General features: G+C 39.3%; 1 protein-coding gene across 5 annotated transcripts; it reads left to right on the top strand.

Moving 5' to 3' along the window:
• Nucleotides 1-113,092: 113,092 nt before the first annotated feature.
• Nucleotides 113,093-264,341, top strand: Epb41l3 (erythrocyte membrane protein band 4.1 like 3). Of its 5 annotated transcripts, none has more exons than XM_027942898.2 (21): nucleotides 113,093-113,170; nucleotides 167,426-167,643; nucleotides 179,129-179,326; nucleotides 212,251-212,355; nucleotides 213,549-213,591; nucleotides 219,184-219,259; nucleotides 222,085-222,303; nucleotides 223,025-223,112; nucleotides 228,499-228,651; nucleotides 232,556-232,653; nucleotides 233,369-233,544; nucleotides 236,980-237,200; nucleotides 246,104-246,157; nucleotides 249,654-249,845; nucleotides 257,104-257,226; nucleotides 257,828-258,211; nucleotides 259,816-259,947; nucleotides 260,753-260,851; nucleotides 261,513-261,593; nucleotides 261,868-261,984; nucleotides 263,194-264,341. In XM_027942898.2, the coding sequence occupies exons 2-20, from the start codon at nucleotides 167,437-167,439 to the stop codon at nucleotides 261,976-261,978; spliced, it is 2,760 nt and encodes a 919-aa protein (XP_027798699.1). In that variant the 5' UTR covers nucleotides 113,093-113,170; nucleotides 167,426-167,436; the 3' UTR covers nucleotides 261,979-261,984; nucleotides 263,194-264,341. The 5 variants fall into 5 exon arrangements, with proteins under 5 accessions (XP_027798699.1, XP_071458550.1, XP_071458551.1 ...); XM_071602449.1 differs by lacking the exon at nucleotides 257,104-257,226 and adding an exon at nucleotides 254,345-254,419; XM_071602450.1 differs by lacking the exons at nucleotides 246,104-246,157; nucleotides 257,104-257,226 and adding an exon at nucleotides 254,345-254,419.
• The last annotated feature ends 24,017 nt before the right edge of the window (nucleotides 264,342-288,358 follow it).

Raw genomic sequence — 288,358 nt, 5'->3', positions numbered from 1 at the left:
AGTTGGGCTTGAGTGAACAATAAACATTCTCCGTTCTATTATGTCCTCACTTTTGAGAAACTGTTGGTTGTGGTTTCTTATGATTCCTAGGAATGCCTCAAGGCTGTTTATAGAATCATCTAGAAGCCCTTTTAAAAATACAGGAGTCTCCTTGAGTTGTACTGAATCCACATCCCTAGGAGTGGGACTCAGGGAAAGGACACCTGTGAAAATCACCCTGGTTAAAAAACTGGCATTGGATAAATACCTGCTATGCAGATTGCATTTACTAATGAAATACATTTTAAAACCTTTAGCCTGGGTATTAAATAACAGGGGGTGATGGGGAAGCAACAGAATAACTCTTTACCCCTTTGCATAAACCATATTTCTTCTACTGGCGTGTGAAGACAATGTGGGAATTTTACTCGTATCATATATCGACTTTCTTAAAATTCTAGTTTGAGATATGATGCCATTTTGAAATGTCCAATATGACTTTTTTAACATACCTACAGATGAACTCTTTTCAGCTTGTATCCCCAATGTCTGTTTTCCAATTTCTGATCCTATTTGCGGTTTGGACATACAATATATTCTTAAAACATGGTTAAAAACAGCCTCTAGGTTCTCTGAAGAGGACTCTAGAGAAATGTTACAAAGTGTGCATCACAAATCCTATGTGACAGAGACTTGCTCTTTCATTCCATATTATATCCTTGGTTTTTGAAGCAGCTGCTTTAAAAGACATCTTTTTTCCTTCTCCCACCTCAAATAAGCAATGCTTAGAAGCTGTTTGTGATGCTCAGAGATCTGGGGGAATAAAAAGCACAAGAGACTTCAGCTTCTCCACAGTGTCTCTCTTCTCCAAGGCAGAATAGGTAATTCTGTTTCAGAGGAGCTTTTGTGTTTCAGGGCCACCCACTCACCTCCCACTCTGCCCCTACACATGCATGAAATGGAGCATTTAGCTTAGAGCATCACAGTGAAGACAAAAGCGACAAAATGAGCTTCATGTGTGGGCCTGATGATGGGAGACTACGGAGTAAATATTATCTGTGTCATACTAGAGGATTAGTAAGCTAAGAAAAATATTTGCCAGAGTTCTCATTCCCTAATAGCGTGAAGATGAATTGCAATGGGCTATCCTTTTCCTGAGAAAATTCTTTATTAAACTCATTGTTTAATAGATTCAGAGCTCCAGCTTCTGCTAATGGTAAAGTAGCTTAATAAGACTCTCCCTGCATAACAATCATGAAATATGAACAAGTAGAAAATAAAGCAAATGAAGTATTTGGAATGACCAAAAGCAGATGGACCTTTGAAAACTCAACTATAAGGCAAAATGGGTGATTTTTTTTTTCCCCAAGGGCATGGATACTCCTCAATCTCTGTGTAATTAAGCACAGAGAAACTGGTAACCTTACTGGCTTGAAGTACCAATGGACAGAGTTCAAGGCTCACAGGGAAGTCAGTAGGTTATGAGGGAAAAATCACAGAAGTAAAAAGAGTCTTAGAAGGTGAACAGAAAAATCTACATACAAAAATCTGATTAAATTTTGTGCAGATTTCTAACTAAACACACATGTGGGCAATCCCAAGGGTCTGGACAAAAAGCAATGACCATAATCTGAAAGAATGAAGCAGAGATTTCAGCAGCTGCCCATCAGAGGTGTGACAAGTGGGAGTTCAAAACCAAGTGAGTAACCAGTTAGAACAAAAGCCACTCTTCAGAAGAATGTTATAGATACAGAATGTCTACAGCTTGTCATTCACAGTGCCCACGATCCAATCAAAAATCACCAGACCTGAAAGGAAACAGGAAAATAAAGTACATTATTTTTTAAAAGGAGTCAATATAAAGCAACACTTAGTTGATCAGGATATTTAAGTTAACAGAGAAGAACTTAGAGTTTCTCATGGAAGCAATGTCGGTACCACTATCACATTCCAAGTCACCTCGGGCATCCCTAAGAAGATTTCAGCCCTTGCCCAATAAAACTGATATTAATAGTAGATGGTCACAATTTATTAGGCATTCATATATATAATTAAATGGTTTTCAACAAGGGTACTGTGATCATTCCGTAGGGAAAGCCTACTCTTCAACCAATAGTATTGAAAAAGCTGGATATACAAATGTAAAAGAATGAAGTTGGACTCCGACCTCACACTGCATACAAAAACTGACTCAAAATATATCAAAGATCTCAATATGAAAGGTAAGATAGTAAAACACCTAGAAGAAACTAGAAGGGAAAAGTTTCATGATGTCACATTTGACAATGATTTCTTAGATATGATGCCCAAAGTATGCGCAACAAAAGGAAGAGATAAGTTGGACAACATCAAACTTTAAAACGTTTGTACATCAAGAGATGCAATTGAAAAAAGCAATCCACGGAATGGGAGATTTTGAAACTTATAAATCTGAAAAGGGACTAATATCCAGAATATATGAAGAACTCCTGTAACTCAACAAAATAAAAACAAATATCCTAACTTAAAAATGGGCAAAGGGCGGGGGCTGATGTTGTGGCTCAGCGATAGAGCCCTTGCCTAGTACGTGCGAGGCCCTGGGTTCGATCCTCAGCATCTCATATAAATAAATGAAATTAAGGTAGTGTGTCCATTTACAACTAAAAAAATAATATTTTTTTAAAAAAATAGGCAAAGGATTTGAAAAAATATTTTGCTAAAGAAAATATACAAAATGTCCAATAAACATTTAAAAAGATGCCCCAAATCACTAATAAATAGGGAAATACAAATCAAAAGCACAATGAGACATCAGCTCATACCCATTAGTATGGCTATTATCCTCCCCACAAAAAAACAAGTCCCAACACAAGAATAACAGGTATTGGCAAGGATACTGAGAAATTGGAAATCTCATGCACTGCTGGTAGAAATGCAAAATGTTCCAGCCACTGTCAAAAACAGTATGGTGGTTCCTCAGAAAACTGAAAATAAAATTACAATATGATCCAGCAATTTAATTCTGGGTACATCTCCAAAATGATTGAAAATGGGGTCTCAAAGAGACATTGGAACACCCATGTTCCTAGCCCATTATTTATAATAACTAAAAGACAGAAGCAACCCAAGTGTCCACCAGTGACCAGTGGATGAATGGATAAGTCGGGCATAGTATATTCATACAATGGAATATTATTCAGCCTTTAAAAAGAAGAAATTCTGGCACATGCTACAAAACGGAAAAACCTCAGGGACATTCTGCTGGGCAAAACAAGCTAGTCACAAAAAGACAAATACTGTATGATTCCACTCATAAGACATATCTAGGGTAGTCAAACTCATAGACATGGAAGATAGTTGCCAGACAACAGAGGGAGTGGGGATGGGGAGGTCTAGTTGAATGGGCGTAGAGCACTACGTGGGGAAGATGGAAAAGCTCTGGAGACTGGTTTTACAGCATGTGATTTTTGCTTAACACTGTTGAACTATAAAGTTAAAAATTATTCAAGATGGTATATTTTACACCATGAGTATTTTATCATACTTAAAATTCTTCATTTTGAATGTTTTCGTCATAAAGAAATGACAAATGTTTGAGGACATAGATTGGCTTACCCTGTTTGAACATTACACAAAGAATGTATCATAAGCATGTTCAATTATTATTTACCAATTAAAAATAAACAAAAAATTAAAATAATTATAAAATTTTATATCTTTTAGCGTGATCTTGGATTTTAAAACAAAATCTCCATATCAGAACACACTTTATGTTTGGTTCAATTATATAGATTTAGAGTCACTTCTAAGGAAACTATGATAATCAAATTTCTTTACTCAGAACTGTCCAATCATCCACAATTGGGGATATGGGGAAAAGAGGGCTGGCCATTTCTCAACCTCTTCTTACATAGCCAGAGAAAACCTCTACAATTGCATGCCAATGGGAATAAAGATTTCTTCTATCTCTTGGATGAGGAAGAAAAAGGTCTACAAGCATCTCTTTTTCCACCTTCCCACATGTAAGGAGCTAAGCAAAGCTAAGATGGAAGCAGTGTTCCCTCTCCCCATGCCGCACCCCAACCAGAGTATCTATCTCTGCAGTTGACAGGGCGTAGGAGTTTGCTGCAAAGCCAAGAATCCAAACCCAGTCTTTCCCTGGAAATAGAAACTTGGGTCTCTATTTCTACGACAGTGGTTCTCACAAAGAAATCCCTGGACCAGTGACCTTGGCACCACCTTGAATCTTATCAGAAACTGGTTTAGCCCAGCAGTCTGTGTCTGAAGGAGCCCTCCTGAAACTCTGCAGCCTCCAAGATGAAGGTCATCCCCACTCACAGAGGATGAGCCTGAGAAGGAGTGGGAGGGATTGTTTCAAACAAGGAAGGCATGGGTGGAAATTAAATGTTTACTTTGGAAGGCATGAAGTGTGAAGTATAAACAAACAAATGTAACAGAAAGCTAGATCAATAGAAAATTGCTATGTGTAATATTTTCTTCAAAGTTTGTTTTCAAAGAGCATCTAATCCAATTAAGGCTTATGTTGTTTTGCTGTTTTTATTAAAATAAGTTTTTATTAAACTAAAAATAATATCTGTCTGAACTCCATGTGTCTAAATTCCTTGCGAAGGGCTTTTAAGTGCCTTATCTCATTTACTCCTCCCAGTACCCCTCAGAATAGGCACGGCTATTGTCCACATTTTGCAGGTGAGAGAATGCGTTGAAATGGTGAAAGTATCCAATCTGAATTCAGAGCTGGTATGTGTGAGTCCAAGTCAGAGCACACTCAGTAGGCAGTATTCTGTACTAGGTAGACACTCCTAAGACAATGAATCGAGGGCAGCCTCCATCCCTGAGGATCATCTGTGACTCATCTTGCTTCTTTACCACTTGAGCATCCTACAATCCGCCTCCACTTTCTGTCCATTACTTCAACTGGGAATCCCTACCTCACACCTCCACCTCCAACCCAGGTCTCATTCTGCCACTAAATGAGTTTTCCTTAAACATGACTTTCAGTCCTCAGAGTCCAAAACCTCTTGGGTATTAACTATAATTTCTCTTTATGTCCTCTGCCTCTCACCCAGGCCTCCCTACAGTAACGAATCTGAATGCCCTGCTCACACCTACTCTGACAAGAAACTTGGCATGTTATTCCATTCTCAAACACATTTCTCTCTTCCCTGGACTGCTTAGTCTCTTTCTACTCTCAAAAACATCATATGGCCACCCATGAGCCCATTCTTGGGCTCATGCTGTCTCCTGGCCTGGAATGTTCTCCCCACTCTCTTCCACCCATTCAGATTCCACCTCTCATTGCTCCCTGGCTTGACTCCACAATGGTTGCTTTCTTTCCTGGGCAGCTTCAGCCCTTGCTGCCTGCTGCACTGGTCTTTCTACTTCATCAAACAAGATGGCAAAATGTTTGTGTAGAAATTATGTAGGCATACTACCTAATGGGCATTGTACACGCACATCTTAAGGCATCACAGAAAATTGAAATGTAAAGGAGGTGAGAGATGAACATTGGAAATTCTGGTGTTTTCTCCTGATCCTCAAAAGATCACCCTGAGGGTTCTGGATTGCAAAATCCCTTAACGCCAGGCCCTGAACACTCATGATGCCACTTTATTTTATGCTACCAGCTTTCCTTGCTCAGTTTGCCACATGTCCTTAGTTTACTTTTTTTGTCTATTTTTTAAATGACATATAATAATTGCACAAATTTATGGGGTATAATGTGATGTTTTCATGCATGTACACATTGTATAATGATTAAAATGGGATAATTTTTTAAAAACATGACATGTCCTTAAGGAAGATGAACACTGTTTTCAGCAACCAAAGTGGAATACCACACAGTAGATGCCCAGTTCATTATTAGTACAATTTCATTGATGTCCACTGCACTCAACTGACATGTTAGGCCTTCAAGGCTACTGGTTATTGATGGATCATAGTTTCTGATGAACAGACTGGTGGTGGTTGAGGTTCATCTCAATTCCAAGGAAACCCAGTGTCCTGTGTCACTTAGCCAGTTCTTATGAAACTGGGGATTTCCAGAACATTCAGATTTGCAGCCCAAGAGAGAATAAATTATGTCAACAAGTCTCAGTGTGACTTTTTCAGTTTCTGCCCTTCTCCCCTGCCTCTCTTTACACCCTGCCTAGATATCCCTGGAGTACCTGAAAGTAAGGTGGTATTCCCTAAAGCACCTACCAAATGAAAGGTGACATCTATGTACCTGACCAATGTCTTAAAAACAATATAGTGTGTAAGAGCCATTTCTTCTCTCTAAAAAAAAGGTTGAGTCCTTCACTGCTCAGAATAATAACTTTGGTTAGCAAGTGCAAAGAATCCCATTACCAGGTTGTGCTTTCCCCCCCTTATCTTAAATGTCATTTTCACATCTTTGGATAGACTCATAGGTTATTAAAAACTCCTGAAACATGTCTCATTTCTTTCTGTTCTCCCCCCCCCCCCAGTGTTTTACACCTTCATTAATGATTGGGAGGTGGAGAAAGTAGCACATAAGTGAAATTTGCCAATGCTGACAAATTGGATAGTTACAAAGGGTTCAAAGCAAGGGAGGGAAGATGGGTAGGAAATGGGAAATCACACCATTCTTAATAAATAATGAGAAAACGTCTAGCCACTGCCATGAGTGACTCATTTGAAATATTAACACCCTAGCTTAGACGTGCAATAATGCTGGTAAGGGGGATAAAACTCATTGACAAGACTTGTTTTCCATAGTCCTTGATGGAAATTGCCAGAGGAATGGCCTGCTCTCTTTTCAGTGGAAGGTAGTGAATACTTATACTGAAATCTTGGTGAAAGAATGTCACTGACTGATACTGTGGTCTTGCATATCATTTGGGGAAACAGAGTCTGGCCAAGAAGAAGTTTCTCTCCTGGACCTTAGAGAATTGGTGTTGAAACCATTCAAACATGGGAGCCTTCCTAGTTTAACCTCCAGTCCAAGGTCATGCTAAGGCATCTGCAGGTCAAATCCAGTTGAGGACCTGGTGCCCTTACACTTCTGGAGGTCTGTGAAAAGCAGAGCACACAAATAGTTGCCGTTATCACCATTATCACCATGTGACTATGTGACCTTTTATTTCCATCCTATCTTCCCTGCTATCACTTATTAAGCAACTAGCATTGTGCAGAAACCATTATCTCTACTCTTTGCAGTCACCGGCAAAGCAAGTATTTGAATACTATTCCCCAGAAGAGAAAACATGTTCCCAGGGATGAAGCAACTGGCCCAGATTTACACAGTGAATGGTGGTCATGACAGCTTGACCTCTAAACTCTTCCTTTCACCCTTCACAAGGCTGCTTCTTGCTGATAGCATGAAGTGGCTACTAATTTTTGTGCATTCACTGTGTATAAATAGAGATCTACAGACTTTCCCCCTGCCATATGCTAGCCCAATCCCTCTGGCTCCTAAATCCACCAGCTTTCCTGTGAATTTTGCTATAGTTGTTACTGTTAGTCCTTTCTGTTTCCCTGTGGCTTCTCTGTGAAATCTCCAGCAGCAAGCATCTCTTATGTCATTTTCCTGAAATGCCATCAATGTCCCCTCTCCCCATGTCCCCTACAGAATTAATGTCCGAGGGAGAAATGCTTTCTCCTTATTTAGATTGCATGTCAAATATTGGACTCAAATACCCACAAAGTCCATTAACTAAACTTCAACACAATGACAGAAAAAAAGAAATTGAGCTTTACCTACACTTTCATCTGCTATTTCTATACCAGAGTTCTTTAACTGCAACTGAAGACTCCAGTTTTGACAAAGTACTAACTTTGTGAGATGTGGGAGGTGGGAAAAAATAGACACTCTAACTCTGAGAAAAGTATCTTAAGGGGGGGGGGGGACTTCCTTTTCTAAGCACCTTTCCCACCTACACTTCAAGTCAAGTAGAATGTTACCAAATATCTTTTCCTAAAATGTGTCCTTTGAATTCTGTGAAATAGTAATGTTTTAAAGAATAATTAAGAACTAAAAATAAATGAGGATTTATTCTGGGAGAATAAAAACACGGTCTCAAAACACAGTCCTAGGAATGCTTATCATTTGCTGATTCCCTTTCAGATGGCCAGCAAAGTGAAAACTATTTCCCAGTAGAATTAGGACATGATTATCTTTATTATTCTTATTCTTTTATGAGCACACAGTGAAATTTCCAGAGGTTATATGGCATGTAATGATGTCATTGCTCTGACACCTTACATTCTGATATTTTAAAATTTCTTACTTTTACTCTCAAAGATAATAAATTTTGATATAATCCACATATTCAGAAGCTCTTTAGGGTCCCCAATAATATATTAAGAGTCTGTCTTTATAACAAAACACAACAAACTGGGCAGCTTATAAGGAATGAAAAAGAACTGTTTTTTACAGTTTGGGAGGCTGGGAAGTCCAAGATCAAAACACCAGCAAACTTAGTGTCTGTTGAGGACATTTTTCATAGATGGCATCCTCTATGTGTCCTTGCATGGCAGATGGGGTGAAGAAGCTCCCCCAGGTCTTTTTTCTAAGGACACTAAGCCCAGTCAAGAGGGTTCAGCTTTCATTACCTAATCATTTCCCAAGGGCCCCACCTCCTAGTACTTCTACCTTGATCTCAGCATGTGAGTGAGGGGGGATAGACATTCAGATCATAGCAGAGAAGACAAAGATCATAAAAACAAAAAGAGGGTTAGCTGGTGTTCCAAGACACATTTGCTCATTTGGAAATGGTACTTCATGAACTATCCAGAAAGAAGGCACCTCATTAGCAGGGTAAGGATGGTACAAAATGTAATAGGAAGATACCTGTTCTGAGCTCCAGTTTTTCCGTAGACTACTCTGAGCACATCAGTGGGGGATGCACATCTGGGAAACTCTCTGCACACACACACAGAAGCAAGAAGAAGAGATAGAAGCAAAAGAGCAATGGTCTATTCATGATATGAACACTCATTCAGAGCTAACACTCAGTAAAAATGACTAGATCTACATGAGGAATTCAAATGCAAAATCCAAAAGAAAATCGGTCTCCGTATTGCTGAGTTTCCCACCTGGTTCTTTTGGTCATGCACAAGTACCTAGAGAGACACCTGGGGCATGCTGGGCAAATTCAAAGTGCCTGCTTATATTCTTTGAAGAGTACAGAAAAGAAATCAGAAATAAAAGACATGCCTGCCTGGCACAGGCTCTTCTTTGCATCAGAGTGACAGATGTGGAGGCATGATAGCTTTGAGAGAGCCCACCTGTTCAATCTTGTCAGGGATGGCTCTCCTACAAGTGATTGAGTTCAAACTAAGTTGCCTCATTGTATGTCTTGCGAAAGCAGTCTGCTTTGTTATTCTGAGTATAAACATAACAATACTGCATTTGGTGGCTATATTTGTCCCCACAGTTTCAATTATCTCATAAAATAAGAAGTAGCACAAATGTCCACTGCTTTGGGACTTTGGGACATTAAAAGAGGAATGAAGTGTCCATTTCTAAAGGTCAAGTTCTGCAAAATGTATTGCCTGGTATTGATCCACGTTCGTAATACTAGCAGCTTTCTACAAAGTCCTATACTTCTAAGGAAACTCTGACAAACTCACGATTGCTCCAAACAGTCATCAGACAACATTAGGAAGCGTTTGATGTGGAATTAAATTTCAAGTACCAAAACTTCCAAGTGCTTCTGGTTAGGTGTGTGTTCTCATCAAATCACTGCTGGAGAAAGAAGGGCACCCAAAGAAGGCCTATATCTTTCTGTGGGTTTACTGATGGCTCAAAATGTCTCAAGCAATCATTATGCAACAATGTGAATGTACAGCAACTGAGCTACATGTATACGTATAATGGTTAAGAAGGTAAATTTTATGTTATGTGTATTACACCACAATAAAAGTGTGTATATTATGCCACATATGAAAATATGTATTATACCATAATTAAAAAGCTTAAGCTGCAGCAAATGAAAGCACTCTAAACCTGATTTGAGCTGCCTAAATCACAATTCCTAGGGTTAAGCAGGCAGCATGTGCCCAACAACATTTGATATGACGTCATCTCAGCAAGCAGGAATCCATACTCGGGCAATAAAATGGATAGACATCTGTACTTTGAACATGAAGATTAGATTAATTGCTCTATCTGTAGTTGTTGTAAAAATGATCAAATAATGAATGGTAGACTTTTGCACCCTGGACTACCCTTCATTTATAGAGGAGCTATTTGCAAAACCTCACATTTTGTAAGACTAGTACTTAGCTTTGATATTTGATAGCAACACTGGAGCAGTGGCTGTTTAGATTGCTTCGACTCATATCTAAATATTAGCTTGCAGAGAACATATTTCAGCACATGAGGCTGAAATATGAACCTTACCTATGAAACATAGAATGTAACCTCTGTTTTTTGTAAGTAAAAATTTTACGTTTTGAATAGTAAGATTTCTACAATACTTATTGAGTGAAAATAATAAGGTTACCAAGCAATATATACAATGAAATGCTTTTTTTGTACCTTAAAAAATATACATAAGATTGTCAAAATTTTAAAATAGCATATTTTTAAAGTGGGATAATCTGGAGATTGGGGAGTGGGAAGCCATGGAAAGATACAGGCCTTATTTTAAACGAGAAATGAAACTTAGCAAATAAAATGGCCTTTAATATAAAGTGGTTCTATACATCTAAATTTAGGCTGCCAAGGATAAACCAGCCAACTGCTTAGGACATTAATTATGTTCCAATTTTCTTACTAAAATAGGTATGGGTTTGATTCACTAAATTAAGGTGTAATTTTATGTACAAAAGCCTTTTCAAAACCCGGTAAAGCAGGCAACTAACTCATGCCCCAAGAGAAATTGTAAACTTGGCATTATAAAGCATGGATTTTTTTTTTAATGATCAGAGTAAAGTCTACACCTGCATATGTATACTTTAATAAGAAACAAACAAAGCAGACAACCCTCCAGAATATGGTATAATGCTATTACAAAAATTCTCAGTTACTTTGCCCAATTCTAAGGTAAATAATTATATTTCCAAATTATGGCTGTCAATATATTTTTAGCAAAGTCATTCAAGCATGACAGGATACCTTGGAGCAAGGGTCACAATGGGTTTTCCAAATCTTGTGAACTGTAAAAATGAAAAATATGTAACGGTGAATGATGGGTTCGTTTTAGAAAATAACCACCAATGTGCACAGAGCTTAAAAAGAGGTATTGCAACCAGAAGAGGTGAGACTTGAGTAGATACCAAACTCCATTCATGCAATGTATTTATTCATTTCAAGAGAGAGAGAGAGAGAACCAAAATATAGGTAGCTAACACTACATTAGTCAGTTTTTCTTTACCCTAGGTAAAAAAAAAAAAAAAAAAAAAAAAAGCTGGCAATTCTTCCACTGACTTTTCTGTATAGCAATGCTCCTAATAAATTCATCTTAATGATAGAAAAAATACCTGGAGAAAAAACAAAATATCTCTACTCTCAATTAACAGGAATATTTTAGGCTCTATTTCCATCCAAAAATGTGTCACGTTTGGAATGGTAGGGAGCCATCATTTTCGGCTAGGACTATGATAGAAAAACAAAGAAGGGAGTGGGTGCAATTGCAGATCTGGTATGTTTTGAGGTTGTCTTATCTTTCTTGATGAAAGGAAAATTTTAATTCTTGGTTGATGGTGTTAAGCAGAATTTTATTTTCTCTATATCCTGTCATGTAAATTAAGGAAGAATTACCCAAAATGAGGAGGAAATCTGTGAACAAAGTAATAAGAATTCATACTTTTTATTAAAAAAATTCTTATTGATTGAAAGATTGCCTACGAAAATAATAGCTAGCATTTGTGTTTCACATGCCTAGAACTTTCCTGAGCACCTGACATATTAACTCAGGGAAGCCTCACAATTTCCCACTATGGAGACCTGCCATTTTCCCCACTTGACAGAAAAGGAAATCCAATGGCTTAGGGACTTGAGTGGTGCTCTTTGCTGATAATGCAGAGTTGTTAAATTACTTAGCCCTGCTCAGAAAGAGCTAGAATTTAATCCAGGTGGTCCAGTTCTAGAGCTGTGGTGATCAACAATGACAGGATACGTTGTCTCTAGGTACAGGATGGTCTACCTGTTGTAGATAAAGAGGAGAACAAACTCTCACAGTCCCTGTCTTCAAGGAACTTGCTGTGTTGGCAGGAAATATCATAGATCAGCCAATACTGAACAATCCCAGTGGGGTGGGGGGAATATAGAGAATGTCATGTGGCATCTAATTTACATTGAGAGGTGAAAGGAGAAAGCAAGCAAGATCTCTTTGAGAAAGGGAATCTTCATTTGAGCCTTCAGGGATGAAACAAGCCCTAGCAGAATGGAGATATGGGAAAAGGGTCCCAGGCAGGTTTAAAAAAAAAAAGCCTGAGAGAATCCCTTGGGGGTAGGAAAGAGCTCTTTGTAATCACTGAACACAAAATGAGGCCTTTCTGGGGGTCACACCAGGTGAGAGAAAATAGAGCTGCCAGGTTACTAGGAGGCTATTCAGCATTTAAAAATTTTTATCTCTGACAAAATGGACAGTCATTGAAAAGTATTAAGCAAAGGAGGGACCTGTATGGCTGGAATGTGGAGAATGAGCCAGAGGGCAACCAGGCTGGGAAAAAAGTTGGGAGGCTACTGATAGCTCAGGCCAGATACACAGAGATTTGGAAATTACAGTGCAGGAAGAAGTGGCCCGTTCAAGTTATAATCTGAAGGCAGATCTGATAAAATCTGACAAGCCTCTGGGGACTCGAAACCCTGCAGGAATCTTTGCTATCTGCACAGAAACACAGGTTTAAAAGTTGAAACTCTGGCAGATGCATCCTTTTCTTAGCAATTTTAAAGACTGCCTTCTCTTTGGAAAACAAGCATCATCCAATTTATTGATCAATGATATGGGAAATAGGAGAACGTTAACAAATTTGCTTAAAAAATCTGATGATTGAACAGTTAGTTCTCCAGGCAAATCTTGCCCTATAGAACATCACTTTTACAGTATCTACTTAGGAAGCTATTCATTACGTGATTTCTCTAAAGAAATCCTTCATACATAGTTAGACATCTGTGTACAGGCCTCTGACAATCCATCCTCATAATGCCCTAGGTCTGGCAAAAAAATTGTACATCAACCTCTGACTCTTAAGGACAGGACAATCTCACCACCTAAAACAACTGACTGCATTAAGCCGAGTAAGATTGTAGAGGTTTAGTTAGGCCAAACCTAACTAAACAGACTGACTAGGTACCCTGTAGTCACCATTATAGAATTCTGTCACTGATGACATTGGCTAGTCATTTGCTTTGGCCTGAAGTACCTCCCCCTAACAATTTCATGAGAGCCTTATAAAGATGCATCCTCTAGAATGTCCATTTTATGTATTGTTTTATCTTTTAGTATCAGGGATTGAACCCAGGGGTGATTAGCCATTGAGCCACAACCCCATCCCTTTTTTAAATTTGTTTTGTTTTGTTTTGAGACAGGGTCTCACTAAATCATTTAGGGCCTCCATAAGTTCCTCAGGCTGGCCTTGAACTTGGAATCCTCTTGCCTCAGCTTCCCAAACTGACAGGTTTACAGGTATGCACCACCGTGCCTGGCTAGAAAGTCTATTTTAGATCTTCAAAATGTCTATTCAACAACAACAACCACAAAAAGCTCCTTTTCTGGCTCTGTTTAAATGAACTTTTCCTCTTCTCCTCTTCTCTAAACATAATAACAGTTAAAGGAAATTTAAGACCCTGCCACCACATATAAACTCAGGGGTCACCAATAGAAAAATAATTTAAAAAAAATAGAAAGAGATTTCTGGGAACACTCAAGGTTGAGATCTAACCACACATAAGCAGGTACCATTGGATTTTGGTGGGTCCCTATTAGTGCATGACATTAAAGCCTGAAGCAATACTAAGACCAGTGAATACTGGGAACCAAACAGTTATTTGCTCTGGTATAGAATAGTTGTGTGCCTGCAGGGACGTCATTTACTGGAAGAGAAACCTCTTGCTATTTTTCAGCAAAGACAGTTCTTTGAGTCACTGGTGACCCTGAACTTAAACCCTGAGTACAATAAAGACCACGACAATTATCCATTGTTTTTAGAAAAAACAGAGGAGGTTTATGCCCAAATAGCCCAAATTCATTGAAGAAAGTGTTTGGCTCCTTTACAAACTGGGCTTCTGGACCTAGTTTTCAGCTGACAGAAAGATAATTTGTGATCTCATAGAATAAAAATTAACTAAATCTTTGTTAAAGAAAATAAATATCACTAGTCAGTCACAATACTTGGATTTGGGAGGCCAAAGAGGGTGGCTGTGATTTTTTTTAAAGGAAGTAAAATTCAGATTAAACCTCAGCACTGCTTAAGATGATACGGATGTCGACAGTTGCCATCTTTAAACCAGTCTTATCTTGTATCTTGAAAACTATTTGCTTTGCAAAAGTTGGCAAAGAATTCACTTTTCAGATAATTAACTTCAACTTATTGCTGAGTTTGCATGCGTTGTTGCTTGGGATCAGAAAAGAACCTCACAGGTTTCCATCTCCTGGAGTGCCCTTTTCACAGGCTGGGATGCAAAGAAGGAGAAACATCAAGCACTGAATCTTTACAGCAACTTTACGATCTGCAATTATGTGAAAGGCTTATTGATCAGTCGCTGCTGTTTGATATTTTGCTGCAAAGGGCAGGGCTTACTCTGGAACTTTCTGTCATTGGCAACTTGGTTAAATTTTTAAATTTTAATTTAGAGATGATTTTTAAAAAAATTATTCGAATGCTAGTTCATGCATACCAGGCTGAAACTAATGAGTTCTGGAGGTCAGAGGAATCACTGAGCATTCATTAGTCTTAAGAATGAAAGTAAGACTTCAGGAAGTGGGATAGGATCATCTGAGAGAGAGAGAGAGAGAGAGAGAGAGAGAGAGAGAGAGAGAGAAGCAGGGTGGGCTATTAGAGACAGAGGTGAGAAAGAATGATAAAGTTTCACACACAACCATTTGAGACAGGTTTACCATTTACAGTATTTCAAAACTTCTGCCATTATTCAATATAATTAGCTTGAGAAGGAGGAAGACGATGAAATGAATAGTTTTCAAAGTCCTTTCACCTAATTATTTGATTTACTCCTATCTATTCTATGAGGTACAAAATGCCATTCTCAAATTATTTAAGAGCACAGGGATTCAGAGAGGGTAAGCTGAGACCACACAGTTAACAAAGGAGCAGCAAAGAGAAGAACTTTGGGGATATTTTGCAAGTCATAACTTTATGCGACTTTTGCTTAACATTTTGAAGTTTTCAGCAGCAGAACCACGGCATCAGAGGGAAGAGATTTATGCTGTGAAGGCAAGTCTCCAGGTTGCGCATGGGTAGGCACAGGATGCCAGCGATGAGTTTTGCCAGCCATTGAGTTAGCAATGATGGCTCCTTTGAGAAAACATGGAAAGGTCTTCCTTTCAAAAGATGCTTAATGCATAAACCAGATAGCTATTTTTGCAGAGTCCAAAATTCATTTTGAAGGCTGCATGCTAATTTAAGAGAAATAATCCTCTTTCCAACCATCTGATCATCCCATTAAGGATGTGCTGGAAACCTTTGTTAGAATACCTAAAATTTCTATCAGAGTTATATCTTTTGTTTGAATCACTATGCTTGGTTGAAATATATATATATATATATATATATATATCTGTATACTTGGGATGAGGGAACTTTGGGAAAGTGAAAATAATGAACTTTGCAATTTTAATTGTAAATTGCTCTACGTTGTGTGCTGTCACCAAGCACAATCATTAAATAATTGTAGTACTGGCCTCAGTGAAATTTGCTTCCTAAACAGTTCTCAGATGTGCACTCAGAGTCTTCTAAAGTATGCAGAATAAGGTACATTAAGAATCTGATGACTAATCAATCCTAAAATTCGTGTACAAGTTTCCAATTCATTTTGTAGAAATGTTTTCTCAGGGATTTTGGCTGATAAAAGACCAAACTGGACATTAATAATACAAAAAGGGACTTTATTTCCCTCGTGGACTGAGTGGTCACATAAAAAAGGCGGGATAAGGGTACTAGATTTGGTCTCTCCTGAGCTCTCTTATTGAGTCATTTCTGCTCTAAGAGGCTTCTGTTTTCACATGAGAAAAATGTATCTAAAGCCTTTTAACAGAATACATAATCCCAGAGACTCTCTTTGAAAATATTTTAAGGACTTTTAATTTTAATGCCTGGTAGTATATAATTTAATCTTTTGGTCTGATACTTAGTTAGTTAATATCGTCTACTGCCAGGTTACCTACTTTGGTTCATATTCATCAACATGTAATCTTTCTCTTTTCTTTTTTTCTGTTTTACATTTTTACAGCCTTTTACTACACTGGCTTAGTGTATATAGGCTTCATCCCTGTGAAACTCTTGCATGAACACCATTTGGTTTCAATTCCTCAAGTCACATTGGCAACCACTTAGCATATGGGTATATCTATAGACACTCTTAAATATATTGATGTGTTTCTGTAATTTCAGCCATTCATTTAACAGTATTTATTGAGGATCCCTTGTCTATCAGGGACTGCTATAAACACTGGGGTTTATCAATAAACAACACAGGTAAGATCTGCCTTTTCATGGAGTTTAAATATAAAGGCAGGGGAGGAGAAGCTGCAAGTGTAACTAGGTAAACACAATGTGTTATATGTTAGATAGTAATAAATCCTATAGAGAAGAGTCAAGCAGGTGAAGGAAAGAAGGTGGGTTCAAAAGAGGGAGTACAACTTTAAATACGGTGTCCAGAGATTTCACTGAGGCAGGCACATGTGAGAAAAGACCTGGAAATGGTATGGAAAGGAGCTATGTGATGACCTGGGGAAGTGGTCCATGGAGAAGTCAGGGCTTGGAAGCCAATGTGCCCAGAGAGGCACAAAGAGGAGGGAAGGAAGGACAAAGGAAGCATTGGGGAAAATGGAGCAGATCTGTTGGGATTGAGTCTTTTTATGTGAAGAAGGTAGAAGCCATGGAGCGAGGAAGTAGAATGATAATTTATATTTTGGAAGTGTTATTTGGGCTTATGGGTCTGACAACAGTTTTCTGGAGAGGAAGGGCTGATGCAGGGGAACAGTAGTCAAGACAAGAGGTACTGTTGGTCAGGGTGGGGGGCGGGAGGTAGTGAGATGGAGGTGAATTTTGGACCTATCTGAAGGTAGAGAAACAGAATCTGCTACAGATTTGGTCTAGGATGTGATCAAAGGAGACTTGAGGATTTTGATCTGAACAACTGCAAGAACAGGAGAGTCATTTTACTGACAAGGTATGGTCAGGAGCTGAGGAGGTAGCAGCAAGACCAGGAACCAAGGGTACTGGTTGACGAGACTGGGGGGGAGCCAGGGGCCCAGGAAATGAGAGCCCTAAGGAGGTAGCAGCTTGTAAAAGAGCAAGGAGGTGGCTGACATGGTTGGAAGAGCCATAAGGCCAGATGGAACAAATAAGTGGATATACTGAGAACAATGGGAGTCAGGTTTCTCTCTTAGAGAAGAGATTTACAAATACAGAAAGGAGGGATGCTAGAAAGAAGCCCAGTTTGTCAGCTTAGAATTGGCAGAATTGGTGTAAATTCACGATAGAAAGATAAACACATATTTACAAATGAATATGTACAGATAAAGATGCCTAGGTATAGGTACACATAAAGAAATAAATATAAATGTGTATGTGTGGTTGTGTGTGAAACTTCATAATTTCTTCCTCACCTCTGTCTACTGAGAAAGCCTACAGTTCATCACAAGCCAGTAGCATGAGCCAGAGCTCATTTAGAAATGTCGTCATCCACTAGAAGAACCACGTCTTCTTGGAGAATGGGCTGATTCCAGGTTTGGGGCAGGGAAAGGACAAGATGAGCCTAGAGTATCTTGGGTGCAAGAAAGTAAAAGGGTATTCAAAGAACAATGGGGACATGTCAGAGATCCAGCTTAACAAGACATCCATTGGCAAAATCTGGAGGGCAATTGGGATAACAAAATAAATAATAAAATTAGTGGAATACAACCCATAGAATGGACTGAGATTCATAAGCCTATATTGGAATAAGTAAATAAATGTGGGGAAGGGAAAAATCTTTATAGAACCTTCCCAACTAATACACACAAAACTTTTTAAAAAGATGCAAATGAAAGATTGCCATTTGGTAGCCATCGCAGTGGTGGTTGATTAAAGTGGAGTCATTAATACCCACTAAGGCTGGCTGAGGGAAGACTCAATGGGAATAGAATATGTGTGTACTCTCAGAGTATATCCTTCAAAATACTTATTGGTTCCAAAATGGTGGAACCAAAATGGTGGAATGGAAAATGGAGATATTATAATGGAGAATCCCCAGATCCAGCAATCCAGATGATAAAGGTTAGCATCCTAATGGTGGGACAGTTAAATACCTCTTAATGCACCATCAACAGCATAGTATCATTTCTTTCATATTCCTAAGCATATATGTGTGTATACAGAATATATATGTACGCATATATATGTATGTATATATAGTTATAAAAAGCACATATCTTCAACTTAGATCCACTTGATTTTTTTTTTAATTTCTTTATGTTTGAGCCAGGGTATTAAAGAACTATCAAGTGGATCTAAGTTGAGGACATGTGCTTTTTCAAATCATGTGAGACAGAGAAGGACTGAACAACAGAAGAAAATTAGAGGAGAATAAGGAAGCATGCCAAGTAAATACAATACGTGATCCTGTGTTAGATTTTGGACCATAAAGGAATAAAAATACATTTGGGGGAAAGCTGGAAATTTTTCAATCAATTTTAAGGATTATTTAATGGTGTGGTCTCAATGTCATATTGGACTTATGTAGAGGGCACTCTGGTTTGGGGAAAATGTATATATTGGAATACTTCAGGGTAATGGAACATCATGTTTGCATTTGCTCTTAAATGGTTTAGGAAAATAATATTAATCATGAGTGTCTATAAATTAATGTTTCTATGCAGAGATATAGCAAATGAAAAATAATAACAATTGATAAAACCAGGGGAGTAGGACATAATAGCATTTATTTGTACTATTTCCCCCCACTTTGGTAAATTTGAAGTTATTTGAAAATAAATTATTAAAAAGGGGCTTCATTGGTCATTTAGTCTAATTCTGTCTTCTTACAGGAAGAAACACATGGAAAGACAAAACAAGGACCCCAAAGTTATAAGCAAATAGTATAACTATGTGACTATAATACTAAATAATATGATAGATAGTATACATAATGTCAAATGTACAAAAGATCTGTGAGTTGTAGTCAGCAGGCAACCCAAGGTGTATCCAGATGTAGGGCCCATTAAAAATGTGTACAAAAGTGCAGGCTGTATGAACAACAGTACGTTGAACAAAGGTGTTTTGCTAAGAGGTCAGAGGCAGTCCCAAGAGTAAGAGATGGTGAAAGATTGTGAAAGTCCATTATCTGAGGCCAAAGGGACAGTTCCTGTTTAGCTCCAACACAAGAATTCACCCATGGCATCTATTATTTGTCTTAAACAATTTGGAAGGCTTTCCCATGAAGTATTGTTTCATATTTGGATGACCACTTTGGATAGAAACCATTAAAAAAAAAAAAAAAAAAAACAGAAAATAAAGAAAAAAAAAAGAAGGAAGGAAGGAAAATGGGAAAAAATAGGGAGTTTTGCTTTTAGCTTGGGAAGATGAAATGGACCATTTAAGATAGTGAGGTTTCATCATAGGGAATGCACAGGCAGGATGGGTGCTGGGTAAAAGTTGTTGATTGGTAACAAATAGCAGAAGCTATGAGTGACTTTTGGCCCCCTTTAAAAACACTGTTCATAATAAAGCTACTATTTATTGAATGCTTACTGAGAGTATCACAGATGTATTATCTCAGTTGATCCTTACCACAGCTTTATACTGTAGGCATCCTTATCCCCTTTTCATAAATAAGAAAAAATGAAGCTTAATAATGTGTATTAGGTGCAAATCTAGCAAAATACATACAGAGGTGTGGGAGACCAGATTCAGTACCATGTCTGCTGGCTCCAGAAGTGCTACTTCAAGTCCCATCTTCTACACTTAGTCCATCTAAATTCCAGCAATTTCCTATGGTCTCTCTCAGTATCTGGAGCCACACAGGGTTCAACAGCTGCTAATTGCTCCCACCATCAATAAACTCGCTGATTTTCTATTCTAATTTCTTCTTCTTCTTCTCCTCTTGCCTACATCACGCTTTCTCATTCACATGTGTCTTGAAGCTCTTTCTCTAACGTCAAGGAAAGATATTTTCCTGTTGAAGGGCTTCCCATCACTTCTATAGTGGAATTAGTACTCCCAGAAAGAAACACATCATGTGCACTTGTGCCTTGCCGGAGTCCGGCTGCAGCAAAATAACCAGGGGGTGACGAACAACTTGTGTAGATTGATACAGCAGGAGTAGGAGCCCTTTATTGCAGGACAGGAGCAGTATTTATACATTCCACACAGCTTATCTAATTAGCATAAACTAGATACATCAGTCAACCAATAAGAAATCTCCACACTTAATGGCTTGCTGGTTACTTCTCAAACCACTCCCTCTGGCATTTTGCCAGGCACCATCCAGACTTGTTTACGAACTCTAACATTCCCCTGGCAAAATGCCAGGTGTTATTTTGACTTGTTTACAGACTCTAACAGTGCCTCACCTGCCTGTCAACACATGAGATGCATCTCTGATTTCACAATCACTACTCTTTTAGCACCCTCCTTCCACCATCATTTTTATCAACTATTCCTCCAGGGATTACATCAACCTGAACTCGGACTCCAGCAAGCCACACCTTCATTCTACTCATGATTTCACTCAATTCAGGTCAAAGTGCAATTCACTAAGCAAGCACTCAATCTCTCCTTGTGACTGTTTTGCCACTGGACCGTGCTACCCAAGTTTTCAGGATCTAGAAGAAGGGTGAGGACTGGCTTGCCTCTGCCGAGAGGCGACAGTAAACACTTGGTTATGGGAGGAGGAGGGTGTTTGCTTACAATTCCCAAAGTGGACCCAAGATAATAGGATCTTATGGAACAAAACTTGACCTTAAAATGCAGGTAACTGGTGCTATAAAGCTACACTCCAAGTTACTTAGCAATAGTTGACAGGGAGTGGCTTTTTGACTGGTAACAGCTTTATAAAAAGCCACCTTTTGATTTCCTTTAGCAAGGAACTTTCCCTCACCTCTCACCTCACTGAGTATTCTACAAAACACAGCTAGCCATCGGTTTGCACCATGCACATTCTGGTCACATTTAACAGTACCACACCTCTATCTCAAAACAGACATTTCCCTAATGGGCTTTAAAAGGTGCTATTTGGGCAGTTAATTTTGAAATGTTACTAAACTAATAGGTAGTTAGCAATGCACCACTTTCACATAGATACTCCCCAGAGTCAGATGTTTCTGGTTGATTGGATGGCTCTTCACACAGGTGCCTGTCATAGCTTTTTGTTGTTGTTGATGTTTTGTTTTGTTTTAAATAGCTTTTCTCCTCCAGAAGGCTTTACAGAATCTGTTTTCCAGAAAGCACAGCTTCAGGAGCCAAGAAGAGGCAGAGGGCCTAAAGAATGCACCCGAATGCCTTAGGCAGATTAAGCAGTGAACAGTGAACTCCTCCTGCTCAGGTCTTTGGGGTAGAGGTGGAAGGGAAAAGGTTTACTTAAAAGGCCCAAGAGTAGCACTAAGGGCACAGGTCTTTTACACGCATGGGCAGGAGTTTTCTTGGCCTGGACTCTGGAGGCCACAGAATCAAGCAAGCACGTGGAGGATGAGCTTTTGGTCTTCAGGCCTAGAAACCTGGAGAGCAAAAGTGGGGATGGCTTTGTGAGTGCTGGAACCTAAGGATCCTCCACTACTGTGGTGTAGGTAGAAGAGTGTAGGTAGGAGAGGGAAGAGTGGTGACTCCATGCTGCTTATCATATTTAGCGTTTATTGTGGAGAGGGTGAAAGTTAAAGGAACCAAACCACCTTCTAGCCCATATCCCCAATACCAGCAAAAGAATCCAAGTTGCCCAGTCCCCTTAGAGTACACGAAGAGACATTTGTTAAAACTTACTCTTTTTCCTCCAGCCCCTAGCTACACAAATGTGTGTGTGTGTGTGTGTGTGTGTGCGCGCGCGCGCGTGTGCGTGTCCCTGTCTGATTCTCTCCAGATGGCATTGCCTGCTGGCTATAAAGCCCAGGGAGGCCAGGAAGGAGACTCACTCTAGGGAACGCGCCACTCCGGGGCGGGCGCGGGGCGGGGCCGAGTGCAAGGACCGCCTGATCTCCCGGCACAACCAACGAGCGGACCCGGAGGGCGGGCCCGCATGGGCTGAACGGCGCGGGCTGTCACAGGCGCCCGACGCGCGCCGCAGGTGGCAACTTGGAGGTGCCGCGGCCACCGCTGAGGGAGAAGCCAGGAACTGGCGGCCCCTTCTAGCCTCCGGGAGCCCTTTCCCGCCGCCAAGACCAAGACTGGACCCAGGAGAATCCGAAGGAAAAAGCCGCTGTGCAGGGACTTGTAAGCAGCGCTACCTCTCTCTGCCCGTGCGCTACTTTTTTTCCCCCCTCCAAGGAAGGTTGTGTCTGGGGGCTGGGAATAGGCTCCGAGAAGAGAGGGAGAGGAAGGCTTCTGAGACCCAGGTGAGCGCCTTTCCTTTACAATGTCCCATCTTTCTTGGTAGCAGGGCGCAGGCCGGGAGCGCCGGCTCACCTCGTGGGTAGGGGCTGGGGAGCGGGCGCCTGCCCTTGGCTTGAGGTCGACGGGGAAGACAGCGAGGAAGGGGCGAGGCCAGACCGGCTGGGGGCTGCCTGCCTAGGCCTGCCCGGCATAGGCAAGGTCTTGTGGGTGGGCACCCCGTGGCGAGGGGCTGACGGAGCGGTGGTTTCAGGGGACAGGAGGGCTTGCGCCCTGGCTAGAGCTAGCCGGGATCGTACCCGTGTGCGCCGTGCTGGAGCCGCAGCCGCAGCCGGGCGCCGCGCCTGGGAGAACCCCCGAGCCAGCGCGCGGGGCCAGGCTAGCACACGAATCTTCTGTCCCTTCAAGCCTGAGGCTCTGGAGGACGTCATCCCTCTCAGCTCTGGCAACTCCTCCTCCGCCCCTCTTGCCTCCACCCCTCCGCGCCCGCGGTTTAGCCTATTCGGAGATTCCGTGCCTTTGCCAACGCGCGCAGTGGTTGCTGCTGTCACTCCCCTCTTCGCCCTTACCAGAGTTGGAATGTCCTGAGGGTCCCGTTCCCCGGCCCTGGCAGTCTAGTAGGGCGCTGGAGGAGAGTGGGGCTGGCCAGTTCTCTGCGCCGTAGGGCGGGAGGTGAGCAAGGACTTACGGTTTAGAGCTCTCTCCGTATTCATCCCTGCCCCCTTGCAGCTCGAACTGCTTGCCCAAAGAGCGGAATCTTGGAAGCCAGAGCTAGCTTGCTCTGGGGGATCAGGGGGTCTCCTGCGAAGGTGCTAGCCTTGGAGGTGAGGACACAACATCCGCCACCATCTCTGCGTTTCAGCTACTGCCTTAAAGAGGAGTGACTCTGACCTCCGCGTTCCGGCTTGCAGCGTGGGGGAGCTGAAGACTGCTTGTCAGTGTGTGTGTGTGTGTGTGTGTGTGTGTGTGTGTGTGTGTGTGTGTGTATCTTTCTCCGGGAGGCAGAGGCGCAGGAGCCGGTTCCCCCTGCCCCACCGAGCCGCAGAGCCTCACCGCCCCTTGCCGCCAGCGGCGCGCGGCTGCACTCCAGCAACTCAGCGATGTTGGTTCCTCTTCTCAGGATCCAGCGCCCGGTCTCCTCCTCCAAGGCGCGTCCCAGGCTGAAAATCATTTGGCCAGAGGGTGCGGGTTGGAGGATTCAGGCGCTCCCGAGGCAACTGAGGCTATTTTTCCAAATCCAGGGCAGCACCCCTCGCTAGGCATTTCATCTTCCTGTTGCTTGCCTGTAAGGACCGCCGCTGGAGGCCGGCAGAGGTGGGCCTGTGTTCCAGGGTGGGCGTCGTGTCAACCGGGAAGCCGAAGTTGGGGGCTCCGAACTCCCTTTCGCGCGCGCGTCCTGATCGGAAGCCAGGGAGCTAGAGACCCGCGGGCCAACCCGGGGCCGGCGTGCTGAGCTGGAGGTGGGGTGGTCCGGCAGAGCTGAGGGTGGACATCCCGGGTGCCTAGAGCCCAGGACTGGAGACCTGCGCCGAAGGGCGTGTCGCAGCTGTGTCTGGGTGGGGGCAGCGGAGTTGCTCTGGAAGTTGAGATCCGGATCTGCACCGCTCGGTGACAGGCGCTGCGGCTGGTGAAGCAGCAGCCATGCGGCGAGTTCTGCCGCCCTCTCCCTCAGCCGGCAGCCGCTTTCACTTTTCCTTCCGTGGAAGAGAAGCCGCTGCCAACCGCACGGACTCTCGCTGGCCCCGGAGGAAGCCTCAGAGCCCAGAAAGCTTGGGGTGCTGGAGGCAAAGTCCTCCTGGGAGCAAGGTCCAGTGTGGGAAAGATAGGAGAAAAGAAAACGCCAGGATTCGCTTCGCAGTCACGAGAGGGCTGCGGTGAGCGCCAAGGATCCCTGAAGCCAGGCGAGGCGAGGGAGGCGAGGCTGACACAACCCAGCCTGGATGTCCTGCTCCTGCCCTGGGCGCTCTCCCAGGGGGACCTGATGTTGGAACACACACAGCCTCCCCCATCTCAGGCTGGCTGACTCGTGTAATTCCCTCTGAAGTGCATTGGATTGAGCTGGGAGAGGGCTGGAATCCATGAAATGAATGAAAGTAGAAGGACTGTAAATCCCAAATCTAATTGCAGTTTAAATCTAAATTCCATTTGAATAGAAACAGACTCTAATCTAGCAAAGCAGGGTCTGCGTGGGGACCCCCGTATGCATTTCTTGTGACAGTTACTGAAGGACTAAACAAGATTGGCACACCCCAAACCTGAATTATACTTCCAAAAACTGGTGGGGTCAGAGTGTGTGTGTGTGTGTGGAGGGGGTGAGTGTGCATATCTTTACATATATTTCAGAACACGGAAAATTCAGATTGGTTCTGAAATGACCTTGTGGGCCTCTGTCTTCGTCCTCTTTTATTAAACCATAGACATTTATTTCCCAGTGGGATCAATCACAGTTTGGATACCAAAGTGATACCAAAGGGTTAAAGAGCCTTTCTTGTAATATTAGTTTACAAAGAGGGCTTTTTCAATTAGGCTTCTTAGAAAAAAAAAAAAGAAAACCTCTATGCAGGAGCAGAGATGTGAAACTGAAACTGTGTACCCATACCGGGAGTTCTGAACCCCAATGATGGGGATAACCTCCTCACTGAAATGGAGGCTACTGAAGACAGGGCTCTCTCTCTCTTTCATCCTTTGGTTCCCAGAGTAGGTGTTCAACAAACATTAGTAGGCTGCTGCTTGTAATTATGTAACGTTTGTCCTGAAAAGACATTTAATTATTTATAGGATTAATCATTATTCAAATCATTATATAAATGGTCCTATTCATTTTGAAGTCACTGTTTAGTTGCAAACATTTTAAAACTCGTTGGGACTGGTAAACCACTTTGAATAGAGCATGTAAACTATTAGGCAAGTTTGAAATACCAGGATGACAGAGTCACATGGGTAAAGAACCCCAATAACAGCTTCTGGTTAAATGCCTATAGAAATGGAGGCCTCACTACCTTCAGAAATATTCTGTTCCATTTTAGATAAACTCGTTTAAATGTTTGGAACATTAGGATGAACACAGCACAGTCTCTGCCCATGTGAAGCTTATATTCTAGTTGGTGGGCCCAAATGGAAGGAACATTATGATTTTGGTGTTATTGTATAAATAGGTGAGACAGTTAAATGATAGCGACAAAGTGATCCTACCCTTTGAGTGACAACAGCAAGGGAAACTTCAAGAAGTATGGGTCTTACCTTATGGTTTGAACCTGAGGAGGAGGAGAAGTCCTTACAGAGGACCATATAAAAGCAACAAGAAGGTCCCCAAAGTTGGCCTGCATGCCAACACCTTCCCTGAAAGTCCATCTCCTGAGCTTGAATGTTCTCCTACTCAACCACCAACAATTTCCACAGCTCTCTGTTTCTTCTGTTCTCCAAAAACTAAGAGCCATAGGTTTTTCATCATAAACCACAACCCCAAATTGCTCACTTTCCTCACAATATGCTGAATGTTGTCATGCTTTCTCGGGGGTGGAAGGTTGGGGAACAAAAACTAAACCAGGTCATGATTTTTGTAGGATTTGAAGCGAGGGCAGGTTGACTGTGAATGATTCATTAAAAAAGATCCAGGGAGTAGAGTGAGTCACAGTCTACTCTGGGCAGCTTCTTCCTTGTGTGTAAGGGGAATAATAATTCTCACCTACCACATCCTGATAATTAATTTATGACTTTGGAGTTATTTGAGATACCTGGAAGGGAAGTGTGAGTGCTTGGGGACATGCAATTTACCTATTCAGAGCTGATTAACCAAGGAGAGCAAGAAACACAATTGGAAAGAAGACAGGACTTCCACAAATACCATGTGTCTTCACTCATATATGGAATCTGAAAAAATTGATCCCATAGAAGTAGAGAGTAGAAGAGTAGATACCAGAGCCTGGGGAGGGTGGGGGAAGGAGGATGCAGAAAGGTTAGTTAGTGGGAATCAAAATTCAGTTAGAGGGGCTGGGGTTGTGGCACTGTGGTAGAGCGCTTGCCTACCACTTGCGAAGCACTGAGTTCAATCCTCAGCTCTGCATGAAAATAAATAAATAAAATAAAGGTATTGTGTCCATCTACAACTAAAAAATACAGTTAGGGGCTGGATCTGGAGCTCAGTGGTAGAGCACTCACCTTTCATGTGTGGGGCACTGGGTTCAATTCTCAGCACCACATAAAAATAAATACAGATATTGTGTCCATCTACAACTAAAAATTTATTTTGAAAAACACAGTTAGATAAGAGGATTAAGCTCTAGTAGTCTAGTGCCACAAAAATAAAACAAAATAAAGTCCTCGTATTCTATAGCACAGTAGGATGAATACAGTCAACAATAACCTAGTTGTATATTTAAAGTAGCTAGAGGAGAGGATTTTGAATGTTTCCAGCACAGAGAAATGATTAATGTTTGAGGTGATGGATATGCAATAACCCTGATTTGAGCATTGCCTATTGTAAGCATGTGTCAAAATATCACACTAAGCCCTATGAATATGTATAATGATCATGTGCCGAATTAAAAATACATAAGTAAACAAAGATACCAATGTAAATATGACTTTCAGTGGAAAGATGCTGGAGCAACTAGAGATTTTAAAAGGTTTTGAACCTGATCTTCACAATTAAGATGGAGAAATATAGGTAGCAATTAGAAATAGTTCATGATTTGTTGCTGTGATAGGGGAGTAGAGAAAACGAATACAGAAATCAAAGAAGTCACCTCACTCCTGACAGAGATGAAAATAATGTGTTTTGTTTTAATGCTAGTTGAGTAGCACCTGAGGGTTTCATTCAGGTAGATGTGATGTTACGATGGTGTTATGTGGGTAAGCAGGGCTGATGCATGTCCACTGTGTGTTTTGACAAGCTAAGGCCCAATATTAATGAAAGGGACCATATCCAGTGGGAAGAATTCAAGACGCAGGAGCTAAGGAGACATTATCTTGGAATCCCACATAATGAGGAAAGTGAGCAGTTAAGTAGGTTAAGATCAGTGATGAGACAGGGGAAAGGCCCTGAATATAATTGGGGACTATTAGGAGAGATTTCCATTGAAGAGAATGAATGAAGATCAGAACAGGAGAAAATAAACTAATGGGCAAAGGAATGCATGACAATGCTCACAGCGGGAAGTCGTTGGCTGGGGGCGGGGGCGGGACTTTGCTCAGTGTGGCAGGAAAACAAGGGTGAACCAGAACTTGCATACCTCCTGACATTAGCTCACTAGATAATATCAAAGTCCTCAGGAAGATTCTTCATCAGGAAAGTAGGCATAAGATGGTTTTGCTCTGAGGTTAGTTGCCCCAACAACAAGCCACTGGTTTCTGGAACCAGGAGTGTAGATTAGCTGGATGAATGATTACCAGATTCAGATCTTTACTCTTCAGCTTCCATTAGAAATCTAGTCTCACATTTCCAACTGCCAAGAGGATATTTCACCCAGCCCTCACACAGCAACCTCAGACGAGACATGGACAGAAACTTCACTCAATTTCAGACTTTCTCCTTCACCCAGAACCACCATGTCCTGAGTCACTCAGGTGAGAGACCTGATCTTCATTTCTGACACCTTCCCCTCCTCCCCACGGCTCCTCCACAGACACATTCCCCAGAAAAGTCAGTGGCCATGTTGTGGGCCTCCCATGGCCACTTTCTTTTTTATCATATTGTCACCAGTCCCACCCCAAGCCTTTGACACCTCCTGCTCGGACCTTCACAATAATATCCTAGTTCACACTCTCTGCTAACTCTCTTCTCCCTAACATCTGCTTCCAGTGTAATCCTTTTACAGTGCTGCTTTGAAGATATCACTCCCTGTTTCAAGCCTCATGCCAACCCAAATTCCTCAAGGGTGAGATCCACCTCCTTTCAAGTTGTGTGCAAAGCCCCATGTTGTTCTTCTGTACATTAGTGTTATCTCCCATGGCCACTGCAGGAGACCTATTGCAATTCCAGCCAATACCTAGGCACACCTTTAAGTTTTGTTTCTGCATCCTTTTCTCATCCCAGTCCTTCCACTGAGATGTGCCCCTCACCCTGTCTCTGTTTTGAACCAGTTGTTTAAGGCCCAACTCAAATACTACATCCCTCATGAAGTTTTCCAAGATCATATTCAGAAGGTTTCTCTCCCATCCTTCCTTCTGCAACTTTTTCCTCTGTCAGGGAACGTGCCATGTTTTTATTCTTTCACGTGTTTTGTTGATTGAGAGCTAGGATTCCATCTTATTCATCTTTGACTGCAAAGTGGTGTCCAGAGTGGGGACTCCATAACTTTTCACTGAGTGAATAATCATCCCCAGATGTCTGAGAAGAGGGAGAAGGATGTTCTAAACCTGTGTCAAGATGATAATGAGGAAGAAGTGCCCAGCCCTTGAGCAGGTCCTTCTAGGCAAAGTGGAAATACAGGCAATTTATCTGGAAACTTCAAAAATCAACCTCTACCACCTTTATCTAATTACATGGGTAATTTAAGCTTTGGAAACTAAAGGATCTGTAAAGTTATTGACATTCTTCATTGTAAAGATGAGGATATGGTCACATGAGCTCAGAGCTTTCAAAAGCAGAGTCAAATGTGGAAAGCCAAGCTGATAGTGATTAGGTTGAAAGGAAAATGAGATGTGCTGGGCAAGATGCCCATCAAGAACTGAATGCATCCAGAAATATGTGAGAGAATTCTTAGTCTGGGGCTTATGGATTTGACTGATCTAAAATCCCTTTTAGGAAGCTTTTGCATCTGATTTCTATTACATATCCTTGACGTATAAAGTAGAATCATGCATGTGTTCTTTGGCATATGCAGTTATTAAAATGTTTCTGATCTAGATAAAAATTTTTAAATATATATATTTTTAGTTGTAGTTGGATCCAATACCCTTATTTTGTTCATTTATTTTTATGTGGTGCTGAGGATGGAACCCAGCGCCTTGTACGTGCTAGGCGAGCACTCCACCACTGAGCCACAACTCCAGACCTACATAAATTTTTTATTCATATTCTTATAAAGTGAGCATTCTTGTGATTCTGTATTTTTTTAAAGAATGAAAGGGTGAAGCCATATCTTACACACATATTAAATGTCTGAGATCAGGCGAAGAAAAATTTATTATAAAAATATCACCAGCTTCCACATTTCAGGAACAAAATATTTCCCAAACAGTCTTAAGTACACAGGCCTTCAAACTTGAGAGGATAAATTCACCCTCATCAAATAGTAATAAATAATCCATTGCTCACAAGGAGTGAGCAAATAGAAACAAGACAAAACAGGCATGATCAAATACTGAGGTTTTGAATAGTAGGGGAATAGGCCTTACTATAATGTTGGCATTATATACTCAAACCCCTTCTGGAAGATGAGAGATCAACTATAAGAAATAAAAGCTGATGTATCTATGTGCATTAAATTTGACTCTTGGTTATTTATGGAGTTTACATAATTGTAGCAAAATGGGAAAGGTGTTGGCTGTTCACAGTGTAAATATGTAGCCACAGGTACTCAGCGGATCTGCAGACTTATTCAACCTCTCCTAGGTTCAGCTTTCTCATTGTTAACTGGAAGTAACAGGAGTCCCTACTCCACCCAGAGGATGACAAGAAAGGTATGGCATCACATTTGAGATGCACTTTACAAATGACAAACTATGAGTTACTAGTCTAACCGTTTTTAAAGATGCCATACAAATCTCTCTGTCCCTGCAACAATTTTGTGAAAGTACATCGTGGAACATTCACAAGAAATAATTTAAACAAGAAAATGTTTAATCAGTGACTTGCGTTTACCTTTCAATGTTTAAAAGAACTTATTTTTACCCTCTGGTAGTCATAAAATTTCACAGAGCTAAATAATGAGATCAGAAGTCTGTAGGCAGAGATCATTTGGATAAGCTAGAAGTCTGATTTTAAAGCAATTGCTAACACAGATTAAGATGCATTTGAATTCCACCTAAAATAGTTGTTTCCCTGAATCCTGGGTGCCCTTTTTTTTTTTTTTTTTCAGGTCGAATTTGGGTAAGATGATGTTTGAAAATGCAGGTGTTCCTTGACTTACCATGTGGTTACATTCTGCCATTGAATATACCTAACCTCTGGAGCGTCAGAGCTTAGCAACACAGTATACTGGGTGGTTGACTGGGAGGTGGTCACTGTCCCTGCCCAGCATCTGGAGAGAAGATCATACTTCTTATCACTGACCTGGAAAAAAATCCAAATCCAAAGTACACGGTTCCTGCTGAATGCTTATCATTCTTGCACCATTATAAAGTTAAAAAAAAAAAAAAAATCCTAAGTCAGTACCACCTGCATCCAGCCTGCAAATCTTAAAGAGCAGAATAAATATGGTGATGCAGCAAAAAATGAAAAAGCTGATTTTACTATCATGTACAGTACTTTGGGATGCATACTGACTACTAGACTCGCCTCAGTGCATTTACGGTATCAGTAGATACTAGCTAAATATCTGGGGACAAATCACCTAAGTTTTTTTTTTAGCCTTAATTTTTTCTGCAAAACTAGTTTAGTAACATTGACTTTGCAGAGTTGTTGTAAGAAATAAAAATAATACCATAAAATGACTAGCATATTAAGTGCTCAAACAATATATCCATTCTTTGGTATCATGTGATGTATTTTATTCAGCATGAAAATCTACATTTACCAAATCAACTTTTACTTTCAATATTTGTGTTTTGAGCTTTTAGTCCTGATTATATTTATTTACTTTTTAATCTTTTTTTAAATAAACTTTAGCCCTGAGTGTATTTACTATAATTTTCCCTTTGCCCCTTTCCAGTTATTTTTAAGGATATAATAATAGCCAAAGCAAAATGCAATTAGGAGGATTAAACCTGATAATCTTACTGCAAAACATGTGTGATTTCAAAAACAAAATATTATTTTGTTGATCCACCCCCGCTGTATCTGCATTATTCAAATGGGAGAAGTAATGGGCCTCATAGGTATTTAGCTCTGTTGGTGCTAAAGTAACCTGTGACAAATTAATTTATACTCCTTGATCTTAAAATGAGCTACACCAATCATTTAATTATGAAAATAATTAGGTAAAACTGCTGCCCTTTCATGTTTTCTAATGGACAGAGCCGGCCTGTTTTTTTAAAAGAGCACTTTTATTTTATAGTGGATACAAATGGTTTGGTTTATTGGCATTGACCTACTAAAGTATCCATGTTTCCCAAGCCATAACAGTTTAATAACTGTAATGCAACTGTATTTCTTTGACTCTGTCACTGCTTACAATGATGGTAATTTTAACCATAGTCAGATTACCCCAGCTGTGTTTAGGAATCCCTGAGGCTGTCTCCCCTGGTTGTGAAACTGAACCCTCTCTGTGACAGAGAGATCCTGCCATTTTTTGCTCTAGCTCCTATTCTGGCCAATGAAGTGACATCTGACATCAAAGAGTCCAAAGGAATCAATTGATGCCACTAAATTCATTGTGGCTGCACCCAGCAGACACCAGACTTGGCAAGAGATGGTGTGTCCCCTGCTTCTCTGAGGTCCAGATGTAGTAGAGTTTCTGGATCACTCGTCCCTGGGACCTCATGAGGTCCAGCTGGCACTTGTAAATGCTTAAACTAATGTACTCAACTTGTAAGTGTGAGAAACTTTGGAATTAGCCAAACCAGCCATGAAGTATCATGCAAGAATTTATGTGGAAGTGTAATCTGGGAAAGTCAGGCATTGACAGGTTACTCTGATTGTTGGTGGGGAAAGTGTGAAGGGTTAGAGGACAGTAACAGAGAGCCTCCGGGGCACTGAGCATTGCATCCCACAACCACCAGCAGCCCAAGTTTGTGCCTGGACTCTTCTCTTGACCTGGGTTCTTTTCAGGGAGACTCCTAACCTTTTCTCTAGTGGTTAGCCATTGGAATAACCAGATCTAAAAATGGATTTTTTTTTTTCATACCAGGGATTGAACCCAGGACACTTAACCACTGAGTCACATCCCCAGCCCTTTTCATTTTTTATTTTGAGACAGAGTTTCGCTGAGTTGCTTAAGGCCTTTCTAAGATGCTGAGTCTGGCTTTGAACTTTAGATCCTCCTGCCTCAGCCTCCAGAGTCACTAGGATTATAGGTGTGCACTACAATGCCTGGATCATATCATAATAATCTCTTAACCTTTAAGAGGTTATTATCTCAGATGGCTGAGATAATTTTCTCTCACAAAATGTCTGAATCCTGGGGAATATTATCAAGTTACAACATCATCAGCATTGTATTTATAAAGGATGAATAATTTGTGCTATTCTTAGCTGTTTGCTTCCTTTGAAAAACTGTGTAGATTAAGATGAAGCTGGTAATTCAACAGTGAGTTTGCTTAAGTGTGTGTGTGTGTGTGACCTGGTTGCCAACCTTTGCACTACATGAAGCCGGATCGTGATGCTTTGTTTTATACTTTTAATATGTGAGTGTATGTTTTCCTTTCAGCTTGTTCTACCTTGAATTTGAAGCGTAGGTTTGGTCTCCGTAGGATCCAGTTAGAAGATAACCAAGTGTGTTTCAGGAAAAATAAGCGGTGATGTTGTTTTCCAGATTATGAGTTCATTATCACTTAATTTCCCTGGATGATAGTTTATTCATCTTTATGATGGAGTTACAGCTGCTTCAGCTTCCAAATCTGTAATCCTGAAGCATCATCACAGATTCAAAACCTTTTGTTTTTTAAACCTGATAACAGCTTCAACTTCCCAATGCTTTTACTGCACAGTGTTGTTGAAACATAGTTTTGACATGGGGAAATGAAAGTATCATTTGACATAGGTGTCGCTATATAAAAAAATTCTAAGTCCTTCTTAATAATAGCAACCATAGTATTATTTTTCTAATAATCACAGGCAATTTCATTTTTGTTCTCTGGATATTGATCCCATGGACCTGACTGTTGATCATTAATCTATTGTTTTTCTAAACTGACTCAGAGTCTGCACTGTTTGACATATGATCTGGGACCTCCTTTTGTGATTTTTCCGCTCCTTTTTTCTCATCCTATGGATTTGGAGGAATTCAAAGGGATTCAGTGTAATTTTTTCGAAGCATGGCAAGAGGATTTATCTAGGTGACTCCCATTAAAATAAATTAAAATGATGAATATGTGGCTGATATATAGCATGGGACCCTCAACATACTTTTTCCTGGCCCCCATTTGGCATAAGGAAAGGGAGTGCTTGTTACATCTGACTAGCTGTTAGTCTAGAGAAAGATAAAAGTCCTGGAAGCCCCTCTGGAAGGTAGCGAGTGGCGCATTCCTGCCTGGCTCTCACTGTGAGCTGCTTATGTAATGCTTCAAGGAGCAGCTAGGCTAACCCTTCAGTGGCTTTGCATAGAACTCACTGCCTGGAAATGAGTTGATATAGGAAAAAGTATCTGACCCCAAAACTTATGACTCTGACTGGAAGTATAATTTTAGCAAGACAAAGGAGAAGACTTGAGGATTAAAACAACAACATAAAAAGAAGTAGTTCCTTAACATCAGACTCCACAGGTCGGTGGTTGACTGAATGAGAGTGTACAATAAATCTGGGATCCATAGAGAAACTTGCATGGTGTTCACAGAAAATTAATGAGTCAAATAAATATGCTCCTTCTCTTTTTTTCTGCCCATGGCTTCTCAACATCAACCTAGCCTCTACCCCCCTCTTCCAAAACCTTTCTTAATAACCAATAGCTGGCTGTGCATGGAGTTGTTCTTTTACATGTAGCACATCATAAATGCTCACTAAATGCGAATCATGCTGCCAACTTAATTTAGCATGATGTTGCAGGATGAAAGTCAGAGCACATAATAATTCTTACATTTTCAAAAGAGTTTTAATGGCTGAGTAGTACTTTAAACTTCTCTGTCTTTATTGAACTCTCTCTGTAGTAAGCAAGCAGTTTGATTACACTTTCAACACCAAACTGGCTGTCTGTAAGCATGAATGTTCTAGCAGTGCTAAAAACACTGAGCTCTATTTTAAACATGTTATTTTCTCCATGGTTGAATGGGCTTTTGTTGTTGTTGTTGTTGTTTTTACAGAGACAACTAAGTTTATCTGTGTGGGATTACTTGCTTGAGATTTATGGTATAGCTCTTCACCACATTTTGTTAGTGTTCTCTGTTCACAGAGATACACACTAAATTTAGGGATTTGGTTTATTGGCATTGACCTACTAAAGTATCCATTTGCACATGATATGAGAGAGCCAGCATCAAAGACTTGTGGGGAATACAAGGTCAATGACCTTCAAATGTTTAGAAGCCTTTTATTTTCCCACTTCATTCACACGGGGAGAAATGGATTCTGTTGTGCATACCTTTTAGTCATAGGTTGGGTGTTGCTGCTGACACAGTCTCCCCATTCTTTAGCCCGTGGTCTTTTTGAAACTTTTTGCATTTTCTCCATAAGGAGTACATGCATTTCCTCCATATTTTGGGAGGTTTTGGCACTCCTTTTCTGAGTATTTTTCAAAGCAGAAGACAAGCCATGATCAAAGAGTAGTTTAATGGATGGTGTGCATTTTGTTTTTTAAGAGCTTAGAAATGCTTCTTTGCTTCAGCCTCTGGCTTTTTTAGCCTTTGGGGTGAAAAGCCTAGAGTGATAAAAGGCAGAGACCTACTTTCTGAATATAGGCATTCCCTATTTTATAGATGAGTCATTTTTCCAAAAGTGCATTTATAAGTAGTTGTTCAGCATTTTGAATTCTTTGCCCTGAGAGAAGATGTTAAAAATTATAGTTGGATTTCCAGGCTAGCCCAGACAATGATTCAATCTGTTATGAGCAAATTTTGTAACTATGAGTATCAGCTGTGGGTCCTTGGGACAGGAAGTTAGATGGTGCTTCCCCAAATGGATTGCCTAAGGTGGGAGTCTGTGGATGAGTATACCTTGCTTTGTAGCTTCCTTTCTGAATCCCTCATCTGTCCTCAGTGCTGATTTTCTGCAGGCTGTCATTTCTATATACTATCCCAAGTCACACTTTTGGGCTCATAGTCAGGTTTTTTTTTTTTTTTTACTTCCCCCAAAATATTCCTTGCTTTACATTTATTACCATCTCTCTTTCTCAAATAAAACTATTCTTTTTCTTAGTTCTGATTGCTCTAAGCAATAGGTGGAAAGCAATCCGATGGAATCAATTTTATTTGCAGAAAGGATTGCTAACCCCTAATCCTTCTGTGCTATTTGCATGAAAACATCAGAATGCCTTATAACCCCAATTAAGTACAGGTTGTAGTCTTTCTTTCAATTTGATATTCATTTACCATCTTTCACAAGCAAGGTGCCAATGTAGGCCGTGGGAATGTACACGTGAAGAAAATGTGGTGCTTCTCATTGTACAGGGAGACCCAGTACATAAACACCAATTACCACAACATAAACTGTGATAATGAGGGGTTTCAAAAGAGAATTTTATGAAAAGTATCAAATCTTACACAGCTCTAAATGGTTAGCAAGTAAATTGATATTATAATATTGAAAACCAACTGGGCATTATCTCGTAAAGATATGTCTATTGCCCAACATAGGAATTCTGCACAGATACATCAAGAAATGTCTTTTAAACAGCCATAAGTCATCTTTCCAATATTAAAACAAAATATCTGAGACACTTAATTTTTAAGGGGAAAAGGTTTATTCTGGCTGATAGTGTTGTGGGTTTCAGTCCATGATCAGTTGACCCCATTGCTTTTAGGACCCTGGTGAAGCAGCACACCATGACAGGAGTGTGCAGGGGTACAAAGCTACTCACCTCCTGGCCAAGAAGCAAAAGAGAGAAAGGAGGGAGTGGAGGCGGGGCAGGGGTCCCACAATGTTCTTCAAGGGTCAGCACCCATTGACTAAATGAATGTTCCATCAGCTCTCAATAGCGCCACCCTGTGGTCAAAACCTTTCCTACATGAACCTGTGGGAGACATTCAATATTTAAATGATAATACCATTTCAGTCTGCTTATGACACCTTCTCAACTGTTTTAAGGTATAACCTCTTCCTTCAGTTAGTTATGTGCTGATGGGAATGTCTGAAGAATGTACTTTGATAAAAAGTTTTTAGCCTGTTTCCTGGCTACACATATCCTGATCCTGACATGGCTATAGATTTTTCTCTTAACTGGCTTTACCAACATGCAACTCTTTTCTTGTTATTTAAATCAGAATCACACTTTCAGGTGTTATGTATTCCTGGAAACTGCCTATTAATTTATTCTGGGCTGGGGTTGTAGCTCAGTGTAGAGTGCTTGTCTCCCTCGTGGAAGGCACTGTGTTCAAACTCAGCACTACATAAAAAAAATAAAGCCGGGTGTGGTGGCACACACCTGTAATTCCAGCGGCTTGGGAGGCTGAGGCAGGAGGATCGAGAGTTCAAAGCCAACCTCAGCAAAAGCAAGGTGCTAAGCAACTCAATGAGAGTTCAAAGCCAACCTCAGCAAAAGCAAGGTGCTAAGCAACTCAGTGAGAGTTCAAAGCCAACCTCAGCAAAAGCAAGGTGCTAAGCAACTCAGTGAGACTCTGTCTCTAAATAAAATACAAAACAGGGCTGGAGATGTGGCTCAGTGGTCAAGTGCCCCTGAATTCAATCCCCAATACCAAAAATAAATAAATAAATAAATAAATAAATAAAAGGTATTGTGTCCATCTACAACTAAAAAAATATTTTTTTTTTTAAAAAGATAGACTATTTTTTATCTTGCCAACACTAAAGTTACAAGTCATATATTTTGTAATCATTGTGCATTAATATTAACTCCAGAATTTCTTGCTGTTGGCTTCCTAAGGAAGCCAGAAGTGAGAGGTTTTTTTTTTTTCTTCCTCAGAATGAGGGGAGTAGACAAGGGACTTGAGAATGGATAGAGCCTGCAACAACTTCTGAGGGCACAGGGACAAGAGAGCCCAAGAGGGAAACAGTGGGCACCTCTACGCAGCAGAGAGGGGCTTTCTGAGGGAGAAAAGGCCACCTTTTGTAAAGTACCCATTAGCCTGGCTGCACTTCCTCCTGTTCCATGGAGAATCCCCAGGACAGGAGCCATGACCTTAGTCCAGGCCCCATTTGAATGTGGAGGTATCAAGAAACAGAAGTGAGCTCCTCTATAGACACTTTCCACAAGTTAATCAAAAAGTTGAGTTCTAAAGGTCAGCACAATTCAAATATGCATGTGATCACGAAGGGGAAGTTATTCTTTTTGAAAGCCGCCTTCAGGTTCATTATAGGGTGATGGAGATTTATGAATCAAAATGGTGGAACAGTGAGTTGAACGAGTGATGATCATATACAACTCTTACACACAGAGAATAGGACTGTAACTGTAGCCAAACTGTTCTGACGTTGCTCTTCACATGGCCATTGAGGTCTTCATGATCTGCGCCTCTGCTCCTGCCTACCTCTGCAGCCTCTTGTATTTATTTTATTTTGTTTATTTGTAGAACTGGGGATAGAAGTCAGGGGCGCCCACCACTGAGCTACATTACCCAGCCCTTTTTATTTTTTGAGCCAGCTCTCACTAAGTTGCTCAGGCCGACCTCTATCTTAGAATCCTCCTGCCTCAGCCTCTGGAATAGCTGGGATCAGTGGTGGGGACCACCGTGCTTGACCCTCTGCAGCTTCTTCTTGTGTCATTTGCCCTTCTGTTATTCATTCCAGACCAGCAGTACTCAACCTTTTTTTTCCCCCTCAGGAACTCTTTATATTCTGAAAGATCACTGAAGACTGAAAACAACTCTTCTTTGTGCAGATTATATCTACTGATGTTAACTGAATTAGGAATCACAATGGAGAACTTTTAAAAATATTCATTTTTCATTTACTTAAGCATAGCAATAACAAATCCATTCCATGTTAACACAAATATTTCAATGAAATATGTTAACTATGTTTTCCAAAGCAGAAATAACTTAGGGTAAAGAATGGCTCTGCAAATCTAGTTTGTATGCAGCTTAACAGAAGAGAGTCTCTAATGGCTGTTTCAGCATAAGAAATGGAAAATGAAATGTCGCACACTATTGTAGCTTCTAGAACTTTCCACAGTACACTCGTGAGAGAATGAAAGTGAAAAGCAATTAATGTCTAAGAATGACCAAGAAAAGAGTTTTGATTTAATGGGCTCCCTAAAAGCATCTTAGGGACTTCCCAGGCCCTGCACCCTGCTTGAAGAAATACTACCATAGACACATTGGCCTTTATTTGGATGGAAACTGGTCAATAGGTTGACAGGAAAGATAGGAAATAAGGTCTGTTATTAGTTGGCTTTTCGTTACTATGACAAAATACCAGAAGCTAGGTAACTTTGTTTTAAAAAGAGAAGTTTTAGCTCACAGTTCAGTAGGTTCAAGGGTCAGTTTCTAAGTGATAGCTTCTTGCTGAGGAATGTCCATATCAGACAGAGTTCCCAGGCAAAGTCCCAAGGTGAAGGGCATCTCATGACAAGAGACAGGGAGCACATGTGTGTGTCTTCTGGTCTTTCTCTCTCTTCTTATAGAGCCACCAGTATTCAGTCGTGGGAACTGCAAACCAATGACCTAATCTAATTCTAATTACTTCCCAAAGAACCCACCTTTAAAAACTAGAGTCAGATTGTTTCTACCTTAAGACCATGTAATAGGGATTAAACTTTAACCCATGAAACTCTTGGGGGACACATTTAAACCACAAAGCCAGAGCAAGGATGCCAAGTTGAAGCTACAGCACTTGCTGGCTAAATTGGATGTTCCTCATTTCCTGGGAAAGAACTACGTCTCTGCTAAGTGGCAGACCACAAGGAGGACATTCCGCTGTCCCCCGGCATTGATGGTGCACTGTTTCTCAGAGGCTTTCTACAGGCGCCATCTCATCTGCCCTCTACCATGAGTCTGTGCCAAATCCAGCTGACCTATCGTTCTCCTTTTTCATCCAAGGAAAAAGAGATGTGTAGTGGCCTCCTCAAAGTCACCCCAGTTCCTTAAAGGACACCTGAGCCCACACTTCATGCTCCCTCAGCATTCCCTAGGCAAGCTGACTCCTCTCTCTGAGAGATCAGCTCACTGTGAAATGAGCCCAGAAAGTGTTTGAAGCAGATAATGAAGCTTATTTGATGATAGTTTCTCATGTACGCACCAGTATATTCCATTTTCTGGTTTTTTTTTTTCTTTTTTTTAGCAAATAAAGTTAGTGTATGAGAGACGATCAACTGTGCTCTGTGTGAAGTTTACTTAGGTACAGGTAGAGGAAATCCCACCATTTATTTCCAGGATGAAGGAGGGTGGATTAAGAAAGAAACTGCAATGCAAACCCAAGGTATTAAACTTTAAAAGTCTCTAAAGGACATTAGGAAGCCCTTGCATCGGTACTTTTGAAGGTGCCCCTGGATAGGACACGGATGCCCGAGCAGAGGTTGGCTCCTGTGTTCTGTAAGGGCCAAGGAAGGGGTGCTGACAGCCGGCTCGGGCTCTGGTCTTTGTGGGCAGGTTTGTCATGATTTCTCCCAGCGCATGTTAAGTGACTGTTCTCTTCCCACCATCTGCTGAGAGTAAAGCCACATTTTTTGAATTAGTGCTAGGCTCCTTTTTTGTTCTATTACAAATTGCCGTCTTTTAACACTTTACAATAAGTGTTGACATAGACTCTTATTAATTCTTTCCTTTGAAGATCAAGTCTACACAGGGTAGCCAAAGAATTCCAAGAACCATTTTGACAGTAGCTGTTTTTCATTTTAATTGGGGTAAAATACACATGACACAAAACTTACCGTCTTCACCATCTCTGTGCGTACAGTTCAGTAGTGTTCAGTAGTGTTCTATGCATTTTCATTATTGTGTAGCTGACATCTATAACTCTTTTTATCCTGCAAAAATGAAACTCTATACCCATTAAACAACTCCCAGTCCCTCCCCCACCCCCATCTTCTTCTGACAATCGCTAATCTACTTTCTCTGTGAGTCTGACTACAAATCTCATAGAAGTGGTGTCGTACAGTAGTTATCAGTTTGTATCTGGCGTATTTCACTCAGCATAATGTCTTCAAGGTCCATCCATGTTTTGGAATGTGTCATCTTTCCTTCCTTTTTAAGGCTACATAGTATTCCATTGTGTATACACATCCTATTTTGTTTCTGCCTTTTGACAGTTGTGAATGATGCTTCTATGAACATGCGTATACCCATGTCTCTTTGAGACCCTGCTTTTGTTTCCTTTCAGTTGACAGCAGCTTTGGATAGAACTGATTAATAGTTTATGTCTGTAAGACCAAGGTCCAGGAGGCTGAGAATCACAGAATTCCTCTACTATGAACTGAGCAAAGTCTGGCTTTCCAAGGTGATGTCTCCTGTGGAAAGCTTGTGACAGAAGAGCTGTCTTACATGAAGCCTCAGTTTGGGGAGTTCCATCTACTTGAAAATATGTTTTATATGATTTTAGGCTGTGAAATTTCTTCCCAAGTAGAGCAATTATCATGGCTTGTGGGATTGAAAAACAATGTATCTTAGAAAATTGAATGTCATGTTAATTTATTTCCTTTGTCTCCTTAAAAAAAAAAAAGAGTCATAATAACTTGTTTCTTTGAAAAATTCAGATTCTATTGTGTGGCTCAGCCTGTAGCACATACGAACTGGGCTATAATTTATATTCTTTGAGAGTCTATAATTGGAATCATTTTAGTCCAATGCTTGTTGAAAGGTGTAAGTCATTGTACTGAGTTTTCTAATTATGATATGAGCTCCGTCTAACTCTTTACCTTGCAGCAGATTCTCCCCAATCTAGTCTAGACTTGCTTTAATTATTTTTATGTCCCTATATGTTCATACAACTCTTCCCTCTTATCTTTCTGGAAACATCTATTGCACGTTCAATCATTTGGGCATGTATTGTATTTGCAGCTGTTAAATGAAAAATGCTAATGAGTGATCCCTTCGGACCTTGTTTTTTGACAGTAACTTTCTCCTTAACCCACAATGTCTTGGCAGTAGGATGATTTCCAGAAACGAGGGAACTGAAATGATCGTGCTCACTGTGATATGCATTGCTACCACTTGTTGAACTATTCCTAAACCATTTTTTTCTTCTCTCTCTCTCTTTTTTTTTTTTTTTTGCACACGCTCCTGTCTCACTGCCTCTTGGAACATGGACCATGGATCTGCCCATCATCTGGGAAAATTGTTATCTTTGGGCGTTGGGACGTGGATAATGTGGGTGAGTCCTGAAATGAATGTTTCAGTTTTGATTTCTCTCTTTGTGAAAGAAGAAAATTGCTAAGTGAAATTATTTGGTTGGAAAATATCTTTAGTATCTATTGCCTGTTTGCATGGGCCCTGTGCACGTTTGCTTTGAGTTAAACCTGCTCTGTGTGTGTGTGTGTGTCGGGGGGTAGTTCTGGTTCTAGATGCAAATGAGTGATCCCTTTGGTCACTGATCAAGGTGTCATTTAGACCTTTCCCGTGGAATTTCTTCAGGTTTATACCATTTTTCAGAGTCTCATGCTTTCCCAACTGAGCTAGCCCAGCAGCCTGTTTATACCATTTTTAATAATAGTTCTTTATGACAAAGCAGTTTGAAAATAGCCCACGAGCTTGACACTGAATTTTCTAAGGCTCTTGTTCTGTCGTTTGTATAAGCCACACGTTTCAACTTTTTATGTATTTGCCATTTATGGCTAAATGTGTTTATTTTGTGGTGATTTTGCAATACATCGTTTCCAATATAACCCCACTGCCAAGGGTATATTGCTGATGTGTTTATATTAAATAAATGCGTACCTGTCATGACTTCCCACTCAATTAGTTCTTGGTAGATGGTGTCAAAACTCATGATAGCAAAACTGTTAAAATCCATCACGAACTTTGTTCTTTTTAAACTAAGCAATGATGAAGAACCAAACCTCTGCTGATCTGCAAGTAGGACGAGCATTGGAAAAGAGGTTGTGGTCTGCTGGTGGATTTCTTGCTATAGAATGCAGACTAGACTACAGGCAGGTTTTGAATATAAAGAGATATATTTTTAAATACATTTTTCCCTTCTTCTCAAATGTGAGAGAAGCAAGGATCCGGGGAAAGCCTTTGACTGGTATGATATTATGGAAGAAGCTGACCCCATATCTTCTCTACTTTTCTTAAAGGATTTAGCATGGCTGATTAAAAAAAAAGAAATTGGCTGGGGCTGGGGCTGGGGCTTAGTGGTAGAGCACTTGCCTAGCATGTGTGAGGCACTGGGTTCGATTCTCAGCACCACATATGAATAAATAAAATAAAGGCCTATCCACAACTAAAAAATATTTTAAAAAAGAGAAGAAATTGGCGGAGACATACCTCAGCAGGAAAGTCATTGTCTTGATTATCAATTTCCCTCTCATCCTGAGTGTACCTCTCAAGAAATTTCAAAGTGCCGTGTCACCGTCTCAGCCAGCTGAGGTGGCAGGACTTCACTTGCCAGGAGCAGACACATTTGTTGCGATCCGCTATTTCTGAAATTTCTAAAATTATGTTGAAGGTTGGCATGAAATTTGGCCTTGATGTTTGTAAGAGTTTCTATTCTGGTGTAAGTAATTTGGGAATCTTTATCTTAGATGATTTAAGTTACCCATAAATATCCTTAGGAATATGTGTCGTTAGAGTTTAATCTGCTGAGCTTGAGAAGTTGATTTGACACAATTACCACCTAATCAGCTGTTTTGCCTATTGGTTTATATGATGAACCTTCAGTTCCACATCTAAAAATCTTTTTTGGGGAATCCACGGTATGTGTCCCTTCAGGATAGTTCACCTCCCTTTTCCTTATAGGAAATGATAACCAACTGGACAGTCATCCTCCAACTCTCATTTTCTTTTTGAGAAACCTACTTCCTTTGAATGGATCATGAGTCAGGTCTATTTGAATCCCCTATCTGTTTTGGATCTGGAGAGCTTTCTGAAGCTCTCCCTTGATTGGTGAGATATTCAGGAAACCCTCAGAAATCTCTGATTCTAAAAATAGCACAGGTGACTCGGGAGGCTGAGGCAGGAGGATTACCAGTTGGAGGCCAGTCTCAGCAAAGTTGGTGAGACCTTGGTCAATGTAGCAAGATCCTGTCTTAAAAAACAAACAAACAAACAAAAGGACTGGGGATATAGCTCAGTGGTAACGTGCCCCTGGGTTCAACCCCCAGTACTAATAAAATCCATCAAGAATATCCCAGCACAAAGCAATGGTGCTTTCCTATATGTTCCCTGCCAGACTCTGTTGCAGTGTGTCTGGGTCCTCATCAGCCTCCTGAGTCTCTCTACAGCCTCCTCCTATTGTGGAGTCTTTGGATTTGAAGGTTGTTTGGGTTTCTTATTTTTGTTCCAGGAGGAGAGAAGGGAAAGACTGGCTGTGCAGTCTAAAGAGTTACTGATTTAGGCAAGAAGGGATCCTTTTCTTAAAAAAAAAAAAAAATGCAGTTGATAAATTCATCACACTGCCATGGCTCAGTTTCTGTCAAGGTCATCATCACCTTCCCTTTCAGTGACATCGCTCTCTAATGGGCACTGGGATGTGGACTTCATGTGAGTCTCATTGAAGCTGCATACAACCTGGTGATGGGGGTCCTTTTCACGGTCTTATTTTATGGATGAACAGACAAGCACAAGTACTGCTTAACGGGCCAAAGGCACCCGGGAGAGAGTGGAGGGGTCTGGTGTTAACAGAGCAGTCAGAGTCTAGTGTCATATTCATAAAAATGTTCTCATCCGACACACTTCCTTCTGACCATGGAATGCATGTTTGGACCCACCCATGCCTCCAAAGATAGGCTTTGGGTGCGTCCTGATGACACCTTGTCAGGTATCAGCTGTTGTCTTTGTGTGGCAGTTAGTTACGTAGTAAAACTCACCAAGCAAAAGTGGCAATCCTGTGGTGGCAGGTGGCACTGGGGAGCAATGATAGTAAAAGACCTATCGGGAGAGCGATCTGCCCTAAAAGCTGCTTTCTGCTTCTAGATAAATGGACCTCTTTTCATCTGACAGTGCAACCGTCGTATTCTAATTTTCTAATAGTAGTTTAGGAGGAAAAATCAAACAGAATCTAACTTCTTTCTAAATCAGAGGAACCCCTTGTTCCTATGAATTCCATTTGGCGTTTTGACTCTTGTTATCGAGTATCAAGACTCCTACATCTAATCAGGAGTCTTTCTCTAATAACTAATTTTCTGCTTTATTAGTCAGGGCAATGAGGCCCTTCTCAAAATCAGGGTGACATTAAAAGGCAGAAAGTTGTCTTGGTCAGCTGCCTGGCTTGCTTCTTTTAAGGAACTCCATCCACAAGCATAGAAATGAACAAAGCCAAGTGTTGGAAGTGCCCGGCCACACTGTTTTTCAGTTACCAACACTGGGCACCTTGCTAAAGTCTTCTTCCCATCTTTATTCCATCTTCTCTCTGGCTGCAGAGAGACATGACTGAACTATAAATCTCACCATGCCCGCCTCTTGCTTCCAATACCTAAGTGGCTGTATCTAGCCTCTGATAGGATTTTTTCCCCCCCACCACACTATTGCAACAGCCTGCTGAGGATTGATCATGCATGTGGGTGTCACAGGTAATGTGTTACTAATAATAATCTGAGTACTAAAAAAAATTTTGTTTTCTTAAAAAATAAAACAGACTGGATTCAAGCTTACCACCATAGCAATCTTGTCCGCATTCATTTTTTATCGCTGCATTATTTCTTGCATGGATGAGAGAAAGAGAGAGAGAACATGTCACTAGAGCCAGCTAGCTGGTACCAGGGGTTATGTCATGTTGTCAGCTTTGCTCTGTCCCATCACCTAATGGTTCCTGGTATGCCGTTTATAACGCAGGTCACCAAGAGTTTCTATAATGTTTGTGTGTTGGGACTTTATAGCTATTCACTTTGCCGAGGATATTCTATCATGGACAATTTTTAGGTAAAAAGCAAATCCAGGTTAGGTGGAGGAAGCTCAAGCATTATGTTGTATGAGTGATGCTACCAACATTCTTACCCATGACGACAATAACCCCCATCACCACATAAACAGCAAAGTGATGACTAAAGCAAGACCTTGATAAAGATTCCTCGTATAAATAAAAGGTCAAAATCTGTATAAATCTTTTATGTGAATAACAATAAATTACAAATTTGTTCAACTTTGTTCAGTAGTACAAGTTCATTTAGTTTTTACATGACATAGAATAGAGGTCTAGAAAAGAAGACAGGATCCTTTTCTTTTCCCAAAATTATACAAGATGATTTTGGAAATCATAGGCACTGAGAACTTTTCTTCGAAAATGACTAAATTCATGCTTCACAGAAGATGCCGCTACTTACATGTTCACATGAAGGTGTTGACAGTGCCCCACCCACCTTTCAGAAAAACATCTGGACTGCTGCTCTTCTCTCTGTTTTCTCAAAAAGTTTTGATGGAAGTGAGGAGATGGAAAGGTCTAGAAATATACGCCACATGGAAAAGTTATCTACATGTCAGTCTAAAAACAAACAAAACATCAAGAGCCAAGCCCCTTGTGAGGATCCTCACGTTTCCCTCTGATCCTGTCACTGCCTGCTACATCCATGTGCCGTTTTCACCTTTGGTCCTGCTTCTCTGTCACTTGTCACTCCTGCATGTCCACTGGTGTGTCCTGCCTGGAGCACCCCAGGAAGCCTCAAGTATCTGTGATTATTCTCATCCTCTGCCTTTGGCCTCCAACCCTTACCTTGTCTCCACCTGGTAACTTGTCCTTGACACATAGCTCCTGCTTGAGGTCTGTCCCGACAACTCTCTTCACCCCACCTCACCTGGGTTTATACTCTTACAACACCTGATGTTTCCTCACACAACTTTGCATATCGTGCCAGGGTGATGGATTTGCTGGTATATCCTCTTATCGTTTTCAAAGATCAGAAAGAACAAGACTACCTCTTTCAGTGACTTCTGTATGTCTAACACCTAAAATTGGCATGTGTTTCTTGAGAGGTGCGCTATGAAATGGACATTGGCAGTTAAGTAAGGTATAGCAGTGTATCTGTGGCCAACAGCAAGGAAGAAAGCAAGCAGGACTGGGCACAGGGAGAGGCTGGGCCTGGTATCGGGATGAGATCCCAGGTTATTTCTAATGGAGTGAGAGGCCCTGAGTATTTCTACTCCCATGTGGACTAGTCATTTTGGATAACAGCTGCCCACAGAAGGAGGTGTTATCTAGAGTTGTCTTCAGTGGAGGCAGATCTCCAAAGAGGACTGACAGCTGAGGGATGCCTCCCGGCAGCACTTATAGCAGCTAGAGAATTATAAGTCCTCTTCATTCCTGTCAGGAGATCTGGGCTAGTTATATTATAGTATCCATCATCAAGGCAAAACTTTTTGTGAAATTAACTAAAGAAGGACAAAATGCCTGTGGATTGGGGACATGGGAGGATCAGAAGGAATGAAACATTTTGGCAATTTCATTTTTAATACAAATGGTTTTGATAAAATGGTTTCTCTCTGAATAAGAAGAGATGAAGAAATGATTCTTGGCAGGGGACACTGGGATTTAACCCATGAGTGTTTTACCACTAAATTCCTTCTAGGGCCTCACTAAGTTGGTGAGGCTTCCCTTGAACTTGCCTCAGCCTCCTGAGTTGCTGGGATTACATGCATGTGCCACCATGCATGGCTAAATAAGAAGATTTTAGAGACCCCTTAAGATTTCAAGATGTCTTCTAATGTGAAAAGTGGTAAATTCATAGTTTTCAACTATTCCAAATATGAAAACTTCTGCTACTCATTCTATAAATATTTATTGACTATTCACAATGTCATGGACCATTAGAAAAAAAAAGAGTAAATTAGATACAAAGAAATTAGGAGATTTCAACCACTGGTAGATAAGGACATGATCTAACAAATGATCATAGTACAAAACAAAATGAAACAATGATGCTAACACTAGTGCAAGCAGAGCACACTAGAGGAAGCATGAGTTAAATCAGATGGCAGAGGGGAGGGTGTGTGTGCATGTGTGGGTATGTGCCCATACATGTGTGTTTCATGTACTCATAGGTGTTTCTGTGTGTGTGTGTGTGTGTGTGTGTGTGTGTGTGTGTAAATCTCTCTGGAATAAGTTATCATATGAGCTAGGCTCCAAACCTCCAGAGATTTGAGTTTGACCTTCCAAGAAATGCCAGCTTTTACCTTTTTCTGCCTGCAATAATATCTCATTCAACTTTTATAACTTCTGCAATGGCTAAGCTCTGTATATTGGAAGGAGGGACACAGGATCCTGGCAAATCCTAGTCGCTAATGAAATCAGAATTATCACTCTTCCTCTTTATTCCACCCCCAGATTCAAATTTACAGTGACTGACATGACTCCTTAAGATTTGATCCCTATAGGGGAACAAGGGCCTCAAACATGGGAATACATTTCAGTCCCAGGCCTGGGTCTGTGGTCTGTCCTGTGTGAGTCTTGCCTTTTGGCATTGTTCTCTAGTCACCTCTCCAGGCCATGGTGGCCCTGGGCCCATCTGTGACTCCAGGCTGCTGTGAGGGTGGAGGTGTCTCAGCTCATTTCTGCCCTGCTGGGATGAAGGTGTCTTTGTTCACTTTCTTTGCAGTCAGAGACCTTTTTCCCCTTAGTGATTACTGTGTACATGTAGTTCCTTTGTTACCTTATCTTTAATTAGTGCTCAGATAATGACAGTGCTGACAAATAAGACATTCTTGCCTCTCTCTCTCTCTCAAAGGTTTGGTGAAAAGAGGGGAAAAAAGTGAAGCATCCTGAATTCCAAAAGCAAAGTTCTAAATTATGCTTATGAGGCAGAGTTGATGATAAAGATGTAGTTAAACATTACTTTGTTTCGAAGGAAATTGTTCTCAGAACCAATACTGAGAGTCAGCAAAATGAAAAAAACAATTGATTCATCAAGTTCTTTCTTCCCTGGCATATAGAGAAGGAGCTTATTAGATGGAGAAATTTATTCTAAAGTCTATTTTAGTGTGTAGTTTGATCAACTATTTTCTTGTCGGTCCTAAAGTCCCCTATATTTTTAAATTGTAAAACATCAGCTACCTGGTCTCCTTTTCTGAAGGGATAAAGGAAGGAGGGCAGAAGGACAAAGGACTATAAGTATGTTGAGTCTGTATTGATCTGAGTGGCTTTAGCTTCACCTACCTTGTACCATGCTGCAGACACCAGGTACCCCATTCACCTTTGTCTTTTGGAGAAACAATTTGACTATAACTTTCCTTGTAATATTTTTATTAATACTGATGACAATATTGGCAAGAGGAGATGGTGCAATGTTTAGGGGAGAATGTGAGTGCAAATTTTCTATGCTATAGCACATGTTGCTATTCCCCTCCCTCCTGAAATGCTAATGGGAAGACTCCATTATATTGTAGGTCAAATTTCTTTCCCATCCATGTGAGAACTTGGAATGAAAATATGCATATCCTAATGACCAGTTTTGCATAAAAGCTTTCTGTCAGTTTTAAATATATTGGGGAAAAAAAGCTCTCAATTTAAATAATTTGTCCAATTCATTCCAAGCCAATAAATGGCTTGAAAGCTCGATGCTACAGATCCTATATAGGAATTTCTTTTCTTTTTAAAAACTCACTTCTGTCATTAAAGAAAATTAACCACTCCAAAATTCTGTTCTTTTAAAAAAATATTTTTTGTAGTTGTAGATGGACAGCATGCATTTATTTTATTTGCTTATTTTTTTTTTTACATGGTGTTAAGGATCAAGCCCAGTGCCTCACACATGCTAGGCAAGTGCTCTGCCACTGAGCCCCAGCCCCAACCCCCTGTTCTTTATTCCTGCTAGTTTGGCTTCCATAAATGACTTATGGTATCAGAGTTATAATTTGATTTAGTAATTAGTTTGCAGAGGAAACACCTCCCACTTTCCCTGGCAGAGTATGAGGCAGACATCTCAGAGAAATGGTTTTTCATAATTGTTTTGGATTAAGAGTTACAAATACCTACTTATACACAGAACTGTGTATGGGGCACAGTTCTCACTACCTTCATGCCTATATGACCCCTGATCCAACTGATTAGTTTGGACTTTCTGGAGGAATTTATGTGAGGTCAATGATTTATACTTGTTCAAAGGTCACTCTGCCACATATTTCAGCTGTCAGCAGAACCACGTCTTGCCTGGCCCAAGATTTTGTAGAAATCAGAAGAAGGGGGAAAAAATGACTCTACAACATTTTATTGCCTAGTAAACTGACAGACCCATGTCAGCTATGTCAGCAGAAGCAGGAGGGGTTGGGCAAGAGTTCTTGCTGCTGGTCTGAACTTTGCATTTAGACCACACAGGTTGGGTTGGAAGGCAGCCCTGAGATAGCATAAGGGAACCAATCTTAGCAACAGTCTGAGGGAGGCACAGTGGTTTTATCCTGGAGCAAATGAGCAGCTATCTGGGTCCTGAGGTGTTATCTCAGAAGTCTTATCTCTGCTCTAGCCAGAGCCTACGGTGAGGCTCAACAGTGCAGTTAAAGCCTATTTTTAACTGCAAGTCCTAGTTAGGCATAAATGAACCTGTGCTGTGCTCAGATCAGGAGCCCCTCCCTCCTCAGACATCCTGAAATGCCCGATGAAGGGCTTCCTGTATTTCCACGTCTCAGAAAGCACAGAAATTTGAGTGCATTTGGGATGTTTTGCCTTTTTGTTAGTGCTTTAGTGTTTTGAAATCTTTTGTTTCAACAACAATGTATCCCTAACTAGGACGTCAGCAATTATCGGAGTACTCCATCTCCTTTAAATATAAGACAGCATTACACTGTTCAAATATTTTACAAGTGTCCAGAAGGATTGTATCCCCCTGCCCTCTAAAACCTCTTCCTCAACTGAAACTTAACATTTGCATCAGAATCCAGAGTCCAGACTCTGTAGGAGCAGCTTCTCTGAGTGTTTCTCTGTTGTAAATGTTAATGGTACTATTCATTTTAATGGGTTCAATGATAAGAAAGAAAAAAAATTCTGCTGGTACTATAGATTTTATGGATGCATTTTAAAAATGAAGAATGAGTTCACTGTTGCTTTTTTTCTTAATCGTTCATTATCATCTCCTCTCAGCTTTTTTTTTTTTTTTTAATCACTCCAAATCTTGGACAAGGGGCTCCACCTAGTGTAGGTTTTAGGTTAAAAAAATAATATGGATTTTTTTAAAGGGCAAAAAATTAGCACTTCTTTATAAGATTGCAAAACAAATGGCATTGATATTCCATAAAGTGTTTTTATGGTTCAGTTCATCAATATAATTTGTGACATAGAAATATTAATCATTCCCTCATTTTTCCACAAATGTGTGTGTATGTGTGTGTTTGTGAAATCACACCACTTATGTGTCTAGATTCAATTTTAGGTTGTAATTGTTACCTTTGCCTGTGGTAAATGGATTTAGATACAATTTTCTGATGGTATAACAAGAGTCTTAAATGAAACAGTTTGAATTGCTTCAATAGTTGATAAACTTAGAGTTACTGCCTGAAATTGTATTTCTTATTTGTTTTAAACATGGAATTGAATTTTAGCTTGGCAATCTCACATTCTTAATAAAACATCTAATTACATTTTGAAAACTTTTATATTGTATTTGGCTTCAAGATTCAGACTTGTTTACTTAGCAACCACTAAGTGGAGTTGTACAACTGTTGAGAATATAACTTTTTCCAACTTTGAAAATATCACTGTGTTGTGGTATTCAATTTCTTCATATTTTTTTTCTCATAGAGGGAAATTTCTAGTGCTCATAGCTGCTGTCAGTGAGTTCTGAGAAGAGAATGTAAATACGGTTGCGTGTTGCTTAAGAGCAGAGACACGTTCTGAAAACTGCATCGTGAGATGATTTCACCCTTGTGTGAACATGACAGAGTATACTTACACAAACTAGGGTGGCTATGACGTCACTAGGTGGTATAATCTTTTGGGACCACCATCGTACATGTGTCCCATTGTTGACTTAAACGTTATGGTGCACAGCTGTATGTCTATAAATGACAAAATGCTACACTGTGGTGACAAAATGCCCTTTCTTGATGATGACATCAGTAGTCAGTGGATATAGAGTTGAGAAGTTCCCTTGAGAAATGGATCCCTTCAAGGATTTACATTTCCTAATGTTCAGAGGTTGCCTTTAACCTGGTCAATTGTTTTGTCTAAAGGGAGTGATATTTCTTGTAAACCGACTGCCAGACAGGTGCTGAACATATATGATACACTTAATTCTCCTGGCACTGTGAAATGAGGGATCATGGGATCCCTTTTACAGACTGGGAAACTGAGGCTCATAGAAATCAATTTATCTACATTATGTCAGGAAATTAAACCCAAATCTGTGTTTCTCCATAGTACAGGCTTATCCCTCCACTTCATTTTCCTAACCTGTGAAGTCCTTCATGGTTACATCTCTTCTTTCCTTCTCCAGGTAATCACTGTTTTTGTTATTGTTGTTTTGTTTGGTACCATGGATTGATCCCAGGGGCGCTTTACCAACTGAGCCACATCTCCAGCCCTTTTTAGTATTTTACTTAGAGCCAGGGTCTCACTGAATTGCTTAGGGCCTTACTAAATTGCTGAAATTGGCTTTGAATTTATAATCCTCCTGCCTCAGCCTCCCAAGCCACTGGATTACATGTGTATGCCACCCCACCTGGCTGATCACTGTTTTTATTCAAGACTTAGCATGTGCTACATTCCAAGGGAGTTGATGCTGAGTCCTCAAAAAACCTTCAGTGTCACTGAAGAGACTGAGCACAGTATATTCTTTTAAGATATTAAATTTCCTTGTGCATTTACATCATTACCAAGTGTAAGGTTTAGAAAATAGGTGCAATAGTATTTCAAGGTTTTTTTTTGGTCTTTGTGTGTGTGTGTATGTGTGTGCGTGTGTGTGTATGTATGTGTGTGTGTTGTTGTTGTTGTTTATTTTTAGTATTTCAGGTTTCTAAAGGCAAGGAGTCTTCTTTTTTTTACCTCTTTTTCTGCAGCAATGAGAACCATCTCTTTGGAATGGAGGAGATATGATAAATCCGAACAATATTTCCTAGTACTAAATACAAATACTGTATTGTCTAACACAGCAGTTATCAAACTTTTGGAGGATGGTACCCCTTTTCACACCTACAGATTATTTAGGATCCACAAAGAGCTTGTGTTTAGATAGGCTATACCCACTGCCAACCTAAGGAATGAAAACTTGTGATATTTTAAAATGATTATTAAGTCATTTAAAAATCACATTAGTAAACCCATTAACTTAACATACATAAAATATGTTTTCAAAATATGTCTATTTTTCAAAACAATTTTACAAGATCATTTAATAGTAAAGTAGCATTATTTTATATATTTTGAATTTACATTTATTTCAAGTCCCTTTACTATCTGACTTAATAGAAGACAACTGGATTCTTATCTGCTTCTGATTTCAATCTGTTATTACACATCGTTTTTAAGTGTAATAAGAAAATCCACCTGCACGTAGAAATGTAGTTGGACGAGGGATGAGCATCTTAATTAGTCTTTCTAGATAATTCCTGATCTTACAGATTCGTCATAGGGTTTCGTCCTCATTTTGAGAACTGCTGGTCTAAGTAAGATGAGGCCTAGTCCCAAATCTCAGGGACTACGCATTTTAGGTTTCTAAAGGCAAGCACAGCTTACTAGCTGTGAAGCCAGAGGAAGTTGCTTTACTTTTGGTTGAGCTGTGACAAGGACTTTGAAGCAACGTATGTGCAGATCCTGGTACATAAAAGACACTCGAATAAGTGATCATGATGCCAAGGTGATGTTTGATGACAGTGCTGCTGCAGCTTCCTGAGCTGGGGTGGTGTGAACCCCCACTTCCGGACTCAGAGAATGAAATCATGTACAGCCTGGTGCCTGGGAGACAGGGATAGCACTGCCAAGCAGAGTTCACTCTGTCCCTCGGGGTCTTGGCTCATTCCCTCACTCTTCTGTCTTTCCCTCCAAAATGAGCTTGATCTGTAGGGTTGGCACAACTTTCCTGAATTCTGAATGCTCTACACTTAGAGAACCGGTTATGGTGGCTATTGATAGAACAAAATATAGTCACCATGGATTTGAAATGATATATTCACATTTAACATGAATTCACTGTTGAACAAGTAATAAATAATTGTATTTTTTTCCTAAAAATTATAGAAAACAGATATGATGGGAATGGGAAAAAACATTTAAGAAGTCAAAATTCTGGGAAATCTTTGCAAATACTTTTGAGTGGCTTAATACATGGGCACACTGAGTAAAGTACATCTGCACATGCTCTGCTCTCTTCTTCTACAACACTTGGGAAACAACCCTGTGAATATGACATGTGACATTGAAGGGTTGTCATGGAGATAAAGCAGGACACTGGAAGGCACCCTAAAGGAGGTCACTGAAGCCACATCCAGTTACAGGAATGATTATGTGTTCTGAGTTGGAGAGTTTTGAGACTAGGGGTAGAAAAAGAAATCAAGAACTTAGTAAACCCTTTGTTAGGGGTGAGCAGGGACGTGAGGTTTCTCTCTCCATATGCCCTCACTGGTATCAGGGGAAACTAGTATTGATCCAGTCTGTGATCTGAGAAGTAGAAAGAACAAGGTGCAAAACCCAAAGGGGACACAGGAGGCTCTGAGGGCATCAGGGAGGAGGTCAGGAACAACCTAACTAGACCCTGAGCAGCCTGGGATGGGGTCAGGCAAGAGTGTGAAGGAATTCAGTGTAAGTCAGATCTTGTTATTTGTGCCTCTCTTTATGTTCTTGCTCAGAAGTGGAATGATCTGGAAGAGGAGACTTCAGAATGCTGGGAAACAGACTCCTTAAAGATAATTTTTTTAAAAAAAATGTATTCCAGAGGTTGATGGAAACAAATACCTTATTATTAAAACACTGTAATCCCATTAAAACAATTTTCTTATTGCATTGTCAGAAGGATGACATCATGTTTTTATTTTAAAAGAACATTTTGGCCACAGTCATAAAACTGCCACAAAAGACTCATCATTGAGTGGGGGTTGAAAAAGAAATCAAGAACTCGATAAACTTCATTTGGGATGAGCAGGGATATGAGATTTCTTTCTCCATATGCCCTCAGTGGTATTTGGGAGGAAACTAGTACTGATGACAAGTTTGAATATCTCTGGCTGAGGTGTATTTGTGTGTTGGTATTCATCATTTACAAAATTACAAATTTGGCATTTACAAATACATAGGTCACCTACTAATCAAGTATGGTTAGACTCCTGTTTAGCTGTGTTTTGGGGTTAGGTCACATCCAGTTACTGAAAGTCTGTCTAATTATTTAAAATATAAAAATAAGATTAGATCAGTGTGTTCTCACAGTGTGGTCCATGGGCCAGCCCATCAGTTTCACCTGGAACCTGTTAGAAACACATTCCTGGGACCATCCCAGACCAACTGAACCATCAACTATAGGGACCGGACCAGTGTTCTGCCATGCCCTCCAGGTGATTGTGTGCATGCTACAGTTTGAGAGCTACTAGATTTCAGTGATCTCTATGGTTCCTCCTAGCTTCAGTGATCTAAGATTCTAAGATGTCACATGGTTCATTCTGGCCTTCAGGTTCTCTGGACCAATCAGAACAGATAATTGTTCTTTCAAAATATCCCGAGGATGGAGACTGCCTTGTTCATCTCATTCCATTGCTTAACCACCTCATGAAGCTTTTATACTTTATTGTTTATACAAATATATATTTAGAGCAGTGATTTAGTTCACTCTGGATTATAGTTAGTTATCTTAAAGATTTCAAAAGAGATGTCAAGATGCCCTAGGAGGCTGGGGATGTAGCACAGTGGTAGAGTGTTTGACTAGTGAGCGTGAGGCCTTGGAATAGATCCCCAGTACTGAAAAAGAGAGAGAGAGAGAGAGAGAGAGAGAGAGAGAGAGAGAGAGAGAGAAAGGAAGGAAGGAAGGAAGGAAGGAAGGAAGGAAGGAAGGAAGGAAGGAAGGAAGGAAAAGAAAAAACTCAGGAGCAGAAGAAAGGGTGGGGAGAGGGGAGCCACATTCTAGAGCATACATTAAATTTATAGAGTTGACCCTCAGTATCCAGTGTTGGTCCAGGACCCTCTCGGATACCAAAATCCATGGATTCTCAAGCTTTTATTATAACAAGGCATAGTACTTGCATGTAACCTACTCACATCCTCCCACACACTTTAAATCATTTCTGCACTACTTATACTACACAACATAATGTAAATTCTATGTAAATAGTTGTTACACTATGTTGTTTAGGGAATAACAAGAAAAAATTTACATGTTCAGTACAGGTACATGGTTTTCTTTTTCTGAATATTTGCAATTCATGGTTGGTTGAATTCAAATGTGGAATCCAAGGATACAGAAGGCTGATTATATACAATTCTGGAGGTTTACAGACTTCCATTCATAGTCCCCATGGACCTGGGTAAGAAGCATGAAGAAAGTTTTTTGGTGAAAGTTTAAGCAAATTAAGCACATATTCAGGGATTCTGAAGCAAAAATCTCATTTTATAAATTTCCCCTAGTTTCCTTTTTCTAAAAAATCAAATATGTACAAAATGCTGATCAGGAAGGTACATTTTTTAGGTCTTGGGGTGGGATATATCCTGCACTTCGTGAGCTTTCACACAATTATTGCAAAAGTGGGCAGAACAGACACCAAATGGGCAACAGATTCCTTCTACTAGGAGATATTGGGGTGAAATTCTCAAAATGTATGGCACGTGAATTGGCCTTCAGGATCGCTCAGAAGGAGGAGAGGAGATGGAGGAATCTCTGCATGCTGAGAGGATGGCATGAGCAAGGGATGGCAAACAGAAGGCTGTTGTGGACAGTGGTTGGTCCTGGTTTCTGAAGAGAGCGTGCTTGGCCCAGCCCGATGGCAGACTTTTCAGTGGTGGCCTGGGGGCTCCCAGTAAGCTTTCTTCAAGAGCTATGCATAAATCTCTAGGAGGAGATGACTGGAATCCTTCCTTCTCATACTTACGTTACCACACAGAGTTGTCAATTCCCTGCTTACTATTCTCCAAGGATTCTCTTGGAAAAAAAGAATTTCTTCCAACTGCAGGTATTGGATCTTAACCAATTTGGCTGGCTCTCTTTACAGAGCAAGTTAAAACCATTTGCTCCGAAGACATCACCCAGAATTTGGAGCTATCTTCCTACTTCAACTTTAAAGCCAGAAAAAGGGCGGGGGTCATTTTAGAGAGCTTAGTAACTAGTAAGCCACTAAGTGCCTAATGTGAATTCATTAATTCTATGTCCTTAATAGGTGCTTGAACGGCCTTGCTTTATGGTCTTTTAACAAGATTTTAATTAATTCTTGCAAGAAAGATAATTTTCTCCTTATTTCCTAGACTTTTCCGATTATAATTAGGATAGTTTTGTCTTGATGACCTCGTGTAACCCAACATCATTTCTTGGTTGTTTAATTTCAGCAGAAACAGGGCTGTGGGAAAGTGCTTTACCCGATTTGATTGAATCTCCATCCTCGGTATTCATGGCTAGACTATATTAGGGCTTCAGTACTGACAGAGCTTGCTTATATGCACAGGGAGGGGAACAAAGAATTTAAAGATCTGGTTCCTGAGGCTTCCTTCTAAAACTCTTGGGGAAAGAAAATGAGGACATAGTCTGATGATGGAAGATGTATAATCCATTGTCAGAATTCAGGATGATGTAATTAAAAGTTAAATTACCTGGCTTAAAATGACCACAGAAATGGATTTTGTGAAAAATACAAGTTATACCTTTTTGTATATTTTGTTACAGTGCAAGACCTTAGAAGAGAAAGTGTTTCCCCTGATCTATCTGTTAATACTGAATCACAGAGAATAAAAGTCTTAACAAACTAAATTTGTCCATGAAGTATAATTGAGAAGTCTTATGTAATAAATTACTGCCAGTATAGGTAACAGACATACAGAATTAGTGGGATAAATTCTATATTGGAACCATGTGCACAAAAACGCTAAAAACAAATAGTCAAACAGTAGGTTTTGTCAGTGGTTCTGATCATTTCAGTCAACTGGGCCATATTGATTAAATTGGAATCTCTGGAGATTGGAAATTGGGCCCTGGCATTGGTTTCTAAAGGCCCTAAGGTGATTCCCCAGTGCAGCAGCATGCTCTGTGTGATACATGCATGGCTGTTATGTTTGGTAGTGATGTAGTTGATGGAAAGGTGCCAATAGATACAGCCAAGAGATGAATCAGTTTAATGGCAACTAATTTGAAAATGTCCAAAGACTATTACATAAAGCAGGTGATAACATAGCATGTCCCAGAGGTCTGGCTTTTCAGGCATCCATAGTTTCTCTATAGTGATGCACAACCATGCTTGTTAATGCACACGTGGACTGAGGACCTCCCAGGAGTAGGTAGATTTGCTGGCCCCTCTGACCTGAGCTGTCTATGCTCCTGTCTCACCACTCTGTACCCTACCTGCTCTGCCTCTAATTCTGGAAAGGCAGGCCGTAGGATGGCTGCCCATGTGGTGCAAGTAGCTGATGCAAATCTTCTCTCCTCCAGTGCATCTAGTGTGTGCTGCCAGACAAGGGGAGGGACTCCTGGGAGCATCCCTCAGCCAGCCCAGCCATATTCCCAGCTGTCTAAGGTCCATTCCTGCCATGGTCAATTAGCAGTTCCCCTAACTTCTATTTTAAAGACTTGGATGATTTTTCTTTCTCTTTTCCTAAGGCTACAATTGCATTTATTTCCCAGTCCTGTGATATTAACAACTCTATACCATAGTTTGTGCACTTTACATAATTGGTATCTCACTGCTTTTTGTACTTCAAATACACTGTGCACAAATTTTTCATGTCATTGTTGCAACAAAATCTAATTGTTTGTTAAATACAATGTGACTTTTCTTTTTGGCAATACCGAAGACTGGTCTCCAGATTGATATTTCCACCAAATTAATGAAAATTGAATAATTTTTCTAGTAAGAGTCTGTTTGTAGGGGCTGGGGTTGTGGCTCAGAGGTAGAGCACTCTCCTACCATGCATGAGGCACTGGGTTTGATCCTCAGCACCACATAAAAATAAATTAAAGATATTGTGTCCACCTATAACTAAAATATATATAAAAGAGTCTATTTGTAGCTTAACTTTTTAGACAAATTATGGACCATGATAGTTGATTAGCTCATTGTTTCCCCCTGTTTTAAAAAGGTAAAACATTGAGGGAATTTATTATTGTCTGAAGCATTTTCGGATAAGCCCAAGCCATGCTTAGCTTAGTATTCATGGGAAATAAATCTAGACTATTCCTCAGACAATAGCTCCCCTGGCAGTTGTTTGACAATTACTCTATTTTTCTGGGAAGAGGAGTGGCCAAAACAGATTACATCACGCATCAATTTGGAGGTGTTCTCCCTTTTCTAAAAAGGATAGATAAAAATATTTTTAGTGTGTTTGGTTTGATTTCAGTTTTCCCTTTTCTCTTGACATTTCTTTTTTACCCTTTACTTAGGAGTCAAAACAAAGTGAGCTTCTTATACAAATTTAACAAAAGAAAAATGACACATCCAAAACTTCAGCAATGATTGCTGTGCCATTTGAAACATAGTTTCTCTAACATTTCCATCATGTCCCCCCTCCCCCGCCCAAGTAAATATCATCCCTTGTTATGATCTGAATGTTTCTATCCACTCCCTCCCGCCTCCAGTTCATCTTTTTAAATCCTAACAACCAAGGAGATGGTATCAGGGGACATTTTAGAGATGACTAAGAAATGAAGGTGGAGACCTCATGGATGAGATTAAGTGCCCATGCAAAAAGACCCATGGGAGATCCCTCGCCCCTTCTACCCTGTGAGGATACTCCAACATCTGTCAACAATCCCCATCCGGCACCAAATCTGCCAGCACTCTTACCTTGGTCCTTTTTAGTTTGCAGAACTGTGAGAAACAAATTTCTATTGTTTATAAGTTATCCAGTGTTTGGCATTTTGTTTTAGTCATCAAAACAAACTGTGACATTCATTCTGAGGATGAAAGTGAGGCTTTAGATTGTGCAAATTCCATGAATATTTATGAATGGAAAAGAATAGAGAGAATGTGATGGATGGATAGGTTCCAAGCTAGTACCCCGAACCAACAACCTTTATGTATTATATTGTTGTAGATGAGCACAATACCTTTATTTTATTTATTTTTATGTAGTGCTGAGAATCAAACCCTGTGCCTCACACATAGGAGGCAAGCACTCTGCCACTGAGCTATAGCACCAGCCCCCAATATCCTTTCTTATATAATTTTTAAATGATCATTTTATATATATGTATGTATGTGTGTGTGTGTGTGTGTGTGTGTATATATATATATATATATATATATATATATATATATATATATATAAAACATATAGATTCATGTAACTACCACTACACTCAAGATTCAAAACAAGTCCATCACCACCAAATAATTCCCTTGTGCTTCCACTTTGTAGTCACACCCAGCTCCCACCCCTAGCAACCACTGATCTCTTCTCTGTTACTATGATTCTTTGTTTTCTAAAGTATCATAGGAATGAAATCATTTATATGGCATTGTATGGAACCTTATGATGCCTTTGGATTCATCCAAGTTGTTACACGTATCAATTACTTGTTCCCTTTAATTGCTGAGTTTTTACTTCATTGTTTGCATAGACCACAGTGTGTTTACCTGCTCCCCTGCTGAGGGACATTTTAATTGTTTCCAGTTTGGGGGTGATTATCTGCCATAAAAATTCAGGTAGAGTTTTGGGCATGTGTGAACATGTGTCCACTTCTTCAGTGTCAAAGACAGGAGTATAGGATTTCTGGGTCATACTGTGAGGACATTATAAGAATCTGCCAAACTCTCAGAGAGGCTCTACCATTTGCATCTCACCAGCAATTCTTGAGAGTTCCAGTTGCTCCTCGTCCTAGTCAGTACTATGTATTATCAGCACTTTTTACTGTAGCCATTTCTGATACAAGAATCGTCATCCAGGTTTGGGTTTCCAAGGAGGGAAGCAAAAGGTCCTTGGTACTATCTTAGCTCATTAATTACTCTGCAGAGTCAGTGGTGCATGGGAACCTCAAAGAGCTATCCTTGGGTATCCTTGGGAACCACTCTTCCACCAAACTCCCATCTGGGAAGCTGAGGGGTCCCCATGGCCATGGTCCACTCCTAGCCAAGCTTTGTAAGTCCAAGAGGAAGACAATTTGGAAGGAAATAGAAATAGAAGCAGCTGCAGAAAGAACGAAGCCCTTTGCATCCTCCCTCTTATTTCTCCCATTTTCTCCTTCTTCTTTTCTCTTCCGTGAAAAACCAAATGAGATGTTGCTCCTTTAAATTCAAATTCACATTTAAAAGTTGTTCCTTTTAATTCAAAATACTTTCTACCCCGAGGAGGACCACAAAACTCATTTTACTCCACTGAACAGTGAGGGAAGAAAAAAGTTCCAGCAAAAAGAAGTTGGAGAGAGGGGAAAGATGGCGGCGAGGGGACTGCATTGCCCCCGTGTGCTGCTTCACTGTGTGGGAGTATGACAAGTCAGGACGGCTAAAGGATATCTTGTTAGGAATTTCCAGCAATAGTGGGGTGCTCCGGAACCTGGAGGAAGGATTTCCATCGCACGAGGATCAGCTACGGGGACTCAAACGCGAGAGGTTTGTCGCACTGCTTATTCAGCAAATCAGCCCGAGGCTAGAATCTGCAGCGTGTGCTGGGATAGAGACGCAGGGTTACAGCGCTGCAGTTTCTGCCAGCCGCGCAAGCACCGTACTCAGGGCTGAATTCTGGGTTCGAGACGGGGGAAGGAAGCGGTCCATCTCGGTTCTCCACACCGGTCAGACCACAGAGGAGGCCAGCAGCCACCATGTTGGTAAACTGACGTCACCACCGCTGTTTTCGACTGACCGCAGCTCATTCAGCCATAGAACAGGTAATTTCAGGCTGCAATTCGCCTGCGGCTTGCAGACAGATTGCTAGGGCTCAGCGCCTGGGTGCTTCTTAGAACCTGATCTTATTGGAGTGAATACCCAGCGCGGGGCGGCCGAGTTCCGGCTCCCGGAACCGCCCTGGCCCAGGGCTGTTGAGCCTGCGGAGGCTGCTTCTTGGACCCTGCGCCTACCAGAGCATACAACAAGCACTAAGCAGCCGAATTACGGCTCCCGGAACTGAGCCCGCGGGGACTGCTTCTTGGAGCTTACATTTATAGGAGCTTACACCGAGCACGGAGTGGCCGAGTTCCGGCTCCCGGAACTTCCCTGGCCCGGGGCTAGGAGCCCGCGGAAACTGCTTCTCGGTCCGGGTCCTGCTGAGGGCCGGTCAGGACTCACCCGGTGCTTTGGTTGCCCGGCAAGGGGAACGAAATGCTGCCATTCGCATAGGATACCAACATGGCAGAGATCTGATGTCTGCAGAAAGCGGCGGAGGAGGGAACTTCATCAATACCAGTGGTGACATAAGCAGTTGGTCTCCTGGTAGGGGGGGTGAGGCACAGTCACCCGAGTCTCCTCAATTTGTCGTCGACCCAGAGGGAAGGAGCCGGGCCGCCGCCAGCGCCCGGAGCAGGCCCAGTGGCTCGCCAGCGTGGTGACCGCGTGACCCCAATTGGAGAGGGGGCGGAGCGGAGCCGCCACCCGCAACCGCAAGGTGGGCAGACCCGCGACCCAGTGGTACATGGGCGTGGTAGGAGGGGCAGGGCAGAGCCGCGGTTCGCGCTTGCAAGGTAAACAGACCTGTGACAGCCTGGTGGGTCAGGCCCAGTGGCCTGCCAGTGTGGTACACACGTCACCCCAACTGGAGTAGGGGCAGAGCAGATCCTTCTCCCACGCCCGGATCAGGCCCTGCCGGTGTGGTGGTCACGTGACCCCAATTGGAGTGGGGGTGGAGCGGAACCGCCACCCGTGCCCGCAGGGTGAGCAGACCAGTGATCAACCTGCAGATCAGGCCCAGGGGTCGGCAGGCGTGGTAGGAGGGGCAGGGCAGATCCGCCGCCCGCGCCTCCAAGGTAGGCAGACCTACAACAGACCAGCGGATCAGGCCCAGGAGCCTGCCGGCGTGGTACAAACACCACCCTAATTGGAGTAGTGGCAGAGCAGAGTCGCCGCCCGTGCCAGGAACAGGCCCAGCGTCCTGCAGGCGGGGTAGTCACGACACCCCAATTGGAGTAGGGGCAGAGCAGAGCCTCCACCCGTGCCCGAAAGGTGGGCAGATCTGCGACCGACCAGCGGGACAGGCCCAGTGGCCTGCCGGTACGACAGACACGTCACCCCATTTGCAGTAGGGGCAGGGTAGAGCCGCCGCCCGCGCCTGCAGGGTAGGCAAACCTGCAACCGACCGGCGGATCAGGCCCGGTGGCCTGCCGGCGTGGTACACTCGTCACCCCAATTGGAGTAGGGGCAGAACAGAGCCGCCGCCAGCTCCCAGAACAGGCCCAGTGACCTGCCGGCGTGGTAGCCACGACACCCCAATTGGAATAAGGAGAGAGCAGAGCCGCCGCCCGCACCTGCAGGAAAGATACGCAAGCAGTATGAAAAGACAAGGAAAGAAAGGACCACAAGCAATGCAGGTCAACGCAACTTTAGAAGAGGTAACAGCTGCAGCAGATGGAATGTCAGATAAAGAATTCAGGATATACATGCTTCAGATGATCTGGAGTATCAAGGAAGACATTAAACAGCAAAATCAGACAATGAAAGATCACTTCGACAACGAATTACGCAAACAAATCCAGGAAGCAAAGGATCAACTATACAGGGAGATAGAGGTTATAAAAAACAAACAAACAGAAATCCTAGAAATGCAGGAAGCAATAAACCAACTTAAAAACTCAATGGAGAATACTACCAGCAGAGTAGAACACTTAGAAGATAGAACATCAGACAATGAAGACAAAGTATTTCAACTGGAAAAGAACATAGACAGCTCAGCAAGACTGTTAAGAAACCATGAGCAGAACATCCAAGAAATATGGGATAACATAAAGAGACCAAACTTAAGAGTCATTGGGATACAGGAAGGGATAGAGGTTCAAACCAAAGGAATGAGCAATCTATTCAAAGAAATAATACAAGAAAACTTCCCAGACTTGAAGAATGAGACAGAATCCCAAATCCTAGAAGCCTACAGGACGCCGAATGTGCAAAATCATAAGAGATCCACACCTAGACACATTATAATGAAGATGCCCAACATACAGAATAAGGAGAGAATTTTAAAAGCTACAAGAGAAAGGAAGCAGATTACATTTAGGGGTAAGCCAATCAGGATAACAGCTGATCTTTCAACACAGACTCTGAAAGCTAGAAGATCCTGGAATAACATATTTCAAACACTGAAAGAAAATGGGTTCCAACCAAGAATTGTGTATCCAGCGAAATTAAGATTCAGGATGGAGGATGAAATTAAAACCTTCCACGATAAACAAAAGTTTAAAGAATTCGCAGCTAGAAAACCATCTCTTCAAAACATCCTCGCCAAAGAATTACAGGAAGAGGAAATGGAAAATAACAATGAAAACCAACAGTGGGAGGTAGGACAGTAAAGGGGGGGGGGGATAATCAAAGAGGAAAACAAACCATGTTTAGTAACAAAAATAAACAAATATGGCTGGAAGAACAACCCATATCTCAATAATAACCCTAAATGTTAATGGCTTAAACTCACCAATTAAGAGACACAGGCTAGTAGAATGGATCACAAAACAAGACCCAACAATATGCTGCCTACAGGAGACGCATTTGATAGGAAAAGACTTACATAGGCTGAAGGTGAAAGGTTGGGAAAAATCATATCACTCATATGGACTTCGGAAACAAGCAGGAGTGTCCATACTCATATCAAATAAAATAGATTTCAAGCCAAAGTTAATCAAAAGAGATAAAGAGGGACACTACATACTGCTTAAGGGAACCATACACCAACAAGACATAACAATCATAAATATTTATGCCCCAAACAATGGTGCAGCTATGTTCATCAAACAAACTCTTCTCAAGTTCAAGAGTCTAATAGACCACCATACCATAATCATGGGAGACTTCAACACACCTCTCTCGCCACTGGACAGATCTTCCAAACAAAAGTTGAATAAGGAAACTATAGAACTCAATAACACTATTAATAACCTAGACCTAATGGACATATATAGAATATACCACCCAACATCAAGCAGTTACACTTTTTTCTCAGCAGCACATGGATCCTTCTCAAAAATAGATCATATATTATGTCACAGGGCAACTCTTAGACAATATAAAGGAGTAGAGATAATACCATGCATCTTATCTGATCATAATGGAATGAAACTGAAAATCAACGATAAAAGAAGGAAGGAAAAAGCATACATCACTTGGAGAATGAACAATAGGTTACTGAATGATCAATGGGTTATAGAAGACATCAAGAAGGAAATTAAAAAATTCTTAGAGATAAATGAAAACACAGACACAACATATCGGAATCTATGGGACACATTGAAAGCAGTTCTAAGAGGAAAATTCATTGCTTGGAGTTCATTCCTTAAAAAAAGAAAAAACCAACAAATAAATGATCTCATACTTCATCTCAAAATCCTTGAAAAAGAAGAGCAAAACAACAGCAAAAGAAGTAGAAGGCAAGAAATAATTAAAATCAGAGCTGAAATTAATGAAATCGAAACAAAAGAAACAATTGAAAAAATTGACAAAACTAAAAGTTGGTTCTTTGAAAAAATAAACAAAATCGACAGACCCTTAGCGATGCTAGCGAAGAGAAGAAGAGAGAGAACTCAAATTACTAGCATACGGGATGAAAAAGGCAATATCACAACAGACACTTCAGAAATACAGAAGATAATCAAAAACTATTTTGAATCCTTATACTCCAACAAATTAGAAGATAGTGAAGGCATAGATAAATTTTTTAAGTCATATGATCTGCCCAGATTGAGTCAGGAGGATATAGAAAACATAAACAGACCAATATCAATTGAGGAAATAGAAGAAACCATAAAAAGACTACCAACTAAGAAAAGCCCAGGTCCAGATGGGTATACAGCAGAATTTTACAAAACCTTTAAAGAAGAACTAATACCAATACTTTTCAAGCTACTTCAGGAAATAGAAAAGGAGGGAGAACTTCCAAATTCATTCTATGAGGCCAACATCACCCTGATACCTAAACCAGACAAAGACACTTCAAAGAAAGAAAACTACAGACCAATATCTCTAATGAACCTAGATGCAAAAATCCTCAATAAAATTCTGGCGAATCGGATACAAAAACATATCAAAAAAATTGTGCACCATGATCAAGTAGGATTCATCCCTGGGATGCAAGGCTGGTTCAATATACGGAAATCAATAAATGTTATTCACCACATCAATAGACTTAAAAATAAGAATCATATGATCATCTCGATAGATGCGGAAAAAGCATTTGACAAAGTACAGCATCCCTTTATGTTCAAAACTCTAGAAAAACTAGGGATAACAGGAACATACCTCAATATTGTAAAAGCAATCTATGCTAAGCCTCAGGCTAGCATCATTCTGAATGGAGAAAAACTGAAGGCATTCCCTCTAAAATCTGGAACTAGACAGGGATGCCCTCTCTCTCCACTTCTGTTCAACATAGTTCTCGAAACACTGGCCAGAGCAATTAGACAGACGAAAGAAATTAAAGGCATCAAAATAGGAAAAGAAGAACTTAAATTATCACTATTTGCAGATGATATGATTCTATACCTAGCAGACCCAAAAGGCTCTACAAAGAAACTATTAGAGCTAATAAATGAATTCAGCAAAGTGGCAGGATATAAAATCAACACGCATAAATCAAAGGCATTCCTGTATATCAGCGACAAATCTTCTGAATTGGAAATGAGGACAACCACTCCATTCAAAATATCTTCAAAAAAAATAAAATACTTGGGAATCAACCTAACAAAAGAGGTGAAAGACTTATACAATGAAAACTACAGAACCCTAAAGAGAGAAATAGAAGAAGATCTGAGAAGATGGAAAAATATACCCTGTTCATGGATAGGCAGAACTAACATCATCAAAATGGCGATATTACCAAAAGTTCTCTATAGGTTTAATGCAATGCCAATCAAAATCCCAACGGCATTTCTTGTAGAAATAGAGAAAGCAATCATGAAATTCATATGGAAAAATAAAAGACCCAGAATAGCAAAAACAATGCTAAGCAGGAAGTGTGAATCAGGCGGTATAGCGATACCAGACTTCAAACTATACTACAGAGCAATAGTAACAAAAACAGCATGGTACTGGTACCAAAACAGGCGGGTGGACCAATGGTACAGAATAGAGGACACAGAAACCAATCCACAAAACTACAACTATCTTATATTTGATAAAGGGGCTAAAAGCATGCAATGGAGGAAGGATAGCATCTTCAACAAATGGTGCTGGGAAAACTGGAAATCCATATGCAACAAAATGAAACTGAATCCATTTCTCTCGCCATGCACAAAAGTGAATTCAAAATGGATCAAGGAGCTTGATATCAAATCAGAGACGCGCCGTCTGATAGAAGAAAAAGTTGGCTACGATCTACAGTCGGTGGGGTCGGGCTCCAAATTCCTCAATAGGACACCCATAGCACAAAAGTTAATAACTAGAATCAACAAATGTGACTTACTCAAACTAAAAAGTTTTTTCTCAGCAAAAGAAACAATAAGAGAGGTAAATAGGGAGCCTACACCCTGGGAACAAATCTTTACTCCTCACACTTCAGATAGAGCCCTAATATCCAGAGTATACAAAGAACTCAAAAAATTAGACAATAAGAAAACAAACAACCCAATCAACAAATGGGCCAAGGACCTGAACAGACACTTCTCAGAGGAGGACATACAGTCAATCAACAAGTACATGAAAAAATGCTCAACATCTCTAGCTGTCAGAGAAATGCAAATCAAAACCACCCTAAGATACCATCTCACTCCAGTAAGATTGGCAGCCATTAGGAAGTCAAACAGCAACAAGTGCTGGCGAGGATGTGGGGAAAAGGGTACACTTGTACATTGCTGGTGGGACTGCAGATTGGTGCAGCCAATTTGGAAAGCAGTATGGAGATATCTTGGAAAGCTGGGAATGGAGCCACCATTTGACCCAGCTATTCCCCTTCTTGGTCTATTCCCTAAAGACCTAAAAAGAGCATGCTACAGGGACACTGCTACATCGATGTTCATAGCAGCACAGTTCACAATAGCAAGACTGTGGAACCAACCTAGATGCCCTTCAATAGACGAATGGATAAAAAAAATGTGGCATTTATACACAATGGAGTATTACTCTGCATTAAAAAATGACAAAATCATAGAATTTACAGGGAAATGGATGGCATTAGAGCAGATTATGCTAAGTGAAGCTAGCCAATCCCTAAAAAACAAATGCCAAATGTCTTCTTTGATATAAGGAGAGTAACTAAGAACAGTGTAGGGACGAAGAACAGGAGAAGAAGATTAACATTTAACAGGGATGAGAGGTGGGAGGGAAAGGGAGAGAGAAGGGAAATTGCATGGTAATGGAAGGAGACCCTCAGGGTTATACAGTGGAGGAGGTAGAGAAAGAGGAGGGGAGGGGAGGGGAGAGGTGGGGAGGGGGGAGGGTGGAGGATGGGAAAGGCAGTGGAGCACAACAGACACTAGTATGGCAATTTGTAAATCAATGGATGTGTAACTGATGTGATTCTGCAATCTGTGTATGGGGTGAAGGTGGGAGTTCATAACCCACTTGAATCAAAGTGTGGAATATGATATGTCAAGAAATTTGTAATGTTTTGAACAACCCACAATAAAAAATTAAAAAAAAATAAATAAAATAAAAATTCTGATAAAGTATAAAAAAAAAAGAAGTTGGAAAAAAAAAATCAGTGTTTTTGTCTAGACAACTGTGCCACCAGCTGAGCATCTGATTAATGTCCTTGAAACATCACAGTTACTCTCCTGGCAGGAGTTCTCATTAGCACAGCAGCAGCCCACCCCCCACCCCCCAGGAAAAAAAAAGTGTGTGAAATTCTGAAGAGTGATATACCTTTTTATTTTAAAAATTGTGGGAGAAAGTATTGGTGAGATTTAGAGTTTGGGAAATTGATCAGTAAAGCACAGGTATGAGAAGGCAGGGCCATATTCAAACTGTAAAAAAGTTTCTGTTGTTTTCATATTTTGGCTTTTTTTTTTTAATCGTTTTGGATGAGACTTCACAGAGCTAAAGAATCATCTAAACATAATTAAATGTGCCTAATGGAGCTTGATATCTTTGCATGTTTTATAGCCACGTCAAGAAAAAAAAGATTTATTAAACTTTGCTTCTATATTTTTGTATTGTTAAGTCATGACCACCTGGAGTTCAGAGATAAATAACTATGTATTATTATAAAAACACCATCCTTGCTAGCCTTTTACAAGATACTCAAGTAAATGTAATAATTTTAGTAATTTTTTTTTTTTGGCTGGAGGTGGATGCCTGGATGGGGGCCCAGGGATGACAGGGAAAGAAATCTGATATGGTTTGCTGAATATTTTTATGGTTTCCTATAATCATTAGAATTTATAAGAATATATGGTTTTTTGAGTTAACACCATAAAATTAACTTTGAATTCTCCTGAATAGAAAGAGGAAATCATGATCAACTTTTAAAATATAGTTAGTTATAATAAGTCCTTGGTAAATTATTTGCCTACTTATTTAATGATTTATGGGAACACAGTGTGCCTACATCCTGCTAAGTACAGTGTAGCACAGATATTGAAATATCTCCAGTGAAACACATTATCCCATGTGTGAAGTAATCTTTTTTTTTTTTGAATGAAGAAGTCATAAATACTTAGCTACCTGGAAATACATGTTACAATAATTGGCCCTATATTTTGTTTTCTTCCCAAAATAAAATCATCTTATAGATTAATGAATTCCGCTTTGCAAATCTCAAGATTTTACGTAGATATATTGTTTTTATCAGGTTGTCATGAAACCCTAGAGAGACAGGAACCTATTACTTAATTATAGTGGAACGACAATCTTTAGCTCTGGGAATCACAAACTCCCTGATGTTTACTCAGCACTAAAATATTGTGTCTTTGGTCCAAGTAGTTAATCTTCCTATGTCTTATTTTTCCTATTTGAATTATAAAACAGGACTAATACTCAAACCTCAGGGATGCAAAAAAGTCAAAGTATTCAACATGTTATTTATTGAATAAAGGAATGGATCTATTATTTTATTTCTATTTTTTTGTCTCATGGATACTTTTCTAAGATGTAATATAGTTTATATATTTCAAATCTAGTCTTTTAAAAATGTCATCAAAATAAACTATCCTCAGCTCACTCATTGGTAACTGGGGAAAAGCCATTTGCACATTATCCAAAGCATATTCAAGAAACGTATTCATTCATAAAACTTCATTTCCTGTGGAGTTGTATCTTGAGGATACTGATTCTGAAATTGGAATTACAAGGTCCTGGGTTGTGATTGACCTTCCGACTCTATGGACTAGTGCATGGTTGTTCTTTAAATTTATTGCATTCATTTACAAGAATTTATATGACTTCTTGTAACACCTGCCAGCATCAGATTTATTATTTTAATTTGTGTTTCCTCATTCAGGAGGTGTGAGATGGCACCTTCTATTTGTTTCAATTTGTATTGCCTTCATTGTCTATGATGCTGAATATTGTTTTAAAGGGTGCTATTTTAGTATTCTTTTGTGTGAACTAAATTTCACTGTTGTCAAGTTGAGTTTAGGTTTTATCTGAAGGGATTTAAGCAGTTATTTCTATTAGGCTCACATTCATACTATGAGAAACATCACATTGAGAGGTGTATATCTTTTTATTTTCATGTCATCATGATTATTTTATTTCATTAAAGACATGTAATAACTTGACTTAAAGAAAGAGTAGCTTTTCTCCAGAATTCTGTCTGTCTGTATGTCTCTCTTTTAAGCCTTTGTTGTTTGCTTTTATATCATTTAGAAACTATTGTGAATGCTACCTGAGTTGCAGCAGGAAAGACAAGAAGGGATCTCATGACTACTGGTGGTCCATGCTACCAGTGTACCTTCCCTGGGAATGATCTTTTTCCAGGTGTAAGTCATCTGATTAATTGTTATCCTTCCCACTTCATCCAGATGATTCCTATTTCCACAAAGCCATATAAGATTATTTTCCTTACTAATTGATATTTCACGAAGATAATGACTCATATGAGTTAATTTTCATGTCCAAGATACTTCTTAAAATTGATTTTTTTGTGAATTTTATAAGTATTATAAACAAAAATACCTAATTTATTTGTAAGTTCTCAGGGTATTTTAATCCATTAAGGTCTTGCTTCTTAGCCTTGCTTAGGTAGAGGAGGGCTTGTGAATTGTGGGGCTTCTGAGCAGATTGACAACTGATAACTCTAATTACCTAGGACACTAAGGATTCAACTACTGAGACTGTTTTCTAACACCTGTCTGTAAATGTGTCATGTTGTCAGGTTTCATGGAACAGACTGAATAACCAATCTGCTGAGTAATTATCTTTAGAAATAACTTAAATTACCATACAAGAACCTCTATTTTTAGGATAATGCCACACACAATCATATTATAATAAAATCCATTCATTTATTTTTTTAAAAATTATTTAAGCTATTTATTCCTATGATCCATGAATCTTTCAACCTCTCTGTCTAGCTTGGTCAAATAAATGCCTTTTTAAAAGAAATCTGACATATTTGAAAATGTAGAATTTTTCTCTAACTTAATTATTGAAGTAAGGAACTATTTTTTTCTATTAATTAGCTTGATTTCTGGGTGTATCGTTGAGGGACATCATCAGAAGTAGGGGGTTCATTCAGCTGTGCATTGTGGAGAATATAAAGCAAGGAATTGAATTGAAGGGTATATATAAAAAAGGAAACCAAACCAAAAGGGGGGAGGTTGAAGCCCTTGAATACTAGTAATAGGGGAAGCTGTTAACACCCCCTAGGACCAAAATGGTAAGCAGAGAAAATATATGGTGCTCACAGGGCCCTTAAGAGTTGGAGATGTAGGTGAGACCATTGAACAAGAGCTGTCCTTGTAGAGGGGTATGGCATTGGCAGGAACATGGCACCAGAGCATGAATACTCCAGTTTTTCTCTCCACATGCTCCCTAGAGGAGAGAGAAAGGGGTTCTTTGCCCTCTCTTCCTTCTTATGTGGGTTCTCTGGCTGGATCTAGGAATCAAGTTAATTCAAGTGCTGATGAACTAAAGAAAAACAGAAGTTTTATGAATTTTACACATACCTAGGGATCTTCATAAGAGTAAAGTCTGAAGAAATGACCAAAGCTTGGTACTTTAAGTTGGCCTAGGTCAGAGTGTCAGCAAGACTGAGTGTTCAGTTCAGGGGGTTGACTCTCCCCCAAAGTCCCCAAAACAGAGCAGAGCAGAGAAGGGTGGAAAATGGAGCTGAGAACCTACTAGAAAAAGAAGCATGACAGAATTGTAGATTTCCCTTAAGGAAATATGTGGTCGAACACTTCCAGAAAAGCAGCATATGAGAGAATCACATATCTTTTGAATAGTTTGGCCCTTGCATGACTTGTTTCAAAGATAAATATTTAAGGTCTTTATTATGTGATTTCTAGATGTCGCATCAAATAGAGAGACAAACATATTAATTCGCAAGAGTTTTATTACAGTTAAAACTTAACACCCACTTCTTAGAACTTATAACCACAGACTCCAGTCTGGCAAAATTGGAAAAAAACCCAAAAGAACAAAAACTAAAATGTATCCTGCAGCTAGGCATGTTTGTTTATTTTTCTTTTAAATTTCAGTTTCTGAGTCTTCTTTCTTGAAAAGCGTCAGATCATTCCTGAAGGGATAAAAAGCTCATTATGTTAATTGGGGAGAAATTGCACCCTCCTCTAAACAAGGCAACCATTGACTGATCCAGTAAGAGTTCCACAGCCCTGGAATCCAACTTTATGAGTCAGCCTTTCATGCTGTACTTATTACTGTATTCATTTTTTTCATTCAAGTCAGTCTTCTTTTTGAAGTTGTGTGCCTTTGGTTTTAATTTGCTACAGATTCTCACTTTGAGGCAGATGAAATAATTTGATACGTTGAGATGTCTCGCCATGGATATGTTCATGTATTCATTGATTAAAGCGACCAGACTCTTCCATTTGCAATAGGAAGATGCATAAAATATTGATTAGACCGGGCAACTAACATTTACTAAACACCTGCCATATGCCATAATGTTATTATCTCTCTCTTCTTTTCCTCTTCCTTATTTTATTCCAGAAAGAATTCTGTAATGACTTTTGCTGTGTTCCTTACAACACTGTGAGAGTTATTAATTTCTTTTTGCAGATAAGGGAGAGAAGGTTCTGAGAATTAAATAACTTGGTAAAATGCTAAAGTGACCCGAGTATTTAAGTTAAATCTTGTTGTCTCCCCAGTAAAAATTAGATGATCTGCTAACCCTAAACTCAATGTCATGAAAACAACAAAATATGCTTTGTATCACAAATTGAATACTATACCTTTATACTTGCTTCATAAAAATACATCCCATGGCTGGGTACACTGGCACACACCTGTAATCCCAGCAGCTTCGGAGGCTGAGGCAGGAAGATCGAGAGTTCAAAGCCAGCCTCAGCAAACATGAGGCGTTAAGCAACTCAGTGAGACCCTGTCTCTAAATAAAATGCAAAATAGGGCTGAGGATATGGCTCAGTGGCTCAGTGTCCCTGAGTTCAGTCCCCAGTATCCAACCCCCGCCAAAAAGAAACACATTCTGTGGCAGCAAATCCTTGCAAGGAATTTTGGATCTGCAGCAAACAGGCCCTTAAAAGTGATCCATAGAGATTGAATCTAGGAAATAAAGGTCTGGTTTTTGGCCAGTTTCTTCTGTGCCCTCATTTTTAAGGGCATTTTGGTAGAGAACCAGCACATCAATGGCATGGTCCAGGTCAGAAGCATGCTGGGGAGCATATATGGATTATTTTCCAGCACAATGTATCTGAAAGTGGTTCATATGAAAGTTTCAAAGGCATTTTATCGTCTGGAAAAAAATGACACAGCTCCTCAATTCTAAGATCCTGAATGATGCTGTATCAAATTTAATAATTCATTTTTAGGGGGAAATCATTATCACATTAAATCCGGGAATCAGTTCCACATCCTGATTTCAGACATGTTGACGTACTTGGAGAAAAGTACATGTTGGAAGTGAGGAAATAAAGAGTTGTTCCTGGCATGTTTTCTGCAAGAAAACCTTTCCCCTTGTGGCCAACAGACTCTAAAAACAGGAATAGGCAGCAAATAATCAAAGACTGTTCATTTTGAAATGTGTTATTCTCATGTAATTTACCCATGACTTGGGTAAATGGGCCACGGCTGGGGCAGTGGGTCCCTGAGTTAAGTAGACAGGTATTAAAATGATGATTCTACCACTAAGTCACTCAATTTTTCCAGGCTTCCTTTTCTTGTGGATAAATGATCGCATATTTCATATGTTTCTCCCCACCCCCCAAAAAAGCTGTTATTCAATGATGGGTTTATTAATTAATAGAGTAAACACACAGCATCTTGGAATCGAGGAGCTATGATATTTTTTAGTTTAGGAGAGCTGACACGTTAAGAATCTAGCTTAGTATCTGGCTCTGCCACAGGGACTGTCATTGTGTTCTGCAATGTGTATATTACCCGCCGGTCTCAGCCACCTGGGCCAGGAGTTAAACTAGTATGCTAAAAAGTAGGCACATATTATTATCTCCCTGTCTCGACTCTGTACCTGCATCTCAGACATTCCAAATCTCTTCAAGTTTCTCCCCTCTCTGTTTGCCAGCCTTTTCCCCATATAGCACATAAGGGCTGTCACATTCCCTACCAAGTGTCTGCAGTGACTCCTGGGAGTGATTAGGGACTTCTCCCGAGGACCCTTACTGTCCCTGCACAAATCTAGCATCATGCTGCCATGCTGCCTACTCTGTGTCCCTTAGGAATCTCTGGGAAATGTTCTTATTTTGATTTGTCCTTTAAAATTCATGAGACATTTAAAATTTTATAAGAAGTAAAATATTTAAAGTGAAAACCACCACTTAGGTTTGACTTCGGGACTTGGTCACAGACTATTTGTGGAGAATCAATAAACCCACTTAGCCCCATAGGGCTCAGTTTCTTCCTTTCTAAAAGGGGGCTAGAATACCTCATTTCTTTTTTTTCCTTTCTGGGACTGATATTCTCTGTGTTAAAATCATTTGGACTCTTGTAAAGAATACCAAGTTTCATTTGTAGTATTTAGAAAACATGAGTTTTAGAAAATCCTTAAACATATACTGTTTAGCACTTTAAAAGTAGACATCTGTTTAATGTTGGCAGAAATGAAATCGTAGACTCCAGATGTGGTTCAATTCTCTGTAGAAATATGCATTTAAGTTACAGATCTCTAACCAGCCTTGAGCCAGCTGCCAAGTTTTGGGTCCAGCCCTGTGATCCACGGGATCCATTCCTTTACCTGTTTTCTCCTCCATTTGAGATGAAGATTTTGTGAAGTGGTTCTGGATCTGCCTCTCTCCTGTGTTTGGCAGATGTTCTAGCCCGAAATCCCTCCATATCCTATTACCGTCTCTGTATGCATTTCCTTTATGAGTCAGGAACAGAATTCAGTGATCCTGAGGCCCCATGGCCTTGAGATGCAATTTGAGGGAAAACTCTGCTCTTTGAATTTGAAATCTCTAGGGGCTTTCTACAGCGACACCAGGGAACACATTTTTCTAGTTTGATGTAAAACTCAAATGTTTTCACTGCTGTGACTAAAGGACCAAACCAGAACAGCTATAGAGAAGAGGTTTATTTGAGGGCTCACAGTTTCAGAGGTCTTAGTCCACAGAAGGCCAGCTCCATTCCTCGGAGCACAAGGTGAGGCTGAACATCTGGTGGGATGGGGTGGCAGAGAGGAGTAGCTCACATGGTGATCAGGAAACAGAGAAAGAAACTCCACTTGCTGTATACAAATATATACCCCAAAGCCATGCCCCCAATTCCCACCTCCTCCAGACACACCCCACCAATTCAGTTACCACTCAGTTAATCCCTATCGGGGGATTAATTCTCTGATTGGGTTAAGACTCTCACAACCCAATCGTTTCTCCTCTGAACCTTCTTGCACTGTCTTACATGTAAGCTTTGGGGGAACACCTCACACCTAAACCGTAACACTCAACATTCTAAATTTTTGTCTTTTCCTTTTCTGATTTTTATGTGAAAGGTATGGGAGGAAACCACATAATCCTAATCCTTGGAAATTTTAATTTCTATGTTTTGAAGACCTGAATGGATGAGGGATGCAGCAGAAATTCACCATGGAATATGGGTGGGGGGTGCAGGAAGGGGGCCATTCACTTTATTCCCTAGTGCTAACAATATTTGGTTCTTCCATGTTTACATATTCAGGGTTTGCAGAGGTTTGGGGTTCTTCATTTGTTTCTTTGTATTTTTATATCCCATTTCCAACTCTTAACCATCTCACTTATTTAAGTCAGCATAAATGGTAACCTATTTACCTTTCTTTATTCTCTAGAGTCCTTAGCCTCTTAAAACTCAATTTGAGAAAATGTTACTATAACTGATTTTTTTTTTTTTTGGTGCTGGGGATTGAACCCAGGGCCTTGTGCATGTGAGGTAAGCACTCTACCAACTGAGCTATATCCCCAGCCCCTACTATAACTGATTTTAAACCTGCTGGGGAGTTTGTGTTGTTTTATCAATGGTTCATGTTAATTGTACAGAATGGCAGGGTTCATTGTGTCATATTCAGATACACATAAAAACAGAATTATTAGATCAGTTTTACTCCCCAACCCCCCTCACCCTTTCCATCTCCCTCTCCTAATGGTCTTCTTTAGAGTTTCATTGGGTCCCCCCCTTTTTTCCCTCTAGCTTCCACATATGAGAGAAAACATATTTCTATGCCTGACTTGTTGTGTAAAACCTTATGACCTGTAGTTCCATCCATTTTCCTGTAAATGACATAATTTTTGTTCTTCTTTACGGCTGAGTAAAACTCCATTGTGTGTTTAGACCACATTTTATTTTATCCCTTCATCTGTTGATGGGTACCTAGACTGGTTCCATAACTTGACTATTGTGAATTGGGCTGTAATAAACATGAATGTTCATGTATCTCTAAAGTATGCTGATTTTAATTATTTTGGATGAGTACCAAGGAGTGGAAGGCCTAGATCATATGGTAGTCCTATTTTTAGTTTTTTGAGGAACAATTTACATTCACACCAACAGTGTCTAGGAGTTTCTTTCCCCTACATGCTCACCAGCATTTGTTGTGTATTCTTGATGACTGTCGTTCTAACTCTAGGGATGGAAGCTCAATATAGTTTTGATTTGAATTTCCCTGATAACAAAAGATATGGAACAATTTTTTATATAATTGTTGATTGTATTTTCTCTTTTAAGAAGTGGCTGTTTAGTTTATTTGCCCATTTATTTTGGGAGTTATTTGGGTTTTTTTTAGTACTGAGATTTTAGTTCTTTATATATTCTGGATATTAGTCCTCTGTTGGAATAGTAGCTTGCAAAGATTTTTTTTTTCCCTCCCATTCTGTAGACTCTCTTCATTCTATTGTTTTCTTTGCTGTGCAGAAGTGTTGTGTATGTGGGTGTGTGTATGTGTGTGTGTGTTTAATTTGATGTCATTCTATTTATTTCCTGAGCTATATAGTTCCTGTATAGGAAGCCTTTTCTTGTGCTTCTATATTGATGCCTCTCAACTTTTGTCAAGTTTCTCATCTTAGACTTAGGTCTTTGACCCATTTTTAGTTGACTTTTATATAGGGTGAGACATAGGGATCGCATTTCATTTTTTGACCTTTGGATAACCAGTTTTTCCAGCACTGTTTGTTAAAGAGGCTATCTTTTCCTTCAATGTATATTTTTGGCACCTTTGTCAAGAATCAGATGACAATAGCTGTGTACGTTTTTATCTGTGTCTTCTATTCTGTTGCATTGGTCTACATGTCTGTTATTGTGTCAGTACATGCTATTTTTGTTACTAAGACTCTGTAGTGTAATTTGAAATCAGGTATTTTGATGCCTCCAGCAATGCTCTTTTTTCTCAGGAACACTTTGACTATTCTTTCGTTTTTTGTAGAGCTTCATATTGGACATATTTACTCTGAAGGTTCACCAATAAAGTTAAAAATCTCAAAACAACAATAACAATAAAAAAGATAACAAAAAAAAAGTCTCATTTAGCATTACTGGACTCTGTGTAAATAATGATGACCATCTTATTTTTATGATGGTAATAGCTATCATTCATTAAACAGTTGTTATATTGCAGACTCCGGCCACCATATATTAATAAATATAAAGAGGCTTGGTGTTTTTACAAAAGTAGAAAGATCTAATTTCAAATATTGGCTATTTGACTTACTCCAAATTTATTTTTTATGGCCACTTCCAGATATGACACTTACCCTTTAGTGAAGAGGAAACAGGTATGTCCCTGATACACACTGAAGCATGCACTGCTAATGCACATAGAGGTTATGAGTATGAGTCCCTGAATGAATTTACACTTTTTTAAAAATATTTGTTTTTAGGTGTAGATGAACACAACACAATGCCTTTATTTTTATGTGGTGCTGAGGATCAAACCCGGGTCCTACCCTTGCTAGGGGAGCACTCTACCCCTGAGCCACAATCCCAGCCCGAATTTACACATTTAAGGAGAATTGCTTCTCACATGGACAATGCCATGTAATATGTGCTGAAGGAAGTTGAAGTAGGAAGTTTTCACAACAGTTAATATAGCTCTTGAGCAACAGAAAAGCTAGGCTTTTGTGTGTGTGCATGAGCAGATCTATACATATGTATGTGTATATTTATACATACATATGTGTCAGTACATGTCTATATGAATGTGTCTATATGTGTGTGTGTGTGTGTGTGTGTGTGTGTGCATGAAGGGGTGTCTACACATGCACATAGTTGTTTAAATATGTGTGCATGAGTGTGTATCTATATAGGTGTTAAGGTGTGGATCTATGTAATATGGGCCATATATATGTGTATGTGCCTACAGCTATACCTGTGTTTTTACACTTTATGGATGTTTGTGTACATAGGAGTGTATAAATGTGTATACGTTTGTATGAGTGTGCACCTATGCATACGTGTACATATACATGCATGTGCATCTATACATATGAACATGGGTGTGTCTGCTTGTGTGGGTATTTGCATCTACATATTTTCATGTATCTATACATATGTGTGTATATGTGTATATCTATACACTTGTATGTATCCATGTAAGGACTGTGTGTGTGTATATATATATAGATGTTGAAAGCATGGGCAATGGAGCAGGAGAGAGTGAGCTAAAGACTCTCCCATCTTTCATCATAATTTATGACCTGAGGGAAATGTCTTAACCCCCTTTTCTTTCCATCACCTTATCTTTAAATTGGGAATAATAATAGTCCATGCCTCATAGGTTGTAGTGAAGGTCATGTTTTACAGTGTTGGTAAATCTTTGGCTTATAAGCAAGCAAATAAAAATATTAGTCATTATGATCATGTCATTTTCAACATCATCTCCAATCCTCACAGTCTGAGGAAGCTGAGGCTGAGAGACTGAATGGCATTGGTCAGGTGGGGTCAAGATTCTAGCCTAGACCGGTCTTTCGATTGTCCCAAAAATCTGCTAGTCTAGTCATATCTTTCCTGCCTTTTGACACTATTTGGGAAAAATAATTTTTTAGTTCTGTCTGTGACCCACAGACAGGGTCCCTCTCATCCTGAGAGATTGGGACTAGTGTGTGCTGTCCTGTGTCTCTAGTTGAGAAAGGAAGAGTGGCCCTGCCTGGAGGCAGCCTGGGGTTTGGAGTCTGCAGACCTGAACTTGAGTCCTGAAAGCATCATTCTATGACCTGTGTTGTATTTTTGCTTATTTGTTGTTTTTAACTTACTTCTTTGGGTGTTTTTAGGACTTCAGATAAACAAAATTGGATTGCTAGTCATCTTTGTTTAATGACACACTTCATCAATGTTACCTCTTTATTTTTTATTTCATAATTATTTAAATGTTTTACATAATGCAACAAGTACCTACAAACCCAGATCCAAACAAAAGCCAGGGTTTTAACAATAAATAACTTTCACCTGTACTCTTCATCCGACCTTCTAGCTATTTACTCATCTCCTCCAATCTCTAGTGGACATACACAAACATCCTGAGTACCATTTTGTTATTCTTTTACTTTCCATTTAATGCAAACTTATGCATTTATACACATTCTGAAAAGAAGATTTTAAATCTTTACTGTTTTTAACTTTTAAAAAGATGTTGAACATAATCCTTTGAAACTAACTTTTTATTGCAAAGTTTCGTCTACACTGTGGTATGCTGATGTATATATTTTTTTATTCTATTGTTTATTTCTACCCTCCCTTCTTGATGAGCATCTGGGTGTTTCCATACTTGTGCTGTTGCAGAGAAATCTATTTTAGCATTGTTAAACATGACTAAAACTCCTTATGAACATGTGCAAGAACTTCTTTTGGATCAAGTAGAGTTGCTGAGGGTCATACAGTGTGTGAATGTTCAGCTTTAAGATACAGGACCGAACTGTTAGGTTGCCTCTGTTTTTCATTATCATTAGAATATGGACCTACTGTCCATCCAACACTTGAAATTGTTACAAATTTTTTTCCCTTAATTGAATGGGTATAAAATTGGGGCTTTAATTTACACTACAAGATCACATTTACTGCCAAGGGATTTGAATTTACATTTCCCTGGCTGCAAACTATGTTGACTGCCTTTCTCATGCTTTGGGCATTATATAATTTCTCTGCCATGAAATATCTTTTTATTTGTTGAGTCATGATTCTCTTATTGATTTGTTGGAGATGTGGAGCCAGTTACTCATTCATTTTTTAAAAAATTTTTATTTAGTTGTAGATGGACACAATATCTTTATTTTATTTATTTATTTTTATGTGGCGCTGAGGATCGAATCCAGTGCCTCATGTGTGCGGGGCAAGCGCTCTACCACTGAGCTATAACCCCAGCCCCTCATTCATTTTGAGATCATTTCTGCATCTGTTAAAAATGGTGATGATATGGGCTGGGGTTGTGGCTCAGCACGCACAAGGCCCTGGGTTCGATCCTCAGCACCACATTAATGAATAAATAAAATAAAGGTACTGTGTCTGACTACAAGTAAAAAAATAAATATTTTTTTAAATGGTGATGATAATATAGCGGTCATAGTCTTGATTTAGGATTTAGGATTAAATTAGCATTACACATGATACTGTAAATACTAATATGGAGCAAAATGGACAATCAGTAAAGATTTCTTCTCATTCCCTGAGGGCCTGGCCCACTCTGGAGCCTCCTATCAGTAAACTGGTTCTGTTGGACAATTGCCCCGTTTGCTTAAGGGATATTCTCAGCTTATCGGTGTGACCAGTGTTGTCCTACAAGTATTGTTGTACTTTAGGAAATAAAGCAAGTTAAATGAACTCTGATTCCCTTGGAGGAAATATGAGGAAAGAAAGTAGAGGGGAAATGGTTCAACAGAGTTCTTGGCAGAATAAAGAGGGAAAAAATCAGTATAATTATTCTGTTGATCTTAATAACCCCGTCTCTAGATGTTTGATGGTATATTAATTTGACAATTGGGAAAATAAATGATCAGAAAAAAATATATATATCAACTGAAAACTTGATATCATGCAAAAGATTCTGTGCTATTTCTGGAAGCCAAGGGATCATAGGTAGTGCTGTGACATTGTAGATTTTCTGTTTCTCTGCTGCTGGAATCTCCTTCCACAGTACTCTGGAGAAAGCTGCATAGTCATGCGGAGAAGCTACCCTGGGAACCAGGAAAGATGTTAGAGGAACCTGAAGGGCGCCATAAAATGCCGTGCAGTTAACACTGCCTGCTCCTGGCTTGATTTTTGAGTGTTGAATTCAAGAGGAAAAAAAGTCTAGATGTCATAGTAAAACAATTGCTTTTTCCACCCTGGATCTTTCTGTGCTTCACTGAGAATATTCCTGGAGGAGTAGGAGCTGGAGCGTCAATGCTACAGTAACTTGGAAAGTGCTGCACTGCAGCATGCCTTCTCTCATCTGTCTTTATCTGTGTTCAAAGTCCCTCTTAGGATTTGGAGGTAACATTTTTCTATCACTAACATTAATGCATACTATGAGCAATGAAAATCGTTTGTGATTTTAACTCTGCATTTGATAAACATTTAAACGGATCAGCATGTAAATTCAACTAGGGAAATATGGAAATAATTCTTTAGTGCATGGTGCTTCTTATAATGTGTGTTCATTCATGACTGTGCTATGCTAATTGTTCTCTGGTTTGAAAGCTGTGCTTTTCAATTTTTAGTAGGAAAATATGGAAATGGAAACAGATGGGGTTTAACTACAATGTCATTTCACCTTTCCTTTTGTCCTTCTTAGTACAAACCAGTCTGACCCATCTGTCAGAAAGCCTTTGCTTGTAGGGACACATGCTTGAAGAGTTTGGAAACAGCTTTTAGTTGTGATGGCAACTTCAGTTTAGGAAGTAGTTAAAAGAAAAGTTTGAATGCTCTCCAAAGACAAAATGCTGTGGACTTAGGCTTTGCAATTCACAAGTTATAATTCATTTTCTTTTGTGCCAAGAGTGATACAGAAGTAATTATTATGAATTCATAGTGAAATAGAAATTAGGATTATTTTGTAGATAAGTATAAAAACAACTGGTAATTTAACTTCATTGAAACATGGATGTTACTTGAACGTCAAAGGAATGGGTCTACCCAGAAACACAGCTCACCTATTTTGGGCTGGAGAATATTCAGTCTGGGTTCCCCAGTGGATTTGTGGGTCTTCTATTGATCCTTGCAAAAAAAATGAATTTCAATAATGCTTGGTATTAGAAGTGACTAATGGACAAAGTCATGTTTAGAAGCAGTAAAACTTCAGAGAGGCACCTCAGTAAGTCCTCCCCTTAGTGAATTATGTTTGGACATGTTTAACAAAGTGGGTTCTGAACTCATGTCTCAGAAGAGGCCACTTTCTATCTGCACCACCTGCCTCATCCTAAGGGACTTGGGGCAGTAGCTGTCCAGGAACCCAACCCCTTTCGAGCCACCTACCAGTTGCTGATATCTCTTAATTCCTTTCTGACTATAACTTTCCAAAACAATATTATCATCTGGGAGAAGTATCTTAGGGTAGGATAATGTATGATTCCTATTTTTGCATCATATTCTATTTTCCCTTAAATAGCTAGTTCTGGATTATTTACTACATTTTCAATGAATCCAGAATTTTTTTCAGAATTATATAAGAATGAATTTCCATACTGGAAGTTACCCAGAAATGGGCTCTCCTTTAAGAGATGGATAACTTTGGTATCATCTCTAATAGAATGTTTCTTTCAGAAACAAATCAGTAAGAAACGACCCAAAAATCAAAATCTGGTTCTTGGATGTTAGTTGTTCCCGTAGTTTTAGTCATGTTTTATATGTAAGGATAGGAAGACCTAACAAGGTCATGAATTGTTCAGAATTAAACAGCAAATGGTAAGACAAACAGAAGAACAAAGGACAGAAACCAGTCTTCTTGTCTCAGAACTTCGACTCACAAACTTCTATTTCCTGCTGCACCAACAGTGATGTAAATTAAGTAGTGAGCACACACTGGTGTCTAGTGGACACACGTGGGGAACTAATGGTCAGAGGAAGTTATGGAGCGCTTTATGAGTTAGAGACACTAGAAATGATACAACAAGCCATAGACCTGTGGCAGAGGGTCCCAGGTGCATGGTATGCTAGGAGGACTCAGCATATAGTCATACCCACAGCTAGGACGTATCACACCCCCGTCTACAAAGCAAAGGGAAAGGCGCATGGTGCGAAGTCTCCGGGAAACCAGGTGCCAGAGTCCAAGGGTCCTCTCCTGGCTCAATCAGACAGAGCGGGCTTCATTCTCCAGTAGAAACTATGACAATCTATGTGCAATGTTGGGAAGTTCATTAGAGACTTGGGGCCCAGGATTGTTACAGGGATCTGGTGTATTGAAATTTTAGACTCAGAAGGAACTCAGCATAGGCACTGTTTAGAATGGGAAGGGAAAGCACTCTGAGTTCTAGAAATACTGACTCTGAGATCACAGGGGAAGTAAAGTTATTTTATATATATATATATATATATATATATATATATATATATAAAATAGATAATATATAAAAATATATTTGTAATATATATTTTTTCTAATACATATGACTTCCTATATATAAGAAATAATTTTATCTTTGATATATAGATAATATATATATTTATAATGTATATATTAGAAATAACTTTGACTCTTACTGTCATATTTATGAAGATATATAAAACATATAAAAATATATGTCTCCCTATTTAAACCTGATTCTAATATGAAGTTAACATCCATGGTACATCTCTTGTGTTGTGATTAAAGAATGAGAGTAAATCACATAATTAGAAAAGTAGTACTAAGAGGGAAGTTTGACCTTGAATTATCTATTAAGGACAGTGTTAACAGAGATGATTTTAACATGAAAATATTAGAACATTAAAATTTCCATTTATTAGGTAATTCTTTTCCAAAGGACCTGAATTAGCTTTGTAATCCACTCACCGCTAACTGAAATTAGGTAACTCTTCACCTAATTTTTATAACATAGTACTGACTTTAAAAAAAAAAAAGCACAAGTAGCTATTTTTTTTCTTATTTGTAAGCATAATGAGAATATTATTATTATTATTTATAATAAAGATTCTCTAGAACTCTGCTTCTCACGTGCAGTGAGGGTCCTGATGGCATAAATTTAGGAAATAATACATAGGAAATAGTGTATGTAGGGGAAATGGGAAGTTTCGAGGTGCCTGCAAGGCTTTGAACCAAATCATGAAAAGAATTTGTGTACACAGCTTTCTAAATACCCTAACATAAAACTCCTTCCCTCTGATGAGCTATACCATATGGGGAAATTTCAGCTCTTTATCCATATCATATCTTTAGCCATAGCAGCTTCTAAGAATCCTTATTTCTAGTTACATTTCCTCCTTATGGTAATTAAACTAAATACCAAGTCCTGTTTATTGGAGTTATATGACTGCCTTCAGTTGGAGATATCACCATTTTACTTAGCTAAAGAAATTTTTCAGTATTGCTCCTGCATTTTGTTTTTTAATGAAGCTGTTCTATTTTGCAGGTGGAAAGTAAAGAAACAGGTTTGGGAAAATTTTTAGAATTGCAAACATGCATGGGCCAAATGGCGACATAGTTGTTTTGAAATACTATTAGCAAAACTGCTTCATCAATATGTACTGCAGAGATGACATTCTCCTGTTATACAAATCGGGTATGTGGGGATTTTAAATGTCACCTTTGGATTTAATAGAAGTTTCTAAGTGTCATTTTCTTGACTTTCCTTAAAAACGATACTGTAGCCCCAAAAATTTACTTTCTTTTTTGTTGTCAAAGAGCAAAATTTCCTATCTTTCCCTTTTCCTCCTGGCCCCCTCCCATTCCTCTTCTCTCACCATTTCTTCTGATGCTTGAACTCACAGAGGTAGATTGCAAATTTGGCTGTGTGGGTTCCTTGCCATGAAAGTGAAGGAAAAAAAAACTAAGAATTTGAAATATCTGTAACATTAAAAAAAAAAAACAAGTTTTCCTGCTGGGTGTGGTGGCCCATGCCTGTATCCCAGCAGCTTGGGAGGCTGAGGCAGGAGGATATCAATTCAAAGCCAGCCTCAGCAAAAGCAATGTGCTAAGCAACTCAGTAAGACCCTGTCTCTAAATAAAATACAAAATAGGGCTGGGGATGTGGCTCAATAGCCGAGCACCCCTGAATTCAATTCCTAGTACTAAAAAAAAAAAAAAAAAAAAAAAATTCCTAATACTTAAAACTTAAAAGGACTTTCATCTGTGGCTATTCTTATAGACATGGCCTGGCAAGGCTCATGTTATTGGTTGTGACATCATAGTGTACTATTTACATAGTACACACACTTCAGTACACGCAGTTCTCAAAGAGTTGATGGCTCCAAGTACCCAGGTCTGTGCAAGATTTAAATGTAGAAAATTGAAAAGAATAGGTGGATCCCCACATCTTTCAGGCAATTTCATTCATGGATATATATTTTCTAACAGTTTGTTTGTCTTACTAGGAATTGAATCCAGGGGCACTTAACCACTGAGACACATCTCCAGCCCTTTTTATTTTGAGACAGGGTCTGTTTTAGTCAGCTTTTTTTTCACTGTTATGACTATAAGACCTGAGAAGAACAATTTTAAGAGGAGGAAAAGTTTATTTAGCAGCTCCCAGTTTTAAAGATCTCAGTCCATAGACAGCTGGCTCCATTCCTCAGGGCTTGAGGTAAAGCATCATGACAGAAGAGTGTGGTGGAGGGAAGTGGCTCACATGATAATCAGGAAGCAGAGAGAGAGATGCCACTTGCTAGATACAAAATATATACTCCAAAGGGACACCCCCAATGATCTACCTTCTCCAGCCACACCCTATCCACCTTCAGTTACCACTCAGTTAATTCCATCAGGCGATTAATGCACTGATTGGGTTAAGTCCCTCATAACCCAATCCTTTCTCCTCTAAACCTTCTTGGCATTATCTCACACATGAGCTTTTGAGGAATACCTTATATGCAAACCATAACAGTCTTGCTCAATTGCATAGGACCTTGCTAAGTTGCTGAGGCTGGCCTTGAACTTGTGATACTCCTGCCTCAGCCACCTGAGTTGCTGGGATTACAGGCATGCTTTGCTGTGCCCATCCTAACTGTTGTTGTTGTTTTAATTTTATGAAAGATTTCCATTTTATTTATTTATTTTCAACATCTTAATTTTATTTTTAAAACTCAACTGTGGTTTTGATAAGAACTACTCATCATCGGGTCTCATTGATAGTCTAAGGCTAAAACATGGAATGCAATGTTGCCAAAGCATTTGGGAATGGGAAAAGGGCAGAGCTATTTTCTTTGATGAAGTTCAGAAACACATCTCTGAATGGCTGGCAGCTGTTGCTTCACTCAAAGATGAAATGAAGGACGACCAACTAGCATTGATTAAAAAAAAAAAAAAAAACAACAACAACTCCCTCCAGAAATAATTGTGGATCCATTTTAAGCCAACATAGAAAGTGATTCTAACTCAGGTTGCCATAATCTTATAGCAGTAATTTGGAAACGTTAAACATTTGGGCCAAGACATTTGGGCCCTTAGAGATGAAATCTCATTAAACCCTATTGTGTTATACCACTGGAAAAGAAGTCTTAAGATGTATCATGCTGAAATGCAATTAACTCCCCATGAGCAATGCATCCTTAGGAGCCTGGCATTTGGTACCGAACAGACTAAAAACAACACAACAAAACAGAAGTCTCTAGAGAGAATGTTAAATTTTGATCACATCCCTTCCTATTTCAAAATAAAGACAAGCAGACCTGTGGAATTGTTTGCTTTCCTTTTTCCCAAAGAATAATGTTCTAATACACAGACAAATATATTTGAAAATGGAATTTAATTAACCATTAAGTAATGGTTCAATGTGAGGATGTGTAGTGCCAGTGTTTGTACTGATACTTCTTGGAGGGCTTTCAAATGTGTTCACAACTACTTTACACACAGTACATTACTACAGAATGCCAGAAGTTTTTCACTTTAACCTTCAAAGTATGCCAGTGTAATAGAGAAGTCCATTTCAAAGCAATGCACATAATTACAATTCCCCATGTGTTAGTGGACTCATATTCAGACAGGGAAAAAAAATGTCTCTAAAATCTTGGCATTTGATAAGAAAAAAATACAGGCATTTAATACAATGAAACCTATTTTATTTTGAAGATTACAAAGTTAGATGGAAAATGCTGATTAGGGCTTGCTTTCCATAATGACTTTAGTCTGCTCCTTGACCTCTGACATCTTTTGCCACATCTCTGTTGCCAGGCAACAGCAGAGAAATAAAACCTGTGTAACGGAAGTTTCCAACCTAAGAATGGGCTGTATTCTAGAAGCTTAGTAAGCCAGTTTTTTAGAATTTTAAATACATTTTTCTCATGTTAGAAAAAAAATATAATAGAAATGGTATTTCAAGCCAGCCATTATAAGCCTATTTAAGTCATCATTCTTTGGAAGTGTTGAAAGGCAGCACCTTTCCTATCTGGAATAACTTGATGATTGTCTTATCTAAAATGCCAAATTCTAGAGAATGAGAAATGCCACTGAACAAGCTAAAGAGATGTTACAAATTCTTTGTATTAAAGCATGTCCTTCCTGGTCACAGGAAAACTTAAATGACCCTCAGCCCATATATTCTTATTCTAAATGTAATTTTAGCAAGTTTCACTATTGGATTGGAAGGGTGAGAAATAGTGATAAAAGGAGCATGCTGATCACAAACGGTCTGAAGGCAAGAGAGGATACAGAAAACCTTGGACAATTCAATGTATCTCTATTGCCTTTTGCAGAAAGGGAGAAAGTTCCTCTTACCTGCAGACATCCTGAGATTATCATCATATGGCACCTCCTCGTAAAAATTATAATCATCCCATCACCAACAAAACGATGCTTCTCTTAAAGGCTCACAAGCATGCATCCTAGGAAGCTTGTGCCAAAGATAGTTAACATTTAGCAAACAGCATTGATTGCAAGTTTGAAAGGGGCTTGAATTCATCTCTACGCAAAGTTCAGTTAGCCAGAGTTAACAAAGAACCTGAGAGTTCTAGAAGACTGAAGTTTACTACAAAAGTTCAATTTAACGATTCTTGTATTAAATGAGATGTTGCTATACAGAAATATATTATGAATTTCAACGAGGGATCCCAGATAAACATCCCCCTCTTAGAGGCATTGAAAGCTGCGGAAAACTGCCTGCTTTTAGGAAATGCAGAGAAAAGATGTTTTCACCCCTGTAGAAGAGAAATACATGTCTCTAGGTCAGTCAGCAGGGTGCTATGACTTCCCATAAAGAGAGAAGAAGGTTCACATCCTTTCTCCACCTCCCTTTGGTCCCTCAGGTGCCCATGCATGTGGGCTGCTTATTCACAATGGGGGATATCTTTAATTAGGGGAACTATTTTATATATTATGCCTCAGCAACATTTTAATCTAATTGTTCATGAACCCTGCTGACTCTTAATTACTGTTTTGGTCATGCACACAGTAATGACAGTAATTCTAAATTAAAAGGTGAGTGATTGGTAGAAAGTATTAAATTAACTTCATAAGTCCAAATACTTGCTAAAAAGTAGATGAGGCAGCTGAACATCTCTTTAAGATGGAAACATCTTCCTTAAAATGTTTTGTTTACCAAGAGGAAGGCTGCTGTCCTTGTTTTGTTTCATTATTTCTCCTTTTATATTGCCTCCATAACTGAAGGACAAATTTTGAGTGTATCTATTCCAGATTACTGAAAATTGTTCTCAAATGCCGTGGAGTCCTGCTAAGGAAACATTGTCCAATCAAACCTACAGATTGTAATCAAGATGCATTTTGTAAAATTGTATTTATGGAAATGTGCCTTAGGAGATTGCATAACCAGCAGCAAACTCAATCTTCAAGTAGTTCTTTAAGATTTAATAACTGAAAATTTTAGGTTTCCTTACCTAATTTTTCAGATTGAGTTTCTTACAGGATTTCCTAAATTCAAAGCATGTGAGGGCCATGTCAGAGCTGCCTGCAGATTCTCGTGTGAAGCAGACAACAGCGTATGACATATGTCATTACAACTTCTTAATTTGGAAAATCAGGAGTCCAAAACTATGAACCCTAACAGCAAAATATTTAACACGTTTCCTCCATTAGAGAGCCTGCAAATGTTTTGAATATATATTGCTAAGAAGATGCCTTGGGAAAAGTTACCGCAACTTTGTTAAGTCTCTCCTTATGTTGACAAATAATCACTATCACACACAGATGTTTTGCATCTAATCAGGGCTTGAATATACCCTGTGGGGCCCCCTAGCAAATGTGGGTATACCGCTGGGAAATCTAGATCTGAATTTCACATTTAGTGTTTCAAAAACATTCTCTGATATATCAACAAAGTCTTTGCTTTCTCTCCTACCCGCTTTTTTTCTTTTTAAATAAACCATCCAGAAGGATTGGTGGAAACCAGAGTGGAGGGAGAAGGGAAGTTTTTGAGTATGGAGTAAGGTGGTACTCTCTTGAGGACCCTTGGCCTTCACTTTTTCCTGTGTAGCACCTAAAAAACACTTTGGAAAAAATTATGTCCTCCTTGAAAATCCACATCTAAAAATTTTTTTTAATCTTATAAATAGTTACACAGAAAGCAATTTCAGATATCATGTATATACTTTAATTTTTGTAATCAAACACAGACATCGCTTTTTTAGGTGTTTTTTTTTAAATACCATAGCAACTTGCCATCAATCATTGTATAGTTCACAAGCACGGGAGCAAATTTTTCTTTCATGGACATTTTGCACCTTTTTTTTTTCTCCATAAACTTCTATTTCCATTCTACTAGTTCCACAGAATATTCCCCTAATGTAGTATTTTTAGAATACTGCAACAAAATGGGTATATACATTGAAACTTAAACTTTTTTATCTTAGGTGACCATAACTTTATAGGGTTTTTTTTTTTTGGGGGGGGGGGTTGGGGGATGAACTCAGGGGCACTCAACCACTGAGCCACATCCCCAGCCCTATTTTGCATTTTATTTAGAGTCAGGGTCTCACTGATTTGCTTAGCACCTAGATTTTGCTGAGGCTGGTTTTGAACTTGTGAATCTCCTACCTTAGTCTCACAAGCCACTGGGATTATAGATGTGTGCCACCACACCTAGCAACAGTATGTTTAAAAAAAAAGATTTTTCTGGATTAAGTGATCATTATAATCATTAGTAATGTATACTTAGATCTAAACAAGCAAATTCCTACAAACTGAAACCTATTACTGCTACTGAGAAACAATCCCTTTATATAAGCAGAGTGATTCATGCATTTGTGAATAAATATTACATATTGCTAAAATGAAAGAGAGTTCAGCAATTTTCCTCCCTTCTTTGTTTTCTTCTTTCACATTTTTTTAGACAAGCACAAAATATATTGAGGTACAAAGGTAGCTGTAATTGATGGAGAACCATATTATATATCCTGTAAATTCTCCAAGTCTTTGAACTACTGTTTGCTACTGCATTTCTCCTTCTTCCTTGTCATTGAAAGGAGAAAAAAACAGTTACAAAGGATTTGTTAATCAGTGACCAAATTAATTCTAATTAAGAAGCAGTTGTATTTCTCAAAGCTAGTGTAAATATTTTAGATCGTCCCTTTTTTGTCCACTAGGGGTTTCCATCCTGGGCAGTGCATTGCATGACCTGGGATGGGGATGGTTTGCTTTTGTATTGTCCGATAGGAGAAGGAGGTTGTGGGTGGCATAAGAAAGGAGGTCAGGCAGATAGGTGTCACCTCCTCAGGTGGACAAGACTGATCATCTGCAAGTCTCTTAAAACCAGACAGGTGCCTGCACATTCTCCTGAAAGAGTTGAGACTCCAATTTGAGGACTCTTGTAGATAAAACTATGTGTTCTGGGGCTGTTTGTTTAGAGGGGAAAGGTCTGATTATGAACTCAGTTGCCTTTTTGATTCCCGGTATTTATGCCCCACCTCACTTGTCTCAGGCCTCCCCTGAATCCCTTGATCCACAAGACTCAACTGAGATTGTGGGAGGCTGCAGAGAACCCAGTGAAGGAGGCCTGTTGGGAAAAGAGGTGAGGATTTTGACTTCCCTGGGAACTGAGATCAAAAGCTGAGGTGATGACATTGAGTGGTTGGGACGCTGACCCCTTAATTACCCTCCACAGCCAAGCTCATCTCCTTCCCTTTCCATCTCACTTATGAGGATGAGTTGTCCTTCTTGTTTCAAGTGCATCACCTCCCCTTGTGCTCTTGACCCCTTCTCCTCCAGGACTCTGCCCAGCCACTGACCAAGTGCCCCATAATCCCAATCTTTCATTCTGTGTGATTCTTTTTCCTTTCTGTATGAGGGTATCCAAGTCTACCTCATCCTTCACAAACAGAAACACACACACACACACACACACAACTCTTTCCTTGATCAATTCTTGATGGTATCTCATTCCTCTCCTTCATTTTTCTATTTTCTCATCTCTAAAATGGCAGAGATAATACAGCACCATTACTTAGTTATAGAGAATTAAATGAAATAATATATGCAAAACAGAGAGAGCCCTAATTTCACCTGTGAGCCTTCAATAAAACTGAGCAATTATTATTTTTATTCGCCAAACTTTTAAATATTTAAACATCTCCTCGTCTTTAATTCTCATTCATTCCTCAATCCATTGAATTATTTATCCTCAAACTCAACTGAAATTGCTCAGGTGAGGACGCTTGTCACTTTTGTATTCTAAATCCCGAGGCCTCCTCACCATCCTGATTTTTCCGGTTGACTTGGCTAGCTATGCTCTTTTTCTCTGAATTTCCTTCTTCGTCTCCCTCATGGTAACTCTGCCTCATGCCCAACCTTGCACTGTTCCTGTTCCCAAGGGCTCCATCTTTGGATGGAGATTATTTTCTCCATGCTCCTAGATGATTTTTCCCAAGTTCATAGTTTTGACTTCTCCCTAATCCCATCTCCCTTGAGCTGCAAGCAAATACTGTACTGATTGTCAGAAGTATGAATTAAGTTCCTCATGGACAACTCAGACTCAGCAGGTACCCAACAGTATTTACCATTTATTCAACACTCTTTCCAGTCTCTCCCAACACACATTTCTTCACCCACTATTTCCTTTATTGATCAATGGCACCCTTACCCATGCAGCTTTCTGAGCTGAAAACCTGAGCCAGTGCAGACCTCCTCCTTTTGGAGTTAGGCAATTAATGCAATCAATATTTGTGGACAAGCAAGACATCAAAGGGGATGGAAGATGGAGGATGGAGAACAGGTACCAAAATACAGTTAGGTAGGAGGCGTAACTTCTAATGCTCTAAAGAACAGTTAAGTGACTATAGTTGACAGCACTTTATTAAACTGTTTACAAAGAAGGGTTTGAAGGCTCCCGATACAAAGAAATGATAAATGTACAAGGAGATGGAAAGACTGATGACCCAGATTTGATGATTACACATTGTATATATGTATCTAATTTTCACACTCTACCACATAAATATGGACAATTATTAATGTGTCCATAAAAAAAATTCTAAAAGTTGAGTAAAAATGAAGAAGAGGAAAAAAATTGGGACATCAGCTCGTGACAGTCTTTTTTCTCTGGTATATTTTTGAACCCATCTTGTTTTTTACCTTCCCTACTGTTAGTGCCCTAATAATAACTTTATATTAAATTTATTATTATTATTATTATTACTTGCTTAAATCTTAGCAAAGCTGTCCTCTTTGGCCTCCCTGACATTAACCCACCTTATGTCTCTCCAGTCTTTTCTCTTGAATGCCATCAGAGTGGTAACTAAAATACAAATCCACCTGTGGTGCTCTCCTGAGTGCAACTTATCAGTCCAAATCAAGGACTTACCCTGATGTACATCCTTGTCAATCATCTGGGCCCCATTGGCTTCAATGTTTTTCTCACCCTTTCTTCTCACAGGGTTCCCCATACATAGGACTGGCTGTTTCAAGGATTTGGTGCCTTTTCTACTTCAGTTCCTTTTATCTGGAATCCCTTCCCTCCCTCCTACCCTATTGTTCTTCTAAATTCCTCTTGGCAGTAAGACCCAGCTCTGCTGGGTTAGATGCTATCACAGGATGTTGGGTGTATCTCTAGCAGAGCATTCCTCGTGTTAAAGAAAATGGTCTGTCCTCATATCTGTCTGTCCGCGCCCCCCTAGACAAGCATGTGCATTCTTCCCTCCAAAACAGAGACCCCTATAATCCCAGCAGCTTGGGAGGCTGAGACAGGAGGATCCTAAGTTCAAAGCCAGCCTCAGCAATTTAGTGATGTGCTAAGCAGCTCAGAGAGACCCTGTCTCTAAATAAAATACAAAATAGGACTGGGGATGTGGCTCAGTGGTCAAGTGTCCCTGAATTCAATTCTTGGTGCCGAGAGAGAGAGAGAGAGAGAGAGAGAGAGAGAGAGAGAGAGAGAGAGGGAGGGAGGGAGGAGAGCTCTTGCTGTGCTTTGGATGTGATCTATCCCCATATTGAAACTTGACTCTCATTTAAGTTGTGAGGTGATTGGTTCTTTAAGAAGTGAGTAGTTTCTTAAGAGGGATTAATGCCTTTCTCACATGAACAAATTCTCATTCTCACAGAACTAGATTGGTTACCACAAGAGGGATTTTGTTATTAAAAAAAAAAAAGGTGGGGGATGCCCTCCTGTTTTTCTCTTCAATTTAAGCCTGTGTACCCTTCTGCTTCCTGCCATGGGTTGGAGCAGCACAAGATTCCTGCCAGCACCATGATTTTGTACTTCTCAAGTCTCCAGAACTATGAGCCAAAATACCACTTTCCTTTATAAATTATCCAGTCTCAAGTATTTTATTATAGAACAGAAAATAGATTCAGATACCCATGCTCTTATCTCTGTGTTCCTTCTACCTAAGCAAAATACTGAGTCACACAGTAAGAGCCCAATAAGAATCTGAACAAAGCTGGATAGGAAGGGCTCAGGGATGGTATCAGGGGGGCTTTAATCAGATATGCAGCGGTGGCATAGGAATGGGATATCCTCAGGGGCTTCATGGAAGGAAACCATCCATGCCAATAAACACAGGCTATTCATTGTTATCATTTTCCACATTTCTGCATCACCACCATTACCATGGCTAACACTGATTAGCAGTGTGCTGGACCCTGCGACTGTGTGTGTATTTTATTCAGTCATCCTTTCTGGCTCTATGAGGCAAGTACCCTGCCGGTTCCCCTCTTGATGCATGAAGAAGCTGAGCCTTAGAGAGACAGTTCAATTCCTCACTGGACCAGCTCATAGTTGGTCCAGTGAGGAATTGAACCAGGTTATATGGCCAGTTTTCATTTATTTAATCTAGTTGTAATCGCTACTTTTATTATTTATCTCCAGGTCCATCTTTTAAGCTACAACACGGTCTGGATACACAGTAGCAAAGCAAGTTTTCTTTTTTCTTAATCTTTTATGTTTTTCATCTTACTTTTTATTTTGAAATAAGACTTAAAGAGGAGTAAAAGAAATACAGGGTTCTCCTATATCCCACACCCATCTACCCTAATGTTAATATCTTACATAAATATAAAAGAATAATTATAACTAAGGTCTTGACATTGGTACAATACTATTACCTAAACACAAATTTTGTTCATACTGAATGGTTTTACCACTAGTTTTTCCTTTTTCTGTTCCAATCTGAGGTCCAGCTTTGCATTTTAGTTGAGTTACTAGGAATCTTGTTAGACTCCTTCAATCAATGGCAATTCTGTCTTTCCTCATCTTTCCAGACCTGTGTTTTGTAGGATGCCCCTCAAATTGGATTTGTCTCATGTTTTTCCTACAATGAGATTCAGGTTTTGCATTTCTGGGAAGAGTCTACAGAGGTGATGTTTTCCACCCCCTCAAACCTGTGCCATAACCAGGCCACATGAACTCCCCGCATCTTATTACTGATGACATTAACTTTGATCACTTGGTTAAGATGGTGGCCATTGGCTTTCTCTACTGCATTTGTAACATGTTTCCCTTTGCAATTAAGAAATATTTGAGGGGAGATGCTTTGAAACAATGCAATTTAAATTTATACCCACTAATTGTAGCATTCATCCCTCCTTGGATCTTCCCTGATAATGACTCCAGTGGTTTTCTAGTAGTGATTTTTCTAGTTGCCTCGTTCCTCCTACAGTTGTTAAATGGAATTCTTCTGTAAAGAAGAGGTCTTCTTTTTCCTCTTTTTATTTATTTACTTAATCATCTATTTACAGAGTATTAACACATGAGTATTTACCTTATTCTTTGGGTTATAATCCAATACAATGCTTAATTTATATTTTCATTCCAATTGTTTGGCCCTTCCCATAAGAAGCTCTTCAGGTTGGCTCCATTGCTGTCCTTTTTATATGTCCCTTCTCTTCTCTTTTTTTGTTAAATACTTTCTTACTTTCCGGTACCTCAGGTTGCTCAGCAAATAAAGCAAATTTTAAAAATTAATTACAACTATGTATAATATCAGAAGAAGCCTATAACTAATCTTTTAGAAGTTTGGGACTTCTCATGGAAGATTTGCCTTATATGGTCATAAGACAACCACAGAAAAGAGTGTGTTCCTCTCTCCCCCACACAACAAAGTGTTGGAAATTACCCTGTAAAGTATGGAATGTAACATTCCAGTCACATAACAACACGCCATTTAATTTCCTTTCAATAAACAAATGTGCAAATGTTCCCCTTCCTGATCAACGTACCTGAACAAATGTAGATTTTTCAGAATGGTGCTGCAAATGGTATGGCGGGGCATCCTGCAGTGTTCTCTAGAACTTTTAGTACCTGTATGCTTAATTCCCCTATTTAGATGAACTGGTACTTTACCTGGGGCTTTGACTGAGCTCGGTAACCAGTTGTCTCTTCCTACAGAGTGAATACAGCTTGAAAAAGTTAAAATTTAAAAAGTTGCTCTTATCAAGTTGATAGGGCTGCCAAAATTGTCTTCGAGGGAGCTGCTTCTTAAAAATGAACTTTAAGGTGAGGATAAGAGTTTTTCTACTCTCAAAGTTAGTGCATCTAGATTAGTGTTGGTGTGGCGGCTCTTCATCCATCACTCATCAGACTGTTGCTATGCCATTAATCAAGGGAACCCATCTAATTTTAGGTTTAGATTTAATCAGCTCTTGTGCTATTTCCATTTTTATATCATCCTTTTACACAAACACCTTAAATTACTCTCTGCATTTTTCTAAGTCAGAGTTATGGAAGAACCTAAGCCAGCAAACGAATTCTGACAGTACTTGTAGGGAAAGGAAATTCTGTGGGGAAAGGTCATATTGGGCAAGGTCAAGAGAGGGCCATGTATTATCACATCTGGATGGTGTCAGTTACTCCAGCTAAAGATCAAAATAAGATGAAAAGATAAATCACATAATGCTAAGCTAAATAACATGGTCTTGCTAGAGAGTGCAAAAAATGAAAATTTTGAATGTGACAACTGAAGTCACTGTATAGGTGAACATGGAATACATTTTCTCTGGTCTTACTAGAAAAACTATCCATTATGTGGGAAATGAGAACTATTTTATTTGGATCCTATATGAGAATCTGGGACAGTCATTAAACCCTCAATAATCTTGTTGATCCTTGATAGGTTTTTCTAGGGAGGTAACCAAGTAAATGTTATGTGATTGATATGATCTGTAAGATGATTTTGAATTATACCAAATGGTCATGAATTTATACACATGTACATCTATAAGTTCATTCATCGATTGATTATTTAGAACTCAGAAGACATTTTCCTTTAGAAAGAATGTTTTAGTGATTGGCATCCCAGGTATCTGGACAAAAGCCTATTTAATCCATGACATGCTTGAAGTCTGGATAAATTCATGGGATTTGATTTTAACAAACTGCCATTTGGGGAATTTTTACTAGGAAGCATTGTCTTAAGTTATCTGGGTGTTCATGATCCCAATACATTGTAAGGTTGGATAAGAAGCAAGAGCTTCATATACTGTAGAGTAGATCCTCTAGGGTATACCCCCGCCGTGTGTGTGTGTGTGTGTGTGTGTGTGTGTGTGTGTGTGTGTGTGTTTCTCCCTCTCTCTCTCCTTAAATCAATGCTCCAAAATAGGAAAGCAAGGAAGATTTCTTCCTCCATTCATTTGTAAATAATGTTTTTACTGAGACCCAACTAAATGATATGGGATAGTTCAGCAGATAAAATACTAGATCTATTTTTCTTGGTCAGTAACTTTGAAGTAAATGTGGCTGCTTCAACTTTGTAAAAGCAAAACTGTGGCCAAATATTTTGAAGATCACAAAGTCTTCTATTGGAGGGGAAAAAAAAGATGTCTATTCATCTTCATAAGAAATGCATGCCAAATTATTCTTTTTCCAGGGCTTATACAGAAATAGTTTTGAAAACTCTTCACTTTAGTAACTATTATTTAATTAATTGTAGACACTGTGTGATCTTAGCAAGGAGAATACTCCTGATGTTCAAACACTTGATGTAGTCTAATTGAATTACACACTGACAAAGATCAAGTTCATCTGTAGAATATGAATGTGGTCCTATTATGACCTCTTCCAGATAATGACTCTTCAAAAAAATTAATGTATTTTTACATAAATGTTAATAACAGTAACTAACTTACTTTTGCTTACTGCATGTTGGGCACAATTGGAATAGCCTTGTGTATTTGATTCTCAAGTATTCCATGAAGAGGGGAACATGATCATCCTCATTTTGCAATGAAGACATTGAGGCCTTGAGGATTAATCAACTTCCAGAGCCTCACGTAAACTTGCTCTCAATGCCCAGTCTCTGCTCTTAGCACATAGACGTTGCAGCTTTATATAGTTCAATAAATATAGAACATATATAATAATTCTGTATAATATAGGCCTGTATGCTCCACAAAAGCATAATCATGCCTGGATACAAATGTCATAATCTGCCACCCCTTTTCAGGTTTTTATTAGGCTTATTTCTGCTTCCCTCTTGGAAGGATGTTATTCTTGTTCCTCTCAGCCTTGGAAATTTCTGTACATTTGCAAAGCTCTGTTCTTAGTGATTTGAGCCCAGACTCAACTAATCCTGAAAATTTGAGGTGATTTGTCTTCATATAGATATGATGAAGCTTAACCATTTTTAAAAATAAATATATTGAGTATATACATTCAAAGAAGTGCCATCTTCTTGGACAGGAAGCTACTACTCAAGTGTAGTCATTCCTAGGTATGTGGGGGACTGGTTCCAGAACCCCCCAGAGGCTCAAGTCCCTTACATAGAATCCCACATAGTATTTGCATATAACCTCCACACATCCTCCTATATACTTTAAATCATCTCCAGATTACTGATAATATCTAATACAATACAAATGCTATGTAAGTAGTTGTTATACTGCATTGTTTATGGAATAAGGTCAAGGAAAAAATTTGTGTACAGTCAGTACAGACACATTTTTTCCTGAATATTTTTTTATTCTATGTTTGATTGAACCTGGGAATAGGATACCTGAAGATAGGGAGTTCCAATGTTAAAACTATCCATGCAGTTAAGTGTAGTTTGGCCTTTTACCTAGTTGTGATTTCAGGCAAGTTGTCCAACCCCCTGTAAGATGGATATAACACAGGCATTTTTTGAATCTGAAGTGATAGAATATATGTAAAGAGCTTACAGAGTGTAAGTACTCAGTAATTGATAGTAGTAATTGTGAGTAAAGATGGTTCTGTTGTTCAATATCTTTTTGGAAGTAATTTCCCCCCCCCTTGGGTACCAAGGATTGAACTTAGGGGCACTCAACCACTGAGCCACATCCCCAGCCATATTTTATATTTTATTTAGAGACAGGGTCTCACTGAGTTGCTTAGCACCTCACCACTGCTGAGGCTGGCTTTGAACTTGGAATCCTCCTATCTCAGTCTCCCTCGCTGCTGGAATTACAGGCATGCGCCACCATGCCAGGCAGAACTACTTCTTTTGGACTCTCAAACTAGCACTTTAACCATTCAAAAATTTTGAGAAGTGAACCTCCTCTTTCACTTTGCTGAATGGGCTGGTTCTCCAAGGGCTTCTCTGCTCAAGGTCTGCTTCTCTGTGTTGATAGAGGTGAAACAAGAGAGGGAGAACTCAGGGACCCTCTGGCTGTGCTGGTGGAGATAGAGTGGCCAAGGGCTTTGATTGTGAGTCAGTCAATGTACGACAATGGTGCAATACCCCATTAGAGGGCATTATGTGGCATTTAGAGCTTCCTAAGTGCTTTTTACATGAATTATTTCATTTAATTCTCTCAATGATCCTTGAAGCATGTTTAGTCACTCAGTTTAGAGATGAGAAAGCAGATAAAAGGAGATGAAGCAAGGCAGCCTACATGAGGTCATGCACTGGCAAAGGGAGGAACGGGCGCAGGGCTAAGTCTGTGGATTTCTGCTCTGTCCTCCACCCAGGTCCATGGCAGACAGAGATATTCTTGTCTGTCCTGGGTTCCCTCAGTCCATCACAGATCACCGTATAGATGTCTCTCGTTTTTCTGCACTTTCTTTTTTAAAAAATATTTTCCTTAGTTGTAGATGGACACAATACCTTTTATTTTTATTTATCTTTTTATGGGGTACTGAGGATTGAACCCAGGGCCTCACACATGCTAGGCAAGCTCTACCACTGAGCCACAACCCCAGCCCTACCCTCTAACTTTCTTAACAGTATTAAATGCTGGTAATCCAGGGAATAAATGCAAGTCAGTCAAATGCAATTCAGAGGTTGAGCCACTGCACCAAATAGTTGGGTCACTTCATTCTCCCTCTCTGGGGGCAGCATTTCAACACCAAATATTCCTACTCCAGCTCTGCCACTAGGGGATGTGGCTTGGTTGGGGCTCTGGAAAGATAAAGTACCATTAATGGCCTGACTTGTCCCCCACCCTGAGTTGGTGCTCAGTCCATATTTGCAAATGCTGTAGATAAATATTTGGATATTTGAGTGTCTATTATAAGTCTCGCTTAAGTGTCCAAGATCTGAAAAAACCTTGTTGACTTTTTTTTTTTTCATCTAATTGTTTGCTTGTTCTTTTACATTTTGCAGAAATAGGGAGTCCTTGGCTACCTGCTGAACAGGCTAAAAACATTTAGGTGCTGTACTATTTCCAATAATGGAAGCCCATCAATATTTGTTTATCAAAATGATTCACTGTCTCCCATATGCCAGGTGGTTGCAGGCTGGGGACACAGTGGTGTGCTGAAGTGGCCCAGGTTCCTCGTTGGGACTTGATTCTAGTGAAAGGAGACAGTGTTTGATTGAGTGGTCACACAGACAGTGCTTGGGCACAGTGGTGACCACGGGAAAGCAAAGGGACATTGAAAACGAAGAATGGAAAGGTGGCCTAGCTGCCTGGAGCATAGGAAGGGAGCACTCTGGGCACTGAGGAGTGTTGCCCTTTCCCTGAGAACTGGGGATAAGAATGTGGTGGCAGATGTGACAGAAAGCACCCTGGAAGGGTCAGGGAGAACTTACTCATTTGGGAAGGAAGTGGATTAGAGGCCCAAGGAGACACTATTACAGGACATAGAAGGGATGTAGACAGATCCAGAGAGATGCACAGGACTTGGTAATAGATCCACAAGGAGATCAGGGAGAGCTAGGTGTCCGGAAGACACCTTGCCTGGGTTTCCATTTTGCCTGACTGATGAGTGGCCTTGTTCTCCAAGCTCAGTAGCTCCTGGTGCTGGGCTTCCTTCAGTTTCTATTAGGATTAATACGCTTTGTTCCTGACATGGGAAAACACAAACCTGAGTAGGAGAGAGCCACTGCCCTCACAGAGCTTGCCATCTAGTGGTGGGGGTGGAGGAGGGGTTAGGATATCCCTATACTCACCCCTAATCTCCTAACGTGTGTTTGAAGGATGGCCGTAGCAATAAATTAGTCAATGGCTACTACATAGAGACAATTCCTCCCGGAGGATGGGAGGCCCTAGAACTTGGGTGTCCTGGTGGAAGAAACGTCTGGGGATCAGTAGGCAAGATGAAGGGTGATGTTTGAAAGAAGACTGTGAATCACCAGATAAAACCTTAATGCAGACCACATGGAAAGACAGCCCAGGCTTCGAGCCCGAAATGAAACACTCTAAAATTCATCTTCCGTGGGCATGCCAAGTACAATCAAAAGAAGTGAGCCATTTCATGGGAGTAAGTGGGGTGAAAGGGATGTGTGAGGACGGAGGGTGGATTGCGACTTCTATTCCTTCACCAGACTCTCTGAAAAGGATCCACTACCTGATTATTGCCAAATCTTCATAGATATCACCACGGCAACCATTGATATGAGAACTAATATTAGCCTGGACACTTCTGCTTCAGATGATCTGACATTTTCCACTGCGGTGGTCATTGCCATTGGGCACAGGAGCAAAGACAGCCCTGCTCAGATCCCTGCACATTTTCTTTTGTCCTGAGAAGATAAATGCTCATCGTCCCCCTGCTGTTAGGGAAGGTCCCAGTGGCTCATGCAGAGGGGTGGCTCCACCACTCTGTCCTCTTATCTCTGGGTGGATGATGGAAGAGGGGCCCTGAGTTGGTTCAGGAGTGAGGATTTGGAGGTTTTTAGGGTGGTTTTGCCCAAATCAGTTCCATCATTGGATGGAAGCAATATGCAGGAGTCCCCCCAGGTCCCTGGTTTTGCTTTCCATACTTACCTGCTGTCAGAAAGAAGGGTGAGTACAGTATAATTATAATAAGATATTTTGACAGAGGCCATATGTATCTTTCTGTATATTGTTGTAATTATCCTATTTTAGTATTAGTTATTGTTGTCAATCTCTTACTGTGCCTAATTTACAAATTAAACTTTATCAAAGGTATGCAGGGAAAATGTAGTCTATATAGGGTTTAGTACTATCTGAAGATTTAGGCATCCACTGAGGTCTTGGTGTGTGTCCCCCATACATAAGGGAGGATTAATATGTGTCAAATATCTATACCATACACATTTTTATAATATATTCATCCCTCCCTCTTAGGTTTAATTTTCCCCTCCCAGTTCCCTCCTTGTGTCTAATCTCAATCCTGGGCAGTCTAACTTTCAATTCTGAACCTGGCCATCGAATCACCTTCTCACAGAGTCCCATATTTTGCACTCCCTGCTGCTCTTTTCATTTTTCCATTCAACACACATGGACCGAATGCCTCTGTGTTAGTCATTTTTTTTTTCATCACTGTGACAAAACACCTGAGGAAAATAACTTAAAGGAGGAAAGAGTCATTTTGTTTCATGGTTTCAGTACATGATCGGCTGGCTCTGCTGCTTTGGGACCTGTGGTAAAGTAGAACATCATGGTGGGAACACTTGGTGAGGCAAAGCTTCTCCCCTCTTGGAGGCTGGGAAGCAAAGAGAGAGAGAAGAAGGGGCCAAAGTCCTCATATTCCCTTATGGGCACACATCCAAAGACCTAACTTCCTCCCATTAGCCCCATCTCTTAAAGAACCACCACTCCTAATAGTGCCATTAGATGGGACCAAGCCTTTAATGCATAAGCCTTTGGTGGACACTTAGAGTCTGAATCATAACACCTCTCCGTTGCCAGGGACTGTTCTAGGTGACTGGGACACCTGGAGAATAGGAGGTCCCTATCTTTGGGAGATCAACATCATTAAACATAATAACAGACATTAAACATAATAAATATGGAAATGAAATGGTTTGTCAGGCAACAAGAAAAAAATGCAAATAAAGTAAGGGGGCAGGAGTGGTGAGGGGGAGCCTGTGGTATGAGTCAGTTTTCTGTCACTATAACAATCACCTGAGATAATCAGCTTACAAAGAAAAAAGCTTACTTTGGCTCACCAGTTTTGGAGGTTTCAGTTCACAGTCAGTTCCCCCCTGACTATGGACCTGTGGTTAGTCACTGGAAGGAGCAGGTGGCAGAGCAAAATCACGCACCTCATAACCAGGAAGTGAAAAAGAGGAAGAAAAGGGGATTTATGATCCTTTTAAAAGTTATGCCCCCGGTGACCTGAAGATCTCCCATTGTGTTCCACCTCTTAGAGGTTCTACCTCCTAACAGCACCAAGTTTGAGACTAGGCCTTTATCACACAGAAGCCTGGTCATGATTATCTTAAGGAAATGGGGGTAGGCCTCTTTGAATATTGACTTGTGAGCAAACACTGGAAGCAGGTGAGGGCCTTAGCATATTAGAGAGAAGAGCTGGGACAAAAGCCGAAGGTGGAGACGTGCCTGGTTAACCACGGAAAGGCAAAGAGACCAGGGCCTCCAGAGAGACAGGGGAATGTGGTTGGTAGATGCAGTCAGGATGGAGTGATTGAGTAAGGAGACCATGGCAGATAACGCAGGTCCTGGAGGCCTTGGGGGACTTTGAACAAATGAGTGCTGTGGTCTGGTTGATGTTTTATGAGACTCACAATATCTTTTGTTTGGAGGACAACTACAAAGGTCCCAGGATAACAGCAGAGATGAATGTGTGAAGGTACCATGATGTAGTTATCCCAGCGCCTGAACACCCTGGGGAAACGTCGCTAGAGCCAATTCATAAAATGTTCATGTTCTGTTTAGACACAATTTCCCTCAGACTCCTCCAATTTTTCAACCATTCTTATGTATTTCATCGCAAAGTACATGCCAGAACCTCCTATCATTTATCACCTAAAATAATGAGTGCTCATGAGTATCTTCTCCACATCACACAGGAACTTGGAATTAAACCATGGATGATATTTCTTTTTTCTTTGGGGTGTTTGAAGAGTTGTTGAAATTCTAGTCATGATATTTTGTGTGCTATGTGAGTTCTTTATGCCAATTGTGAAATATGCCAGCATTTTATTGACACATTACTGGGAAAGGGGCAGCCAGGAACAGTAATAGGCTTTCCCTAGTGTGAGCACCAACAAATCTGATGGCAGACACTGCCAAAGCATGCCCCATGTGTGCTCCAAAACGGCTCTCTTCGTAGAGGTGGGGCACAGATATGTTTAATCTAGTACCTTTTACCAAGTACAATGAGTATAATATAATAATAATAATATAATAAATAATATAATAATATAATAAATAATAATAATAAATAATATAATAATATAAGTACCTCCTATTAGTGTTTATTTTTATGACATTCTTCTTCTGAGAAATTCTTTTTTTTTCAGAATTTTAAAAATTGACACACAATATCTATGCATGTTTACAGAGTCTAATGTGATAACTTGATATATATATATATATATATATATAATGTATAATAATCAAAATTATAGTAATCAGCATTTCCTTCTTCTCCAACTTTTATCATCTCTATGGGTTGGGTACCTTTGGATTACTCTAGTTGTTTTGAAACCCACAAAAATTTCCTGTAGACCAGAGTCACCCTACTGTGCTAAAGAGCACTAGAGCCAATTCCTCAAATCTAATTCTATTTGGGTCCTCATGATCCCACCTCTTCCCATCCTTTCCAGCCTCTAGTGACCTCTCTTCTACTCTTTTCTTCTATCAGTTCAACTTCTTTTTAGCTTCAAATATGAGAACATGTGGTGTTGTCTTCTGTACCCAGCTTATGTCACTTAACATGATGGTCCTCCAATGCCATCTGTTTTGCCACAATGGCTGAGCAGAATTCCACAGAATGTGTGTGTGTGTATCTCATATATATATATATATATATATATATATATTTTTTAATGTTTTATAATTCTTCATCAATCAGTGGAAGCCTGGGATGATTCCATATCTTGGCTTTTGTGAACAGTGCTGCAATAAACATGGGTGTGCAGGTATCTCTTTGACATAATGATTTTTGAGGAGTTCTTAAACATTGTACTTTAGTCCTCTATTACTCCTGTTTCTCAACTCTGCCTACACATACAAATCACTTGGGAAGATGTTAGAGTATACTGTTGCTTGGGCCCCACTACCCGGAGGTTTTGAGTTAATATCAAGTACAGAATGATAATGCCGTGCATGTATATACTGTGTTATAATCAAATCACAGTAAACATCAAGTATCAGTATTTAAAAGTTTCTTTCTAATTTAAACTTTTAATTATGTGTTTTAGTTAGTGTTTGCATTGCTGTGACCAAAATACCTGACAAGAAGAACTTGGAGGAGGGAAAGTTTATTTGGGGCTCATGGTTTTGGAGGTCTCAGTCCATAGAGGCTGATTCTCTTGTTCTGGGCCCAAGCAAAGCAGCAAGCTTTGGGAAGGCCCAGGGGAGGAAAGCTGCTCAGCTCATAGTGGAGTTGGAAACAGAGGGTGGGGGGAGGGGCTGCAGGAAAAACAACCCTTGGGGGGGCATGCTTCCAGTGACCCACCTCTTCCAGCTACACCCCACCTGCTTACACTTACCACCCAGTCAGTCCATTCAAACTAGGATATAGTGATTAAGTTATAGTTCTCACAATCCAATCATTTTATATTTGAATATTCCTGCATTAATGGGAGCTTTTGGGAGACATTTCACATCCAAATCATAACATTATGAAATAATTCAAATATGTCCAGTGTATAAAGAATTATATCATATAGGGCTGTGGCTGTGGCTCAGAGTTAGAGCGCTTGTCTTGCATGCATGAGGCATTGGGTTTGGTCCTCAGCACCACATAAAAATAAAATAAAGGTATTGTGTCCACCTACAACTAAATATATATATATATATCACAAATCCATATGTACCTATCTCCCTGCCATGATAATTAACTTTAGCTAGTGTTTGTTTTTTTTTTAAATTTTTATATTATTATTTATTTCTTGGGAAAATACAGTATTAAAAATTCTAAATTAAAACAGAATACTTTTTATTTTAATGCTCTATTTTTCTTTTTTATTTCTTTCTTTTTATTAGAGCTTTATAGTTATACATAGTAGTTAGGTTCATCCCAACAAAATCATACATGCATGGAATTCAATTTCAGTTCATGATCTCCACCTTTTCGTTCCTGACCTCCCTGTTCTCCTTCCTCTCCTCTGCTAGACTTCCTTTCACTCATCCATTTATTTGTATTTGATTGGTTCTTTTTCTTTAAAGGTGAAATTCCCTGTGGTATATTTATATATGCATATAACATGATTTTTAAAAATCTACTGTTTTTAAAAACCCAAGTGATTCTTCTAATGCTCAGTCATGATTAAGAATAGAAAGAATATTTCAGATGATACTGATATTGACAAAAGTGGAAATTTGAAGGCCCTGTGATTCTAAAACATTACCTAATAGGGTATCCATTAAGCCATAATGGCACTCATTAGAATGTAATGTAGCACATGTATTGCTTGTTGGCTTCAATTTGGAAATAGGCATTGTGACACTCGGGAAAAATTTAGAGAGAAGCTTAATGGTTTTCTGTTCTGGATATTTATAATTTGACTCAAAAAACAGTATCATGCCCAGCCACCTAAGTTAACTCAAAAAAGGTCAGACGAGAGACAGTAGGACACAAAATAGATTACAGTTGATAAATCAGAGAAATCTTTCTAAAGAGGTGGTATACACTATCATGAAATTTATGAAGAAAATGCAATGAACTAGTGCCAAATTTTATCTCAATCCATAATAGAGAAGTTTTGTAGGATATTCAAAAGACACATATCTTCTTAAAGTCAAAATTGGAGTTGCTACCTCAAATAGTATAGAATCAATAATGCCCTGGTTCCCGAGTGACAGACTCTTGCAAAACAATTTCATCTAGAGTTGGACAGCATTTCATGGATGATCTTGCCCAAATGTCTTCTTGATAGAGGAATCTCTTCTAGAACGCAGATGTCATCTGGTATTATCTCTTTGAACATTATAGCTGCAGAGTCTACTGCTCAAACACAGTGTGACCCGTGACCCATATTAGAATGGCGGCCCTCTTTTAATGAGCTGAAATCTCTCTCTCTCTCTCTCTTTTTTTTTTGTTTGTGGTATTGGGTATTGAACCCAGGGCCTTGTGCACGCGAGGCAAGCACTCTACCAACTAAGCTATATATCCTCGCCCTGAAATCTCATTCTTTAACACCACTTTAATAAAAGAAGATATTTATGATGCCCCTCATTCCTCATGTTGCTTCAGATATATATAAATGTAAAACCAGACTCGAATTTCTTGTGCTTTTAGGTCTCATCAACCCTAAAAATCAAAATAATCTTACAAATTGATGTGAAAAACACAATACCTATTCAATAACATCACCAACTTGTTGATTTAACTTACTGATTAATGATGTATATATTTTTTGAAACAAAATTCCTTACATTGTGCCTAAGGATGGAAAGATGTAAGCCCTGGTCAATTTATTTAATTTGGTTCACTAGTTAGTACAGAAATGCCTTTTTACCTTAATTATGTTATACCAAGAGGTATTAATTTTGTTAAAGTGTCTATTTCATGGGTTTACAACAGTCAGATTTCATATTTAACCCAAAATGCCAGCAATTAGTCCCCCATTTCCCATTTTAATGAGACATCCCTTGGCATCTTTGTAAAGATGTTTTGTGTGCTTAGGAATTAAGGTCAGAGCTATACTGTTTCTGCAATCTTCAATAAATGGGCATCTAATGCAATTATTGCTGGAACCGGGAACAGAACAATCTTTCATTGTTATTTATTACCATACTTACTGCTAATGAACTGCTGTTGCATCCTGATGCATACAATGACAGGATCCAAGCAATCACTCTTCTGTAAAATGTGAACTGACTGTTGGGGTGTAGACTATCTTCAATTCAGGCACCTGGGTGTAACAGTGAGGCTTTTTTGATACCATTTTTTTTTTCTATTCTAGCTTCTATGAACCTCTGTATACCCTTTGTCACCTGTGGGAGTGTTACATCAGCTGGCCACCTAGATCAGTGGCTCTCAAAAGTCAATGGGAATTATAATCATCTGGAGAGCTTGTTCATAATGGCCTGCTTTTTGGACCCCATCCCAGACCTTCTAATTTGCTTAGTCTGGGGCTGAATTCATAAATTTGCATTATTAATGAGCACTCTGATATAAATGGTATGATATGTTTATCACCTTCTAAATTTATTATTGACATATGTAACTTAGTAAACTGCAGGCAACTTAGTTTGAGAAACCCCAGTATTCTTTTCCAATCTATTACCTTTAAATGAGTCATCTTTGCATATTCAGGAAAATCCCTAATAACATCTTGAACCACTATGGCTGGTTCTTAAATGGCTTTGACCTATTAAACAAATTTATTTCAAGGGACATAGACATTGAAGATGATGTTTTCATTGATTTCCAGAGCATTCTGGAAGCTGTGGATTCCAGTGCAATCCCATTTTCAGGTGGTAACCACGCTGGCAAATACACATCACTGTGGCCACTGGAAAGGGGAAAAGTGTTGGAAAAGAGAAATCAAATTAAGAGGCAAGACTGACATTTTTTTTTTCCTCAGAGTAGTCATTGCTGTAGACTTCTTAGTCTAAAAGTTAACCATCATGCGTTTGCCTAAAGAGGGCAATGTAAACCTGAAGATAGCACTAGGAAGTTAATAAGCCAGAATGCCTCTTCCTACTTACTCATTCTTTTTTTCCTCTGTTAATTCTTGTTGATAGCTGTTGGAATGAAATACAATGGCTGATTAGGATTATTTACAACATGGAGGGGCTCGCTGGCATTTATTTTATGTCGTTTTTGGGAGAAGTGATTAAAATGTTAAGTATCTTGGCATAACCCAGCAGCAATCATCTGTTTGGAACTTGAATTTAATATTACAGATTACCAACTCCAATTCTTTTATATCTTACCATGCATATAAAATTTCCCAGTATAAAACATTCTTTTTTTTTTTTTTTTAAAGAGAGAGAGAGAGAGAATTTTTTAATATTTATTTTTTTTAGTTCTCGCGGACACAACATCTTTGTTTGTATGTGGTGCTGAGGATCGAACCCGGGCCACACACATGCCAGGCGAGCGCGCTACCGCTTGAGCCACATCCCCAGCCCCAAAACATTCTTAATTTATGTTATTGGGGAGTTGAATTGAATAAAACTACAGATGACCAACCCCCATTATTCATATTTACTATTCTGTTTATATATATATATATATATATATATATATATATATATATAATCTCCATCCCTAAATGGAAAACATTCTTAATGTACTAGGTTTGGTGGCACATGCCTGTAATCCCAGCAACTTGGGAGGCTGAGGCTAAAATATACTAGAAGTGGAGGATGTAAAAATAATTAATAAGGATATTTTAATATAATGAAACTCACATAATAATTATTAGCCTCACCTTTATGGCTATTATTATAAAGAGTATAAAAAGAAAGGAGGGAAATACAAATTTCTGATGAATGGGAATGACTTTTCTCAATGGTGTTAGTATGTCCAATCTTGCTCCTGCTAATGTACATGTGTTTGTACAGTGTGTGTTGCATTCATACTGATCAGTGGCTTTTTATTTCATTTTTCATCTGTGGTTTGCATGTATGCAGACCCCTGAAGTAGTGTATACACAACCAGAATGAAGACAGCATCTGGAAGTCTTAATGAGCTATAAACTTAACACTATTCTTAGAACCTAGAAACTCGTAAATGAATTTTTATTTCAGAAGGATAAGCTTGTTGCTTGTGAATCACGCATTCATCCCAGAATTTCTCTTATTTATGGTCTCCAATAATGCTGTGGCTGAAGTCCTGCTCTGACTGATTTCAAGGATTTGAAATGCAATTCTCGTGCCTGACATGATTCTGAGCATAAAATCAGCCTTAACCAGTTACTGCAAGTGTTGTTAACATTTTACTAAGGCAGCAGCTGAGGTTGAATAAATGAGGACAAATGAGTGTACATGCTTAGAAGGGTAACATTTGGAGGGTTTGGTCAAGCTTCACTATTCCTTCAGTCCTCATATTTAGGGGAAATTTTGGATAGTTTCTCAGGTCATGAGGCTGACAACATGGCTGTCAATACAACCTGCAAATTCTGTCCTTCCTTCCCTTGGCTATCATGTTGATGTTATCCTTGCTATTGAGGAGGCAGAGTCCCAATGAGTCAGTATTCTGTTGATGCTTGTGGTTGGATGGAGGTTCACTGGGGATCCTGATTCTCCAGTGTGGGTATAGGTTTACACATCTTACCTGAAAAAACGCTGCACCCATTGGCTGCACTGTGGCTAGAAGTTAGAATGGCTTATTGGCTTCCAGTAGAGCAATTATAGGAAGGCCATAAATAAAATTAGTGTGCTGTAGAGTAAGCCTGAGTATAGTGGAGGAGACAAGAATGGGCATCTTAAGACCTAAACTGGAGTGAAATAATTCTCACAAAGTATTTCAACATTTGCATAACATTCCAGTAGTGTTGTCTGGATATAATTAACTAGGAGTCTAAAGTACTGAGCTCTGGTACCAAATCAGCACTAACTTTGGGACTGTGTGAAAGGTATTCCCGGAGTGGCAGGGAGCCCAAGAACTATTTTGTCTTTAACTGATTGAAAAAGCACAATGAGTTTTGCATTGACAAGAATAAAGACTTATTTGGGGGTCTAAATGGGTTTCTTTGTGATAGAGGGACCTAGGGAAAAATCAGACCTCCAGAAAAGAAAGCACATCTAACTAATTGTGTCACCACCATGCTTCTACTTTGTCACTTTCCTTCTCTTTTCAAATGGAAGATCTCATTATTTTTTTATGCTGATGAGAATTGGGGTTTTCATTATTGCTTCTACTCAGCAGACATTATATGTCTTATAGTTTTATGGATCCCTAATTTATTGAAGCACATGGAACTCTGGAACTAGTCCTTTATTTTCTTTCTATCTGAAAAAAACTGAACCCTAAAGAAAAGTGTCAGTGTAGTTCTTTCATTATTGAATGTCCATTCATTGATTTAGCAAAAATAAGTGCTTGGCTTGCAATGTACCCAGTAAGGCACTGTGGGGAGACAGAGATGACTAAGATGGGATCCTGCATGATGTTAACAAGGTAGAAGGAAGACAGCATTGTTTCAGAGATGCAAGCCAGTTGCCGAGGGAGGTATGCCCTGTTCGTGTGTCGTTCATGTGTTTGGTATTTATTTTTCTCCATAGCTGTGCTAGGAAAAACAAACACAAAAGAATAGTGGAGAACCTTGGTCAAGCCCAAAGAGTTTCATAATAATTATTTCCCAGATTTACTATTAAACTATGCAGCAGCTCTCTTTATACTCCAATTCTTGAACTCATGAACTATTATGATAACCAGCTATGTATTTCTCACTTTTGAAATAGAATACCTAGTAGTCTAACTTTTTTACCCCTTAGGAAAAAGTCATTCATATACTATCATTGATTTTTATCACCACAAAGATTAAGATTCATGAGTCATGGAGAGAACAGTTTGCTTGCAATTAAAAAAAATTAACAAAAATGCTGCAATAAAATGAATGGAAGTATGAACCCATCTGTGTCTCTAATGATAATGACAACTTTGTATTTATTGTAAACAATATGGTTTGTTCAAGTCCACTTTCAAAGGAGAGCTTCTTCATTCATAGATCTTGTATGTAACACACACACACCCTGCCACATATGTGCATGTGATATGTATGTCTTTAACATTCATGTAGATTTCTTGAGGCCAATATAGGTGACCCTCCAATGTATCCAATATTTGGAATGTCACCTTATCTATCACTTGAAAGAGTCTAGGTCTTCATTACCTTTGGCACTTGGATCAGTGCCACAGTCTCCTCCCAACCTGGTATTTGCCCATCAATTCTAATCTTTGAAGTGCCCTCTGGTTATTTTTTTAAAATGACTTAATTCATACTTTCTCACTCAATATTTCCCGAAGTAACATGTCTTCTACAAAATGTAGTTTGCTAAACTCTATAGCAATACAGTAAGGATAATTTTCCAACCTTGTCCCTCATAGAAGTTGACCATCCTTCCAAGGCAAGGTAATCAAATGCTACCTCCCTTTTCTATTGAAGCTTCCTTATCTTAGAACCCCAGGTCAAGTCTCCCCACTTCCTGAGGCCTGGCTGAAAGATCAACCTACTACTCATCTCCACCAGAGGCATTTATTCTGCATCACATCTTTGGCACCCATTGGTAAATGCAATATTTTTGTGAATCCCTCTGTCATCCCTTATTGTCTTTGAGCTTGTGAAGGGGTGACTGGGTGGTTTGTAAAGGGCTTAAAAATTCTTACATAAATACGCCTTAGAGCTTCAAGACTGTGAAATGACCATCTTCTTTCACCTACAAGTCAGTGTGTGATTCCCCTTCTTTCCATTTCTGCTGAAAGCTGAGTAGCTGAGTTGGACAGAGTAGCTGAATTGCTAACAGACCAGAAAACCTCTTTTTATCAAGCTTCAATTTAAGTCTTATCTGTTAACATTTCTGGAGCCCACATCCTGTGCAAGGCACATCCAGTTTGAATTTTAAAAGGGGGGGAAAAAAACTCTGCAGTCCCTAAGCCAATAAATAACTCACCTGAAGGTCACCGGAATACCCCCTCCCTCCTTTCCCACAGGGAGGTCTGGGAGGAGAAGAGAAGGGGATATAGAGGCCCAGCAGTTACCTAAGTGGAAATGCAAAGGCTAAGGCTATTGGCAACTGTCTCCAGGCGTTGTCCCCTGAGCCTGATGCTGCGCCAGGACGGAGAAGGCTGTTCCAATATAACTGTCCTAAAGTACTGCGGTGGCCCCCTCCCCCGCGCCTGAGAGGGAAGCGGGGACGAGGTTGGCTTTCTTTGCACCCTGTCTGGGCGTGGGCCCCGCCGCAGCTCCGCGGAGCCTCGGTGTCTCTTGCAAGGGGGGCGGGGGGAGCCGCGGCGAGCAGCCCTGGGCTGCGGCTTCCTCCCCACGCCGTCTCCTGCGCACCGCCGACCAGGACGCGAGCCCGAGCCTGGTCCCCACGCCGCGGCTTGCCCGGCCTCCCGGCCGACCCCAGGTAACTTTTCTGCCTCACGCAGAGGGAGGATTCCAAGGGGGTCTCTGGTTTCCGAGGTGCGAAGGACGAACCCGAGGTTGGGGGCGAGGCGCGCTGGGCTGTGCGGCTGACGCGTGGCTTCGGAGCCGCGCGGCCGCCTGAATTGCGGGAGCCCAGCGCGCAGCGCGGCCCGCGTTCCCCACTGCCGCCCGCCCCGGGACCCCTGCCGGGCTGGGCCATCAGTGCACTGCGCTCCGCTCCGGGGGACTTGCTCGCTCCACTGGGCGCTCCGAAGCATCGCCGAGGCCGGCGCGCGTAGCCTGAGCCCGGCCTCCGGCCTGGGGGCCTCCCTCGGAGCCCTGGCCGAAAGGGGCGACTCTGTCCCCGCGTCCTTTCTCTGCCAATTTGCGCAAATTCCCGTTTCGGGGCGCCATGTTTTAAGTTACTCCAGGGGTTGGGGGAAAGCGCTAGGGAGCGAGCTTTCCGTGCTGGGAGGTGCGGAGGGCGGGGGGCGACACTGCGGCGCCGCCCTGGGCGTGTGGCCCGCTGCGGGAGGGGCCCTGCGCCCCGCTGCGGGAGGGGCCCTGCGCCCAGCGCCCAGCGACTGCGGGCTCATCCCGGGTGCAGTCGCTGGCGGGTGCGGCGTGGGGCCGGTAAGGTGCGCGGGGCACAAAGCATCCTTGCTCCACAGCGGAGCTGACCGCTTTTATATAACTTGCTTCTTCCCCAAACTGGGGCAACGTCCCCGGTCGGCAGCGGGAACACAGCCCGGCGGTGGGGGGAGGGGGGAGGAGAGGGAAGCGTCAGATCGAGGTTTCTTGGGTCTGGGCACCTGCGGGTCTCCTAACCCCTGCCTCCTCCCCGCGGGCAGGCCCAGCCCAGGGCGCGGCAGGGTGCTGCTCACCTGGCGCCTGCTGCCTGCCGCGCTGCGAGCTGCCTTGGGAGGTGTCTGCGAAGGCGGCTCTGCGGCGGTGGGGGTGGGGAGGCCGGGACTTGGGACCGCTGGAGTCGGGGTCTCAGCCAGTTCGGACTAGTGTTTCCTGGTTTTTGCCGCAGGGGCTCGCTTTCTCGGGTTTCCTGCCTTAATCTCGCCCTACTTCTTCCTTACCCCCTTCCCTCTCCCCACTTCTCACCCCCGCGCCAAGTTCATGGCTTCTGCAATGCGGTGGGTGTGGTTACCTAGTAAATTGTAACTGTGGTCCTTTGCGGTGGGGAGCATTCTTTACCTTTCTCTTCTTAGATGTAGGGATCTGAAGTTTACTAGGGGTTTTTCCTGCCTCTGCAGGCCAGGGTTAAAGTTGGGAAGAGATTGTTGCGGAACAAATAGAATGATAAAGAAAACATGTGGTATTAATTACGTGTGGAGGCTGGGCTGGGAAATCCTGAGAGGGCCAGGCAGTCCTGCTAATGCAGTGCTTCCATTACGTGTTTAAGTTGGTGTTTCAGCTTTTTTACATTAGTCTTGCGGAATTGCTTTTGCAGATATCCTTCCTGTCCTTCTTTTGGGCCCATTTTAGGGTCTCTGAGGCATCCAGGTGTGCTGGAGTTTGTCTCAGTAGCATTAACTTTCCAAATAGAGGAGTAGTCAAGCCAAATGCTAAAATCATTCTTTTTGAATTTCGCACTGAGTTTTAAAGGCTCAAGGAAACAAAATGGTAAACTCCGCGTATATCTGGGAGCCCATGAACCCAGCACCAATTACAACAAAGGAACACATCAAAGCCTAGAGAATGTGGGGCCCTGGGAGGTGATTTATATCTGGGCTCAGAGAGGGTATTTATTTTTAAAAAAGTATGTTAATTTTGGCATCAAACTTTTAAAACCTTATTTGGAGTAACAAAACTATTATGAGAGGAAAACAATTCTAGATTAGAGAAGCGTGACTTTAATGTGTTAATTTGCAAGGCACTAATAAAAGCTGAATGCTAAATACTGTCTCTTTGCATTATGATTTTCTGATGATTTAGGAAAGAAAAATAATTAGATGCATAAGTTATTGCGTAAAGTTTAGCTAAAAAACACTTAAGTCACTTTTGTGAAAAAAAACCCCATGTTTTGTAAATGATTTATCATTGTCAAGAGAAGCCACTTTAATTCATAAACCCTTTTTAAGTGAAGAACTGAAGAGCTGTAGGTCAAAGGTCAGCATCTCAGTGAAATATTTACATTTAATTTTTAAGTCATTCCTTTTGCATGAATGTGATTTAGGTTAAAAGCAGTTTTTGTCACCAATTTGCCTGGGGCTTGGACTTGGGCCAACTTTGATTTGTGTCAGAATATTAGATCAGGAATTTTTAAAAAACTTGATCAGATGCAAACATTTACATATATATATATATATATATATATATATATATATATATATATTTTTTTTTTTTTTTCCCTTTAAAAACTAATACATCAGATGCATCAAGGAACCACCTAAGTAGAAGAGGGGCAACAATCCAAGTCTTAAGAGAAATGATGTTATCATCATTTTGTGGCTTTTTTTCTTAATTAACCATATATTGGATTAAATGTGGCAGGAACTTTCTGTACAAGTGTGTTCTTCTTTGTTGTAGAATGTGCATTCATCTTTTAAGTTAGTGCTTTTAAAAAGTTTCAGAATTGACAAATTAGAATTCATGTCCCTCACCAATAATATGGAACTTCAAGTGAAACATAATGTGTTTTCTTTCTTTGAGAATTTGACTAAAATGAGAGAGGTTTCTTAAGTAGTATCCCCTGATCATCTTTACTTCTCATAGTCTTTTCCAAGTACCCCATCAATTTTTCCTTTTGGATGTCAGCTTTATTATGGAGCATGGATGCACCATTGAAAACCATGAATCAAATTTATCTTTAGCACCACTTCATTTAGAGAGATCCTTAATGGTGCAATTGCAGCATCTATTTCTTTCAGAAGACTTGCTAGCTGCTAATTTGTTGGGAATTCATCAGACACGCTGGGCTCCTGGAGGATTTTACTGTCATTTGATTTGCCCTGGCTGTATAGAATTATGTGCTCAGAAGCAAGGACTGGAGCAGTGAAGTCATTGCCCTGCTTGGTGTTGTGACATCACTGTGGCTCAGAGGAAACAAGGGTGGGGCAGGCAAAACCAGACTGTCTGAAGCATCTTCCTGGCTTTAACTTTGCCTGATGAATGAATGAGACTCTTTTCTCACATTGAACTGCGCCACAAGGTATTGTTTGGAGAATTGGACCAAAAGAGTGAATATAAGACTGCATGGGAGAATATGTCTCAAAGATCAAGGAAGAAGAGGTTTTTGGTCAAACAGTAGCAATTATTGAATATTCCTTTTGTGAAGGAAAATACTATAATTTAAAAAATTATCTAAAGAATCAGAATAATGAGTCAGTATTTTAATAATGCATTGAGATCAATCTGTTTCTTACTCTTCTTTGCACCAAAATAGGATTCTTGGTTTAGATTCTTGGGGTTTTCTTTTAAAAGTACGTGGTCAGTTTAAAGGTACAGTTCATTTTCTGGGTAAGCAGTGTTCTTTCTCATTTGTTTTTAAGTGATGTGCTTACAGTTGGTAATGGAAAAAAATCTAAAGCTTGGGGTTTCACAAGTGTAGTGATACCTGCAGTAATTTGAGGTAATTGATTGCCATTTAAATTTTTGTTTTATTTGCTAATTATTTTATAATTTAGCATTTTAATCCTCATTTAGAATTCTAGTGCAGAGATGATCTGAGACATGTTTCTCTCAAATTAGTGTTGCATAAATTATAAAAGGAAGAACTGAGATTCTGAAACTATTAAGTACATCTGATGTTTTGATTTCTGAATTTAACATATGTAAGCATAAAAATATGAAGATTCACAGAGCAGCTGTAGATGTTCATTGTCTTTTCTATATCTCATTGCTAAGATGACTGTCAGTTTTTCATGTGGAGGATATTACATATATATGAGAGCTCAGGGCAGATTTTACTAAATTGTGTAGCTTTTCCAAATCAAAAGGAAAAGAGAAAAGAAAAATGGGAAGGATGATGGAAGTAGAGAAGTTGAAATTAGGTACCAGAACTGCAGATCTCGTGGTAGAAATGTCTTGGGTACTACATTTTTAGACCTCCAGATGATTGGTTAAATTGCACACTTTAGGATTGTAAGCTTCTATTAGCACCAAACCTCTAATTCTTTTGTAATTTGCAGTATAGAGAAAAAGCTGACAATTTAATTTTAAGATTGCTGACATTTTGAGGCATTGTTCTTATAGCTCTTCCTTACAGATTCAAAAGGGTTGGGGGAAAGGGGAGAGACAGAAAGGTCTATATTAGACATAGAAAACAAATGCAATATTTAACCTGCCTCCTGTGTTTTTTCTTCCAATTGCACTGAGTGAGTGCCTGATGTGGGTGGGAACTTCTTTTGAGCTTTTGTCCCCAAACCAAGCAGACACTGAAACCCCTAAAGTATTGAGTAAATATTTATGGAACTGAATAAAAAATGAGGCCATTTGTGACTTATGGTGCACTTTAGGGGGAAAAAAAATGGGATGGCTTAAGAAGCGCTGTGGTGTATGTAAAAATGCGAATTACTATGCTCACGCATGCAGTCATTATTTTTAATAGCAGGATCCTCTTCATAAGAAACTCTGGTCCTCTGTCTGTAGCTCCAATTGTGTAACTTCTAGAGGTTTTTCCATATCAGAGAGGAGAATACTGCAGGTATTAAGATGAAAAACATTTTTAAAAAAGAATGGTTTCTTTGAGGGGAGTACTGCAGGGGGTTCTGCGTCCTCCCCTGCCAGCTCTAATTGGTGTCAGGGAGGACATCAGTGTAGGGGGAATACTCAGAGAGGAGGGGAGGAAGCAGATGGGAGGTCGACAAAAACTGAAATGGATTAGTCCTGGAAGATGGTATTGATCCTAGCGTTGAACTAAAAAAAGGAAAAAACTCTTTTCTGTTGTAGATCTCTCTTTTGGGGCTTTGGTACTTATGGTTTTACATTGTCAAATAGTTTCCATGTATTTTATTCAGGCCTCAAATCTCATCATTTCTAAAAACAAACTTATTTCTCCCACATTTAACATCTCTGAAGTTGGGATATGTTTTACAATACCATCATGGCGGAGAAGAAGCTGATAGTCCAATTCATTTGATTGTGAATGTGTATCAAAAATTGGACATTGGAGATCAGCTGATTGGAAGAAAGTCCTGAAGTCATGGAGCACTCTTTTTAGAAACAATGTGGTTCCTGTGCTCTTGGGGACACAGAAGATGGTAACATGCAAAATCATAAAGAGCAGTAACTCTGAGTGGGCATGCAGGTTGGTGGAGTTGGATTCTGTATGTGTGAAAAATTTTAGAAGCCCCTAGAACATTTCATTTGCTTATATTTTCCTTATGCATGCATTGAATACCTAGATAAGTCTAAAAGTTTTTTTAAGTGGAAAATTCAAATTGCAGTCTTTAAAAATGTGTGAGTCATTGCTTAATTGGCAGAGTGCTTCATCACATGATGTTATCTCTTACAACCAATGATGTCATGCCTTTCATGAAATATGGTTTGTCACTTTTATGAAGTAGGGCAGCTTTTTATCACTGTAACATAGCTGAGATAATCAACTTAAAAAGTAGAAAAGTTTATCTGTGCTCACAGTTTTGGAGGTTTCCATCCATGGTCATTGGCCTGTTGCTTTTGGGCTTGTGGTGAGACAGTGGTGGAGCAAAGCTGCTCACCTCCTGACTACTAGGAGCCTAAAGGGCAGGGAGGGGCAGGGTCCCAAATTTGGCTTCAAAGACAGAACCCCCAGTGACCTGACTTCCTGCAACTAGACCCCACCTCTAAAAGGTTCCATCACCTCCCAGTAGTACCACAGGCTGAGGACCATGCCTTTTAACTCATGGCCCTGTGGGAGACATTTCATATCCATACTGCAGCACTTAGCTGTGCTAGCTTTTAAAAAGTGATTTATAATATTGAGTGCTTATTTACAGGGTCAATTGTATGTGTTAGTAATTATGTTTCCTAAGTGCCTCATTTTATAGGAGAGATATGTTGAATGATGTTCATTTGCTATTTTGATCTTTGGTAGATAGTTAGATTTTGATAGAGATTAGTCCTTGAGAAGACATTCTGGATGGGGCATGTGGAACTAGCTGGAGTGTAGCCTCTATGCCGGGGAGTAGTGGGAGATGATCTAAGGAGGGAGGCTGTGGCCTGATTGTGGAAGGTTTTGGGATATTTTTCACTTCACTAGATAGTGGGGAGCCATTGAAAGTGGTTAACTAGGGAAGAAAAATGTGTATCTAATCATAAATGTAGCACAAATTGCAAAGTTAGGAATATAGAGACAGATGGTCTTTTGTTGTTGGAGTAATCCAAAAATTTTGAGAAACGAATGTAACAATTTTTCCTCTCAGTGATTGATATTTTGGCAATTCATCCTATATATTTTTTGTGGTTGTGTTTAGCTGGAGATTAAATATTAATTTTTGGACTGTGAGAGGTACAAAATGAGATATAATAGAGGATAACATTTTCCTTTTTATTTGTCCTTCCAGTTAAAATGCCTTTATTATTTCAGTTGTTAAAAATAATGCACACTCATTTTACAGTATATTCCGACAATATTGAAGAAATAAAAAAAGAAGAAATCCCATTTGGAAATATATACTGTTAATATTCTTGAAAAATATCTTTCCAAAGCTATGTATCTGAAAGTGAAATCTGTTGTGGATCTTAACATCAAATTGATCTGGGCTGGGCTCCTGGATTCCTTGTGCAATAAGTATATGATGTGGGTCAAGTCTTTTTACTTCTTAGAGTGAGTGAGTTCATTTATAAAAGTCCATAATGCATGAGGATTAAATATGCAATAACACAAACACCATCCATAACTCCTGGTGTATCATGTCTGGTAAAGTAGCCATAACATTATTTTTCATTCATATATATATATATATATATATATATATATATATATATATATAATTTCTTTTCACGGATGGATGCATAATGTTTTACATGGTTTGACTTCTGTCTTAAATACTACTGTGCATAATTTTCTTTTTTACATAACTCTATGTTCAGGAAAGCTTTTTCACATATGTGAATCTGTACCCATATCATTATGCTTAATGGCAAATAAACATTTCATTTAGTCCTGAACAGTTCAGGTAAAGGATCATTACCTTCATCTAAGGATCATTTGATCAGATTGTCATCTAGCCCTGCCTCCTCCTGTTCCTCACTGCTGCCCTTTTCATCATCCTCTTCTAGCACATGCATCAGAAGGCTGTGGTAAACAGGACAGTGAGCACAATTAAAATCTCTGAGGATCATTATGTACATCTGTGTCCTGTGGGACCTTTTGCTTTTTGTCATTCTAAACAATCAGACTTTCACCATTTCCAATTTCTTCCTTCCAGTTTTAATGTTGTCTCTTCCTATTAGGTTGGCTTCACCCAACCCAGTCTACCCTGAATTCCCTGTGTGACTCCAGATAGGCCCCAAGGGGCAGTGTACAAAACAGCCTGTACTTGAACTAGACTCTTCAGAGGCAAGATATTCTGAGTGGTGTCAGCTCTCAGCTTCAGGGCACAGATTTCATGCAAAGTCTCCAGGGATGTAGGCCACTGTGTTGTTATTGCAAGTGCTAGGTGCTGACTGGCCTTGGGTTTGCTTGAGTCTCCATCTTGTGTTCCCCACGTTCATTCAGCTAAAGATCAGGTTCTGATCAGGTTCTGATCCTGAAGGTGTGCTGCCTGGTGTGTCTCCCAGACTTCTGTTAACTTCTGTGAAGGAGTCTGTAAGCTCAAGGCCAGGCCTGAGAGTTGTCTGCTGGATGTCAAATATACGTAACATTACTGATATCACAAAGATGTAGAAAGTCTTTGGCAATTTCATCATAGAGAATTATTCTTAATGAATTTTTGGTGCTTTTTGTGATAGTCATTTTCCTGCCTCTATAACAATGTGCCTAAGATAATCGGCTTGTAAGAAGGAAGGATTTATTTGGACTCATGGTTTTAGAGCTTTCACTCTGTGACTGCGTGGCCCAGGTACTTTGGGTCTGGAGCAAGGCAGCACATTGTGCCAGTTGTGGGTGGTGGAGGAAAACCTCATGGCAGCTAGAAGGGAAAGCATAGAGAGGAAGGACTCCGCCTCCCAATAGCCCTAGTGACCTAGGCCCCACCTCCTGAAGGTTCTTCCTCCCCATAGCACTACAGGCTGGAGACCAAGCCTTGAGCATGTGGAGCTTTTGGGGACATTGAAGACTCAAACCATACAACTTTATACAACTATCTTGGAGTAAGTATAGGCCTGGGGAAATAGGGTTGACTTATTTCTCTAGCTCAAGACCTTTGGAATTCTTGAAATGTTGATAGCAGTAATTCATGGGGAGCAGCCATGTCGTAGAATAAAAAGAATATGTTAAGTTACACAAGACACAGATTGAAACACCTGCTAATCTTGAACTAGTTTGTTCTGGGTGGCTCACTCACTTTCTCTGGGCAAGGGTCCCCAGCTGTGATATGGTAGTGGTGCTGCATGAAATGAGATCTATATTATAAACATCTAGGTCAGCGAGTAATGAGAGTAGGCACATAGTTCATGTTTTTCCATTTCAGCTAGTATATATTGTTTGCTTTCTTTTGCTTGTTACTAGGGACTACTGTTAGAAAATTTGAGAATCCAAAGGTGACCCTTAAAGAGAGTCTAGAATATTTGTGGCTTTCCACCACAAACCCCATAATCCAAAACATGATTCTTAATGGTAATGTAGCTTTTGGTTAAGTATGAAACTCCAAACAACAATTTTAGAGGTTTGCAAAGAATGAGACACAAGGGTCTTCAAGTTTTCATGGGCAACAGAATAACCTGGGGAGTTTGTTAAGGAAGAATTTGTTATGGAGTATGTTAAGGGGATCCATCCACAGATTCCCACTTAATAGGTCTGGAGCTGCATCCAGGCAGCCTCTATCCAACAGGTAGCTCAGTGGCATCTGATGCAAGTGGGCCCTGGACCACATTTTGAACTAAAAGACTAAAGACACTTGTCTTAACGATTCTTCAGTTTATTGGCTATTTTCAGCTAAGCATTTAATCTGGAAAGGTAATGCACCATAAATAAATAAAACTAATATTTAAGAAAATGCTTAGCATAGAGCAAAAAGCTCCGGCCCTGGGCTCAGAATGCCTGGGTTTCCATTTTGGCTGGTCCAGCACTGGCAATTTTTGTTGCCCTAGGAAATTATGTCAAATTTAAAAGGTTAAGGAAACAGGGTAAAGGGCTAGTTTTCTTATCTATTAAAATGGGATGAGAGTAATTATAGAGCTGAATGGGTCAGGAGGATTAACATAATCAAAGTGAAAATACATGGCTCTTCATATGTCTAGCCTTTGGGGTTAATTTTCGGTCATTGTGATTGATAAAGGAGTTAAATGAAAGTGAAGAACGATGTCTCCCTGAGTAAATAATTCTCTTGATCAAAATCATACTGAACTATTTGGGTCCCACTGATATTCTCAAAAGTATTATGAAGTTCTTATATATGTGAAACTTAAACTTTGTTTTCTCTATAGGTGTTACTGTGTTAGTGATATTAACAAGTGGTGAGTGATCAGATTGTAATGAAGTGTATGTTAATTAGCATTTTATGTACTGTATTCATATTAAGAAGGACACACATACTCACATAAGCCATATATAGGGACAGCAAAATAAAAGTCACTGTATGGTACATATAGATTGCATTGGTTTCTTAGAACCCAAAAGTGAATTCAAGAGGCTGTAGTTGCCAGTCAGCCTTTAGGAACTTAAAATATTTTTTTCAGCATTTCTTCTGCTTGGTACAGGGCCAGCAAGCCAGTGAGTTATCATCCATCTTCAGACCATAATGATGACTCCCCCTATTGAACTGTCTCCAGGTATCATCAAACATGCAAAATTGAAGCTAAGTGTGCTAAGAGTATTTAGCACTAAGACCAAGACATGTGTGAAGATCTTTTATAAAAGATAAAACACACACACACACACACACACACATATGTAAGTTAAACTGGATGATTTTTTTTCCACTCAATTTCTAGTTAAGTAGTCTGCCTGCAATATCTACTGGTTGTTTATGTTTACCTTCAGACCTGTTATTTTTACATGTTCTTGTTAAAGAGTTGGATTTCAACTTGATGATTTCCTTGCCTGAGGCTTCTCCTGGCTGGCATTTTAAAATATCTTATTTGATCATATTAGTGTATGCAAGAGCCTGTGTTGCTGGTGGCTCCTCATCTCAGTGGATGCTTTACTGTACCCACAAATTGAATGCAGGCCAGCCTCAGAATCATCTCCAAATGACTCTTGTTCAAGTGTCTCTCAACCTAAAGAAAACAAACCAACCCATCTTTTGAATCAGCTTCCCCTTCAAGGTCATTGCCAATACTGCTTCTCAGCTCTTGGCCTTGAGCCAAACTTTTTGAAATTATAATTTGTCCAGGCAGGATACTCTTTGACCACTGTGACAGAATTAAAAGATTCCCCAAAGTGTACTTAAATACATATTCACACTGAAAAGACTGATGACACATACCAGGACACTTTGAGCCTTTTTAAAGTTGTGTTTCTTTCTTTGTTCCTTTATCTGCTAATTTGTTGTTCCACAAATACTTAGGGAATGCTATTGCAAACCTGGTTCCTTGCTCAGTCCTGGGATTGCAACAATAAATGGGACAAATCAAGCTCTATTCTTCTACGACCTGTATTTTAAACTGGGGGTGGGGGGGGGAGGGGCAAGCAAATACGATTTCAAATAGCCAGGAGTGATCAGAGTAGGATTGGATCCCAGTGGCTTTGGGTGTACAAGGCTTCTTTGGATACTGTTATTTGCGGGATGTTTAACATTTCATCGCATCCTGTATTCCTCTTTGCCCCTCTTCTCTGCAAGTGTGATGTCAGTTCTAGATTCTAAGAGGTATCTGGCAGGGACCGTGTTTGCGCCTGGTATAGTACCTTTTACAGAGCGGTCTCCTGTTAACTGCTGAATAAATAGCTCTGACTCACTACTTTTCTTTCTTGGCTTGGCTCTCTTAGCTTGGCTTTCCTTGTGATAGTATTTTGACTTAAAAATGTACACTCTCTATCATGTAAGTTTAATTGCTTCTGCGGTTCCATTCAGACATGGACTTCCGAAGAAGCTTCAGGAGACATTCCTGGCAGAATGGTTTTCCATGGTTTGCCCCTAAATTTGAATCCATACTTTTATAATCTTTTTCCTTAAGAAGGTACTCCACATTTGTAGAATCTTCATTGCTTATGAAACCTTCATCTGTCCCTGATTCTAAAACACATTAACCTGCCCGTTTGTGAATTTTGACTGCATTCTAGTAAAATCAGGATCCAGAATTTGACATTATACCAACTCGCATTCCTTTGAAGTATCTGGTGGGCACATGACGCATTCATAGGCTTGAATTTATTTGTGGCCTGGCTAATGAACACACATTCATCTGTAAATGTGCAGAGCAGCCGCTTTCTTCTTCCTGCAGAATTCTTGTGGAGATCCAGTGGCATTCAGGAAAGCCCCTTTTGAACTGTAAAGGTGTGAGATAATAATTGTCCAGTTGTTGGGGAGCACGAAAGCCCTCAGAGGCACAAATGTCTGCTTGCTTTCCTGCTCTGCTCCTGCAGTTTATATTTTTGTTCCTCCTCCTAACCATGGGGTATATCCTGAAGCACCAGCCTTATGCAGTCACTGAGCTGGATGGGACAGCAGTGCCCATCCTCATGGGTTTCCTGCCATCCTGGCTTGGAGATAAGAACTTGCCTCCTGAGTTGTTGCAGTTCACTGGGACAAGGGCTGTAATAGGGAAATCAAGGCACTTCAGCTCAATGATGGAGAATCAGAATCATCCAAATAGGAAGGTAATTAAAACTGGAAGATGAGGCCACCAAAGAGGATAAGAGTGAAAAGAGTCTGCAAGGAGGAAAGAAATCATGGTGGGAAATGTGATCACGGACCAAGCAGTGCCTAGGTCCTCCAGCATCCAGTTGATCTTGACCTCTGGGCTCTTCCCTTTGAGCTTGGCTGTGCTCTTGGAGGCCATGAGGAGCTTAGAGCAGCAGCACTGGTTTTCCCAGTAAGTGCACTGATTCTTCCACTTCTTGGCTTTTCTTTGCTCTTCCACCCCCCTTTTCTAAGGGCAGCCACCTGGAGTGGGTTTCCTAGAGAGAAGAAGTCAGGACGCGGAGCTCTAGCGCACCAGCAGGGATACTTGGAAGCTGGCAGAGAAACCAACCGCTGCTCTTTCTACCCTGCTGGAGGGGAGGCAAGAAATAGAAAAGAAATTTGTCTTTTCAGAAACAGAATGTCAGTTTTTTCCACCATGTTCTATTTTTGTAGAGGATTTGGTTGAGAAGCAGAGGTGACATCAACAGAAAGTGCTGACCTCCTAGGTAGGTGCGGGGCTGTATTTAAAATGGTGACAGGCGGCTGGGCTGAAAGCACCAAATATAAATTTGCGATGTTTTCTTTCAAGCAGCGCTTTTCTGTAGATCACAGGGTCTCTAATGTGCAGTTGCAGAGTTACCAGAGAAGTCATGGCAGCTCTTTAATTCCCTTAATATACTCTTATTCTCCTCTTGAAAATGGAATTGATTCTATCAGTGGCAGCATATTCTTGATCCTGGCTGAACAGAAATATTGGTATTGACTTGCCCATGACTCAGAGATCAGCCTCGGTTGGACCCAAGGGTGAATAGCTAAGCAGCCAGGGAATGCTGAGATAAGATGGAGGGTTTTTATTAAAAAATAGTGTGAAAAGGTTCTGATAGCATGAGAAGGTTGAAGGAGAGTCTAATAACCACCTCCCTATTTCAGCATCCACCTCAAGGAAACATTCCCCCCCACCCTGGCATTTCCCTCCAAACCTGTGCCTGAGCTGCTACTCTTCTGAAATTGTTCAATGTAGCCATAGATATCCTTCCACATCACTATTGGTAGCATCATTAAATTATTTGTGATATTGTTTTTAATGCTTCCGAATCTTTAATAACACTGTGTATCCTTCCGTAACTTGCTCTGTTGTTTATCAGTGTGTCTGAGAGTCAAGTAGATTCCTCTGTGTTGATTTTGTGTAGTATTCATTCATGGTATATTTCTTAGTGATGAAGGCTGGGCCATTTTAGCACAGTCGAAGGTAAACAGGCTTTTTTTTTTTTCTTACCAATGAATATTCCATTGTCTTAATCAAGGTCGTGGCTTCCTCACTGACCCTTAATCTGGATCATGCAAAGGACTTGGACTTGTGGCCTTCAGCCTGGAACATTCTCCCCCAGCTTATTTACACAGCTGCTCACTCCCTTAGCTCCCATAATCCTTTGCTTGTTAGTGAAGCCCATACCTACTCCCTTCTCACTTTCTCCCACTCCTCTCCAGCACAGCCTAGGCCCCTTCCTTGAATACTTCTCACCTATGACAATATATTTTACTCATTCATCGTGTCTCTTTTAACCAGATTATCAGATACACAGATACAGGATTTATACCTATGTGTTCACTGCTGTAGATGTCCCACTCTTAGAACAGTGCTTGGCACTTAATAGTTGCTTACTAAATATTCATTTATTTGTATTTACTAATAAATGAGGTGCTGTTGTTTTGCATGGGTTCTACCACCGAGCTACATCCCCAACCTTCAGTAATATTTAAATGCGGGAGAAGTTTAAAAATATATTGTGAAACAATCCCATAAACTTATGAAGGAAAATTCTAGATCAATCTTTAATATTTTACACGGCAGATAATGATTTTGTTAAAAATGATTTGACTTAACATCGTATAACCTTAAAACATGAGACACCCTAATGAGAGGAGCTTGGCTGTCCACCTGCAGGACCCTCTGAGACGTGAGCTAATTGGTGTAGGTCAGACCAAGTCCTTACTCCACTGAGCAAGGAGTGTGACCATGCTTCCCTGGATGACAGTTGTGTTCCAGTGGTTTTCAATTAACTTAGATGTGGGATTTTTCATGCTTGTTAGAGTAGAGTAATTTTCCCCTCCCTAAGAATTAGCACTTTCATTTTGTTAATACTTTATCTGATATACCATCTGGCTTCCCCCTTTTGATCTCTTTAGCACAGTCATCGAAGGTAAACAGACTTTTTTTTTTTTTTTCTTAACCAATGAATATTCCATTGTCTTATCATATGGAAACTAATTTGTACACTTCTAGTTTTCACTCTCTGTATTCAGCACTGGGAAAATCAAAGTGCAGTTGGTGTTAATTCTGAGTTCTTCAGTTAAGCACCAAGTAGATAAGGGAGAGTTTGATTAGGTGTGCATTCTAATCAAAGAAAAAAGAATGGTAATTTTTTGTCTGGACTCCTATAGATTATTCTGAAGTATAAAGATTGACAATTACATTTTCCTGTCTGTAAACTGATTTGTAACTTAGTTTTGAAGAATTTTGTATCCTCAAGGAAGTTCTTGTTATTGTCTTATTTTTATTTCTTTCTAGACAATTAAAGTTTTCTCTAAATCTAAGTTGCACATGTAGATTTTGGGAGAGCAGAAATCAGAAATTTCTCTTCTAGATCCAGTTTCTTGGTGCATGTTGGTGAAATTGAATGTTCTCTATTTATTGTTAAATTTGTATTTAATTGCGTTTCTGCTTGATGCCAGTATTGTTCTTGAGTGAAGTTCTAGGATTGGCAGGATGATTTGATTATGTCTGGTTGATAAAGAGAAGTCAATTGAGTGGTAAATATGTCCACTTAGATATTCTGTATAAACTGAAGGTGTGGGAGGCATGGATTCTCCTTAATCATTCCTTGTAAACTGATTCTGTGATGATCTCCATGAACAGTCTGACTTAAAAACACAAGTGCCCCATCTCTGGCCCTATCTATATTTGGCCTCCCTGATTTTTAGATGTCTGATGATGACTATCACTCAACTTGTTCTTCAGCAAGGCCTGCCAGGATTCTGTCTCAGGCCTGGACCATCAAGTATGATGTTTTGAAGCTCTTTTTTAAAGCGTCTCCAATGCCATAGGTAATTGTTTTTATGGCCTTCTGTAAAATGGAATTGCTTGATAGAGCTGTCTTGTTTCCTAGGGGCCTTTTATCTGATACTGAAAAGAGGGTGAGGCTGAAAATGTTTCAATAGAAATGCCAGCATCAGCATCATCCTCATAAATGTTAAATATGCATCCATGATTCCTTCTATAAAAGACACCTTCTTAGATGGAGGTGCGGTCTTACAGTACCTGCAGTAATGTTAATGCAGAAAAGGGAAGTTTTTTGGTTGTAGAAAAGATATCAACTTAGATATTCTCTAATAACTTAGGATTCAGGAGGCCTGAACCCCCGAAAATCATTCTCAGATTTCTAAATTCTGAGAAGATATATGTAAAGTGTTATTTTGTGTTTTGTATTGTTGCATATAATATACATAATAATCATACATGTATGTTATAATTATATGTATATGATAATGTGTTGGTCAGATTTCTGTTTCTAAATTATATAATGTTCACATTGAATCCCAATTCAGCCACTTTTTACTAACAGTGTCAGCTGTAGGCAAGTTCTTCAGTGCCCCTTAATTTTAGTGTCGTCTTCTCTAAGGTGTGGATAGCAAAATTAACCTTGTTTTGTTTATGGGAAGTTTATGTGCATGTCCAAAATGGAAATTGAGGTAAGGTTGACCACAGTGTGTTCTGAGTTAGTATTACTAATGCTTACAGAATTAGTTTTAAAATGCCAGGCCATGGAGCCTTGCTGGGCCATGTGAACATTTTCCCGGAACTGTGGTCTTTCTCTTGGATAATTTCTCATTGCTTTGGTTTTCTGATCCCACATTGACCTGCTCAGAGGATGTGAGATTGTATTTTAGCAAAGTGGAATTCCTCAGGTTGCAGAGCTACCTTGTTTCCTGCAGATAACCAATAGAGATAGCCAAAAAATTGTTTTTCTTTTATGGTAGGAAAGCAGATGTTAACAGTATAGGGTAGTAATTAAGAGCCCAGCCAATTGCTAACTTTATGACCCAAGGAAAGCTTAATAACATTTCTGTGCATCAGTTTCTTCAGTTGGTAATAATAATAGTACCTATTTCATAAATTGTGAGAGTTGAAAGTTAAATGAATTCATATTTGTAGGGATAAACATACACATACAGATATTCACATAGATCATTTATATAGAATATGCATTTAAACGTTTGTGAGTTATTATAAAGCTATATCTGTATGCACCCACACATGTACTTTTAAGTTTAAAAGAAAAAAATTTAAACCAAAAATAGTAGGAAGGACATGATATTGTATGACTTTTCTCAAAAAGGTTAATTAACAAACATAAAAACAGTTACTAAAATTTTTAAAAATTAGATGAATTTGAATAAAAAATAATTGCATTGTATTTTGTAAAAAAGATTATAAGTTATTTGTTTATGTCAGATTATTAGTATTAGCCTATTTCTGATTTGTGGTGTTGGTTTATAGTTTCATTTGCAAAAGCCCCATTTTGTTTGAGGAAGAAAAAACAAGATTTACAATAAGGTGACTAGTGACTAAGAATCAAAGGAAGACTTGGTGAGACAAAAAAAACCTTGAAGAAATTCACACTTACAAAGCATCTATTCAGAAACCAGTATGGATAATATTTGTCTCAGTGCCCATGTCTCACATCACTGATGTTCAATAATGCCACTTTCCCAGTCTGTGAAATATGCAAGTATGGAAACCACTGTTTCAGGGCATTTGTGGCCCTTGTAGGAGGAGTATAGCAGATGTTTGTCCTTAAGGAAGATTATCACGGGAATTACTCATTTTGTATATCCCTGTTTGCTAAAGCTATGATGGTTCTGATATTTTCATATCTTGTTATTCTCTTTCAATAACAAAATATAGTTTGATTTATGGTAATTATAGTAAAACTGAAAAATTATATATTATTTTGAATCTGTTGCTTTACTTTGCTTTTTTTATTGTTTAAGATCTCCCCTCCCCCCAATTAGGATGGCTTTTAAGAAGAATTATATTTCTTTTTTGGCTCAAAAAATGTAGACATTGATCAAAATCTAGAAATACATATGTATGTGCTCTGAAGGCTCTCAACTCCCATGATATTTTAGAGCATGGACTGTTGGTTTTACCTGTGTGCTTCAGAATCTGAGTAGAATAGGAAAGGTTGAAATGTACAGGCTCCAAAAGATAGTGTATTAAGCATAACTTGAATGACCAATACCTTCTTTCATCTAGAGCATGAATTATATCTACATACATACATTGATTATATTATTATAATGCAACTAAAAATCTGTTTGGCATTGAGCAGAGTAAATATTTCTGTTCTACCAAGATAATCCTTTTACTTGGAACCAACTTTGCCAGGGGCATTTTTGTTAATATTATATATTATGATTAAGGTTTTTATGGCTGAGGTTGAGACTAGTGGTCAGAGTGGTCAGTATTTCAATATTTTATGACTATGTTAATTTCAGTGATCTTTGGAGTACCTATTGAGTTAGTCATTTTACACGCATTCCCTTCTGCATCAAATATTTCTTAAATACCTATTATGTACTGTGAACTTTTCTACATAGCAGCAAGGTAAAACCAAAAAAATTCCTTCCCAGGTAGAGCTTATGTTCTAGTGGGATCTGCCATTATTTGTAAGCCCACAGCATGTCAGATAGGTATTTACATCTTGGTTTATAGAGAGGAAACTAAAGCTTAAGGAGTTACATGATTTGTTACAACATGTGGAGGAGTAAATGCAGATTTACAACTTCAACTTGGGACTGTCTCATCCCAAAGCCATTTTGCCATTACATGCTGTGTGCTTCTTTAAACTTTAAATAGTTCCTTTCCTGATATTCTTATTCCTTACCAGACTATACTCTTCATATGTTACTTCTGTGTGAAATGACTGAAAATTAGAAACATGTATGGCTGTGATAAATTCCTTGTATGTGGTGCTAAACTAGATAGAATTTGGGATTAACTGGATGAGCTGGCTGTTACCCCAGTCTAGACATCAGCTGTGATCTTCCAAGTGGGTACAGGAGATGTGCACCACTCACCCAAGAAAAACCTACAATGAAATTCTAGATAGGATGTGGGTTTTGTGTACTCAGATAAGTACCTTAATGAGGTATATTCAACATCAGCCAACACTTCAATCCAGAGCTTTAAAAGCAAATCATTTCCTGGTCAGTTATTGAAAATACTTATGTTGCAATGATAAAATGGAAATACACCTTACAGATGGGGCATCTGTATTGTTAAAATCGTGATGCATTCTGGAATCATATCATTCATTGTTTTGACCAAGGACAAAGACTTAAGTTAATATTGATAATTACTCATGATATTCTTTTCCCACTATTTGAGTGGTGTGTGAGCGTGTAGTGCATCTCTTTCTGCATTTGTTTTTTTAAGCACCCATTACTGAGTTTATGTTTTGGTAAATATTCACTCAGGAGATATACTGTGCATTCCTGAAAGTGTCTTATGTTAAAGCTGAAGGTTCATTTTGGAGTTTGTCTTATTCAAAGCTTCCATTTACAAGTAAGTAATACAGTGGAAGTTCAGGGTGACCAGATCCCTGCCCAAGGCTACTGGCCTCCCAGGTTGGAGTTGAGATCTCCCTTACCTGATCTCAGTTTTGGTGATTTAATGGTCCAGTTGTGGCAACAGTTCATTATTCAACTTGTGTGTGTGTGTGTGTGTGTTTCTTTTTCTATTGTGTTTTCATTGTCTGTCTGCAATTCCTGAATAGAAGCTCTTGCTTTTATATTCCTTTGCCCTAGAAGTTGGGGGAGAAGAGCAGAGGTGATATTGCTCAGAAGGAGAAAGACCAAAGTTAATTGGTGCAGCATTTTCTAATTGTGTTTAACCAAATAATAGATGTCATAAGAGCATTGTCCTTCTTGGAATTAATGTTCCAATTTGTGAAATGCTGGGTTAGTGTTTTTACCTGTTTTTATTTTTAACTGTTTTTCACATACCAGTTCAACAAAATAATATTCACATGGAAAATCTCTTATCGTACTGGGGCATTTTCTAACCAGAACATTGTAACTCACAGGGGAGGTACTTAATCACCCTGGCCCTGGTTCTTCCTCTCCAGAATGAGGCAGGCAACTTGATTGCTCTTCTAGATTAATACTCTGTGGCTCAGAAACATGTCCAACTTATTCACTCAGAAATAAATCTAGTGACCTAGTTTATTTGGCCTTGATTATTTTCTCCTTGATTTGCAGCATCTTTCTTTTGAGGGCATCTCTTCTGTGACATCTTGGAAAATGGAAATTGTTGACGAATGCTGTGTATTGTTATTAGTCTGGGTATCACGAAGCCTAACGGTGGAGTGGGAAATGAAGCAAAGCACCAAGGACAAGATGCTTGCTTCACCTCAGAAGGCAAAACAGGTCCATGGCTGAGAATCATTTGCTGCTCTCAACAGGGAGACATTTTAGGTGATTGCATTAACCAACATTTGTGAACCACTCTCCAGGAAATGGTAGTCTTCATGCTTGTGATTTCTTTGAAAACTGAACACTGTCAGTCTGTGGGATGATGAACAGTTATCAGTAATTACTCAGCTGAATCTACTGCAGATGCAGGGAAGGTTCTCCCTCCCTCCATTCTGGGAATTGAACCCAGGTGCACTCTACCACTGAGCCAAATCCCCAGCACTTAAAAAAGAAAAAGTTTAGTTTTTAGTTGTAGTTGGACACAATGCCTTTATTTTCTTTCTTTATTTTTATGTGGTGCTGAGGATCAAACCCAGGGCCTTGCATGTGCTAGGCAAGTGCTCAACCACTGAGCCACAACCCCAGCCCCCCCCACCCCAGCACTTTTTATGTATTTATTTTTGAGACAGGATCTTGTACAGTTGTTGAGGCTGGCCTCAAAGTTTTGATCTTCCTGCCTCATTCTCCCAAGTGTCTGGGATTACAGGCATGCACTACCATGCCCTATGGGGTCAATCCTTTTTAAGAAAAGGATGTATACTGTCCTGCACATGAGATGGACCAGTGATTGCCTAGAGGTTGAAAGTAGGACACGTCCCCATCCTCTCTGGCGGAGGTTCTGTAGCAATTCAGTGAGGAAGCAGTAGCAGATGTTGCTCTGAGATAGCTCCTTAGGGACTCTGAGGTAGGGGCACAGTTAATGGCTTCAGCATTTTTATTTGGAAAAGGAGGTTGGAAAAGCTTACCAGGAGCCAACTTCTACTCTGAAAAAAAATAGTTGGTATTTGATTTGTTGAGGTCCATTGATTCTTGGAGGTAGGTGATAACTAAGTGACTATTTCCCTTGAGGATTTTTGAAAAGAAAAAAAAAAAAATAGGAAGTGATGTGAATAAGTCAGGGGAGTAGCTGAGAATGCAGGACAGGAGGGTAGCATTAGCACCGAAGAGAGAGGAGTTTGGTCCTACCGAGTTTCCCCTTAATTTACTGTAAGATCAGAGTATTTCATAGTCTCCTGAGCACATCCGTGTACCTTTCTGCCAGAGTACCCATGAACAGGGACAAATGCACTACCGAGTGACAGGGACGACTCCCTCCCCCACTTTACCACTGAGCTGCATCCCCAGCTCTTCGTACTTTTTGTATTCTGAGGCAGGGTCTCCCTTAATTGCCCAGGGTGGCCCTGAACTTGTGATTCTCTTGCCTTCCAAGTCACCGGAATTACAGGCCCCACCACACCTGGCTAAGGGCAGTTTTTATGAGGGACGTGCCTTCACCAAAGGCAACTGTTGGGGATTTGTTGTTGTTGTTGCAGCCGTTGTTTTCCTCTCTTCAAAGCTCAGCATGAGTTATTTTCCCTGTAATTTTTCTCTCTTATCAACCCTATAATTTTATTGTAATAATTCACTGCAGGATGTCACTTGACACAATCTGAGCCTACGTCTTTGCCGAGCAAACAGATTGCCTGCTAATTTGCCAAACAAGTAGTTCAGACACGTTTTAGTGAGTTTTTTTTTTTTTTTTTTTTTTGCTTATTCTTATTAAACTTTAAGGTATTTGTATTTTCTCATTTTAATATTCGTTTTTGTTGGCAAATATATGCCCATGAAAAAGGCTGTGTGTTCCAGTTCTGTTTCTAAGCAGAGACACAAGTGGGAACTCCAACTGCCCATCAGGAGAGGACCCATTGCATGAATGTTCAAATCATGCATGAGATCACCAGTCCTGTGTTAAATACGAAGATGGCATTTTGGCCATCTGATAAAAGAAAGTGTTAGGAAATGGTATTTAAAATGTTACTTGTTCATTTGCTTATTCAAAAAGTACAGGTTGAGTATCCTTTTATTTAAAATTCCCGGGACCTGAAGTGTTTTAGGTCTTTGAGTTTTTTGACATTTTGGAATATTTGCATATAAATAATAAGATATCTTGGGGATAAGACCCACATATAAATGAATTTCTTAACTTACAGGAAGAAAAAAATATTGTATCCTGAATTGTTAAGATGTATGGAAAGAAGAAATCTTCTGTCCATGAAATTATGTAGAAGGAAAAAAATTTATGATTGTATTGCTGTCACACCTCAAACTGCCAAAGATATGGCCACATTGCATGATAAATGCCTAGTTAAACGGAATAGCCATTAAATATGTGTGTTTGTGTATGTGTGTGTGTGTGTGTGTGTGTGTGTACAGGAAAAAACAAAGTGTATAGAGATTCATTTGAGGTTTCAGGCACCCACTGAGAGTCTTGGAGCATATCCCCAAGATAAAGGAGGGTGGGGTCTAATGAACTTTTTTTTGTGGAAAATGGAACTTATTAGCTCTTGACGATTTTCCATACTCCTGTTTTAACTGTTCTGATCAGCAGATTTTGAATTATCACCTGTTAGGTATCTCAGCTAATAGAAATCTATAGTCAGATAAATGCATTTATTTTAACTGCTGAGTTTTAAAAAAAATCAAATTTGTCTCTTCAATTGTTTTGCTTAAGTCAATCCTAAAATGTATGGATTCCTGGATTCATACCAGCTGATATCCAGAACAGCAGTCTAGCTGCTGCTGTAGAGAAAGGGATGCTGGAAATCCACTGTTGTCCATTTTTGGTTTAATGGGACATGGGAGGGTTAGGAATATTTTCCATCTTCCCATCAAAGATGATTTGAAAGCTCTTTTTGGGTACTGGAAGAAATGAACTTCAGATTTTTTAGAAAATTGCATGAGGGATGGCTGGGACTGTCAGGAATCAGCATGGATAGACTATTCTCCTTTAACCATGTGATTTTGGGCTTGAAAAATCCTCACACTGCTAACTAGAAAGCAAGGAGAACACATATTCCCAAGTGCTTCCTTCCTGGAACAGATATTAACGGTGAACACCTTCACCGTTGGGTGAGATAGCTGAGCTTCTTAATTTTCTTTTAATTATTGTTATAGTTTGGATCTTAAGTTTACTCCAGAGGTCCGTGTGCTGAAGGAGCATGTTGGGCATGGCTTTATTGGAAGATAATGGAATCCTTAAGACATGGGGCCTAGTTGGAGGTCTTCAGTTCATTGTGCGAGTATCTTCTAAAGGACAGTGAGACCACAGCCTCATTCTCTATTTCACTTCTTAGCCAGGAGATGAGTGATTTTACTCCCCCACCATGATGTGCTATCCTCCACAGCGGCCTAAAAGCAGTCGATCCACCCCATCCTAGACTGGAACCTCCAAAACTATGAACTAAAGTATACTTTTTGTCTTCATAAGTTGAGTATCTCCAGCTATTTGTTATAGAAACAGAAAGCTGACTAAGAGCAGTATCCTCTCACTTTGGAATTTCAAAAACCCACAAAACAGATACACCAGGGGTCTTAGTTGTTGTCTTGTTCTTTTGGGCTCAGAGTGTTCCCAGTCATGGTCAATGTCAACTACAGCCATGGTAGGAGTGAGGACTTTGGGAATATCAGTCCTTGGATTGGGTACTCAGACCAAGGACATCTGAGGCACTTGAGAGATTTGTTGGTAAAAATATCTTACCGCCTGTTAATGGTTTGAATCTTTAATGCCCCCTAAAAGCTCATGTTTTGAAGGCTTGTCCCCCAGCTGATGGCACTGTTGGGAGGTGCTGGAAACTTTAGGAGTTGGGATAAAATTGAAGGACGTTGGTCATTGGGGACATGCCCTTGAAGGTGATACAGGACTTCTCTCCCCTATCTTTCATCTCCTGGCTGCCATGAGGTGGGTAGTTTCCTCTACCATGCACTCCCGCCATGATATTCTCCCTTGCCATAGGCCCAAAGCAAGGGGTTAAGCAACTGTGGACTGAAATCTCTGAAACTGTGAGACAAAACAAATCTTTTCTCCTTGTAAGTAGCTTATCTCAGGTATCTTGTTACAGTGATGGAAAGCTGACTAGCAACTACTATAAAAACTCTATCACTTATTGGCTGTTAAGGTATTTGGCTTTATATTGGTGCTCGCCTTTCAGGTCATCAGGACTGTGGCAGTTTTGTAGTCAGAGAAACCATGGCATCTTGGGTTGAGGATGGTTCTGGTGGACAGGCTTCCCTCTGGAATTGTAGTGGGTCCTCTGCTGAGAAAAATCAGCCCTTGAGCGTTTGTTTCCTGGGAATACTAGGGCTGGACCAAGAGAGGTGGTGGGTGGCAGCACTGTGTATGTTGAAAATGTTTCCATTTAAAAAAAAAAAAAATCAGACTTTCGTTTTCTTTGAAAGACTTACTCCAGGTTAAAGCCTGCTTCTTCCTCTTTTGTTTTGGACTTAGAACTTGGACTCATATAACTCTCTTTTCTGGCATTGTTGACCTAAGGATTTCAAAACAGAGTGAGACTTGAGCCTGTTCTCTCCTAGTTCCTTCTTGCTGGGCCATTTCAGTTAATCATGGGGATGATCCCTGGGAAGGCAAATTACGTAATCCAGGAGAGCCTGTTGTCACTGGTTCAATACTGATGTTCTCTACAACTTAAAATTAGGAAGTTCCGAGTATTGCTTTCTACTTCCTCTTTTCTATGCTTAGTCTCAATTCCTTGCCCATGTGGCCGATGCAGAGTTGATTTCCAAGCAGACCTGGCTGGTTAAACAGACTTGTTCATAGCAACTGGTTGAGAATTCCTCTTTGCTGTCTGAGCTGAATTCCAAACAGTGTTATTCCAGCAATACCATCTCAAAGAGGGTTTTATAGGGGATGCTGTAAAGCAGAAACACTCAGTACCGCCCCACAGTGTACATGGTGGCAGCTGGAAGGCCTAATTATAGGCTGGGAAGCCCCTTAGGAATTACAGAAAGTGTTAGCAAAAGGCCTGATGTAAATGACAGCTGTTTGCCTTGGACACCAGGGAACCAAAGTGCATGTAGAATAAAAATAAAGTGTCCTGTCCAGCATATGCTGGCTTTAGACACTTGTGAAAATGACTCTACTTAGTAATAATAGATGGATGGTCAATTACTGAAATAGTGTGGGCTCCGAAGCTCTGGGACAAAGAGAACAAACACATGCATTTCTTTTATAGTTCAGAATTGTGTGTTTGAAACATTTGACTGCTTCCTACATGTTGACTTAAAGACAGCATAGGAAATAAACATTATATACATGTAATTGGACACATCAGAATATTATGGGTACGGCTGTACCCTGCTTGTACTAATGGATTCTAGGACCAAGGAAATCTCACCTTCTCTTCAGAAACATATGGAGTGAGAAATATTCTGTCTGTTACCCCCCCCACACACACACACACCTTGAGCACCAAATTAATACAAATCATTCCTGTGATTGGATACATTTATGAGACTCAGCATTTTTCATAAGAGGTTCATTTTAAGAGGTGTTTTCTTTGTGACTTTCCTTCACTATCAGGCTTTCTAAAAAAAAAAAAATAGTACATATGTTAATGGTATCCAATGCAAATAAAGTTGTCCTTTAAAGAGGAGAAAACCACTTGGGAAATAAAATAATTATTTGCAGGTGGACTATAATGCTGTGTACATAAATGGAGAAGGAAAGTATATTTCCAGAGCAATCCTGCCATATGACCTACATTTTTGCCATTTATGTAATGTAATATGACATCTTATTTTGGTTATTGTTTCAAATTACTCCTAAGAAGTGCAAGAACATTTTATACCATTTGTGATTGGCAAAATCACGTACAAAAATGTGTATCAACTTAATGTTTTGTGTTTTTGCTTTTTTTCCTGTAAAGAGAAGATGAACCTCGTAACATAAGCGAGTGTTACCAGCTGTGCTGGTGTTCTGTTTCAATTAAGTTGGGGCAGGAAGGAAGAAGGAGCATTTCTTACTGAAATAATCACCACGTAAGGGTTGATGTCATCTCTGTTGCTGTCAAGGGTTGTAATTTAATACACGAGAAGAACACACTGAGAGAAATGCTCATTTTCTTCCACATTTGCAACCTAATTATTAGGTTTTTTTGCCTGTGTGTGAACATGACCAAAGTCATTATTACTTTTTTAATTGATGAAAGTTTACATTTTAAAATTAACTAGTTTTGCTCTATCATATTTGTATTCATCATATTTCTGCTAGGACATCTATTTAAAATTATCTTGATTTTTAGTTCATTATGCATGAGCCATAATAACTATAAGATACTATATTCTATATGTACTGGGTTTAGCAAGGTGAAATATAAATAATAAATAATGGCTAATACCTGAGTACTTAATATGTGCCAGACACTGTATAAATAACATGAATTCTCTCAATAAATCCTCCTAAGCAAATGAGAAGGAAATGATTATTATCCCTTTTGTGGATATGATTGTTATTCCCACTTACCCAGAACTCAGAGAGGTTAAATGACTTACTCAAAGTTACACAGCTAATTAATTGTGGAGCCGGTAAACCCAAGCAGTCTGGCTTCAGAGTCTGGGCTCTTACCCTCTGACTCTCTAAAACAGATGGAGACCAATGAGCAGTGTGAGCAATCGCTGACCGAGTCACAGAGAAGATGCTCCATAAATATTTAAATGAGAGAGAAAAATCCTTCCATTTTCTGGGCTGCTACCTCCTCTTGAATCTTGCCATTGTATTCTCTCCTGTTTCTGGATGCTCCAGATTCAGCACAGACATTAACTGTATTTCAGTTCTCCTCTTAGCTAGACATGTGACATCTCCAGCTCACTTAGGGAGGGCCAGGTTATCTGCCATATCAACCCTTTCATCTCTGAGGCTTAAAAGAGCAAAGACTGACATTTAGTTTGAGCTGAATATGCTTTGTAATTTACAAGAGGGTCTTGACTCCTGTTAATAACTGAGGGATCCCGGCTGACGAGGAAGTGTGGTCCTACTATGTGCCTGGAGAGAGGAGAACCAGAAATACTTAGGAACAATACTGTTGACGACAGACAGCTGCATTCTCCAACCAAGGGGTCGGAGCACCCCATCCAAGTGCCTGGCTGATTCTGTTTCCCTCATCTGACAAATTCTGCGTATTATATTTTTGTAAATCTCTTTACTAGTGATTCTTAGCAGTGGCCTAACATATTTATATGGGTGGAGCTTAGCCAGGTGAACTATTTGGAAGTGGAGAACTAAGGATTTATCTTACCCCTGCATTTGCATAGCCAGCCATTTTTAACTTTGGAGTTGGTAATAATGGTCTAGGAGTGGCATATGTTGGGAGCTGGAACTAATGGAGATAATGAGGGACTCCAAATTCCCCAGTCTCCCTTCCTCCCAAATCCCTTCTTCATTTCTGCAGTTATTATAATTATTCAGGCTCTGATCTTCTTTCTCCTGGATCACTGTAACATGTTCCTCACTGGTCTTCCTCTCTGCTTTTAGACTCCAGATCTGTCCTCTGACCCATTTACTCTCTAGCCAGTGTGATGTGTCTAAAACCCCAATCCAAATCCAACCTCACTGTTCCACAGTTTAGAACCCTGCACTCCCTCTCTGTTGCTCTTAATTCACATGGAAGGGCTCTTTGTGATTGGATTCCTGATCACCTCTTTAGCTTCCTGTCTGTTGTGTTCCCATCTAAGCCAAGGCACTCTCTTTACTGGTCCATTGTTTTTTGGGTATCAGATTTCACTTTTGTTTTGAAAGGAACTCCCCTTTCCCCATTAGAGGGTAAGTGGTCCTTCTCTGTGATTTGTACCAGCCATGATTTCCCCATCTCATGGCATTTCCCAGCTCTGATTAGAGCATTTGGCTTGGGTGTGCTTTTCTCTAAGTTATGAGGTCTTTGAGGGTGGGAGTGTACATCTATGTCTCTTTGCTCATCATTGGTTCCCTAGCATAAACAGGGTCCTGCGAACTGTATGCTCAGAGAACACACAATAACCAACCAAGCAGTATGAGTTGGTCTAACTGCCCTCTCATTCCTCTTAAAAATCTATACCTGTTTTCCTGCAGTATTGAATTTTACCAGAAAGAAAATTCTAACTCCACCTGATTTCCTTGTCTTATGAACTAGCTATTCTCAACCTAGCTGTTCTCAAATATCATTTTATTTGGGAAACCTTTTGCAACTACCTGGGCACAGATTGATTTTCCTGCGTTCTTAAGGTCTAGTAAGGTGATTCTATGAAACATTTCTGGCCAGGGGTATTCAGTGCACATATGGAAAGTTGGGATGTTAATGGTCCTTGTAAAGTAAGCAGTAGGAGTCATCTCTTTGAAAATTACTCTTAACGTTTTATATGATAAATGGAGAAAAAGAAAAGACATCAGTTCAGAGTTGTGAAATTTGGATCTAATATTTGATCATCATCATCTTGATTTTGTTAGTCTCATTATGAAAAATCTGGCCTAAAGCCAAATTCCTTCCCTTCGAAGAACAGTGAGTCCAAGTTCTCGTCCTTTGATTCTTTGCAAATAAAAGTTGGGTGCACATACCACAGCTGTTAAAAGAAAGGATGAGTTAGACTCAATACATTCAGCCATCTCTGCTTGCTTCTTTGATTCAGTCTTTCCAAGGAGATATTGGAGAGAAGTTGAATGAATTCATTTGAATTCTGCATGCTTTCTGTTTTTTCCTCCTTCCCTTGGGATGAAGTCCTAATGCTGGAATCAGGCTTATCAAAAGGTGCCATGCAGACAGGAAGAAGCAAGAGGCCCAGGGATGATAGTCTATTGTCTGCCTGTGGTTAATGGGGAATAAGTTCTTGGGTCAAACAGATTTCTCCCTCCTTTTGCTTTTACCATGTGACACATATCCCCGGGCTTCTGGAATACCCATTGGTTGTGGAGCCAAATCATTTCCCCTGACTTTAGTAAAAGAATAGCACACAAGTAGAATGACTTCAAATGTTCTTTTTTTTTTTTTTTTAAAGCAGATTGATGTCTACAGTGAATTTTAATTCCTCATTTATTCTTTTAAATAGTAGGCAAATGAGCTAGCATTTAAGATAAAAACATTATACATTTAATAATTTTTGTCAGATAAAAAAAATTGAAAGTAATGAAATATTCTTTTGAAAAAGTACTAGATTAATTTATTCACCATACATTCATAGAGAAAAATATGAACTAGTTTTGAGCACTGGAAGAGAAAGCTAAAAACTTTCCTGCTGAGAAAGAGCCCAGAGAGTCAGGCTGGCACTAGGCAGTGACTGGACAATATAGCTGCACTTTTTTTTTTTTTTTTTTTTTGCCAGGGAGTACTAGGGACTGAACTCAGGGGCACTGTGACTGACCCACATCCCTAGTCCTCTTTTGTATTTTTTTTTTTAAATTAATTTCGAGAGAGGGTCTCATTGAGTTGCTTAGTGCCTTGCTTTTCCTGAGGCTGGCTTTGAACTTGTGATCCTCCTCCATCAGCCTCCAGAGCTGCTGGGATTACAGGCATGTACATCGGTGCCTGACAACACCAGGCTACAGCTGCACCCTTAAGAATGTAGTTACTGTTTCTGAGCACTGGAGAGGGGCTCCCCAACTGCCTGGGAACTGGGCTTGGTTTTGTATAAGGGATGATGCTTCACCTGGATCCTCGAAGAAGAAAGTTGGGTCCTCTGGGCCCTTTTCTCATGCAGACTCCCATTGCTAAGCATACTATGTCAAATCATGCCTTTTGATAGACCAGAGATTGTCTAGATGCAGATGTTCCCTGGGTCCTCAATGCTAGTTTTATAATGAAATTAAGCAGTAAGTATGAACTCATATGACATTAATGTCTTTCTTGCAATGAAAACGACTCCTTTGTCAGCCCTTATCTGTTAAAACCAATATTGCAATACCAGCTTTCTTGATTTACATATTAAAATGAACATCTATCATAGGGCACGAGTGTTATGTGTTCTAGTGGTACAGGTGCCTTCTGGCCTGGCTCTAGGTTGGTGATTAGCTATAAGTCACTTGTTTGCACATATTTAGCTATTTTAATGATTGTACTCTATAACATGTTCAATGATAAAAATTAAAAGTAGGCCACGTTGCAAATGAGATATACAAGTCTCATATCCTCAGGACCAAGCTCATAACATATAGTCATTCTTCAGCATCCACGGGGGACTGGGTTCTGGGACCAGTTCTGGGACCCTGGAAGGATATGGAAATCCACAGATGCTCAAGGCCTAAGTAGCATAGTATTTCTGTATAACCTGTGCACATCCTCCTGTATATTTTAAATCATCTCCAGATTACTGTACTATCTAATACAATCTAAACTGTTGTTGAACTTGAGTTGTATAGAGAATATGACCAAAAAAAGCTAATTTTTTCCCTAAATATTTTTGATTTATGGTAGGTCGACTGTGCAGATACAGAACCTGTGACTATGGAAGACTGACTGTCCATATTATTGAATAATTGAATAAGTGAATGGCTATAAGTTGAGCACGATTAAAGTAAATATTTTACCCAAACAAAGCAGAAAAATAATAAAAACAACCTAAACCCTTTTAGGAGAAATTTACTTGAAGTGCTTTGTAGAGCAGTTTCACTCTGATGCCACTCTGCTTGGTGGGGGCAACACCTCTGCTTTGAGAATATGCAGTTGGGGGTCAGTAGACTTCCTTACCTTTCTGATCTCCATTGATTCCCTTTAGATTAGTGTGATTCTAAAGCACCAAACCGGGAAATAGGAAGATTAATGTCTTCAATTCCATTTAAATTTCTAACCATTTCTTTGTTCCTACTACATTCAACTCCATTTCCTTAGAACTTTGCTGTCCGTTGGCTGCTGCAACACCTCTGCTGAACTCATCCCCCTTCATGTGTCACCAGCAGAGGTAGTGACCATTTAAGACATAAATCCTTCAACGCAAGGGAAGAAATATTCACCTTGGAGGTGGTGGAGCTGCTGGTTTGGGGCAGCTGAGGACCTCAGCCCTCTTTTGCCACTGGGCTAGTGGCCTCTTTAAGTGTTCTTCAGTTTATTTATTTATTTTGGAAATCCTAAAAGGAATTTATTTCTGTTAAAACATCCTCTCCCAAAAAAAAAAAAAAAAAAAAAAAGGCAAAAACCAGTTTGATTTCATGAGGAAGTTCTTAACACTTTACCAAGGTCTGATTATGAAAACTGGCATGTTTATGTTTGTTGTAATGCTGGGGATAGAATCCATGGCCTCACACATGCTAAACTCGTCCTTTAACACTGAGCTACTCCCCCACCCCCAGTCCCAGAATCCTTGCCTTTTCTTACCTTTCAGGGTGTTTTCCTAACTAGACTCTGAAGCCATCCTCTGCTAAGCTGGTCTTATAACATCCCTTGAGAAGCTGCTCAGCACCTCCAGGCAGATGGCATTGAGAGAAATCCCTGGGGATCATCTTTGTGCTCGCGGTTAAGCCCGGTATGCTGGCTTGTCACGTTAATACTCTTTGCCTAACTGGTCTGGGGGTTGTTATCGGATTTGCGTAATGGAGACACCAAAAAGGTGTGATTCCTACTAGATTCTGTTATATATAAGAAGTAGATACATGATGGTGAGGAATGAGAGAATACATTCAGAGAATAGGGGAGAAAGAAGAGGAACACTCTGAACAAGCCTAGAACAAAGGATATTTCAGTCGGAGCTGTATTTTCAGTGGGGTTTGGACACTAGTAATATAAAAATGATGCTCAGTAAATTATTCCCACTTTCTCCCTCACCTGGGAGAAAGCATATGCTTTATCGTGTCTTTTAGAAGCTAAATGAAGAAGACAAAATATTTATAGTATCAGATAAGAACTAATCTCTGGTAATTGTGATTTTCATAGTTTTCCAGTCCCTAGAAAATCTATTTTCATTGTCTTCCTGGCTAACCCAGGGCATCTTTGTCCCATGTAACCTTTGTCTGAACTCTTTTCCCTTATCTTCCTTCTGAGACAGTCCTGGTGTGAGGTAATTTTCTCCTAAGCCCTGATTTTCAGCAGTGTTCACATAAGCATGTTGCTGGAAATGGTAAATGCATAAAAGTTGTAGAAGCTGCTGTTGTTTCTTCTGACAGTGGTATGGAGAGAGTTCAACTCGACTCTAAATTTGGTTTAATAATTATGATTATATGAGCACTAGTGATCCTTAAGGCCTGGAAAGCTAGGGGCAGGTGATGTTTCATAAGTTTTAAGGAATTTGGCCCAACTCACCATCAATTTTAACATGATCCCCACCCCACCCCGTGCTGGGGGTTGAAGGAGTGTTCACTTTCTTCTCACTGCATCAAGGGCTGGGGATGCAGCACCATGGTAGAGCTCTCACCTAGTGTGTGCTGGGCCCTGGGTTCCATCTCCAGCCCCGCAAGAAGCAGAACAAAAAAGACAAACCAACAAAAACAAAACACCAACCAAACTAAATACAATCCCAGAAATGCCAGCCAGGAGTTGGGAACAGGAGGAATTGCTCTATAGGCTTAAAAATGATGACGGCCCATTTACTAAGTGCCTCCTGTGAGTGTTCTGCTCTGTCAAATGCAGTGCCATTGTGCATGATTTTACTTCCTTCTCAACAATTGTAAGAGCTATATTTTTGTTGTTGTTGTTGTTGTTTTGGGGGCATTTTCCAATTGATACTCTATCAATTGATCTTTACAGAGTTTTAATAGTTTGAAGCTGCATGGCTAGAAAGGGTAAACTTTGAACATTGTCAGGTGCCATCAGTTTGTAGGAGGTCAGCAACTGACACCAACTGGCAAAAGTGATTAATGGCTTTATTAATGTCTCTCATAAGAGCCTTTTGACTTCTATCATTAATCCTCCTTGAAAAAGGCAAGACTCATCCCAAATTGTTTAACCAAACATCAGTGAGGCAGGTCATATCTTGCTTCTTGGATGTAGCATTCAAGTTTAAATATCCTTTGGTTGCTTTGTGCTTCTATGTGTTCTCTTTGGTGTTCAGACAAGTACTGTGTGTATGTGTATATATACATATATACATATATGTATACACACATACACATATATATATATATATACACACACACATATTTATATATACACATACATATACACATGTGTGTGTATTACTTCTGGTCATTACAATTACAATGACCTTTTAAGGTACATGTTAAAGACGAAAAACATGTGATCTGTGAGGTCACATTGCCCAAGCATGCACAATTAACAGGCAGTATAGCTAGGATTCCAGCTATGACTATCTGACTAACATCAGTGTCCAAGCTGTTTTCACTGGTGTGAACCATCCTTAAGAAAAATGATCCTAAGAACACTGATGCACATGTTATTGGTAGTACTGTTTTACCTAGAACTGAAATAGCTTTTTAAGAATTGAACAGATTGGTGTCATAATTCAGCAGATACAATGTAGAGAATGCCTCAAGTGCCTGATACTCAAGTGTTCAAGGACTTGAAAACCCAAAGCTGAGTTTATGCATACAATAAATAGTCACTGAGTACCTACCCTGTGCCACATACTGTTTTATTAGACAAAGCATATATGACAGTAAATGAAATAGATAAAAACCCTCCATCAATACCCACCACACCTCCTGAGGCTTAGAGCCTCCAGTTGGATGAGACAGATAATTTAGTTAGTGATAAATTTTAAAGAGAAAACAGAACATAAAATGGAGCATAGAGAGTAAGAGGTGCAGATGGGGAAGGCCTCCTGAGAAGGCAAATTAGAACAAAGATGCAAACAAGGTGGGGGAATGATCCAGGGGAGAAGCACATTCCAGGTACGAATGGTGAGTGCAAAGGCTGTGGGTGAGAGTGTCCTTCTGATGTCTGGGGAATGGTGGGGAGGTCCCTGAGGCCGGCCACAGTGGTAAGTGGAATGGAAGTAGAACAGGAAGCATCAAAGTAGTGTTCTAGAATCAGGATTTTACTCTTAGTGAAATGGAGTCATTGGAGGATTTTGAGCAAAGAATTGATGTGATTTGTATTCATAAAAGGATTGACTTTGTTGATTTACAGAAAAATATACTATAGAGTATGCAGAAGCAAAGAGAGACACCAGTTGGGGGTTATTGGAGTAACTGATCAAGCAATGATGTTGGGCTGGATGGGGAGGTAGTAGTAGAGGTGAAGTTGTGGTACATATTGGTGGAAGTAAAGTTGGAATGGAATGTTGATAGACTTGAAAGTATGTTGGGTATTGGGAATGGTGAAGGTGTAGTGGGTATTGATAGAGGTAAAGATGTAGTGGTCGAGTTGAAGGTATGTTGGGTATTGGTAGTGGTAAAAACATGGCATAGTGGTAGAGGTGAAGGTGTAGTGGATATCAGTGGAGGTGAAGGTGTGGTGGGTATAGGTGGGGAGATGGTCACACTTTGGATACAATTTGAAGGTAGAGTGACAGGATTTGCTGATGAACCACACAGAATGTGAGGGAAAGGTGTTTTTGTTGTTGTTGTTGATTCCTATTTTCTTTGGCTTAAGACCCTAGAAGGATGGGTTGATTGTTGGAGAAGGTTGCAGGTGGTTGGGGGAAAAAATGTTCTGGAGTTCATTACTGAACACCTTAGGTTTAAGGTAAACTTCTAGGAGAGAGTGTGTAGAAAACCTTCACTTGCCCTGGAGAATCTCTCAGCTGGTAACAGAGACTCTCTGAAGCTAAGATTAATACAACTTTAGTAAGAAATACTTAGTGGTCAGAATATGCACAAGTCTAGTGGTTGCCCAGATGAATCTGTTCCTGGGGAGGAGGGAACTCAAGAGAGGTTGCATAGTAGAGATGGTGTTAAAGCTGCATTTGGAAGCATAAGGGTTCAATAGTTCTGTGGAAAATGGGTGAGTTGGAGGCTTCTAGATACAAGGCAGCATATTCAAGGGCATTGGAAGACTTAAACTCTTAGAGCACTTGGAGAACTCCATGCAGATCATCCAGTCGGATCTTTATTGCTGAAGTTGGTGTGGTGAGGATCAAAATGAGACTTGAGAATTGCCCTTTGCATTGAGAAGAAATAAGGGACAGGGACAGGGAACTAGTTTTAGTATGTGGGAGGAAATAGTCTCTCAATTCCAGACCTGCAAAAATCCAGCTGAGGATGGACACCAGCAGAAAATCATTATAGTAGGTTGTAATCTATGTGCTTATTTTATTACTATTTCATGTTTTTCTCCAGTGTTTCTCAAGCTGTAAAAACAGTGTGTTCCTAGTTGTAACACAGACTCTATCATGGACTGGATTTGGTGAATAGTGTTCAAAATCCAACGGGGATGCCAGGGGAAAAACAAACATAGTGAAGATGTTATTAGGAAGGATTCAACAATTTCTGATATTCAGAATTAGTTAAATGAAGGGTTGGGGCTTTACAAAAAAAAATAATAATAATTCAGTGTCTATTACTCTTTTAGGTGATCAAGATGCCAAATCAGGATTAAGTACTCAGCAAGTTTAGGTACTCAGCACTGGTAAGGGCTAGATGGGTGTCTAGATTGGAGTGGTCATTGAGATAGAAATTGAAAGTAGCCCAGGAATTGTAATGAGCAGAGTTGCATTTTGCCCACTTTCTTGTGCACTCCTCTTTCTCTTCCTCTTCAGTTTGTCCTCAGCTGCAACCCCATTCTAATTTAAGGGAGGTGCTCCTTTGGAAAGAAGTGTAAATAAGATGCTTTCAACTTTGCTTCAGTAAGAATTACTAATAGAGGAGATAACATGATTAGTATTGTTTGGGGGAGAAGATGGAGTGTAACTGAGTTGGAAAAATATATCCACTATAAAATCAGAATATCAGAATGTGAGTACTACATTATTATTAAAGGCGAGATCCTCAAATTCTAGAGCAATCTGCAAATACCTTTTGAGTAAACTTGCAAGAACAGAATGGCGTGTATATATATGAAATGCAAAAAAAGCGTTAAGATTGCCAAGCTCGTTTTGTGGCAGTGTTCAAAATATGCACACGCTGATGGCCCTGTCTAGCGCCAGTGATCTTTCGTTATCTACTTGTCATTTCTGCATCCAAATGCTCTGGGGTGGTGGAGAGGCTGTTAATTTCACTATAAGCCAGTCATTGCAAGCTTTTTTTGAGTGTAAGAGTCTCCTAGGTGCTCATTAAAAATGTGGATATATATAATCTGACCATTCTCAGTCCAGGCTGCATTTTAGAATCCTGTAGTCGCTTTTTCAAATTACCTAACCACACAGCCTCCCGTGAGAGATTCTGTTTGAATTAGGAAATGGAACCTAGGCATTTGCATGCTGATTATTCCTGCACTTAGGCCTGAGGAATCTGAATTTTTAAGAGTGTTCCGTATGCCTCTGTTCCAAGTGTCCTGCATATCATCACCCTGCACAAACTTCAGGCCTTCACTGGCGTGGTCCATCTTCAGCATAGAGGTGCCAAGCTATGTTAGTGCAGGATGAAATGTTAAAACAAATTACAATTATTATTTCTATTATAAAGCTGAGTTAAAAACCATAGATAATCTCCTGGATGAAAGAGTATTTGATGGGTATTTGTCTCTAAGAGGAAATATTTTGTTGATTTGTTTTCTTCTAATTATAAAAATAATACTTTTGTGGAAACTCTCAAAAAGACAGAGTCAGCCATCCAGAGATGATCACTCTCAACATTTTGCCTGGTCACTGAAAAAGCTCTTTTCATGATGAATCTGGATATTGAAAACCCTAGTGTATTAGTCCATTTTTGTTGTGGTTGTTGTTGTTGCTACTGTACTGAAATACCTGAGACAGGCCAACTCTGTCAAGAAAAGAAGTTTATTTAGCTCATAGTTCTATGGGTTTGAAGGCCTTGTGCTGGCAGCAGTTCACCACTGGGGAATGATTCATGTCATGGTGGAAACTAGTTTGAGAGGAAGAGATCACATCAAGAAACAAGAAGCCAGAGAACAATTCAGGGGTGGTTTCACTCATCCAACAACTTACTCTCTTGAGAACTAGGATTAGGAATCTCTTCTGAGAGCAGTACCCTCAGTGACCTAAGCACTTCTCACTAAGCCACCTCTTACAGGTCCTACCACTTTCCAATACCACCATGGTAAGGATCAAGCTTCCCACACATAAACTCTTGGAGGACAAATTTCAACTGTACAAAGCCCTTGCACCCAGGCTGAATCCACAACCTCTGTAGCATTAGGTTAGGGTGACTTCTTCAATGGTCTGGCCCCTGGTGATAGCCTAGAATGAATGACCTCCCTGTTCCCAGCAAATGGTTTAATCTGTCTTCCTCTTCCTACTGCAGGACAGAAGCACAGTGGAGCCTAGGAAACTCTTATTCTGCCCAAACCTGTGACCCTTTCTAGGACAGTTTTTCCTGGGTAAACACATTGGGACCAGTGTGGTCCTTATGTCAGTCCCAGTTTTGCTTTGAATTATCTCCCTTCCTTTGCAACTTCTTACATTTCTCACCTGTCTGTCAAAATCTGGCTCAACGGAGCAAGTGCCCCTTTCTCTGCAGGTTTGAGGACCCCTATGAACACCAGAGTTCAAAGTAAGGAATTAGTGTAACTTCTTTTTTTCTGCATAGAAAGTGTTTACCTCGACAGATTTACTTTACATTAATTTTAAATAGACAAGTTGAAGGATTTAAGCTGATTCCATTGTGAAAACCATAGTAATTAAAAAAATTATCAACACATGAAGTGAAGCAGGTTCGCTGTGATTAAGCCTTAAAAAAAAAACAACACCGTAAAGAACCTATTTAAAAAGAAAATTCTTAAGATGAATTGCATTTCAGGATTTTAGTTTTTCTTCAAATTTATTTTTGGCTCTAGGGTTTTGAGTTAATCCTCACTGAACTGGAAATATGTGGATTTAAAAATTGAAAGAGCTATTTATTGGCTTAGTTGCCCATTGGAGAAAAAGAATATAAATGGAACATCAGACCTGTGGCTGCTCAATCATTTTTTAGTACATTGTGTGGGACACACTCAGCTCCCATAATCAGAATATCAGCATTAAGCTCCTGCCATAGGGCCATTTGTTTAGTCTTCTAAGTCACCTCTAGGGCAGGAAGGAAGATGGCGGCCCAGCTCATCTCTTCAGGCTTTCTTAACAGTGTATTTGAAGCATTCATGGGGAGCCCTTTAGCAGCTCTTTAGGCCTGGAATAAATAACCCTGGAGCAAGGAATCCTCTTATCAGCGCCTTCAGAGACTTTGATGAGAGAATATTTTCAAGCAAGTCATTTGTATGCCAGTGAGATCGTTTAACACCATTCTTCATTGTCTCCATCCATTTCTAGCATCAAGGTAAAAGCTGATGCATTACAGTAAAAACAGAATAATTAATTATTTGGCCTCTCGTTTATATTAAAGGATGAAAATTCAACTCTCTGATCAACCCTTATAGTACAGGAGGGTCTTAAGTTTCAGAAGAGTTCCCCATTTTTGTTCTGTTTAAAAATCTTAATAAATGGTATTGTTAATTGCTGGGTGTCAGAGACACCATGATATAGAACTTTGGAGAAGACCAAATTCTATTAATTTGGCTCTGGAATTCGGTACATTACCTAGAAAGTGTCAGGATTGGAAAGGTAACTGATCAAATTGAGCATATTCTATATAGGAAGTAGTCGAGAGGTATTGACTTGTGTGTATTTCTATTCAATGCAGTCTGCCACAGAACAGCCAGAGGGATCTGATTTCCAAGACATCATTTGTAGACATGTTACTTAGGGCACATTTAGGTTACAGGAAGCTGCTATATTCATTCATTCATTCATTCATTTAAATATTTAATGACCACCAGGTTGTTGCTGATATTTACATTGATTTGATTCTCTCTCTCTCTCTCTCTCTCTCTCTCTCTCTCTCTCTCTCTATCTCTAGCTCTCTATCTATCTATTTTTGCAGTGTTGGGGCTGGAACGCAGGGCCTTGTGCATGCTAGGCAAGTGCTGTGCCACTGATCTATATATATCTCCCCAGCCCCGTCTTATGATTTTATAAGAATTAAATAGAAACAAAAATTAGAATGTCTGGAATTCTCTCATACATTTGATTTTGTATTTTCATAGCAATAGAAGTTGTCTTTTTCATATTTCTTTATTGATTTGATCAAAGGTTATTCATGCTGTGTGAGTCTCCGAGGCTCACTGCCTAGAACTGCTTTAAAAGGCAAGATACAAATATTTACAGGCAGCTTGCCTTCCTAGGTCCCCATAAGGTCTTCTTTTCCCCTTTGTTTTCTTTCTGTTCATACCACATGTCCTTATGGTAAGTAGTTGCGGGGGGGGGGGGGGGGTTGGGGGGGCTTGCATGAAGCTTGCGCTAACCACAGAGATAAAAACATTGAGACATGCAAGCAGTTACAGAAAATGTCACGCAAGCAGTTACAGAAATGTGCCAACTCCTTGTTCTGTAGTTCGACTGAATCTACAGGGCTCCTAAGCGAGACCTACTGTACTGCTGTATTCTTGAGATGCAGAAAACAAGCTGTTCATTCATTTTCTATTTTTCAGGGTCCACGTATGCCAAATTTTCCTGGACAGACAGGGAATTGGAAGCACAGGATGTTTGTGCTTAGGTCATTTTGAGACAACCATTTTTGTTGTTCTGTCTTTGCTCAACCCCATGGTACGGACACCCATCACAAAAGATCTGAACCATGGATTCTCCACCAGATATTCCCAGATAATAGAGGGTATATACTGTCTCTCCCCCTAAGATGCAAAAGCTGGGATTTTTTTTTTCTCAGAACCCTTGCCCTGTTTTTTTACAGTGAGTCTGTGAGAGACCCATTTCAAGAGTCAGAGAGCTCCTATTTGGTAGTGGTTGACGACTGCATAGAGTCTGTTTTAATTTATTCATTCTCTGCAGCTCACACCACATTCCTCACAGATGCACAGTCAGATGTTGAGTAATAGAAAAATATGCTCCTGAATTTAGGTGCCAAAGTTATCTTTTTGCTAATAAGTTCTTCCCTGAATAGAATTGGCCAAGAACACAGGGGAAATACACTGTTTCCTTTTTTCCTCCTCCTTGGAATTTTAGTAAAAGGAAGGCATGGAGATTTTCAGCAGTGAAGCTGGACATTGATAAAGCGGAAGTTGTGACCCTGACTCTCATCACCTTGAGGCCCTCCATGAACAATCTCAGAGTTTGTCACTGATTGAGGCTCGGGCTTGCCCATTAGAGCCACCACAGTGGGAAGGCATGAATTGCTGGGGATCTGGGAACCATCAGAACCATTCATATTTTCCCTAGAAGCAACAATGATCATTTATTGTTTGTTTTCCAGGAATAAAATGGCAATCTGTGACAGATTCCTGAAGGTTCACATTAGATTGGAACTTCTTTTTACAAATGATTAAGTTATTTTTGTGATGCTTTATGTACTTATTAAAGATAAGTAGTAGAGAAAATAGTTTTTAAGAACACAATTTTATAAATGTTTGAATTTACTAATGCCTGACATACATTAAGTAAAATAATAAGGAGATAGCACATTGGCAACATGGATGTATGAATGGTCGCATCATTCAATGACTTGGACAAGAGAAGGTTGTATGGTGTGCCTTTGTGTGCATCTTGGGTAGGAGAAAGAGCTATGTGATGGCAGTGGAAAGTCAGATTTCATTTTTGGCTCTTTGCTCATCTTGTGACCTACCTGAGTTGGATACTAACCTCGCTGTCCTGAGGGTCCCACATCCACTCCACAGGTTGGGTTGGAGCTGACCTTGTCTGAGGGAGGTGCTTAGCACCCGGCCCTGTGCTTCTCTGTGAACAGTTTCTTTTATGTTCTCCATCACTAACCCCCGCCCCGTTAATGAAAAAGTCATATCATCCCAAACGACTTATAAGAAATTATTTCAGCTGCCAAATTCCATGAAAATCCAATGATTTTATACACTCAGCTTTCCACATAGGGAACTGTAAGGCAATGTTTGATAAGATTTGTTTAGAGTTCTTAAGCAATTCCACAGTATTTAAATTATGCACTATGCATTGAACACATAATGACAGTTTCTTTCTTACCGAAAGTGACTTACAGTTAACAGAAAATGGAGAGAGCAGTTGCTACACTTATTTACTCACTCTTTCCAGCTTAACATAAAGACTGAATATTTTGCTGTTAGGTATGTTATTGGTGTTCTGAAATTTCCATTTTGATTTAATTTTTCTGCTTAAAACCTGAAGAATACTGTTAAGGGGTTGCCTCTAGCAAAGAGAAATGAGTCGTTGTCAATTCTGAGCTCTATTTCAATGATAGGGAATGCTAATGGTTTGCTATAAATACAGCTATCACGAAACTGAATTCAAGTATTTGTGTTAACTCTTGAAAAAAAAATTAAATATTTTTTGACAGTTTCCAATCCTGAGGTCAACTATTTAAGTATTTCTACTGTATATCGAGTAAACGTTTAAAATGCTTATCAAAGTGAAAAAGACGTAAATGAATTTTAGAGAAACCCTGCCTTTTGCTGGGTGAGGGTGGTTCTTTCTAAGTCAAACCCAGTACAAGACAGAATTCACATGTGGACCGCTTATGAGCCTAAAACCTTTAATAGCATCAACCTGATTCTTGTATATACCATGTCAAAACTTGAGTAGGTTCCCAATAATGACAGTATCAGAGATAGTCAGGTAAAAATTTTATGGAGACTCTGATTTTCTGCTGAATTACGTACCAAACAAGCATGTAGGTAGTACAGGTGCCATTTGTCCTTTGGTTAGATTCTCAGATGACGTGTAGAAGCACATTTTGTACTCCAAAGGCCATAGCTCTTCACCTGAACCTGTTTTAGGTTTGCTTTCTTTGGAAGACTGAAAGTGCCACTGAAACCACAGGAACACATCATTTATAAATGAAGGCAAGCATTGCTTTTCACCTGGTCTTGATGATTTTAAGAAGTATTGCTGGTGAGGTATGGTGGGCTAATGATTTCCCGTGATGGAAGAACCATTATCGAAGAATAATGGCTGAACTGTTGACATTTGTTTGTTGGTGGGCTCCCTGTCTAAGGGCCTGTTGGAGAGTGTATTATTTGCAATCTTTTCCCCTCCAGGGACCGTGATGTAAACAAGAGACCTAACACATTTAAGAGATTGATTTTGCCCATCAGCTCAGTTCATTTTCTCTCTCTTACCAAAGCTGCAGTCAAAGCTTCCGATGGGGGGGAGGGGCTGGGATTGTGGCTCAGTGGTAGAGCACTCCCCTAACCTGGGTGGGACCTGGGTTCCATTCTCAGCACCACATAAAATGAAGGCATTGTGTTGTGTCCATCTACACCTAAAAAATAAATATTAAAAAAAAAAAAAGCTTCGGATCAGCACTAGATGGATACCACTTCCCTTCATTTTTCTCTCTTGCTACCTGGCCCTGAGATTTTCTGACACCTGGAAATTCTGTGGCTATTGCTTGATAACTGATTTCCCTGTGCCCACCTTTGCCCCTTCATTCAGAAACCAGGGTAACCTTTCAAAGCAGCCACAAAACCATTCCCCACTTTAAAATGCTCCATTGCATTTACAATAAAATCCAACTTCATCCACTGGCTTTCAAAGACCGTGGGGTCTTACCCCGGCTTCCATCTTCTTCGTCTGTTTCTATTCTTCCCCGTGCCTCCCTCATTCCAGGTACTCGGGCCTTGGTTTTGTTAGTTGATCACCCCAAGCTCAGTTCATCCTTAAGGTCTGATCCCAAGTCTTTCTTAAAGGCTTTATGCCTACCTCCGTATCTCTACATGGCAGTTCTGCTGGATATCTGAATATGGCTTAAATGTCTTTTTCTAGAGTGGTCATTCCTAACCACCCAGACCAAAGCAGCACTCCTCTACTATACCTGGACTGTTTAATAACATCCATCTTGAGCTGACTTTTAAAATTTATTTTGCTCTTCCAAATACAGTCTTCACCAAAGCAGAGACCTTGTTCATCTTTATAAGATGTATCACCAGGCCTCGGAACATCTGTTCTGCAAGTGATTGTTGAAGGGATGTATTAATGAACGAAGCAGTGTTGCAGCCATAGTTTGTAACCTTAACTAATAAATTCCCAACCAAAAGCAAAGAAGCCAGGTTGGTGTGTGCAGCCAGTGTCATTGCTAGATGTGCACTTTGCTTTGAAATTGCAAGACACACTCTGAGGACCTTAGGTGCCCCTTCCTGAACCTTTGGTATCCAAGAATCCAGTTTTGGTAACCTTGTTCTTGACAGAGTGCACATAATGCAAAGATCCTGGAATTTGAATGGGTTCATCTGCCACTCACACCATAGTCTTAATTTGCAAGTAGTTCTGCCAGCCCCTAGCTCTGTCTTCTCTATTAAAAAGGGTCCCTGAACTCTATTAAAACCTAACACTAGCTCAAATCCCCCTTCCTCCAAAGGGGAGCCAGCTGCCTACTTTATTAAAATTTATTAGGGGAACTTGTAGGAACAGCCAAAGAAAGATTCTTGATGTTTTTTTCCTGAGGTATAGGAAGTTTTATACCCTGGTATTTGGCACCAGGTGGATTTGGTGAAACTATGTATATTGATAAGGTGGATGCTTACATAGTCACTATATCTAGGCCTACATATATTCTAAACTGCATTTGTTAATCTTTCTGCGTACGCATAGACCTAAACATTTAAAAAATAAAAGCCATCAGCTTACTATAAATAGAGATTTCCAGTCTATTAGGTAAGAGTGTTTTTTCTAACTTTTTCATATTATCTGGGTATCTGAATAATGTATTGTTTCAGTGAACAAAATGAAATATTAGCCAGGCGCGGTGGTGCATACCTGTAATCCCAGGGGCTTTGGAGGCTGAGGCAGGAGGATCACGAGTTCAAAGTCAGCGTCAGTCAGCAAAAGTGAGGTGCTAAGCAACTCAGTGAGACCCTGTCTCTAAATAAAATACAATGTAGGTCTGGGAATGTGGCTCAGTGGTTTAGTTCCCCTGAGTTCAATCCCCAGTACCTTACTTAAAAAAAGAAAAAAGAGAGAAAAATGTAATAGATTCAAATAGTTAATGAGGCCTTCTGCCTTCTGCCTGCACCTTCTGTGCAGTGGTAAATGCCTCTGTCTCTTACTGGAGTGCTGATGATTGCCTGCCGTAGAAGAATTGTGGACCAGGAGGGACACTAGTGAACACAGCTGGCATCTGTCTTCACTAATCTTACAGGGCAGATTTTCCTTAGATTTCATGCTGGTAGTTATAACAGTTTTGTTTTTTGGTTCCCAGGAACCCTAGAATTTTGGAATTTTAGAACAGAAAGGGAAACCAAATTCTATTGAGGTCACAGAGCATGTGGCAGATTTGGGCCCATCACCAGAGGCCCCCTGGCTGGTCTATACCCTCTTGCCCCATCATGTGACTCCCTACCAGGCTGTGTCCTTTCACTTTTATTTATCTCTGATTTCCCTTTTATCTTTCTGAAATAGTCTGACTTTTAATTACATCTGCAGTTTAAAACTGGTCTCTTAACTTGGGACTGAAGGTTAGTGATTATTTCTTATGGAAACCCATCTTGCCCCACAGACTTGCTTGCAGCTCCCTTCTCTGGGCTGAGTCCTTACTTCCTGAGGACTGGGATGTTTTTGCTTCTCAGGGTAACTTGTCAGAATGCAAACTGCTTGAAATAGAGAACTATGGCCTTTAAAAAAAAATCTTGATTAGGTGTTTTAAATTTATAACACTGAATAGTAATGCCCAGTACTGTTTTGAAATCTTCATCTCCATATTGATGGACCTTGGGAAAACTTTTGCAGGTTTACAGTGGTCATTTATGGAAGTAATTTTTGATTCTTATATTTCCTTCATAAAAATTCCAAATTGCTGCTTTTGGCATAATCTTAAAAAAATCAGTGACCTCTATCAGAGTTGACATATTGGCTTAGAGGATTTAATTTTTTTTTTTTTAAGTTGTTGACAGACCTTTATCTATTTGCTTGTGGTGCTGAGAATCAAACCCAGTGCCTCACACATGCTAGGCCAGCGCTCTACCACTGAGCTACAGCCCCAGCCCAGGCTTAGAGGATTTTAACTTACATTTTTGTGTATGTGGCTAAAAAGCATATTTGGGGGAAAAAACCCCAAAACAAACAAACAAAAAACTGTTCAGAATTTTCCCTACTATTGGTCAACTCTTTATTGTCAACTTTTTGGAAGGTATTTTTAATGCCTAATCCTAAAGCTGACTGCTTTGTACTGTGAGGAGTAAATGACCCTCTGTTGCCTCATCAAAGCCTGTTTGGCCTAATTTTGAGCTGAAACAATGGGGAAATCCACCTGTCCTTCCCATGTCAGCTGTCCTCATGGCTGCCAGACTGACCTCTGTGTAAGGAGGCCAGGTCCCCCTGGTGAGGCCAGACAGCCTCCTGGGCTCGCCCTCTGCTTGTCTGACTCTCATGACCCCTCGTTGTCCACTCCCACAACCCTCTGTTCCAGCCACAGAAGACTGTATCCTCTCACTTAAGTGAGAGCAAGAGATCTTTCATGCTGTTCTGATTTTGCTTGTTGATAACCTCTGCCTAGATCTTCCTTCCGTCTTCCTCTTATTCTTTCTTTAAACACAAGAGGTAACCTTGATATGCATGAGGCAGATTGGAGTTGGGAGTCTGAGAAGTGGTCTGTACCCAGCAGGATGCAGCTGGACAGATGGAGGCCCACCTGTTGAAATGCAGAAGGCTGAAGTGGGGTGGGGAGGAAGCTGGCAGTAGTGGGGACTCAAGGATGTGGGTGCAGAAATGTTTAGGTGTAGCTGCCTTTGAGATAAGCGAGGAGGAGGGTGAATTTGGGTCTGAAGTTCACAAGGGACAAATTGAGAGACTTATATTTTGGAATTGTCCTTGTATCTAAAAAGAAGTAAATGAGCTCTCCAAGACAGAGAATTTGAAGAGTGACACCGATTCCCAAAGAGCTGTCAAGTTTAAAAACTGGGATACGAAGGGGCAAATGAAAATGAGGAAAAAGTAGTCAGGAAAGATAGAAGGAGAATTGAAAGACAGAGAGATGTCACTTGGGATTCATTGGCTCGAGGGGATGCCACTGATATCCTTGGTGAGATTGACTAAGATAATAGGGAATATACTGAAGAATGAATAAGTAAGAGAGAGAATGTGGAGATAGCATAAGAAGATTCTTTCCAGAAGACTGGCTGTAAAGAAAAGCAGAGACGTAGGGCCATCTGGGAAGGCTGGAGGGTGAGACCCACAGCACATCATTTTGGTTTCTTGTGTTGGTTAGTTTTGGGGTATATGAAATGAGGGCATTTTTTTAAAATGCAAATAAAGACACTCTAATTGAAAGGCTAAGAGATATTACCGTCTTCTCAAGTGTTAACAACTGAGGGCTTTATCAAGCTGGTAAATAGCATTTGGTGGTCACAAATATTTCTGCTAAGTTCTACCAGCCTACTTGCCTTTCCTTGCCTATAAATTTATAATTGAAATATATAAGGGAAAAAGATGATTTTTTAAAAAATTTGTCCATTGTTGGCTCAACATCCTTGTAAGCGGGTAAATAGTACAAAGGAGTTTTTCACTTATGAAATACTTTGCTATTCCATAGGAAGCCTGTCTTACACATCTATATTCGGCATTTTCTTTCATTAAGTCTTACATTTGTATCTTTTAATAAAATGTCACTGAATTTTCATTTCAGCGAGAGAGGTAAATTTGAATACAAAATCTAATTTAACAGTCATTTAGTTAGGAGATGGAGACTTTAAAGATGCTACTTTTAGTGGTGGAAAAGATGAGGACCTACTGACAATTTTTTTTTTTCCTTTGGAGTAAAAAATTAGAGCTGAAAAGAAAGAAAGCTTGAAATGCATGACAATGACCACATCCTTTTTGTAGGTGATTGGATTGGGAATTGTACATATAATTTCATTAACACTTGCAGGATACATCTTTTGAAGCTCATTACCATTTCTCTTGGTAATCCCTTAATAAATATATCCCTGAGAGGCATATGGAAATGGAATTTATGTTTCTTTTAAAAAATAAAAGACTCTTCTTTCCACCAGCCTAGCATGCTTAGGAATGTCCTTACCTCAACTTTTAGGACTTGAAGTTTTTAGAAATTTAAAGTTTTTCAGCCTAAACAAAACACGAAAAAGCCAGGCACCGTGGCACATGCCAGTAATCTCAGTGACTCTGGAGGTTGAGGCAGGAGAATAGCAAGTCTGAAGCCAGCCTCGGAGACTTAGCAAGGCCCCTAAGCAATTCGGTGAGACCCTGTCTCTAAGGGCTGGGGATGCAGCTCAGTGGTAAAGAGCCCCTGGGTTCAATCCCCTGTACCAAAAAGAAAAAAAAAAAAAATCCCACAAAGAGTAAGGTAAATTTAGTATTAAAAGGGCACAGTTTTAATTCAAAGTTAAGCATTTTCTATCACTCTCTATTTGGGATTGCAAATGAGAATGTTTACTTTCAGTAAAGTAATCCAAGTAATCAACAGTTAATTTAATGCAAAGTGAGTATATTAGAAGAGGAGGGAACCTTGGAAAATTGTCTTTACTGATTTGGAAAGGGAAAGGTGCAATTTTAAGTAGCAAGAGTCATCCCAGAAAGCAAGAAATAGTGTAAGAAGAAGAAGAACAACATTAACCATGGGCCAGTGATGTAGCTCATGCAAGGGACCTTGGGTTCTGTCCTCAGCACTGAAAAAACCAACCCCCCCCCCCAAAAAAAAAAAAATAAAAAAAGAAGAAGAAACAAAGCAATGTAAATATCATAAAAATCTAGTTTGAAATAATGGTTTGGCATTTATGCACGCGAGTGAAGTAGTGTACTATAAACCTATTAAAGTTATAATATTGGATGTTAATTGTTTGCCATTTAAAAAATCAGTTTATTAATTGCTTATGTTGTCATGTACATAGAGAAGAGGAATGTTAGAAAAGGTTTGGAAATGGAATTTGCTGATCTAGGCCATCATTACTGGTTTTTGTTTTTTTGGTGTTTTTTTTTTTGTTGTTGTTTTTTTGGAACCATGAACTTAGGCCCCTTCAGATGTGGAACTGGATATTGATTCTAGTGAGATTTCAAAATTAAAAAGCCTTACATTTTAAGGCTTATTACTTAACTCTCTTTTGATAGAAAAGTTTTATTTTATTAACATTAATAAAAAAGCAGCAATGCTTTTCATTCATTATATTATTCATATAGTACTAGAAAAAGTAATATGCCAGTGAAATGTTTGAGAGGGGCACAGGAGTTTGAGATTGGAGGTTCTGTGGTTTCTGGGGTGTATGACAGGTAAGGTATGCTGTGGAATAGTCATACATAGAAAATAATGGTGGGGGAGCTGCGGCTGTGGCTCAGTGGCAGCGCACGTGCCTGATGTGTGAGGCACTGGGTTCGATTCTCAGCACCATGTATTAAAAAATAAAAATCTATCAGCAACTAAAAAATATTAAAAAAATAATGGTGGGTTATTATTTCACTAGTTGATAGGCAGTTGTTGAACCCCATCTATTTTGCATATTAATTCAGCTTGTGTAGAGCTGGCTTTCTGCCTTGGAGACAAGTCTTGGAATTAAAGATAAAAGCAGGTACAAAATGATTTCATGACTGGAGTGATAACACTGGCATCAGTTGGGATATTGCTGTATTAATTTTTCCTTCCATTGTTCATATTTAGTGAGTCCAGGGACTAATGTGTTTAGAGAGATTTCTTTTTTTAAAAACCTATTTAGCAAGGAACATGTTGGTATTAAAAGTATATATAAACTACATTTTAAAAGCTGTGTTTAAAAAGTAGTGAAGAAGTTGCAGGAAGATAGTGCAAGAGATGACAGATTTGTAGTGCAAGAGATGACAGATTTGTTGGCTCCGATGGGGGGAATCTGTAGTTTCTGCCTCCTCTTTCCCTTTCCTTCCCATCTCTCCAGCCCACTCACTTCACTCCTCAGAGAGGAATCCTATGCATTCTCTAATTCCTAGTCTGAGCTTCTCATTTTATGGAAAAGGAAACAGAAATTTATTCACCCAGCATCATACATGAAACTTATTTGCTGCTGGTTATTTTCATGTATTATGTCTCTAAAGATTATGTATAGATTTTTAAAGTGAAATGAAGAGAAGTTTGTAGTTTGGAATAAGATTTTAGCTTTTTCTTTCTTTAACAGTTTTGACATTCGATGTTATGGCTATGACTTACTGAGCCACTCTTCGTAACAGTAACAGAGAATCCTAAATATGATACTCATAAAACATAGTAAGAAAAACTTGATTATATCCAAAATCCTTTAATAATAAGAAAGTGATCTGTATGCAGGAACTTTATTGCCATAGGAAAAATTGAGCATCTTTATTTTAATGCTTTTTCTATTAGCTGTTTATGTTTTCCATTTTTTACTCACGATTTAGTGACTGTGATTTTTATTTTTTTTAAATAGGGATTCTGTGAAACACCTGATCAAACCTTTTTTTTTTTTTTCTGGTACCAGGGAAACTTAACTACTGAGCCACATCCACACAGCCTTTTGAAATTTTAGTTTGAGAAAAGACTTTGCTAAGTTTCTCCGCCTGGCCTCAGAGTTGCCATCCTGCCTCAGCCTTCTAAGTCACTGGGATTACAGGAGTGTGCTGCTGTTGCTGCTGCTGCTTTTTTGGTACCAGGGATTGAACACAAGGGGTGCTTAACCACTGAGCCACATCCCCAGCACTTTTTATTTTCTATTTTGAGACAAGTTCTCACTAAGTTGCTTAGGGCCTTCCTAATGTTGAAGCTAGCTTCCAATTTGCGATCCTCCTGCCTCAGCCTCCCAAGCCACCAGGATTACAGACGTGTGCCACCATGCCCAGCTCTAAACCTTTTCTTTTTTTTTTTTTGGAAGACTTTCATTAGACTGACAGAAGCATTAGATTGGAAAAAACCAGTAGTGTTTCAGTGGACTGCATTGATGTTAACTGTGTAACAATTTTTCAAACTTGGCAGGTGGAAACACACACACACACACACACACACACACACATGTTATACTTATTCCTTGATTTCTGGGTTGATTCTTGCTATTTAAAATTGTACCTTTTCCTTTCCAACGCAGTGAAAACTATTTTCCAAGTTTCCCTTCTGATATTTTCACTTTGGACTAAATTAAACTGTTATTTGGGTTAGTTCACTGAAAGTAAATATTCTCATATTTACTTTTCTTTAAATACTTTTTTAATTGTTCACAGACCTTTATTTATATGTGGTGCTGAGAATCAAACCCAGGGCTTCACACATGCTAGGCAAGCACTCTACCATTGAGCCACAACCCCAGCCCCTCATATTTACTTGTAATAACTAAATTTACCATTTGTATGTAATTTAGACTGAATCCATATACATAGATATAAGTAACAAATATACATGTCTACATATACATATATGAAATTTATATTTGTAAAATTTTTTCCTTGTAGGATCTTTCAGAAATTTTTTAATATTTATTTTTTAGTTGTAGTTGGACACAATACCTTTAATTAATTTACTTATTTTTATGTGGTGCTGAGGATCGAACCCAGGGCCTCACATGTGCTTGGCGAGCGCTCTACCACTGAGCCACAATCCCAGCCCCTTTCAGAAATTTTTGTTCAAGTTTTATTTTCTTAGCTATGTAAGACATAGAAATATCTACCCTTTCAGTAAGAGACATTACACTTTAAAATACATAGATTTGATAATAAATGAGGTTGGTTTTGCAGCCTCATTCTTTATCAAGTAACTGGTGATATGCCACGTTCCAGATACTGTGTTGATATTGGGTATATTGGATATAAATACATGGTTCCCACCTGGAATAGCTAGGTTGGAGGTAAGGGAGAAGAGAATGATTATAGTTTAACTATTGCAGGAAGAAAACTCAGGCACAGCTAGAATGTTGGTGAATGAGGAAGGCCTTTCTCAGCCAACATTTGAGGAATGGGGAGTGGGCTGCCTAAGAACAGAAGAATGAGGTGACTTTGATGTGGAGTAGAAACTAAAGGACAGCCATTGTGGCTGGATCATAGCGGGCTGGAGGGCCAGGCACCTCTAGAGTGTCAGGGCCTGGACATATCCCTGAAGGCCATGGTAATTATGAGTTTAGATTTTATTTTACTTCAAGTGCCTTGAGAAGCTGTTAAAAGCATTTTCAGCAGTGTGTATGGATGGGACTGGATGAATGTTTTCTGGAGATTAGACACAGAGGTGAGCAGGAGCAGGACAGAGAACTAGTCAGAGGTGACTGAAGGAATTCAGGAGAGAAATGAATAGTGGCTCATGGAGGGACAGGGGACAGATAAAGATTTTATTTTGGAAATAGAATCAGAAGAACTTTCCCTTGTGTATGAGATAAGAAGGTTTAGGGGAAGGAAAATATCAGGGGTGATGGGCTTGAAGAAGCAGCCTTTCCCCTTGTTGAGGTGGGGAAGATGAGGGAGGGAGGGGATGGCTGAGGGGAGAAATCAGGAGACACCTACATGGCCTCGGCGGGGAGTGGTAAGTGGGCGAAGGGATGCTAACTGGGAAGCTCAGAACAGAGATTTGAACTTGAGGTGTGAGTGTGGAAACCTCTGACATACAGGAAGGATCTAAAACCCTGGGAAAGTGTGTGGCATGCTGGGAAGAAGGTGTGATAAGGTGTGATGAGAGAGCAGAGGTCCCAGAATGGAATACTCTGGAATTTGGCCACACAGAGGCCAGACAGAAGGAGGCTGCAGGGAGAATGGTGCTATCTGAATCCCCAAGACAGGGAAGTGTGTTGACAAGGAGAGTTCATTGCTTGGGTCAGAGCTGCCCGGAGGTCAGATGGTAGAACAGGGAAGAGCGCATGGTCCGCTGCCTTGACCACAAGAGCCACCTCAATGAAGTGGGTGGGGTAGGAGCCAGAATAGAGGAAGTGAGGAAGACAAGTAGGGTCAGCAACTTTTTTTTTTTTTTTTTTTAACCCTTTTAGGTTGAGTCAGGAGTGAGAAGAAGAGGAACTTGGTAGCAGCTGAGGGGGGTGTGAGATCAAGGGAGAGTGAGAACCACAGGGGCATTAATGCCGTTCATAGAATGCATCACATATTGGGGTATGGGCCAGTACACTAAGGTTCACACAAGGCAAAAGCTGACTTCTGCTTCATGTGACAACTCAAAACAAGTGGCGTGACTCTGACATTCTCCTGAACATGGCACATCCATGGCTGTGTCTAAGGAGACCATGACATTTGTCATCATTTTCTAGTCAATGACAATCTGAGTCCCCCGGAGCAAGTGACTTTGTCTCTATGAAGACGAATATTGAATAAGTTTTTTTTTTTCCTGTTGTTTCATTGTCCAGACTTAATCACATGATCACTGCTTATCACCGGCAGGCGGAGGAATTCTAGCTAAAACAAAATGCTTACTTACTAAAGGAAGTTACTAAAGGCCACTCCATTTCTGCCTCAGGCGATGAAGTCCTTGGGGTAGAGAGGGGATCATCGATGTTCATAGCAGCACAATTCACAATAGCAAGACTGTGGAACCAACCTAGATGCCCTTCAATAGATGAATGGATAAAAAAAATGTGGCATTTATACACAATGGAGTATTACTCTGCATTAAAAAATGACAAAATCATAGAATTTACAGGGAAATGGATGGCATTAGAGCAGATTATGCTAAGTGAAGCTAGCCAATCCCTAAAAAACAAATGCCAAATGTCTTCTTTGATATAAGGAGAGTAACTAAGAACAGAGTAGGGTCGAAGAGCATGAGAAGAAGATTAACATTAAACAGGGATGAGAGGTGGGAGGGAAAGGGAGAGAGAAGGGAAATTGCATGGAAATGGAAGGAGACCCTCAGAGTTATACAAAAGTACATACAAGAGGAAGTGAGGGGAAAGGGAAAAATAATACAAGGGGGACAAATGAATGTCAGTAGAGGGGGCAGAGAGAGAAGAGGGGAGGGGAGGGGAGGGGGGATAGTAGAGGATAGGAAAGGCAGCAGAACACAACAGACACTAGTATGGCAATATGTAAATCAATGGATGTGTAACTGATGTGATTCTGCAATCTGTATATGGGGTAAAAATGGGAGCTCATAACCCACTTGAATCAAAGTGTGAAATATGATATATCAAGAACTATGTAATGTTTTGAACAGCCAACAATAAAAAAATTAAAAAAAAAAAAAGAGAGGGGATGGGTTATAACATTTTAATCTCTGCTTCTAAACCACAGGCAACACTTGGCTTATATTTGGTACTCAGTAATTGTTGGGTGAGTTCAGTTGACTATTAAGTCTGATCCTCCCCCTTCCCAAGATGGGAATTCAGTTGTAGGCTCTGAATTCCTCCAGATGAATACCTTGTCTCCCTCAGCTGTTATCTCTCTGTACTCATCCCACTTTCCAGGATAAGAGGACCAAAAAAAAAAAAAAAAAAAAAATACAAATGTTTACCTTCAAGATTTGCTCTAAAATCTAAAATGTGATATAGGAAGAAAAAGAAGAGACTATGTTAGTTTTGCTTGGATCATTTTCTTGCTCTGCCTGTGGACTTGGTATTTACATATGCTTTGGGCAGCTCAGCACATGCCAAGTTGACATGTCTTTTATTCAACAGAAGGTGTAGCTGGGAATTGGGAAAAGGAATAATTAAAAAAAAAGTGCAGATGTAGCATTGAGTGGTTTTTTTTGCAATGTTCTTCAAATTTGTAAACATATTCCAATGTGTTGTGAAGGTAGGGCTTTACTACAGTTACTAGTTTATTTTCAATAATTCTATATTATGCCAGTGAATATATCATTTACTGAAGGTATTACACTAGCCCTTTGCTCAGGATATTTTTACCATAAAATTAGAACTAGGAAGGGAAATTATTACACAACCTGAGATATATATTTTTGAGGTATTTACCTCACATTTGTAAGTTAAGAAACAAAATGTCATATATACTTGGCATAGCAGCTTTCTTGCTGCTTAGAGTAAAAATCTTCCTTAAAACACAGTAGTGTTTCTATTAGGAGAAAAAAATAACAATAGAAAATCACTTCTTCAGGTGTGAATGAGTTCATTTGTCTCATTTGGCACCTGTGGAAACTGAAGCACAAAATACTAAACTTGAACAGCAAACTATTAGAAGATGGTGGTTATATGTCAGAAGGTCATATTACGTATTATTAGGATTAGGATCTTGGTTTGAGGCTACACTCCTGAAGAAATCTCTATGGTAGTTGCAGTTTCCACTTCCAAAGAAGGTAGCGGAATTAAGAGAAGTCACATGGGAAAGGCATTTGTTCCTAGAAAAATCTACAGATTCAGCGGTGGGGAGACCCCTGTGTAGAGAAAAGAGGGAAGAAACATGAGAATGAGAGGGAATGTCTACCATTGCTAGATCATCCTTCCCTCATTTCAGCTAATTCACTTTTCTGAAATTGTTATTCAATTATTAGCCATTTTTGAAATGTCTGTTTGTGATCATCTGTGGCAGAAGCCTTATTAGGCTACTGGAAGAAAACCTGTAATCATTACAAATCAACTTCCACTCCTGGTTCTCTGTTCCTTTTGAGCTGCTCTTGGGTGCTTATCTTTTTCTCTTTTATTAAATTATTTATTCATCCTAATTTGTTATATATGATGGCAGGATGCAATTCAATTCAGATTACACATATAGAGCACAATTTTTGAAGTCACTGGTTGTACACAAAGTATTTTCACACCATTTGTGTCTTCATACATGTCCTTAGGGTAATGAGGTCTAACTCATTCCAGTCTTTCCTACCCACATGTCGCCTCCCATCCCCTCCCTCCCCTTTGCCCTATCTAAAGTTCCTCCATTCCTCCCCTGTCCCCACCCCCCACCCCCCCCCCCACCCCCCGCCTCAGCATTATGAGTCGGCATCCTCGTATCAAAGAAAACATTTGGCATTTAGTTTTTGGGGATTGGCTTACTTGGGCATCTGGGTTGGTTCCACAATTTAGCTATTGGGAGTTCTTTGTAGTACCTCTGGGAAGTCCTCTCTTGGGCCTGCGGAATAGAATTGCTCCTGGTTAAGCAATCTCTCTTCCTTCCCTGTGTATGGGTATCTCTGCCTTTCATGGTTAGCACCCTGCTTTGCTTGCACCGAGTCACAGGACCTTCCCTTTTTTTTTTTTTTTTTGTCTCTGCAGAACAATCCACCATGACGACCGAATCGGGATCAGACTCTGAATCCAAGGCAGACCAGGAGACTGAGCCCCAGGAGGCAGCGGGTGCACAGGGGCAAGCGGGGGCTCAGCCCGGGCCTCTGGAGCCCCCGAGCGGGAGCGGGAGCGGCAGCGGTGAGGAGCCTCCGGCGCTGGAGCAGTTTGAGGCTGCGGCGGCGCACAGCACCCCGGTGCGGAGGGAGGTGAGCCGCGCCCCCGCCGGCAAAGGCCAGAAAAGCAATTAAGGGCTGTTTGCTGAGCTTCTCCAGGCTCGACTTTCACCTTGGTTTCTTAGCACCAGAGGCAGCTATGAGGGGTCGTCTGCTTTGGCCCCGTGGTTCCAGGCAGATGAAAATGTATGCTATTTTAAGGCTGTCAGTCAATGCCATTCCCCAAGCCTGCTTGGTGACTCCTTCCTTAAATTAAAACACTTAAACTCACACTGAAATCTGGATTTGGAGAAATTATTCTTCAGTTGTTCCTATCTGGATTTATAAGAAGGGTGGACAGAAAACTGGCAGCTTTAATTATGCTGGTGGTGTTTTTTAATTTCAAGTCTAAGGGTTAGGACTGTTTTGGTTTTTTTTTTCCCCTATTTTTAGCTGATGTTCACATAGGTCTCTTTTCCTCCCCTGTATACATCTATATTATCAACTCTGTGCCTACACATGTTTGAGTTGTCATGAATAATGACAACAAGATTTTATTCGAGAGGCTGGGGCTATGACTCAGTGGTAAAGCACATGCTTAGAATGCAAGAGGCCCTGGAAGCCCCGACTTCTATCCCCCCAGCATTACCAAAGACAAATTATGGTTTATATCCAGGCTTCCAATGAATCTGCCTTTCTTTTGTCTTAAAACTTTGGAATTGGAATCAACATGTTGTAGAGTACTAATTTGCATTTAGTACAAAATCTGGAGTCCTTACAAATGATTGGCTTCTTCTAGTTTGAAAGTATTTGTGTTGAGCTAGAAATTTTAGAAAACGATGAGGGAAATCAGTGTTATCAGTGAAAATCTCTGGAAATGACAGCATTACTATTATAATTTTAAGCTCTATGTTTACAACCAGATTATTTTCTTTTCTTGTCCTACCTTTGCAAGTCTTCTTTTAAATAGAATTAATAATAACATGTACTTTCAGTTTATCAGTAGTTGTTCTATTTGGTCCAGGAGGTTTTGTGCTGAGTGCTGGGGATGCCATCCCAGCCCTGCATATAAAATCTAAGGAGCTGCTGTTGTTGGCATCATGGTTTTCTTTATGTTTTCGTTTTCTTTTTTTTTTTAAATATTTGTTTGGTTTCTTTTAATCTTCAAAAATTTTAAATTATTAGGCTATTTGCCTTTTTTCATTTTTTCCTGTTAGTTCTGAAATGAAACATGAAAATGGGAGATAATTCTAGAAAAGGATGAGTCTCTGTGCCTAGACATGACTTAATACACAGTCATGTGTTCCTCATGGACAGGACACATACTGAGAAATGCGTCATTAGGTCATTTCATCACCATGTCAACATCGTAGAGTGCACTTACACAACCTAGGTGGTAGCGGGCTGTACCATTCAGATTGTGTAAGTGCAGGGTTTTATGTATATATATGTACTGTATGTGTAAATATAGCCATACATATGGCTATATATACATGTACGTGTGTGTGTGTGTATACACACACACACACACACACACACCTGTGTGTGTGGCCTATGGCACCTCGTGCCATCATGAACAGAACTATATGAGATGAAATGAAGCACAAGAGAAAATGATAAAATAAAAAAGCATGGCAAACATGAGCTCAGCGAGACCACTACTGTCCTAACACAGCATTCTGTTTTTATAACAAACTTGATCTTTGTTCTGTTTTATTTGCAATACTGGGGATAGAACTCAGGGGTGCTCTTCTACTGAGCTACTTCCCACCCCTTTTTTATTTTATTTTGAAACAGGGTCTTTCTAAATTGCCACAGCTAGCCTTGAACTTGCAATTCTCCTATCTCAGTCTCCCATATTTCTTGGATTGTAGGTATGTATCACCAAGCTGGGAACAGACTTGTTATTTAGAAGTGGAAGGGGTACAGTCTAAAGTAACCTTAAAACATGCAATACAGGGAACACATAAGCCCATAATATAGTCATTTGTTATCATTGTTGAGTATTATGCATATGCTATACTTTTATATGACTACCAGCGCAGGAAGATTGTTTGCACCAGCACACCACAGATGTGTGAGCAGTGCATTTCACTATGACATTACAATGGCTGTGATGTCACCAGGCAATAGGAATTTTTCAGTTCCATTGTAATCTTTTTTTTTTTTTTAATTTTTTATTGTTGGCTGTTCAAAACATTACATAGTTCTTGATATATCATATTTCACAATTTGATTCAAGTGGGTTATGAGCTCCCATTTTTACCCCATATACAGATTGCAGAATCACATCAGTTACACATCCATTGATTTACATATTGCCATACTAGTGTCTGTTGTATTCTGCTGTCTTTCCTATCCTCTACTATCCCCCCTCCCCTCCCCTCCCCTCCCCTCTTCTCTCTCTGCCCCCTTAACTGACATTCGTTTGTCCCCCTTGTATTATTTTTCCCCTTCCCCTCACTTCCTCTTGTATGTACTTTTGTATAACTCTGAGGGTCTCCTTCCTTTTCCATGCATTTTCCCTTCTCTCTCCCTTTCCCTCCCACCTCTCATCCCTGTTTAATGTTAATCTTCTTCTCATGCTCTTCGACCCTACTCTGTTCTTAGTTACTCTCCTTATATCAAAGAAGACATTTGGCATTTGTTTTTTAGGGATTGGCTAGCTTCACTTAGCATAATCTGCTCTAATGCCATCCATTTCCCTGTAAATTCTATGATTTTGTCATTTTTTAATGCAGAGTAATACTCCATTGTGTATAAATGCCACATTTTTTTTATCCATTCATCCATTGAAGGGCATCTAGGTTGGTTCCACAGTCTAGCTATTGTGAATTGTGCTGCTATGAACATCGATGTAGCAGTGTCCCTGTAGCATGCTCTTTTTAGGTCTTTAGGGAATAGACCGAGAAGGGGAATAGCTGGGTCAAATGGTGACTCCATTCCCAGCTTTCCAAGAAATCTCCATACTGCTTTCCAAATTGGCTGCACCAATTTGCAGTCCCACCAGCAATGTACAAGTGTACCCTTTTCCCCACATCCTCGCCAGCACTTGTTGTTGTTTGACTTCATAATGGCTGCCAATCTAACTGGAGTGAGATGGTATCTTAGGGTGGTTTTGATTTGCATTTCTCTGACTGCTAGAGATGGTGAGCATTTTTCCATGTACTTGTTGATTGATTGTATGTCCTCCTCTGAGAAGTGTCTGTTCAGGTCCTTGGCCCATTTGTTGATTGGGTTGTTTGTTCTCTTATTGTCTAATTTTTTGAGTTCTTTGTATACTCTGGATATTAGGGCTCTATCTGAAGTGTGAGGAGTAAAGATTTGTTCCCAGGATGTAGGCTCTCTATTTACCTCTCTTATTGTATCTTTTGCTGAGAAAAAACTTTTTAGTTTGAGTAAGTCCCATTTGTTGATTCTAGTTATTAACTTTTGTGCTATGGGTGTCCTATTGAGGAATTTGGAGCCCGACCCCACAGTATGTAGATCGTAGCCAAATTTTTCTTCTATCAGACAGCGCGTCTCTGATTTGATATCAAGCTCCTTGATCCATTTTGAATTAACTTTTGTGCATGGCGAGAGAAAGGGATTCAGTTTCATTTTGTTGCATATGGATTTCCAGTTTTCCCAGCACCATTTGTTGAAGATGCTATCCTTCCTCCATTGCATGCTTTTAGACCCTTTATCAAATATAAGATAGTTGTAGTTTTGTGGATTGGTTTCTGTGTCCTCTATTCTGTACCATTGGTCCACCCGCCTGTTTTGGTACCAGTACCATGCTGTTTTTGTTACTATTGCTCTGTAATATAGTTTGAAGTCTGGTATCGCTATACCGCCTGACTCACATTTCCTGCTTAGCATTGTTTTTGCTATTCTGGGTCTTTTATTTTTCCATATGAATTTCATGATTGCTTTCTCTATTTCTACAAGAAATGCCGTTGGGATTTTGATTGGCATTGCATTAAACCTATAGAGAACTTTTGGTAATATCGCCATTTTGATGATGTTAGTTCTGCCTATCCATGAACAGGGTATATTTTTCCATCTTCTAAGATCTTCTTCTATTTCTCTCTTTAGGGTTCTGTAGTTTTCATTGTATAAGTCTTTCACCTCTTTTGTTAGGTTGATTCCCAAGTATTTTATTTTTTTTGAAGATATTGTGAATGGAGTGGTTGTCCTCATTTCCATTTCAGAGGATTTGTCGCTGATATACAGGAATGCCTTTGATTTATGCGTGTTGATTTTATATCCTGCCACTTTGCTGAATTCATTTATTAGCTCTAATAGTTTCTTTGTAGACCCTTTTGGGTCTGCTAGGTATAGAATCATGTCATCTGCAAATAGTGATAATTTAAGTTCTTCTTTTCCTATTTTGATACCTTTAATTTCTTTCGTCTGTCTAATTGCTCTGGCCAGTGTTTCGAGAACTATGTTGAACAGAAGTGGTGAGAGAGGGCATCCCTGTCTTGTTCCAGATTTTAGAGGGAATGCCTTCGATTTTTCTCCATTCAGTATGATGCTAGCCTGAGGCTTAGCATAGATTGCTTTTACAATATTGAGGTATGTTCCTGTTATCCCTAGTTTTTCTAGAGTTTTGAACATAAAGGGATGCTGTACTTTGTCGAATGCTTTTTCCGCATCTATCGAGATGATCATATGGTTCTTATTTTTAAGTCTATTGATGTGGTGAATAACATTTATTGATTTCCGTATATTGAACCAGCCTTGCATCCCAGGGATGAATCCTACTTGATCATGGTGCACAATTTTTTTGATATGTTTTTGTATCCGAGTGGCCAGAATTTTATTGAGGATTTTTGCATCTAGGTTCATTAGAGATATTGGTCTGTAGTTTTCTTTCTTTGAAGTGTCTTTGTCTGGTTTAGGTATCAGGGTGATGTTGGCCTCGTAGAATGAATTTGGAAGTTCTCCCTCTTTTTCTATTTCCCGAAGTAGCTTGAAAAGTATTGGTATTAGTTCCTCTTTAAAGGTTTTGTAAAACTCTGCTGTATACCCATCCGGTCCTGGGCTTTTCTTAGTTGGTAGTCTTTTGATGGTTTCTTCTATTTCCTCAATTGATATTGGTCTGTTTAGGTTGTCTATATCCTCCTGACTCAATCTGGGCAGATCATATGACTTAAGAAATTTATCTATGCCTTCACTATCTTCTAATTTATTGGAGTATAAGGATTCAAAATAATTTTTGATTATCTTCTGTATTTCTGAAGTGTCTGTTGTGATATTGCCTCTTTCATCCCGTATGTTAGTGATTTGAGTTCTCTCTCTTCTTCTCTTCGCTAGCATGGCTAAGGGTCTGTCGATTTTGTTTATTTTTTCAAAGAACCAACTTTTAGTTTTGTCAATTTTTTCAATTGTTTCTTTTGTTTCGATTTCATTAATTTCAGCTCTGATTTTAATTATTTCTTGCCTTCTACTTCTTTTGCTGTTGTTTTGCTCTTCTTTTTCTAGGATTTTGAGATGAAGTATGAGATCATTTATTTGTTGGTTTTTTCTTTTTTTAAGGAATGAACTCCAAGCAATGAATTTTCCTCTTAGAACTGCTTTCAATGTGTCCCATAGATTCCGATATGTTGTGTCTGTGTTTTCATTAATCTCTAAGAATTTTTTAATTTCCTCCTTGATGTCTTCTATAACCCACTGATCATTCAGTAACCTATTGTTCATTCTCCAAGTGATGTATTCTTTTTCCTTCCTTCTTTTATCGTTGATTTTCAGTTCCATTCCATTATGATCAGATAGGATGCATGGTATTATCTCTACTCCTTTGTATTGTCTAAGAGTTTCCCTGTGACATAATATATGATCTATTTTTGAGAAGGATCCATGTGCTGCTGAGAAAAAAGTGTAACTGCTTGATGTTGGGTTGTATATTCTATATATGTCAATTAAGTCTGGGTTATTAATTGTGTTATTGAGTTCTATAGTTTCCTTATTCAACTTTTGTTTGGAAGATCTGTCCAGTGGTGATAGAGGTGTGTTGAAGTCTCCCATGATTATTGTATGGTGGTCTATTAGACTCTTGAACTTGAGAAGAGTTTGTTTGATGAACATAGCTGCACCATTGTTTGGGGCATATATATTTATGATTGTTATGTCTTGTTGGTGTATGGTTCCCTTGAGCAGTATGTAGTGTCCCTCTTTATCCCTTTTGATTAACTTTGGCTTAAAATCTATTTTATTTGATATGAGTATGGATACTCCTGCTTGTTTCCGAAGTCCATATGAGTGATATGATTTTTCCCAACCTTTCACCTTCAGCCTATGTATGTCTTTTCCTATCAAATGCGTCTCCTGTAGGCAGCATATTGTTGGGTCTTGTTTTGTGATCCATTCTACTAGCCTGTGTCTCTTGATTGGTGAGTTTAAGCCATTAACATTTAGGGTTATTATTGAGATATGGGTTGTTCTTCCAGCCATATTTGTTTATTTATGTTACTAAACATGGTTTGTTTTCCACTTTGATTATTTTCCCCCCTTTAGTGTCCTACCTCCCACTGTTGGTTTTCATTGTTATTTTCCATTTCCTCTTCCTGCAATGTTTTGCCAAGGATGTTTTGAAGAGATGGTTTTCTAGCTGCAAATTCTTTTAACTTTTGTTTATCGTGGAAGGTTTTAATTTCATCTTCCATCCTGAAGCTTAATTTCGCTGGAAACACAATTCTTGGTTGGAACCCATTTTCTTTCAGTGTTTGAAATATGTTATTCCAGGATCTTCTAGCTTTCAGAGTCTGTGTTGAAAGATCAGCTGTTATCCTGATTGGCTTACCCCTAAATGTGATCTTCTTCCTTTCTCTTGTAGCTTTTAAAATTCTCTCCTTATTCTGTATGTTGGGCATCTTCATTATAATGTGTCTAGGTGTGGGTCTCTTATGATTTTGCACATTCGGCGTCCTATAGGCTTCTAGGATTTGGGGTTCTGTCTCATTCTTCAAGTCTGGGAAGTTTTCTCGAATTATTTCATTGAATAGATTGCTCATTCCTTTGGTTTGAAACTCTGTTCCTTCCTGTATCCCAATGACTCTTAAATTTGGTCTCTTGATGTTATCCCATATTTCTTGGATGTTCTGCTCATGGTTTCTTAACAGTCTTGCTGAGCTGTCTATGTTCTTTTCAAGTTGAAATACTTTATCTTCATTGTCTGATGTTCTGTCTTCTAAGTGTTCTACTCTGCTGGTAGTATTCTCAATTGAGTTTTTAAGTTGGCTTATTGCTTCCTGCATTTCTAGGATTTCTGTTTGTTTGTTTTTTATAACCTCTATTTCCCTGTATAGTTGATCTTTTGCTTCTTGGATTTGTTTATGTAATTCATTGTTGAAGTGATCTTTCATTGTCTGATTTTGCTGTCTGATGTCTTCCTTGAGACTCCAGATCATCTGAAGCATGTATATCCTGAATTCTTTATCTGACATTCCATCAGCTGCAGCTATTACCTCTTCTAACGTTGAGTTGAACTGCAATGCTTGTGGTCCTTTCTTTCCTTGTCTCTTCATACTGTTTGCGTTCCTTTCTTCTTGGTGAAACTGTTGTGCTATTGAATTTTCCCCCTATATATTTATATTGGTCTTGTATAGTTGCAAAGTCTCCCTCGCAGGCGCGGGCGGCAGCTCTGCCCCTCCTCCAATTGGGGCAATGTGCCTACCACGCCGGCAGGCCGCTGGGCCTGCTCTGCCAGTCGGTAGCAGGTCCGCCGACCTTGCAGGCGCGGGCGGCGGCTCTGTCCCTCTGCGGGCCGCTAGGCTTGTTCTGTCGGTGGTCGCAGTTCTGCCTACTTTGCAGGCGCAGGCAGCGGCACTGCCCCTCTGCAGGCCTCTGGGGCTGTACTGCCAGTGGGTCGCAGGTCCGCCTACTTTGCAGGCGTGGGGGGGGGGGCGGCTCTACCCTTCCTCAGGCCACTGGGCCTGTTCTGTCTCTCGGTTGCAGGTCTGACCTGTTCTGGTGGTGGTCTCAGTTCCGACTACCTTGCAGGCGCGGGGGGGAGGGGGCGGCTCTGCCTCTCAGCAGGCCGCTGCTCCTCTTCTGCCGGTGGGTCGCAGGCCCGCCTACCTTGCAGGAGTGATTGGAAGCTCTGTCCCGCCACGGGCCACTGGGCCTTTTCTGTCGGTGGTCACCCTTCCCCTACCTGGCAGGCGAGGGGGGTGGGGGGCGGCTCTGCCCCTCAGCAGGCCGCTGGGCCTGCTCTGTGTTTGGTCCCAGTTCCCTCTACTATGCCGGCGCAGGGGGAGGGGGCGGCTCAGCCTCTCAGCAGGCGGCTGCTCCTCTTCTGCCGGTGGGTCGCAGGCCCGCCTACCTTGCAGGAGTGATTGGAAGCTCTGTCCCGCCGCGGGCCACTGGGCCTTTTCTGTCGGTGGTCACCCTTCCCCTACCTGGCAGGCGAGGGGGGTGGGGGGCGGCTCTGCCCCTCAGCAGGCCGCTGGGCCTGCTCTGTGTCTGGTCCCAGTTCCCTCTACTATGCCGGCGCAGGGGGAGCGGGCGGCTCAGCCTCTCAGCAGGCGGCTGCTCCTCTTCTGCCGGTGGGTCGCAGGCCCGCCTACCTTGCAGGAGTGATTGGAAGCTCTGTCCCGCCGGGGGCCACTGGGCCTTTTCTGTCGGTGGTCACCCTTCCCCTACCTGGCAGGCGAGGGGGGTGGGGGGCGGCTCTGCCCCTCAGCAGGCCGCTGGGCCTGCTCTGTGTTTGGTCCCAGTTCCCTCTACTATGCCGGCGCAGGGGGAGGGGGCGGCTCAGCCTCTCAGCAGGCGGCTGCTCCTCTTCTGCCGGTGGGTCGCAGGCCCGCCTACCTTGCAGGAGTGATTGGAAGCTCTGTCCCGCCGGGGGCCACTGGGCCTTTTCTGTCGGTGGTCACCCTTCCCCTACCTGGCAGGCGAGGGGGGTGGGGGGCGGCTCCTCCATTGTAATCTTAACAGGACCACCATCATGTGCAGTCAGTCCACTGTTGGCCAAAATGTTGTTATGTGGTACGAGACTGTACTTCTACATTCTGTAGTCAGATGCTTGAAGCTAAGAAAGAGAAGTGATATAAAAGAGGGGGAGGGGCAATACCTGGCTGCACAGGGCAGAGACCTTGGTCTTATCTCCTTATTATTACTAGCCTCAAAGGACTCTTCAGGCCCTCAGGCTTCACAATGTTTGTCTACAAAATGAAGCTCTCAGAAATAGTCTTGTCTAAGACTCTTCCATAAAGTTCTTTGCTCCATAATAGAGGAAGCCAGTTATGTCGCAGGTAATTGGAGAAAGGCATATTTTGGTATATAGTGATGATTAAATATGGGTTTGGCAGAATTTGAATTCCAGTTTTCTAATTTTTCTAACCTTGAAAAGGTTCCCTGGTTCTTTCTTTCCTCCTCTGCAAGTGAGGGTGATAATAGCTCCATTTTAGAGCTGCTATTGAGGATTGAATAAAATACAGGATTTACTAAAGTGGTTGATACTGATATTTTTAAATTCCAATGCATTGTGTGACTGCAATTGACATTTCATTTGAGGTACTTGGTCTGCTCTTCTAGAGCTGTTAAAGTTGTTTGTAAAATGTGTTATAAGAGCCTCAGATGTAGATTCATCTTTCAAGTGTTCCCAGAAATGAGACCTGCCCTTTGAGTGATGGTTTAAGATGCTGTGGAGTTGACAATTCAATACCACAGAAACTTTATTCTCAGATACAGACATTGTTATTTTTGTTGAGGAAACATTTGTCATTTCCAATACATAGAAAAAGTTGATTCCAGGTAAAATTAAATAAAAACATAGCTTCAATTGACCTTGCTTGTGATGAGATGAAATGTTAATTAAACATGCAAAAAGCCTTGTATAAATTATAGAGCATCTCACAAAATGAAGTGTGGTTATTGATAAACAATTCTAGGGTTATCAAACTTCTCCTTAAACTACCTCAAAGCCAATATTAATGACAGTTTTATGGATTTCTTATACTTTTTAAATTTTTAATGCAATGATAGGAAAAGGATAATGGTCAAAAAAGTTGGAGCAGATGGCCAGAGAAAGGTTTCTGTAGTTACTAACCTGTTTGAGCTGGAGCTTGCCTTCTCAACAATTTTTTTTTTTTTTTTAGGTACCAGGGATTGAACTCAGGGGCACTTGACCACTGAGCCACATCCCCAGCCCTATTTCGTATTTTATTTAGAGAGACAGGGTCTCACTGAGTTGCTTAGCGCCTTGCTTTTGCTGAGGCTGGCTTTGAACTCATGATCCTCCTGTCTCAGCCTTCTCAACTATTCTAACTTGTGGTAATGGTTACTCAATTTGTTTTTCTTGGCTTATTTTTATAAGCTCAACAGACTGTTCTCTTTCTATTCTTAATAACTTCACAAGACTTAGAGTTCCTAGGCATGGTGTTAGAGGAAAGGACTGTATTAGCAGTCTTCTAGATCGAAAACAAGGTAGAAAATGCAGAAATCCATACCTAAAATCCAAAATAAATATACCTAGAATGACATTGTGGTTATAAAATTGTAGAAGCCAATGGAAAAAAAAAAAAAAAAAAAGCTGAAATGATAAACTGTCCATACTGTCTTTACTCAAGAGCCCATGTACTTTTAGCACCAAGCTAATAGTATACTCCTGTGAGAGAAAATTTCACACTTATTTCAAGGAGCCTGAACAGAATATTAGTGTGTATCTTTGTGAGGACTGCTGGTGCATATTTTTAGGCTGGTGGAAATGATAGTCTGGCTATAGATTGAATTTGTCCTACCACCACTGGTGGTCACTTAACCAAAGAGAGTTGTAAGAGAGCCGTGCACAGAGATGTCAAGGGAATCGACTCAGGGAGAATTTCTGTGCCTCGTGGGGTGTCCACTGCAGAGTCTGGCCTGGACTAGCCTGTTGGTCATTCAGAAGCAGATTAAAGCTTTTGGACAGTTTTGATCTGTTCTCATACAGACTCATTACAATAAAGAGAAGCAGACTTAAGGGATTACTTTGTGATGAATCTCAGTGCTGCTGACTTCATCGAATTGATTTAGAGCTAAATCAAATATTTTAACAGTTATAAAATTACTGAAAAGATTAATACTTGAAGCTCTCTTAAGCCTTGTCGTTTATAAGAGTCCTTGTAAGTCTATGGATGGAACAGAGAAAAAGGTCAAGGAATATGCAAGTATCAAGTGAATTTTGAAAAATGGAGTAGATAAGATAAAATCTAGATGATTAGAGATCTGTCTGATTTGATGCCTTTTTTGAAAAGTCAAGAGTGAATTTCTCCTTTTTTGCTTAGTAAAATCTTGATGGCATTTCTAACTCAGTGCTTCTAAATTAAATCCTGGAGTCAAACTGATATAAGGACTCATCAGTGCATTAAAATGGCAAAAGTTGTTTAGGTGAAACTGAGCATTATAAATACCTGTGTGTGTATATATCACTCCTGATACTTTATTTCAGATCCTTCTCCTCCTCTAGAATAGGGGAAAGCAGCCTCTTTCCCAAAAGAGTTGTGCCATTGCCCGAGCGATGCAATATTTATTTCCTGCCTTGCAATGAAAACTCTTCATTGTTTGCTCTTCACAGGTCACTGACAAGGAACAGGAGTTTGCTGCCGCAGCTGCAAAACAGCTTGAGTATCAGCAATTTGAAGAAGATAAACTTTCTCAGAAGTCATATAGCAGTAAACTCTCTCGGTCTCCATTAAAGATTGTCAAAAAACCTAAAAGCATGCAGTGCAAAGTGATACTTCTAGACGGGTCAGAATATTCCTGTGATGTGGAGGTAAGTACGTATTTTAAAACTCTGGTGTCCTAGATGGCGAAAGCTGGGGAATATTGGTATAAAACACACAAGCCACCTCTTTATTTTTCTAGAACTCTGGAAAATTACAACTGATCTATAAATACAAAATTATTTCTGACTCTAACAGGGAACCAAATTATTCAAAATATGTATGGTGTCCCAAGATCTTAAAATTAAAAGTAAAACATGATCTTATACATATTTTTTTTAAAAAATTAAAAAGATGGATTCTCCCAACACTTGCCAAGATAGGATCCAAAAAAATTAGAAGCTTAAAAATTAGATTTTTAAATTATATCCTGTTATTTAAGTGAAGTTTACCTTTTTATTTGCATAATTCATGGCCAAGTCACTTATTACTTAGCAAAAACTTAAAATTCTGTACATAGCAATAGAGAGAGAATTTAAAATATTCATGTCCTTTTCTTGCTCAGGGAATAGTAATTTTTAATATGCTTATGGTGGGGAACATTGATCTTGGTATAAGAGAGTATACTGCTCTTCATTCTTTTCTGTAAAGAAAAGTAAAATTCCTTTTGGAGAAGGGGCAGTTAAATGACTCAGTTAGAGATATTTTGTTAGACCAAGTTAGCATATGAGAACAACGCAGCCTGTCAGTAGCTATGGAGATGGATGAGTGTTTACTTCTCTGAGTATCACAGTGTGATACTCAGGGCATGAACTCAAGCTATTAGAGTAGGTCCCTGCCTGCACCAACCAGTGGCTTGCTCTTATGTAAGGTGATTCAGTTTCAGGTTCAGTATCTTCATTTAAAGAGCTTATTCTTCCTGCCCCCCCGCCTCTGCCCTTTTCATCCAGGAAGGGGGCATTCTGTGTTCTTCCAAGCCAGTCCCTCCCCTGAAGCTTTCACAGTCTACCCATCTCAGTCCCCACAGGCACTACCCGTGTGTATGGTCACAGGTTTCTATTTCTCTTTCCTCCTCTGATGGCCAGTATCAAACTAATTCTTCATGTTCCCCAGTCATTATCTCTCCTTCCTGCATATTACAACCCCCTTATCATTCTCTCTCTCTCTCTCTCTCTCTCTCTCTCTCTATATATATATATATATATATATATATATATATATATATATATATGGGACCACGGAGCCAGTGCTTTTCTTGCAAGATAAAATTCATTTTATACCAATAGTATCATTTAGGGTAGGGTTGAGGGTGGGTTACTAAATGATTACAGATTGGAGGAACACAGAAAAAAAATTAAGAAAAACTATAGGAACGTAGAAGAAAATTTAAGAAAAATAATTCTCACATCAAAATTATTTCGTCATATACTGGTTTGTAAAAAAAAAATTCAATCATTCTTTAGCTTCACAAACATTAGTGGGCTACTTCAGGAGGTTCCAAGGATGCAATAAGGTTCGTCATGCACAGATCCATTGCTTATATTTTGTTGCCTCTGCTTTTGGTTAATTTCTTAGACCAAAGTGTCCAATTTTTGATTCAGATATAATTGTAAAAATGGGGAGATACCAATAATGTACTTGTAGTTGGGTTTTACTGTGAAGGTTAAAGGACTTGGTAACCTTGAGAAAGGTCGTCAAATTTACTTTATATATGCCTTCCAATTCATTATAGCTAATCACTGTGATTTTGGGCACAGGATTTTTCTTTTGTAATTAATTTGGATAGAATTCATTGTTACTTTTAATGTCACTGTGTGAGCATTTTGAGTAGCATAGCAAAGTTGGGTCAATTCTTTCCCTTTATCATAAAATATTTTATGCATTTGACAAATTTTTAAGAGTAACTTTTTCTAGGATGTAAAAATTTGCAAGCAGAATATTTTCTTTTTTTTGTTGTTGTCTGAAAATCTCTTTATTTCTCTATTTCTTCTTATTTTTTATTTGTTTTAATTAGTTATACATGACAGTACAATGATCTTGACATATCATACATTTGAATCAGATGGGATACAATTTCTCATTTTTCTGGGTGTATAGGTTGCATAATTACATTGGTCATGCAGTCACGTATATTCCCACAGCAATAATAATGTCTATTTTGTTCTGCTGTCCTTCCTATCCCCCCTTCCCCTTCCCTCCCCTCCCATCACTTCTCTCTACCCAATCTATTGTGACCCACATTTTTTAAAATTTTTTAAAATTAATTAATTAATTTATTTATTTATTTTTCCCTCACATCATCATACCAAGCAGAATATAGAAAAAAAATATGTTTACTACTAACATCATTGTGGTGAAGATGGAGGGACACGAATATGGTAAAGTTCAGTGCATTTATTTGTTGTGGATTAATTGAATAAGAAAAGTGAATTGTGGATCATCAGTGTGTACTTCTCAAGGTGGCAGTGAGATGCTAGTTGAAAAGGCGTACTGAAAACACCTCTTGTTTGACGTAAATTATGGAAAGTAAAGCTTAGATCACCAGCTTAGATACACACAGGACATCATAGGTAAACAGAGAATGAAAAGCATTGTCCCCCGGGGATGTCCTTTGGCCTTTGCTCTTCTCTGAGTGGAGTTTTTCTCAAAGACTTGGAAGAAGGTACAGAAACACAGAACAGAGTTTTTATTTTTGATTTTTTTTTTTTAAGTGATGAAGAGCTTGAAGAGGCTAATGAATGCCCCCAAGTGTCAGAATCCAGTTTTCTTGTAAGGCAAAGCTGGATTGGAGGTAAAACTTCATCTATTAGAAGGGATCAAGTGCAAATCCCTTGCTCTTTTGTTTGGTGGAAATGGCCATCAGTTTTAGTAAGAGTTTGGGTAAAAGTCTTCTTTGGGCTTAAGTTGATTAGCAAACTCAATGTGAACTCAACAGTGTGGTGTAGCTGTTAAGACTGCTTCTGTTATCAAAGGCCGCTTCTGTGGAAGTATAATATTTATTTTGTAGAAGGTGGTGAGCTGTTGGTTCCTTCAGCTGGATCATTGCCCTCTCTAGGACTGTGTTTTGTAGACATGTGAGAAATGCTCCAAAGCCTTCAGACGAGGGTGAGCTAACAGCCTTGCCTCTTTTAACTCATGCAATTTTGAGAAACTTTCTAAATTTTTCAAACTTTGATTCCTGCCATGGCTTAAATGTGTCCCCCAGAAGTTCCCCACATTCATATATTGATGGCATTTGGAGTTGACACCTTTGGAAAATAACTGAGATTAGATGAGATCATGGGGTTGGAGGTGGCCCATGATGGCATTATTGGTTGTAGAAGAAGAAAGTGACCCCAGCTAGTACATTTGTTCTGCCTTGCCATATGATGCCCTCTGCCATGTTACAATGGAGTTAGATGGCCCTCACCAGATGCTGGTGCCATGTTTATGGATGTCATCACCTTCAAAACTGTGAGCTCAAAAAACTTAGATTCTTTTGAATTACCCAGTCTCTGCTGTTTTGTTATAGCAACAGAAAATGGACAAAGAGTTCACTCAATAAGCAAAAACACTTGCCTTAAAAATATATTATTGAGAAGATTATTAAAGCAAATAATTTATTTTACACTTTCTGTGTTATAGTATGTTCCTAGTATATAAGAGCTGTTTTATAATGATGATAAGAACCTTGAACTCTGACTGTGGCTTGTTCAGGAGAGAATTTCAGGATTGTGAATGATCTGAAAACATTCTCATGACAAATGAGACATAGGATTTGGAAGGGACAGGGTAGCTATTTTCAGGTACTTGAAAAGATTATCATTGTAGGGTTTTCATAACCTTTTTTTAATGCACACAAAACAAAACTAAGATAGTCATCATAGGATGTCAGATTTTAAGTAAACAAAAATAGATGTTTTAGATTATTGTTGTCAACCTTGTGATGATGCTTATTCTGCCATTAGGAGAATTTCAGGAGAAACTGTAAGTGCGTTTTGGGAAGCCTGCTATTCCTCAGACACTATTTAAGACCAGACCAACTTCCAGTGCCCCTTCCTACTCAGACCCAAGGAGAAAAGAGACAACAAACACTCGAAAAACCTCAAAGGAAGAAGCCGAATTGCTTCCCTAATCCCTGTCCCCATACATGTAATTATAGGTGAATTATGAACAGAATACAGAAGATAGTAGCAGGTAAAACTTTTTTATGCATTTTTTTAAGGCTTCAAAAAAGGCCTTTTATTTTAATGATGCAGTGATGCGTTCTCCGTGGCTTGCTTAATGTCTCCACCACTTCACCATCAGAATGACCAGGCTCAATTCTGCCATGACTTAATGATGAGAATTTATAGTCATCTGTGAAGGGCCCCCTGCACACACATGCACAAACACACAGCCCTTGGAATAGCTTGGTTCTCTTTTCTTTTGAAGCTGTAAAGTGGCATTTTTCCTTGCCAAAGAGTGCTACAGCAGGAGACCCAGTGAACCATTCAACAGCCTGCAAAGACCTAGGTCCTGGAGACCAATGACTGAACACTTACTGCCACTTCATTTTCTGCCCCTCCCCGCAACTGCATTTTGATTTAAACTTTGTAGAATGTGCTGGGTTTTTCTAACTTTCTGCTAGCAATCGGTGTAGTCATTGTAGAATACAGTGTTTTTCCATTTGAGAGACTTTACCTCCATTTTTCTTCAAACTCTTAGTCTTAATGTTCTACATTAGAAGAAAAGATCTTATATAATAAGCCAAAGATCTTATTATAGGCAACTTGATATATATGCTTGGGGAATGTTTAAACTCTACCAGATTCTCACATATGCTAACAAAAGCATTAAGATTGTGATTTCCTGCTTAGTATGTTCAATCTGACTATTAGAGAACCCGAGCAACTTTCTGTAGCCAGTTTATTGTCATTGTTGGTGTTTGCTTTTCAAACATAAATTTTAAGAGAGAAAATAAAAATACCCCAGTCCCAAATATGTGTTTATTACATTTATTTTATTTGATTCCATGTTTGACAGACTTGATTTGTATCTGTTTGATCTGCATACAATAGAGTTCCTAATGATCATCCAGTTAGACATTTGCTTTCTCCTCAGGGACCCTTCTAATCAAGTTTGATTTGGTTTTGGAAAAATCTGTCAGACTGGATCTCAATTTTGAGTCCATATTTCCTAACATAGTTTCACTGCTGCATGAATACAATGTTTCGAAAGACACTTTGTTGTGCAGTATGGCTTGTTTTCCACTGGAAACCTTATTGGTGGGTTTTCTAAAGCATTACTGGGAGAGGGGTGGAGGGTTTACCAAGCAGGGTTCACTCATAAGTGTCCTGCCATGTTTCTCTCATCATGTGAAGCATCACTTTCCTTAGCTCCTAAATATTTTCAGTTCAGTAAACTAGGGAGACTTGGTGCTTGTGGGGCCCAGGTACATCCACAGTAGGCTCACACTCCAGAGAAAATTCTAATGCTTCAGACACACTAGAGTGAGATTTGTATCAAGATCCAGGCAAATCATACAGAATTATATAAGCACAGCAGTAAAACCTTAAAAGCCTGGGTCCTAGGTTAGTTAGGCCCCCTCCAGAGATCCTGTGATTGAATGGATTCCATGACTGAAGGATATTCACGTCCCCAAATCTGTAGTCATCACCCAACATAGTCAAGTTGGCCCCAACAGCTTTCCGGAGACCATCCAGAGATGCTCCTCAGGAACCATAGTGACTGAGGAAGCTCATGGATCTCTGCCATAGATGTGCTCTTGGCATCTTCCAGCTATTGGTCAGGAAAGGAATGTTCGCAAAATCGCCACATGCTCTGTCCTGCTGGTGATTTGATTATCTGGCCAAATCATGCTCCCATGTTGTATTCTCTGATTACTGGGGTTTGGTTGGAAAAACAAATTCAGTGTCTGAATTCTCCAGCTTCTATAGGTTATGTGATTAAAATGCTTTCCAATCCCTTTGGAAATGGAACAGAATTGTCTCTACTGTTAATTAGAACAAATATTGCCTTTCTCAAATTAAAAGAAATCATAAATAATCAATGGAAGAAAGTGACTTTTTCAATGCTTGCATAAATATTATTCATTCAAAAAACACATAAATCACAGAGATTTTCATTGTGTAACTGTGAACTTCAGCTTAACCTATAACATGCCACTCTTCTTAGTGGTCCTCTGCTGTGCTGAATGACTTGCCATCCTAAACATCTGTCATGTGCTGCAACCTACTGGCCCCATCTAGCAGCAGCAGTAATTCCCAGCCTGAAGAATGATGGCCCTGGGGACTGGGAAGGATGGAAGGGTGTTAATTAACTTTGTTTCCTTGTGTGATGGCTCTTTGGTGCAACTGTAGGAACAGTTACATACAGGGACTGTTGGCACTTAGCACAAAATGTCTCATTTGCCTGACAATATTACCATTAAATCTTCTTCCCAAGGCATCAAAATTGTCCCCATTCAGGTTCAATGAAAAGAGACTCTTATAAAACTGTTTAATCTGTTCTTCTTGGTCTTCATTTTTAAAAAGTAATAAATTTTAATGGCCCATTATGATTTAGACACGGTCTGTTAAACACTCCAAAGAATATTAAGGTTGAAAATGTGAGCATATATGTCAAGAAATACAAACAATAAAAACCTCTGGTATGCCACTGTGGTGTAGGTTGTTTTGGAAGCAGGGACTTTTGAAGCTTGAGTGCTTGTGGGCGTTGGGTGATGGGGAGGCTATTGTGAAAGGAAAACCTCACCAAGGAATCCTGTCTGCATTTACCCTGATTCTCACCTTGTGCCAAGACCTGATGAGAACTCAGGTTGCAAATGTTAATTTTCTAACCCTGTCATACTGACACAGTAGGCTTGTTCTTTCCTGGCTATTGTCCCCCGACTTCATGTTCCCACTGTGTTTTGTGGCCACTTGGTGTTGCTGATTTTAGGAAATGAGCTGTCTCGCTCTACTTCCAAGCAGGTAGATTCACAGATAAAAACACTGTTGCCTTTTCTGTTCCAGAGGACCCCTCTTGTTTATCTTTGTGCTTTGTACCACACCATGGCTGATTTCTCATAGTAGCTGTGCACTGACTTATTCATTGAATGGAGAAAACAATCTTGCAGGTTTAATAATGATCCAAGTTTCCTAGTTTTCACCATCCTGTCACTAAAAGTCCAGGTTATACTTTGTATTTTTATATCTAACCTACTTGCACGGAATTACCTCTTTGAGAATCTTTCCTGGTTTTATTGTTGAGCGTTGTCACATGTGCTCTGGAAGAAGTCCTTTGATTTCACCTACTCTGTTGGTGGCCTTGTTGCCACAGCCCCTATGTGATGATGACTTAGCTGTCAAAGGTACCCCGGGTATACCTATTGTGCTGGGTGCCTTTGGGGGTGCTGCTCCCTCTTGGCTATTTCAGAAATAGAGCAGGTGCTCCCTGATTCCCGCCCCCCTCCCCTGGGCACTTCTTGGGGAAAGACTGGATCACAGAACAAACATCTGCTACACCATACACTATCCTCAGGAGTCATAGACCATCATCCATATCTTAACACCCAGTGCCCACTCTGCTCCCACATGGCAGATGCCAATCATACCCACTGTAGGTAGAACCCCTTCCCCTGATGATTCCAGTCCCCACTTATCCCTAACCCCAGGCAGAAAAAGAAGTTCCCTACTGTAATACAGGGCATTTCCTTCCTCAGGAAAAATCTTTTTCTAGCATGGCATAATTTAGCCAGCCACTCATATGGCACCACAGCCTTCCATTGCACAGGTGTATCTGGCCTGTGACCCCAGTACAGGAGTTCTGTTACCTAGTATAAGTATAGAAGACCTATGCTTATAGCTTGAAAAAGTCCCCTAAGGTGTGATTCCTACCAGACACCTCATTAAAATCTTCTGTGTGTTCAATTTGCACATAGTAGATACTGATATTTTTTTTAACGAGAGTGAATCATTTGAGTTTTAATTATTATATGTTTCTTCTAATTTATGCCAATATTAATCTGCAAAACTAGCACAACAACTTGTTAACATGTACAAAATTGCCAAACAGCTTTATTAATCTTATGAGAATTTTAATGTAATATATTTCTTTGGGGCCTGTTAGGTTCCAGGCATTGTAAAACCAACGAATCAAAGACTTTAAGCCTAGATATGAGGTTGTTTTTGCCATAGAATCAGCCTTACATTGGCATTAGCAATGATTGGAATCCTTCTATTGGATATGTCTTGCCACTAATGAGAAAATGAGCTCTGAGAAGTTAATGGTAAGCCTGGGAGCACACAGCCTGTCAGAAACGTAATAATCCAGAGCTCTCGCCTTCTGATCCAGAGGTGTCTGTACTCCTTTGTCAAAACTTCCATAGTCAGAATGAAGTGAAAGCTGCAGAAAGAAGGAACTGTAGTATTGGCCCCTAACACAGACTTGAGAAGTAGAAAGAAAAAAGAAAAGGAGGAAAAAGATCTACCTTACAAAATGTTTATCAAGCTGAAGAAAATAGATTCTTGATTTTCTATTGTATTTATAATTCTGTAATCATTTGACTTCAACATTGATTGGTTTCTCTAATTTTTTTTTTTTTTTTTTTTTTGGCTAGTTGTGTATGTACACTTTGGGAGAAGAGAGAAGGAGGGAGGCCACTGAAATTCTCTCTCTCCTTTTCACTTTATTCCCTTTCCTTTTCTTCCCCTGCTCTTGTGGCTTTCAAACCTTGAATCATATCTACCCTTGACAGTGAAGTAGGTGTCTCTTTCCAATAAACTTGATGTCTGCAGCAGGTTGATTTGCCCTCTGTTGGAGCAAAAGAGCTCAGAGGTTTTAAGCAGATCCCATTCGAGAGAGACATGTGAAGTCAGTGGGCAGAATGTCATTCTCCCAGTATTTCCTAAGTCTTATTCCTAAAAACGACTACTAAAGCTCTGGTGTTGGATATGCTCAGATGAAATAAACTTATATGAAGAGTAGAGCTTGGAAGCAGTGAATGCTTCCCATTTTGAGTGAGAGGAGAATAATGGAGAGTGGAGTGGAGAGAAGTAATGTGGAAACTCTTCAAAGGGGTTCATGGAGCAAGGAGCAAGGTTGAAGGCTCAACTTGGCCCTTAGCCTTTATGAAGAATGATTTTAGGTAAGTTCTAAATGATCACTTAGAAAGGCTGGGTGCATGCCTGTAATCGCAGTGACTCCTTAGACTGAGGCAGGAGGATCACAAAATTGAAGCCAGCCTCAGCAATTTAGTGAGGCCCTAAGCAACTGACCCTGTCTCAAAAAAAAATAAATAAATAAAAATGAACTGGGAATGTGGCTCAGTAGTAAAGTGCCCCTGTGTTTAATCCCAAGTACCAAAAAAGAAAAGAAAAGCTGGGGACCCTAGTCATGCCTTCCCAAGGGAACAAATTTCACTATCTAGTGATTCATTTTCCATTTTCCTGATCAATTGCCAGTTCATTTCATAATTATAGCATTTCCCTATGAAGGACAGGTTATAATTTTCAAGATTATATCTCATATCATCTCTTAGCATTTAAATTGATGCTTTGTTTTCATGGAAGTTCTGGACACTTGAGGAAGTTTAGGAAGTGGGTTACTGGTATCAACCATAAAATTAGGAAGTCTTTTCGTAGATAGATAATAGGCTGGCAGCTCCTCTGCACAGTCCTGAATTTCATATGACTTTATTTTTGTTAGTCCGTTTCTGAGAGATCTGTCTTTTGACCTTGTCCCCCAAGACATCAATAAGGGTCAGTCCCTTTCGTGGCTTATAAACAGCACCTGTGATCTCTTTTGACTATAAAGGTGAGATCAGGGAGAATCACTGTATCCTAGAGTTGGAGGAGAACATAGTCTCTAGTTCAGCACCCACAAATTATATGTATATCAGGGAAGACTGTGGTCGAGTCTTAAAGTATACTGTTGAAGGCCCTGTTCTAGGGACAGGTGAAATATTTACAGAGAACTAGCATTCACACAACTCCAGGCATGTTAGACACCTGCTTATTTGATCTCAACAGGAAGCACACCTTGGCAGTAATTAGTTTCAGGATTTGGCTGACACAAGGGCCTTACAGTCCAGTGTGTGATTGGTGTGTGGAGAGAGGTAATCATTTTTTTAGACTTTTTTTTTTTTTCCACAAAAAGAGTGTGTTACTACTATTGATTTGAAAAACGTTTTTAAATTACAAGCAGATATTAAAATGCATTGGTGAGTACCCTGTGGTTTTACTATTCCTGTGATCTTGCTAATGTTTACAGCAAAGGAAGAAGGGAAAATCCGTCATGTTAATAGTTCAGTCCAGTAGTGTTTGCAGTTTGGATATGGCAATTAAATAATTCAGTGGGAGATGGGAAAAAATGATAATGAAATAGAAGGAAAAGCTCTGCTGAAATGTTATATAGTGAAATTTAATAGGTTTTTTCCCCTATTTTTTAATTTGGTAATGGATATGCATAGCTAATATTTACTAATAATAAATTATAGCAGCGAGTTTGGGCATTTATTTCAAGGTGAACGGTATATTTAGCTTTGAAGGCAGCCTTTGTTTGGGGCTATAAGTATATTAAACAAAATGCTAATCATTCTCACCAAGGTTTTATATGTTTCTTATGCCTACTCATTCTCTCAAGGCTTTTCCATTTAAGACAAACAGACTGACAATACCAGTGAAAGTCAGACCAATAAACTGAGGGCCATTTTAAAATTCTAAATTAATTTAAACATTAAAGTCACATTGGACACATTTATGCTTTCTAAAAGAGCTGGAGACTTCTGCAAAGAAACTTGCCTTGTCAGTTTTATACTGCCTGCTCAAAATATCGAGGCTTCATTGAAGACAGACTAGAAATGTTGAGCTTTAATTTTTACTTTTAATCTACTCAGCACTCGTGGGCCCTACATTTAGTATTTCATTTAGAAGAATAACTCTCACACTCAGGCTTTTAAAATATGTTTATGAAGCTCCTAATGTGTTTACACAATTGAATATTTGCATTCCTATGGAAATAATTATGAATAAACTCAAGACTGGAGGATTGTCATATAGTGTCAAGTTTTCCCAATGCACTCTATTAAGGAATTTCATTTCAGCTTAAGGATATCAAACATGGGAAGGCAGTAAGTATGTTATAACATGAGCCTCTGTGGCATCCTGGCTTTGCCATTTCATTGCAAGCTCTTCATCCCCCGAAGTCCTCAGTTTTCTCATCTGTGAAATAGAGCTCACAGGCCTAGGATGAGCAGTAGAAGAGTGAATGGGAAGTGTCTACAGATGCCAGAGACCCTGACCCTTCAGGGTCTGAAATGGCTGGCAAATTTGAAAGCCCCCCTAACTTCATAGAATTTCTATCCCATAAAAAATAAAGCATATCTTTCCAGAAATTCATCTGTTAAGAACATATTGTAAAGATAAAATATTCTATAGAGTGTTTTTTTTTGGAGGTGGGGTACCAGGAATTGAACTCAGGGGCACTTGACCACTGAGCCACATCCGCAGCCCTATTTTTTATTTTATTTAGAGACAGGGCCTCACTGAGTTGCTTAGTGCCTCGCTGTTGCTAAGGCTGGCTTTGATCTCACCATCCTCCTGCCTCAGCCTCCCAAGCCACCAGTAATACAGGCATCCGCCACTGCCCCTGGCTAGAGTAGTGTTTTTTTTTTTTTCAACACAAACACTGGACTGTAGCTGGGAATAGTGGTGTATGCCTGTAATCCCAGTGGCTCAGGAGGCTGAGGCAGGAGGATCACAAGTTCAAAGCCATCCTCAGCAACTTAGTGAAGCTCTAAGCAACTTAGTGAGGCCCTGTCCCAAAACAAAAAATAAAAAGGGCTAAGGATGTGGCTCAGTGGTTAAGTACCCCTGGGTTCAATCCCCAGTACCCAAAAAAAAAAATCAGATTATAGCCTCTAAACCGTCTGTAGATTTGTTTTTTATCACCCAACAATGTATTAGACACTGCACTGTGAAAAATAAAGCATTTGACTCTCCATTTCCAGATTTTTTTTTAACCTGGAAAGAATAGTATCAGTATTTTCCAATCATCCAGTCATTAATTTGACAACTTTAGCAATGCCAAACTAAATGTTATCACGGAAGGAACAGGAAGGAACTGTACTTGTGCTTAAGTTTTTAAAAACCCACCCACCCACAAGCCTGTAGAATTGGGAAACTCATATGGAAAGTGTAGCAAAGGTGCTTTTTCTCACCCTGCCCCAGTTGAACCTGCTGCGTGATTAGACAGTAGATGCAGCCCGGATTCAGCTGCGTCTTTGCCGTTCAGAAAATCAGTAGGTGTCTAACAAGCCTGAATATGTTCCGAGAATAATTACACACACTTCATTTCTGCTTTCAGTGCTCATCTCTGACTCTGAATTGACTCACATTTTATGTTGAGCAAGGAAGAGCAGTGGTCCTTGGCTTCACTAATGAACTCCCTGACATGACACAGGGGAGTCTGTTGGAGAAGGGACCCGATGAAGTCACCACGCTTCTTCTTTATTTGATCCCTTTGGAAGTTGGCACAGAACATTTTTTATTTTCTGTGGAGCCTCGACTCGCTTTATTTTTCTGATTTCTTGCCTAGTAAATTTGAGGGGTGCGTTTGAAGAGATGTCTTCCACTGTTTGGTTTGATTTAAGTATCTTCAAAATGACAGGTCGTCTTGTATTTAACCTTCTGTGGCATGTGTAGGCTGGGACCCTTTTTGGCCAATTGTCCCATGAGGAGTTCTGTATTATGCTGGGTTTTACATAAAATAACTAGGGACTCAGGAGAAGCTGTAGGGGATAGGGGAAGAGATGGAGACTGATCCAGCTCTGTTCTTCTTCATGTTGAAACAGATCCTTCAGTATCCGAGAGAACTTGATTTCCCCTGGAGAAATTTAGTGTGCCTGTTTGAGGGACATTTCCTGGGTTTTTCTTTCTTTCTTTCTTTCTTTTTTTTTTTTTTTTAGGGTTTAGGTTTTGAAGCAGAGCTGACATATTAAACCCCAACTGCAGATCTTTAGGTGGCTGTAAGTACCTCCTTGGGAGTAAACATTCCTCTGTTTACTCATGTTTCTTTCAGACTGTTAAGAATGATAAAAGGGTCTCCAATCACTCTTGGCAGGCAGGTGTCAATTATTAGAAAATGCTGGCTGACAATCCCTGCAGTGGTATTTAAGGCCACATTAAGTCAAGAAGCACTCACATATTTCATTATAATTTTTGAACTTCTAGAATAAGCCGAATTATAGACACAATATTTATGTAATGCTGTGTAGAACCTCCACCCTTTAGGCAGATGAGGAGATGTGAAAAGGAAGCACCAAGTGCGATTTAAACATCAGGTACAGACGGACAGAGGATAGCTGAGAGGGAAGACCTGGGACTTGTCAGGAAGGATGGGTTTGAAGAGCTAATAAGGTTCCATATTGTTCTGTCAATGTATTGGTTTTCTTTGGCTGCATAACAAATACCCATGAATAAAGCAGCTTAAAACAGAACATATTCATCATCTCACATTTTTCAGGAGTCTTATGTTTAGTGGGTCCTGTGCTTGGGGTCTCATAAAGCAGCAAGTTTTTCACTGATTGCATCTTTTTATCTAGAGGCCACACTAAGGAAAAATTCGGCTTCCTGCTCCTTAGGGTTGTTGGTGGAATTCATTACTTGTGGTAGTAGGAGTGGGGTCCCCACTGTCTTACTGGCTGTTGTCTGAGAAGTACCCTCTAGCTGCAGAGTTTGCTCTCAGATCCTTGCCCTGAGGCCTCCTCTAGAGCAGTGCTAGCTCCCTCAGCTTGATCTGTCTCTCTTGGGAATCTCTAATTCCCCTTTTAGAATAAGCTGGAGAAAACTCTACTTTTAACTGTGCCTGTGATTAGTAGGTCAGGGCCACCTGGATCATGTCTCTGTATTAAGACTAACCATGTCCTCTTACTCTAAAGTGCATAGGACCACTTTATTCACAGTCCCAGGCATTATGCTGTCCAGTACACTAGGGAGGCAGGAAAGCCTGGGGCTATCTAGAATTCTGCCTATTACAGTTAGGGGTGGGTGCTTCTGAGGGGCTTTACATGGCAGAACTGTTTGGCTCTTTTATGTTTTTAAAATATTTTTCTATTAAATACTAATTGTAGGGGTTAGAGAATAGAAACAGAAATAGGAGTTGGCTGTGTTACAGTGAACTATGCATGAGTTGCGGAGGACCGGAACCAAGACAGTAGCAGTAAAGAGGAGAGAAACGTTATCTGTAGAAAGGAAAGAATGGATTTTTAATGAACTGTCCTGAAAATAAGCAGATTTCATTAATTGGCTCTGGGGGGTGATGGCGATAAGAGACATTAACTTAATGACCCCTGTCTTAGTCTGTTTTCTGCTACTATAATAAAATATGTAAGACTGGGTAATTTATAAAAAATAAAAGGTTGGCTCATGGTTCTAGAGGCTGAGAAGTCCAAGTACATGCACCCACCATGAGTTCCTCCTTACTGCATTTAACACTGAAGGCATCACATGGTAATGAGAGCAAGCATCCCAGTTCAGGTCTCTCTTCTTATGAATCCTCTCATATCATCATGGGAGCCCTACACTCATGACCTCATCTAGTCCTAATCATCTCTCAAAGACCCCACCTCCAAATACCATTAAGGTTTGAATTTGAGAGTTGGGTTTCTAATACAGGCACTTTTAGAAAAAGGAACAATTTCAAACCATAGCAACTTCAGAATTTCTCAGTTGAGTGACTCATAGACAGTGGTACTACTATAGTGGATGTAAAACACAGGAAAAAAAGTTTAGTGGGGGAAATAACAAATTTACTTTAGACTGGTTAATTTAAATAGCTTGGAATATGGAAGTAGCAATCTACAGTTACAAATGGATACATGGCTTGGTGTTTTGAAGGTAAGGCAAGATGGTGAGTTTTGTGGGAGCCATTATTTTTTATACTCATTCAAACCTAGGGGTGAATGAGATTGTGAATGAGAAAGAAAAAAAAACAACAACATTACCAGCAGAGCTCTGGTGAATACTGATGGGTGTGGCAAGAGCAGTGTTAAATCCCCCTGCCCTACCCATGTCCCCCCACTTGTCTGATTGATCTAGTTTACTCATTTTCAGGTTTTTTTCCATATGTATAGCCAATTACCCCTTTTAGGCATACTCTGGCTTATGAACTGGGTGTGCCTGAGCCCTGGGGAAATTGCAAGAGTGATTATGGCTGAGTCAGGCTCTTTTCAAACAGTTCTTAAGAAGTCTGCATAGGAAAGCATTCCTCATATCATTTTCTAAATACCACTTAGGCCTTGCACTATGAGATAGAAAACAGAAAGCAGGAGATTGTATAAGGCACCGTTCACGGATAAGCAAGTATTGTCGTGCTGTGCTTTGTGATTAATTCCTGTGCCTCCCTGCAGTTCGTTGCCAGTTCTTCTATTTCTTTAATTGGGCTTTGTGCTCATTTTTGTACTTTAGAGTTTCAGTTATACACACGGATAAAAACTATGACATGACGTTGCTCGTAAGGAATGCCTGATGCAGTCAGTTCTCCTACAGTGTTTACTTCAAATGAGAAAAAAAAATAAACCCTGTACATGCAGCCTCCAGCATTTTCCCACTTTGGGACTGTGGCAACACCCTGCTCTTTGTTCAAGCACCACCCTACCCCTTCTTCTCCCTTCTGAGATCCCCTCCTTTCTGGTGGAAGCCAAAGGCATCTAGTCTCACTCTTTCTCCACAGTGGAGAAGCAAGGGATTATTTCCCTTTTCCACTTTGTGGATTACATTAAAAAGCACCATGAGATTTTTATATGGTTGTTCCATGAGAGGCCATAGACTAAGAAGAAACGATGAGGGAGTATGTAATGGTTTCAGTAAAGTGACTCAGCTTTCCGTTGCTGGGAATTCCTGAGAAAGATAGCTTAAGGAGAGGAGAGATTTGTTTTCACTCATGGTTTCAATCCATGGGCACCGGGTTCCATTGCTGTGGGCTTGTTGTGAAGCAGAGCATAATGGCCGAAAGGCTGTAGTGCTGAAGAGCTGCTCACCTCATGGCAGCTGGGAAATAGAGAAAGAGAGCACACACTAGAAGCTGGGGACAAGAGATGCCTTTTGTGTTGGTCAGCTTTTTGCCACTGTGATCAAAATTCTTGACAGAAACAACATAGAGGAGGAAAAGAAGCATATTTTGTCTCATGGTTTTAAGGGTTCAGTCCATGGTTGACCAACTCCATTGCTGTGGGTCAGAGATGGTACAGAGCATCATGGTGGAAGAAAACTACTCAGTTCATGGTGGTTGGAAAACAGAGAGAGAGAGAGAAGGAGTAGCCAGGGGACAAGATATAATCCCCCTAGGCATGCCCCCAGTGACCAACTCCTTTCAGCTACACCATACCTGCCTACAGTTGCTACCCAGTACAGTGGTCCTTTTAAATTACTGATGCATCAAATGGATTAATCCACTGATTAGGTTACAGCTCTGATAATCTGATCATTCCGCCTGCTGCATTAACACAGGAACTTTTGGAAGATTCCTCACATTCAAACCATAACACCTTTCAATGGCATGCCCAGGTGACCCACCTTTTAAAGTTTCTATCACCTTCCAGTAGTCCATTAAATGATGAACCCATCAGTGGATTGCTCTTTCACCATCCAATCACTTCCCCAAAGCCCCACCTCTGAACATTGCTTGCACTGGGGACCAAATCTTCAACATATGAGCCTTTGTGGACATTCCCTATCCTAAACCTTAATTAACAGTTAGCTTCCTAACTCATTGGTGTGATTTCCCTTGTCCAATAACTATTAAGGGTATTCTTTTCTAGATACATGGGCTTTGGGATCTTCTTATTGCTTCTCTTATAAGACTGGCCAATTTTGTTAGCCTTGCCTAGTGATTTTTTTCCTGCAAATAGGACAAGGATAACTGTACCAATAAAGATGACCAGATTAGATATTAATTCATGATATGCTGTCATCCTTGGGAGTTTCTTCTTGTCAATAAACAAGATATCTTTGTTGAATGGGAATGTGTTTGTTCAATGTGACAGACAGCTGTGTCTAACTGGTATGTACATTTGGAGTCATTTTCTAATACGGGTGAAAGGAAATCCTTTCTCTAAGTCACATTTACCCTTAGGAATGCACCTCATTTTCCCCGCTGCTGCTTATGGGAATGAGTGATGGTGTGCAGATGCACAGCAATACAAGGAATTGGTTCTTGTTATGGTGTTTGGAAAACTGGAAGGAATACAGAGACTTGTTATTTCTTATGGAATGCCATGGTGACAGCAAATAAAGTCACTAAAGAGGCACCACATTCTTTAGGGAAATGCCATTAGACTGAGCTTGTAAAGCACATGAATGGTTCTAAATGATTACCCCAAGTGAAATGCTTTAGTTAATTTCTCCAGTTATTCCTTTTAGAAAAAATACTGCCAAGAATGTCATGACTTGCAGAGCTTTTTGTAATAGTTACAACAATCAAGAACCTGTTGTCACAGGGGAAAAACAAAACTCACCACCACAAGCAAAATAGGACACGTAATCTGTTTCAAAAGTACATTTTATTTTAACTTGAAGCTTTATTATTTATACCCCATTGTGCTCCAACAAGGACATAGGGTATTTTATTTTTCATAAATACATAATATAATAAGAAAATAAAGAAGTAGAAAGCATGACCAAGAGAAAATGAATGTAAGAGGCTAGAACAAAGTTAGCTCACAGAATGTGTGTTCTGAGCTTTTAAAAGGCACAAAGGAGGAACTGTGTGACTCAGTTTCCATACCATAAAAACTCCTCAGTTGTTTAAAAGAAGCACATTTATTCCAGTTCCTGTTGCGGAAAAACTCTGTGCTGAAGCTCTCTGAGAGCTTATTCTGGGAGTAGATTATTAATTGCCATCAGCAAAATTCAATGATTGCCATTTTTTCCCAATCAAGCTGTTAATAAGAGTTAAGCAGTGACTCATCCGTTTGAGATTACAGTCCCTATTAAGTACCCAAGATATATATGGCTTCTTAGGATATTTAGGCAGAAATACATAAAAAGTATATATATACATACACACACACACCCCCCCCCCCACACACACACACACACAGGAATTTTACTATGGATAAAACTGGGGAATGTCTCAAGGACAAGGGTCCAACATAGGCTTCCTGTTTTCATCCCCAAGATTAGATGGTGGGACCATGTCAGGAGATGGTTTGGGCCCATAGAGTGATCTCTCTCTCTGGCAATCTTCCTGAAGGACATGGCCCAGAGAATCCAAGTGAGAGGCCACTCATGTATAGGGGCCATGAACCTACTGATTCACTCAACAGAGAGAAGTGGACCAATGGATATTAGGCTCCGAGCACAGCACTAAGTATTCCTTCTATTAAGATGCAGGTAGTCGCACTGTCTAGGCAATATTTCAGAACTCTGTTTTTCAACAGGAGAACTAGAGATGATTTGGGCATTTTCTCCTGAGCGGTGAGGACTTGACAACACATTCACAAAGAGAGCAACATTCTCCGCGTGCACACATGTATGACATGGGCCATGGCTGTAGTGCCTGGAGGTGAGATTCAGTTACACCTCAAAAATGTGGACCTAAGCCACTGCAGAGACAAAAAGAAACTTGAGGTCTCCCAACTGTACTTTATAGAGCATGACTTCAGTAATGTCATCCCATTAAAACTTTTAAAGCACTCATAGGGCATTTAAACTCAAGTAATATAATTTCTTCTATACTCTTCAAGATAACCTCAAAGCAAAATGTATGCCCAGATATGCAAATGAGTTCATTTTCCTTATAGGACTAATAGCTCTAAGCCCATTAAATATTGTTAACTGCTAGAAAAATATTGACCTCAATTTTACAGCAGTTTTTAGGTAGCGAGACCAGTTATATACTTAATGTTCCAAACTGTGGTCCACATGTTTCTGTTTCTGTTTTGTGTAGTTAAATGGGGAGAGAGAATATTCTTCCTAGTTATCCAGGAGTTTTAAAAAGAGAACCCAGGACATATCCCTGTATTATACATGGAAATGCTGTCTGCATCCATCAAAAGAAAAAAAAAAGTAAAGAAGAGCCTCAAAGATGCAGATCTGTTGGAACCAATGGGGCTAGAATAAGGCAGTACAACCAAGGTGCATTGTTACAAACCATGATTTCTGCTTTGTGTGTATCAGAGAAAGTAATGGAGTGAGACCAGTGACTCCAAGAGAATTTTAGAAATTTCTCAAGAAGTTGACCTTTTGGCATTAGGGATGAAATCCTAAAACAACTAATCAGTTTTTCATCTGTGAAAATAAAGTTTTCTCTTATAAAAATGGAGCAATGGGACCCAACATTGTAGATCTAACTTGAGCGTGTTATGCACACATGGGAGCGAAATGTGAACACACTGATCAAGAACAAGTTTCAAGAATCAGAGCAGGTTTTGAAGAGTTTCAAAGCAGGAAATCAACCCCAGGTGCATTTATTTAACTTGATTTTCTTTCCTATTTTTTTTTTAATGATTCTACCCAATTCCAGGTGTTGTGGTATGCATGCTCTGTTTCCAGTCACGAGTGAGCACGGCTTACCTGGGAAGAAGCTACCATGACCCTTACTCAAAACATAACACAAGCGTAAAATTGTCCCCTTGACAGATGCAGTGTGAGACCTCTAAATTATGTTCTCTGCTGCTTGACCCAGAGTTCAGGAGGGAGTCCTGAGGAAGGGTGCGGGGTAGAGGTCAGAAGGATGAGCAGGTAGAACATTCCAGAATGTGGAGGTAGATTCCCTTTGACAGAAGAAAATCTAGGCGGAAGCAAGGGGCTGTCCAGTGTTCTCTGGTGGAGTGTGGAGGGCAAAGGGAGCATTTTGGGATGGGGAAGCTCAAGAGGAAGGCAGGGCCTGGAGCCTGTGGCAGGTCTTTCCTTGTCACATTCAGGCTCTCTGTGCCCCAGATGAGTCTCTCACCACTGAACCTGAGAGCTCAGTTCTGGTCTTCCCATACACAGTCTCTTCAAGATCATTTAAAAACATTTTAATTGTAGAAACAACATAAATTTGATAAAGACCTCCCTGGATTTCCACCTCCTGGCTTATTATATTACCCAGATCGCTTGTTAAGCTAGCTGAGAGCAGGAAGTTGTGGCTTATTGAATCCACACTTTTTTAAAAGAAAAGGACACAGAACTGCCTACAACCTGCATCCTGAATCTCACTTCCTGCTGCAGTTTGCATGTGGTTTGTGCATGTCCCCCAAAGCCTCATGTGCTAGAAGCCTGGTCCCCAATGTGGCAGTGTTGAGTGGGTAGATCCTTTAAGAGGTGGGGCTCATGGGACATGATGAGGTCCCTGAGGTAAGTTAGCTCTCCTGAGAGCCAGTGTGAGGGCCCCTTCACAGGACCCCTTCTACTTGTTACCCATCCCCCTGCCCCTTTTCTTTTTCATGTTATCACAGCCTGGGGCCCCTTGCCAAAATGCAGGCAGCATGGTATTTGGACCCTCCAACCATCAGAATCATGGACCAGATAACTCTTTATAAGTTATCCAGTCTCTTCTCTTCTGATACAGCAACAGAAAATGAATTAAGACAAACCCTGGGTACACATAATCCCCAGGAAAGATAGTTGCAGTACCATGAGCAAAAGAAAAAGCCACATAATCTGATTGTGTAATATTTTATTTGTTGTTTACATAGAATGTCATTTTTCCCATAAATAAAAGAACATTGATAAGCCAATGTGGAGTCACATGCCTGTGATTTCACCAACTTGGGAGTCTGAAGGAGGAAGAAAGATCACAAAGTGTGAGGCCAGCCTGGGTAAGGTAGTGAGACACTGTCTCCAAGTAAAACAAAAAGGGACAGGGATGCAGCTCAGTGGTATAGATCTTGCTTAGCATGCACTAGGCACAGAGTTCAAACTTCAGTACTGGAAAAAAAAAAAAGTACAATTTAGATCTATTATACTTGTTTGGTAGGGAGAAAGGCTGTATCTGTTTATAAAGCAATTTGTTTTCTTGATTCAATTTGCCTTCTCATTTTCCACTTCGCTAATGCTGCTGGTACATTTAAAACATTTTAGCTCCAGCAGTTAAAGAAATGACCACCTTAGATTTGGATCAGAGCAGTGGCTGCCGCTCTCCAGGTTACAAGCTGTTGGAACCGCAGGAGTGAGTCTGTGTTGACGGGGCTCACATTTCTAACTCTGCTGACCCAGTAAGGTGGAGCTCCTCTGATCTGGGTCTAGAATTAGGACCGGGAAACTCATCTTCTTAGCAAGATTCAGCAGCCTCCTCCCCATGGACGGGCAAAGAGGATTAGTACTGGCTTTTCAGGATTGTGAGCTCCAACAGTATTAAGGCTGGCTGCTCTGATAGAGTGGTATTAGCAGATGATACTGTCTTTGACATGTAGGGGTCCATGTGGGGTGTTATGTGTATCAGAAAACAGCTGAAGAAAAATGTATATAGAGTATCATTTACAGTATGATAATTATTGTTTGTTTACATTTTATTATAGGCCATACATAGATTGTAAGATCCCTTTAAAATTTTACATTCAACTGGCAAAATGATATATAATAATATTTTTTAATTATGTGGGTAGCTTATATAATGACCTTGAAATCATTTAGTACATACGTATATTTAAAGCAGTGACTGTTATTATGTTGTTTCAAACATCAATGCTGTAGGATTTGAAAAGTGACAGTGCTGCAAATCCAAATCCATCCCCATGAACTCCACACTACTAAAAGTCATGTTTTCATTCTCAATATTTGCATTTCCCCAGCTCTTTCTTTGGCCAAATGAATTGTAAATCTCAGTTTGGGTTTTGTTGATTTTCTTTCTTTTTTTTTTTTCTTTTCTTTTTCTCAAAACGTGTCATAGAAAGGAGATTGTGTATTTCCTCTTAGGAAAAATTCTCCAAGTTTCATATCATTCAGGATTAGCCAATATGGGCATTTGACATGATTCAAGTTCAAGTTTGTGTCTCTTTCAAGCATTCCTCTTTCTGAGGCTTCCTCTTCTGCATTCATTTTGCACACATTGGCTTAGTGACCTGAATCCTTAGCAGATTAACAGCAGGAAATGTTGTCTGACACTCCGCTGCCAACATCTCGTATGTACGCTGTGAAACTCTTTGTAAAAAAATCAAGCCCAGTGTTTTTGCTGGCCAAGAGGAAGCGTGCTTTGCTGGAAAGCTATTATCTACTACAGTGCACACTCAGAGCACAGAAGTCTGATTTCAAACACAGGCTGAAATTTCTATGACAAATGCAGGCAGAACCCATGATGGTTGAAAGAACAAGGGGTTCTTTAAAAATAAAAGAAGGTGGAGGGGTTTAATGTTCAGGAAGGGACTTTTGTCATGTCTGTGCTGGAAGTATTTTGTACACTGAATCTCAGTCAAAAAGTAGAGTCGACTCTGTGGCCTTCCAACAGTTCATTCCTGCTTTGGCAGTGCTGTGTGCCATATGTATGATGATATATGCCCATCTTATGTTTTGGCCTAAGATGTGCCAAATGTGCCAGTGTACGCAATGCATATTCAAAACCATTTGTGTGTGTGTGTGTGTGGTGCAATTGAGTGTACACTCAGTTCTGATAATACCAGTTCCCAAACAATACTATTTTCAAACAGTTTTGTAGTTTTACCTATACAACAGGTAGGGATTTGTTTTTCATGGGAGTAACAGGGGTGATGTGTTTTCTGTGATTTTATTACACAAGATGTAGCATTTTTTTTTTTTTTAAGCAGTGAATCCAGGGGCACTTTTCCACTGATCAACACCCCAGCCCTTTTTATTTTTATTTTGAAACAAGATCTCAGTAAGTTGCCAAGGCTGGCATCAATCTTGTGATCTTCCTGCCTCAGCCTCCTGAGTCGCTGGGATTATACAGGTTTGTGCCACTGAGCCCAGCTTAGACTTTCAATACTAAGTCAGTCTCTATATTAAATTTTAGCATTGGAAATTTGATCAGTCTCCTCATCAAAAGCACCTTAATTACCAACATTTGTTGTTATAGCTTTCTGTGAGCTAGGCAATGTGAGGTGTTTTTACCTTATTTCATGCAGTAACTCTGTACATGCTGATACTATCTCCAGTTTATAATGAGAGTCGTGAAATACAAACAGGTTGGATGACTTGTCTAACAACACATTACTAGTTAGTTGGAGCGTTGGGGATATTGGAAAAGCAAACTTGTACGGGCTAAGAATGTCCCTTTTATAAACGTATGTAAGTACTGTGAGATAAATTCTAATTTCTAGATAATTTAGACATGCAAATAAATCACATGTTCACATATTTTGTTGAAGAATTTAGAGACCAGGAAAAAGTTCCCCATTCCTAGTTTAACAGAACACTCCAGAGGGTCATTGCTAACTTGATCGAGTAAGAATGTAGTAGAATAATTATTGATTGATCTCCCATGGTTTTCTGAAAAGCAGATTGCTCATGGAATTAAAGAAAGAGCTGGCAATATATGTGTCATCTAGATATGTGATCTCTGCCCCTCATGTCAGCCCTCTGTGAATACGCTGCCTGGGTCACACTTGGGATTAGCGCTTAGCCTGGAAGATCCCATTAAATCCTGCCCCTATGGGAATGAATGGATTCTGGCAGAAGTGATGCGGATAATGGAGTTTCCACTATGCTTATTAAACTTGGCATTGAATGTACACTGGAGACAAAGTGTAAAGTGACAGTAGATATCCACAGGGCAGCTGGTGCCATGTCTTGCTTCTGGGGCCTCTGGCTCTAGCTCTGTTTTAAAGGCCTTGTGGACTCCTTTGTCACAGATCAGATGCCATCGCTTTTTGTTCCTGGGTTTGACCACAGCATCTTGGTAGTTTCCAAGGGTAAATTTAAAAACACACAAACAAACCCACTGTCCACTTAAACTTCAGGGCAGTGTTCAAAAAAAAATTTTTTTTTTCTTTAAATCAAGAATTTAATAGAGAAAAAGAAAAGCCCAGAGCAAGATGATTTACACCGAGTCCAAGTGTCTGATTGGGCTCGCACTCTGGTCAGAGAAGTGTGGTGAGCTCTTCAGGGGTCCTGTACTTGAGGTAGGCAGTGGTGTGATCATTTAGAAATAGAATTCTGACTGACCTTTAGCAATGAGGAAAATAGAAAAGCATTCAGTGAGGAAAATTGGTTCCGGTAGGAAGTATGGGTGTGGGGGAGGGAGGAAGGAGAGCATTTGCTTCAAGATTAATCCAAGATAACTAACATAAGGAGAAATCCTTTCCTGGAATTAGTGCCAGTAGGTTGAATTCCTGCTGTTTCAGGGCCCTGCGTCAGGGCAGTAAAAAGGGTGAACTGTTTCCTGTCCTCAGTGAGCAGAAATAAAAGTCAACCATTTAAGAACACCAGTTCTAAAAGAAAATCAGTGGTGTGTTTGAAGAAGAGATGCCATAGAAAGCATGAACTCCTTGTGGTATTTTGTCCCCTGAACTAAGGGCACAGAAGTATCAGTTTTCCTGAAAGGTCTCAATATCATTCTGAGTATTTTCTCATATTAACAGGGTGGTCTAAGGCAAAGCCAGTATAGAAGGGGGCTTTGTTGTTCATTAGTTTTTCTGTTTTCACAATGAGTGTGTAGAGAAATGTATGCATAAATTCTAAGGAGCCCTAAGGATATCCACACCCCCTGATGAAGACTGTCCCTCCTCTTCCTGAGAAGTAGGCACTGCTGATTAGCTCCAGCTCTCAGGCAGAACATCTTGCTTTTCCTTCTTTTCTTCATGGCTGTGCAGCTTCAGATGGGTAACAGTAACCCATCTTCTAAGGTTAGAATATTGCTTTTAATCTGTGCCTTTTGAGAGCTGGTTCATAGCTTTGTGAGACTGAAGAAATAAAACAAATTCTGTTGTCGTCTTGTGCAAATACAGTACAATCTGTGTTCCTGCTTTTGCACTCATTAACTTAAGCACAGATTAAGAAACGATTTGCTGGCACTCAAACATGGAGAAAACACTCATTTCAGAAAAGGCACTGCCAAGTGTAGCTGTCTCCATGTTGGGTCCTCTCCTGGGTTTAGTTCTGCGTATTTGTGCCTGTCAATCACAGGAAAGGTGTTAATGTTCTTGCTCCTTAGAAAAGGGAGATCTAGACATTTATTTATGTCCCTGTGTTGATTCTTTAGTTTTGTAGCAGGATCTTGAGAAAAAGCCATGTGTCCCAGCTCTACAAAGGGGAAGTTTCTCTTCTTAAATAAACAAAAGTCAACAAACTTTCAAGATTTCTGTTTTTCACAAGCGTGCATATTTCATTCATAGCTTTAAATGTAAGTTAGTATTTTGTGGGGTTTTTTTCCTCCAGAGTTTGATGACTTGCTGTTTCTCACTTGAATCTTTTTATTGTAGCATTTGACTGGTTTACCATTTCTTGAGGCCTTACATTTCTCAAGAAAATCTCTTAGAAAGGATGTTTTAGAGTTTTAAGCATGTGGACATAGGTAAACCAATTGTATCTTAATGTAACTATGAGAGTGTATACCAAAGGCCTAAAAAAATACTGAGTTGGACCTAGGCAAAATCTGAAGAAGGTACATGTATTGTCACAAAAAAATGTCAAATTCCTTTAGAGTTCTCACATTTCAATTTTTTTTTAAACTTTTAAGCATAGTTTAACTTAAGATGTAACTTTCAACTGTACTTGAATGAGTGACCCGGGGAATCTTACAAAATGCAGATATCTGGGGCTCAACTTCAGAAATGTGATTTAATTGACCTGACACACAAGACCTGGGCACTGGTGCATGTTCTAAATGCTCCCAGGATCCGCTGTTGAAAACCACTAGTTTAAAATGTTGCCTGCATGTCATTGGTTATGACATGCTAGTGGAAAACAATTTACATAAAGTTTCATCAAGTAACTGTTGGAATCTCTTCATGGCATTTGACCAAAAATAAAACTCAGTGAAAGATAAAGCACAGGCAGTCACAGTGCCACTGAAATGTCCTTACAGTCAGGGATCAGAGGCAAGTGTGGAGAGTCCACTGTGATACAGACAGATATGGAAAGTGCTGTTGTGGTGCTATAGATTCAGAGTGCTGTCAGGTACAAAGGCGCTCTCTCATGGGTCTGGGAAGACAGGACATGCATTGAAGAAGTAACTCTGGAGAAGCCTCTGGAAGGATGAGGGGGACTTGGCAGGCAAAAGCCAGGCAGAGCATCTTGGTGCTTTCAGGGCACTAGTACAGGTGACATCTGAGATGGGATTAAACACATCCAACCTGTTTAAATCTATGAGTTCATAGTGATATTTTAGAATAAAAATACTCAACTTGGAGACTTGGAAGGGTGCTAGAGCCCCAACTTGTTACCATGAAAATGGAGACAAGAGACAGAAGCAAGCATTTATCTGGACTGTGGGTAGATGAATAGTTCTGACAAAGTATCTCTTTATAACTATACTCTAGCTAATAAAGAGGAAGGTGTGATTAGTATCAGGATATCACCATGTTGCCCCGGAGCCACTGGATCTGGGGCAGTGATCATCAGCGACAGCTATTATCGCAACACAGGCAAGCCCTCACTCTGTGCCTCCCTGTGAGATCACATAGAAACAGGCCCCAGTCTCATCAAGCCTCTAGATTTAACTAGCAATGTACAGCAAATGTGGGAGACTGGGAACAAATTAAATTGTACCATGCAGATGCAAATAGCCAAGTCTAGAATGAAGGAGCTCTGCCTGCAGTGACCTCATTTCTTAGATAAGTTAATTTCGAGGGGAAAGTCAAGGTAAATGGAGAAGCTGCACACCCCAGTTTGGTTTTTCTGAAAAATAATGTTTTAAGTTTTTGTTTATGCATGATAAAAGTAAAATCACTTGGAGTTTAATTTATATTTTTATCTATTTGATAAATTATTGACAACTTAAGAGATTATTGCTTTTTATTGCATTCTTTCTTTATCTCTCTTTTTTTTAATTTAGTAGACTTTACTTTTTTGAGTACTTTTAGGTTTACAGAAAAATTATGCTGAAGGTACAGAGTTCCCATGTACCCTTCCTTCCAGTGTTCTTTATTTTTAGCATTTTATATTAGTGGGGTATATTTCTTACACTTGATGAGCCAACATTGATATATTATCATTAACTAAACTCATAGTTTACATTACAGTTCATTCCTGGTGTTGTGTATTCTGTAGGTTTTGACAAATACGAAATGACATGTAGCCAACATTACAGTATCATACAAAGTAGTTCAGCTGCCCTAAAAATGCCCACTGCACCTCTTATTCATCCCATCCTACCCTCTAATCTCTGGCAACCATTGATCTTTTTTATTATCACCATACGTTGCCCTTTCCAAAATGTCATATACTTAGAATCATGCAATATGTGAGCTTTTCCAACTCTTTTTTTCTCTTAGCAATATGCATTTAAGTTTCTTTTGTGTCTTTTCATGGCTTGACAGCTCATTTCTTTTTATGCACTGCTAGATGTACCAGTTTGTGTTTCCATTTACCTTTCGAAGAATATCTTAGTTGCTTCCAGGTTTTGTCAATTATGAATAAAGCTGCTGTAAACATTTGTATGCAGGTTTTTGTTTGGACATACGTTTCAACTCATTTCCGTAAATACCAGGGAACATGATTGCTGAATCATACGGTAAAAGTAGGCTTAACCTAGCAAGAAACTACCAAACTGTCTTCCAAAGTAGTTGTACCATTTTGTATTCCTACTAGGAACGAAGGTTCCTATCCTTCCATATCCACACTGGCCTTTGGTGGTGTTGTCTTTGGAGTTTAGCCCTTCTGATAGGTGTAGAATGGTATGATTGTTTTAATTTGTAGTTCCCTAATGACATAGGATGTTGGGCAGCTTTTTATTTTCACTTATTTGCTATATATATATATATATATATATATATATATATATATATATATATATATATATATTTTCATTCTTTGGTTAAATGTCATTTCAAATTATTTTACCCATTTTTTTAAGTAAATGGTCATTTTCTTATTGTTGAATTTTGGTCATCAGTCCTTTGTCAGATTTGTTCAACAAATATTTTCTCTCAGTATGTGACTTTTCATTCTCAATATTCATTCATTCTCCAAACACCAAATTGCATGTCAATTTGGAAAATTTAAATTAAAGAAAAATTATTTTTTAAAAAACTTTTTTAATTGTAAGTGGACACAATAACATTACTTTATTTATTTATGTTTTTATGTGGTGCTGAGGATCAAACCCAATGCCTCACACATGCTAGGCAAATGCTCTACCACTGAACTACAACCTCAGCCCCTAAAGAAAAATGCTAATAGTTAAGAGTGAAGCTTATTTACATTGCTTGGGAGTGTGCTGTTTTTAAGATAAAGCCCTCCAGATTGTTAGGTTGTAATATCCTCATTTACTATACAAGAAAGAGAAATACAGGTGGTCCGGTGAAATTCCAGGAAGAGAGCAGGCCACCATTGTGCTTGTCACTCCAGGAAAGTAAAACTGCCTTTTCTGGATGATTGCCTAGTAAAAGTATATGTGAACTGGGGATGCCTTTAAGCCAAAGATGACTTAACTCACCAGAAACCACAAGACTGAAAACTCTTAGTTTTATCTGGTTAGGTAAAGTATCCATTCAGAATACTGTGTCGTTTTTTGACTCATGGGTATATATAGCCATTATATCTAATTAGTAGTAAGATAGATACTTAGATTTGATCACTTATCAAGTGATATCTTTGAGAACTGTAATATTTAATGTAATTTCTCCAAATTTTCCAATCTGGATGTTGAGCTTTAGTCATAAGGTTATTATCTGTAGGTACCTACAGATGTCAACAACTAGTAATAATTGACTTCCAAAGCTAGGAGAAAACCATCTGAGTTAGAAGAGTAGAGAAATGTGTAGAGTTGGGAGAGATTGCAGAGGGGATCCATTCCAGGGCTAGAAAGTGGGTTTCAAGAGATGCTCTATCTCCATCCATTGGCAGAATTTTTGTCATTGCTATGTGCAGAAGGGTACCAAAGCCCCATCTGGACTCCTGGGAAAAGAGTACTCTTATCCATTAATAGTTTGCCATCAGCAAGACCCAGTTATAGTCTTGAACCCGTACTCTGCTTGCTCTACAGAGTCTTACATCCTTGCTCAAAGAAGAGAAAATGGAGACTCAAATGACTTAAGAGCCTTTCCCGAAGTCACCCACCTAGTTGGTAGCCATGCTGATGTTTAATAGGAATATCATTGTTTCCAGTCCATAATAGGCTTCTACAGTAGATTCTAGACAACTGATCTGGGTTCTGAGGGCCAGAAAAAAAAGTATCTCCAGTATAAGGAATGGACCACTCTGTCATTTTCTTAAAGACTATAGGATTCAAATGTTTAAAATACTCAGTAAGAAAGGATATGGTCTATTTCAGAGAGCACTGAGTCTTTTAACAGAAATCAAATTCTGGGAAACAGGAAAAATAGGAGTCATCCTAGTAGTCTCTGCTTGAGCTAATCCATGTTGCCTGTTAGGCAAAAGGAAGAATAGACCAGAAGACAGCTAATTGAAATTGATGACCAGGTTTGCCTGTGACACATTCCGAAAAAATTCTTGTTTTGAAGACTGGCTCTGATCTGGTGGTTCAGAGGAGGTGTAGAATCAAGCAAAGCCTTGTGAAGTTGTTGTATTTGCATTTGGTTTTTGTTTACTCATTGAGAAAGTACGTGGGCAGTTATTGGTGTGTGTGTGTGTGTGTGTGTGTGTGTGTGTATGCGCACGTGCACCCATGTGCATGCGTAAGTAATGTGTTCTAGCTGAAGCAATTAGGTAGTAAGCAGGTGACATTTGAAGAAAGAGCATGTTCAACATTCTTAGCAATCAGGGAAATGCAAATCAAAATTATACTGAGATTTCATTTTATTCCAGTTAGAATGGCAATCATCAAGAATACAGATAACACTAATTGCTGGTGTGAATGAAGGGTAAAAGTACACTTATATATTTCTGGTGGAATTGCAAATTGGGATAACCATTTTGGAAAGCAGTATGGAGATTCCACAGAAGACTAGGAATGGACCCAGCTATCCCACTCCTTGGTATGTATCCAAAATAACTGAAATCATCATGCTTTTGTGATTCATGCATACCAATGTTTATAGCAGCAAAATTCACAATAGCCAAGTTATGCAACCAGCCTAGGAGCCCATTGACAGATGAATAGGTTAAGAAATTATGGTATATATACACAGTGGAGTTGTATTCAGCCATAAAGAAGAATGAAATTATGTCATTTGCTGGTAAATGGATGGAACTAGAGAACATCCAACTAAGTGACATAAGCCAGACTCAGAAAGTCTAGGATTGAATATTTTTTTCTCATTAGCAGAAGCTGGGGGTAGGTATAAAAAAAGGGATCTCATAAAAATAGAAGGGATGCCAATAGAGTAGAGGAAAGGAACCGAGAGGGAGGGAGAAGAGGATGGCATGAGGAAGTACTGGAGAATGAATGGAATCTATAAAATTATGCTGTGTCCACATATGAATATACTCCAGTGAATCCTGTTTATTTTTAATATTTATTTTTTAGGTGTAGATGGACACAACACAATGCCTTTATTTTTTTATGTGGTGCTGAGGATCGAACCCAAGTCCCGCCCGAGCTAGGCGAGTGCTGTACTTCTGAGCCACAATCCCAGCCCTGTGAATCCTGTTTTTATACACACACACACACACACACACACACACACACACACACGAGTGCACTAAAATGATAATAATAATGATAGAAGAGAGATCAGTAGAGTAGAGCAAGTGAATGGGGGCCTTCCCATGCACTTTTGAATTCAATTGGTATGCATGTATCACAAAAGCATGCTGATTTTAGTTATTTTGGATGAATACCAAGGAGTGGGATAGTTGAGTCATATGTGGTTTTCATTCCTAGTCTTCTGTGGAATCTCCATACTGCTTTCCAAAATGGTTGTCCCAATTTGCAATTCCACCAGCAATGTATAAGTAAGTGTACCTTTTCCCCTCCATTCACACCAGCAATTATTGTTATGTGTATTCTTAATGATTGCCATCTCATCAGTAGAGTAGAGCAGGTGAAGGTGGGGAAGGGAAGGTGCTAGGGAATGAAATGGATAAAGTTGTTATATGCATGTACAAATGTATCATAAGAATCCCACTATAATGTATGATTATGAGGTACCGATAAATAATAATAATAATAGAGATATGGAAATAAAGGAGAAGAAAAGTAGGAGTAGAATGTGTTAATATTAATCAGTTCATTGGTATCCCCAGGACTTGTATTCATGGTTCCTACAGAAAACGTGCATTATAACATGCTCTGCATTTAACAGTCTGCCATTTATCAGTCACTGGGCCATAATAATGACTGACATTCATGGAATGCATGATATATGCCAACAGTGGACTTTGAATACATTATTTTAATGTCAGCCATTCCAAAGAAGTATGTGATGTCCTTGCCTGCTTTATAGTGGGGAAACAGAGGTTCACATTAACTGCAAGGGAATACTGAAGATTCAAACCCAGGTTTGATCTGATTCTAAAGCTACCACCCATAGCCATTAGCATAATACTGCCCTCTCATCCAGCTTCTCTGAACCTCTGTTCTTATCTGTGAACTGTAGATAATACCTAGAGAAGCACTGGAAGAACCAGATTTTGTGAAAACTTTAAAAATTTGTCAAGTACTACTCCGAAATAACTTGCTGGCCTGGGGTTGTGGCTCAGTGGTAGAGCGCTCACCTAGCATGTGTGAGGCACTGTGTTCAATTCTCAGCACCACATATAAATAAATAAAATAAAGGTGCATTGAACAACTAAAAAAGATTTTTTTTTAAAAAAGAAAATAACTTGGTATTGTTTATAAATAAGGATTTAAACCATGAAGGAGCATTTCATTGTTGTATCATTTATTCATAGCCAATGAGCAATGTTATGTAGTTTTGCTAACAAGTTATTTATTTTCATCCTTTATGGTAGTTTTTTTTTTTTTCAAATGCATCATTGATTATTTAGCTAGCTACAATTTAGGCTTTGCTCTCCTATCATAAATGTATCCTTTTCCCTAAACAGTCATGCTTGAGGGGACTGAGTAATTAACTTTCAAAATAATTACAGTCACACAGTAATAGATACCACCTACAGGTCTTTTGAATGCTCATTATTTTGGCATGAACATAGTTTATCAATTTTCATATGTCTCATTGTTAACATACTAAATCTTAAGGACAAATTTGCTGAGCATATTAGATGTAAAGTATTAGTACCACACAAACAAAAAGGGAACTTAGCTTAATTGTTGCCAGTTAATCCAATGCAGACTTCAAAGCCATGTTTAAAGACCTTTGAAGCAGTAGATCAATTAAGGGGATGGATTTTCGCACTATGAGTACATTTCCCCTTCTCCATTCATAGGACTATTTGATGGTCCAAAATATAGCATAGATATCTAGATCTTCTGTTTATATAGGGTAATTAAAATCTTGAAACCTAATGAATGTTTTATGATGTTTAATAAGAAGTATTTGTTCTCACAGAAATTAAGAGAAATTTGAACACCCTACTGAAATTCATGGCACAAAACCAGAAATTAACTAATTAACTTAGTTTAATGGACTTTAGAAAATGACCCTTCGACTTTCTGAGTAAGGATTAGAATAGAAAGTTCTAAATGAGGTTCTGCCTAAAACAGGAAGCAGGGCTGATGTTTCTGGGCTTGGAATCTTACAGCCTGGGGAGCGTAGGTGGGGCATCCAAAACATGGCCATTGTGGATCCTCTTTCACCATCAGGATTTTTATATTTCACAATATTTGAGGCTTCCGAGCATCACATCATCTCTGTTTAGGAATCACTCCCCATCCTAGTCACCTGTACTCAGTGACACCATTGACATTTGGTTTTATTCTTTGTCTGTTGGGGTCGGCTTTTATAAGTCGAGGCCCCACTTTGTAGGTAGCCTTTTTATTCAACAGGAGATGATGGTGTGAACACACATAAACAGTGGCAGCACACAGCGTCTGAAGTTTTACCAAGTTTTATTTGTTCCAATTGGGAGAACTTCCTTGTGGATGTTGACTTGTTTTTCTGTTGTTTCCATAGAAACGCTCCAGAGGGCAAGTGCTGTTTGACAAAGTGTGTGAACACCTGAACCTGCTAGAAAAGGACTACTTTGGCCTCACGTATCGAGATGCTGAAAATCAGAAGGTGAGAGAGAAGAGCAGTGTGAACTGTTGTGGCTTGAATTGCTCCCCCAGGAAAATCCAGAAGGGTTGATCACTTTGGCCACCCTCCCTCACACGCCTACTTTTATGACTTAGCATCCCCAAATACTGTTCCTCACCCCTTTTCTTCATGAAAGAAATCCTGGCCAGCTTCCTTTATTCTTGAATATCTTGAAAACAGTAAGTCAGCTCTTCTGTTTTTCATCCTTGAGTTATTTATGGCTCCAGCAAAGTATTTTATTTGGTGTTTTTTTTAGATAATATATATTTCAGTGGAATTTTGAGCCCAAGAAATACACTTTGATTTTTATGAAGAAAACGTGTTCATGCCCTCAAATTCTATGAAGATATTACAGTTGTAACATAAACTGTTGGAACAGTTCACTACTGGGGCTCCTGTCTTCCTCTTGATTCATCTTCTTATGTTTTCATTTTCTTACCGAATCAAAATAGGAGGTGGTGCATTTGCTAACCTGATACCTATAATTTCATAAGTTCTTAATATTTAAGGCAATACCTCTATAGGTGCTTACACTTGAGGAAAGTCATCTGTTTAAAACTTTTCCCCACAACTACCTGAAAAATAAGGAGAAGATTGTTTCCATTGTACTAGTGCTAAAAACTAAGTCACATAAGTTTTGCCCATAGATGTTGCTTACTATTGTGGTGTCAGACTCATTCTTACTGAATTTACTAGACAGTGTCTGACTTCATTATTAAACATCTGGCTTCTGTAATGAGGAAGACCACTGATCTCAAACAAGTATTCATTTGTTAGAAAAGGTTTAAGAAGATGCCTAAGCATCTGTGATGATATAAGTCACTAACGTAGAAGTGAATGTTTAGAGCCAGTGGGTGTCAGGATATGTAAATCTTTTAATTTATTTTGGAAACTTGTTTGAATTCTGATCTTCTCCCATTTTTTGCCCTTCTGTGTCTGTGCTAGCAGAGATCCCTGAAGGTAATGGTTGTAAAAGAAAAATGTCAAGCATGAAGGCACATGTGCGTATTTTCTCCTTAGGCCAGTGTCCAGACCCTCACAGGGCAGGGCCAGGCGGAGGCCACCAGAATTGAGGGAAGGGTGGGGAAAGCATTGTGGGAATGTCTGTATCAAAGCAACATTAAATCACCTTTATTCTTCTCTGATTCCAATTCATAATGTTATTTCCTTTGCAGAATTGGTTGGACCCTGCTAAGGAAATTAAAAAACAGATTCGAAGTAAGTTCTTTTGTATTATTTTACGTGGCAAGGTAAAGATATTTAAGAGAGCCGCTTAATCTGAATTGGTAGCTCATACCCAAGTGGCCAATGTGAATAGAGGTTTTTGAAAGACAGATTACAAGTTCATATTTGATCTGGCACATTGATCCAGCTCAGACAGAACCCATTTTTTTTGTCATTATAACTCAAATTAAAATAACTTTGACACTTGACCTATTCCTCTGCCTGTACACCCATGTGAAATGTATGATTTAATTATGTCATGCTCCGTTGGCAGTTAATCATTAAAAGTTCCAAATTTAATTATTAATGTTGTATTAAGCCTAATTGTCACAAACACTTAAAAACCAAGCTAAAAGCAGTAGTCATTTGATACTTTAAAGATGGAATAACAAATCAGAACGAAGTTTATTGTCTGGTGACAACCTCTTTTCTTAGTCCCTGAAAGTGAATTAATAAATATATATTTCCCAAAAAAAAGGGAAATATATATTTTAATGAATATATAAAAAATTCCATGAGCACATCTCAAAATTGAAACATAAGTGGCCAATAAGCATTATTAAGTTGCTAAATCTAATGACCAAATGCATTTTAACCTGAGAAATCATTTTCCATCTGTTTGGATTAACAAAGATTTTAAAAGTTTAATATGTTTAATAATAACTGCACTGACTACTAAGAACCCAACGGGTAGAAGTATAAATTGGTGCAACCTCCCAAGGGAGCAGTTTGTCAGTATTTATTAAAATTTAAAATGTACCTACTCCTTGACCTTCCATTTTACTTGAAGAAATTAATTCAGCATATGTGTTAGAGAAAAAAATGCAAGTGTGTACACAAGTGAAAGTTCATTACAGTGCTGTTTGCAGTAGCAGGAAACTAGAGGCAAGTTAAATACCCATTTATAAAGATGATTAAATCAATCAGGGAATAATCATAGACAGATGTCTTTGGGTTTATTAGTGAAAATCAGGTTGAAAAATCATATCTGTAATATAATCACATTTGCTTTTTAAAAGTTATGCATACATAGAGCCGGGTGCAGTAGCACACACCTGCTGTTTGGGAGGCAGAGGCAGGAAGATCACAAGTTTAAGGCCAGCCTTAGCAACTTAGTGAGGCCCTAAGTAACCTAATGAGATGCTGACTGATTAAAAATCAAAAGGACTGGGCAATGAAATGAATCAGATATAACTTTCCTATGTTCATATATGAATATACCACAGTGAAGCTTCACATCATGTACAACCGTAGGAGTAGGGTCCTAATTAGAATAAAATATATTCCATGTATGTATAATATGTCCAAATATACTCTACTGTCATATATAGACGATATATAACAAATTAATAAAAAAACATAATGCACATAGGAAAAATGGGGGACTGGGGATGTGGCTCAGTGATAATAAAGCTTTCCTGAGGTTCAGTCTTCAATACCAAAAATCACAAATAAAATGTTATGCTTATATAGAAGCATGGGATATTTGTAGAAAGCATGACAGATTAACAGGAATTAACTCCAGGAATGGCCTGCACAATTGAGAAAGGAGGTTTGCTAGTTTTATTTTTTAACATTCTCTATAGCTATTACATTTGCCATAAGCATGGAAAATCTTTATTGTAACTAACTACTTTTTTAAAAAAAAGGTTCATATTTTTATCAATAAAACTAAGGATAATTAGCTTAATTATCCTGAATAACTAATTCAAGTTGAAGAATAAAGAATAAATTTAAGATCAAATAATTAATGGGAATATCCTTCCATTTTAAGTTTTCAAAGAGTTTACTGTTAAAAGAGAGGAAAATACTTCTTAGTGCCTTTGAAAGTCCTGAGATATAAAAATAACCCAGGTACTAATAAAACAATTGGTAATGAGCAGTTAGAAATGGTTTGATTTTAGATAACATCCCTCCAAAAGTCACTGTCTTCTAGATGTTAGAGAGTCTGTTGATTATTTATACAATTCAACATCATTTACCATATTCTGAAGAGAGACTCAGTGTATCCACTGATCAATTAATTGGATGGAAGTAGTTTGAGATTGAAGACAGGAATATCTACTGTTGATAAATAGATCAAAACACTTTTTTTCTTGTTCCAAGGAATCCTAATAAAAATTTTATGATGACAGATGTGTTCTAAAGGTTTTATATGGCATTATTAAAAGCAGATGTGAAGAATATATATCATAGTGTTTTGCATAATGTTATCTTGTGTACATCTAACTAATAAAATGTCCAGGCAATCAGTAATTGCAAAGTGCTTTGAAAATACGTAAAATGCTCAAGAATAAGTTGTAATACTGTTACAAGAAAGGTGGTATAAACTTTTTTGCATATTGTTAGTAGAATTTCTTTTTCCCCCTTACTTTTCCATTTATGCTGTCTCCTGTCTTCTTGAGACACAAAATTTAAAATGATAATCTAAGTATGAAATGTAAATGATATTTTTTTTACCATGCAGGTTAGGAAGTCATGTGAATCATAAATTTAAAAAAAAAAAAAAAGCTTTGTTGCAAGAGAGGAGCCAAAGGAAATTGGAAGTTATTAAGAGTATAATTTAGTATTTTTTTTCTATCTTCTTGTTTCCTATCTACTAAAATGTCCTCTTTCCACAAAATTTCTTCCCACCAGAGCAGAGAGGTGTTATATTATATAATCATTTGCCATCACACATTTCTTCCCAGAGATGACAAAGGATCCTTTTTTATTCTGTAGGTCCATAGTAGACTCTAGTAGAGATCAGTTAGAGAACGGAGATCAATCTGATATACATTTTAAGTTACAAATTTGTGATACATGGTAAATTTTAAAACCAAAAAGTTTGTTCTTAATAAAAAAAAAACAAAAAACTCTAACTCTAGTCATGTTTAATGCATGCCGGATCTTAAAAACCTCTAAAAATACTATATTTTTTATCATAAGTAAAGCATATTTAAAATATGGTAATTTTATGATATAGAATATATGGTCTATAGTAATTTCATGATATAAATGAACTTTTAAGATTTGGCCTGCTTTAGGAGAGTAAAATTAGAAATTTTTTGTAAGAATGAACTCCCTTCAATGCCTTTTCTGTTTATCATAAATTTGCAATTTAAAAATCCTACATCAGCATTATAGAAATATTCGTTTTAATGTGTTCCAGCTGTTTCATTTCCTGTTTCTCACGAGGGCCCTCATCTGAGCAGATGTGGGTCTACAAGTCACTCATCGCATAAGTGCCACTTTCTTGTTTCTGCCACTTTCTTTACAAGGATGTGTATTTGAGCTTTATCTTCTTTTCTCATTAATCCCAGGTTTTATGCCTTATTTCACTGACTTTTTTCTTGATTGGAATGTAGATTGTAGTTTCCATAAACTTTCCCATCATTTCAAAATAATGCCCTGAAAGACCTTGTAGTTGCTTGGGTTATAACCTTACATTTGGATTTCTTAGTAGTAGTGATTTTCACTGTGGTTCCAAAGTCTACCTCCGTCAAAAGCACAAAAGATATTAATAAAATTACGAGTTCTAGACCATATTCCAAGTCTCAGGAATAAAAATCTCTGGAATAGAGCCTAGAAATAGGCATTTTTAACATGTTATTTCAGTTTCTTTTTAGGCCCACTATTATTTGCAACATACTTTCCTAAAATGAGGATTTTTGCATTGAAATGGGTTGCTTATGCTTTTATTACTTACTGTTTTCCAACTTAGAATTTTTACCCTGAGTTTATTATAAGATTGTTTTAATTACATTGCCAGACTATTCATTGGAGTCGAGGCATACTTTGAAGTCGATGAAAATTACAAAAGAGCAATAAATCCGTTTCCCATAACTAATCCATTACTTTTAATTTCACTTGAGGGAAAGCCAGCTCTTGTTATGAGTCTTCCTACTGGCAAGCGTTAAAGGGATCTATTTTAGTAGGAAGTGAGCAGGAATCAATAGGAAAGTAAAACCAAATCAGACTAATTTTAGAATAAGAAAAGGATTTTTTTTTTAAGAACAGTGGAAAAAACAACCGTTAGAAATATATTTGATTAACAGATATTTTTTGGCTTATAATTCTTATAGCCCATATTTGAGTAATATTTTGACTGGTTTACATTATGATATTAACTACCCAATGATATCTGATCCTATGCTAATTCCTTTATAGTAGAGTTCTTGGCATGTGGAATCTCAAGTGTGGTATAAATAATAGCATCAAGAATAAACTAGAAAGAATAAATGGGTCTGTGTATTTTATGACAGAAACGTAGGGTCCTGAAGAAGCTAAGTGTTGCCACACATACAAGAAAGAGTACAAAGAAAGCAGCTAAGAAATATTTAACTTTACTGTACCTTTTTTTGGAGAGTGTTGGGAGGTGCTTCTAGGGAAAAAATGAAGTTTCCAAAGTCATTTAATTGGGATGGGGAGAGCATTTGGAAGTCTTGAGAGAGTACCTGAAGCATAAGTGCTGTTCTGTAAGGTCACAGAAGCATGGCTTCAGAGCACACCCATGGATAGAAGCCAGTGAGCCTGGGAAGACTTTTCTGGTAGTCCATTCGGAACATAAGCAGGGCCAGAGGAACTTCTAATGTGTTTATGGGGTGGAGGGTAAAAATTATTTATAAATAGTGTCACAGAGAAGAAATATTCAAACTTTGGTAAATTAATACATTGAGAAGCCAAAATAACAATATGAATAAGTTAAAGGAGTTTTCACACAGATAAAATAAGAGAAGGAGAAAAGGAGGTTTATTCTTATTTGTTTTGATAAACCATTCACAATTAAAGATGGTATTGATGAGATATGGAGCTTAGTTAAGGCTAAATAATGTTTCAAGGATAATGGTAGCCAATGCAGAGAGTTAGGTACCTGTGAAGGAACATCTCTTAGACCCTTTCAGCTGCTAGAGTAGATACTGCAGGATAAAGAGTGGTATTGTAAAGATCTGCCCAAGTCATGGACTAAAGGGGTGTAAATTTGGGTAATGCACGGCCAGGTATGTATTGCATCAAAAATTTTCTTAAATAAAAAATAAAAAAGAACATTTCACATCCAGCAGAGCAGCCCACTTATGAAAGCAGTATTCACCACAACAAATCTTTCCATAAAATAAATTGTGTTGACTAGTCCCTTGACATTTATTATAATAGGATCTGACCTGTAACAACACAATGAAGCGCAAAGAAAATTGGAATTGGGTCCATAGCCTTGGTATGTGAGCTCTCCAGAAATTCAGAGCAGTAAATCTCGTCATTTCCAGACTTATCTGATAGAGGATTATCCATATCATTCACTTTCCCTCCCCCAACTTCTTCCTGAGGCTTATCTTTGATCCTGGGAAAGAGAGGAAGTTCCGTCAATTTCCTTTCTAGTTAGAAGGACCAGTAAAGGATTTGATAATAGAGAAGATTAGAAATTAGATGAGGTTTCAGACTTATCTGTGGATTTCATTTAACAGAGATGTCCTTGTTTTCTATTAGTGATCAAAGCTGCCTGGCTGTTAATGCTTAGAGTTGAGATGGTTCTAGCTATCAATTAGAATCCTAAGTCTAGGGGAGTTTTCTAAGGTTTTAATCTGATTCCCCCACCTTCTATCCTTACAGGTGGTGCTTGGCAGTTTTCATTTAATGTGAAATTTTACCCACCAGACCCTGCTCAGCTATCTGAAGATATCACCAGGTATTTGACGATTGGTGATGAATAGGAAGCCATACTGGGAATGTGGTGTGGCTCCCAACATCTCCAGAGAAGAGCACACTTATATCTGGTGGCCTTACAGTCATCCATGCTTGTTTTAGTCGGCTTTTTTGCTGCTGTGACTAAAAGACCCAACCAGCACAATTGTAGATTTATTTGGGGGCTCACAGTTTCAGAGGTCTCAGTCCATGGACAATGGCAGACAGAACATCATGGTGGAAGAGTGTGGTAGAGACAAGCAAGCTCACATGATGATCAGGAAGAAGAGAGAGTGACTCCACTTGCCAGATACAAATATATATACCCCAAAGTCACGCCCCCAGTGCCCACCTCCTGCAGCCACACCCCACCACTTCAGTTACCACTCAGTTAATCCCTATCAGGGGATTAATTCACTGATTGGGTTAAGGCACTCACAACCCAATCATTTCTCCTCTGAACCTTCTTGCAATGTCTCACATGGGAGCTTTTGGGGGACACCTCACCACCATAACAATGCTCAAATGGCAAACAAAAGGCAACTGAATGAAGCACACATCTGATGAGAAGATTTGCCAAATCTAGCTCACAGTTGAATCTTTGGTGCTACGCTGATATTTCTGGCTGCCTGACCCTGGTGGGAAAACATGCAAAATTGAGATGCTGTCACCCACCCACCACAGTCAAATTCAATGAGATTCAGTCTTCAATGATAAAGCAATTCTTAAGTGTGCCTGCTTTAAAACTTAGAGGCAAAAAGTCTTTAGATGTTTATGCTCTGCATATAATCAACCTCTCATCTGTCTAAAAATAAAAATAACATTCATATCAATTTAAGGTTAACTTTTCATGCCCAGTGTATATGAGGAATATGATTAATTTGTTTTCTGAAATAAAGATGTTAAGAATCTGACATAAAAATATCCCAGCTTGGTGGCTGAATTTAGAGTGTGAAAAGGGATTTCCTTTATAAAGCAGTGCTGGGTAGCTTATTCTGTTCAGGCTGCAATCATAAAATCCCAGAGACTGGGTGGTTTAAAAACAATCGGAATTTACTTCTCATAGTTCTGGAAGCTGAAAGTTTGAGATCAGAGTGCAAGCAGGGTCATATTCTGGTGAGGGTCTGTAGTAGACCACTGGCTTCTTACTGTGTTCTTGCATAGTGGAGGTGGGAAGGATGAGGGGGTCTTCCTCTGGCCTCTTTTATAAGGGTACGAGTCCCATTCTTAAAGGCTCTACCTAATCATTTCTGGGGAAAACAAAACACCTCTAATCCATTACCTTGGTGGGACAGGATTTCAACATAAGAATTTGGGGGATGGGAATGGGGCCACAAACATTCAGCCTGTCATTCTTGGTTTACTGAATGTCCTCCTAGATGGCCCTACATTCTGCTTTGGAGACTCTGACTCTTGCTCTGTTTGGTAGTAAGTTTATGATCATGCAAAACAATTTTGTTCTGTGTGTGAATATTTTTCTATATAAGGCTCCTATTTTTCTTAGCTGTTCATAAAAGAGAAATTACCCAAAACAGCTTTAGTAACTTGCTACAGTAAAAATAATTTCATTTGCTATATTAGAAGGGTAGCAATTAGTTCCAGAGGATTTTTTTTTTCTACTGGCAATAAGTCAGAGAAAATTTATAATTTCTTATAAGCAGACACTTTTTTGTCAATATTGAAGAACTATTTCATCGTGGATGGTCGTGGAAACCAAATATACTTGTATTTGAAAATTTAGTGTGTGGTTCCCTTCTATCTACTTGTGTAATGTTTGTAGAGTCTGTTAAATATTTCGGAATTTTTATATCTGGGTTACGTGGATTTTACTTACATCAGCACCAAATCACCCGACAGGGGACCTTAAGACTTTGCAATAATAGTCTGTTCCAACAGACTAACTGTTCTTTTTTTATATGGAAGGTGCATGATAAGGTGTTATTAATACTCACCAAGGTTAATACTTAACCTTGAGATCTTTTGCAGTTGGTATTATACCTGTAATGCTTAAGAATAAAATAACAGAGAAGATAAATCAGCTATTGATAGAAATATTTTTATCATATGACAAAATTATATAAAAAATATTTTCTATTTCTTCAGTTTAAAGCTGTTTACTTACAGGGACAAGATTCTCAGATTATAAGTTAATAGTTCCTTGAAATTAATATTCAGGTCAGTTAGATTCTAGGGAGATATCTAAATAAAAAGAAATAACTTAAAGCAGGAGAAAGCATTATTATAAAGAGATGATGTCATCCAAAATGCAGGGAGTTGAGAATAGAGTTTATGAAGGTAGGACTCTTACCTAAAGTCTGTCTTAGTCATGTGGTAAGATCTGTCATCCAGTTATCAAAATCATCCCTCTGTAAGGCTAGTTGGAGCCTAATAATTATATGCAAGAGCATCAATTTTTGAATTATAATTCCACCAACCAGGGGTTTCTGGGAGTGTGTTGAATGAAGACTGTCTTTAAGACTTTAAAAGTTATTTTTATTGATGTGTTATAATTATACATAATAGTGGGATTCATCATTACATATTCATGCATGCATACAACATAGAGGATACGTTTAGATTTCTTCTACTGTGGTTTATTATGACCATTGCCTTCTTCTTTAAATATTATATTTTATAGCCTGGTATTTTCCCCTGATATCTAGATCAAATATAGATGAAACAAATATCAGCATCTGTGAATGGTAGGAAATGTGTCCTGGACAGGTTATTGCACAGGGAGAAATTGTCTACTTACAGTTTTTACTGAATGATCTCCTTTTCATGTGTCCTAATGCTGGCCTTTTATTTTGACCTTTCGGCTCCTGGAAGGTACTACCTCTGCCTACAGTTGCGCGATGACATCGTATCAGGAAGGCTGCCCTGCTCCTTTGTGACCCTCGCCCTGCTGGGCTCCTACACAGTCCAGTCAGAACTTGGAGACTATGACCCCGATGAATGTGGGAATGATTACATTAGTGAGTTCCGCTTTGCACCAAACCACACTAAAGAACTCGAAGATAAAGTGATCGAGCTGCACAAGAGCCACAGGTCAGTGAACAGGAGCATACATTTAACTTGTGCTTTATGGGTGAGCATCAGTTCTACAGCCTGTCTCTTCCCAGTGTTGATTTCAGTACATTAAGAATGGGATTTTTAGCACAGTGGGTCTTTACATGGGAAAGTTCTGGAGTAGGTAAGCTTTCCCTCAGAATAGCCAGGCATCTATTTGTAATGTTGTCCTTCAAAGCCATTTTTCTTGTTATTCTTTCCTCAGATGCTGAGTATCCCTTATCCAAAATGCTTGGGCCCAGAAGTGTTTCAAATTTCAGATATTTTTTCAGACTCTGGAATATTTACATATATATATATAATGAGATGCGTTGGGAACGAGACCCTAGTTTCAACACAAAATTCATTTTATGTTTCATATTCATCTTACACATGAAGTTAATTTATAGTACACCTGGGTGTTGACTAACTGGTCTCATGAGATCAGGTGTGGAGTTTTCTACTTGTGACATCATGCTGGTATTCAAAACTATTCAGACTTAAGATTTTTAAATTAGGAATGGTCAACCTGTATCTGCCAGTGCCTCAATAGATGCTTTCTTATAAATTAACAGGGAGCTCAGTGGGAAATTTTGCAACCCAGCCAGATAAAGGATAAGCAATTAACTAAAAAAGGAAGGAAAATCAGCTAACTGCTTTTTCATTCTAATGAATAAAAGGGAAAGGCAACCTTATAACACCTTTTTTTTTCCCTAATCAGAGGAATGACGCCAGCAGAAGCCGAGATGCATTTCTTGGAAAATGCCAAAAAACTATCTATGTATGGAGTAGATTTGCATCATGCCAAGGTATGCATTTTTAAACCCCCCACTATTTTATTTAATTCAACTCTGTTACCGTAATTCTTATTTTAGTGAATGTAATGGAAATATTGGGGTTGCAAATTTCTGTTTGCCTTGCAAGCCCTATTTCATGTTAAAACAAACTTAGCTCTTTGTTTTTTACTGGAGGGGTTGCTTTTCATGGCTCAGACTCACTCTCCCCATGGGCTAAGCCTCCTGAAAGCCCTCAGTAGACAAACCCTCTGATTGCCTGTTGATTCAGTTGGAAGCTTATCTTGACCAAACAAGCTCTTGGACCCTGCTGCCTTCTCTGTTTTCTCCCACTCTGCACCAACATGCACCCTTTGCTGCCTCTGCACCCTGACTGTGCCTTTTCCCTGAATATGTTCATCTGACATCTGACTTCTCTGCTCTTTCATGTCTGTCTGTCTCAACTTGGTCTGTGTATGTCCCTCATTCTAGAACCCCACCAGGTACTTTGTAAATTCATGTTATATTTTAAGAATTCTGTCTCTTGTGTTTAAGCACTCGTACATGTAACCAGTACTTTGAAATAAGATTATTTTTAAAGTGCAACCAAAACTAGTCATCCTGGCTAAGAATTGCTTTGTTGACTGATAATGGGTGCAGTGTTAGAGATGTATCTTAGCAAGAAAGAAATTGGAATTAAACTGTAGGGCTTCAGTGTTTGAGACACACAGAGCAGCTTTGACCCTGTCATGCTTTTTCTAGAATCTCTGTGCTTTTCAGAAGCCAGAGAATGAGCATGTGGACTACAAGTCTAATATTTTAAAAGCCATGGACAAAGTACTATGGAAATATGGGGAAGATTTTATGAGAACTTTTATCAGCAAAACATATGCAATTTGCTAGGTTTCTAGAGATGGATTCTGATATTTTGGCTGTGTTCAAAAGGTCAGTATTTAAAGTTCAGGGTTATTTAGGGATTGACAAGATAATATCGCTCCTGCATAGGGATGTGGACTTGACCTCTGATAGACAGTCACCAATTTCACGGTCTGGGTCTCACAAGAATGTGCAATTACAGCCTTCCAGGCAGGCAAGTGTCTCTCACAGTCAGTTTTAAGGCTAGAAATGAAGAGCAATTTCAGCTGTCTGTGTTTAAGTAAACATCTCAACAACCTTGATCACCAAACAGAAGAAAATATGTTATTTGCAAGTTTTGTTGCTGCTCTTTGGTAGATGTTTAGGGAGCAAACCAATCCTCCGTGACTTTGGACAGACAGATGGTAGCCATTGAACGAATGTGGGTTTGATTGGTGATGTCTATGGGTGAACTCCTACATCACAGAGAGGAGGACTTCCAATGCCTGAACACCAGCAAGATCACTGGGGTTTGACTGGGGACATGTGTTGGTATACTAACAGCAAGCTCTTTGACATTTATGTGTCATTACAACAGCAGGTGTAGCTGTTTACTTGCCAATTTTTTATTGCATGTTTTCACGTATTTTGCCCTTGGATAATGAAGATGTTTTTCTCTCTTATGTCAGATATCAGTAGAGTAGAATTTCAACATAAAGATAAGACCAGATAATTAAGTTGTTTTTTTTTTTTTTCAATTTCTTTTAGAGTTTTTCCCTAGGTGGCTAAAAGATAACCAAAAAGGAAATAAAAGTAGCATGAGAATTTGAGTGAACCTAAAGCTATTTTTGAGTTATACCTTGCACTTTGATGCATTAACTGCCCTCCCCCAAATAAATAGATAAATAAATAAATGATTAGGGAAATGATTGAGGGAAGTGCAACTCAGGTTGTATCAGTGTTCCCATCGGTAAAAATAAAATCACTTCACATTGCTATAGCTACTGAATTAAAATGGATGGCTGCTTTGTCATTCAATAATATGATTTGAAATTATGCCAATTAAGAAGAAAGAATTAAGGAAGTGCAAATGTAGCCCATTATAGGATTTTATCTGAATATTAAGTATAATAAACGATTCATAGACTCCATTTTCTCATGCAGTCACACACCATCATTTCAAGGAGGAAATTTACTGAATTAAATTAGAGACAATTTCCGGTCATGAGCTAGATGCTTCTCCTTCTATTGATGGTATGAAAGTCCCGAAGCTTTATGATCCATTTAAGCATTCTGAATTGTGATCATGGACTCCACAGCTCCATATGAAGAATAAATACCCATATTAGATGAAGGTCCTATGTTTTGGATAATCTATCCCAAAAGCTTTTTTATTTTTTATTATTTTTAATGTTAGGAAGTCTATCTCTGCTTGTTTGTTGTTTAATGTTAGTTGTTTTTTGTTTGTTTGTTTGTTTGTTTGTTTTGGTGGGAGAGAAGGGAGGAGGACCAGGGATTGAACTCTAGGGCACTCAACCACTGAGTTGCTTAGCACCTCACTGCCATTGCTGAGGCTGGTTTTGAACTTGTGATCCTCTTCTGTCAGCCTCCCGAGCTGCTGGGATTACAGGTGTGCGCCACAGCACTCAGCGCTTAATGTTAGTTTTAATAGACTTTGTCAGAGTCACTTATTTCATGTAAGATACGAAACGTAGATATAAATCCCTGTCAAATACCCCATGGGCCAAGTGATAGTGAAGGATAGCAGTGTGTGAGCCATGATTCTAAATGAAGGGAGTGTCATGGCCACTTATTTTCATTGTGACAGACTGAGACTTTCCGGGTCTACCTCAGGGTCCTGTTAATGGGAGTATAAGTGTGTCTGTTGAGAGTGAATTGGACCTGTCCCCAAGAAAGGCTGGCAGAGCTTTTAATACCAAAGATTTATCCAACTAAGTACTCTGGTCAATAGCAGAAAATTGGGTATGAACATATTTTTTGTCCCTATGCAATTAAAGAAACAGACCCTTCAGCCAGTGTAAAACCCCACTTCTCCTGCCATTTTTATTCCTCATTCATTTTTACTTTCAGCAGGCACACATGAGTTTGATACATGCTGGGCAGGCCTGTGCTGGCCATGAGATTACAAATAGAAAACAGAACTGCTGCTCCTAATCAGCATACAGTCTCCAGGGAAGGAAGACAGGGAGGGAATCTTATTTTAGGACCATTTAGTAAGGTTGTGCTTGTCATAAGAGACTGATTTGGGACCAGAGCAGCATGTTGGAGGACCCAAGAAAAGGAGGTCTTATTCCTTCCTCCTCTTTCCCAGGAGGGGATATTGTTTCCTTGTGATCAAGGACACTAATGGTGATTTAAAAATAGATAAAACCGAAAAAGGTTTTAAATGGCCTTTCCCTCTGTGGACCAAAGGCTCTTTCCTAAACTTACATTCTATATTGAAAAGAAAGTGAACCAAAGAACAGTTATTCAAGCGTTCCTTCCTCATGCCTGCCTTTCTGCCTCCTGGCAGGAGGTGCTCACCTCTGAGGGGTTGTGCAGATGGGCTGGTTCTCAAGAATCAGTAATACCAATAACTTGGGAGCATTGGGTTATAATTCTTTAACTTGCATGGTCACTATAGCCTCTGATAAATAGTGGGCAGTTTCTGATCTTTGGATTCTCTAATTGTATTATATTCTAATATCCTGCCATCCAATAGTTCCACTCCTGTAGAGTAATTCAATATCTAATGGAGTAATATGTTTCCAAGGTAAGATATTTAATTCTAAACCAATTATATTCTGTTAGTAAACTTCCTGTTTCCCAGAGATGGACCAATATATTAATTTTTTATTCTGGTAGTGTTCATCTTATGCCTTGCATCTATAGGATTTAGGAAGTATCTTCCCACTGTAAGCATGAGTGAAAATCTCCTCTCTGAATTCTTAATTTTTTTCCTTCTCTGCTTTGCTGTTATTGCAGAGTAATTCAAAGTCAGGAACAGCCCCGTCAATGATAAGAAGGCCTGAGCATAAGGTGTGACCAGCCCGTGACCCTTTCTGTCCAGATTCCAACAAACAGGTGTAACAAGGCATTAATGCTGCAGCTCACATTCAGTCCTGCCTCAGTATTTTTCACCCAATTCAAGGCTTTGTGCATTTTCATTTTACCCTGATTTCAGTGGAATCCAATATTTAACAGGGACATCATATGTACAATATCCCTCTTAAGTTTAATGTAATAGCTAATGACCTCTAAGCATCACACATTTCTTGGGAAATTATGTAAAAGATGAAATGTCCAAGTAACAAAAGCAAGTTGAAATTATAATAGCATCCCATTTTTGTTTTTTAAAAAACCCTGTAATCATATTTAAAGCGTATGTGCATTTATCTATAGGTGTCATATTATTTAGTGTGATTACCACTGGGCTGTGTTTCCATGTATGGAGGTATATTGGAGGCACTAGGTTTGTATTTTTTTAAAAACTTTCATTTTAAAAATTTTTCTCTGACAATAATAGCAAATAAAGGTTGAGACTCTTTTCAAAGTAACAATACTCAAAATGCTCAAAGGAAAAGACAGGTCCCCTCTTGTTAGTGTCCAAATCAGCTAAAAGCACTGCCAGACAGCATGTGTGCAGTTGAGTCCCCATTTACAGTTTCCTCATCTGTAAAATGGGAATAATAATAGCAACCATCTCAACACAGCATAGTGAAGATTGAAAAAGTTAAAATACATAGGTTAGAGCAGTGTCTAGACACCCCATAGGTAAGAATTACGTGTTATGGTTATTAATACACAGCCCCTGCTTGACCTTTGCTCTGTGCAGCATTTATGCCATAAATCTGAGGTACCTGGGTGAACAAATGTTACTCCAACAAATGTCCACAGTGAAAAATATCATTGTTAAAGACTTACTTAATAGATTGGATAGAGAGAAGTGATGGGAGGGGAGGGAAGGGGAAGGGGGGATAGGAAGCACAGCAGAATAGAATAGACATTATGATTGCTGTATGTATATAGGTGACTGTATGACCAATGTGATTCTGCAATCTGTACAGTCAGAAAAATGAGAAATTATACCCCAGTTGATTCAAATGTATGAATTGCCAAGATCATTGTAATGTCATGTGTAGCTAATAAAAAAAAAAAAAAAAAAAAAAAAAAAAACCTTACTTAGCTGGGTGTGGTGGTGCACACCAGTAATCCCAGTGCATTGGGTGGCGGAGGCAGGAGGATTGCAAGTTCAAAGCCAGTCTCAGCAACTTAGAGAGGCCCTAAGCAACTTAGTGATACCCTGTCTCAAAATTAAAAAGATAAATAAATAAATGAATGAATAAAAAAGGGTTGAGGATGTGGCTCAGTGGCTAAACGCCCCTGGGTTCAATCCCTGGTTCCAAAACAAACAAAGCTTACCCTAAGGGGTGTTTTTAAAAATGTTTATTCAGTATTTTTCATATTTAAATTTTTCAATTGTAGATTCTGTCATGACTTAAATGTTGTACCCAATGAAAAGTAGAAAGAAGAGAGATACTGATATATTGTTTTTGTAATTCTCTAGGATTCAGAAGGAGTAGAAATTATGTTAGGAGTTTGTGCGAGTGGTCTGTTGATATATCGTGACCGGTTGCGAATAAACAGATTTGCCTGGCCCAAGGTTCTAAAAATTTCATATAAACGAAACAACTTTTACATTAAGATTCGGCCAGGAGAGGTAAGTATGCCTTCATTTGCATTTGCATTGGGAAAAAAAGATCCATAATAGCAAACAATAATATAGATTTTTTGCTCACAGATTCTAAGCACCATGCAACATGGTGAATCATGTCTGAATCCTGAGAGAATTTGTTGTAGTTTTATCCAAAGCAGTAATAAATAAAATGTTCTCTTCTTTATTATGTTGTTCTAGTTGAGCTGCATACGCTGAGAGGGTTTTTAAAAATGTATTTGGGTATAAAATCAAGATTCATTAATAATTTTTTGTATATTTCAAGCCGTGATGAATAGATCTCTTCTTTTGTGTCCTGCTGTTATCACTCCTTTTCCTTTTTATTTTTTTCTGCAAGTCTGACTGTACCTTAAAGTAAATAGCTAGAGATGATGTGCTTCAAGATACAGAAAAGTTTAGAACAAAGAATGAGGAGGTGAATAATGTAAATATTCCACAGCCTAGTGCATTTCCAGGGTATTTCTGATTTCTTTTTAATCAGAGAAACTAATAAAAGAATCAGAATTATTAATTCTTACTCCTTGGGCAGCAGCCTCCATGATCAAGTTATATTTATATATTCTTAGTGATTTATACATAATAAGTATTGAATTCTACTTGTATTTGTTTATGAGATAATTAATTATTACCTCCAATTTCTAATTGGTGCCTTAATATACTAGAAACAAAACCCAAAGATTCCAACTCCTATATATCTCTAAATATTTTCTCATTCAATATAGTTTTATCCTGCCTTCAAAATATACCTCTGCCCTGAATTTTTTGGTGGAAAATGCAGTTATAAAAAATCAGAAGATAAAGCTAGCAATCATATTTAACATAAATATGACTTATTAAATATTTTACATTATAAATATGTTAAATATTTATATTAAATATTCAGTTGTCATATGACAACTGAAATAATCTGTAAGCTTTTCATTTAAATACTTGAAACGGTAGTGTTTTAAAAATACTTGCAAAAATTGTTTGTGAAACTTATAGCTGATATGTGTTCGTTTTAATTCATTGAACAACTATTTATTAAACGAGCACCTATTTATTATCAGGCTCCATGGTGGGAATTGGATAGAGAGAAATATGACCTTGTTCTTTTTCTTAAAAGATTTTTCTATCAGAGAAACAGACTCAACCCTTGAATAATAACACCATGATATAAGAGAGGAGATGATCTATGGAAAAGGAGTGAGGGGCTGGCCTTGTGGCTCAATGGTAGAGCACTTGCCTAGCATGTGTGAAGCACTGGGTTTGATCCTCAGCATCACATAAAGATAAATAATACAATAGAAAAGGAGTGAGTTCACTGTGAGGCCACAGGGGGAAATGACCTAGTAGACAGTAGTGAGCAGTGGAAGGCCTTAAGTTGACACACTGGATGAACATTCTGGAATGATGGGTTTCTCAATGAAATGCAGCTACTGAGTGATCATGTGATAAGACCCAAATCATGGCATGGAGGGAGCAATTGGAGATGGGTTTCAGGAGCAGAACCAGTAGTAGGTCTCTGAGACAAGATGAAGGAAGGGATTCAAAAAGGGAAGAATCCACATAACCAGAGGGGTTCCATTTGCATGACTAAAGTTGATGGAGATGATGTCCAACAAGAAAGAGAAAGGGTCAGAATTTGAAGGGGGAAAAAAAAGAGATTAAAATTCCTTCAGGACTAATTTTCAAGAGGCAATTCTTGCCTTGAATGGAGTCATCACCAACCGGATATATTTTACCCAAGTCTTAGATATATGGGATAAATTGCCCAAAGAGCAAGGGAAGTTAGAGAAGAGGCCCTAAAATAAACACTCTGGGTGACACCACCATTTGATTGAGGGGCCAGTATAAGAAAAACAGGAAGACAGCCAGAAATAAAAGAAAGAACAGAGGCTGTGAGATGACAGGTGAGTTTCAGGGCCTAGTGGCTCACCAGCAGTGCCATATATTACAGAGAGGGCACATGGGGTGCAGACTAAGTAAAGCGTGTTGAACTTGATAGTCAGGTCCCATTATGGCATGGAAGAGTTCAGGAACGTGTGAGGAGCCACCTGCCAAGGGTGCATTGAGGCGAGGAGTGAAATAGCAGAGGTGGCTTAGCAGTAAGGAGTGAGGCAGGGTTTGGCTGAAGCAGGCCCCAAATTGGCTTCCCACCCCATCCTGTTTTACAGTCATATTTATAGGCAGGGAAGAATGAGAAGAAATTATTGATAGCATATAGTCTGCGAAGAGGTTGAAGAAAGCAGACACAAAGCACAGAGAAGTAAGCATTCAGAAAGCCTAGGGGCCCAACTCATCCTTGTGTAAAGGAGGATGACAGTAAGACACTCTGCCCCATTAAAAATGTTGATCTCACATGAGTAGAGAGTAGTACTCTAAGTAGTTACCAGGGGCTGCAGAGCAGGTGGTGGAAATGGTGAGAAAATGATCAACCTAGGGGTGCAGTTGGATAGAAGAATGTTCTTTAGCTCAATAGTGTAACTACATGGTCGACAACAATTAAACATGTATTTCAGAATACCCAGTATAGAACATGTGGAATATGTCCAGCACAAAGAAATGATATATGATTGAGGTGGTAGATAAACCAGTTACCCTGATCTGATCAGTACACATTGCCTATATGTGTTGAAATAGCACATGGTACTCCAGGAATATGTACAATTATTGTATGTCAGTAAAAATTTTTGAAAACTTTTGAAAAGCAACATACTTCTAGGCAACTTGCCCCAGAGAGCAAGGTGACTCTCTTTTGTAAGTCTTGGCTTTAGCATAGTGCAGGGGCATATTAAATGCTGGACGGGTAAATGCATAATGCTTTAGTTAAGAGCCAGGGTACTTTTGCCTTGGCCAGCTCCCTAGGACAGCAGCAATTTTTACAACCACCCCTGCCCATGAACATACAGAATGAATAAGAAATTGGGAAGGGCACTTGTGTTGGAGCAACTTGTGATATATTTCCAAATTTCCCCAGTCATCTTCAGCAAGCAAGAAATAAAGGTCAAGGATGATCATGTCTCACATGCCATGCACATGACCCCTGGCCTGTGGTTTCTTGCCCCAGAGATTACTTTTGCTAATGATTGTATCAGTAGTCCAGTTGTTTTGTCATCCTTAATATAAACCTTTACTGTTTAAGATGATTGCCCTCTGGTGGCCTGATGTATACTGTCTTCAGAAACTGAAAATTATTGTGCATCTGCAATAATCGTATTAAAATATATTGTGCAGAAAATCTAATCAGATAACCCATCTTGAAAAACCAAATGGCTGATAGAATATCATATGAAAATATATATGCTGGAAAGTATGAAAATGTGTTCTCCCAATCTCTGCTTATGGATCATATAGACAGATGTTGACATTTAACATTATAATCTATAGTGGAGCACACAGATGAAATCAGAAATATCTGACACCAAGTCATTGAATATTTAAGAAATATGCATATTTCCTGGCAAGATCCTGGGAGGAAATGTCATTTCTAAGCATGCTGTAGACTATATCTATACCTATATTTTGTTCATTTCTGTGCATTCCAGTTCAAGTCGTGTCATTAAGAAACCATGAAAATAAGAAAAATGGGATCAGGAAAAAATTTGATCTTTAGGAGGAATCCAGTTATCTTGATTTTTTTGTATTTAGTTTTTATAAGATCCACACTGATGCAGAAGGCATTTATTGCATGCATGACACGATTATCTACCTTTGCCACATTTTAAAGAGGTAGATGTGGTGATTTTTTACATGAATGTGTATTACATGAATTCTGCATATAGCAATTGCTTTAATGAACAAAGAAAAAACTTATGGGAGTATGATTTTGTAAATTATTTGCAAAGCATCTATTATTCATAATTCCAAACTTGACTCTGTCCATACATATATGCTTTTTTAAATTTAGTTTGAACAATTTGAAAGCACCATTGGGTTTAAGCTGCCAAACCATCGGGCTGCCAAGCGTTTGTGGAAAGTATGTGTTGAACACCATACATTTTTCAGGTAGGTAGAGATCATTTGGGAGTTGGTTTTTGTTTTTTCCCTAAGGAAGAATTGAAATGACTCGATTGCTTATATTGAAAAGGTTTGGGGCAAGAAGGACAATCTAGAAACATCCTTTCTATTCCTTCAAGTTCATTTTCACCAGATATCTTGATAAGAAATCCTAAAAACACTTCTGAATAAATTTAAAGGATTTACTTCAATTTGTCTTGTACTTATCTGTGTTACTTTTTTTTTTTTTTGGTCTTTTCATTATTTTTATAAAAGAGTGTCCTCTTCAAGTATCCAGTTCATTCCTATTTCAAAAATTTCTTGATACCCCCCTGGACTCCTTTATGCAAACATATATACTCAGCCCATCAGGTTCGTGCCTATAAAATAACAAATTATCATTCTTCTTCACTAAATCATCTATTTAATTGTTCCTTGGGTTTATGGAGCCATGGCTTCTCTAGATGTTCTAGACTCTCTAGTTTATGAGATAAAGGTTAATGTTCCTATAGTCCAGCCCAGCCCTGGTTTTACTTATGTCTTTTCTCCTGCATCCCTCATTAATATATACTGTATGACTTGATAGCTTTTCTAATAAAAATCAGATTCATTACCTACAAGCTTCGTGGTAAACCTTTAATACACTGTGAAAAGTTAAAAAAAAATAGCATTCTGAATATTTGACTTAAAGGTCTTTTCTGGTGGTTTTCTTTAATATCTTTAGACTGTTGTTACCAGAAGCACCTCCAAAGAAATTCCTAACCTTGGGTTCCAAGTTCCGGTACAGTGGCAGGACGCAAGCCCAGACAAGAAGAGCCAGTGCATTGATAGATCGCCCCGCGCCTTACTTTGAACGTTCATCCAGCAAACGTTACACCATGTCTCGCAGCTTGGATGGAGGTAGGCATTGCTCACTGGCTCTTAATAATTTCTAGTAACTCACCAGGAAGGAGTGTCATGAACATGTGTAAATGTAGATCTTCTTGGATATTATGAAAGGGAAAGCAGCGGTGGATCTGAACTAAGTGGGAGATTTTGAACATCCCCACCTCCAAAAGTAATGCCTTTGTCAGTCTATCTGTAGATGTGTATAAACTGAGATAAATTAGGCACTTTGAGAATGAGGAGCATAGCTTTCATAAGCCAGTACCCCAAATTTGGAGAAAGATGGTCACATTCTAAATATAGGAGTCAGGGACTCCAAGTAATTCTGTTCTCTTGCCAGCTGACCTGAAATGATTAGCAATTTTGTCTCAAGAATATTTGTTTCAGAAATAAAACTGTAGGCTTAATTTATCTCTTTTACTTAAAAGGGTTTATTTATTTTATTTTTTTAGGAAAAATGTGGCCTTTGTTAGTCATTTATGATAGCTAGGAGAAAGGATGCTATGTAGGTGCTCTCTGCTATTAAGTCAGATAAGCGAGTCAGATGACTAAGACAGGGGCAGAGCCCGGTTCCATGGCACATGCCTATAATCCCAGCAACTCAGGAGGCTGAGGCAGGAGAATTTCAGGTTTGAAGGCAGCCTCAGAAACTTAGCAATACCCTGAGCAAAAGAAAAACTAAGAAAGGGCTGGGGATGTGGCTCATAGGTTAAACACCCCTGGGTTCAATCCCCAGCATGCCACCCCACCTAAAAGAAAATCAGGGACAGCGTCACTTAGATGACCTTCCTAAGGAATAACAAACAGGAATTATTAGTCTGTTTTTGTCTTGTCTATCAGTTGTGTATTGCTTCTGTAGTAAGATGGAGGGCGGCTTTTGCCAAAAGGCATGCCAGCTACAGTGACACTTAGGACCTAAGTCATGCCTAAGCTTCCAACTTGTAGTTCAGAGAACTTGGAGATTAGTTGTTCTGTTGAAGACCCATCTTATGCAAATGAAAAGCTTTAGATTTCTGGCATGCATGTATGATTTTAGTAAGTAACAAAAGCATAAATAAAAGTTACAGGAACCTAGAATCATCTCTGTCCCTCTGTTTTTTTGCATCTGCTTCCCAAGGAATCTCATTTCCCCTGCCCCTGCCATCCCTAGTGTAGTTGATGGGGGCGACATATTATTTCCTGAATCCCCTGATTAAAAAGACAGTATTTTCCTGATTGCATAATTTAGAAAACTGTTTGTAGAAGAAATCACACTTGTATTGTTAGTGCTATATTTTGTATGTTACTGCTAAAATGAGAACAGCACTCATCTGGCAAGAAAAACTCAAGAGTGAATCCAGACTCCGCTGTCCTCTGGGTAATGGTTGGCAAATGATTTCAGCTCTCCAGGTCTGAAGTAGTTTCCCAGAAAATGGGAATTAGGCCATCTTCACAGGGTTGTTGTGAAGATACATGGAGAAAACAGTCATTGTATAAGATATAAATTATTTCAATAATTATATTGATGACGATTCTTACATTTGTGAGCTGGCCCAAAAAGTTAATTCCAATTGTCTCTTTGTATTTGTGGGTTCCAAATTCTGCAAATTTCTTTTTATAAAAATCACAGCTACACTAAATATATACCGACTTGGTTTTTGTCATAATTCCCTGGATAATACAATGTGACAACAATTTCCATAGCATTTACAGTGTGTTACTTTATTATCTAATGATGTAAAGGAGAATGTGCAATTATATGCAGATACAGCACCGCTTTATATGAGAGACTTGAACATCTTTGGATTTGATATCCATGGGGCTCCTGGAAGCAATCCCCCAGGGATACCAAGGGACAACTGCACCATTCTGTATCTTCTAAGATTTGCAGAATACCAAACCTAGAGCCAACCCTTTAGAATAAAACATGTACCAGAACTGTTTTAAGATATTGAATATCTGTGATGTAACACTGAAGTTTTTCTTTTTTCACTTTGTCCCATTTACTCCTCTTTATAGAATCTCTGTTCACTGTTTGTACATTCTCTGTGTCAGTACTGAGGAACTTTTGTAGAATCGCACCTTTTTTTCCCCACCATCTACTTTGTTCAGTGATGTGTGCCCAAGGGAGCACATTTCTCGTGAATGTTGTTTTCCTCTTGACCTTTTGTGTGCTAATGACTTCGGAGAAGACGGAAGACAATTGCAAAGTCAATGTACTAATATCATGGTGTCTCTTCCTCCCTGCCCAAAAGTGATGTTAGTATGTGTTGTCTCCCTCTTGGTGGTCCTGCCAGTTCTCGTATGTTTTCTACGCTGCTGAGCTGGGGGCCGTGGCTGCACGTTGGAACATAAATTGCTTTTTTGCAAGGCGGCAGCATCTTGTAGAAAACAGCCTAACTGGTCTATTAAGAAACCATACAAGCTTTCTCATCGATAGAAAGACAGATAAAATATCTTGGTGAAGATATTTTAGTAGTTTAGCTATCAAAAGGATCTCAGAAAGGATTTCGTTTCATAATCCTTTCTCTGTTTTAAAGCTCCTAAAAGACGAAGGCAGATTATATTTTGTCTGTGATCAACTGCTGTGTATTTGAAAAGCAGTGTTTATTTTTCATGATATCAAATTTTTATAATCTAAAATAATGAATACCAAATAATTTGGACATCGAACTGAATTTTAGCATCTCTTTCACTGAGACATTTTAGCTGGTATGAAGGGCTGTGTCTTATATCTCTTATGTTTGCACGCTTTGCATTTGCATGAATTTCATTTAGCAGCATTTGTCTTGTTTTCTCAAAATATTAGAGATGGGAATGAGTATATATGCATCTCATCATGGCAGACTGTTTAAAATGCAGTGGATATTAAAGCATTTCTCTATTTCACTTGAATGGAATTACCATCAGAATTTTATAATCTGTGCCACAACATGGTTAATTTTCATTATTACCCTTGGGGCTTTAATATCGTAGGAGTGTTCGTTTTTGTTTTTTTTTTTAGCATCCCATAATAATAATAAAACCAATTCAGTGCTCTTTGGTAAATGTTACTTCCAAAAATGTGTTCAAAGTCAAGTGTATTAGAGTGTTATCCACTGCTTTGAGTTCCTGAACTTGCCACTCAGTGCCTGGTGCTGGTGCCCAGCCAGGGCTCTCAGGCAGCAGGGGGTTCAGGGGAAGCCCAGTTTCACCTCCTTCCATTCTCCTCCACCCTCACACACACACCCTCACCAGAGAGCATGAGAATGGGTGGGCATTATTCTGGACTTCAAGACGTGAGCATTTAAGTAATTTTAAACTACACGGTCTAGGTGGAACAGAAAGTCTATGATATCTTAGATTCTTTTCATGTCAAAGCTGGTATTTTGTAGTGGTATTTTCTTTCCCAGTAACGGGACAGTGGTGTGGTTGATCTCTCTTCTACTTAACAATTTCAGATCTTATTTCTCCAATTGTATTTGCTTTTAGCGTCAGTGAATGAAAACCATGAAATATACATGAAGGATTCTATGTCTGCTGCAGAGGTTGGTACTGGCCAGTACGCCACAACAAAGGGCATCTCTCAGACCAACTTGATCACCACTGTGACTCCGGAGAAAAAGGCCGAGGAGGAGCGCGACGAGGAAGACGAGAGACGGAAAAAGGCTGAGGAAGCCACGCCGGTCTCAGCCATCCGGCACGAGGGAAAGGTACAGCTCCCAGGCTGCCTCATAGAGCTTGCTCCAGCTTAACAAAGGCTCAGTAATGCTGAGAATGGAACCAGAAATGTGTTGAGCATAGGGTCGTTCATAACTCAGCGCTAGTTACAGTCATATGTCAGTTTTAAAATTACTATTCCTATTTTGACATTTTTTTTTACTCTGAAAGTTGCTTCCTTAATTTTTTGAGATTTTTTACTTTAATGAGGAATGTGCTACGTAAGACTTTCAACAGCTGTCCTGTGTCTGTCTCTCTTAAAAATTCTTTGGGTGGTGGAAGATGCCTTTCTGTTCTGGCTCTCATTTCAGAACTGTCACTAAAGCTATTTTCTTTGTTTCTGGCCCCATTCTCCTACCCAAGCTTGATATATTTTTCTAGATATACGATAATCACATTGCCATTCTTCTAACCACAAGTATCACAGGCCTGTGTGTTTATAATTCATCTTCCTTAGTCTTATAATTGTGATCTCATCAGGAAAGGAAGGAGTTAGTGGCCATATTTTAAAATGGGATGTGGAGGTACAAGTGTGCACAGGAAGTTGAGAAGTGGACTTATTGGTGTTTTCTCCAGGTGATTTCATGAAATCATGCCCCCACCCCCCTCCACCAAATTAAATTTCTTCTTAAACATGGTTTTTAAATATCAGACTTATTTCTGGTGACCCAGCAGTATAAAGCAACTTCTTAGGAAAACAGTTTTGACCGTCAACACATGGGAAAGTTTATGCATGATAATCATGGAAAAGCAGAGCAGCTATTGGAACATATAAGGTAAATAGAGGAAATAGGGGAAGAAAAATGCTCATGTCATCTATGGGTTATCCTGAAATATGAGTTTGCTCCACTTACAAGTGCTCCCTTAAGTGGGCTTTTCAAATACAGATGGATGTGATAGAAAATCACCAATTTCGACTCCTTGGAAAAATATTTTTTTTCCATAATGATTTTAACAACAGCATCTTAAGGGAGGGGGTAGGTCAACAAATAATTTTTGTAGTCAGAATATTCCAAGTGACCCAGTCCATCATTTTTAAATTTTGCTCTTTTAGGATAAGTTTCCCTAATTTGCCAAACCAAAAAAAACAAAGTGCAGGGATATTTGGATCACTTTTGTTGCTTTGTTCTAAATTTCATTTTCACACTCTGTCAGTTGAGTCAAGGGCTGGTTTTAACTGGGACATGAAATGAAGATAATATACCTGAAAGGCGAAGGTGTCCTTCTTACCCTTGGTTATTACAGAATTTCTCAAGATTGTCCATGCCAACAAATTATCCCCATGGATGTGTAAGTGGAATTAAGTGGCACACAGAGGTAAATTATTTTTAGTTTACTCCCCAAATAGGTGCAGTCAGTCTCACTTTATTCAATTTTAAAAGACTACCAATTCATTTATGTAACATGTAGCACTGAGCTATCCTCACCTTGTGCCATTTATGCCATGGGAAAATAAAAAAAAAGAAAATGACTCCCCTCATTGTGTGATCTCAGCAGAGCCAGTGCTTTGAGCAGGGCGCCTTCAGGAGGCTGCATAGTTGCCAGCTGTCTTTAATTCCCCCAAATCTTTAAAAAGACAAAGTTGTCTTTGAAAAAACCACATTCATAAGCAGAATGGAAGATTAACCCTTAATTTTATTATTTTCTACCTCCAAACAGTAACATAGAGGTACTTCTTTTTTAAACCAAAATGAAAACATATTATTGCAAATAATTCTTAAAAGACCGGTCCCCCAGAATTGGCCTGGGAAGGAAACTGGTTTCCCTGGCTTTTTCCTTCCGCAGGTCAGAGGGCCAGTCTCACCACCAGAGGACAGTTGTCTTCAAGGTGACTTTGTAACGTCTACATTAGTCTTAGAGATTTTCACAGGTTCCTGTTTAAAATGCAGTCTTTAATGTCAAATGGGAGTGTGTGGGAAGACACACTCCTGTCATGGTCCAACGAGACACTTCTTCTGCAGATATATTCAAGAGACACTTTTTTTTTCTTTGTGCATTTTCTTTCCCTCATGTCTCAGATGTAATTTTACTTGTACATTTTCTTTCCCTCTGTTGCTGTGTTTACCACTTCTCTGTAAGTAAGGATTGGATAACCATCACCAGGCAGTCAAGGCTGGGTAATTTCCATGCTCTCAGGTCACTAGGCATAATACACACACACACACACACACACACACACACCAACAGAAGTCTAATTATCTTCAGGCTCCATGTGCCCTGGCCTTGAACTTACCAGGCTATAGCAGCTCCTATGCTCTGCTCAGAGTCTCTGCTTGCTTCCTGTCTTCCCTTTCTTGCCCAGCAGCCCCTCCACCACCTGCATAAGAAACCAGCTTTGGGCATTGAAACCGCCAGGGCCCCAGAGAATGGAACTAGGTTCACTTGTCCCATGAAAGCCAGAGCTCATCAGGGGGCCACTTTTGTGCAGATGCCTGCTTTAGCATTGTATTAAGGACTCAAACCAAAGGTATAAACATGCCCTTTATCTACTAAAAGAAATCAGGAGGCTGGGAAATTGTATCTGTCTATTATTTATGGCCCACAAATAATAGAAACTAACACATAGAAACTGTATTACAAGGAAACACATTATTTTAGCTGGTTAGCTTATTGAAATGACTTTGAGTGTGAGTTCCACTTACACCCTGCATAAAGGAGCCAAAATAGAAGACTTTTCAGAGCAACCTCAGTCCTTTGTTGGGGAGTCAGAGTTTCTGAAATGCTAGTTGTTGAATCCTCCCCCCATTATCAGATAGGAGTGGGGCCAGAAACTTCTAGATTTGCAAACCCACCTATTTGGGATATAGTTGACTAACCAAGGAAAGGAATAATGCTAGAAGAAATTTTTTTTAAATAATTGCAATTGGAATTGAATTTTGTTTTCATTTTCTAATCCAGCTAAACCATTGTAACAAATCTATTACCTGGAGATCAGGAGAAGGTTATTGAAAGTCTTGATTTTGATTTATTGGAGAGTTATATTTGCTCTCAGAACCCTCAACCTTCCTAGAGTTGTCAGTGTACTATGAAATTTTTTGATCATGGGAAACCTGTAGACATTGGGATTCCACCCTGTTATATGATGGTCTGATGGGAGAACTGTAGCCGTCTGCAGCAATGTTGGCATGCAGCTTAACGACTTAAAAATTCCCAAGCAACCCTACTGCTAAAATTCTTGTTTTACGATTTTATATTGATACCCATAAGAAAATTAACTAATTGCAGTTTTCTTTTTGTCCTTTTGCACCTCTGTTTGCTGCTTCCTGTCTCTCTCTGTCTCTTTCACATCAGTCACCTGAGCTTGGCACTGACTCATGTCCCTTGTCACCTCCATCAGCCCATTCTGACCCCACATCCCCCACTGAGCTCCGTAGGAGGTGTAAGGAGAACGAATGCAGAGCTCCGGGTTCCTCCCCGCCCAGAGCCGAGCATTTGCAGGGAGAGCTGGCCCTGGACTCTGACAGCCAAGGGAAAGCTTACGTAGGGGATCAGGACGTGGCATTTAGCTACAGACAGCAAACTAGCAAAGGAGCCACTTTGTTTTCCTTCTCCTTACAGCTCCCTGAGTCCTTCCCCTCCCTCCTAGATGATGATGGGTACCTCTCTTTCCCCAACCTGTCTGAAACCAACTTCCTGCCCCAGAGCCTGCAGCATTATCTCCCGATCCGCTCACCCTCCCTCGTGCCCTGTTTCCTCTTCATCTTTTTCTTTCTGCTCTCCGCCTCCTTCTCAGTGCCATATGCCCTCACTCTCTCTTTCCCTCTGGCTCTGTGCCTCTGCTACCTGGAGCCCAAGGCGGCCTCCTTGAGCGCCTCCCTAGACAATGACCCGAGTGACAGTTCAGAGGAAGAGGTGTGTACCTCGGCATAGAACACACTTCCCCTGCGTGTTCCGTGCTTCGGTCCGAAACAAGTGTTAGCCGGCTGCTGCGATAGTGGTCCTACTTTCAGAGCCTCATTTATTGTCTGTGCCAATTATGTTGAGGTTTTGTGTGTTGGGGAGTCCAACCCAGGCCCCAGGGTTAGGCACAACACCATGTGGATGCAGCAGTCTGAGTGCAATCCTGAATTCTCTGCTACCCACTGAGTCCTAGGTAGGGTAAAGGACTCAGCCAGAAGTCAATTTCAAATAGCCCATTAGCTATGTAAAAGATCAGGGCTAAGTTAAAGTTTCTGATCAGTTATCATCTTACAAAACAAATCACATATAAGACAGATAAGTAGCTTCCTGCTTAAAATGAGATTCAAGGAGAGATAGAGAGAGCATTGCCAGAGGGTCCATGTCACAATCTCCTGGGTAGCTTTCCAAATATGCAAACTAGTCTCCTGGAGATTCTGAAATGCCCCCCCCCCCCACTACTCTCCTTGATTACAGTTATCTTTATTACTTGAGTAGATCAGGTTCCCTCATGCATTGGGTCAGAAAGGATGTCAACAACAGTTTGAAACAGCCACCTGTCATTCGTCATTGATAGGACAAGAAACAGGACCAAGAAGACCTGCATGCAGTACAGCAGTGTCCAAATACAGTCAGGGAAGGATTTATTTAAGTTTTCTTTACATTATAAAACCAGGCTGAAATTTTGTCTGTGTTAGCAATGCCGGTGCATAAATCAGATAGCAGTGATTCTTCCAATTCCACATGAGACAAAAATCTCCCCATAAGTTGACAAGAGGGTCAAATCAAGAAAGCTGGTGAGGTGTCTCTGGCCCTAAACCAGGTATTGCATAGTGGAGGAAAGAATCTGTCAGCATGTGGGTCTCCCTTCCTCATCTCAGCAACTGGGCGAGTTGAGGGTACAGCCCTCAGCAGCTTTTGCTCCTAATTGTTCCTGTTTCCCACTTCTCCACAACCCTGTGAACAGCACAGCAGCTTCCCTTTCTCCACACTTCAAACAGAGCGTAGGGAAAAGAATAGAAGCAGCCGCCAGAGGAACTGGCTGTCACATCGTCTCCCGCCTGAGCCTCTCCCAGGCTGCCTCCAGTTCTCCTGTTTCCACAAAACAAGGGCTTCTGAGACAGGAGACACATGTGCTCCTAGCATTTTAAAAAATATACATCACAAAGTCAAGGCAACACACACACACAAAAGAGACTATTCAGATTCATGCTCAGCTAGAAAGTCATAATTTGAGGTGCACCTGTGAGTATTTAGTATTGTGAAGGGGTGTGAGTACCTGTATTTAGTGATATTATAGCCATTTCTGTACAGCAAATGGAAAAAAAAATATGAATGATCTCACAGGTGCTGTAAATGGAAGTCTAGTTTTTTTTTTTTTTTTTTTTTTTTTTTTTTTTTAATTTGATATTGCATGAGAGTCTTTTTCAAAATTCTTGGGCTATGAGACTATTAGCTCCAGCTGTCTCTCCCCTACCCCTTTCACCCTCTCTTTCACACACATACATGCACACACACATACACATACGTATCTTTTTGTACTTGAAAAATAGAACTGTTTTAAGTCCAAGGCTTTATTTTTACTATTTCTCACAGTAGCAATATTATCAAATAGCATAGAACACTTTACAATTAAGAAGACAGTATTATCTATAAAGTTTGTGTATAATATTAGCATATTTTCAACCTACAGATGTTTTTCCTTTAGCAGTGAGTTAGTCCTGAGTCTAAAATAAAGCCCAAAAAAAAAAAAAAAAAGAAGAAAGAAAGAAAAGATTTCTATTTTATGCTTTTCTAAATTCTAAAGAACTGAACATTTCCATAGCCAGCCACACAGAGCTTGTGCCTAATCCAGGGTATACATCTTGTTGTAATCGGTGCATGAGAGTTAATGTAAACTTGGGCATGTCTGCATTACATCAGCAAAACAAATCACAGCAGTTCATTGTTGCAAGTCAGTGAACACAGGATGGGAGCTTCCCAGGCCTGGCTGTCCTTGTTATTGCAAACCTCTGAAACCGTAAAATAGCGCTGACCACTGCAGTCCTTGCCACCCCCTTCCCCAGACTTAGCCTACTACAGCTCTTCTGCCACCAGACTTAGTATTTCACCATCTGTTCAGTGTCGACTCTTAACCCCAGGTGCAAAGAGCTGTGCATACTAGTTCCACTTGAGCAAAAGAAGTCATATTTAGGTCATTCGGTTTTAAAAAAAAATTGCAGTTTGCTTACATGGCCCATTTTATTCCCTGGGCCTCAAGCTCTTTGGCAGCTTAAACTGGGTGACTTCCCATATAATTCATCTGTCACGTTCCTTTTACAAAATCACTAATGACAGTAGTTCTTTTTACATCTCTCATATGTTACAGTGGCTAAATCATAGTGCCAGCCTTTCTCAAAAGTGAACCCCAGTATAGAAAGCATTAAATCATTTCAAACAAAAAAAGTGGTTGGCCAATCATTTCTTTTCTTCTATACTTTCAGAATGATCAAATAAGAAGGACAGAATATCAAATCATCTGTCAAGAATCATAAGATAAATTTAGCTCATCATAACATGTAATTGTGAATTTCTGAGTAATTTTTTTGATAATACAAAACAAAGAGGTTCAAATTTGGAGAAAAAGATTGATCCCCTCATTTATGCATTCTAGTTTGTGGGAAATAGTATTATTGTATGGTAACTGATGGTATGCACACCTTTTCTAGTTTTGTGTAGTCATAATATATTATATGAACAGCAGTTGCTTAAAAAACTGCTATATTCAGTTTTTCTTACTTCATTGACTGTTGATCAGGTACTATGTTAGTTTACTAAGTAGGAATTTGAGGGAGTTTATAGCTTTGGGATTTTGTTTTGTTTTATTTTGTTTGAGATGGGGGTCTTGCTATGCTGCCCAGGCTGGCCTCAAACTTGTGATCCTACCTGCCTCAGTTCTTTCCAAGTATCTGGGATTATAGGCAGGTGCCACTACACCCCTTTTAAGGCAGTTTAGATATGGCTAAAGATATTTGATTATGTTTGCCAAGGAAACTTAATAATTATATAATAGGTTAATATCCATATATCATTATAGGCAATTTTTAGCTCTATCCATGTTAGGCATCTTATAAAGCACTTAGTATCCACTATCCAATATAATTTGTCATGTTATTTCCCCTGTTTTCCAAGAAGGAAACTGGGATAAAATATGAAATACACCCAGTGTATATAAAATATGAAATACACCCAGTGTGTCACTAGTTTGAACAGCAAGGATTTGAGGAAATTGTTCTGACATCTGACCCCTCACTTGAATCTACAACTGAACTCTAGTGCCAAGATGTTGGAAAGTTACTGAATTAAATTTTAAAACCACATGGGAAATGATCTATGCAGGAATACAAATATCTCAAAGAACTTGAGAAGTGTTTGACACAACTAATTAGGACATTAAGCATAATTATTTCATGAAAGCTTAAGATCTTTGAGTTATTCTGTATGTTTCAACAGTAGCCTGTCTTTTTCATTCAAATTGATCTTTCCTTGGGCTGTCAGTTTGTAAAGCCATGGTAATACCATAACAATCACCCTATAAAAAAATTCACAGCCCCTCTGCCCCAGTTGTTAACCAAGGTGGTCAGATCATGAAAATATATCAGCCAGGCTTTCTTCTCTGAAAGAAATCTACTGAAAATTATTTTCTACTTGGGTTTAGTCAGATGACAGCCTCAGGTCCATACGCCAACATTGCAATCTGACTCCTTCTCTTTAGAAATTCACAAAAATGAAAGTTTAGGGACAGTGCCAAAAAATCAGACTGGCCATAAGTCCATAGAGAGAACAATGTCCCAGTTATCACTTCCTGACATTTTTTTGTTTTTCAAAGGAAGGGATATTTTAAGAGAGATTCAAAACTATAGAGCCCCCAGTTCCAATTTTTATTTTCAAAATACCAGTCCAAAAATTTGATCAAGGGAATGTTATGAATAATTAGTTGACATTTGAAGAGGGTAAGTCCATTAATAGGGTGTTTAGATTATGTCTTCATTTCAAAGCTCATTGCTCTACTTTACCCCAGAGAAAATACTGTTTTCAGTCATAACCCCCTATGAAACACATTGAAAACCTGTCCTGAAATCATTATTTTAATTCTCCCCTAAAATCCTAGGCTCTGTCAAATGCTGTGCTTTGTTTTATTTGTTTCCAAGTAGATGTCTCTCTCTCTCTCTTTCCTTATTTTTAAATGATTTTTACTATTATTTGCATCATTTGAATGGTATTTTTTGCAATGAGATATTTAAATACATATTTTGATATACCTCTATATTAGAGGGTGGGATAAAATAAACAACATGTAGTCTTAAAAAGTACCTATTAACAATGCTACTTGAAAATTGAGTTACATTTTTCATCTATAAAACATATGCCTGTGAGTCACTGGCATGTGCTTTTTATAATTCATAAGTAATGCAGACAGCCTGATGTTCGTAAATGGGCATAAATTATCCAAACCGTATAAATGAGGGGCTGAAAGTCCAGTGACTGTTAACAGTAGCTTTTTATGTAAATTTGTACTTTCACTTACCTTTCAAATGTGATATTGCTAGAATGAATGAATGAATAAATAAATAGAAAATACATAAACCTCTTTTATTTGCATTAAGCATTTTTAGGAGGGCTTTTTCGGGATGTTAGTGGAAAGGGTGGGAGGAAAGTGACAAATTGGTTTTCGTGACATGTAGCACCAGACAGGTCAGTGTGGCCCACGCAGTCCCTGCAGTTCCTGCGGGCTGTGCGTGCCTCGGGTCTTCCTCGAAGGGGGCTCTGTTGACAACCCCTAGCTCTGGCTCTTCTTTTGCTTTGGCTTGAAGCTGCATTCTTGTGGGAAGGTAGTATGCCACAGATCCCAGAGAAAGGAAATGAGCGGTTCAACTTATAGGTAACCCCGCTTGACCAGATGGGTTTGTTTTCTATCCCTGCCTCCTTCCTGGAACCTGATCACCTCTGCGCTCAATAGACTGACAGTGAGCGAACAGACACCGCCGCGGATGGAGAAACCACCGCCACCGAGGTTGGTGTTCCACTGAGTCTGGCTGGGAGCTGCCTCAGGAAAATGGCCCAGGGGGTGGGGGGAGCCCTCTGCAAGTATGAATGCTGCATATTAGCTTTGGAGTGGGGATGAATTTGAAAATTCTAACTTCCAAAGTAGGAGTTAGATCCATTCTTAATTGCACAGGTCAGTGGATCTCAAACTGGCTTGTGCCGGACGGAATTACTCCTAGGGCCGCAACTTCACGTGTTTTTCCCTTCGGAAGGACTGAGATGGGACTAAAGAATTTATGTTTCTAACAAGTTCCCAGAGGAGGTTGACTATTAATTCTAGGATTATATTTGGAGAACTACTTTCCTAAACTGATAATACCTTAAAAAAGAAGGGGGTGGGGTGGGGAGTAAGGAATGCAGCTAGGCATGGTGGTGCTTGCCTGTAATCCCAGCTGCTTCTGAGGCTGAGACAAGAAGATAGTTCAAAAAAAAAAAAAAAAATTGTGAGTGTGTGTGTGTATGTGTGTGTGTACGCACACATGCATGCCCCAAAAAGAGCTGGGGGGATGTGGCTCAGTAAAGCATTTAGTTCTTGGGTTCCATTCCCAGTACCAAAAAAAAAGGAGAATTTTTTTTCTCCTATGTCAAATGAGAGGCTCTTTTTGTATGATACCCTTGATTTGTGAGATAAATCACAATTAATTTAATTAGCTTGCTGGCTGGATAGATATATAGTTTAAAATCCCAAATAGTAAAATAATATTTGTTAACAAAACGTACTTAATTTGTTTTTTGTAGCCTTTGGCTATACTACAGGTGAGTCATAAGGAATGAATTCTCAAAAGAAGAGAAAACTGTCGATAGACTTACTTTATTGAAAAAAAAATGTAATCGCATTAACGGGAGAGAAACAGTGCTATTGATTCTCCTTTGTTAATTCTTTAGAATACATTATATTGTGTGTATGGGTTTTTGTCATTTTTAAAACATGCACTATCAGTAACTGATTCAAATTTCTGTAAAAAACAGTATTTATCTTTAGTAATGGAAGTTAAGATGTTTATTTTCCAGAGTGCTAGAGAATTCAGTTTGTACTTTGCAATAAATTTTACTTGGGGTCTTATTTTATTTTTTACATCATCCAATCATAAACATATTTTCTAGTTGGCTATTTAGGAAGAAATGAAAGTACTGTTACGTTGTACATCACTTAATCTCAGAAAAAAAATATTTCATAATGGTATATTATTAAGTTTCTTCTTTTGGAAATGCCATATTTTAAAGAATTATAATTTTTTAAACTAAAGGGTAATAGTGTGAAGCTATTATCCAGTTTCTTTTTAGCAATTATAAGTACACTTATTAAAAGCTAATAATTTTCTATGCCAAATATAAAAAAACTACACCTTGATTTTGTAAGAGTTAGTGACATAGGCTCATAAATTCAATGAATGTCTCCATCTTTCTGTATGCTGTAAATGAAAAACATTTAATAATAATACTTTAAATTTCTATAGCAGTTTTAAAACTCATTACAGAACACTTAAAGCACAGAAGCAAATACATTGAACAGTAGATTGTGAAGAGCTGTGAACACACCACACCCTTGAGCATCAGGACGTCACCAGCACTGTTAGTTTCTAGTAGCTCCTTTCCATCTTTCCCTTCCCTTTATATGGCCAATGCATGGGGTCTACAGAGTAGGTACTCGACCCCACTGGCAGATAAGGAAACTGATACCCTTGTAATTGAAATTATATGCTTAAGGCCACTTGCTTGAGAGTGACCCTTGTTTTACCTGTCATTTCACTCTGCATGTCTACTTGGAGCACAGTGGCCCAAAGCCCAGGCTCTGGGTCAGAAAGCCCTATGAGAAGCACAGCTTTACCATGCAACCTGTGGCTTGGCACACTTACCTAATTACTGGTACTCACATGTCCAAGTTGTAGGCAGGTTGTTGAAATTAGACAAAGAAGGATAATGTAGTAGCTCGGGGTATTTTCTAAAAATATTTTAGTACTTTTTTAACTCAAAAGTTGTCCTTATTTTAAAGGAATGATGCTGCTATTGATGACAGTTCATTTCTTTTTCTTCTTTTTTTAATTTTTTTCTTCCTTAGAAAAATCAAGGTTCTTAGGGCTGGAGTTGTGGCTTAGCAGTAGAGCACTCATTTAGCACGTGCAAGGCCCTGGGTTCGAACCTTAGCACCACATAAAAATAAATCAATAAAGATATTGAGTCCAACTATAACTAAAAATATGAAAAAAAATAAAATCAAGATTCTTATAAGTTTTAAAATGTAAGAATCTCTGTGTTTAATTCTTCCAGCCTCAGTTCTTTGATCCACAAATTGGGGGTTGTGTAGCTAACCTCATAGGACTCTTGTAAAGACTCATCCACTGTAAGGTAGCTATCATTACCACGTAGCCATAGCCCTTCTTAGAAATTGTAATCTGGCTCCCCATACCTCCTGAACCATTGGTGATGTTCATTAAGAACACCCTACCAAGCCCTTGCTGCCACCTTCCCAACCACGTACATCTGCTCATCAAAACACCAAAGACCCAATGGGCAGGAAATCTTTCCCTTCTCAGTGCTTGTTAAGCTTCATAATTTGTGAGAGTGTTGTGGATTGTGCATAAGAAAGAACTGCATCATTACACAAGTGCAAACCAGTGCCTCCACTTAGCAAGTTTATATAGGGCTTTTGAGTTCTCTAATCTCAGAGTAAATTGCATGGTAAGACTTTATTTCCCACTCTTTCTTGATGCTGGCAGTCGGACCAGGAGGAAGATGCAGAGCTCAAGGCACAGGTAGAAAATTAAAAGTAAAACACATACCAGTGCGTGATAAGTCATGGTCTGTGTACGATGTTCAGATCTCAGCATGCTCTGTAGCTGTTACCATGTCGATGGTGCAGTGCGCAGGATGGAGTTTGTTCCCTTGACTACGGTGTCCCTTACCTTTCCCTTTCTTCTCCACTTTTTTCAGAATAGTCTGATTAAGCGAATAAAGGGTGAAAATGTGTATGTCAAACATAGTAATCTTATGTTAGAGGTTGGTATTGGTATATACCAGTGCATGTTTGTGCGTGTTGTTTTTTCCCCCGTAGTGGCTTACCTGTGGGCTCGTACCATGATGCATGAACTGTGTGCTCATCTGTTAATAAGTGGGGATGACTTCTCAGCCTACTCTGATTCCTTATCCTCTCCTAGATGTAGATCCCTTTTTCTTCTGTGTGGACTTAATTTAGTTCTCTTTGGTCACATGTGCATTACATTCCTTACAGTTTTTACCTTTCAAAATTCTTTTGTTTTTTTATGCTTGTGTGAATTTGATTTCTTTTCTCTCTTCTCTAGAAAATATCACATTTTCACCAGAGTGTGTGTGTGGTAGTGTCATGAACCCTCTTCAAAATTATTTTCTTTTGACTACTAATGAGATTGACTTGACTTTTTTTTTTTTTTGAAGTTGAAAGCCAACATGAAAGGCTGACTGTTGGATTCTTTATGTTCCGAATGTAGGAGCTAGATAAAACTCAAGATGAACTGATGAAACATCAGACCAACATTAGTGAGCTGAAAAGAACCTTCTTAGAAACCTCAACAGACACTGCCGTAACGAATGAGTGGGAAAAGAGGCTTTCTACCTCCCCGGTGCGACTGGCTGCCAGGCAGGAGGATGCACCCATGATCGAGCCACTGGTACCCGAAGAGGTCAGTATTCAAGCTTTGGGTTGGAATTGTCTTCTGTTCACTGGTTTCACTTCTCTACAGGGTCTGAAACTAGGAAAAGGATTTGGCAAACTTCTGAGTAGAGAACCTTCCCTCTTTTCTATATATATATCCTGAATTGAGATGCTCTGTGCTCCAGAGGAAAGCTGCAAATTAAATGAATAGGTGGCCAAAAAGCATGGTTTCAGGTGGTGCTGGCAATGAGCATAAAGCCACAGGCAGACTGTAGTGCCAACTGGCTGATTCTGACCAAAAAACCTGTATTTTACAGCAGAGAAATTAAGATACTATCATAGTGAACAGGTACTTTTTGTAAATGTCCTTCCTCCTTCTCCACTGATGAATGACCTGAAAACCCATGTATGTTTCTCATCAGTTGCAAGCTGGGACCTACTGAGATCATCTGCTGTTTGAGTGATCAGAAGTTGTTAGCATTTCAGTACACATTATTTGATTTTTCTGATAACTGATTATTTTAACTGATTTGTAATTGGTTTGATTTGTATTTGACTTTTTTAATGGGGAAATTACAGGACAAATTTCCTTTTTTTCTTTTTGGTACTGGGGATTGAACTGGGCACTCAGTCAACCCCTGGGGCACATCCCCATCCCTTTTTGTATTTTATTTAGAGACAGGGTCTCACTGAGTTATGTAGTGCCTCACCATTACCCCGAGGCTGGCTTTCAACTTGCGATCCTCCTGCCTCAGCCTCCCAAGCCACTGGGATTACAGGCGTGTGCCACCGCACTCAGCTGACAAATTTCTTTTTAAGTAAGGTTTAACACAACCATATCTAGTGAAAATGGAGTATTTTCAGGGAAAAAGACAAAGGAAAAAAATATCCAGTTCATACAAGCATAAAATTCCGAAGAATATTATAAAGGTAAACTGTAAGGAATATAATCTTCATGTGACCAAAGAGAGTTAAAATAAATACATAGGAAAAGGGCTCTCCATCTAGGAGAGGGTAAGGAATCAGAGTAGGCAGAGAAGTCATCCCCCTTTACTAGCATACAGTGCTCACATTTTGGTGGTACTTAAGTAAAGCTTTTCCATATAGAAAAGCTCTCTTTCAATATATAGCCATAGTAAGGGTACAGCTGGTGTTATTTCAGGGCTCCCATTGTGTGGGACCCACAGATTACTATCTACTGTTAGATATCATTTTGCTTTATCTCTCTTCCAAAACAAGCAGGTTTAGAAAACTGCATATTTGGGGCATTGTTTTGGTTAATCTCCTTCTTTAACCAAGACCCCTTTCTTGTGAACTGTTTGTCCAGGAAGCTGACACAGAACAGAAAATTAGAACTTATGCCTTTATGTGTGAAAAAGCCTTTAAACAGTGATCTGTAGGCCACATTCAGGTCCTTGCAGTGAAATTAAGAATCGAATTACGCTCATTGTTGATCGTTTTCTAAACCGCCTTTGAAAACTTTTTATCAAAGTGACCAAGATCTCACTATTGCTGTATTCATGACAATTTCAATACCAGCTAAAAAGTACCCATGGGAATTACTTTGTAAAGGGCCTTTTATGCAGAATAAATGAAAAGTACCTTTACCCAAGGTATGCCTGTACCACGAAACACCACTGCCATTCAGAGGACTTGAGTTTCAAGAGACAAAATTTTCTCATTCCATGTTTGATTTAAATATTATAGTTCTTGCCTTGTTAAGAAGACCACTTGTCAGTTATGCTGTCATAAATTTTATTTTAATTGTTCCAAGTTTAGCCTCACCCTAATTTTTGCCATTTCTTTTAGAATAATGTGCTAGCCCTAAAGATGTCAGACAACTGGACTAAGTTACAAACATACATAATAAGTAGCTACCCAAAGCATAACAGACAAAAGGAGCAAAATGTCTCTTCCCATTGCTAATACTTAAGAAAATGTCAGGTGGTAGCCACTTTGAATGTTTTAGGTTTTAGCTTATTAGAGAAGTTAAAGGGTGGTGATAAAAACAAGGGGGACTTTTAAAAAATCAAAGCCATTAGAATGGTAAAATATCTATTTTTTACTTCTGATTTAATCCTGATTCTTAGAAAATGATGTTGGATAAACTCCAAAATGTTATAATTTAAGGAGGTGATATTTTGACTATAATGAACTTTCCATGGATGTTGGTACCTTTTCTGTACTTCTCTGTCAACACATATTTCCACAATGGCCTTTTATAATGCAGAGAGGCCTAGCCCATGTTAGGGATATATTCCTTAGTGGTTACTTGAATACCCAAAGTTTTCAAATCCCAGCCCCAAATCAGTATCCATCAATACCTGTGCAGCACCAATATTGTCCCGTTTCATGGGAGTGGTAGATTAAGAGGTGTATGTTCACTATGTAACTCCTTGAGCTAGATGCTTAGCATAGTTGATTCTCATTATCCACAGATTCTTAATTTGCAAATTCACTTGCTCCCTAAATATATATATATATATTTGGTAACAGGGATTGAACCCAGAGCTATTCAAACACTGAGCCACATCCCCAGCCCATTTTTTTCTTTTGAGACAGGATCTTGCTAAGCTGCTTCAAGCCTCTCTAAGTAGCTGAGGCTGGCTTTGAACTCACGATCCTCCTCCCTCAGCCTCCTGAGCTGCTGGGGTTACAGGCGTGCACTACTGTGCCCAGCTCCCTAAAATTTATTTGTAGAGACCCTTAATCACCCAAGAGTGAATGACAGTTTTATAAAGGTGTGCCAGAAATAGGACCTTGTTTCCCAAGTATAATACAGAGATGAATGTTTAAGAAACTAATGTTATAACAGTTGGGATATACTATCTGATTGTTTTCTGAACTCTAATGTTAAATCCTCTTTTAGATTAGCAGCTTCTCTTTATCAGCACTTCAATTAGTAGTAACTACTCTCTAGTAGCTGAAGTAGTTGGGTTGGAAGGTTGGCCATGTTTAAAAGTTAAATCTCAGATCTATATCCCTTTTTGGTATATTGTTTCTGTTATGGACATACACAGTTCTACATGTAGCCCGTGCTGACATTTCCAATGGTAAGACACACAGACATTTTAAAAATTAGTTTGTTTCAGACAACAGAGTATACCGAAAACCACTTTAGCCACTGGGCATTTTTTTTAAAAAAGCTTTTATCTTGGGAATAGTATGAGGAATAAGATGTAGTTCTGTGATTATAATTAGAGGCCCAGAAATGTTATTCTAAAAAGTACCAGTAATTTTGACCTTTCCTTCATGTTTCTCATTTCTATTTGAAAAAGAGGCTATGATTGAAAGTTTTAAAAGGAAGGAAGAAAGCATCAGATGATCTTCATGTCATGATGCCATATAGCACATTTTATGTTTTCCAATGCCTTCCTTCAAAATTGCAGCAGGACAGAATTTTTTTTCTCCTTCGAATAATGTTTTTTATCTCTCATTAGGAAGGGTCATGTGAGTATGGCACTGTCAAAATCTCAGTAGCTCCTGTAGGAAGTAAGTGCCAGATGTTCCACTACAACCTCTTGCAGGCAAACCATTCGATGTAGTACTTATCAATACATTAGTAGGTAAACAGGAACTTTAAGTAGTTTCCTAAAATTATATTGTTTATAATGATAAGATTCATTGAAAGAGTTCCATTGTTCTAGAAACTTTGAACATTCTATGATTTGTTTTTAGACTAATTTTCCAAAATATCCTTCAGTTCCTACTCTGTAGAGCTGTATTCTGTGCAAAGATAGACTTGGTAGCTACTGTATTGCCACTTGAATTAAAGAAAAAAATCAGGTAGTTTAAGAAATAAAAAGCTAGTGCCTAACATGAAATATTTACTTTAATGTTTCTTAATTCTATAAAGAAAAGTATGATTTAGTCTGCTTAATTTAAGATATTCTTAAATTAACTTCAAAATTTATTCACCATGTTATAAAAGTTCAAAAAAAACTTGAATTTTTGTTTATTTGTTGAACAACAAAGCAATCAGTCTAAGTCCACCTGAGCTTATTCAAATTGGCAGCTAATGAGCCAACAACCTTGTGTGTATTTCCTTGCTCTACAGCAGGCTCACCTGAGTAAAAATGTGTTTCCTACTTAAATTTTTAAAATTTCTTCCTTTTTTATTTTAAGTACTCGCTCATGATTTTGCAAGTAACTAACACAAACACTGTTAAAATGTAAAGAAACCCTTTATTTCCCTCTAGCATATTTTGTAATCATAGAAATGGAAAAATGTTTGAGTCATATGACCATCCAACTTTCATAAAATAATCTACTGCTGTTTGTAAATAATTTTTAAATTTTGAGATGGTATCAGACTATTTCTTACATTAATAACAATGATTTACTTCTTCAGGAAAAACAAAATTTTCTATATATATATATACACACACACATTTATATGAATATATGGATATATACGTATATATCCATATATATATGGATATACAGTTAAAGGACTCTCTTCCTAACTTGCCTTTTTGGAAACTGTCTACTTCCTCTTCTCCAACCCAACCCCCTTTATTCAAACAGACCAAAGAAGAAAGAGAGATTTCTGAAAAAGTTATATTTTTGCAGCAAGGAAGTGCTCCATTCCTTGAGTCTCAGGTAAAACAAACAAACAAGCAAAAACGATTTTCTAAAGGAACTGTTCTTCAGACTTCAGTGTCATTAAAGTATCTTTAGTTTTTATTTTCCTTTTAAAATTATCTTGTTTCAAACTAAGGTAAGTGTATTATTTTTTCTTAGGCTCTGGGGAAGGGGAAAATAATTTTAATATGTTGGTTATCATTTATGCATAATTTCTTTATGACTTCCAATCCTAGGTGATTACATATTACCATTGAAGCATTTTGATTGTACTTTCTAGTAATAATCTTACTGAAGTTTGTACTGCCTGTTTTTACCCGTAGAGTGGCGCTAATTTAGATGACTTGATTGACTTTGAAAGTTCTGAACTTGTATTGGTTTTTCCCACTAGCCAAGTGTGATTAAGAAAATACAGGAAGGAGACTCTGCTGATTCTGTGGCTACTTCTCGTCAAATAATTTTCCAGAAAACTGTCCCATCGGCCCTAGAGGTTATTTTTTTCAATTCATTTCATTTAGTATAACACCAACATGTAGATCAAACTGTGATCATTCTTCTTAAGGCATACTTATTTCTAGATTCAAGTTTCCAGGCTACAATAAGTACAAAAATAAAAAACTTTCTAGTAAACCAAGCTGTTCACCTCCTTCTGGTTTAATTGCTCTTCCCTTTGTCACCTGTTAAACTGGTCAGCTGTTAACCTATCACTTCCTATTCGGTCTCCCTGAATGCAAAGTTTTCTTAACTTTAATCTGCTTTGTTGGAGCTAACATTAAGCAAAGAGGAAGTCAAACTACTGAGACAGTGAACTTCAGCTGTAATTAAGATCGGGACCCTGAACAGACCTCTCAGGCTTATTTTAAAAAGATCCCAAAGTGTCTGATCAGTGGGGAATGTTTCGTAAGGATGCTGTGAACACAGGTGCGCTCAATATTATTTGAACGATAAGTGCGGTCATGGATTCCCTTTCCCATATAAGGAAGCACAATCTACAAACGTGGAAAGTGATGTTTACAGAAATTTGTAGAATGTTGGAAAGTTCTTTGTGGAAATTAATGGCAAATGAACTTTATTATTGTATTTATTATGAAAAACTTGCACAATAACTTCAATAATGTTATCTAATCTTGAAATACAAAATAATCAAATGTGCATCTTGCAGATAGATTCCTTGCAAAATTTACCAAGAAGTTCTGTTCCTGTTAAAGAAATATGAAATTGTAACCCTACCCTGCAGGATACATTTCAGGATGAAGGTTATAGTTAGTTAATTTCAGAGGAAAAGAGATAATAGCCATAATTTTTAGATTAATAACACCGTCCTGGGCAGTCCCATCGCAGACCTATGTGTAGCCCCGTGCCTGATTTTCTTAAAGGGTTCTTATTTTAGAAATGGGATATCATCAGAATTTCTAATCTAGCTTTTATATTTTAAATATAGGGCACAGAGGATTGGGTTATTGTAGACAAAATACCCACTGAGGTAGTTGGTGGTGATTCGAAAAAGATTGTGACTTACAAGGTGGTGACGGTGAGCAGTATAACTGGTGACATCCCAGCGGACATTCTGAAATCTAGCACTGTTGAAATGCAGAGCTTCGATGATTTGGCCCGAGAATTGCAACTGAAAGAAGAAAACAAACAGAAAATATACACTCTAGGAAAATCCTACGACACCGTCTCTGGAAGAATCGTTACTATGACTGGGAAAACCAAAGATGGGGAGAGAGGAGCGCAGCCCTCCTCGCTAGAGGCCCTTCAGAAAATGGAGAGAGGCGTGTCAGAGTCAGGGAAGGCTGTTTCCATCCTGACAGAATACGAGGTCCTGGAGTCCCTGGCCGATGACAAGTCCAGGCGAGGACCCGAGGTCCAGACGACAAAGCGGAAATTGTCAGAATCCCTGGCTCCCATCAAGGAAGCCGAGTCTCGCCGGCAGAGTCCTGAAGAGGATGACCTCCAGAAGGCTGCAAAGCCAGGGGAGGGTGTGGCCGTCCACCCTCGCCCAGAAAGTGCCCGGTACAGCATAACAGAGCAAGTACCAGATAGTGAGGTCTTAAAAGTGGGACTCTTTGGTCCCCGAAGGAAGAGCCTGTCCGAGTGGAGATATTCCCAGGAACCGGCCTTTACTGTTGCTACTGCTCATTATGTCACTGAGTCGTCCGCGTCCCGAGTGGTGGTAACCAGCAACTCTCATTCGGTTGCAGTTTAAGATTCCAGCATGATGTTATTTGAAGCAGTACCCTTCCACCCCAAACCTTTCCGTTTCTCTTGCTGCTTGGCTTTATGTTGAGAGCAGCCAACCCAGCTTTATGATTTTTTTTTCATGGTTGAGTCAATACCACAGTCTAAAGTCAGCATTAAAACACTTTTCTGTTTTATTTCCAGCTGCCCGTTCCCAAGATTTGATAGCGCTGCTGTGGCTTGCAATGAAGGAGAAAAAAAAAAAAAAATCTGCTTAAATCAGCACTACCCTGTTCCTAATAACTCTCTGCTTTACCAAACAACAGCTCATGGTCACCCCACTTTGCTATTTTATTTCCCATTCTTTTCTGTTTTCACAGTCCGTATCTTGGATTCCTTCATTTCTCCTTTCTTTTTTTTTCCTCTGCCTACAATTTTGTCTAACAAGCTGTGAATGTGTATGTGGCTAAGTATGTGTCTGTCTCTTGTGCTTGACTCTGTCCATTTCTTTGTCCTCTCAGACTAAGCAGACTTCTGGTGAAAAGCTCATGGATGGCTCTGAAATCTTCAGTTTATTAGAGTCTGCGCGAAAACCAACAGAATTCATAGGAGGGGTTACTTCTACTTCTCAAAGCTGGGTGCAGGTGGCCATTTGCTTCCATCCTGGGGTTTCTGAATGTTCTCATCTGCCTTGCTCTGTGCCTTTGGGGGGCGGGTTGTGTGTTCGTGTTTTGCATTCAACATTCCAAGGTGTCTTCCGTGATTGTCCTTTGTGCCTGCTTGGTCATATGCCTTTCGTTCCATGTCAAGAATACGCCTCACATATTCCAGAGGCAATCACATTGAGAAACTGTAATAGCATTTAATTTTTAGAAGCATTTTATCTCATCTGTTGGGTCTGAGAAAAACAGCCAGAACCAATGCAAATGTGCTATGATGCTTCCGTTCATTGTTTTTCACTTGCATATTTTATTCTGTTTTCTTTTGTGGATGCCGTGGAGTAGCAGCATAGGCTCCAGTGTGTATGTTTAGCAGGAGGCATGCAGCAAAGCTTCTGGTGGGAGGAATGGAAGCTAATATATAATTTCTATCAGTGTTTCTGATTATAAGCAACTGATGCTGGCTTTAATCATTGTAGTGAGTGGCGGCTTTCATTTTTCTTTTTTTTTTTAATTTTTATTTTTGTTTCTTTGACCTTTGGACTTAAGGAAAATCACTCTGATGCCACACTGTTTTCCCATACAGAAAGTGGAAACCAAGATGGAGTCCAGTGAAACAGAGACAGAAACCACCCCACACCCCCAGCCACTCAGCACTGAGAAGGTGGTGCAGGAAACTGTGTTGGTGGAGGAGAGGCGTGTGATGAACGTGCACGCAAGTGGGGATGCTTCTTACACAGCTGGGGAAGATGCAGATGCTGCAGCGCAGCCCATACCTACTGAAGCAGTCAGTGTGAAAGAGAAGGAAGGCTCTGCTGTGACAGAGGGGTCCAAAGAGGAAAGACAGGAAGAGTCTGCTAAGGCTGGATCTGAGCAAGAAGAAACAGCCCGTGCTTCCCAGGAGCAAGAAGAGGAGCAGGGTGCAGCCACCCAGGTTTCTGAAACTTCAGAACAAAAACCTCATTTTGAGGTAACTAGTAGCTGTCGTTACTCTGAACACTAAACTGATAATGTAGTGCCCTGAAATTTTGATCAGCATACAGATGGAGCTAAGTTCAATCTCCTGCCTTTCCCATGTGGTTTGTTTAGCCTGGTTCCTTTGCATATGGCAATTAGGGGCCTTCATGCTGGTTTTCAGCTTTGGGGTCATTTACAGACATATCTATTGGTTGTTAATAATGCATAGCTCCAGGAAGTGGTTTCTGTCATTGAAAGTCTAATTGGCAGCCAATCTGGAGAAAGCATCGTGAGCCAGGATATTAGAAATTCTGATAGTCTTATTCCTGAGTAGTGTACTTATCCAGAAGGACCAAAGACTATGCCTTTCCATTCTCCAAGTGTCAAGACTTAGTTCTTTTTTTTTTTTTTTTGTATTTTTCTTTTTATACATGACAGTAGAATGTATTTTGACATATCATATGTACATGGAATATAACTTCCCATTATTTTGGTTGTATATGATGTAGAGTTACACTGGTCACGTATTCATATATGAATATAGTAAAGTTATGTCCAATTCATTCTACTGTCTTCCCATTCCCATCCCTTCTCCCTTCCCCCGCCCCTACCCCACCCCCTGCTGTCCAATCCAGCAAATCTTCCCTCCTCCCCACAGACCTATTGTGAGTCAGCATCTGCATATCAGAAAGAAAATTTAGCCTTTGGTTTTTTTGAGATTAGCTTATTTCACTTAGCATGATAGTCTCCAGTTCCTCCCATTTACCAACAAAGGTCATAAAGTCATTCTTATGACTGAATAATATTCCATTATGTATATATATTGGTTGTTAATAATGCATAGCATTATTACATATACATATATATATATACACATATTCTTTATCCATTCATCTGATGAAGGGCACCTAGCTTGGTTCCATAGCTTAACTATTATGAATTGAGCTGCTATAAACATTGATGTGGCTACATCACTGTAATATGTTGATTTTAAGTCCTTTGGGTATATACCAAGGAGTGGGATGACTGGGTCAAATGGTGGTTCCATTCCAAGATTTCTGAGGAATTTCCATACTGCTTTCCATCAATTTGCAGTCCCACCAGTAATGTATGAGTATAACTTTTCCCCCACATCCTCCCTAACATTTATTGTTACTTATATTCTTGATTATTGCCATTCTGAGGAATAAGGTGAAATATCAGTGTAGTTTATTCTTTATCCACTTTTAGGAAGATTCACAAAGTATTTGGAGAGTTGATGTCTTAATGCTTTGTTCCTTCTTTTAACAGTGATTAATTTAAAGGCATATTTACGGATGAGTTTAAAAGATTGAAGAGAGAGAACATGAAAACTTTTTTAAAATTCCTTCAAAATCTTTTCTTCACCTCAAACATTCCTTATGAATAATGCTATGGGGTTTTGGGAGATGATTTGACATTTGTCTGTTGTGTGCCTTATTCTTCAGTTTATCCCCGTGTAATGTGTGAACACTGATTTCATGTTAACCTGTGCTTTTATCAAGTACTAAAGTACCAAAGAGGAGAGAAAAACAAAACAAAACAAAGTTGTGTTGGTCCAAACTGTAATAGCCATCTGTTCACTTCCTGTTGGCACAGTCATCAACTGTGAAGATGGAAACCATCAGTTATGGCAGTGTTCCCACAGGAGGAGTAAAGCTAGAAGTTTCTACCAAGGAAGTGCCAGTAGTTCACACAGAAACAAAAACCATCACATATGAATCGTCACAGGTAAGACAGTCTCTGAAGGCCAGATCCCTGGCACTTTACATTTTCCTCCTCTTAGGGTTGAGTGCACTTAAGTATAGCTACATAATATTTAATTCATGAGACCTAGAGGATCCTGCAGCCAGACCATCTCTACAGAGAGAAATGCAATAATTGTCATTTTATTACTGATCATAAAGTAGCAAGTGACTTCACCAGGTCTTCATAGATCTTGAAATGGAGAAGGCAGCTCAGAAACCCAGTTTTGTCACTACAGATGAGGGAAAATATGCACTTAATCATCCACTGCATACATTTCAAAGTCCCGGGTTGTTGTTTGTTTGTTTGTTTTTAATGCCAGTTAGCTCTAGCTGTGTTCAGCTCCCAGGTTCTGCACAGTGATTGTGAGAGAAGATCATCCTTCTCCATCTGTTGGGGGGGACCTTCATGGACACTAAAAACTGCAGATGCTCAAGTTGCTTATATAAAATGCTATATCATTTATTCATAAAACATATTCACATACCTCACGCACTTTAACTCATTTCTAGATGCCATAAAATACCTAGTATGGTATAAATGCCCTGTAAAGAGTTGTGCTGTGTTATTTAGGGAATACTGACAAGGAATAACAATCAGTATGTGTTCAGTACAGCTGCAGTTTTTTACTGAATACTTGCCGTCCTTGGTTGAATCCTCAGATATGAAACACATAGATTCAGAGGGCTGACTATACTTCAGTCATTTTAATGCTTTAAATAACATAGCTAACTCCCAAAGAGGAAATGTAAACACCTGAGGGTGGTGTCTGTTCCTGCCCTTGCTTCAGGTGGATCCTGGGGCTGATCTGGAGCCAGGCGTGCTGATGAGCGCACAGACAATCACATCGGAAACCACCAGTACCACCACCACCACGCACATCACCAAAGTAAGTGAGAGCGCAGACCTTGAGAGCTAGGGGATGGTGTTCATGCAGAACTTCTGACAGATTAGTTGATAGTTAATTGACTGTCAGGATGCCCAGGATAGCTGCAGAGGGAGAGTCTCCAATTTTTAGGTTTGTGATGCACTTGGCTCCATAATGATGGAATATTCTTTCCTTTTTTAATGGGGGAGGCAGAGGTGCGGGTACTAGGGCTTGAACTCAGAGACACTCAACCACTGAGCCATCCCCAGCCCTATTTTGTATTTTATTTAGAGACAGGGAGGGTCTTGCTGAGTCACTTAGAACCTCACTATTGAGGCTGGCTTTGAACCCACCATTCTCCTGTCTCAGCTCCCCGAGCCACTGGGATTACAGGCATGCATCCCCCGCACCCAGCAGGAATATTCTTTCTGGTGTCCTGTGCCTAACATTCATTCCAGTTCTGAGCATGGGTAGGTCTTCAAGAAAAACTAGCTAGCCAAACCCAAAGGACTACACTCAATCCTCACTTCTGAAATTAAACACGTTAAATAACTGCTGGAAAATTCTATCTCAGTTGGTGATATTATCTAAAACTCTCACCATTTTCTGCCATTCCCTCTGTGGAATGGGGATCATTCCTGCCAGTAAGCTGATTCACAAAGCTTCTCTTTGTTTCGTTCAGACTGTGAAAGGAGGCATTTCAGAGACGAGAATTGAGAAGCGAATAGTCATCACAGGAGATGCGGACATTGACCATGACCAGGTAGTGTTATGTGAGATGGTAAATCCCATAGCAGAGACACAAAGACAAACATGTTTGCCCTTCAGTTTCCAATGTTATTCTTCTAGTTCAGCATGTACTCTAAAAATCTTTCTGAATTAGCTTTCCTATATATGATTTTTGATTCCTTTTGTAATCATTGTACCTCATTTGTAAATTGTGGATGCAGAATTAGCTCGTAAGTCTACACCTTGCTAGTGATCATGCATGTCCGACTCCTTTCTGTTTTTGCCCTTCTGTGATTTCCTGGGGATAGGCTCTGGCTCAGGCAATTAAAGAGGCCAAAGAGCAGCACCCTGACATGTCAGTGACCAAAGTAGTGGTCCATAAAGAGACAGAGATCACACCAGAAGATGGAGAGGATTGACCAGAGGTAAGAGGTGATGCTCATTCTCTAGGCTTGCCTAGGCTGGCATGTGGCATGGGGCACTTCCCCCTCCTCCTTTGCCTGATCCTCCTCTTCCTATTTTCTCCTCTCACTGGTATTTCGGGGGCTGGTTACCAAGAGGGTGAAGAATTGGTCTGCAGGTGCCAGTTTGTCTTGAGATTTGGAAATTCCATACTTGGGTATGTTTTGCAGCTACTGCCATTTAGAGGAGAAAGGGAGAGCAGAGTCTGCTTGAGTGGTCTCACCACCATTCCCTTTAAATCCAGGCCCTGCACTCTTTACAATATCCAAATTTGAAATGTCAAATTCGACTTCACTTCCTGTGTACTCAGAACTAAAGCAGTTTTTGTTCAGAGAGATGCCATTTGTGTGTTCCAGCTACCAGGGAAATTAAATACACCCCTTTCTCCTTTTGATGACCTTGTTTCTTGGTAGCTTGCTCTTTGACTATGCCTACTCATGCTTTGGGGGTTTTTTTGTTTGTTTGGTTGGTTGGTTCATTGTTTGATTTCGATTTGTTAATTCAGAACCTGGACACTTTCTTTTTGGGTGTCGGTACATTTCCTGCTTATGTGGGATGACTTTCCCCCTAGTATACTCTTGTCTCAGGAGAAAGCAAAAATGCAGCCTGGTGATCCTGTTTTCCTTCAGAAAGTGCATGCCTTGCTAGCTGCTGTGTGGCCAGCATCATAGCAGACCAACAGTCTCCTGTGTGTGTGCACAGACTTGCCATGCATACTGACCTGCTGTGCAAGAACTCATGGGCCTGTGAGCATCCCTTAGAGGGCTCTGAATGCTGAGTGCAACAGGGAGCTATTTGCATCTGTGCTTAATGGGATAAAACACTGAAGAGACTTCATAAGCTTTGTAACCTCAATTTAAGAAGCATTTAGATGGACAAGCAGCATCTCTTAACACAGAAATATCAAAAATCACTTACTACATTCAAACTAATAATATATTGGGAAGATAGAATGTAAAGGAAAAAAAAGATTTCCTTCAGTAAGCTTTAGCCACTTGGGTATGTTGTCATTATTGAAGAGAAAGCATAGTGGCTTGGGATGGAGTGTTATAGTATCTTGTCAAAAAAAAAAAGAATAATTTTAACATCCAAGGTACTTTTCTGTGACCTTGATCTGAGGAAACTTCTCGCGTGTTTTCTGATGGATAACTAATCGAATCTCTTTTCTGCAGGAATAATTTAGCTTGCACATGAATCCAGTCATGCAAACCATTAGGAAAACCAGAGCCTATATGGAGTTCCCTCTTCTAACCCAACTGACTTGTATCTGTCCGTGGAAAATTCCAATCCAGAAGAATTGACCTTGACTATTAATAAAGACACTGGCAGAGAGATCTTCCCATAATAAAGCAATCCGAATCAGCATCACTAAACTGATATTGCATGAAGCAACGATAAAATTACAAAAGAGCAGCATTTTTAATTTTCACAAAAACGTCTCAGTTTCCAGCTCTACCTGCACGTTCCATAACCAACAATATAAACCGTGATCTCATGTAACACACACAAAAAAAAAACAACCCATACCTTTCATAGTTCATTATTATTAAAGTCTCAACAAAACTGCAATTTCCTAGGTGACAAATCTTTTGTTTACAGATAATTGAAGATTACCCTAAAATGCTAGAAGCTGTCTAGGTCCAGTGTGTCGGACTGATCTCAGATTAGATGTGCCAATAACCGAGTTTATTCAGTAAACAACTTGAATCTTGTACTTGTTTCATCTGTTTTTATTATTATCATCCATACACAGTAATGACTCTCTGACCCTCTGGAAATATTTAATGCTTACAATCTTGCTTTGTGTATCTCACTTAATTTGTTAAAAGGTAGTACTGATTTTAGCATATCATTCATGTGATTTCTTTCTTGTTGTTAATATTGTTCACTTCCGTCTGCATTTGATCTGGAAAGCTCCCCAGAGTTCTCCAGCAAGACCCAAATATGTAAATTGTCATTGTTTGGGGGAAGAAAACCTGTGTTTTTGTTAGTTTACAATATTATGAAATTTCACTCCAGGACAACCTGTTGGACTTCTATTGCTTTGTGTTCTTTCTTTGTTTCTTTTTTTCCTTGTATTTTTCCATTGATTTTTTTTTTTTTCTTTGACGTGAAGTGTTTTGTTTCCAAATCTGGTCCATATTTACAATCTAGTTCAGAGCCAAGCCTTAAACTGTACAGAATTTCCACTGTAATTAAAATTATTGAGTGTTTAGTTATAAATAGCCTTCAAAAAGATATATTCTCCACCACACTGTCCACGCATCACAGTCCATGGTGAATGGTGTTTCTGCATAGTGAAATAAAAATGGCAAACGCATCGAAAGCTCTAATTTTTCCATGTTTAATAATTTCAGTATTATGTGTGTTTAGCCCAGAGCTAACATTTGCATGACATCAAAGGCCTCATTCATCCACACTGTAGAGACATCCTGTCTGTACAGGATTAAAAAAAAAAAAACAAATGTACATGGTCTACAGTGTGTGGACCCTTGGAAATAGAAATAAAATATGTCTATATAAATACCTGGGTGCCTGCAACAACTTCAAAAAGAACATCATAGAATCTCATGTTCAAAGTTTTAATTTTTTTTTCATAAGGAAAGAGGCTGTATGTTTCTGGGTGCTTTTAATCTACCAAAGGGACATCTCTTTCAGACATCAGCTCCACAGCTGAATAAATCAAACTGCATGCACTGCAAAAGCCTGGACAGCCTGTTCCCGCAGCTCAATCGCGTCAGACTCCTCTTGGGGTGGGGACTAGGGTGAAGTTCCCAGTATTACTGACGTTTCCTACCATCTCATGCATTTACCTTTCTGATTTTAAACAAACAACAAAAAGAAAAACATACTATTAGGTTTGACCTGGCCTTATTTAGAGCAATTTCCTAGCTGGTCCTTATGTTTCACTTGAATTGTGTTTGTAATGAATCAAAAATATGTTTTAAAAAAACTAACACTTCATTTATATGAAAATAGTGTCATCTAAAGGATGCCTACACTGGGTCTGCTTTGTTTGTACCCTTCAAGTTGTACCCATGTCAGCTATTTTAAACCAGACCCAATGTTATCAAGGTGCCCCCATCCTTAGCAATAAGTACTCTCTTTGTTTTTATAAAATTACACATTACAAAGAAAGTTAGCAGCTTTCTTCTCCTTCTGTATGACACTTTTCAAAATTCTCCAACCTCCACCCATGGCTCAGTACCAAAGCCTTTCCCACATATTTAGGTACTTGTGACAGAAGTACCTCCCTTCTAGTATCAACATCTGATTTTTATTGTTGTATCCCAAATTGCCACAAAATTTGTAGCTGAAAACAAACTACAAACTAACAAACTACTAAGTCCTAGTTTCTATGGATCAGGGGTCTGGGTATGGGTTCTCAGGTTTCTCTAAGACTGATCAAGTGTCAGCTAGGGCTGTGTCTCATCCGAGGCCTCAACTGGGGGAAGGACACACTCCTGAGCTCCTCACGTCATTGGCAGAATTCACTTGTGGTTGTAGGATTTGGGAAGCTTCCTGCTTGAAAGCTAGCAATAAGATAAAACACTCTTAGCTTGTGTCTGCTAGCAAGACATCATCTAGTATAACATAACCAAAGGAGTGGCTTCCCATCTCCTTTGCCATAGTCTATTGATAAAACAAAAGTCATGACTTCTTCCCACAGTATCAACAAATATAGTGTGTAAGATTGGATGACACTTAACTGAATACTTAAGTAATCTCAGAGTATTTTGTTTAGCCATAACTACCAATGGTATGGAAAGGACCTCAGATATTACACTTTGTAAGAAATTGAAGAATTCTACTTAAGATAACTGTTTGCCTCATTGAAAAGAAAAACATGCTTCTCGATTTGTTCTAAGATTCAGATCCAGGAAATAAGAACGTATGGTTCTCTAAAGGCCATCTTGGTCCAGCCCACTGATAACCTGTACTTTCATGCTAACACCACAAGGATCTATAGAAGCATTAGTTATAGTGGTATCCAGCCTTTAATAAAAACTACATGTTATTTTCTCTGGACTCTCATAAAGTGAATTGCTGTGTCAAATGACTAACCTTCCTTCAGGAGAAATGCTCCCTGCTCTCCACCCACAGAGCTCAGCCTGGGTGTGTGACCTCAGTTTGTGTGGGTGCATCCTACTACTCAGGGTTGGGATTAATGGACAGAGCCTCAGTGATGCCAGGACACACTGCCATAGCAAGAGAAATGAGAGGGAAGTGCTAATAATGTGGGGATTTCATGTCCTTTCACTTTTCTTGGAAGAATTTCTCATCCCCTCCTAGTCTGTTTCTTTCAAGTTTCATAGGACTGCCAGAGCTCACAAGCTTAGGGCTCAGTGAGTTAGACTGTGTACTTTGTAGGGTTGCTCAGCCCAGTTTTGAAAAACAATTACTATAATCCATTTCATTTATTAACTTCTTTCTAGAACATCTGTTGCTCCATTATTTAAATTAGCACCCACCCTAGCTATCTTTTTAAAAATCATCAGAATATTGAATTCAAAAGTGTTTCTAACTTACAAAGCAGAGTTATTATATATTACCTTACATCAAATGCTTTCTCATCTTCCTCACTCCGTTAACCAGTGTAGGAAGTGTCTGCCTTGGATTGCCAAAGAGGTGGCCTTGTATTTTTAACAGTCATTTTACCCTTGAAGTAAAATCAAATTGTTCCTTTTTTTTTTTTTTAAATACATTTTTGTGGCAGGCCATCGGTGCATGTAAAATTGTGTTCTCAGAAACAACGTTTTGTTTTGACAGATAGTTTCTTATTGTGGCTACTTAACTCTGAGGAAGGGTGATAAAGGGGCTTGGGGCTCCCCCATGAGTGTGATTATTAAATGTGTGTGTGCACCCACACTACCTACCCGTGTTTAATGAAATAGAATTTCAGGGACACTAAAGGACGTCTAACTTGATAAGAAGAGGTCAAGTCTACAAACAAATAGAAGTAACTGTATGAGACAATGTATTCAAATGGGTGTCCTTTGCATCTTGTTATACAAGCTAGAGACCTGGGAGGTTTTCACGCCACTGTCTCCCTTGCTCATTTCCCCAGCTTGTCAATTATTTTTCTTTGCTGACTCTTAGGAACCTAACAATGGCACTGCCAACAGCCTACCCACCAGTGTCTTGCACATTCCCACCCTGACAATGCTTTAGATCATAGTTTCAGTCTCTTATAATCTAAAATTTAATCCTATCACTCCTGTATTTAAAATGTGTTGGCTTTCCATTGCTTTTAGTATAAAGAAAGGCCTGCATGCTTCAAACATGGTCTGAAGACATGCATGAGCCAACTCTTACCCACTGGCTTTCTAGTTACATATGCAGCAATGTGTCCACTCACCCTGGCTCCTCTCACCTGCCTCAGTCCTGTTTAACTGCAGGAACCATCCCCAGCACTACTCTACTCTGTCCCCATTTTAACTTCAGACTTGAGTTTAATAAAGTTCCCTTTCCTGGTTTTACCATTTGACTCTTTTACATGCTCTCAACACTATCTAATAGAATATGTCACCCAAGTTGTAATTTATACTTATCTTCCCAATTCTTTCAGTGGATCTCTTCTGTATGTCAAGAGTCTTACAGATGGTGGCTCACCTCCAAGCTCAGTTCCTGGATTTTACAGTGGTGCTCAATATTTTCATGCACAAACGAACATACTGATAAAGTTTTTTTGCTCTGATAAGTTTGAAACATTTTTTTTTTCCTGAATTTTCTCTGAAGCCCAGAAATGGTTATGGAGCTGATGGGAGAAATAGGAAGTGTTTCCATTGAAGGAGTGATTCCCAACGGAGCACACTTCCTATTTCAATCCTCCAATGGAACCATTTTCCATTTCACATCCTCATCAACTCCATGACCATTATCATTGAGACCAACAAGTGATGGTCTCTCCCTAAAGATCTATCCGTAGAAGAGATGGATTGGTTTTAGCTCCCTGATTAGCAATGGTATTTTTTATACCATTGATGGTCAGATACATACCATGTGATGGTCAGACTCAGATCAGTTGACTTCAGATTTTGATCTGGTTGTCGTATCAGAAACCTCATATTTGAAAGGGGTCTTAGAAGCTGGCATTTCCCTATGAAATCAGAATTGTAAACTTCACTAGATATACCATTTGTGGACAGTGGAAGTCTTACCATAACATCTCAGACATTAGTCCTTCAGACTGGATATAGTGGAGGTGAAAGAGTTAGTATACAGGCTTAAAACCTTGCAGTTATTTTTGACTGCTTTATTTGCTTCACAGTGTAAAAGAGCCTTCACATCTGACTTTCTTTTCATTCTACTGTAATCCCTCATCATCTGTTTTAGTCGGCTTTTTGTTGTCGGGACCAAAATACCCAACAATAATTACTGAGAGGAGGAAAAGCTTGGCTCACAGTTTTAGAAGTTCAGACCATGGTTAGGCAACTCCATAGCTCAGGTCCTGAGTGAGGCCGACCATGGGGCAGATGGGCAACCAGGAAGCAGCGAGCAAGCTGCACTCACTGAGAACAAACCCAAAGTCACACCCCCAGTGATCTACTTCTGCCAGCCACACCCGACCTGCCTGTAGTTACCACCCAGTTAATCCATATCAGTGGATTAATCCACCGGTGAGGTTACAACTCTCATAATTGATCATTTCACCCCTGACCCTTCTTGCATTGCCTCATACATGAGCTTTTGGGTGACACCTCATAACTAAACCAAAACATCATCTCTCATCTGGGCTGTTGCATTATCTCACTGGTCTCTAAATTCTACTCATTCATCAACACACCACCTCTCAATCTTTAGGCTGTTCACTTTCCTAATCATCAAAAAAAAAAGCACCTTCATAGCACAACCAAAAATCCTTCAGTATTACCTCCTCAGTCATTCCCTAAAATTCAATTCTAAATTCTTAAACATGACACTGTGTGTTGTGCTATCTTCCAGCTTTCTATTTTTTTTTTTTCTCCAACATTCCCCAATATCAACTCTATCCTTCCACCAGCATGACCGGTAGAAGAATGCCCACAGCGGCATTGTTTTAATCAGCTTTTTCGCTGCTGTGACTAAAGGATCTGACCAGAACAACTATAAAGGAGGAAAAGTTAATTTGAAGTCTTAGTCCATAGAAGGCTGGTTTCATTTCTCAGGGCTCCAGATAAGGCTAAACATCATGGCGGAGTGTGTGGCAGAGGGAAGCAGCTCACATCATGGAGATCTAGAAGCAGAGATAATGACTCCACTCACCAGATACAAATATACACCCAAAGCCACACCCCAATTCCCACCTCCTCCAGCCACACCCCACCACTTCAGTTACCACTCAGTTAATCCCTCACAGAGGATTAAATCACTGATTGGGTTAAGACCCTCACAACCTAATCATTTCTCCTCTGAACCTTCTTGCATTGTCTCATGCTTGAGTTCTGGGGGGACACCTCACATCCAAACCATAACAGGCATCTGCACAATAACCAAATGATGGAAACAACCCAAGTGTCCATCAACAGAGTAGATAAATCATAGCAGATATAAATGATGGAATATTATTCAGCCATGAAAATAATGAAGTTATGATAAATGTTACAGCATGGATTACCCTTGAAAACATTATGCTAAGTGAAATAAGCTTGGCACCAAAGGGGGAAAGTATGATATGCTGCCACTTATCTGAGGTACCTAATGTAGACGAATTCATAGAGATGGAAGGTGGAATGGTGGTTGTCAGGGGTGGAGGAGGAGGGAATGGAGAATTATTGCTTAATGGCTATTGAGTCTCTTCTGGATTATTGAAAGGGTTTGGAAATAGATTATGTTAGTGGTTGTACAACATGAATGTATTTGATGTCACTGAAGTGTACACTTAAAATGGTTAAAAATGGCAAATTTCATTTATAGCATTTTTTATTAGAGCACTACAGTTACACATAATAGGGAGGCTCACAGTTATACATAATAGGTGGGCTCATTTTAACAAAATCATGCATGTCTGGAATTTTATTTACTCCATTTTAGTCACCAGTGTCCCCTCATTTCCTTCCTCTTCTCCTTTCTCCCTATTCTCCTTTGTCTACTAATCTTCCATTCATTCATTCATTTTTTCTTTCTTTCTTTCTTTTCTTTTCTTTTCTTTCTTTCTTTCTTTCTTGATACTGGGGATTGAACCCAGGGGTGAATAACCACTGAGACACATCCCCACCCCTCTTTTTATATTTTTTTTTAAAGACGGGGTCTCACTGAGTTGCTTAGGGCCTTTGTAAGTTGCTGAGGCTGGCTTTGAACTCACCAGAGACTTGGGAGGCTGAGGCCGGAAGATGGTGAGTTCAAAGCCAACCTCAGCTATGTATTTATTTTTTTATTGTGTTTCATACATAGACATGAAGGTAGAACTCACTGTTATTTTGTTAATTTCACTCCAGATTTCCTCCCCTTTCTCATCCCTCCTCCTCCCACTTGATCTCCTTCTTCTACTCCATTATATCTTCCCTTTGTCATTATAATATCTAATCCCCTCTTATTCCCCCCATATTTTTCTATAGTATTTACATATGAGTGAAAATATTAAACCCTTGATTTTCTGGGTCTGGCTGATTTCACTTAGCATGTTCAAAGTTCTGGATATTCATTTATCAACAAATGCCATAATTGCATTCTCTTTATGGCTGACATGTTATAGTATATTTTATTACAATGAAAAAAAAATACACTGGGCTTCCCTATACACTTTCCCAAAGTCTCCATTATGGAGATCAGAGTTGACCAGCCCTGTCACATACTCATTAGTTCCAACTGTCTTTTTAGTCTGCTCTTCATCATGAGCATATATCCTAAGAAAAGCCTCTACCATGAAAGACAACTCCGAGGAGAAAACAGACGGTGCACAGAATTGAAAAGAGAAATAAAACTCTCAATCACAACCTCAGATAAGAGATTATACCCCATCTGAAACTGAAGATCAGAAAGCTACAAAGAAACATTCAGAGAACAAAGAGGAGCTTTTGCAAACTGAAACATAATAGCAGGAATGAAAAATTCAGTAGAATGGGAACTTGAGAAAATCTCCTAAAAAGTACAGCAATAAAATGAAAGAGGTGGAAAAAAGATAAAAGTGGATCTTCAAGATGGAGCATCATCCAAATAGCTGGAGTTGCAGAAAGCAGAATAATCCATCACCGTAGTTATGAAAAATTCCTAACTTTGAAGTCCTTTCCAGGTGGCCACAGTCAGTCCCCTATCCTTATACTGCTAGGTTGGTGCTACCTGCCCAAATGATATTTGATTAGAGAAAGATATGTGCATAGTAAAAAAAAAAACAACAATAAAAGCAAAAAGTAACTGACCCAAAATCAGGATTATGGTCACTTTTAAGACTGGAAGGGAGGATTGTGACCAGGGAGGGCCATCTGAGAGTGGTAGGCAAAGGAATGTTCAGTATGTTACTATTCTTTAATCTCTGTACTCATTTTCCACTGCCCTGCGTGTGATTTCAAAAATGCATATTTTAAAAGCTCTTGTCTTTTTCTTTGATGAGGAAAAATACGTAATTGATTAAAGAGACTTGAACTAGAAAACAAGTTCTGGTGCTAGAAGCAGCACTGACTAGATTTGTGATCTTGAACAAAGAGCTTCTCTAAATCTTAGTTTGCTAATTTATAAAATGAAGGAATTGGACTAGTGGATCCTCAAATATTGAGTTCTGGGTTCTGCAATACTAGTTAAACTATAACATAGAGAACATCATGTAGGAAGGAGACCCTTTCTCTCCCCTGACCCTTCTTTGTAAGGCTATTAGCAATGCTCAGAACTCACAGAAGGTTGAGACTCAAAGGATCCTTTAGGTTCATGGAATTCAAGATGCTCACAGAATGGTCCTTTGAAATTGCCTTTATCCCATGGAAATATTGTTAGGATCTGAAAATGGAATATAGGGAGGCTTCTGAATACACACACACACACATTACACGTAGACATGTGCACACAACACACAAGAACCTCTCAAGTTTCTTTGAGATGTGATCTGTAAGAGATAGGCCAGGTTCATGCACGTTTAAGAACTAGCTAATCTACCAAGAGAGTGTGGATTTCTAGAGCACCCCATAAAATGAGGAGGAGCCAGAATACTTTTTAGCTAAATTTCAGGCTCATTTATTGCCCTGAATAATGCTGAAATTAAATGATCCCTGAAGACAAGAAATGTATGCCTTAATGCTGTATAATTTTCTAACAATCAAATTAATCAAGACTTTTTCTTTTCAGTTCTAGGGTCTCGCCTGCATCCCGCGTGGGTGGTGGGAATGGGGTTCCCATTGGTGGAATGGGCTGGCTGAGAAATAAAAGTTAAGAAAAGCAGAATAACAACAACAAAAAAAAAACACAAGACACAGAAAATAATCTCAAAAAGCTGGGTCGGAATAGCCAATCATACGGGTAGAGCTTCTATACTATGGCAAAATGGAGCCCGCACCTGCTTTAATTATATCAGAGAACATCAAAGGCCTTCCATAGAATGTTCTCCAAAAAAGGTCAAAGGTGGGCTGTCCAGTTCCCAACAGGTTACGCCCACTTCCAGATGGACCATGAGAGATCTTCCTCTCCGAGTGAAGATAATGGTCATGTGCCGTGGATAATCTATTGCATAGGAGAGCCACAGATAGCTCCCAAGGTTAAACCTTAAATCTCCCTGGCTTCATGCCAAGAGAAGATCCTCATGTGTTTTTCATGGATGGCTCCTTACACTAGGAATTGCAGTCCCCTGGGTCTTGCACATGCTAGACTAGGACTATGCCACTGAGCTATATCCCTGGCCCTATTTTTTATTTTGAGACAGGGTCTTGCTCAGTTGCCCAGCCTGACCTCTGACTTGTGATCTCCTGCCTCGGCCTCCCAAGTAATTGGGATTAAAGGTGTGCACCACCATACCTGTCTGATCAAGATAATTTTAATTATAAGCTTTGGTGGGTATTAAAGGTGTGCACCATCATACCTCGATGACCAAGATAATTTTAATTATAAGCTTTGGTGACAATTCAAAGCAGAGGCCACTTAAACCACATTGCTGGGAAGAATATAAGTTGGTAGTTTGTCTGGGGTAGGATAGATACAGAGATACAGATTTAAATGTATACAAAGTTCTTGACTCAGCAAATACACCTGTGGGAATTTTCCCTAAAGAAAGCACAGACAGGAATTAATGTACACAGGAATTAATGTATGGGATGACCGGCTCAGCAATGCTCATAAAAACCAGAAAGAGTAAACAGTTTAAATATTCAACAAAGTGAGAATTCTATAAATCATGATAATTTTATGTAAGATAGAATACCGTGTACAGCCACCAAAAATTACAGAATACCTACCTGATAAATGAAATAATCCTAACACGTTATTTAACATGTTCTGTTTGAAAAAAAAACATAATGTGTTAACAGATGAAATAATCCTAATATGTTTATACATCTTGTTTCTAATAAGGTAAAAATATTCACCTGTGTGCAGAGAAAGCCTAGGAAAATATGAGAATGATAGCACTGATTTTTCTCTGGTTAACGAGAGAACATAGTTTCTCTTTTCTTCTTTGTGCTGTTTTATTTTTCCAAAGTTCTGATTACTATTATTTTTTTGTTTTTTAAAAATCAGTTTAAGAAATAATACCAGTAATTTTGTCTAGAAACTCAGAATATTGGAGAGTCAGAAACATGTAAATGAGAAGAAATTTGGAAAACTGACTTTTCCCTGCAACTTCAAAACCATTATTATAGTCACCAAATGTTACAGATGCCTTTGTTAAATACTGACTTCCTTAGTCACCTTCTAATTAGAATGGTGATAGATGAGTTTCTATTATAGATAACAAAGTTATTTATAGTAATACTTGGTGCTAGATCTTTACAGATGAATAAGCGTCTCCCTAGAGGAACATTAGTGGTTTAGGCAATGCATTTGCTTTTTAAGGGTGTTATTTAGTGTACTGTGAAAGTAATTTTAAGTGACACTGCAGTATAATTGAAAGACGTGCTTGTCTAAGTTTGCTTAACTTTCACTTCCCTGTATGTAAAGCTGTCAATCACTAGCCCTATCTCTGTTTAAACAAGACTGGCCTCAAAAAACAAAAAACCTTCAAGTCAGCAATCCTGTGTCTGCCATTTACTAGCACTGTCACCTTAAGCCACTTCCCTGGACACTCTGAGCCTCATTACTTGAAATTAAAAAGGGAACTGAAAACAGGGGGACCATAGCCACACCACAGGGGAAAAAAATACCTTTGGCTGTATGAGAAAGTATGTGATGAAACTGAAACAAATCGAGAAGTTCTTCGTAAAATGTAAATTATTAGTCTGATGTAATAACATTTTTTTTTCTTTCTCTCTCAACACTGTGCATCACTTATTTGTATACAGGAACTCATACTGTGTTACCTCAGGAACAGCTATGTTTGAGAAAAGAAATAATCCTGAGCTTGCAAAAATTCCATTTAGAAACTGCAAAATCTTTATTTTGTGATGTAATTCAAGTGATCCAAGTGACTATGTCTAGGATCCTTCCCTGCAGCCATGTCAATTTTTACTTTTTAGAGGGACAAAATAGAAATGTATGGTTACATGTGCACCTACCTTAGGTAGGGGGTTCATGATTTTCTATGGTGAGAATTTAATTTTGCCAATAAATAATGAATCTAAAGTGTGACTAGCACTGCCCTGGAAACATTGAGCATACAATAAATGCGCATTGAATCCAAAACTTGAATATGCAGGTTCCCATGATTATTGCATCACTTGCTGAAAGAGGTGGCTATCTAAATAGACATACACATATTTGCGGATTAGTTATGATTTTCTGTACAGGGATTTATATTTGTATGACACATTTTATAGGACTTATTCCAGAATCTGTGTGCTTGTCTATAATCCTATTGGATACCTTTTCCGGAGATGCTCATCAGGGACTCAAACAAAAGGAATTCACAGACTGCGTCATCCAGAGCAGCAGATCTTCAGCCTAGCTACAAGTTAGAATCACCTGAGGATTTTTAAAGTAATTCTAAAACCGAATCATCACTCCAAAGATTCAGAACTAATTGGTTTGGGGGGCTGGGCTGGCAGGCATTACTATTTTTAATAACTCCACAAATCAGACTCAATGCAGACAGTGTAGAGAATCATAAGCCTAGTGAAATGGTTCTTGAAACCCAAGAGGGCATCATAAGTACCTGGAGAGCTTGTTTAAATTCTAGAACCCACCTCTAAGGTCCCTGATTCAGTTAGCCTTGTGCAAGGCCTGGGAGTGGGCATTTCTAGCAAGCTCTTAAGTGCTACTGGTCTAAAGACACACTTTGAGAACCACTGGCCTAAAGGAAAGAGGCTTGATTCAGGACTGAGTTGGGTGACAAGTCACTTGACCTACTGTGATTCAGTTTTCTCTTCTACAAAAGGAAATCAACTCATCCACTTACACGTTGCTGTAGAGATGTATTGAGACAGCATTCTGAAGGTCACCACAAGGAGCAGTTAAATTGCTGTGCCAGCCAATGACAATACTGTTATCTCCCCACATGTTGGGACTCTGCAAGATCAAATGAGTTGATTCCCAGGAACACTAAGAGAACAAGGATGATGGAGGATAAGAGCAGCAACTGTAATAACAGTAGTTATTGGAATCACTAGGAAGTTACAATTCTAGTAAAAGAATATGTATCTTGTGGGGACAGCAGACATCGCCTCATATACATTTCTATCCTAAGTGACAGAAAGTGGAAAGAGTCCAAGGAGGCACCAATTGTCATAGAAAATACTATAATGATGCCTCCCCAAAAAAGTGCTTCACTGTTCATTCATTGTAATCACCCAAAATAGACCTGTCAACATAGGCTCTTCAAAAAGCCTTGAAATAAACTATACAGCAATAAAATCAATCATGGTCACTGATTCAGATGCTTACAAAGAGATATATGTTGACACCAAATTCAAATCTTCAGAGATATGATAAATTGTGGTACATATGTGTATTAAGAATTGTGTACATTCCATGTATGTTTTATATATCAAAATACATTCTACTGTCATGTATGACTAAAAAAATAAATAAATAAAAATTTTAAAAAAAGAATTGTAATGCTAAAAAAAGAGAGTACAAGTATAATGGCATAATTTGGCGTGAACATACTTTATATACAGAGTTACGAAAAATTGTGCTATAAATGGGTAATAATGAGTGTAATGCATTCCACTATTGTCATGTATGTAAAAAATAAATAAATAAGTAAAAATAAAGAGATAAATGGTTAGACAAAGAAACCAATGTACAATATAGTATCATAAAAGATAAAATGATAGTGTGAGAATTGGGAGCCCCAAGGAGTAAAAGCTTCTTTTAACCCACTTTGTGTTACTATAACAGAATATCTGAGAATGGGTAATTCATAACCCATTTCATTGAACCCCAACAAGATGGTAAGGTGGGAATAGAATTCTCAGAAAACAGCATCTCCCTAGGAGTGGTTCACAGGTCTGATACTTTGTGCTTTCCAACACCTACCTATTATGAGTCTGTTCTTGCTCCAGTAATTGGGCATATTAACCCAAATGGACATTGGATGGAAACAGCAGAGCTATAAGGAAAATGTCCTGAGGGTTAAGAGAGCCAGTGCAGATGCCCAAGCGCCACCAAGGAGTGCTGGCTTCAGCTTCCAATCACAACTTGCCGAGTCTTCCAGTCTGAAGACAGGACTGAAAAGAGAAGGTTGCACTGGAGGCAAAGCAAGGGCATCTGTGACTTGGGGAAGGTCTTGAAGGTAGGGGGAACTTCCTCTCTCACCATCTTAAGGGAGAAACAAAACAAAATGGAAGCCGGCTTTGGGGCATGGCTTAGGATATCCTGCAGAAAGATTCCATACCAGGTAAGTCATTCTCCCAGGCTTGTCATTCTAGATTTATATTGTACCAATGGCAATGTTTTCACATAAGACAATTTACAAATAAAACAGCACAGCAGATTTTTCAAGCACAAGAATAAATAGAACTCTTTGAAAAGATAGGATTAAATTGAAATTCTTTGTATTAAAAACTCTCCATCACCAAAAATGCTTGGAATAGTCTGATTTGTTTACATCAAATTATTCACACTTGAATTACCAATGTTTAAAAACCGACAGTACTATGAGATAGGCTGAATGCCAATACCAGGCATAATTTCTGCTTTGATGATTCAGAACACCCTTTCAGAATCTTTCCACATTTCAAGATCTCTTCTCATTAAAGTGTTTTGGACACAGAAGGTGCAGAAAGGGAATGTGGATGAGAACTGACCTCAGCACAGAGCTTGGAAATTGCTTTTTGGAATAAAGTACCCTAGTGGAGAGTGGGAGGTGAAAAGGAAACAGAAAGCCTGTGAGCCAAGTGACTTCCATGAAAGTGGAGTATTAAATGTGGTCCATGTGCAAAAGTTAGGTATTTGAACTTTCACTTATTTTCAAGTTTTTAAATTGAAACAAAAAAACTTGGACTAAGGCGGGATGCGGGAGGGAGTTTCCTGCAAAAAGAGATGGACATAACCAGGCCTGGAGCATGATGGTGCCCCTCCTGTCTCCCCAGATTTCAGCAGCATCTTTGGAAGTCAGCTAGCCTTGGCTGACACTGGTGTTGTGCTGGTGGGGATGCTCTTGCTCAGTTTTCAAATGCATGAAATTATCTTCAGCATTGAAGGACATGTCTCCAAGGTGGGAATGGCAGGGCAAACCTGGCTTCCTGTGTAGTAGTCACTTCCCAGGCTACTTCTAGTCATTTCTTAGAAAGACAGTTTTCCACTTGGCAATGTCAGGGGTGGTGTACACAGAAGCAAGGTGGCACATTGGGATCTAGGAACAACTGTGAACAGGGGGTCACTGGGAAGCATAACCAGGGTTTATACCTGGAGTTCCCTGTTAGGAAATGCAGGGATGGGGTGAGCCCAGTACCAGATGAGGGGTGGGGGTGCTCCCAGAGCACCATGAGGGGTGGGCCACAGATAGTATGGGAAAGAACAATTGAAAAGAAAGACAAGTTCAACTGGAAAAATCCAGGAACTCATCAGGAACTTGTAGCTCTGAGCTATAGGTAATTTAAAAAAAAAAAAAAAATCTGATATTAGCTTGTTTCTTTGTCATTCTCCTTCTTCCTGAGGATACCCTAGTGGAGAGTGGGAGGTGAAAAGGAAACAGAAATCTAGTTGAGCATGTTGGCCCGCTGGGTACTTCTTAAAGGTTGACCATCAATGGACGTTGTTTAAGGACTCAGAACTAATACCTCACTGCAATTCCATTGCAATAATCAGTGAAATGCCCGTTGAGCCCAGAATGACTCCTGCAGAATTTTTGACAGTTACAATATGTTAAAAAGAATGAACACCTGACTTCAGCCCTTTCAATATGAAAAAAGAAAAATGCAAGTTCCTTTTCTAATGCCATGTGCCAGTAGTGGTTACTTGTAACTACTCCCTGGCCCCCCTCCTCTTCCTTTTGCTCAACTTATCCCTCAACCCACAGCTTCCACTGTCCTCAGATGCCACCACTGTCCCAAGATGCCACCACCAGTCTCTAGGATGGCTTTCTTGGGAGCTTCCGCTTTCTTGTTGATTTCCTTTAGCCCTATTTGAAAACAGCCTTTCACCCAGTGTCCTCAGTCATCCCCTTGATGTTCCATGTTCCTGTAGTAACACTTGACCCCTGCAGCCACTCATTAACTTTGTGATGTTGGACAAAGTTGCTTAATGTCTTTCAACTCTGTAAGGGAAGGAAATTCATAAAGTGGTAGTTCAAACCATGTCAATATAACAATATTTAACCAGCTCTGACCTACACATATAGCAATTTCATATGCTGTGAGAACTAATTAAATGTGATTAGTGATTTCAATAGTGCCAGGAACTTGATAAACTAGTATTCCTTTAGTCAGGACACTCACTCCATAAAGTATGCTTTGTCAATGATAAGCTGCCTCCTCTGCCTCCATTCTCAAGTATACACTATTTACTTTTTGCAGGGCTCTTTCTCACCAAGCCCAGAGGCTAATCAAACCCTTGAAGGGATACTACATGCATACCACCCCATTCTGGTTTTGCCCCACATGGATTTCCCTGACTCCTGCTCAGCAGGTGCACCAAAACAGCTCTCCCCTCCCTTTTGATGGGCACACTGTGCTTCTGGTATTTCTCAACAGAATTTTTTCATAGAAATGCTGTTCTACATGGTAGTAAGGTCTTACATCATCAATAATATTTGGTTGCACAGCAGTGATGCTATGATTTAAGCAGGGTTTTGTGGGCTTACCTAATGACTCAAGAACCTTTGTGTAATTTTGGTTTTTGGAACATATATTCTGTATTTCAACATTTCTACAAATCAACATAGTTTGCAGGGCATATAAGGAGAGGTGTGAGCTACCTGGTTGATTAAATAAATATGACCCATTCAGGGGTAAAGAATAACTTAAGTTGCCTGTGGGAGGTAGAGGCAGTAATTTTCTATGGATGAGTATACTCTAAATAAGTTACAACATGTGTGACTGTCCTCATGCCAATGTCTTTGCGGCTCAGTTGTTCTGACTCTGCACTTACCATGTTAACTCTCACTTTTAAAATTGCATCAAAATTTTTCTCAGTTATAAATCCCCTGGACCTGTCCTTCTTCAATACTAGATCCCAGCTAGGTTCCAGGTCCTGGCTCAGTTGAGATAAATTTAGGACATGTTCATGAAAATGAAATTGGCAAAACTGAAGCATACTTCAAAGAATTACAAAAAGAAAGGTAAAAACATCTTTACTCCTTCTGAAATAATATGCAGAAGTACAGAGTACATTTTGCCTTGTTTTTCAAAAGCAAACGTACTAATGAGGCTCAACTTTCCCTACTTTAGTTAAGTCTCTTGTCAATGAAAACAGTTTGCAGTCTTGCACAGGATGCAGGCTTTTGTTTGTATGCAGTATGTATCTTTCAGAGACCCTGCTCTTGTGGTAAAATCAGTAGTTTCCAAATGCACTGGGAATTAACTCACAAGAAGAGAAGCAGTGGATTTATGCAGCAAATTAAATTAAAATGGAAGCACTTGTTCTGCACTGTTACTAAAAGGTGTGAAACCCATCTACCTGACTGCAACTGGGTAAAAAGAAGAGAGTAACAGCAAATATGATTTGGACAGAGAAAAAGGATTATCCGGTCTGTTCCAGAAATGAGTAGGGGCTGATGACTCTCACACACTCAATAGACTTTTGTTGTTATTGTTGTTGTTTCTTAAAATTAATTTAGGTGTCCCCCACCAACTTCATTTTGCATGCACAATTTGCAAAATTGTGTATCGATCATTTCAATTCTTTTTTGTACTGAGGAAATTTGTATGCCTTTTCCAAATTATATCCTAAATGTAAACTTAGCATACTATGCGGTTTTAAGGATATATAATTTTTACATATGTTAAGAAGTTCAAATAGTAGTGAAATCCTTTGCCTGATTCAGAGAAGATACTAGTACTGGATTTTAGAGCCTCTCCAGGCTCCTTCCCTAGCTATCCCACACAAATACCACATTTGTTCTAAATATAAAGCCTTCCAGATCCGTCTAACTCTTCCTTGTATTTACAGCACTGTTACAAGACATTGCTATATTTGGGGGATCATTTTGCTCTGCTTTCAACAGTTTTGTCAGAAGGTTTGAATTTATTTGGGGGTGTGTTGCCTAGTTGGATTTCAGAAGCATTGCCCTTGAGTATTGTGCAGCTAATGATCCAAGCATTTGGGGATCAAAGCACAGTGAGCCAGTTGCGTCCTGACTAAATGTAAGGGTGCTGCCTCACTTCCCACCCATGTCTGGACTTTTGTAAAGCTCAGACTTCCAGAATTCCACCCTGATCACTTCAAGGTGGCTTTTTGCAGGAGCCTCAGCTGTGAGGCTAGTATTTAAAAGGTAGCTCTGGACCACTGCTAAAGGTGTGTCACTCAGCTCTGATGATACCTTGAAGGGCACAGGCAGGCAGCAGCTGATTATCAGTAAACCTCAAGGGTCTAATCACCAGGGTTGAGGTTAGCCTGGGCTGCTTCAGTCTCTTAGCTCCAGGGCTGAACTAGGAAGCCACATGGCTGCTTTTTTGCAGAGAAGCCTCAAATCCACCTTTTGGCCTGTCTCTATCAATTTACTTTCTTGTCCTAGGTGGTGCAGTATGGAACAGGGCAGGAAGAGGATCTGGGCTTGAATCTGAAAGCATAAAGAAAAGAAAACCATATTCTACCCCCAAAAAATCGCCTCTAAAAGATGTTGATTATCATTTGGGTTTTAAAACAGTCTACTTTTTCACTGCGGTGACTAAAAGATCTGACCAGAACAATTGTAGAGGAGGGAAAGTTTATTTGAAGGCTCAAGATTTCAGAGCTCTTAGTCCATAGAAGGCCAGCTCCATTCCTCAGGACTTGAGGTGAAGCTAAGCATCATGGAGAAAGAGTGTGGCAGAGCGAAGCAGTTCACATGATGATCAGAAAGCAGAGAGAGGTCTCCACTTGTCAGATACAAATATATACCCTAAAGCCACGCCCCCAATATCCACCTCCTCCAGCCACACCCCACCACCTCAGTCATCACTCAGTTAATTCCTATCAGGGGAATAATTCAATGATTGGGCCAAGAGTCCTACAACCCAGTCATTTCTCCTCTGAACCTTCCTGCAGTGTCTGACATGTGAGCTTCTGGGGGACATCATATCCAAACCATAGCAAGTGCCCTTAATGTGGTCTCTTATTTTAGAAAAAGCATTTGCCACAACTTGTTATATCTTCATAAAGTCCCAATTCTTCATTTTGTCATTCCAAACCACTCACAGAACTTGCTTACCTTTTCAGCTTCAAACCTGGAGACTCGGGCTGGGGTTATGGCTCAGCGGTAGAGCGCTCGCCTAGCACGGGCGAGGTCCTGGGTTCAAACTTCAGAATAACATACAAATAAATAAATAAAGATATTGTGTCCAACTACAACTAAAAATAAAAAATAAAAAAAACCTGTATACTCCCCAACTCACTCCACCCACTAGAGTGTAGACTCATGGTCTCCTGCCACTCCAAACGACATCCATACTCACACTTTGGGACATTTGCTTATGGTGAACCCTTTGATACACTGCTTTCTGACCTTTTTTGCTTAGTAGCACACCCATTTATCATTATTTTGCATGACAAAAGGGGGTGGAATGGGGTCATTTTAGGATATCTGTTTTGTGAAAAAATCTTTTCCTTTATATAATTATGATAAAATGTAAAGACAGTAAATTAGGGGAATTTATTCTGATTTTTAAATAAGATCTTTTCAAATGTTGCTAGTAACCTTGACATGTTCTTTCTATGTATATATATTTTAAATATCTGTAGTTAGTGCTTGAAATGGTTCCACATTACTCCTGAATGAAAAATTTTAATGACCATTTCTTTGTTCTGATCATCTCCACTGGTGAGAACCTTTCCTTCAAGCAACCGGGTAATAAAATTTACAAACCAATGATTTTACTATCGTTTAAAATTTACAAGGCAGCTGATATTTTAAATCTTTCAATAGCTCTCACATTGACAAATGTATTTTTTTTAATTCTAGAGGTAATGTTAATATATTTTTAAATTCAATTGAACTTTTTTACATGAATTGTTTCAAAATTTATTTATTCAATCAAAACTTTCAGTGATTTCTGTTATTTTTTTAATTTGTTATTTTATTGTCAAATTCTACTCCAAGGACTAATGATACACCCATTAATAAGGGAAACAGTTAAAAAAATTCCCTTATTAATGGGTGTATCATTCCATGGAGCTCACATTCTAGTCAGGGAAGATAAACAATATACAATATAAATAAGTAAAATATTTAGTATGGCATAGGGCAGTAAAGGGAAATATGAGTTATACAGAGGTAAGTTATTCAGAGAAATATAAAAAATATGCAGGAGATGCAAGATGGCAGGCAGAGGGAGGCAGCATTCTGTGTGGCTCCATGACCTGGTTCTTAACTAGTGGGAACATTGCTTCTCTGAGATTGATAGAGGACCCCCCCACACACAGCTGCTCCCTCTCAGGAATCACAGCCACCACATCTGCAGTAGGACTCCTGACTCCCAGCTGCTCGTCCACGCAGGTCTCACAAGTGTCTAGTAGGACTCAGATGCTGCTCCCACGCAGGACACTCAGCCACTACCCATGCGCAAGAACTCTGGCCGCCACTCCTATGTGGACCCCCATCTACCAATGTGGGGCTCCCCTAGACTCAGCAGCTACTGCCATAGTTTCCCACGCTCGCAGTGGCCTGCTTGTACCTGGGGACATTGCACAGACTCTGAAGACAGCCGACCGCTGAAACACTACATTCCACAGAGCTCATCCCTGAACACATAGCACTACGCCATCGCCCGGCTTGCCCGACCCCCACCTGACACCCCATGGCTAAAAGAAGTCGCCTCCATCTTGGGTCACCTTCATCACCATCTTTAGTTGGGGCAACTATCAGTTTGGAACACCGGTTAGCCAGGTACCCATAGTTTCTAATTCTGCCCCACCCAATCCCCAGCAGCTGCTAACACAGCACAGTGACTGCCCAATTCAAAACAGCTCTCCATGACAGGTGTGCAGCTACCAGAGTACAACACACAAGACCCCCAGAGAGAAAGGATTCTGATTAGGAAGTAGAGAGAGGGTGAGGGAGATACACTTTAGAGGCAGAACTGTGAGGTCTACAGGCGAGATTAGGAGATAAGACCAGTCAGCACACCACATGAGCAAGCCCCAAAGGAGATCCTTGAGATGCTGTCTCCCACTGGGACTGGTGGGTGCCATACCCCACCTCCAGGTGCCACCCACCCAAGACCAACCCTCACATCCTGGTAACCCCCCACCATCTTGAGGGTGGAGATACCAGCTAAGAACTGACAATCCCACCTACTGGATGAGAAGGAAGGCAGGAAAGATGCTGATCTCCAACCAAAACAATCTCTGTTTCTTCCTTCAAAAATTTTTTTTCTTTCTTCTCCCTATCCTCCTGCCCTCACATATCCAACATATGTTAAAACAAGTACTTTACATGAATTAGGATCCTGAGGACTGGGTTGTCTGAATCGTATATTACAGTTGTGCTGTATATTAATTTTTTCTTTTTCTCCTATTTTTACAGTTTTAATTTTTCTTAATATTTATGTGTTTGTTTTATGTACTCTACTGTCCCCCCACTTACTTGTCTACCCCAAATTACTTCCTCTCTTTTCTCCTGCTTCCAACCTTCTTCTTAAGATTCCTCTTTCACACTTTCTAAGATATAATAACTCAATATCCTCACCTCCTACCTCCTCAGCATATCTTGCTACACCTCACCCCTGGTTCTTTGTCAACCATCAGAAACTGTAAACCCATTTGCTAACCTACTGTTTACATTGCAGATAATGATATATTCCATTTGGGTATATTGTGACCAAACTATAAATGTCTTAATAGCAATTATTAGGTTGAAGGTTGTATATTGTATGTATTGGGATCTGTTAACATTGTCCTGACCCTCAAAGGAGAGGTATTGGAACCCTGAAGGGGCCCTATAAGGGAAGACACATGAACAACATGAAAAAGACAAGGGAAAAAAAGTGTCCCAAACAAATCAAGATACTACCTTATTAGAATCCAGGGCCAGTGCAGCAGAAGAAATTACAGAGAAGGAGTTCAGGATGTACATAACAACATGTTCTGTGAGGGGCTAGGGTAGTGGCTCCATGGTAGAGTGTTCACCTAGCATGTGTGAGGCACCAAGTTCAATCCTCAGCACCACATAAAAATAAATAAATTAAATAAAGGTATTGTGTCCACAAAAGAAATATTCTGTGAACTAAAGGATGATATAAGAGAGCAAATGCAGGCAGCAAAAGATCATTTCGATACAGAGCTACATAAGCAAATACAGGAAGCAAAAGATTACTTCAATAGGGATATAGAAGGTCTAAAAAAAACAAACCAAACAGAAATCCTTAAAATGAAAGACACAATAAACCAAATTAAAAGTTCAATTGAAAGCATCATTAACAGATTAGACCACTTGGAAGACAGGACCCCAGACAATGCTGACAAAAATATATAATCTTGAAAAGAATGTAGACCACATACTGAAGATGGTAAACCATGAGCAGAACATGCAAGAAATATGGGATAGCATAAAATGACCAAATTTAAGGGTTATTGGGATAGAGGAAGGCACAGAGTTCCAAACCAAAAAAAAAAAAAAATGATCAATCTATTCAATGAAATAATATCAGAAAATTTTCCATACATGAAGAATGAATTGGAAAACCAAATTCAAGAGGCTTATAAGATGTCAAATGTACAAAATCACAATAGATCCACACCAAGTCACATTATAATGAAAATGCCTAACACAGAGAACAAAGAGAGAATTTTAAAAGCCACAAGAGAAAGGAATCAGATTATATGTGGGGGAAACCCATTAGGTTATATGCAGATTTTTCAACTCAGACCGTGAAAGCTAGAAGATCCTGAAACAATATATACCAAGCTCTGAAAGAAAATGGATGCCAACCAAGATATCATAGAAATCAATGATAAAATAAAAAATTAAGCTTTAGATTCAATGATAAAATAAAAACCTTCCATGATAAAAAAAAAAGATAAAAGAATATACAGCTGGAAAACCTGCATTACAGAACATCCTTGGCAAAATATTCCATGAAGAGGAAATGAAAAACAGTGATGAAAATCAGCAGAGAGAGGGATTACACTAAAGGAAAAACTAATCAAAGGAGAAATCAAGTCAACTTAAATACCAAAAATAAACAAAAATGTCTGGGAATACAAATCATGTCTCAATAATAACCCTGAATGTTAATGGCCTAAACTCACCAATCAAAAGACATGGACTAGCAGATTGGATAAAAAAAAAAAAAAAAAAAGACCCAACAATATGCTGTCTCCAAGAGGCTCATCGCATAGGAAAAGACAGTCACAAACTGAAGGTGAACGTTTGGGAAAAATCATATCACTCACATGGACTGTGGAAGCAAGCAGGGGTTTCCATCTTCATATCAAATAAGGTAGATTTCAAGCTAAAGTTAATCAAAAGGGATAAAGAAGGTCGTTTCATACTGTTCAAGAGAACCATACATCAACAACCACATAATAATTATAAATATATATGCCCCCAAACAATGGAGCACCTACATTCATGAAGCAAATTCTTCTCAAGTTCAAGAGTCAAATAGACCACAGGAAAATAATTCTGTGTGATTTTAACACACCTCTTTCACCACTGAATACATCTTCCAAACAAAAGCTGAACAAAGAAACTATAGAACTCAATAATACATTCAGTAACTTACATTTAACTGGCATATATAAAATATTTTATCTTTCAACGAGCGAATACACTTTCTGCTCATCAGCACATAGATCCTTCTCTACAATGACCCTATTTATGCCACAAAGCAACTCTTAGCAAATTCAAAAAAAGCAGAGACACTACCCTGCATTCTATCAGATCATAATGAAATGAAATTAGAAATCAATGATAAAATAAAAAATAAAAGCTACTCTAACACCTGAAGACTAAATAATATGTTATTGAATAAACAATGGATTGCAAAAGACATGAAGGAGATTAAAAAATTCTTAGAGGTAAATGAGAACACTGCTACAACATATGGAAATCTCTGGGACACTATGAAGGCAGTACTAAGAGAAAGTTCATTACATGGAGTTCATTCCTTAAAAAAAGAAAAAGTTAACAAATAAATGACCTAATATTACATCTCAAAGCCCCAGAAAAAGAAAAGCAAACCAACACCAAAAGCAGTAGAAGAGAGGAAATAATTAAAATCAGTGCTTAAACCAGTGAAACTGAGACAAAAGAAACCATTGAAAAAATTGATAAAACAAAAGGTTGGTTCTTTGAAAAAATAAATAAAACCGACAAAACCTTAGCCATGCTAATGAAGAGAAGGAGAGAGAAAACTCAAGTTACTAATGAAAAAGGAAATAAATACATGATGAAAAAGGAAATATCACAACAGAAGAATAAATACAGAAGATAATCAGAAATTATTTTGAAAATTTGTACTCTAATAAAATGGAAAATATCAAGGGCATTGACAAATTTCTAGGAGTCTCATGATTTGTCCAAATTGAATCAATTTCAAGCAAGGAAATAGAGGACGCCATCAGAAGCCTACCAACCAAGAAAAGCCCAGAACCAGATGGATACACAACCAAGTTCTACAAGACCTTCAAAGAAGAACTAATACCAATACTCTTCAATTTTTTTCAGGAAATAGAAAAAGAGGGAGTACTTCTGAACTCATTGTGTGAGGCCAATATCACCCTGATTCCAAAACCAGACAAAGACACATCAAAGAAAGAAAACTTCAGACCAATATCTCTAATGAACATAGATCAAATATTCTCAATAAAATTCTGGCAAATCGGATACAAAAACATATCAAAAAGATAGTGCACCACGATCAAGTGGGATTCATCCCAGGGATGCAAGGTTGGTTCAACATATGGAAATCAATAAATGTAATTCATCAATAGATTTGAAGGTAAGAATCATATGGTCATCTCAATAGATGCAGAAAAAGAATTTGACAAAATAAAGTACCCCTTCATATTCAAAACACTAGAAATACTAGGGATAACAGGAATACATCTCAACATTGTAAAAGCTGTCTATGCTAAGCCCCAGGCCAACATCATTCTAAATGGAGAAAAATTGAAAGCATTCCCTCTAAAAATTGGAGTAAGACAGGAATGCCCTCTTACACCACTAATATTCAACATAGTTCTTGAAATTCTAGCCAGAGCAATTAGACAGACAAAAGAAATTAAAGGGATACGGATTGGAAAAGAAGAACTCAAATTAGCACTATTTGTTGATGATATGATTCTATACCTAGAATACCCAAAATATTCCACCAGAAAATTTCTAGAACTAGTAAATGAATTCAGCAAAGTAGCAGGATATAAAATCAACACCCATAAATCAAATGCATTTCTATTTATCCGTGACAAATCCTCTGAAAGGAAAACTATCCCATTTGTAATAGCCTAAAAAAATACTTCTGAATCAACCTAACAAAAGAGGTGAAAGATCTCTACAAAAAAAAACTACAGAACACTAAAGAAAGAAGTCAAAGAAGATGGAAAGATCTACCTTGCTCTTGGATAGGCAGAATTAATATTGTTAAAATGACCATACTACCAAATCACTATACAAATTTGATGCAATTCTGATCAAAATCTCAATGGCATTTTTCATAGAAATAGAAAAAGCAGTCATGACATTCATCTGGAAAAATAAGAAAC

This window comes from Marmota flaviventris, chromosome 16 (genome assembly GCF_047511675.1).
Source record: "Marmota flaviventris isolate mMarFla1 chromosome 16, mMarFla1.hap1, whole genome shotgun sequence".
NCBI classification, from domain to species: Eukaryota; Metazoa; Chordata; class Mammalia; order Rodentia; family Sciuridae; genus Marmota; species Marmota flaviventris.
The sequence above is the reverse complement of the archived record's forward strand: the minus strand, read 5'-3'. Positions and strand labels throughout refer to the sequence as shown.

Excerpts from the sequence above, each read along its gene's own strand:
- Epb41l3 (XM_027942898.2), top strand. The coding sequence starts at position 167,437 with ATGACGACCGAATCGGGATCAGACTCTGAATCCAAGGCAGACCAGGAG. Across the intron at positions 179,327-212,250 it reads AATATTCCTGTGATGTGGAG|AAACGCTCCAGAGGGCAAGT; the intron begins GTAAGTACGTAT and ends TTGTTTCCATAG. Across the intron at positions 233,545-236,979 it reads GTCTCGCAGCTTGGATGGAG|CGTCAGTGAATGAAAACCAT; the intron begins GTAGGCATTGCT and ends ATTTGCTTTTAG.